Source organism: Moschus berezovskii, chromosome X (assembly GCF_049115385.1).
Source record: "Moschus berezovskii isolate FMDL1 chromosome X, NW_MosBer_1.0, whole genome shotgun sequence".
NCBI classification, from domain to species: domain Eukaryota; kingdom Metazoa; phylum Chordata; class Mammalia; order Artiodactyla; family Moschidae; genus Moschus; species Moschus berezovskii.
The window spans coordinates 105,226,197-105,514,554 of record NC_142488.1 but is presented as its reverse complement, the minus strand read 5'-3'; the positions used below and the strand labels follow the sequence as shown (position 1 = coordinate 105,514,554).

The window sequence follows — 288,358 nt, the reverse complement described above, 5'->3', positions numbered from 1 at the left end:
TGCAGGTTTTTGTGTGTACATAAATTTTCAACTCCTTTTGGTAAATGACCAAGGAGCATGACTGCTGGATCATATGGTAATAATTTGTTTAGTTTTGTGAAAAATCACCAAATTATCTTCCAAAGTGGCTGAACCATTGTACATTCCTACCAACAATGAATGAGAGTTCTTGTTGCTCCACAGACTTATCAGCATTTATTATTGTCATCAGTGTCCTGAATTTTGGCCTTTCTGATAAGTGTGTTTTGAGTTACTGTGTTGTTTGTTTTGTTTTCCTTTTTTGCTCTCCTTCAGTAAACTTGATGGCAGGAAACTCTGTATCGAGGTCATTTTCATATCTGTAGCCTTGAGTGCAAAGATGAATGCTCAGGAAATGTCTGTGAAATGAAGATCTGGATGTATGCCTATGCCCATGTCAGCACCAAAACAGCAATCAAAGGCACAGGCCATAAAAATAGACACTCTGAGGTTCTATTTTGATGAAAAGACTCAAGTCATTTAGGAAACATTGTCTAACCCATGCTCAAAAGCAGCTATCAAAAACTGTGAGAAAGTAGGTAAGTAGGCAGATTTACCACTTAAAATTGTGAAATGGATTTGGAGCTTTTAAGCAGATAAAGAACCAGTCCTCTTAAAGCAGGAAATTCGTTTTTATGAAAGGCAGTCAGTCCAGTGAAAAACAATAAAGGTCTGCCCACATACAAGTAAAAAAGAACTTTTTTTTTTGGTCATAAACACTTTTAAAAAGTAAACTTACAAGGTTACAAAACTGGCCTAATCTTCAAGTAATGCTTGGAAAATATTCTGAAGCCAATGAATTAAGGAAAATATATTGAGAAAAGAGAATGTGCTGTGCTTAGTCGCTAAGTCTGACTCTTTGTAACCAAATGGACTGTAGCCTGCCAGGTACCTCTGTCCATGGGGATTCTCCAGGCAGGAATTCTGGAGTGGGTTGCCATACCCTCCTCCAGGGGATCTTGCCAACCAGAGAGCAAACCCAGATCTCCTGCACTGCAGGTGGATTCTTTACCATCTGAGCCACCAAGGAAACCCAGGAATTTTTGAGTGGGTAGCTTATCCTTTCTCCAGGGGGTTTCCCGACCCAGGAATCGAACCAGGGTCTCCTGCATTGCAGGCAGATTTTTTACCAGCTGAGCTACCACGGAAGACCCAAAGAGAGAATGCTCTAGTATTTTTTAAATAAGGACAGCCAGAAATAAAAGAATATATTTATTTCCACCTAATGGAAAAGAAAAAACATCAATAAGAAAGAGGAAAAGAGGGAGAAAGTAGAAAAAGAAGAATATAAAGAAAGAAGATGAGAAGTCTCTGGGAGTAGAAACAAACGGCAATAGCGTGAATGATGAAATAGTACCCTCTATGCTGAGTTTCAAATAGACTGCCAATCTAAGCCAGAATACAAATCCTCTTGCTTAAAGATACGCACTTCCTGGAACCCTTGGGGAGTTTGTATAGTTATATTATTTGATCCCTTTGTTTCAAAGTTTTTAAAATACCATATAGGTTTTATGTTCCCTACAACCAGAATTTATTATATTCCTTCGTTCTGATCTTCAGTCATATTTCTAGACCAATAGCCACATTTTTAAAGTGCCTTATAAAAATAAAAAGTTGTTTCTTTTGTTGTTACTTTTGCTACAGAAGACATATTTAGAAGAAAAAGAATGAAATCCCAGATTGCACATAGATGGAAAATAAAGATGTTCAATAGTCTGGAAAAATTGCAAGCTTTCAAAAATAATATTTCATTGGAAATGTGAGAAGATGCAGATACCTTAGTAAAACAATTTGAGCAGATGGGAAGTATTTGTTAAAATAATCACTGGTGAACCTAAACTTTGATCATTTCTAATTGTCTCAGAAAAATGTTCTGCCTTGGTATGGTATGCTTTGATAAGGATCAATACAATACTAAAATACTCTGGCCTGCATCCTTCAAATAAGAACATTCACTGTTACTAAGCAGGTATGACCAAAATCCAAGTAACAACAGGATCATGCCTTTATGTAAGATGTTCTCCATTCATGTCTTCAAAGGGAAGAAATGAGTGACTTCCTTCTAGCAAGAGCACCTTATGTTCCTTCATTGCAAAAGTCTCAAGAGAATTATCCATACTCATTGTCTCTAATTTTTACCCTTCCTTTTTTTCCTGAACCCACTTTAATCTGTTTTGCTCCAGACATTCCACTTATTACCTTATCAATGTTACCAGTTATCTTCAGTTTGCCAAACTTATTAAACCATTCTCAGGCCTCATCTTACTTGGCCTATCGACAGCTTTTTTTTTTTAATTTAAATTATTTTTAATTGAAGGATAATTGATTTATAATATTGCGTAGGTTTCTGCCATACATCAACATAAACCAGCCTTAGATATACATATGTCTCCTTCCTCTTGAACCTCCCTCCCACCTCCCACCCAATCCCACCCCTCTAGGTTGTCACAGAGCACCAGATTTGAGCTCTTTGCATCATAGAGCAAATTCCCATCAGCTATCTATTTTATGTATGGTAATGTATGTTTCCATACTACTCTCTCAATTCGTTCCACCCTCTCCTTCCCCAACTGTGTCCACAAGTCAGACTTACTGACAGCTTTTGAGATTGTCTATCACTTTATCCTTGAAGCATTTTCCTTACTTGATTTCTGAGACACCACAAATTTTGGGTTTCCTTCTCTTTTCCTTGGCTTCCCTTTAGTGCCCTTTGTTGGTACTTTCTCATTGCTTTGGCCTCTACATATTGGAGGGCCCCATAAATCTCAGTCCTTGCTCCTCTTCTCTTTATCTTATCTACACTCTATCCTGTGTGGGTGTGTGTGCTCAGTGGCTCAATTGTGTCAGATTCTTTGCTACCCATGGGCTGTAGCCTACCAGACTCCTTTGTCCTTGGGATTTTTGTCTGGCAGAACACTGGAATGGGTTGCCATTTTCTTCTCCAGGGGATCTTCCTAACCCAGGGACTGAACCTGCAAGTCCTACATTGGCAGGCAGATCTTTACCACTGAGCAACCAGGGAAGCCACATACTATACCTTGCTGCTACTGGTACAGCTGCTAAGTCGCTTCAGTCGTGTCCGACTCTGTGCGACCCCATAGACGGCAGCCCACCAGGCTCCCCCATCGCTGGGATTCTCCAGGCAAGAATACTGGAGTGGGTTGCCATTTCCTTCTCCATTACTTTAGGTGACTTTAATTAATCCTATGGCTTTAGATACTACATACATACTGATGATTAGAGACCTCAAGAAAATTAGAGATACCAAGGGAAATTTTCATGCAAAGATGGGCACAATAAAGGACAGAAACAGTATGGATCTAACTGAAGCAAAATATATTAAGAAGAGGTGGCAAGATTACACAGAATTTTACAAAAGTGATCTTAATGACCCAGATAACCATGATGGTATAATCACTCACCTAGAGCCAGGCATCCTGGAGTGCAAGTCAAGTGGGCCTTAGGAAGCATCTCTATGAACAAAGCTAGTGGAGGGATATGAGCAAAGCTGGTGCAGCTGTTGGAACTCCAGCTGAGCTATTTAAAATCCTAAAAGATGATGCTGTGAAAGTGCTGCACTCAATATGCCAGCAAATTTGGAAAACTCAGCAGTGGCCACAGGACTGGAAAAGGTCAGTTTTCATTCCAATCCCAAAGAAAGGCAGTGCCAAAGAATGTTCAAACTACCGCACAATTGTACTCATCTCACATGCTAGCAAAGTAATGCTCAAAATTCTCCATGTCAGGCTCCAACAGTACACCAACCAAGAACTTCCAGATGTTCAAGCTGGATTTAGAAAAGGCAGAGGAACCAGAGAACAAATTGCCAACATTTGTTGGATCATCAGAAAAAAGAGAATTCCAGTAAAACGTCTACTTATGCTTCAATGGCTACTCTAAAGCCTTTACTGTGTGGATCACAATAAGCTGTGGAAAATTCTGAAAGAGATGGGAATACCAGACCACCTTACCTGCCTCCTGAGAAACCTGTGTGCAGGTCAAGAAGCCAAAGTTAGAACTGGACATGGAACAATGGACTGGTTGCAAATTGTGAAAGGAGTACATCAAGACTGGATGTTGTCACCCTGCTTATTTAACTTAGATGCAGAATTCAGTTTCAGTTCATTTCAGTCGCTCAGTCGTGTCCGACTCTTTGCGACCCCATGAATCACAGCATGCCAGGCCTCCCTGTCCATCACCAACTCCCAGAGTTCACTCAAACTCATGTCTCATTCTCTGTCATCCCCGTCTCCTCCCACCCCCAATCCTTCCTAGCATCAGACTCTTTTCCAGTGGGTCAACTCGTCGCATGAGGTGGCTAAAGCCACCAGCTTTAGCATCAGTCCTACCAATGAACACCCAGGATTGATCTCCTTTAGAATGGACTGGTTGGATCTCCTTGCAGTCCAAGGGACTCTCAAGAGTCTTCTCCAGCACCACAGTTCAAAAGCATCAATTCTTCGGTGATCAGCTTTCTTCACAGTCCAACTCTCACATCCATACATGACCACGGGAAAAACCATAGCCTTGACTAGACGGACCTTTGTTGGCAAAGTAATGTCTCTGCTTTTTAACATGCTATCTAGGTTGGTCATAACTTTCCTTCCAAGGAGTAAGCGTCTTTTAATTTCATGGCTGCAATCAGCATCTGCAGTAATTTTGGAGCCCCCCAAAATAAAGTCTGACACTGTTTCCACTGTTTCCCCATCTATTTCCCATGAAGTGATGGGACCAGATGCCATGATCTTCGTTTTCTGAATGTTGAGCTTCAAGCCAACCTTTTCACTCTCCTCTTTCACTTTCATCAAGAGGCTTTTTAGTTCCTCTTCACTTTCTGCCATAAGGGTGGTGTCATCTGCATATCTGAGGTTATTGATATTTCTCCCAGCAATCTTGATTCCAGCTTGTACTTCTTCCAGCCCAGCATTTCTCATGATGTACTCTGCATATAAGTTAAATAAGCAGGGTGACAATATTTCACCTTGACGTACTCCTTTTCCTATTTGGAACCCGTCTGTTGTTCCATGTCCAGTTCTGACTGTTGCTTCCTGACCTGCATACAGGTTTCTCAAGAGACAGGTCAGGTGGTCTGGGATTCCCATCTCTTTCAGAATGTTCCACAGTTTATTGTGATCCACACAGTCAAAGGCTTTGGCATAGTCAATGAAGCAGAAATAGATGTTTTTCTGGAACTCTCTTGCTTTCTCCATGATCCAGCGGATGTTGGCAATTTGATCTCTGGTGCCTCTGCCTTTTCTAAAACCTGCTTGAACATCTGGAAGTTCATGGTTCACATAATGCTGAAGCCTAACTTGGAGAATTTTGAGCATGACTTTACTAGCGTGTGAGATGAGTGCAATTGTGCAGTAGTTTGAGCATTCTTTGGCATTCCCTTTCTTTGGGATTGGAATGAAGACTGACCTTTTCCAGTCCTGTGGCCACTGCTGAGTTTTCCAAATTTGCTGGCATATTGAGTGCAGCACTTTCACAGCATCATCTTTCAGGATTTGAAATAGCTCAATTGGAATTCCATCACCTCCACTAGCTTTGTTTGTAGTGATGCTCTCTAAGGCCCACTTGACTTCACATTCCAAGATGTCTGGCTCCAGGTGAGTGATCATGCCATCGTGATTATCTTCATTGTGAAGATCTTTTTTTGTACAGTTCTTCTGTGTATTCTTGCCACCTCTTCTTAATATCTTCTGCTTCTGTTAAGTCCATACCATTTCTGTCCTTTATCGAGCCCATCTTTGCATGAAATGTTCCCTTGATATCTCTAATTTTCTTGAAAAGATGTCTTGTTTTTCTATTCTGTTGTTTTCCTGTATTTCTTTGCATTGATCACTGAGGAAGGCTTTCTTATCTCTCCTTGCTATTCTTTGGAACTCTACATTCAGATGCTTATATCTTTCCTTTTCTCCTTTGCTTTTTGCTTCTCTTCTTTTCACAGCTATTTGTAAGGCCTCCTCGGACAGCCATTTTATTTTTTTGCATTTCTTTTCCATGGGGATGGTCTTGGTCCCTGTCTCCTTTACAATGTCACAAACCTCCGTCCAGAGTTCATCAGGCACTCTATTTATCAGATCTAGACCCTTAAATCTATTTCTTACTTCCACTGTATAATCATAAGGGATTTGATTTAGGTCATATCTGAATGGTCTTGTGGTTTTCCCTACTTTCTTCAATTTCAGTCTGAATTTGGCAATAAGGAGTTCATGATCTGAGCCACAGTCAGCTCCTGGTCTTGTTTTTGCTAACTGTATAGAGCTTCTCCATCATTGCTGCAAAGAATATAATCAATCTGATTATGGTGTTGACCATCTGGTGATGTCCATGTGTAGCATCTTCTCTTGTGTTGTTGGAAGAGGGTGTTTGCTATGACCAGTGCGTTCTCTTGACAAAACTCTATTAGTCTTTGCCCTGCTTCATTTCGTGCTCCAAGGCCAAATTTGCCTGTTACTCCAGGTGTTTCTTGACTTTCTACTTTTGCATTCCAGTCCCCTATAATGAAAAGGACATCTTTTTTGGGTGTTAGTTCTAAAAGGTCTTGTAGGTCTTCACAGGCTGTATGAAGCACAAGCTGGAATCAAGATTTCAGGGATAAATATTAGTAACCTCAGATATGCAGATGACACCAACCACCCTTATGGCACACAATGAAGAGGAAGTCTAGAACCTCTTGATGCAGGTGAAAGAGGAGAGTGAAAAAGCTGGCTTCAAACTCAGCATTCAAAAATGAAGATCATGGCATCCGTCCCCATCAATTCATGACAAATGAATGAGGAAACAACGGAAACAGTGACAGGGTTTGTTTTCTTGGGCTCCAAAATCACTGCAGATGGTGACTGCAGCCATGAAATTAGAAAATGCTTGCTCCTTGGAAGAAAAACTATGACAAACCTAGACAGCATATTGAAAAGCAGACATTACTTTGCCAACAAAGGTCCATATAGTTAAAGCTATGGTTTTTCTCGTAGTCATGTATGAGTGTGAGAATTGAAGCATAAAGAAGGCTGACCACTGAAGAATTGATACTTTTGAACTGTGGTGTTGGAGAAGACTCTTGAGTGTCCCTTGTACTGAAAGGAGATCAAATCAGTCAATCCTATAGGAAATCAGTCCTGATTATTCATTCAAAGAACTGATACTGAAGCTCCAATAATTTGGCCACCTGATGCAAAGAACCTACTCACTGGAAAAGACCCTGGTGCTGGGAAAGGTTAAAGGCAGGAGGAAAAGGAGGTGACAGAGGACAAGGTGGTTGGATGGTATCACCGGCTCAAGGGACATGAGATTGAGCAAGCTCTGGGTGTTGGTAATGGACAGGGAAGCCTGGTGTGCTGCAGTCCATGGGGTCGTAGAGTTGAACACCACTAAGTGACTGAACAACAGCAACAACATGTACTGATGACTCTCAAAAATATATCTATAGCTCCAATCTTTCCCCTAATTTCCAGAACCAAGTCCAACTGCCTACTCACCTTCTCCCTTTAGATGTTTAATTGATCTGGTGGTGGTGAAAGTCGCTCAGTTGTGTCCAGCTCTTTGTGACTCCATGAACTATACAGTCCATGGAATTCTCCAGGCCAGAATACTCGTGTGGGTAACCTTTCTCTTCTCCAAGAGATCTTCCCACCCAGGGATTCAACCCAGGTCTCCTGAATTACAGGCAGATTCTTTACCAGGTGAGCCACAAGGGAAACCCAAGAATACTGGATTGTGTAGCCTATCCCATCTCCAGTAGATCTCCTTGGCCCAGGGATCAAATTGGGGTTTTCTGCATTGCAGGTGGATTCTTTACCAACTGAGCTATCAGGAAGCCATAAGATGTTTAGTTAAGCAGCTCAAACTGAACCATATAAAACTGAACCTTTTCCATCATCCCCATGCCCCATAAACAACTATCCAGTTTCCCATTACAAAAATAGAGGCATCATCCTCTGATACTCCACAGTCAATGGATCAGTAAAATCCTATCAGCTTCTCCACTGCTGGCAGGTTGGGGCAAGTCACTGTCAGCTCTAGCCTGGTTTATTGCTTCTACCCTTCCCTTCCATATAGAGTAGACTTTTCAACTGTAACTGACATCATGTCACTCTACTCACAACTATCCAACTGCTTCTTGTTTTACTAATTATAAATAGGAAATTCAGTACCATTGCCTACAGTCAGCCTATCTTTGTGGGACTGTCTAACTTTATCTGTTTCCTATCCTACTGGCCTTGCTAGAACTACTAAGCTGATTCCCTCCCTAGGGCTTCTGAATGTGCTGTTCCTTCAACATGGGTTCCAACCCTGGTCTGGGAAGATTCCGTGGAGTAGGAAATGGCCAACCAATCCAGTATTCTTGCCTGGAGAATCCCATAGACAGATGAGCCTGGTGGGCTACAATCCATGGGGTCACAGTGTCAGACAAGAGTTAGTGACTAAACAACAACATTCCTTCTCCCTGGAAGTTTCTTTCCCTGTATCTTCACCTGATTCATACCCTCACTTCACTGAGGTCCTTAATGTTATTTTTTTCAGAGAGGCATTTCCTGATCTCCCTATCTAAAATGAACTCTCTTTCATATTATCCTGCTTTATTTTTCTTTATGAAACTTATGATTATCTGATACGTTTATTGTTTGTCTCCACTCCAGAAAGTTAGTTCTGAGAAAGCAGGTTCTTTGTTTTGTGCACTGCTGTAACTCAAGCGGCTGGAACAGATCCAGGTATGTAGTAGGCTTCCAGAAATAATTGATGAATAATGAATACATGCTAGAAATATTTGTGTGTTCTAATTAACATTCTTTTTGTTACTGATGGCATGATATATTACATAACACCATATTTTCATACATTTACATGTTCATGAGAAGACATGTATTTTACTGTCATGAAAGAGTATACTGATAGAATAAGCTTGAAACAATATAAAATCTGTTGTTTTAGATTCTCTCTAGCATTTTTGCTTAGAATGGAGCAGGTGGGGCACACTCTATTATTGACTATTTTTTCCATCTTATAAAATTTATTTCAGATTTCAAATGTATTTCTAATAGCTTTTAGGTTACATTCACTTTACATTCTTCTCCTTAAATATGCGTCATCCAAATTTAACCCTTTTGAAATTGACACCTCATAATTTTGTTGAAGAAATGATAGTCATTTTTGCTTTATAATTATTAATACAAAATATTTTCGTTTTCAGATTTAAAAATCCTAGGTAGAATGGTTAATGTTTTTTTTTGTTGTTATCTTTTTAATTAATTTATTTTTTATTGAAGGATAATTGCTTTACAGAACTAGAATAGTTAATCTTTTTTTTTTAATGACTACACTTTTTAAATTTTAATTGAAGGCTAACTAGTTTAAAATACTGTGGTAGTTTTTGCCATACATACACATGAATCAGCCATGGGTGTACATGTGTTCCCATCCTGAACCCCTCTTCCACTTCCCTCCCCATCCTATCGTTCAGGGTCATCCTAGTGAACCAGCCCTGAGCACCAGGTCTCATGCACTGAACCAGAATTGGTGATCTATTTCACATATGATAATATACATGTTTCAATATTATTCTCTCAAATCATCCCACCCTTGCCTTCTCCCACAGAGTCCAAAAGTCTGTTCTTTACATCTGTGTTTCTTTTGCTGTATGGCATATAAGGTCATCATTACCATCTTTCTAAATTCCATATATATGAACTAAGATCTGATAGAGTGCCTGATGAACTATGGACAGAGGTTCGTGACATTGTACAGGAGACAGGGATCAAAACCATTCCCAAGAAAAAGAAATGCAAAAAAGCAAATTGGCTGTCTGAGGAGACCTTACAAATAGCTGTGAAAAGAAGAGAAGTGAAAAGCAAAGGAGAAAAGGAAAGATATTCCCCTTTGATGTAGAGTTCCAAAGAACAGCAAGGAGAGATAAGAAAGCCTTCCTCAGAGATCAATGCAAAGAAATAGAGGAAAACAATAGAGTGGGAAAGACTAGAGATCTCTTCAAGAAAATGAGAGATACAAAAGGAATATTTCATGCAAAGATGGGCTCAATAAAGGACAGAAATGGTATGGACCTAACAGAAGCAGAAAATATTAAGAAGAGGTGGCAAGAATACACAGAAGAACTGTACAAAAAAGATCTTCAGGACCCAGATAATCACGATGGTGTGATCACTCCCCTAGAGCCAGACATCCTGGAATGTGAAGTCAAGTGGGCCTTAGAAGCATCACTATGAACAAAGCTAGTGGAGGTGATGGAATTCCAGTTGAACTATTTCACATCCTGAAAGATGATGCTGTGAAAGTGCTGCACTCAATATGCCAGCAAATTTGGAAAAGTCAGCAGTGGCCACAGGACTGGAAAAGGTCAGTTTTCATTCCAATCCCAAAGAAAGGCAATGCCAAAGAATGCTCAAACTATCACATAATTTCACTCATCTCACACGTTAGTAAAGTAATGATCAAAATTCTCCAAGCCAGGCTTCAGCAATAATGAACTGTGAAATTCCAGATGTTCAAGCTGGTTTTAGAAAAGGCAGAGGAACCAGAGCTCAAATTGCCAACATTCACTGGATCATCAAAAAATCAATAGAGTTCTAGAAATACATCTATTTGTGCTTTATTGACTATGCCAAAGCCTTTGAATGTGTGGATCAGAATAAACTGTGGAACATTCTGAAAGAGATGGGAATACCAGACCACCTGACCCACCTCTTGAGAAACCTGTATGCAGGTCAGGAAGCAACAGTTAGAACTGGACACAGAACAGACTGGTTCCAAATAGGGAAAGGAGTACGTCAAGGCTATATATTTTCACCCTGCTTATTTAACTTATATGCAGAGTACATCATGAGAAAAGCTGGCTTGGATGAAGCACAAGCTGAAATCAAGATTGCTGGGAGAAATATCAATAACCTCAGATATGCAGATGACACCACCCTTATGGCAGAAAGTGAAGAGGAACTAAAGAGCTTCTTGATGAAAGTGAAAGAGGAGAGTGAAAATGTTGGCTTAAAGCTTAACATTCAGAAAACGAAGATCATGGCATCTAGTCCTATCATGTCATGGCAAACAGATGGGGAAATAGTGGCTGACTTTATTTTTCTGGGCTCCAAAATCACTGCAGATGGTGATTGCAACCATGAAATTTAAAGACGCTTACTCCTTGGAAGGAAAGTTATGACTAAACTAGACAGCATATTTAAAAGCAGAGACGTTACATTGCCAACAAATGTCCGTCTAGTCAAGGCTATGGTTCTTCCAATGGTCATGTATGGATGTCAGAGTCCAACTATAAAGAGGGCTGAACGCAGAAGAATTGATGCTTTTGAAGTGTGGTGTTGGAGAAAACTCTTGAGAGTCCCTTGGACTGCAAGGGGATCCAACCAGTTCATCCTAAGGGAAATTGGTCCTGACAGTTCGTTGGAAAGAGTGATATTAAAGCTGAAACTCCAATACTTTGGCCATCTGATGTGAAGAACTGAAAAAGTGAAAGTGAAGTCACTCCGTCGTGTCCAAGTCTTTGCAACCCCACGGACTGTAGCCTACCGGGCTCTTTCATCCATGGGATTTTCCAGGCAAGAACACCGGAGTGGGTTGCCATTTCCTTCTCCAGGAGAAATTCAGGGCCCAGTGATTGAACCTGGGTCTCTTCCATTGTAGGCAGACGCTTTACTATCTGAGCCACCAGTGAAGTCACCTGATGTGAAGAACTGACTCATTGGAAAAGACCCTGACGTTGGGAAAGATTGAAGGCAGGAGGAGAAGGGGACGACAGAGGATGAGATGGTTGCATGGCATCATCTGCTCAATGGACATGAGTTTGGGTAAACTCCGGGAGTTGGCAATGGACAGAGAGGCCTGGTGTGCTGAGGTTCATGGGGTCACAAAGAGTTGGGCACGACTGAGCTGAACTGAATACTGTATTGGTGTTTTTCTTTCTGACTTACTTCGCTCTGTATAATAGGCTCCAGTTTCATCCAACTCATTGGAACTGTTTCAAATGCATTCTTTTTAATAGCCGAGTAATATTCCATTGTGTATATGTACCACAGCTTTCTTATCCGTTCATCTGCCGATAGACATCTAGGTTGCCTACATGTCCTGGCTATTGTAAACAGTGCTGTGATGAACATTGAGGTACCCAAGTCTCTTTCAATTCTGGTTTCTTTGTTGTGTATGCCCAGCAGTGGGATTGCTGGGTCATATGGCAGTTCTATTTCCAGTTTTTTAAGGAATCTCCACACTGTTCTCCATAGTGGCTGTACTAGTTTGCATTCCCACCAGCAGTGTAAGAGGGTTCCCTTTTCTCCACACCCTCTCCAGCACTTATTGTTTGTAGACTTTTTGATGGCAGCCATTCTCACCACCATGTGATGGTACCTCATTGTGGTTTTGATTTGCCTTTCTCTGATAATTAGTGATGTTGAGCATCTTTTCATGACTTTGTTAGCAATCTGTATATCTTCTTTAGAGAAATGTCTGTTTAGTTCTTTGGCCTGTTTTTTGATTGGATTGCTTAGTTTTCAGGAATTGAGCTTCAGGATCTGCTTGTATATTTTTGAGATTAATTCTTTGTCAGTTGCTTCATTTGCTATTATTTTCTCCCATTCTGAAGGCTGTCTTTTCACCTTGCTTATAGTTTCCTTCATTGTGCAAAAGATTTTAAGTTTAATTAGGTCACATTTGTTTAGTTTTGCCTTTATTTCCATTACTCTGGGAGGTGGGTCATAGAGGATCCTGCTATGATTTACGTCAGAGAGTGTTTTGCCTATGTTTTCCTCTAGGTGTTTTATAGTTTCTGGTCTTATGTTTAGATCTTTAATACATTTTGAGTTTATTTTGGTGTATGGTGTTAGAAAGTGTTCTAGTTTCATTCTTTTACAAGGGTTGACCAGTTTTCCCCACACCCCTTGTTAAAGAGATTGCCTTTTCTCCATTGTATATTCTTGCCTCCTTTGTCAAAGATAAGGTGTTCATAGGTGTGTGGATTTATCTCTGGGCTTTCTATTTTGTTCCATCAATGTATGTTTCTGTCTTTGTGCCAGTACCATACTGTCTTGATGACTGTAGCTTTGTAGTATAGCCTAAAGTCAGGAAGGTTGATTTCTCCAGTTCCATTCTTCTTTCTCAAGACTACTTTGGCTATTCAAGCCTTTTTGCATTTCCATACAAATTGTGAAATTATTTGTTCTAATTCTCTGAAAAATACCATTAGCAGCTTGATAGGGATTGCATTGAATCTATAGATTGCTTTGGGTATTAAACTCATGTTTACTATATTGATTCTTCCAATCCATGAACATGGTATATTTCTCCATCTATATGTGTCATCTTTGATTTCTTTCATCAGTGATTTTTTAGTTTTTTATATATAAGTCTTTTGTTTCTTTAGGTAGATTTATTCCTAAGTATTTTATTCTTTTTGTTGCAATGGTGAATGGAATTGTTTCCTTAATTTCTATTTCTGTTTTCTCAGTGTTAGTGTATAGGAATAGGAATGCAAGGGATTTCTGTGTGTTAATTTTATATCCTGCAACTTTACTATATTCACTGGTTAGCTCTAGTAATTTTCTGGTGTAGTCTTTAAGGTTTTCTATGTAGAGAATTATGTCATCTGAAAACAGTGAGTGTTTTACTTCTGAATTCCTTTAATTTCTTTTTCTTCTCTGACTTCTGTGGCTAAAACTTCCAAAACTATGTTGAATAGTACTGGTGAGAGTTGGCATCCTAGTCTTTTTCCTGACTTTAGGGGAAATGCTTTCAGTTTTTCACCATTGAGGATAATGTATACTGTGGCTTTATCATATATAGCTTTCATTATGTTGAGGTATGTTTCTTCTATGCCTGCTTTCTGGAGGGTTTTTTAATCATAAATGGATGTTGAATTTTGTCAAAGGCTTTCTCTGCATCTATTGAGATAATCATATAGATTTTATCTTTCAATTTGTTAATGTGATGTATTACATTGATTGATTTCCAGATATTGAAGAATCCTTGCATCCCTGGGATAAAAGCCCACTTGGTCATAATGTATGATCTTTTTAATATGTTGTTGGATTCTGTTTGCTAGAATTTTGTAAAGGATTTTTGCGTCTATGTTCATCAGTGATATTGGCCTGTAGTTTACTTTTTTTTGTGGCATCTTTGTCTGGATTTGGTGTTAGGGTGATGGTGGTTTCATAGAATGAGTTTGGAAGTTTACCTTCCTCTGAAATTTTATGGAAGTGTTTGAGTAGGATAGGTGGGGACGACCGAGAATGAGATGGCTGGATGGCATCACCGACTCTGTGGACATGAGTTTGAGTGAACTCCGGGAGTTGGTGATGGACAGGGAGGCCTGGCGTGCTGCGATTCATGGGGTCGCAGAGAGTCGGACACGACTGAGCGACTGAACTGAACTGAGGTGTTACCTATTCTCTAAATTTATGGTAGAATTCAACTGTGAAGCCATCTGGTCCCAGGTTTTTGTTTCTTGAAAGATTTCTGATTACAGTTTCGATTTCTGTGCTTGTGATGTGCCTATTAAGATTTTCTATTTCTTCCTGGTTCAGTTTTGGAAAGTTATACTTTTCTAAAATTTGTCCACTTCTTCCAAGTTGTCCATTTTATTTGCATATAGTTGCTGATAGTAGTCTCTTATAATCCTTTGTATTTCTCTATTGTCTGTTGTGATTTCTTCATTTTCATTTCTAATTTTGTGGATTTGATTCTTCTCCATTTGTTTCTTGATGAGTTTGGCTAATTGTTTTTCTGTTTTATTTATCTTCTTAAAGAACTAGCTTTTAGCTTTGTTGAATTTTGCTATGGTCTCTTTTGTTTCTTTTGCACCTGTTTCTGCCCTAGTTTTTATTATTTCTTTCCTTCTACTTATTCTGGAGTGCTTCATTTCTTCTTTTCTAGTTGCTTTAGGTGGAGAGTTAGATTATTTATTTGATTTTTCTCCTGTTTCTTGAGGTAGGCTTGTATTGCTATGAACCTTCCCCTTAGCACTGCTTTTACTTAATCACGTAGGTTTTCGGTTGTTGTGTTTTCATTTTCATTTGTTTCTATGCATATTTTGCTTTCTTTTGTGATTTTTTGGTTATTCAGAAGTGTGTTGTTTAACCTTCATATGTTTGTATTTTTAATAGTTTTTTTTTCCTGTTGTTGTCATCTAATCTTACTGTATTGTGATCAGAAAATATGCTTGAGATGATTTCAATTTTTTTGAATTTACCAAGGCTGGATTTATGGCCCAGGATGTGATCTGTCCTCGAGAAGGTTCTGTGTGCACTTGAGAAAAAGGTGAAATTCATTGTTTTAAGTTGAAATGTCCTATAAATATCAATTAGATCTAACTGGTCCTTTGTATCATTTAAAGTTTGTGTTTCCTTGCTAATTTTCTGTTTAGTTGATGTATCCATAGGTGTGAGTGGGCTATTAAAAGCTCCCACTATTATTGTGTTACTGTTAATTTCCCCTTTCATACTTGTTAGCATTTGCCTTATATATTGTGGTGCTTCTATTTTCAGTTCAGTTCAGTTCAGTTCAGTCGCTCAGTCGTGTCCGACTCTCTGCAACCCCATGAATTACAGCACGCCAGGCCTCCCTGTCCATCACCAACTCCCGGAGTACACTCAAACTCATGTCCACAGAGTCGGTGATGCCATCCAGCCATCTCATTCTCCGTCGTCCCCTTCTCCTCCCGCCCCCAACTTTTCCCAGCATCAGAGTCTTTTCCAGTGAGTCAACTCGTCGCATGAGGTGGCCAAAGTACTGCAGCTTCAGTTTTAGCATCAGTCCCTCCAATGAACATCCAGGATTGATCTCCTTTAGAATGGACTGGTTGGATCTCCTTGCAGTCCAAGGGACTCTCAAGAGTCTTCTCCAACACCACAGTTCAAAAGCATCGATTCTTCGGCGATCAGCTTTCTTCACAGTCCAACTCTCACATCCATACATGACCACGGGAAAAACCATTGCCTTGACTAGATGGACCTTGGTTGGCAAGGTAATGTCTCTGCTTTTAATATACTATCAAGGTTGGTCATAACTTTCCTTCCAAGGAGCAAGCGTCTTTTAATTTCATGGCTGCAATCAGCATCTGCAGTAATTTTGGAGCCCAAAAAAACAAAGTCTGACACTGTTTTCACTGTTTTTCCATCTATTTCCCATGAAGTGATGGGACCAGATGCCATGATCTTTGTTTTCTGAATGTTGAGCTTCAAGCCAACCTTTTCACTCTCCTCTTTCACTTTCCTCAAGAGGCTTTTGAGTTCCTCTTCACTTTCTGCCATAAGGGTAGTGTCATCTGTGTATCTGAGGTTATTGATATTTCTCCCAGCAATCTTGATTCCAGCTTGTGCTTCTTCCAGCCCAGCGTTCCTCATGATGTACTCTGCATATAAGTTGGGTGCATATATATTTATAATTGTTATATCTTCTTCTTGGATTGATCCTTTGATCATTATGTAGTGTCCTTCTTTGTCTCTTTTCATGACCTTTATTTCAAAGTCTATTTTATCAGATAAGAGTATTGCTACTCTTGCTTTCTTTTGGTCTCCATTTACATGAAATATCTTTTTCCAGCCCTTCACTTTCAGTCTGTATGTGTCCCTTGTTTTGAGGTGGGTCTCTTGTAGACAGCATAGATAGGGGTCTTGTTTTTGTATCCATTCAGCCAGCCTTTGTCTTTTGGTTGGGGCATTCAACCCATTTACATGTAAGTTAATTATTGATAAGCATGATCCCGTTGCCATTTAATTTGTTGTTTTGGGTTTGAGTTTATAAACTTTTCTGTTTTTCCTGTCTAGAGAAGATCCTTTAGCATTTGTTGGAGAGCTGGTTTGGTGGTGCTGAATTCTCTCAGGTTTTGCTTGTCTGTAAAGCTTTTGAGTTCTCCTTCATATTTGAATGAGATCCTTGCTGGGTGCTGTAGTCTGGGTTGTAGGTTTTTTTCTTTCATCACTTTAAATGTGTCTTTCCATTGCCTTCTGGCTTGAAGAGTTTCTATTGAAAGATCAGCTGTTATCCTTACGGGACTCCTCTTCTCAGTTATTTGTTGTTTTTCCCTTGCAGATTTTAGTATTTGTTCTTTGTGTTTGATATTTTTTAATTTGATTAATATGTGCCTTGGGGTGTTTCACCTTGGGTTTATTCTGTTTGGGGCTCTCTGGATTTTTTGGATTTGGGTGGCTATTTCCTTCCCCATTTTAGGGAAGTTTTCAACTATTATGTCCTCAAGTATTTTCTCACGGTCTTTCTTTTTGTCTTCTTCTGGGATTCCTATATTCGAATGTTGGGGCATTTAACATTGTCCCAGAGGTATCTGAGATTGTCCTCATTTATTTTAATTATTTTTTCTTTTTTCCTCTCTGCTTCATTTATTTCCACCCTTCTGTCTTCCACCTCACTTATCCTATCTTCTGCCTCGGTTATTCTACTGTTGGTTCCCTCCAGAGTGCTTTGGATCTCAGTTATTGCATTATCATTACTGATTGATTCTTTTATTTCTTCCAGGTCTTTGTTAAACTATTCTTGCATCTTCTCAATCCTTGTCTCCAGACTAGTTATCTGTAACTCCATTTTGTTTTCAAGATTTTGGATCATTTTTACTATCATTATTCTTAATTCTTTTTCAGGTAGACTCCCTATCCCCTCCTCTTTTGTTTGGTTTGCTGGGCTTTTATCATGTTCATTTACCTGCTGAATATTTCTCTGCCTTTTCATCTTGTTTAGGTTGCAGTGTTTGGGGTGGCCTTTCTGTATGGTGGAATTTTGTGGTTCCTCTTTATTGTGGAGGTTTCTCCCTATGGGTGGGGTTGGATGAGTGACATGTCAAGGTTTCCTGGTTAGGGAAGCTTGTGTCGGTGTTCTGGTGGTTGGAGCTGGATCTCTTCTCTCTAGAGTGCAATGACATGTCCAATAGTGAATGTTGAGGTGTCTATGGGTTTGCTGTGACTTTTGGCCTCCTGTACTTTTATGCTCAGGACTATGTTCCTGTGTTGTTGGAAAATTAGCTTGGTGTGTCTTGCTTTGAAACTTGTTGGCTCTTGGGTAGAGCTTGGTTTCAGTGTAGGTATGGAGGCTTTTGGATGAGCCCTTGTCAGTTAATGTTCCCTGGAGTTAGTTTTCTGCTGTTCTCAAGTTTTGGATTTAAGCCTCCTGCCTCTGGCTTTCAGTCTTATTCTTACAGTAGCCTCAAGACTTCTCCATCCATAAAGCTCCGATGACAAAACACCTAGGTTAATGGTGAAAAGATTCTCCACAGTGAGGGACACCCAGAGAGGTTCACAGAGTTACATGGAGAAGAGAAGAGGGAGGAGGGAGATAGAGGTGACCAGGACGAGAAGAGGTTGAATCAAATGGGGAGAGAGCAATCTAGCCAGTAATCAATTCCCTATGTGCTCTTCACAGTCTGGAACACTCAGAGAGTTTCACGGAGTTCCATAGATAAGAGAAGAGGGAGGAAGGAGATAGAGGTGACCAAGAGGAGAAGACGGGGAGTCAAAAGGAGAGAGACAAATCTAGCCAGTGATCAGTTCCCTAAGTGTTCTTCACAGCCTGGAACACCCAGAGAGATTCACAGAGTTAGGTGGAGAAGAGAGGGGGAGGGAGGAGACAGAAGTAACCTGGGGGAGAAAAAGGATTCAAAAGGGGAGAGAGTAATCAAGCCCGTAATCACACTGCTAAGTAAGAATGTGTACTGAAAATTGGATTTTTAAATGTACAAAATTGATAACACATACCAAAAAGCAAAGATTAAAAATCTAGAGTAGAGGTTAAGCTCTCAAAAATGCAATATTTTTAAAAAATGCAAAATCGCAAAAGTTATTTAAAAAATATGAAATTTGCTTTAAAAATAGGGTCTTTTTTTGCAAGGTAATAGTAGGTTTTAAAAAGGAAAATTAAAGGAGTAATAAAGAACTTAAAATTAGAAAAAATTTGAAGTGAAGTGATGTCGCTCATTCGTGTCCAACTCTTTGCGACCCCGTGGACTGTAGCATACCAGGCTCCTCCATCCGTGGGATTCTCCAGGCAACAGTACTGGAGTGGGTTGCCATTTAAAATAATAATAGTAAAATATATCTAGGAATTTCTCTGGAGCTGTTGAGGGTAGTGTTGGGTCAGTTCTGTTTCAGATAGTTCCTTGTTCCAGCTAATATGTCTTCTCAAGGTCTATAGGTCCCTTCCAATGTAGTCAACACTAACTACAGGGTTTTAATCTGTTGCACCTGTCACTTCCAAAGCGGTTCCCTCTTTGTTTATTTTGGCTTCCTCTGTTTGCAAGTCTCTTCAGTATCTAACTTCCGCCCTGACACAAGGGGTTGAAGGTGGTCATTTATTTGGGCTCACTTGTTCAACTGTGGTGTGGGGAGGGAGGAACACTGCAAACAAATATCACTGGCATATGTGGGGAGTGCTTGCAGTGCCTGGGCCACATTGGGTTTGCCCTGCTCAGGTGTGTGTGCTTTCCTATTCTACACTGCTCAGGCTCCAGGTTGCTCTGCAAGGGTACTGTCTAAAGTGAGTCCTGGGTTGCGTGCACTTCCCAGGTCTAAGCCACTCGGGTTCAGGTTCTCCAGTACTCCACAAAGGCACAGACTCAGTTGGGCCTGCATTTTGTGCCCTTCCCAGGTCCAAGCAGCTCAGGCGACCAGGTGCTTAGTGAGAGCACTCTACCTGGGTGGGGCGGTGCATCTTATCTCCTCCCCGGTCCTGGTCGCTTGTTTTCCTGGGTGCACAGTGGGAATGCCTTCTCAGGTGTGCTGTTTGTCTCCTCTGGGAAGCTGATCTCTGGCTGCGACCCTCCTGGCGGGTGTCAACCGTCCAGGATCCCAGGAAGACTTGGTTAGTAACTGGGAGCCTGCTCACAGTTTGGTAGCGGATGCCATCTCTGGGGCTGAGTTTGCCCCTTGCCTTCTGGTTCTGGCTGTCGCCCGCCTGCCTCCCTGCCTCCGGCAGGGGAAAGGCCAGTCAGCTACTGGCTAGCTCTCCTCTGGTATTCACTCAGTCCTTTGTTCTGTGAGTAGGTCCAGCAGTGCCTTAGGTTAGAGTCTTTTGCAAGGAAGTTCTCTCTCTCCCTTTCTTTCCTCCCCCCCCACCCCGACTATCCCACAGTTTGGGTTGCTATCTCCTGTTAGCTCCCTCAGATTACCCGCAGGGCATTCAGGCCCGGTCCTTACCCTAAGCAATGCAGCCTGCGCCTCCCTGTTCAGCCCCCACTTGCTGGTGGCGGACGCGAGCATCTGGGCTACTTATCTGCTGGGAGTTTCAGTTAGGGGCGTAATCTGTGGGTTTTATTTATTTATTTTTTCTTCCAAGTTATGTTGCCCTCTGAGATTCCAAAACTCCCCACAGACCCGCCGGTGAGAGGGTTTCCTGGTGTTTGGAAACTTCTCCTCTTTTATGACTCCCTCCCTGGGACGGGTCTCTGTCCCCAACTCTTTTGTCTTTCTTTTTATCATTTATATTTTGTCCTACCTTCTTTCGAAGACAATGGGCTGCCTTTCTGGGTGCCTGGTGTCCTCCACCAGCATTCAGAAGTTGTTTTGTGGTATTTGTTCAGCATTCAAATGATCTTTAGATGAATTTGTGGGGGAGAAAGTGGTCTCCCCATCCTATTCCTCTGCCATCTTAGGACTTCCCTAAATGTCTACACTTTTAATTTCCTTCCAATCACATTTGTATCATGCCTGTCTGTAGTATTTGTCCACCTACAAACAATATCAAGTTTGGTTCAAAAAAACAAGCAAATAAATAAAGAATGAAGAATATTGTCACACATTCTTTAGCAAATTGGGATGATCAGTTCTTTGTCACAAAACACTGGAAGATGAACTGGGTTATGTTTTCATTTTGTGCTCAGAAATGTTTTGTTCATCCATCAATTCTGGACTTGAAAAACGTTTGGGTGTAAGAGTTGGCTTGTGCATCAGGGAGAAGTGCCCGACTTCCGATAGCCCTGCCATGCTCAGTTGTTGCTGACAACAGCCTGGGGAAAGTATGGCATTGATGTGACCACTTTAGTGGCTCTAAATGTGTGGCTAATGGATGTTGTTAGTCAGCTGTGTTCCCTATACAGTAAATATCCTAGATGGGAGAACTAGGTGGCCCAACTTCATGATCACTATGGAGAGGGTACCAGGATTATGATCACTTTTTATTTTGCATCCCTGGTAACTTTTTATTGAATGCCACATAATGTTTATGAAAAATTGTGGAGATAAATGGGGGCTATGGGTATTATCTTCTTTCAAATATGATTTCCTTTTGTTTCTGAAGACCAAGTAGGAAAAAGGTAGGGAAAAATAAACTTTTCTTTTCCACTTACATAATTGCTTGTAGTTTATTCCTTTCCTTTCCTCTTTTCTCTGTGCAGTTTTTAAACATTAATTTATTTATTTTAATTGAAGGCTATTTACAATATTGTGATGGTTTTTGCCATACATTGACAGAATCAGCCATGGGTGTACATGTGTCCCACCCATCCTGAACCCTCCACCCTCCTCCTGCCCCACCCCATCCCACCAGCTTTGGGTGCCCTGCTTCATACAACAAATTTGCACTGGTCATCTATTTTACATATGGTAATATGCACGTTTCAATGCTATTCTCTCATATCATACCACCCTTGCCTTCTCTCACATAGTCCAAAAGTCTGTTCTTTACATCTGTGTCTCTTTTGCTGTCTCATATACAGGGTTATCGTTATCATCTTTCTAAATTCCATATATATGTGTTAGTATACTGTATTGGTGTTTTTCTTTCTGGCTGATTTCACTCTGTATAATAGGCTCCAGTTTCATCCACCTCATTAGAACTGACTCAAATGCAGTTTTTTTAAATAGCTGAGAAATATTCCATTGTGTATATCTACTACAACTTTCTTATCCATTCATCTGCTGGTGGACGTCTATGTTGATTCTATGTCCTAGCTATTGTAAACGGTGCTGCAGTGATCATTGGGGTACATTTGTCTCTTTCAATTCTGGTTTCCTCAGTGTGTATGCCCAGCAGTGGGATTGCTGGGACGTATGGCATTTCTATTTCCAATTTTTTAAAGAATGACTTTTAAAGTTGTTATTCCAAAGTTGTTACTCGAAGTGAATGTTTTGGGTACAGTGTTTGTTCACTAACAAGTATTTGGGAGAATTTGGGGGTGAGAAGAAGGGTGTTAAACAACCAAAAGAGATTGTTTTTCTAGTTCCAGAGCAGTGATGCCTTTCAAGATACTGCATTGCTCTTCAGCTGTGACTTCATTTGAATAGAATGTAAGGTGTATTTAATAATAAGAATTTTACCTATTTTAAGAAATTGATGACCTGGAAGATTTTTTTAAAGGGTTGTAAAAGCCTGTTGTTGCTTTATTGGGTGGAATTATAAAGTAAAAGGCTCTGATCTGCCCAGATTAGGAACAGATTCTGAAATGTGTAAGCTGCTTCATGAATTAACACTATAAACCTGTCAGTTGCCATGGTGTAATAGCTTAAAACCGAATGCTGTAGCTTTGATAATACTTCAGGAAACTTGTCAATTGGATGAACTCAAGATGTTATACAGGAAACCATCTATAAAAAGAATTAGGGAATAAGATGACTACTTATGTTTTACAAGATTTATTGAACATATTTCATAAATGTTAAGAAACAATGTTAGTATGTAATGCTGACAGGGACACAAATATAATCATGTTATGTATAACTGGATGCTAAAGTGGTATTTGTTAAAAAGAGATCCTACCTGCACTTCATTTGTCTGCAGTGATTTTCATTATTCATCATGTGCCTAACTTTCTTCACATTTTTGTGGGAAATGACAGTTGACTAAAGGCAAGCATGACGAATCTGTCTGATTCAAAGTCCTTTTATATTTGAAAGTACACAAAATCATCTTCAGCATTCTTTAAAAGCTACTCCATTGCAGGAAATAATAATTGCCACTTATTATCTAAATCAGAATCAACTTATCAACAGTTCATAGACTGACTGTACTATTACTGAGCTATGTATTGATCTCAAAATGTTGTTGGGCCTCAGGATCTGGCAGGTTCCAGAGGTGCTGATTATGATGCTGAGTCATGGCTATACTCCAGAAACTATGAATAAATATTTGTACATGTTGGATGGTCTCCTTGAAACAAGATTACTTATTCAGGAAGCCGGTACTTTTGAGTCAAAGCCTGAAACCATGGATGCATACACACCAGATTAACTGATGGAACAGAATGATGCCCCAGGGATAATTCCTATGAGAGCAAATTGAGTTTCACTAAAGTGAGATGGAAAGACACTATTATATGTTAAAAGGAGCATAGTCTTTAGAATTAGATTTGGACATACTTTTTGCTTAAATTATATGACCTTGAATAATTTACTTAACCTTTCTGAGCCTCAAACAACTCATTTGTAATATTGGGATATTGTAATAATAATAGTAACTAGCAACATTTGTGAGACTTAAATGAGTTAATCCATATCAAACATCTGTAACAGAGCTTGACACCTGGTAGGAGCTTAAGAAACTATAGTCCCTATTATTATCATTTTCTAAATCCCCTGCTAACGTTGGTGCTAGAACCCAGATCTTCTAGTCAATGCCTTCTCATGTAAGACCATATAAATTTATCATTTCACCCAAAGACAACATTAAGCCTTTGCAATCACCTTGAGGCAGAAAAGATAGGCCGGCACAAGGATGGGCTCCTCATATATAGGCATTAGGCAGAAGGCAAAGCCACCTCCTTGTTTTGCACTTAATGAGACCATGATGCAGAGAAGAATGGCATCTAGAACAAAACCTTTGTAGCATCTGAGCAAGAAACTCTGACCTTGAAAACCATGGAGCATGTGCAAATAAAAAAGCACAGGTTGCTGATGACCCTGTAGGAATTTTCACATGTGGTGCTCAACTAGTAAGGGAAAATTTAAGGAAAACAGCTCTTACAGAGCACAGACAGTGGCTTCAGGAGACAAATGCACAGGACCGGAAGCTGGTGCTACCTGACCTGCTACCTGGTGCAATCTGGGCCAAACCTCAAACTCCTTCAATAAATATTGCACCCCTCATCAAAAAGACCCCCACCCATTCACAGAGCTGAAAATGAGATTAAAGGGGGGTATCAACACCCTGTGGGTATTCCTCACTCAGGAGGATGCCCACATCCTTTGCTTCTGCCCTGAATAAACTGCTTCTTTGTTCTTTTTGCTCCTCAGTCTCAGTGTGAGTTTGTGTGTGTGTGTGTGTGTGTGTGTGTGTGTGTGCGCACGTGTATGTTTATTTTTGCTTGGTTTCTTGTGTTCCTTACACAGATTCTTTTGGACAAGATGAAAAAGAGCTTGGGTTTTGGTAAAGCTTTTCCTGTATCAACCTTACTTTTCCATTTCTCTCTACCTGGTAACTCAGATGGTAAAGAATCTGCCTGTAATTCGGGAGATCTGAGTTCGATCCCTGGGTTGGGAAATTTCCTTGGAGAAGGAAATGGCAACCCACTCCAGTATTCTTACCTGGAGAATTCCATGGACAGAGGAACCTGGTGAACTTCAGTCCATGGGGTCGAAAAAAGTCGTACACGACTGAGTGACTAACACACTCCTCAAGCATTAGTTCTCTTCTATTTTTCCCATTTTCTTGTTCTCCTAACCCTATTCCAATTGCTTTGGCTGATATTTTTAGATATTTTAAATAATTTGAACAGAAAGTATCAAATTTCATAACACTGATTTTTTCCCTCTAAACGGCAATAGAAATAACATGGCCATATTTCCCTTTAGGTGGTTTTTATAAGCCACATTAGTGACATTGCAAAACTTCATTCATCATTTTCAATAGATAATATTTGTCTTTATAACTTAGTAATTGCCTTTAAAAATAACCTGTAGCCATTTCAAATACTTTGTAAAAATCTTGTTTTCTTCTTCGTTAAAGTAGAGAAAGAATTTTCTACAAAACCATATTATGTAAGTGATTGCATTATTAGCCTTACAACATATTTCTGTTCCTTGCTTCTTTTACCTTTCATTTCAGTGTGGATTTTACCAGCAGTGGGATCTTTTTCAAGTCACATCACTTCTCTAAATCCCAGTCTTAATGACTGTAAATATGTGATACAAACTTTTATACCTACAGATTTGTTAACATAATTCAATGAATTCTTTGTGAACTATAAAACACTTAACAAATGCAATAAATGATTATTACTAAGACAAAGACCAACAAAGGTTGACTAATGGGTCAAAAAGGGTGGTAGAAGTTAGAGGTTAACAATAAGTGCCTTTTTATCAACTGTGCACAAGTTAATTTTGGTGAACTAGTAGGAGGAAATGGGTAGATTAGGAGCAAGTTGTTTTCAAGTTTTTTCTTAGTAATAAGATGCTCAGAAGCAAACCCCTTGCAAGTATACAGAGCAATTTACTATTCTCTTTCACATACATTATCTCATTTAATCTTAAACAAAAAACTGCCAGGCTGGTGTCATTACCTCCACTTTATAGATGGAAATTGAGTTATAATTTGCCTCTAAGCACATTAATGGTTGAGGCAGGGCTGAAATCCAGGTTGATATTTATACTATTGTGTTTGTATTATAATAAGTTCCTTGGCTATATATTTGTTTATTCAAAGATTAGTCAGTCCTGTCAGCTTTTACAATATTGTGCTGTGATTCTAAATTTGCTTTAGATGGCTTTTATTCCTAGCTATAAACTTCCCTACTCCTTGGAAGGAAAGTTATGACCAACCTAGATAGTATATTAAAAAGCAGAGACATTACTTTGCCAACAAAGGTCCGTCTAGTCAAGGCTATGGTTTTTCCCTTGGTCATGAATGGATGTGAGAGTTGGACTGTGAAGAAAGCTGATCGCCAAAGAATTGATGCTTTTGAACTGTGGTGCTGGAGAAGACTCTTGAGAGTCCCTTGTACTGCAAGGAGATCCAACCAGTCCATTCTAAAGGAGATCAATTCTGGGTGTTCATTGGAGGGACTGATGCTAAAGCTGAAACTCCAATACTTTGGCCATACTTTGGCCACCTCATGTGATGAGTTGACTTACTGGAAAAGACTGATGCTAGAAGGATTGGGGGCGGGAGGAGAAGGGGACGACAGAAAATGAGATGGCTGGATGGCATCACCGACTTGATGGACATGAGTTTGAGTGAACTCTGGGAGTTGGTGATGGACAGGGAGGCCTAGCGTGCTGTGATTCATGGGGTCGCAAAGAGTTGGACTCGACTGAGCAACTGAACTGAACTGACTGATGAACTCCTCTATCTGTGACTTATAGAATCTGTGTCCTGGCCCCCTGGCTGTTTCAGGAATACCTATTTTTATTCAGTGTGCTTGATTATCAGACAGGAAGGAAAGTATTAGAGATTCAATAAATGTCTCTATGTTGGAAAGGGGGAAAAAGGGGGACTATGATAATTGCTTATGATAATCCATTTCTTGAGAAACAATGGTAAGTACCTGGAGTTTCTCCAATAATGCAAGAATTGTCCCAGCCAACACTTGGAACGAAGGGTTTATCTAGCATGGTTTTCAAGAGGTGGGGAAAGGAGGCTGAAACAAGGAACTAGCTTTGGGCTTGCCTTCCCAAAGATGATTCTTAGTGGAAAACTGTCTGAGCAACAGTGTTGTGTAAAACTGAGTGGACAGAAACAAGAAGTGTTTGCCACATTGATCTTAGGTCTGGAAACTGCCTAGTGTAGTGGTTATCAAGGAGTCTGAAACTAGGCTCTCTAGCTTCAAATCCAGGCTTCACCATTTATGGCCTGTAGTAACTTGTAGGAAGTTGTTTAATTTCTCCTCTTATCAGTTTCTGGTCTTTAACATGGGAATAAAAATAGTGCATACATCCAAGGTTGACTGAGTATTAAATGAGATTATGCATATAAAGGGCTTAGCACAGGCCAGTGCCTGAGATGCTGGGAATGCTGAATCAATAGTAGGAGATATTATCATCATTATTATAGATGTTATCATTCATCACTTGCACCTTGTGTCTTTAGATAAGATTTACCTGGAATAGTATTTGACAAAAAAAAAAAGATGCACAATCAAACTTGTTGAATTATTACTCTGCTAAAAATGTCATGATGATAAAACTGTGTGGTGGGGTTGATGGTTTGGGTGGTGACTGTAGGTGAGGAAAGTTTGCAGGGAGACTTCTGGAAAGATAGGTGCAGGATAGATTCCTTATAACAAGAAAGTTTATTTAGTCAGCAGAAAGGGCTCAAGAGAGCTGTTTTTCACTCCTAGCTCTGCTCCCAGTAAGTTGTGTAAGCTAGGATCACTCACTTTCCTCTTTGGGTATTTCCTCATTTTTAAAAATGAGTAAGAGCATCTCTATGACAGAAATGTGTCCTTCTGTTCACCAAACCCACTTACAACTTACACATGCCTTAGAAGGCAGCAATGGGCTGGTGATGGGGAGGAAGGAATTGTGGAGAGAGATTCACTGGACCTCGGTAAGAGAAATGGCATCCCCTTATGATTGTATGAGACATAGAAAAAGAAATAGCATGGTGTTGCTTCAGCCTGGCTAGCTAACTTAAGGAAGACTTAAATGCTGGAGTCCCAAGGGAAAAACTTTCATAATACTGAGCCAAACATGTGGGATCCAGCATATTAGGGTGGAAGGGCACTAGATTGGGAATCATATCTCTGTTCTACTTCCAGTTTTGTTACTAATTTACTAACACTGTGTAATCTTGGGCAAGTCTGAGTTTTACTTCCCAATATACAAAGGAGGATTGGACTAGCATTGCCTCCAATATACTTACTGGCTCTAACAGTCTGATTCCAAGATTCCATTATGTAATAATTGAAGCTTAGCAATATGAGAACACTACAACTGGAGCAGGTAAGATTAAGAGGGTGGGACAGGGGAAAAGGGTCTCTCCTGCATAATTAACTTAGGTAGGAGAAAAGAAAGGCAGTCTCTGACTGTTAGGGTAATTGACCTTTAATCCTTCCTGTGAAATTATTGGTTTTAAGAATATAGACTCAAAGAGAAGTGTAGAACTGGAAGTAATGATTTTTCGTGGAAAGGAAAGTATTTTCTATTGAATAATGTGTGGAGACATGAATCCTTTTAGTTTTGATCATAAAACCAGTATTCTTCAGTAAAAAAAAAATGATTAAATTGTATTCTGTGGCAGTGAATTGCTGTTTTAAGAGGTGGTTTGGAGACAAATTTCAGATTTGTCCTTACTGTATGTGGTGTGAAATGGTTTGGAGGCAAGAAAGACTGGATAAGGAGATCCCTGATGATGAGATCCTCAGCTTAGGAAGGTATAGTGATAATGGAGAAATTGGATGGAAGAGGGAGGGGTTCAGGAAGACTCAGGTTTCTGGTTTGGACAACTGGGAAGATTATGGTGCCACTTACTGATATAAGAAATACAGGGAAGAGTGGAACACATAGGAGAGTAGATGAGGATTTAATGTTTATGAAGAGATGAAGCAAATTTCTGAGTTATCTGAAGCTTTGGTATATTTGGTATTGATTCTGAGCTTTGATCAGTATTCAGATAACTTTCAAATAATTTTTGTCTTAGAAAAGAGTATGTGTATGTATTAGTGTGTCTTCTTGGTGGCTAGTGGAGAATATCACTATGGAGACTAATGATATAATTCCCCCTGAAAATGGATAAGAACACTCAGGTGGGTCTGGTTCAGTCTTCAGGCTGAAGGCTATTTGAGGTCATCATATCCTGGTCATAGCATATGATATATAAGGTGTGTGTGTGTGTGTGTGTGTGTGTGTGTATTAAAGCCGGGGGTTGAAGGGATATGTTTGTGTTGCCTTGTTTTTGCTTTCATAAGAAAGATGAGACGAAAATCCTCCTTGCCAATTATTTTGGTTCCAAGCTTGATTTTTTTTTTTTCTGTTTAAATGGTTCAAAGGGGCACAGTTTTCCCAGTTCTTGGTGGAAAGTCCACAAAGTGTTCCCAACTGCATTTTTAATCACATTTAGTCCATATTGAAGTATGATAATGCTAAAATTTTATATTTTTCCTTCTTAGAGTGGAAATTTCAAGGTATTAAATCTTAGAGAAATGGCTTTCATTCATTTGGATATCAGATGTCTATATACCCTTCTTATTTGCACAGCTTTTGGCTCTACTTTGTCTTCAAATGCTGAGACAAAAGGTAAACCAAGAATGGAGTAGTTTTAAAATCAGAGATATTAACTGCCTTGTCAACCTACCATATGAAAGTGCATAAATAGATGGATTATTATTGGAAATATTTCAGGGAGCCCATACACAAAAGATACGTTCTTACTAGTCAGCCTTATGTATAACGTAACTGATGATAACAAACATTTTGTGGGATAAAAGCCAAACTAAAATATACTTTCTATACCTTTTCATATAATCTTTTCTAACAAAGAGGCTATTTACCCAAAACCTCATTGCCTGGTACCCAATTAACTGAAAACTTTCCTTAATTACTCAGTTCAGTTCAGTTCAGTCACTCAGTTGTGTCTGATTCTTTGCAACCCAATGGACTGCAGCACACCAGGCTTCCCTGTCCATCACCAACTCCCAGAGGTTACTCAAACTCATGTCCATTGAGTCGGTGATGCCATCCAACCATCTCATCCTCTGTCATCCCCTTCTCCTCCCGCCTTCAATCTTTACCAGCATCAGGGTCTTTTCCAATGAGTCAGTTTTTCGCATCAGGTGGTCAAAGTATTGGAGTTTCAGCTTCAGCATCAGTCCTTTCAAAGAATATTTGGACCAATTTCCTTTAAGATGGACTGGTTGGATCTCCTTGAAGTCCAAGGGACTCTTAGGAGTCTTCTTCAACACCACAGTTCAAAAGCATCAATTCTTTGGCACTCAGCTTTCTTTATAGTCCAACTCTCACATCCATATATGACTACTGGAGAAAACACAGCTACCTTAACTTTTAAGACAATTAGATAAGTTTTAAAAATACATAAGTTTAAAATGAATTTTAAAAATAATTACACAGCTATTAAGTCATGTCTAATGAACTTTTCATTGTAGAAGGTAATTAGAAGAATGTATTTAACAAAAATTTCTAATCATGAGTTGAAACAATAGAATTGTCATTTCATCCTCAATAGAGACCTTTTTTTTTTTCACTCATCAGTTGATGGACATATGGAAGTAATCTATATTTAGAAATCTTTGTCATAAGATACAGGATAAAAATTAAAATATTTTATTGATTTTATTTCAGTTAATCCTCCTCAGGATTTTGAAATAGTGGACCCTGGATATTTAGGTTATCTCTATTTGCAATGGCAACCTCCAGTGTCTCTGGATAATTTTAACAAATGCACAGTAGAATATGAATTAAAATATCGAAATGTTGATAGTGAAAGCTGGAGGGTAAGTAAAGCATCACTTAAGATACTAGAGTGCTTATTAGTTTTCTTGTGATTCCTGATGTCAGTGTCTGCTCTTATTTTTGTATCTCAATAGCTATTATTAAGATATAAGTTGCATGCCTGCTGCTGTCTCCTGTGCATCCTGCAATACCTGTTTTCACCCTACCCACTATTAAGACTACCATTGGAAGTACAGGAAAGGAAAATCTGATTTCATGGAATATGGATTTATAGAGTACTTATACATTTTACCATATTTCAGAGTTACTTAAATCCTGTGTATGGGTCTTACATATGCTACCAGATGATGTGAACTTTTTCTCTGTAGGAATTAAGCCTTATTTATCTTTGTACTCGCCCTACAGAACACGGCATGGTTCTTTGCATATATTGTAGTAAGTGCTCAGTGAAATTTTATTGAATTATTAACTCTTTACATAGTCAACAAGCATGTTCTTTCAAAGATTTTGATTGTACAAGGAATTCTGTTATCTTCTTAATTCAGCTAGGTAGTTTCAAAGAACAACTAAAATAAAATATTCATTGAGCAACATTTTTCTGCCAGCTACTTCGCTAGCTAGGTATCAGGAATAGAAGGATAAATTATATAGGTATGATTTTAGTCCTTCAGGTAGTCACAGTTTGTCTGGCTTCCTCCATTTACCACCAAGATTTTATATGATTCCTATTTCATATGATATTTGAAAAGTAATAAATTATCATGTAATAGGCACGTGGTACATGAAAATCATCCCTTGATTTCAAGTTGGTTATAGCTCAAGTTCCTGCCACAGAGCCTTTTTTGTCTTCCAGAATTTATTTTAAATGAAGTGTTAAGATTCAAATGATATCATCAAATGATGTAATATGCAGAAGGTGAACTCTGCCAAAAATATATCTGGGACACTTTATCAGATAATCATCTGGAATTTCTTAGCTATTGAGGACTCTCCAGAGTGTTAATGACTTTTTAGCCTTATTAATATTACTCATGATACCATTATTGTTTCTAAGCTTGACTTTGTCTCATCTTTTTATCAAACAGACGATCATCACTAAGAATCTACTTTACAAAGATGGGTTTGATCTTAACAAAGGTGTTGAAGCAAAGATACACACACTTCTGCCAAGGCAATGCACAAATGGATCAGAAGTTCAAAGTTCATGGTCAGAAGCTACTTATTGGATAGCATCACAAGGTTAAAACAAAGCTCTCTTTTCACAGTTAATAGTTAGAAAATCTATATGGGAAGTAAGTTCTTTAACACTTATACAGCAGATTATATGTACAGTTGAGAATGTGGCATAAAATAGAATCCTTCTGAGGAGTGAGTGACTGGTGTTTTGAATTCTTTAAATTGGAAAATATATGTGGCAAAACCTACATCTTATTTCAGGCATGCATGCTCATTCGTATGCAACTTTTTGTGGCCCCATAGACTATTGCCCTTATTAGGTTAATATAGATCTCAGTTTTGGGCTCATATCAGTGAATATACATGCAACTGTGCAGCTGCTCAGAGCATCCTAGAATTATTAACTTGGCACTTCTGCATACGCTTGCACTAGTACCAATAAATGAGCCCTCAAAAGTTTTTGATTTTGTATGTTCCACTTAAAGTGAAGTGATTTCCAACAACTTCCTTTTGGGATTTTCCTGATTATGCTGATTGCTAAATGAAGTAGAGAGGTCAAAGGAAATGAAATAAAATTGCTTAGTGATTTCCCAAATGATTTATTACCATGTCTTTCAAGCATTCACAGTTTATTCATTTCTTAGGAAATCTGGACACTAAAATTCAGGATATGGATTGTGTATATTACAATTGGCAATATTTACTCTGCTCTTGGAAACCTGGCATGGGTGCCCATTTGGAGAGCAATTACAGCTTATATTACTGGTAAGTATTTTTATAATAAGAATTCCATATCAGGAAGATATCTATCAAAATTAATCCACAGTATGAGTAACTGTATTTTCATTAGGGCTTCCCAGGTAGCTCAGATGGTAAAGAATCTTCCTGTAATGCAAGAGACCCGGGTTCAATCCCTGGGTTGGGAAGATCCCCTGGAGAAGGGAATGGCAACCCACTCCAGTATTCCTGCCTGGAGAATTCCATGGACAGAGAAGCCTGGAGGGTTACAGTCCTTGGTGTCACAAAGAGTCGGTCAGGACTGAGTGGCTAACACATACATACGTACCTAATTCAAACTTTAAAAAATACAAACAAGGCAAACAAAACAAATACTTGGGCCTCTAGATGGGCTTCCCTGGTAGCTTGGCTGGTAAAAAATCTGCCTGCATTGTGGGAGACCTGGGTCCAATCACTGGGTTGGGAAGATCCCCTGGAGAAGGGAATGGCTACCCACTTCAGTATTCTGGCCTGGAGAAGTCCACGGACTGTATAGTCCATGCAGTCACAAAGAGTTGAACACGACTGAGCAGATTTCATTTTCATTAAACTGAATTCATTATACTTTTTCAGAGTTGGATTTATGATGAAGTTTATTTACAATTATTTAGGGTTTTCAGTGGGAATTCGTAGGTTTAGGCTGTAGCTACTAGAAGGCACTCTATGGGTGATATAAGGAATGCAATCATTGTTTCTGTACTGAGTTAAATTTTGCATCTTCTAGATAGATGGGATTATAACCTAAAAAGTTTTGACATATTTCATATTCTTGCTTTTTAATAAACCATGTAGCTATTAAAACTGGATCCTTTTTCTGACTTCCCCACCTTTGTTAACTCTCACTAAGGGTTTAAAGTGTTGTCAATGCTTTTAATACACCATTTAGGTTTGTTGTAGCTTTTCTTTCAAGAAGCAAGCATCTTTTAATTTCATGGCCACTTTGCCAACAACTATATAGTCAAAGCTATGGTTTTTCCAGTAGTCATATACAGATGTGAGAGTTGGACCATGAAGAAGGCTAAGCGCCAACTAACTGAAACTGTGGTGCTGGAGAAGACTCTTGAGGGTCTCTTGAACAGCAAGGAGATCAAGCCAGTCAATCCTAAAGGAAATCAACTCTGAATATTCATTCGAAGGACTGATGCAGAAGTTGAAGCCCCAATATTTTGGCTACCTGATGTGAAGAGCCAACTCGTTGGAAAAGACTCTGATTCTGGGAAAGGACAGGAGGAGAAGGGGGCAACAGAGGATGAATTAGTTGGATGGCATTATTGATTCAATGGACAAGAGTTTGAACAAATTCTGGGAGATCGTAAAGGACAGGGAAACCTTGAAGTCCATGGGTTTACAAAGAGTCGGACATGACTTAGAAAATATTTGGCATAAAGTGAATTCAGTAGAGTCCAGATATTTGTACCAGTACCATACCAGCTGCTAGGCTGATATTTTGGCTGCTTTTATAGATAAAGTAAAATTTGCATTACAGATTATTTAGGAAAATAAATTGGGCATTTATTCCTTTGGAAATCAGTAGGGAAATCCCCCCTAATTCCCATTAGCTTTATTACTGGAAAGAGGTTAAATTTCAATGATAGAGCAACATTTCTTATCTAGGAGAATGGAAAACTATATATTTACTTGCCAAACAGCTCTTCTTTCTCTTTTTGAGCCCCTGTTGGCTTTTTTGAGATTTATTCCTATGTATATTATGTCCTCAGAGGATTTTTATTCATTTTAATAAACATAACAATATTTTATGCCAGCTTTTATTTTTTAAACGTTTTAATTAAATTTTCTCTTCAATTTTTATATTTTATATACTTTGAAATTTAATTTTTATTTTATATTAGAATATAGTTGATTTACAATGTTGTTAGTTTCAAGTGTACAGCAAAGTGATTCAGTTATACATATACATATATCTATCCTTTTTCAGTTTCTTTTCCCACATAGGTTATTACAGAATATTGGGTAGTTTCCTATGCTATACAGTAGGTCTTTATTGATTATCTATTTTGTATATAATAGTGTGTATATTTAAATCCAAACTCCTAATTTACCCCACCACCACCTTTCCCCTTTAGTAACCATGTTTGTTTTTGAAGTCTGTGAGACTGTTTCTGTTTTGTAAATAAGTTCATTTGTATCATTTTTTATATTTGATATAAGTGATATCATGTGATATTTTTATTTCTCTTTCTGATTTACTTCACTTTGTATGATAATATCTAGGTCCATCCATGTTGCTGCAGATAGCATGATCTCATTCACTTTTATGGCTAAGTAGTATTCCATTTTGTATATGTACCACATCTACTTTATTCATTCATCTATCAATGGACATTTAGATTGCTTCCAAGTCTTGGCTACGGTAAACAGTGCCACTATGAATATTGAGATGCATGTATCCTTCCTAGTTAGTTTTCTCCAGCTATATGCCCAGGAGTGGGATTGCTGGATCATATGGTAGTTTTATTTTTAGTTTTTTAAGGAGCCTCCATACTGTTCTTTATAACGGTTATACCAATTTATATTCCCAGCGACAGTGTAGGAGGGTTCCCTTTACTTCACACCTGCTCCAGCATAATTTTTCTTGTTTTTTTTTCCATTGAAGTGAGTGTTGCTCCAATCTCTGCTGTACAGCAAAATGGCTCAGTAGTTATATACATATATACATTCTTTTCCATTGTGGTTTATCACAGGATATTGAATATAGTTCCCTATACTATACATTAAGAGCTTGCTGTTTATCCATTCTAAATTTAATAGTTAGCATCTACCAACCCCATTTCCAGCATTGATCGTTTGTAGACTTGTTGATGAAGGTCATTCTAACTGGGTGTGCAGTGACACCTCATTGTAGTTTCGATTTGCATTTCTCTGATAATTACTGATGTTGAACATCTTTTCCTGTGATTCTTGGCCACCTTGTAAATCTGTTTTTAAATCTACTTTCTTCTAGTGAATTCTCCAGTACTGTATTTTAAAATGCAGTACCATTCAGGATTATCAATATAAATCCCATGTTTTCTTAATAGGAATCTTATTCTTTGATTCACAATCCTATTGGTGAATCAACATAACCTAAATATATGAGTAATAATTCTTGCCTTATATTTGAGATTTTATCATGATTCCCACCAGATTGTAAGTTCTATAAAATAATCGCCTATATCTACTTTCCTTACTGTTGTACCCCTGGCACTTTTCATAGGATCTGACACATAGTTGGTATTCAGTAAATATTGTATGTTATTAAATGATTTTTATTTACCTGGTATTTAAAAATAATTGAAAATTGAGCACCATACTACTAGAAGATATTAATAAACACAATTCTTACCACACTTCTTTTTATAGGTATGAGGGCTTGGACCATGCGTTAGAGTGTATCGATTACATCCAGGCTAAAGGAAAAAATATTGGATGTAGGTTTCCCTACTTGGAGTCATCAGACTATAAAGATTTCTACATCTGCGTTAATGGATCATCAGAATCCCAATTAATCAGACCCAGCTATTTCATTTTTCAGCTTCAAAATATAGGTGAGGTAAACAACTTCAAAATGTTGCTAGTTTAGACCATTTACTGGAATGCAAAGCCAGAAAACTGGAGGCCAACAGAGGACAAGGAAGAACTAATTAAATATAAAAATATGGAAGATAAGGAATTGAATGAGTTTAAAGCATAGTTTTCATTTAGAACTTATAATTTGTTTCCCAGCTTCAGAGTTTGTCTTCTATAATGTACTTTTGTCTAGTGTTAATAATGGAATAATTATGGAATCACTCATTCCCAATGCTCAATAGGCCCTGGGAATAGGTTGGATATTGTCTGAGTCTGTGTTCTCATTTCTAACAGTTACAGGAATGACAGGTTCTAGAGCCAGCCATAAATTTTGAATTTACTACATTCTAGCTATATGACTTTGGGTGAGTTACTCTTAATATGTTTCAACTTCCTTATGAATAAAATGAAGATAATAGAGGACCACCTCATAGATTTATTGTGAGACGTGAATAAGTTTATGATGTAACATTCCTGGTTTACTTCTTGACATATCATAAGCTCTAAATAAGAATTAGCTATTAATAAAAATAAAATACTATTAGTAATTTGTTGTGGTAGTTGTTTCTAATGCCATAAAATGGAAAAATGACTGTAATGATTTGGATCTTCTAGCTTTTCTCTTGGACTTAAGTATTTGTCAATATGTGGCTTAACAAAAAATCAGTTTCCCAAATAACCAAGTTTCTTAAACTGATCTTGGTTAGCAAGTGGCTTTGATTTTAATTCACATGGGGGCTTCCCTTGTAGCTCAGTCAGTAAAGGATCTGCATGCAGTGCAGGACACCTGGGTTCGATCCCTGGGTTGGGAAGATCCCCTGGAGAAGGAAATGGCAACCCACTCCTGTGTCTTTGCCTGGAAAAATCTCATGGACAGAGGAGTCTTGTGGGCTGCAGTCCATGAGGTCGCAAAGAGTCGGACACGACTGAGTGACTAACACTTATTTACTTACTTACAGAGAATAGCCTTGAGCCACCTGATTGATCCTGGATCCTTCTGTTAATAGGTGTCCCTAGCTTTTGATAAAGGCTACTGCTAAACTTCAATAACTTTCATGTTGAAATTGTTTCCTTTGGTTTTCAGTTAAACCTTTGCCACCAGACTACCTTAGTCTTACTATGAAGAATTCAGAAGAAGTCAACCTGAAATGGAGCATTCCCAGAGGACCTATTCCAGCAAAATGTCTCATTTATGAAATTGAGTTCACAGAAGATGATACTGCCTGGGTGGTATGGGCATTGCATTTATTTGGGAAAATCATAAACACAGCCTTTTAAATAAAATAGTAAACATAAGAACCAAGGTCAGTTGCTATTCACATGAGGATGGAACATGACATGCACCTTAGTTTAGCTTCCAGAAAACCAAACAATCTTGTGGACAAAAGAAAGATGCTTGCCGTATGAAAGTATAATCAGCTAATTATACCAAATTTAAAGCTACATAGGTCCTTAGAGATAATCTAGTCACTTGTTTCCAAATTGTTATATATTAATTTTATTCATTGGTTTCCAGCTTAAGGAGTGGTGGAGACAAGTGGGTGAACCATTAGTTCTAATCAATTCATTTCACGTACAGATGAAAAAACTGATTTTTCTACTTGAAAAAGTAGATCTGCAAGTCCAAAGGAAGTGAATTGACTTACAATAAAATTATGTAGCTAGAACTAGAATCCAGATCTTATTCCCAGTCTACTTTAATTTACATTATGCTAGCTCGCAAGAAAAGTTCGTTCCGTTCCGTCACTCAGTCGTGTCCGACTCTATGTGACCCCGTGGACTGTAGCCTACCAGGCTTCTCCGTCCATGGGATTCTCCAGGCAAGAATACTGGAGTGGGTTACCGTTTCCTTCTCCAGGGGATCTTCCCGACCCAGGGATCGAACTCGGGTCTCCCGCATTGGGGGCAGACGCTTTAACCTCTGAGCCACCAGGAAAGCCCAAGTTACAACAAACGAAAAGCTGTTGTTTTGGATGAGAAACACTCTTCAGCTCTTTTGAATACAAAATTGAAGTAATCACTTCAGTGACTATTTTTTTCTTTTGAGATCATCCAGCTGTGTGTATTCTCATATCAGAAAAGGTGGTTTCATACCAGGCCCTGAGCACTGTTATACTGGTCTTGTGATTAAACAAAATAAGAATAAGAGAAAAAAGAAGCTTTGTGTGTATGAACTCTACAGTATCCATAGAAACAACCTTTGCATGATGACTGTTTTTACTAACTGAGTATGTGTAGCATTTTCTAATTTATGGAATCTGGACAGTTTGAAACTAATCCAAAATGGGAGTCATAAGCACCAAAACTACCTAGGAATTTTTCCTATCATATATGCCCTTTACTACCAGTAATCCATTATCACTATAGGAAAAAATTTAAATATAGATAAGGAAGAAAGAATGAAAAGTAAAGCACCATACAGATGGATGACCACTGTTAGGATTTTGGTATATACCTTTCTAGGCATTTGATGCATTTATTTCATGTAACAAAACTCACATTAAAAATGACAAATCAAATGGAGTGTGGCTAGCTGCAGTTAGATCAAATAATGACATCTTATTTTTTTCTTGGCTTTCAGACTACCACAATTGAAAATGAAATATACATCACAAGAACATCAAATGAAAGTCTCCAGTTATGCTTTGTAGTAAGAAGCAAAATGAATATTTATTGTGCAGATGATGGAATATGGAGTGAGTGGAGTGATGAACAGTGCTGGAAAGGTATGGGATAAAAGAACAGTAGAGTATTTCTAGCACTGTTTGAGGAAGAAGATGCCTTATTGGGGATGTCATAGGTCACTACAATTCAGTGACACAGGTTATCAGTATCATAGGGTCAGCCCTTCTTCACCATTTTTATTTTATTGAAGTACAGTTCCATGAGATATAAGTTACAGGTGTACAATATAGTGATTCACAATTTAAAAGGCTTTACTCCATTTAGAGTTATTATACAATATTGGCTATATTACCTATTTTTATAGATGTCTATCATATTAATTGAGCTGTATCTTTTCCACACTGCAAGGTTTAATAAATTCTGTTTGATTCTTCCTACTTTCATTTGACAAGATAATTTTACCTGTTTTGCTTTTATTTTGCTAGTGGATTACCTTCCAATGGTAGTCTTAGCTCCAAAATTCAGTGGTACTATTCCTGAGTTTCTTATATACTTACCAGATGTTAAACAAATCTGTATTAGTACCAACTGGAGTTGCAGTAGTACATTTACTCTGAAGTTTTACTTACAAGCATATATGTATTTTATCAAACCCTTGGCTATATTAAGTGTCTTCTTTATATGGTTTGGAAAATTGTATGGTCATTATTCAAGATTTTTATAGTCTATGCCTCTTTCCCATTGAAATTCAAATGAATCCACTTAAATGTTAGAGAGAACAATCATAAAATATGTTGATATAGTTATTGAAGAAAATATATTTTAAAAAGAACAGTAAGCTATTTGCTTTTTGATAGCAAAATTAATTTCCTCTCAGTGTATTTTGTAATTATGAAAGTCCAAATGCTCTTGCAGATAGTCTAGAAACAGAAAATATAAATTAGCAAGCACCTCAATTGAACATAGATTTATAGGAAATCTAATGTTCGGTTTTAGCTAGTTTAAGTTATAGTTCAGTCTTGTTATAGTTCAGTTATCAACATTCTTGTTTTTCTGTCAGAAGAGAGAATGTGTTAGTTCTTTTGTGGGGAAGACTATTTTAATCAATATTTTTCTATGCTTTTGATTTTCAAGAGAACAGAAATCTTAAACAAGACACTTGTTTTTGAGTGTCTGGTACCATGACTAATGAATATTTTTCTAATTAATATGTTATCATTATTAAAATGTACATTCTGTTTACTTCCAACACCGATTTCAAGTGACTTATGGTAAAAGATATATTTCAATTAAACATGTTTGGGATTGACATGTACACACTGCTATATTTAAAATGGATAACCAACAAGGACCTACTATATAGCACAGGGAACTCTGCTGAATACTCTGTAATAACCTAAATGGGAAAAGAATATGAAAAAGAATATATATATATATAACTGAATCACTTTGCTGTATACCTGAAGCTAACACAACATTGTTAACCAATTATACTCCAATAAAAAATTAAAAATTAAAAAAAGAAAATAAACGTTCATGGAAGACAAAAATAGCAATATAAACAACATTGAGAAAGTGGGAAAATATTATTGTGCTTCTCAGTGTACTAGCTTTATCAATATAAATGTTAGTAATTATTTTAAATTGAAGAAAATTAACTCAGCCTTGCTCTTTCACATGAAGGCATATAAATACATATGCAGATATAGATACAAACATATAATGGCATTTTTATTGATCATTCATCTCCTTTTATGTTGTTCCATTATAATAGAATCTGTGTTTGTTATCTCACTATTAGTATACTGGTATCATTCTCTTTCATATATCAGATATTTGTTAAGCACCTACTATGTGTCAGAGTTTTTCAGGTACTGGAGGTACAGTGGTAAAAAAAAAAAATCCTTGTCCTCATTGAATTTATATTTTATTACCAAGTTAGGTAAAGATAGACATAAGCAAAGAAGCCAAATATATCAATAATCACTAAGGGCTATGGAGGAAAAACAGGCAGAGAGAGAGAAAGAACTCAATTAACTAAAGATACATGGAATCAGAAAGAACACTTACTTGTACTATTTTTGTTTTTTTCATTTTTATCACTAATATAAGAAATCTGAGACTCTGTGGAACTGACACTGAGAAGGTCATGCCCTGAATTATATCTTGTTTTGATTCCTGGGTCAGGAAGATCTGCTGGAGAAGGGATAGGCTACCCGCTCCAGTATTCTTGGGCTTCCCTTGTGGCTCAGTTGGTAAAGAATCCGTCTGCAATGCAGGAGACCTGGGCTCGATTTCTGAGTTGGGAAGACCCCCTGGAGAAGGGAAGGCTACCCACTCCAGTAATCTGGCCTGAAGAATTCCATGTATAGTCTATGGGGCTGCAAAGAATCAGACAGGACTGAGTGACTTTCACTTTCACTTTCATTAGTCAATGCAATGTTTAAAGAAGACACGGTGAGTTTTTAGCCACATCCTCAAAATAACATCCTTTTATATATTTTACGTATAATCTTCTTTTTTAAAGTTGTATTATAATTGATTTACAATGTTGGTTTTTGTTTTTGTTTTTTAAACTTTCTGTATATAATCTAAACCATGTTTTTGATGACAGATTTCTTTTGCCCTGATGGCTATTTCTTGGTAGAATGTTAATAATTTTGAGATTAGAAACAAAGACTTTCCTGAGATGCATGTGGTCTTATTTCTTTTGCACATTTATTATTGGATGTTTTAAGTTATAGAAAAATAACACAGTAATCTTTTGAATATGACTATCTTATTCAGGATTTACTCTGAAACTTCATTAAAGAAGCCTATTTCTTGCTGTTAATTTTGCATGCCAGAAACTCATATCATTAGTCCTTTCTGTGGATTATATCCTTTCAATTCTTAACTGGGCCTATGAATTTGGTAATTTTCTAGTAGAAAATAAGATCCTAAATGAATAAGACACCAAGAAAAAAGTGGGGCTGGAGATAGTTTTGAGTACAGGTATAGGCCTAGGATTCAAGATGTTCCATAGTATTTCAAAAACGTGGGAGACACTGGTTTTGGAAGGACAAACCTTGTATTCATTTTCAATTTGTCTAGTGATTGCTCATTTCTTGCTGTGCAGTGAAAGTGTCAGTTACTCAGTTGTGTCCAACTCTTTGTGACTCCATGGACTGTAGCCCACCAGGCTCCTCTGTCCATGGAATTCTTTAGGCAAGAATACTGGAGTGGGTTGCCATTTCCTTCTACAGAGGATCTTCCCAACTCAGGGATTGAACATGGCTCTCCCTCATTGCAGGCAGACACTTTACTGACTGAGCCACCAAGGAAGCCCTTGCTATGCAGAAGAACCATTAAAATTTCATCCCTAAAAAAAAAAAAAGAAAGAAAGAATGATAAGAAAAAGCTCATTTCTTTAGTCTCCAGAATGTGAGACAATTTCAAAAACATGACTTTTAAAGACTAGCTCCATTATTTGCACTGAGACTTATTGAAGACCAACTTTCACTCACTACTGCATTGTATGATATAAACATTTGACTTATTGAGAGTTAAGAGATACATATGGTGTGTTTATCTAATCACTCTGTTAATATTTTACCACTGTGTTATTGTGAAAAAATCACAAGAACAAATTTGAAACAAAATCATGTAAGAAAATGACAATGCAGGGGGAGGCAATTCCCTGGTGGTCTAATGGCTAAGACTCCGTGCTTTCAATGCAGGGGGCCTGGGTTCTAACTCTGGTCAGGTAGCTAGATCCCACATGCTTCAACTTAGAGTTTGAATGCTGAAACTAAAGATCTGGTATGCCACAACTAAGATCCGGCACAGCCAAATAAACAAATAAATAAATATTTTAAAAAGAAAATAGAATGCTGCTTTAGGTAGTTATTTCTCTAAGCAAAATGAAGAGCTGTCACAGTCCAGTAAAGTAGTTGTTTTATTAAAAAAAGTGCACGAATGAAAGGAATGCCATACTCAAACATCACTTACTGGGAGATATGGCAGAAGTTGCCAAGTTTAACTCTCTTCTTCTCCATTTACGAGTTTATTTATAAAATAACTCCATTTTCAAAATAATTGTACACATCTAACCCTTCCCCTTTTTTGTGATTTTAATCCTAGGTGACATATGGAAGGAAATCTTACTATTTTTCTTGGTACCGTTTGTTCTTGTCTCATTATTTGTTTTGGTAGTTACTTGTATGCTTTTATATAAGCAAAGAAATTTGTTGAAAATGGTAAGTTGCATAGCATTATCATGTTTAGTCTGAAGTAATAGATAAAAAATATTTTGCTTTAGAAATGGTGAACCTACATTTTATAACTGCTTGTACACTATGAGTGTACAATGATGTTGTGTAGAATATGATGATGTCTTAAGAATGAACAGTAATTTAAAAAATTAACCCTAAAAAGCTACATTTTGGGGTGGACTTGCTTTTGATGATATATAAGAACAATGCTTTAGAACATGAAACACTACCTTTAGATTAGGGAAAACATGAGAATTACAGGAGAAAAGCAGGATGGGGAAAAGGAAAGACTGACTTAAAATGTACACAGTCTGATATATATTACTAGTGTGCCACAGGTGAAAGATCACAAAAATTTTAAAAATCTTGGTGCGTAACCTCCGAGAGCTCACACTTCAGTTCTGCTAGCTGTATAGTAGAATCTATACAAAAAACATAACCTGCATTATGAGCTAATCTTAGCTATTTGAGTTATACAGATAATGCTATAGAGGGAGCACTGTATCATTGGTGAGCTTTAAGAAGGAAATGTGACTTAGAGAAAAAATACCATAATGCCAAGTTTTTAAAGATAAAGAGAAATGTGAATGTGTATGAAATGTTTCACTTTATTCCCTGCTGAATGCTTCTTTTTCTTTCTCTTTGAGTTATTAATCTAAGTGAAACAGTTTGTGTTATTAATGACTGTTAATAATGGAGCTCTTTTTTAATTTCAGGTTTTTCATACAAAACAAAGAAGCCTTTTCTGATAAAGATTCACTCTGTTGACTCAATAAATCCCAATCTTATGGCCAAATGTTAGATATGAGTCTTATCAAACTGAATTTTTTCCTAAATGTTGAATAAATTTTATTTTGAAAGCATTGTTGTCTTTAAATAGACATTTGATTATTAAAATCCTCAATTAGTAGGGAATTTTATGGATTATATTAACAGATTTTTTTTTCTTATTAAGACACAAAGTTCAGAGACTTCCCTGGCAGTCAAGTGGTTATGACTCTGCTCTTCCACTGCAGGTTTCTATCCCTGGTCAGGGAACTAAGATCCCTCATGCCTGGTGGTGAGGTCAAAAACAAAAACAAAGTTCAACCAATTAAATTGAAGATCTAATTGCCTTTGCCTTTTGATACTGTTCTTGGGGTTCTCAAGGCAAGTATACTGAAGTGGTTTGCCATTCCCTTCTCCTGTGGACCACATTCTGTCAGACCTCTCCACCATGACCCAGCTGTCTTGGGTAGCCCCACATGGCATGGCTTACTCCTTGGAAGGAAAGTTATGACCAACCTAGATAGCATATTAAAAAGCAGAGACACTGCTTTGCCAACAAAGGTCTGTCTAGTCAAGGCTATGGTTTTTCCCATAGTCATGTATGGATGTGAGAATTGGACTGTGAAGAAAGCTGAGCACCAAAGAATTGATGCTTTTGAACTGTGGTGCTGGAGAAGACTCTTGAGAGTCCCTTGAACTGCAAAGAGATCCAACCATTCTAAAGGAGATCAGTCCATTCTAAAGGAGATCAATCCTGGGTGTTCATTGGAAGGACTGATGCTAAAGCTAGAAACTCCAATACTTTGGCCACCTCATGCAACGAGTTGACTCACTGGAAAAGAGTCTGATGCTGGGAGGGATTGGGGGCGGGAGGAGACGGAGACGACAGAGAATGAGATGGCTGGATGGCATCACCGACTCGATGGACATGAGTTTGAGTGAACTCCGGGAGTTGGTGATGGACAGGGAGACCTGGCATGCTGTGATTCACGGGGTCACAAAGAGTCGGACACGACTGAGCGACTGAACTGAACTGAACTGAATTGCCTTTATTAGGTGATTCATGAATCAAATTGCATCCTACCTAGCAACTAGAAGGGTGCTCTGAGGGGTTGTGCAAGACAGAATGTTTTATAGAAAGAAGGATAGGGAAAGAAGCTATTAGCAAAAGAAAAAAAGGATTATTTTTAGGCCAACACATCTTCTTTTTTGAGGAGAGGAAGAGAGAGGAAGGGGTTTTAGCATGCAGATTGCCTTTTCTTTTCTGAGGGGATATAGAGAGCCCATGCAGCAGGTGACCTCATTGGTGCTGACCAGAAAATTCCAGATTGGTTGATTAAGATTATGTTTCTGGTGAAGGTCAAAACTGCAATTAGGTTAGTTGTTTAATCTACAATTGCTATCATGGGTTTTAGCATAAGTTGTGCCATTTTGGGCCTGTGGTTTTCTCTTTAACATTCCTCAATCCAAGATGAGAGTGCTACATATAGAAAAGTCAAAGGATGGGTCAGAATCTAATCTGTGATGTATTTGTAAAACAATGTGATTTTGAGAATGGCACTGAGTCATAGAGATATTGTCAAATATGGAATATGAGATTCTAATTTTTTTATTAATTGCACTTGGGGTGAAAGTATTCACCATGAATGAGGTTGTTTGGCTTTAAAATAAGCTGTGGAAAGTATTAATAAGAAACAAGAAATTTTAAATACATTCATAGTCTAAATGTGTGGTTCCCATTTCATGAAAAGGTGGGAAGCATGCAGTGCTTCAGGTCAGTTCAGTTCAGGCACTCAGTTATGTCTTACTGTGACCCTATGGAAAGCAGCATGCCAGGCTTCCCTGTCCATCACAAACTCCCTGAGCTTGCTCAAACTCATGTCCATTGAGTTGGTGATGCCATACAATCATCTCGTCCTCTGTGATCCCCTTCTCCTCCTGCCTTCAATCTTTCCCAGCATCAGGGTCTTTTCCAATGAGTCACTTCTTTGCATAGGGTAACCAAAGTTTTGGAGCTTCAACATTAGTCCTTCTAATGAATATTCAAGACTGATTCCCTTTAGGATGGACTGGTTGGACCTCCATGCTGTCCAAGGAACACTCAAGTATCTTCTCCAACACCACAGTGCAAAAATAACAATTCTTTGGTACTCGGCTTTCTTCACAGTCCAACTCTCACATCCCTACATGACTACTGAAAAAACCATAGCTTTGACTAGATGAATATTTGTCAGTAAAGTAATGTCTCTGCTTTTTAATATGCTGTCTAGGTTGGTCATAGCTTTTCTTCCAAGTAGTAAGTGTCTTTTAATTTCATGGCTGCAATCAGCAAACGCAGTGATTTTGGAGTTCCCAAAATAAAGTCTGTCACTGTTTCCACTGTTTCCCCATCTATTTCCCATGAAGTGATGGGACCAGATGCCATGATCTTTGTTTTCTGAATGTTGAGGCTTAAGCCAACTTTTTCACTCTCCTCTTTCACTTTCATCAAGAAGCTTTTTAGTTCCTCTTCACTTTCTGCCATAAGGGTGGTGTCATCTGCCTATCTGAGGTTATTGATATTTCTCCTGGAAATCTTGATTTCAGCTTGTGTGTCACTGAGTCTGGCATTTCACATGATGTGCTCTGTATATAGGTTAAATAAGCAAGGTGACAATATATAGCCTTGATGTACTCCTTTCCAAATTTTGAACCAGTCCCTTGTTCCATGTCCAGTTCTAACTGTTACTTCTTGACCTGCATACAGATTTCTCAAGAGGCAGGTCAGGTGGTCTGGTATTCCCTTCTCTTTAAGAATTTTCCATAGTTTGTTGTGATCCACAGAGTCAAAGGCTTTAGCATAGTCAATGAAGCAGATGTTTTTCTGGAATTCTGTTGCTCTTGCTGTGATCCAACAGATGTTGGCAATTTGATCTCTGGTTCCTCTGCTTTTTCTAAATCCAGCTTGAACATCTGGAGATTCTCAGTATATGTACTGTTGAAGCCTAACTTGCAGTGCTTAAAAGGCTGAAAATAATGAAATGATGAGAGATCATATTTGAAGTATTCAGATGTTTCAAACTATGTAATAGAAGCTTGAGAGTTTCCTATGCTAGTTGGCAGGCAACATTTCCTATTTTCTGATGGTGTGATTTTTTTTTTTAACTCGTTCAGAGACCCAAAAGCACAAGCCACTGAAATCAGTAAGAAGCCTTTTAAAGGTACATGCAAACTTCAAACCAATTGACAATTAACTCCTAGTAGAAGATGTGGCAACTGAGCTATAGACTTTAAAATTTAGAGATTAATGACCTATAGATTACAATCAAGTTTTAGATCAATATCTAATATTATTCAGAATGGTTCTGCTCTGTGGTCCACAGACCAATAGAGTGGGTATTTCCTGGGAATTTATTAGAAGAAATGCAGAATCTCAGACTCCAACCCAGACCTATTCAATTAGCAGTCTGCACTTTAACAACATCCACAAGTGATTCATTTGCACAATCAGTTTGAAAAACATTAATATATTGCATTATTCTAGAATTAAAAAAAAACTAAAATAATATAATGGATAGATTAGACCATGGGCAGATTAACTGCAGCTTTGACTGTCATTGTCACTGATCATCTGTCTCAAAAAGTAGAAAACTGAGATATAAACTAGAATACTATCCTCTACTACCACTTGTGTTCAATGATAGGATGAACCACCATTTCCTTAAGTAGACCTATACTTGTGAAACATTAAAACCCCCATGGTAGGACTTCCCTGGTGGTCTAGTGTTTAAGACTGTGTTTCTATTGCAGAGGGCATGAGTTTGATCCCTGATCAGGGAACTAAGATCCTGCATGCCACAACTAAGATCCTGCAGGCCACATGATGTAGCCAAATAATAATTACAAAATTTTAAATTAGAAAATGAAAAGCAGACTACAAAATTAAAAGAAAAAAGATAATCCATAGTATTTCTGAGCTTATGAATTGATAAAATGTGTTTGGCATATTACTCTCAAGTCAGAGCTTTCTAAAGTTGTTTTTAGTGTATTGAAGGATTTGGGAGAGGAAGGAGAAATGAAGAGGGGAGAGGTCAAGGCTAGACAGGGAAATGGTAGGCAACCCCATCCTTGGAGGCTGAGTGGGTCGTGGGAACCTAGGGTTTCCATTCTCTGGTTCAGAACATGCATAACAAGCTCTTCTAATCAAAGACTTATGGATTTAACTCAAAGATTGACATCATAGTTTCTTTCAGGTTTGGGGAGTATCATTTATTTTAGACCCTTTCAGCTAATTGAAATATATGTATGTATATTCATGTGCCATCTATTTACTTGTTCAATTCAAGTATACATGTATAACAGTATCAGGATTGATAACCTATACCTCTACGAGAAAGAACATTATCAACTAGATTACAGTGCCTTTTTCTTTTGCTTTTAGTCTTGCAAACTTCGTTCATTTCCAAAGTTACTTAAGTGAGGGGATCTTAGTGAGGTGGTTTCATACATTTGAAATATAATTAGATTGTTTAGTCAAATTCTGCCTTCCATTCTTGATGTCAACAAGTTTTTTTTTTTTAATATGGATACATTGATTCACTTTTTGTGCTGTAACATTCTACTGGTTTTGACAAATATGGTGCCATGTATTTACCATAACATCATACATAAGAGTTTCACTGCCCTAAAACATCCTCTATGCCTGGAGAAGGAAATGGCAACCCACTCCAGTAGTCTTGCCCGGGGAAAACCTAGGGACAGAGGAGCCTGGTGGGCCACAGTCCACGGGGTCTCAAAGAGTCAGACACGACTTAGTTACTGAGCACAGTCATTTTTTTCCTAATATCTAATGAAGTTCAAGCTGGTTTTAGAAAAGGCAGAGGAACCAGAGATCAAATTGCCAGCATCCGCTGGATCATGGAAAAAGCAAGAGAGTTCCAGAAAAACATCGATTTCTGCTTTATTGACTATGCCAAAGCCTTTGACTGTTTGGATCACAATAAACTGTGGAAAATTCTGAAAGAGATGGGAATACCAGACCACCTGACCTGCCTCTTGAGAAACCTGTATGCAGGTCAGGAAGCAACAGTTAGAACGGGACATGGAACAAAAGACTGATTCCAAACAGGAAAAGGAGTACGTCAAGGCTGCTTATTTAACTTATATGCAGAGTACATCATGAGGAACGTAGGGCTGGAAGAAGCACAAACTGGAATCAAGATTGCTGGGAGAAATATCAATAACCTCAGATATGCAGATGGCACCACCCTTATGGTAGAAAGTGAAGAGGAACTAAAAAGCCTCTTGATGAAAGTGAAAGAGGAGAGTGAAAAAGTTGGCTTGAAGCTCAACATTCAGAAAACAAAGATCATGGCATCTGGTCCCATCACTTCATGGGAAATAGATGGAGAAACAGTGGAAACAGTGTCAGACTTTATTTTTGGGTGCTCCAAAATCACTGCAGATGCTGATTGCAGCCAGGAAATTAAAAGACATTTACTCCTTGGAAGGAAAGTTATGGCCAACCTAGATAGCATATTAAAAAGCAGAGACATTACTTTGCCAACCAAGGTCTGTCTAGTCAAGGCTGTGGTCCTTCCAGTGGTCATGTATGGATGTGAGAGTTGGACTGTGAAGAACGCTGGTCGCCGAAGAATTGATGCTTTTGAACTGTTGTGTTGGAGAAGACTCTTGAGAGTCCCTTGGACTGCAAGGAGATCCAACCAGTCCATTGTAAAGGAGATCAATCCTGAGTGTTCATTGGAAGGACTGATGCTAAAGCTGAAACTCCAATACTTTGGCCACCTCATGCGACGAGTTGACTCACTGGAAAAGACTCTCATGCTAGGAAAGGTTGGGGGCGGGAGGAGAAGGGGACGACAGAGAATGAGATGGCTGGATGGCATCACCGACTCTGTGGACATGAGTTTGAGTGAACTCCGGGAGTTGGTGATGGACAGGGAGGCCTGGCGTGCTGTGATTCATGGGGTCGCGGAGAGTCGGACGCGACTGAGCGACTAAACTGAACTGAACTGAACTGTGTTATTGTGTTATTGAAGGTAGATTTCTTTTGCCCTGATGGCTATCTCTTGGTAGAATCTTAAGAAGTTTGAGATTAGAAACAAAGACTTTCCTGAGATGCGTGTGGTCTGTAGATGTACACAATAATATTATAATGTATGAACTATGGGGAAACAAAGACTCTGATTGAGTGGATTTGTGTGTCAAAGTAGGAGAGGAAAAACTGAGCGTTAACATACCATATCCAAATTAATAAAACTATCCTGAAGCAAAAGAAAAAACTGATATTTTTTATTTGCTCTACAGTTTTACCTTTTCCAGAATGTCCTATAATTGGCATCATACAGTGTATAACCTTTTCCAGACTAGCTTGTTTTACTTAATAACATCCATTCAGGTTTCATCCATTTCTTTTTGTGATTTGATAGCTTATTTCTTTTTATTCTTGAAAAATATTCTGTTATGTTGATGTACCACAGTTTGTTTATCCATTCATCAATTAAAGGACACTTTGTTTGCTTCCAATTTGTGTGTGTGTGTGTGTGTGTGTGTGTGTGTGTCTGAGAGAGAGAGAGAATGAATTAAGCTCTTGTAAAATTCATGTGCATGTTTTTGTGTGGGCATTAGCTTTCAAATCACTTGTTTAACTATCTAGGAGCATAATTGCTAGATCATGTGGTATGATAATGTTGAGCTATGTAAGAAATTGCTTCCAAAGTGACTGAACCATTTTGAATTCCCACTAACAATGAATGAGAGTTCCTGTTGTTCCTCATCTTTGCCAGTAATTGACTTTGTCAGATTTTTTTTTTTAACATTTGAGTAAATGTGTAGTGGTATCTCATTGTTTTCATATCACCAGTTTACTTTAAAAAGCTATCTTATTTCCATTGTGTTTTAATACCGTAAATTCCTCAGGGGTTTTATATTTAATCTGATGTTTAAATAGATCTTCTGCTCAGCTAAACTTCTGCTGCTATTTATACCATCAGTCATTCATTATTTTGCTAAATTAGTCCTCTAATAATTTTTTTCATGAAGGACTCATAATTTGAGATCATGTATATTGGATAATATTTATTTTTGATTGAACAACACTAACCACATTTTCTTTTCCTGCGTATTGCCTTGTCCACGAATATTGAGTGCCTCCATACAAAATTTTAAGCTCAGCATGAATTCTGCTCCCACCTTTTTCTGTTTCTTTTGATTTTTGCCTGAGTCTTCCTATTTCTGAAATCCAGGAACTTTACTAGGATAATGTCTTGATGTCCATTATTCTTGAAATGTCATCTGTTCTTTAATACATAAATTCAAACATTTCTTTGCTTTTAAGGAAATTTCCTTCTATAAAGCTCTTGAACAATGTTTTTTCTCGTCTAGTTTGTTCTCTTTTCCTTGGAAACCAACTTTGTATGTGTTCTGTTCCGTTCCATTCCATCGCTCAGTCGTGTCTGACTCTATGCGACCCCGTGGACTTCAGCCTACCAGGCTTCTCTGTCCATGGGATTCTCCAGGCAAGAATACTCGAGTGGGTTACCGTTTCCTTCTCCAGGGGATCTTCCCGACCCAGGGATCGAACCCGGGTCTCCCGCATTGGAGGCAGACGCTTTAACCTCTGAGCCACCAGGGAAGCCCATCTCCCATTTATGTCTTATAAAGTCAACAGTTTCTACTTCTTTTAAGTGCTTTTATGTTTTTAAAAATCACTTTTCTCAAGTCAGTCTTCCTATTTATTTCAATGATTTTAATGATGTCTTTTCCCTTTATTGTTGCTTTGAAAATGGTCTTAATTTCTGTAATAGTGTAACAGGAGGGAAAGGGGCAGGGCACAACTTTTGAAAGAATGACATAGCCCAAGAACACAGCAGAAACAGATTAGTATCAAATTGGCCAAGACGGCAGACAAATTGACTTTGATTAGACCTTGATCCTCAGTCAGCAAGCTTAATGATACACCCAGAGCTGCCATGACAGTTTCAAGACACTGTCAAAAGACCAAGGAGTGGGCAGTGGCTCAATTCCTGGAAATCTCCATCCTTTCCCAAATACAGTTGGAATAATCCTCCCTTTCTATAGCATGTGAAATTACCCAGCCTAAAAAACTATCCAGGCCATATTTCAAGGCTGCACTCTGTCTGTGAAGTGTGCTTCTCTCTGAATCTGAATAAAGCCACTTCTTCAGTTTAGTTCAGTCGCTCAGTCATGTCCAACTCTTTGCCACCCCATGGAAACCAGGCTTCCCTGCCCATCACCATCTCCCAGAGCTTGCTCAAATTCATGTCCATCCAGTTAGTGATGTCTTCCAACCATCTCATCCTATGTTCTCCCCTTCTCCTCCTGTCTTCAATCTTTCCCAATATCTGGATCTTTTCCAATGAGTCACTTCTTCACATCAGGTGGCCAAAGTATTGGCACTTCAGCTTCAGCATCAGTCCTTTCAATGAATATTCAGGGCTTATTTCCTTGAGGATTGACTGGTTGGATCGCCTTGCTGCCCAATGGACTCTCAAGGGTCTTCTCCAACACCACAGTTCAAGAGCATCAATTCTTCAGCGCTCAGCTTTCCTATGGTCCAAGTCTCACATCCATGCATGACTATTGGAGAAACCATAGCTTTGACTAGACAGACCTTTGTTGGCAAAGTAATGTCTCTGCTTCTTAATATGCTGTAAAGTTTTGTTATAGCCTTTCTTCAAGGAACAAGTGTCTTAATTTCATGGCTGCAGTCACCATCTGTGGGGTCCCCTTGCTTCTCCCCCCGTGGCGCTGCGGGGGAGAGCAAGGCGTTGGCGAATCCTCGGCCTCGGATGTGGAGCCCGTTTTGCCTCCCCACGCCGGAGCAGTGGGGAAGAAACCCCAGGGGAAGGGTGAGCTGGCCGCCTGCCCCGCAGCCCTCCTCACCTGGAGGACACTTAGACGCAGCGGGGGTTCTGTCAAGGCAGTTCCACTTTATTGTTACAAGCCCTCCGTATATAAAGGCAAGCATGGGGGTTTTGCAAGGGACTTTCTGCGGTCGGCTCCAATCATATTAAGGGTCAGGTCATCACTCGCTGACATCACAACAGAGGTCTAGGATGATCATGCACTGTTCATGCAAGGGGAAGTGTTCAGGGGCCAATCGCAATTTTTTGTGATTATCTGGGGCCACGCCCTCCTGACATCTGTCAGGCGCCATCTTTATGGGTGCGCCTTTGCCATGTGTCCTTTTTCAGCCATGCACCCTATAACCATCTGCAGTGATTTTGGAACCCAAGAAAATAAAGTCTGTCACTGTTTCCATTGTTTCCCCATCTATTTGCCATGAAGTGATGGGACTGGATGCCATGATCTTAGTTTTTAGAATGTTGAGTTTTCAGTTCAGTTCAGTTCAGTCGCTCAGTCGTGTCCGACTCTCCGCGACCCCATGAATCACAGCACGCCAGGCCTCCCTGTCCATCACCAACTCCCGGAGTTCACTCAAACTCATGTCCACAGAGTCGGTGATGCCATCCAGCCATCTCATTCTCCGTCGTCCCCTTCTCCTCCCGCCCCCAACCTTTCCCAGCATCAGAGTCTTTTCCAGTGAGTCAACTCGTCGCATGAGGTGGCCAAAGTATTGGAGTTTCAGCTTTAGCATCAGTCCCTCCAATGAACATCCAGGATTGATCTCCTTTAGAATGGACTGGTTGGATCTCCTTGCAGTATAAGGGACTCTCAAGAGTCTTCTCCAACACCACAGTTCAAAAGCATCGATTCTTCGGCGATCAGCTTTCTTCACAGTCCAACTCTCACATCCATACATGACCACGGGAAAAACCATTGCCTTGACTAGACGGACCTTGGTCGGCAAAGTAATGTCTCTGCTTTTTAATATACTATCAAGGTTGGTCATAACTTTCCTTCCAAGGAGCAAGCGTCTTTTAATTTCATGGCTGCAATCAGCATCTGCAGTGATTTTGGAGCCCAAAAAAACAAAGTCTGACACTGTTTCCACTGTTTTTCCATCTATTTCCCATGAAGTGATGGGACCAGATGCCATGATCTTTGTTTTCTGAATGTTGAGCTTCAAGCCAACCTTTTCACTCTCCTCTTTCACTTTCATCAAGAGGCTTTTGAGTTCCTCTTCACTTTCTGCCATAAGGGTAGTGTCATCTGCATATCTGAGGTTATTGATATTTCTCCCAGCAATCTTGATTCCAGCTTGTGCTTCTTCCAGCCCAGCGTTCCTCATGATGTACTCTGCATATAAGTTAAATAAGCAAGGTGACAATATACAACCTTGACGCACTCCTTTTCCTATTTGGAACCAGTCTGTTGTTCCATGACCGGTTCTAACTGTTGCTTCCTGACCTGCATACAGGTTTCTCAAGAGGCAGATCAGGTGGTCTGGGATTCCCATCTCTTTCAGAATGTTCCACAGTTTATTGTGATCCACACAGTCAAAGGCTTTGGCATAGTCAATGAAGCAGAAATAGATGTTTTTCTGAAACTCTCTTGCTTTCTCCATGATCCAGCGGATGTTGGCAATTTGATCTCTGGTGCCTCTGCCTTTTCTAAAACCTGCTTGAACATCTGGGAGTTCACGGTTTACATACTGCTGAAGCCTGGCTTGGAGAATTTTGAGCATGACTTTACTAGCGTGTGAGATGAGTGCAATTGTGCGGTAGTTTGAGCATTCTTTGGCATTGCCTTTCTTTGGGATTGGAATGAAGACTGACCTCTTCCAGTCCTGTGGCCACTGCTGAGTTTTCCAAATCTGCTGGCATATTGAGTGCAGCACTTTCACAGCATCATCTTTCAAGACTTGAAATAACTCAACTGGAATTCCATCACCACCACTAGCTTTGTTCACAGTGATGCTTTCTAAGGCCCACTTGACTTCACATTCCAAGATGTCTGGCTCCCAGGTTTTTTTGCTCTCCTCTTTCACTTTCATCAAGAGGTTCTTTAGTTCCTCTTCGCTTTCTGCCATAATGGTGTTGTCGTCTGAATATCTGAGGTTCTTGATATTTCTCCCAGAAATCTTGATTCAGGCTTGTGCTTCATCCAGTCTGGCATTTCGCATGATGTACTCTGCATATAAATTAAACAAGCAGGGTGACAATATACAGCCTTGACGTACTTCTTTCTCAGTTTGGAGCCAGTCTGTTGTTCCAAGTCCGGTTCTAACTGTTACTTCTTGACCTGCATACAGGTTTCTCAGGAGGCAGGTCATGTTGTCTGGTTTTTCCATCTCTTTAAGAATTTTCCACAGTTTGTTGTGATCCACATAGTCAAAGGCTTTAGAGTAGTCAATGAAGCAGAAGTAGATGTTCTTCGGGAATTCTGGCTTTTTCTATGATCCAGCAGATGTTGGCAATTTGATCTCTGGTTTCTCTGCCTTTTCTAAATCCAGCTTGAACATCTGGAGTTTCTCAGTTCACGTTCTGTTGAAGCCTAGCTTGGAGAATTTTGAGCATTACTTTGCTAGCTTGTGAGATGAGTGCCATTGTATGGTAGTTTGAACATTCGTTGATATTGCCTTTCTTTGGAATTAGAATGAATAGTAACCTTTTCCAGTCCTGTGTTCACTGCTGAGTTTTCCAAATTTGCTGGCGCATTGAGTGCAGCACTGTAACAGCAATATCTTTTAACATTTGAAATAGCTCACCTGGAATTCCATCACCTCTACTAGCTTTGTTCATAGTGATACTTCCTAAGGCCCACTTGACTTCACACTCCAGATGTCTGGCTCTAGGGGAGTGATCATACCATCGCGCTTATCTGGGTCATGAAGATCTTTTCTGTATAGTTCTTCTGTGTATTCCTGCACCTGTTCTTAATATCTTCTGTTTCTATTAGGTCCATACCATTTCTGTCCTTTGTTATGCCCATCTTTGCATGAAATGTTCCCTTGGTATCTCTAATTCTCTTGAAGTGATCTCTAGTCTTTCCCATTTTATTGTTTTCCTCTATTTCTTTGCAGTGATTACTTAGGAAGGCTTTCTTATCTCTCCTTGCTATTCTTTGGGAACTCTGCATTTAGATGGATATATTTTTCCTTTTCTCCTTTGCCTTTCACTTCTCTTTTTTTCTCAGCTATTTGTAAGACCTCCTTAGACAACCATTTTGCTCTTCTTCTTGGGAATGATTTTGATTACTGCCTCCTGTACAATGTCATAACCTCTGTCCATAGTTCATCAGGCACTCTGTCTATCAGATGTAATCCCTTGAATCTATTTGTAACTTCCACTATGTAATTTTATAAATCCACTTCTTACCTATCACTTTGTCTTTCATTGAATTCTTTCTGGGATGAGACATCAAGAACCTGAACTTCATTAGGTCCTGAAACCAGGTACCATGTGTTTCAGCTGAGTTTGAGTCCCAGGCCTTTCAAGTCCCAAGCAGGGTTTTGGCTGGGCCCAAGTTCTGACCACATGCGTTTGAATTCTAAACTGGTTTTTGACTGGGTTTCAGTCTCAGTCACGCAGACTTTTGGCTGGGTTCGAGTCCCAGTACTTGGGTTCATGTCCCATACTGAGGTAAACGGTTTCAATAGTGTTACTTTTTTCTTCTACTTTCCTGAAATTTTCCAACTCCTTTCAATCTTCTTCTTTCATCTTAATGTCTCTTTCTTGAGAACTTTATTTGGTGTTCCTTCTTTTTTAAAAGACAAGATATTTTTCCCATTCACTTCCTTGAGTTTTTAACTATATGTTTGGTCATACTTTGCCCCTATTTCACGGATATATGTTTTAGTGAGTGCTCTTCATCTCCTGTTTGTTTACTTTTTTCTTCTTTTTTGTTTGTAACATATTTGCTCCATATAGGGTTCCTTTAAAATTATTATTTGCTTCCTTTTGAATTCTTCTTTTTAAACAAGGTAATTCTTGGACCATCCATTTGTGAGAAAATAAAAGGCACAGGGGCCAGGGAAGAGTTGTAAGTCAGCATTCTTCCAGCCTCAGAAGAAGACTTGTGAGGTACATGAGTTTGTGGTCACAGTGTGGTTTTCTCTTTTTCTTTTAGTACTCAACACGATTCTTGCCCTATTCGAAGACCTCTTCTATATTGCAGGAACTGGAAGCTTGGCAACGGCTTTTGCCACCTGCTTAATATTTTACAATAAAAGGCACTCACAAGAGATGGACAAGATGAAAAGGAAGTGTTATTCCTTCTTGGTAGTGGTTACAATATTTTGGCCTTTGGGAGAAGTATGGTTTAAATTCTCACCCAAATCATCCACCTTGATGATGCAGCCAACTGGGACTAGTGGTAATGTTTTCTACAGTTTATCATGTGAATTACATTAGCAACTTCTGATTTCCTGAGAAATAGTGGTAAACTGGGAGCTAGGGCTGCCTTCCTTGACCTTTGCTCCTCTGGTTTTCTCCTATAGTTTTAATCACCTAACTATAAGAGTGTTTTCTCCTTTCTTAACCAAACTATATGCATATTGTGATCCAATTGAAGCTTTGTTTACCTTTATCACTTAGATCAGCATTTTAAATGCTTATTTCTTATCACTCCCAGAATTTACTTCACCTTGCATTACAATTGTAAATATCATGTGTTTTCATGTTTTCTTATTTAGTCTTGTCTTTTTTGCTACTTTCCAATGTTTGTATAATTTAAGGAAGGCTCCACTTACTGCACAGCCTTCATAATCCAGTCTGATTATAAGCAAGGTGTAGATGGTTTTGTCTTTCAGGGTATGTCACTGACTTTGGAGAACTACTTATTCTATTGTCTCTGCATGTGATCTGTAGCACAAATATGCTCTGAACATTTTTTTCCATCACCATGGTCAAATACTCAGTGCTCAGGGAAACATTTCCTTAGATTAACTGTGTGTATATAATGTGTCCTACAATTTTACTCAGGTCTTTACTTTTCAAAAAGTTTTATGATTTTCCTTATTTGCTTGTTTGTTATTCATATGTTTAGGAATGTTTCTGGACTGCAAGGAGATCAAACCAGTCATTCTTCAAGGAAATCAGTCCTGAATATTCATTGGAAGGACTGATGCTGAAGCTGAAGCTCCAATATTTTGGTCACTTGATGCAAAGAACTGATTCCTTAGAAAAGATCCTAATGCTGGGAAAGATTGAAGGCAGGAGGAGAAGGGGACAACAGAGGATGAAATGGTTGGATGGCATCACCGACTTGATGGAAATGAGTTTGAGCAAGCTACGGGAGTTGGTGATGGACAGGGAAGCCTGGTGTGCTGCAGTCCATGACATTGCAAACACTCCAACATTACTGAGTGACTGAACTTATCTGAACTGAAGAATCGTTTTGATTTATTAAAATATTTTAAACAATCTTTTTCATATTTTGTATCTTATACTTCCAATGTATGATGTTCTACTATTTCTGACTATTGTTTTTGCTCCCTATTGATCTTGGTGTTTTATTGCCAAAATTATTTAATATTTTTTGCATGCATGATCAGCTTGTTTTCTTCAGAAATTTTTTCTGTGGAAAATTTTTGAGAACTGGGATGAAGGGGATTTCTCAAAAAAAAATTTTTTTTAAATTTTCTTTTGTCAGGATGAAACCACTACAAACTAAATTCTTGGTTTGGAGTTTTGAATGACAAAGTAGTTAACGTGAACTGAAGCTATTGACCCATATGAGGGCTGGCCATGGTTGTGAATTTTTAGGGGGTTTTCTCCTTATACTCATTATCAAAATTCAAGATAGGTAATCTAATTTGTAGTCCTCCTCATCTTTTTGGGTATTGAGAGATTGGGGTGAGTTTAATTCTAGTTTACTCTTACAATGGGGTAAACTTTGTTCTCCCAGTTTTATATGTGGTCTTCTATTGGATTTTTAGCACTTGAATTTTGCTTCATTTGAGATTCCTATGATTTTGCAAATAAACAAGATCTCATTAAATTCCCTTGAGAATAAAGCCAGCTTTAGTGCTATGGGTTTCTACCCTCACTCATTTCTTGGCTTAAATATTCTTTCATTTTCGGTAAGTTTGTGACACTTATTTGGTAATACTTACTAACACTTAATTTTATTTCAGTAATTTTATTTGTTTTTATTTGAAGCTTTAGTCAGGTCATCTAATTCCCTGTGCCTATGAACTCCTCTTCTCTGAATTCTCTCATTCTCTCTTTCTACTTACATACAGTGAAATCCTTATGTTTTGAGTGTAGAGTTTGCATTAATCTTTGAAAATATAAATACCTTTAAGAAAATTTCCTGGACATCTTCCCTAAGATCAGACTTTGATATCTTAGTATTAACTAATAACCATTTATTAGTTTTCTTCTTTCCTGAGCTGAGTGTTCTGTACTGAGGGAAAGGGAAATTCAACTGGTGGATGTTAAGTGTAGGCTACAGTAAGGCACTGAATTGGGTATTTCTGAATATTTAGAAGGTAGTGTGTGGATCTTAATGCTTGTAGAGGGAGTGATTAGAAAGAGGAATTAGGATTCTTTGACTCTACATTTTTTTTGCTGAGTGACTTTGAAAAAAAACTTCACTTCTTAACAAATTAGAGCTTCCCTGGTGGCTCAGATGGTAAAAGAATCTGCCTGCAATGCAGGAGACCTGGATTTGATGCCTGTCTGGAAGATCCCCTGGAGAAGGGAATGGCAACCCACTCTAGTATTCTTCCCTGGAGAATTTCATGGACAGAGAAGCCTGGCAGACTTCTATTGGGTCACAAAGAGTTGATTACACCTGAATAACTAACACTTTCACTTTTTTCTTAAAAAAGAAAAAAGATCAGGTGACTGGTGGAAGCTTAAAGGATATATTCACTAACAGCTTCATTCAACTACACAAAAGTAGAAATCAATAGTTCCAATCCCTAAATCTTCCCAGACAGGCTGCACAGCAGGCCATAGGAATTGCTTGTTCTCATGGAAACCTAGGGCCAGGGAGTCAAGAAATGGGACAATTGTCATTGTTTTCTATTATAATGATAACCAATAATGATAATACAAGCTGGACAATTAAGTGATTTCTATTATTTAGGAGCAATAGGGACTACTGATTTTTATATGCTCAAGATATTTTGAGATGATGTCATACATATTAGATTTAGATCATTACTGTCCCTTCTAATTCATAAGTGCATTTACTTCATGAGAAGTAAGGCCATCTTACCAAAAGTCTCTTTCCCACAAATACATCAAAATCTTTTCTTCAAGGGAAAGTCCTCTTTGAAGAGACATGTGCTTTCATTGTGTTAACCCATTCTGTTCACTGGCAAGAGTAACACAAATAGTTTTCTGCATATTGATGAGTATTGATTTATCTGATGAACAACCTGGTATCAGATATTAGCACATGGCAGATAAAAGGGTCATATTGGAATAAAACAAAGCAAACTTCTTCTAGAATCATACACATGCAAAAATATTACATTTCAAAGTCTTTTTAGTGATTCAATTCCAATCTTATTCTTGTATATTGCAGATTGGAAAATTGGGTCTCTAATATTGAAAAGAAATCAGTCAAAGTTTACCTGGTCAGTGAAAATATTGGGACTAGACTCAGATTTCTGGGTTCCTATTCCATTTTTCTTTATACTACTTCAAACTATTTTTATTTCAGAAGGATAGAGAAAGTTTGAGACATCATTGGACACAATTTGGGATCATAGGCAGCCAGGAAACAACATGAGGCAGCAGTTTCTGAGAGTTATAGGTGGTGGTGGGGAGACATAACAATAAGAAATTGAAAATCATGTGAATTGCAAATCAAGTCTCAATCCTTGGGATAACAATATCATACGCTTGCTATAAGAACATGCTTGGCTGTCTCTTTGAAAGCCTATTAAAAGAAAATACTAAATGTTATTTTTTTCTGGGCTGTGGCCTTGAAACTTTGTGGCTTCTCTCCATGATTTAGTGTTCAATTATAAAATTTGTCTCAAGTAATAAAGACTCCAGGTCTGTTTGTTCACTAAATAGCTATTCCTTGCATACCAGGGATCCTTGTAATATGTTGGTAATATGTAATATGTTGGCTGATTGGCATTTGTGTATATTTGGCATAAAGTTTTAGAGCTCCCATAAAGTTGACTATGTCAGACTGCTATGTGTATTTTCCCCACCTCAAAAAACAAAAAACCCTGTGATAGCAGTGATGGTGGTGCTGCTGGGCACTGTTGTGGTTTTTTATGCATTTCACAGTATGTTCATAAACATTCCTCTAATTGTTTCTTACAACAAAACTATAAGGTATGTGTATGTGTGTTCAGTCATGTCCAACTCTTTGCAACCCCATGGACTATAGCCTGCCAGGCTCCTCTGCCCATAGAATTCTCCAGGCAAGAATACTGGAGAATTTCCTCCTCCAGGGGATCTTCCCCACTTCGGGATCAAACCCACATCTCCTGCATTGGTAGGTGGATTCTTTACCATAGGGCCACCTGGGAAGCCCCATAAGATATGTTAGGATTAATCTTAATAAGATTAAAAGACACAAAAAATTAAAACTTGGCTGGGATTTTGTATCCCCAAATATGGTAGGTTCTTGAGAGCACAAAGAAGACACTCTGTGTAAAGGAAAACAGTATATTTGTAAATTAGGCTTTGTGCATCCCTAGCACCAAGCTAAACTGGTGAAATTTGTTCATTCAATTTTTCAACGACGTTGAATGAGTGCCTTCAATGTGTTAATTTCTGGGGATACAAAGTGACTGAAAATAAACAGGATCTTACTCCATGGAACTTGAAGTCTAGTGAGACAGAGAAGCATAAATAATTGAACAAATAACATATAAATTGTGAGGAGTATTTTGAAGGAAATAGTGTGCTATGAAATTGTATACGTGGTTGTGTTTAGTAGTATTTTGAATAAAGTGCTCAAGAAAGTTCTCCCTGATGAAATCTGAAAAATGAAAAGGAGTAAGCCACGGAAGGAATGGCAGAAAAAATGTACGGTCCACAATTGAATGACTGAGTTATCTGCACTTTGTTTACTGCTCAGGAAGCTATGACAAGACCAAGTCTCTACCTTCATTTGGCACTCCAGAACTAGCCTCACTTTGTCCTCTGTTGTGCCAGAATCATTTGAGCACTGCACCCTCCTCAGAGTTCTGAGACCTGACCTGGGCCTCTTTGTTGCCTCAGTGTTCCCTTTCTGCTTTTACTTCTTATTTAACTAATTCCTTGTATTAGACTCTGTTGAAATACCAAATATAGTTTCTATTTTTCTATGGAAGTATTTTTTATTCAGTGTTTTGATTGACTCAGTCAGCAAGTTTTTTGCATTTCCAGTAATTTTCAAGATTTTTGACACTGACCCAAATTCTATGCCCCAAAAGAAGACTAAAAGGGAAAAAAAAATTAAGTCCTTCAAGCCTTCATTTAATTTAATCTCTTGCAATTGGTCTTTTTTTAAAAAAAAATAATTTATTTTAACTGGAAGCTAATTACTTTGCAGTGTTGTAGTGGTTTTTGCCATGCATTGACATGAATCAGCCATGGGTGTACATGTATTCAAGAAGGAGAAATACACGAAGATCATTTGTGGGTGTGTTTTGGTCTATTCACAGCTTCCCTGAACTGTAGGTATCAGAGGATACATATCAGAGGATTACAGAAGTGTTGAGATAATAATCCTTTCAAATGCCTGACTCCCTGGGTAGTTCTTTCTGGCTACAAGGAACCTCAGCTGCTTACTTTTTGTGTCACAAAAATATTAACAATTTCTTCCTAGGTGTGCATTTACAGGAAGTGATTGGGAAGCATTGGTCTATTGCATTTCATGCAGATCCTCCTAAAACCTTTACATTTGGTGTTCCCTGAAATATGTTCTGTGGAATAATGGTCTCTCATGAGGTTAGCAGGTGTTACAAGGAGGAAAAAAAAAAATTCTTTGGAGAAATAAATTTGGAAAGTTCTAGGTTAAATAGCAAACTAACCGTAGATCCTGATTTGCCCAGGACATTTCCAGTATGTGCTTTTGACTCTGTGTAATTATTAGCAAAATCCCCTTTGGCTCTCAGAAGTGGCCTAGTTTGTATGATTAATTACAGGTCATCCTATTTTGGGGTCACAGAGCGTATGTAGCATTTCCAACACTTATTTGACCCTGAACCTTTTTTTCAATAAGTGTTTTATGGACTCCATGGAGAATACTTAGGAAAGAAACATTGTATTCGGATCTATTCAATCTCTATGACTGTAATTATCTTTTGGCAAAGCAAGAAGTATTTAATTTCATGAGGCCCACCCCCCTGCTTCTGGGCAGAACAGAGGAAATGTATTCTTATAATTCATAAGACTGGTCCTGGACAGGCTTTCATGGCTTGGATTCTGAAGCTGACTGATATGGGGGAACTCGAAGATGCTACTGTTAATTTTAGGATAACATTCCCTTCTTTCTGTATTCTTGGAATCAGAGATTGGAACCATCAAAGGAGGAGAAAGAGAAGAAAAAGATGCTTCACATACAATCCCCATTCCCAGGATTTTCCTCCTGGATTCTGTGTGTGTGTGTGTGTGTGTGTGAGAGAGTGTGTGCATGCTTACTTGTGTCCAACTCTTTGCCACCCCATAGACTATAGCCCACCAGGTTCCTCTGCCTATGGAGTTCTCTAGGCAAGAATACTGGAGTGGGTTGCCATTTCCTACTCAGGGGATCTTTCCAATCCAGGGATCAAACCCATGTCTCTTGCATCTCCTGCAGATTCTTTGCCACTGTGCCACCTGGGAATCCCTGGATTCTATACTGAGTCATTAATTGAAGTATAGTTGATAGATGATATTGTGTATTATAAAGGTACAATATAGTAATTAACAAATTTAATGGTCATGCTCCATTTATAGTTATTATAAAATATTAGCTATATTCCCTGTGTTATACAATAAATCTTTGCAGCTTATCTTTTTTTTATGATTTCAATACCTTTATTTATTTTTTAAATTAATTAATTTATTTTAATTGGAGGCTAATTACTTTACATTATTGTACTGGTTTTGCCATACATTGACATGAATCTGCCCCGAGTGTACATGTGTTCCCCATCTTGAACCCCCCTTCCACCTCCCTCCCCATCCTATCCCTCTGGTTCATCCCAGTACACCAGCCCTGAGCATCCTGTATCATGCATCGAACCTTTATCTTATACATAGTAATTTGTACCTTTTAATTTCCTACCGTATCTTGCCTCACCTCTTTTACCTCACCCCACTGGTAACAACTAGTTTGGTCTTTGTATCTGTGAGTCTGCTTCTTTTTTATTACACAACTAGTTTGTTTTATTCTTTAGATTCCACATATAAGTGATATCATATAGTATTTGTCCTTCTCTGTCTGATTAATTTCCCTTAGCTTACCACCCTCCAAGTACATCCGTATTGTTGCAAATGGCAAAACTTCATTCTTTTATGGCTGAGTAATATTCTGTTGTATATGTATATGCCACATCTTCTTTATCCATTCATCTGTTGATGAACACTTGGGTTGTTTCTGTATGTTGCCTATTGTAAATAATGTGTCTATGAACATTGTGGTCCATCAGTTCAGTTCAGTTAAGTCGCTCAGTCGTGTCCGACTCTTTGCGACCGCATGAATCATAGCACGCCAGGCCTCCCTGTCCATCACCAACTCCCGGAGTTCACTCAAACTCATGTCCATCGACTCAGTGATGCCATCCAGCCATCTCATTCTCCGTCGTCCCCTTCTCCTCCCGCCCCCAACCCTTCCCAGCATCAGAGTCTTTTCCAGTGAGTCAACTTGACACATGAGGTGGCCAAAGTATTGGAGTTTCAGCTTTAGCATCAGTCCTTCCAATGAACACCCAGGATTGATCTCCTTTAGAATGGACTGGTTGGATCTCCTTGCAGTCCAAGGGACTCTCAAGAGTCTTCTCCAGCACCACAGTTCAAAAGCATCAATTCTTCAGCGATCAGCTTTCTTCACAGTCCAACTCTCACATCCATACATGACCACTGGAAAAACCATAGCCTTGACTAGACAGACCTTGGTTGGCAAAGTAATGTCTCTGCTTTTTAATATGCTATCTAGGTTGGTCATACCTTTCCTTCCAAGGAGAAAGTGTCTTTTAATTTCCTGGCTGCAATCAGCAACCGCAGTGATTTTGGAGCCCCAAAAATAAAGTCTGACACTGTTTCCACTGTTTCCCCATCTATTTCCCATGAAGTGATGGGACCAGATGCCATGATCTTATGGGGTCCATATGTCTGTTCAATTACTGTTTTTGGCTATTTACCCAGGCATGGAATTGTTGGTCATATGGTAGTTCTATTTTTAGTCTTTTGTGAAACCTCCATACTGTTTTCCATAATAGCTATACCAAGTTACATTCCCACCAACAGTGTACAAGGGTGCCCTTTTCTCCATATCCTCACCAACATTTATTGTTTGTATTATTTTTGATGATAGCCATTCTGGCAGGTGTGAGATGATAACTCATTGTGATTTTGATTTGCTTTTCCCTGGTGATTAGTGATGTGAAGCATCTTTTCATGTGCTTTTCAGCCATCTATATGTCTTCTTTGGAGAAATGTTTATTCAGGATTTTTTTGCCCATTTTTAAATTGTTTTTTTTTTTTATGTTGAATTGTATGAGCTGTATATATATATCTGGGATATTTACCCCTTATGAGCCATAGTGTTGAAAGTGAAAGTGTTACTCACTGAGTTGTGTATGACTTTTTGTGACTCCCATGGACTCTAGCCCACCAGGCTCCTCCATCCATGGAATTTTCCAGGCAAGAGTACTGGAGTGGGTTGCCATTTCCTTCTCCAGGGGATCTTCCAGACGCAGGAATTGAACCTGGGTCTCCTTTGTTGCAGGCAGACGCTTTACCGTCTGGGCCACCAGGGAGCTTCCTTCTCCAAGGGATCGTCGCAACTCAAGGATTGAACCTGGGTCTCCTACATTGCAGGCAGATTCTTTACCATCTGAGCCACCAGGGAAGCCCAGTACTTACTTATGAGCTATATCATTTGCAAAGATACAGAAAAAGCCTTTAACAAAACTCACTATGATAAAACTTTCCAAAAAGCAGGCATAGAGGGAATATACTTCTCAGCCTCCCTTCTGCTCCCTTTGCCAAATCCTTCTACCACTCATAGTGAACCTTGATCCACGTATTCAAAGCCATAGAGCTCTGTATGGAATAGAGAACTACTAGCTTATATACTCGGAGAAGGCAATGGCAAGCCACTCCAGTACTCTTGCCTAGAAAAGCCCACGGATGGAGGAGGCTGGTGGGCTGCAGTCCATAGGGTCACTCAGTCGGACACGACTGAGCGACCTCACTTTCACTTTTCACTTTCACGCATTGAGAAGGAAATGGCAACCCACTCCAGTGTTCTTGCCTGGAGAATCCCAGGGATGGGGGAGCCTGGTGGGCTGCCGTCTATGGGGTCGCACAGAGTCAGACATGACTGAAGCAACTTAGCAGCAGCAGCAGCAGCAGCAGCAGCTTATATACTCATACTCTGAAGTGAAGTGAAGTGAAAGTTGCTCGGCTGTGTCCAATTCTTTGTGATCCCATTGACTGTAGCCTGCCAGGCTCTTCTGTCCATGGGATTCTCCAAGCAAGAATACAGGAGTGAGTTGCCATTCCCTTCTCCAGGGCATCTTCCCAACCCAGGGATCGAACCCAGGTCTCCTACATTGCAGGCAGATTCTTTACTGTCTGAGCCACCAGGGAAGGTATAGATTGTAGTTAAACACACAAAATTAGGATCAGACAAATGTAGATCTGAATTTTGCCTTTGCTTCTTTCTACCTGTTTGCGTGCATACTAAGTTGCTTCAGTTGTGTGCAACTCTTTGTGACCCTTTGGACTGTAGCCCACTGGGCTCCTCTGTCCATGGGATTCTCCAGGCAAGAATACTGAAGTGGGTTGCCATGCTTTCCTCCAAGGGATCCCAACCCAGGGATCGAACCTACATCTCTGGTCTCCTGCATTAGCAGGCAAGTTCTTTATCACTAGAGCCACCTGGGAAGCCCTTCTACCTGTATAACTAATAGCAATTTATTTATTTATTTTTTAACTAATAGCAATTTAAATAAATGTTTTGAGCATTGGTTTCTTCATCTATAAAATATGGGTAAGATTACCTTTTGGTAGGTTAGTTTGCAGGTTAAATTACATTTTGCTTATAAATTGACTGGACTAGTTCCAATCAAGTACTGTATGACAGGTAATCAAAAATATTAGAAAGAAGTATAAGGTGAAGAGCTAGGTTTTGCAGTCATACAGACGTGGATTTGAATTCTCATTTTGATCACAAGCTGTATGACTCTGGGAAGTTTACTTAATCACTTTAGGGAATACTTTCCTCATCTGTCAAATTAGAATATTAACTGTTATAGGATTTTTTACGTGTATGAGATAAAGCCTGTCTAGAACAGTGTGTAGGATTTAGAAAGTACTGCATTATTAGTATTATTTTTGCTTCTATTATTATTTATGCTTATAATATAATTATTTGTGCTTCTATAGGGATTTGAAGATAACAAAGAATTTAAGACACCAAAGAATGGTTGTATGGCATTGGAATTATGTAGGTCCCATGACAGGTAAGTGGGATAAGAGGCCCTAACATAATTGGGCACTTTCATTGAAATAATTTCTTGTAAAATCAATGCTGTACAGGTACCCTGGTCATGAGGATCACCACAACGCAGTTGTGGTCAAAAATGTGGAACAAACTTCTTCAGTCTAAGTCCTGGGGTGGTGGTGGACAATTGACTTAAAGACAATGATGAATTAGAGTAATTTATGAAGAAAACTCAAAATTTTTATTTTTCAATTATGACATTAAAATTATTAAAATATCAAAAAATAAAAATATTAAAAGCTAAAGTAAACAAATGGGACCTAATTAAACTTAAAAGCTTTTGCACAATGAAGGGAACTACAAGCAAGATGAAAAGGAAGCCTTCAGAATGGAAGAAAATAGTAGCAAATGAAGCAACTGACAAAGAATTAATCTCAAAAATATACAAGAAGCTCAATACCAGAAAAATAACCCAATCACAAATAGGCCAAAGAACTGAACAGACATTTCTCCAAAGAAAATATACAGATGGCTAACAAACACATGAAAATATGCTCAACCTCACTCATTATCAGAGAAATGCAAATCAAAACCACAATGAGGTACTATCTCATGCTGGTCAGAATGGCTGCCGTCAAAAAGTCTACAAACAATATATGCTGGAAAAGGTGTGGAGAAAAGAGGACCCTCCTACACTGTTGGTGGGAATGCAAACTAGTACAGCCACTATGGATAACAGTGTGGAGATTCCTTCAGTTCAGTTCAGTCGCTCAGTCATGTCTGACTCTCCACAACCCCATGAATCACAGCACGCCAGGCCTCCCTGTCCATCACCAACTCCCGGAGTTCACTCAAACTCATGTCCACAGAGTCAGTGATGCCATCCAGCCATCTCATTCTCTGTCGTCCCCTTCTCCCGCCCCCAAGCTTTCCCAGCATCAGAGTCTTTTTCAGTGAGTCAACTCGTCGCATGAGGTGGCCAAAGTATTGCAGTTTCAGCTTTAGCATCAGTCCTTCCAATGAACACCCAGGATTGATCTCCTCTAGCATGGACTGGTTGAATCTCCTTGCGGTACAAGGGACTCTCAAGAGTCTTCTCCAACACCGCAGTTCAAAAGCATCAATTCTTCAGCGATCAGCTTTCTTCACAGTCCAACTCTCACATCCATACATGACCACGGGAAAAACCATAGCCTTGACTAGACGGACCTTGGTTGGCAAAGTAATGTCTCTGCTTTTTAATATGCTATCTAGGTTGGTCATAACTTTCCTTCCAAGGAGTAAGCGTCTTTTAATTTCATGGCTGCAATCAGCATCTGCAGTGATTTTGGAGCCCAAAAAATTAAAGTCTGACACTGTTTCCACTGTTTTTCCATCTATTTCCCATGAAGTGATGGAGATTCCTTAAAAAACTGAAAATAGAACTGCCATATGACCCAGCAATCCCACTGCTGGGCATACGCACAGAGGAAATCAGAATTGAAAGGGACATATGTACACATGTACCCCAATGTTCTTTGCAGCACTGTTTTCAATAGCTAGGACATGGAATCAACCTAGATGTCCATTGGCAGATGAATGGATAAGGAAGTTGTGGTACATATACAGAATGGAATATTACTCAGCTATAAAAAGAACATGTTTGAGTCAGTTCTAATGAGGTGGATGAAATTTGAGCCTACTATAGAGAGTGAAGTAAGCCAGAAAGAGAAATACCAATACAGTATATTAATGAATATATATGGAATTTAGAAAAATGGCAACAATGACCCTATATGCAAAGCAGCAAAAGAGACACAGATGTAAAGAACAGACATTTGGACTATGTGGGAGAAGGCCAGGGTGAGACAATAAGAGAGAATAGCATTGAGACATGTATATTATCATATGTAAAATAAATGACCAGTGCAAGTTCAATGCATGAAGCAGGGCACTCAAAGCTGGTGCTCTGGGACAACACAGAGGGATAGGGTAGGGAGGGAGATGGGAAGGGTGGGACACATGTGCACCTGTCAGGGGAGTTTGTAATTTCCTTGGTTCTGTCTCATTGCAACAAACATTTGAAATTATGGACCAGTGTTATAGCCCTGGAACAGACTAGTGTTACAGCTTCATGTTATAGTTCAGTTTTATTTAGAAAGTAAAGGAAAATACATTCTCGAGGCATGAGGGCATGACGACCCAAAAGACGCAAAGAGAAGAGAGGACCCAGCCCAATTTTGGCTCTTTTTATATGTTTTTATTTTCTCCTCCCCCTGGGCCTTCCTTATGTAAATCCGGCTAGCCAGGAGTGTTGTTTATTTTACCTGAGGTTCTCACTCCAGTCCTCAGACCTTCTTTTGTTCTATTTTTGTGGGCTTTTCCCTTCCTTGTCTTTTGGCCACCGCCATTCTGGACTCCTTTTTCCTATTATAACTACCTAACATTTCCCCCTCAAGAGATGGGAGGTCCAGTTCTTTGAGAATAGGAGCATTGAGATCTGTCTGGCTACTTCCTGCTGAACTGGGATGGCGAGAGGCATTGGGCCTCCCCCTCTTGCTAGTCTCAGGCCTCAGAGTCCTTACAGTAGTGTCCATCTAAGGGTGAGTGATATTTTCTGTGGTTGGCTACAGTTTTATATATCCTTGTTGACCTGGCACTGCATGTTGTATCTTGTTGACCTGGGCAGAGACAAAACAGGTTAGACAATTGATAATACATGGAGTAATCACAAGCAGCATCAATATGGTGATAACAGGGATTAGTAGGGGCATTCAGTTCAGTTCAGTTCAGTCGCTCAGTCGTGTCCGACTCTCCGCGACCCCATGAATCACAGCACGCCAGGCCTCCCTGTCCATCACCAACTCCCGGAGTTCACTCAAACTCATGTCCACAGAGTCGGTGATGCCATCCAGCCACCTCATTCTCTGTCGTCCCCTTCTCCTCCCGCCCCCAACCTTTCCCAGCATCAGAGTCTTTTCCAGTGAGTCAATTCGTCGCATGAGGTGGCCAAAGTATTGGAGTTTCAGCTTTAGCATCAGTCCTTCCATTGAACACCCAGGATTGATCTCCTTTAGAATGGACTGGTTGGATCTCCTTGCAGTCCAAGGGACTCTCAAGAGTCTTCTCCAACACCACAGTTCAAAAGCATCAATTCTTCGGCGATCAGCTTTCTTCACAGTCCAACTCTCACATCCATACATGACCACGGGAAAAACCATAGCCTTGACTAGACGGACCTTGGTTGGCAAAGTAATGTCTCTGCTTTTTAATATACTATCTAGGTTGGTCATAACTTTCCTTCCAAGGAGTAAGCGTCTTTTAATTTCATGGCTGCAATCAGCATCTGAAGTGATTTTGGAGCCCAAAAAATAAAGTCTGACATTGTTTCCACTGTTTTTCATAGCCAACTCCAAATTTCCCATCACCAGAAGGAACACCCAGAGAGAGATTGTAGCTACCCCGAGAACTCTCCAGCTCATTCTTTGAGATCCTGTAGGGTCTGCATGTTTTTCTTGAGGACTGTGAGGCTTTCTTTGACTTAGCTGGAGTTATTTACCCAGAAACAACATGTCTCATTCAAGATGGCTCAAGTTCTCCTTGTTCAGGCATCAGGAGATCTATCTCCTGTCTGTTTTGGAGTACAACTCTTTCCAGTCTGTGTTGGCTCTTTAGAGCAGTCCTGAGAAATCTTATCCCTAGAAGCTTAATTTTGGGAGTGTTCATTAGAATGACACTCATTTGTAGTTCTGAATAGGTATCTGAGATCTCCCAGGGGCTCACATGTGTATTAAGTGTCCTCTTCTGTCTTCTTCCATGGGGGGCTTTACTCATGAGTAGTGAATCCAGGAGTCACGTTCTGGTACCTTGACTGCTGTGGGTGTAGAAAGTATTACAGGGTAGGGGCCCTTCCATGTGGGCTGAACTTGAGCCTTTGGGGACCCATCTTTCCAGGCTTTAATTAGGACTTGAGTCCCTGGGGCATATTGTGGTGACTCTTTAAAATCTTTTGGGTCCTGGTTGACACCCCACAAGCATATATCCTGTTGGAATTGCCCAATGGCTATGGTATAAGACCAGAGGGTCTGAGCCTCTGGATCTAGGAAGAGGTCATTGACATTAAAAAAAAAAGGTCTCCCATATTTTAATCTCATAAGGATTAAAACCAACCTGTTCCTTAGGGGCAATATGGGTGTGGAGGTGAGCTATTTGTAAAGCCTCCTTCCATCCCAGGAAGGTCTCCTGGGTTATCTTTGTTATCGCTGATTTTAAGAATTGGTTGGCTCTTTCTACTTTTCCTGAAGACTGAGGCCTCCAGGCACAATGGAAATAATAAGTAATGTCCAATGCTTTAGAGACCCCTTGAGTGACTTTAGAAGTAAATGATGTCCAATTGTCACTTTGTATGACCTGGGCAGACCAAATCTTGGAAAGATTTCATGGAGCAGGTTTGTTTTTTTTTTTTTACCACCTCCTCAGCCTTCTTAGTCCAGGTGGAAAAGCCTTCAATCCATCCTGTGAATGTATCTATGATGACTAATAGGTATTTATACCCTTGAGAAACTGGCATCTGGGTGAAGTCCATCTGCCAGTCCTCTCCTGGGTATGTCCCACATCACTGGACAGGCTGGGCCAGCTTGGGTCTTTAAGCTCCTAGGGGGTTGTTTAATTGGCAAGTGGGACAAGAGGAGACCACTTGCCTTATAGTTGTTTGGAGACCTGTTCCTCTTAAAGATCTTTCTAGTAATCTTTGAAGGGCTTTTTTCCCTAAATGAGTGGTGGCGTGTAAGGAGTTAACCAACTTCCATTGGAGGTTCCCAGGCAGAAAAAGGAGTCCCTCCTTTTGGAACCAACTCATATGATCTTCTTGAAAGCCCTCACTCTTAGCTTTAAGAGTCTCACCTTCAGTATATGAAGGAATTTCTGGCAAATTAAGCTGTGGAACTAAGGTGACAACCTCTATTAGGTCATTGTTTTGTAATGCTGCTCTCTTAGCTGCCCGATTGGCTGCTTGGTTCCCTCGTGCCTCTTCTGTGCTCCCTTTTTGGTGTCATTTACAGTGGGAGGCTGAAACCTCAACAGACAGATGAACTGCCTCCAAGAGCCTAAGTATTTGGTCACCATATTTGATTGGAGACCCTCAGGTGGTCAAGTGGCCTCTTTCTTTCCAAATAGCAGCATGAGCATGTGGCACCAGAAAGGCATACTTGGAGTCAGTGTAAATGGCTACTCTTTTTCCTTTTCCAAGCTCGAAATCTTGAGTCATGGCTATTGAGCTCAGCTAATTGGGCTGAAGTACCTGGTGGCAAAGGTTTAGCCTCTATGGTCTCAAAATTGGAGACTACTGTATATCCGGCTCTTTTTCCATCCAAGACAAAGCTGCTTCCATCAGTGTATCAGATTTCCTCAGGATTGGTCAGAGGATCTGCTGACAATCCCTCTCAGGGTTTTGTCCAGTGCTCCAAGGTTTCTAGGCAAGAGTGAAGGGGGAGAGAGACCTGGGGGGGGGGGGTAGGCAGGATGGTGGCAGGGGTTAAGAACCTCACAAAGGAATATAGTGAGGCCTGGATTTTCCATCAGCACTACTTGATATCTGAGGATTATTTAATCAGACATCCATAAATGGCTGCTCCCATTTAGGAGTTGAAGCATTTGGTGACTGGTAAAAATAGTTAGTTTGCCCCCAAAAGAGAGTTTTAAAGCATCTTCTATCAGGATTGCAATACCTGCAAGATTTCAAAGGCAGGGAGGCCGGCCTTGGGCAGTTGGGTCAAGCCTCGTGAAAGCTACAGGCTGGGGCTCAGGTCCCAGTCTTTGAGTTAACACTCTCAAGGCTATTCCTACTTTTTCGTGGACATAAAGTTGGAATGTGTTTTCTGGGTCTGGCTACCTGAAGGCAGGTGCTTGAGTTAAAGCTTGTTTTAGTGTAGCCTCTGCCTTTTTTTGAGGAGTTCCCCACATTAGTGGGGTTGAATCATCCCGTCCCTTCAAGCTTTCATAGAAGGGCTGGGCAATTAGACCATAGTTGGGTATCCAGATTCTACAATACCCAGTTAGCCCCAGGAAAGCTTGCAGTTGTTTTCGAGTCGTGGGGGAGAGCAACTGGAGGATTCCCTGAACCCAATCAGAAGACAGCCTCCTGGACCCGTGTGTAATCTGAACTGCCAGGTAAGTGACCTTTGTCTTGACCATCTGTGCCTTAGCACCAGGGACTTTGTATCCCCTCTCTGCCAAAATGTTTAGAACCTGAATTAGAGCAGATTAGTAGGTCATCTACATATTGTAATATTTTCCCATTAGGTCTCAGGTCCAGATCTAGGCTTAGAGCCTGCCCAAACAAGTGGGGGTATCTTTGAACCCCTTAGGTAACACTGTCCAAGTCATCTGTTGGTGTTTTTCTCCTGGAGCCTCCTCCTGCTGCTGCTGCTGCTGCTAAATCGCTTCAGTCATGTCCGACTCTGTGCGACCCCATAGACAGCAGCCCACCAGGCTCCCCTGTCCCTGGGATTCTCCTACTCGAAGGCAAAAAGATATTGGGATTCTTTAGCCAGTGGTATGCAAAAGAATGCATCTTTGAGATCCAATATTGTAAACCACTTGGCACTGGCTGGAATTTCTCCCAAGATTACATAGGGATTGGGTACTGTGAGGCGGAGGGGGACTACAGCTTCATTTATGATCCAGTGATCTTGAACCATTCACCAAGTCCCATCCTTTTTCTTTACAGGGAGGATTGGGGTGTTACATGGCCAATTGATGGGGACCAAGAGCCCACAGGCAAGGAATTTATTTATTAGAGTATGTAGTCCTTCCCAAGCTTCTCTTCTGAGGGAATATTGTTTCTGGTTAGGAAACCGAGTGTGATCTTGGAGGACAATGATGACTGGTTCAGCTTGGTGGGCTCATCCAGGAGTCCCCAGGTCCCACACCTGGGGGTTAATTTTGTTCTCCCATAGTTTTTGGTCCTTCCCTATTGGAGAGGGTATAATGGGTTCCTCAGTAGTAACCAAAAGTTATAGGGCTCTAGGGGCTGAAAAGTTTCCCATCACAGGGGAGGTCCCCAGTTTAGTGAGTATATCTCTTTTTAATAAGGGAGTAAGGACCACCAGAAACTAGTGGGAAAATATTGTTCATCCCAGCAAAAAAGAAGTGTTTGGGTGAATCTTTTAGTAATTTTTTTTCCCTGTAGCACCCCAAATGGTACACTTTTGGGAGGAAAAGGCTCTGGAGTAGGTGGTCAGGACAGAATAGATAGCCTCTGTCAACTGAGAAATTCTCAGACATACCTGCCACATCCAGTTGCATCCTTGGCTCCAGCTCTGTCATGGTTATCTGTGACAGGTGGGCTGGATGGAGCAGGGCTGCTTCAGTCCTGTTGAACCATCGTGAGGAAAGGTTTGGTGCTTGACCTTGAGGCTCTTGGGTCCTGAGGGCAGAGTGCTGCCCAATGTCCCAACTGATGGCATTTGTAGCAAGCTATTTTAGGAGACTTGTCACAGTTTGGACAGTCTTTGTCCCAATGCCCTGCCTGTCTACAGATTAGACACTTGCCTCATGCCTTGTCCTATAAGGACTCAGGGTGTGCCATAGGGCTTCCCTGGAGGGTGGCCAGTATCTGGGCATGCCTTATCTCTTTCCTTTTCTCTCTTTCCTGGGCCTTGGCCTCCCTCTCCTGTTTTCTGTTACAAAAGGTATTGGTGGCTGTCTGGACCAATATCATCTAAAGAGGCATCAGGGCTGTGCTGCTGGACAGGAATTTGTCCTTTAAAATCACCTGTCCCTCGTAAGAGTCCAAGTTCAGATTGGTAAACTTTTGGAGGGTCCCTTTTAGCCTTTCCAGAAAGGCAATGGGGCTCTCATTGAGCTCCTGAGTTATTGCTGAGACCCGGGCATATCTGATTACTTTTTACTGGGCTGCTTTCAGTCCTGCCTTCACACAGATCAGAAAATGATCCTGTTCCCAGATGCGCTCAGGGTCATTATAATTCCAATTAGGGTCTGAGGAGGAGACTGCAGTTTCCCCTACTGGGTATTTATTGCTTGACATGTGAAGCCCTGTAGCATACCTTCGGGCTTCCTTTAAGACCCTAGGATGCTCAGGATCAGATAAAGTTTGACTAAATATGACCATGATGTCCTTCCACATCAAGTCAAAGGCCAAGGTAATGTGTTGGAATGTATCTATATATTTGCCTGGGTCATCTGTATAGCTTCCCAGGTCTTGTTTGATTTGTCTTAGTTCTAAGAGGGAGAGGGGCTTATGGACCTGGGTTGGTCTGAATTCTCCTCCAGTTTTGACTAAGGGACATGCTCAAGTTGGCTTTTGTGGAGGGAGTGCTCCCAGATATGGGGGCATATTTGGATACAAGGAAAGAGCACCGGGCAGCTCAGGAACCATGGGAGGTGAGCCCTCACAGGGGATGTTCCTTCTCTTGGTTGTCTGTGCTTAACACCCTTTGCCTAGTAGGCTCACTTTTAGGGCATACAACAATCCCATACTTAAGACAGAGTTCCTTCATATCTCTTAGTCAGAAGAACATTTGGAAATAGGGGATCTCTGTCCATTTCCCTTGTCTTTTGCAGAATAAGTCTAGTTGCAGGATGGTATTGTAATTTAAACTCCCATCCTCAGGCCAGTGTTCCTTGTCCCCCAGAGGATACTGTGGCCACACAGTGGCACAAAAGAATTTTAAGTGACTTCTCCTTAGAGCTAGAAGATTGAACAACTTCCAGTTATCAAGGATGCATCTCAAGGGCGTCTATTGGGAAGTGGACTGGTTATTTCCTATCTGAAAGACAGTGATAACTGTGAGGAAAAGAAAAAAGAAAAACTAATAGGCCTCCTTCAGCTTCCGTGGGTAAACTTCCTTAGGGATGAGTCTTTTTGAAGCTTATCCAGTACTATTGCAACCTGAGAGCCAGACATCCCTGAGTCATGGTGCAGATCCCCAGGCAAGTGGTTATAATCTTAACTCCTTGCTGGTTTTTTTTTCACCACAGATGGGAATAGATATCATGATGTAAAGCAATCCAAGCCTGTGCCCCGAGACTAGGAACCTGGTGAAGCAGCCATAAGCCTTATCCTCTTACTGCTCTAAGGGAATGTAAGTCACTGATTTCCTTCCCTAGTCCTCCATAAGAGCAGGTTAGGGTGTCTCCAATGGTAAACATTTTATTGTCATAGACAACTTTAGGTAATAGCAGAAGTAATGACAAAGGAGTGGGTTATCTGTTCCTGTTAGGGGCATTAAGAGTATTTTAATAATTGGGGTGGAGCAATGTTGCCTACAAGGGAGCAGGATCCTGGTTGTAGGAGTTAGTAAGTTGCTTAAGAACAAATTGATAAGAATCAATAGACCAGATGTTCCATAAAAGTGGAGTGGAGATTTGATCCAGAGGTATGTTTATAACTTTAGGAGAAGGGTGGCAAGGGTTTGGGTCCAAATGGCCTGAGGGCTAACTCCCAAAGTGGCACACATTATCCCTGAAGCCCAATTTCCCTTGAAGGGATGCCAACAGATGAACTTCTAGCAGGCGTTGTGTGCCTGTCATCCGCCTTAGCCAGTTCACTGAGAGATACTGTTGTTGCACATGTTGTAGGAACCATGGAAGATGAAGGCCTGAATATCTAGAGGGACTGGATATTATACAGTATTCTCCCCGCCCCCCCCGCCACCAAGGACAAGCTATTTTCTGGTTGTCCCTCCAGAAGATTGTAGAGGCAACATTGTGGGTCCAGATGGGGCTCAGGAAAAGAGCAAGAAACAGGAGGGAAGGGGGCAGGGCACAACTTTTGAAAAAATGACATAGCCCAAGGACATAAAATAAACTGATTAAAAGCAAATGGGGGGAAAGCACGGGAAGATGGCAGAGGAATAGGATGGGGCGACCACTTTCTCCCCCACAAAATCAGCAAAAGAATATTTGAACGCTGAGTAAATCCCACAAAACAACTTCTGAATACTGGCAGAGGACATTAGGCACTCAGAAAAGCAGCCCATAGTCTTCAATAGTATAAAAGATAAAAAGAGAGACAAAAGAGGGAGGGACGGAGCTCCATCCCAGGAAGGGAGGCTTAAAAAAAAAAAAAAGCGAAGTTTCAAAACACCTGGAAACACTGGTGAGTGGAACCTCAGAGGGCCACATAACTGGGAGACAAAAGACATAAATAATTAAAACTCACAGACTAAGGGCCCAGAGGAAACTCTCAGTGGAGAAGCAGCGCAGACGCCCACACCCCCTACTAGCAGGCGGGGGCTGGGCAGGGAGGCTCAGCGGCAGCGCTTAGAGGGAGAACCGGGCTTGAAAGCCCCAGGGCAAACTGAGGGCGCGAACTTAAAATAGCAAAGCAGACGCTGCAGCTAAAAGGCAAAAAGGCTATGAAAAGCCCCAACCCAAGATTCCACCAGCCCCACCCACAGAACAAAGCACTGAGCAGAGCGAGCCAGCAGCAGGTGGCCCAACCCCCAGCCCCCGCCGACACAGGCAGGGAGGGCAGCCAGCGCCGGAAGGGGCAGCCACGGCCCCAGAGAGGCTTCCCATACCAAGCTGCAGGCAGGCTTCCTTGCTAACCAAGACTTCTTGGGTTTGGGCCGGTCAATATCCGTCTGAGAAAGTGCGCCGGTTGTACTCCCAGAAATCCGAGTGGCAGGGACCGGGAAGGTGATAAGTTGCAGCGACTGTGCTCACCAAACGACTGGTCACCTAGGCTGCTTGGACTGGGGAAGGCACAAAACGCAGGCCCAGCCAAGTCTGCGCCTTTGTGGAGTACCCAAGGACCTGAACCTGAGCCGCTCAAACCTGGGAAGTGCATGCAACCTAGAGCTGGCTGCGGACATCTCCTGGCAGAGCAACCTAGAGCCTAAGCAGTATAAACAGGGAAAGCACACATGCCTCGAGCGGGAGCATTCCCAGTGTAGCCGAGACACTGCGAGCATTCCCCACAGACACCAGGGATATTTGTAAGCTGTGTTCCTCCCTCCCCACAGCAGGACTGAACAGGTGAGCTGGGAAAAAAAAAAGTGTCCACCACCGCATCCTGGTGTCAGGACGGGAATTAAGCACTGAGGAGAACAGAAAACAGAAGAGCTTTTTCAACAGAAGGAACTGCCTTGAAAGTAACAGAGGGAGAAGCCTTGAGCCTACTGCAAGAATAAGACTGAAAAACAGAGGCAGAGGCTTAAGTCCAAATCCTGAGAACACCAGAGATCTCCTGTTCCAGAGAACATTAATTGATGGGTACTCATCAAATGCCTCCATACATACACTGAAACCAGGCACCACCCAAGGGTCAACAAATTTCAGTGAAAGATGTACTATGCAAACTATCCAGCAACACAGGAGAATAGCACTGAGCTTTAATATACAGGCTGCCCAAAGCCATTCCAAACCCACTGACATCTCAAATTCATTACTGGACACTTCATTGCACTCCAGAGAGAAGAAATCCAGCTCCACCCACCAGAACATCGACACAAGCTTCCCTAATCAGGGAACCTTGACAAGTCACCCATCCAACCCCACACACAACGAGGTAACTACATAATAAAGAGAACTCCACAAACTGCCAGAAGATGGAAAGGCCACCCCGAATACAGCAATATAAGCAAGATGAAGAGGCAGAGAAATATCCAGCAAGTAAAGGAACAGGATAAATGACCACCAACACAAACAAAAGAGGACGATATAAGGAACCTACCCTATAAAGAATTCCGAATTTTAATTGTGAAAATGATTCAAAATCTGGAAAGCAAAATGGAGTTATAGATAAATAAACTGGAGAAAAGGATTAAGAAGATGCAAGAAATGTTTAATAAGGAATTAGAGGAAATAAAAAAGAGTCAATATACAATGAATAATGCAATAGATGAGATCAGAAACACTCTGGAGGGAACAAACAATAGAATAACAGAGGCAGAAGACAGGATAAGCGAGCTAGAAGATAGAATTGTAGAAATAAATGAAACAGAGATGGAAAAAGAAAAAGAATTAAAAGAAATGAGGACAATATTAGAGACACATGGGACAATATTAAACGCCCCAACATTCGAATCATAGGAGTCCCAGAAGAAGACAAAAAGAAAGACCATGAGAGAATACTTGAGGAGATAATAGTTGAAAATGTCCCTAAAATGGGGAAGGAAATAATCATCCAAGTCCAAGAAACACAGAGAGTCCCTAACAGGATAAACCGAAGGCGAAATACTCCAAGACACATATTAATCAAATTAACAAAGATCAAACACAAAGAACAAATATTAAAAGCAGCAAGGGAAATACAGCAAATAACACACAAGGGGATCCCCATAAGGATAACAGCTGATCTTTCAGCAGAAACTCTTCAGGCCAGGAGGGAATGGCAAGACATACTTAAAGTGATGAAAGAAAGTAACCTACGGCTCAGATTACTGTACCCAGCAAGGATCTCATTCAAATACGAAGGAGAAATCAAAAGCTTTACAGACAAGCAAAAGCTGAGAGAATTCAGCATCACCAAACCAGCTCTCCAACAAATGCTAAAGGATCTTCTCTAGACAAGAAACACAGAAAGGGTATATAAACTCAAAACCAAAACAATAAAGAAAATGGCAACAGGATCACACTTATCAATAATTACCTTAAACGTAAATGGGTTGAATGCCGCAACCAAAAGACAAAGACTGGCTGAATGGATACAAAAACAAGACCCCCATATATGTTATCTACAAGAGACCCACCTCAAAACGAGGGACACATACAGACTGAAAGTGAAGAGCTAGAAAAAGATATTCCACGCAAATAGAGACCAAAAGAAAGCAGGAGTAGCAATATTCATATCAGATAAAATAGACTTTAAAACTAAGGCTGTGAAAAGAGACAAAGAAGGAAACTACATAATGATCAAAGGCTCAATCCAAGAAGAAGATATAACAATTATAAACATTTATGCACCCAACATAGGAGCACCACAATATGTAAGACAATTACTAACAAGTATGAAAGGGGAAATTAACAATAACACAATAATAGTGGGAGACTTTAATACCCAACTCACACCTATGGATAGATCAACTAAACAGAAAATTAACAAGGAAACACAAACTTTAAATGATACAATAGACTAGATAGACATAATAGATTTCTATAGGACATTTCACCAGAAAACAATGAATTTCACCTTTTTCTCAAGTGCACACGGAAACTTCTCCAGGATAGATCACATCCTGGGCCATAAATCTAGCCTTGGTAAATTCAAAAATATTGAAATCATTCCAAGCATCTTTTCTGACCACAATGCAGTAAGATTAGATCTCAATTATGGGAGAAAAACTATTAAAAATGCTAACATATGGAGGCTGAACAACACACTGCTGAATAATCAACAAATCATAGAAGAAATCAAAAGAGAAATCAAAATATGCATAGAAATGAATGAAAATGAAAACAAAACAACCCAAAACCTCTGGGACACTGTAAAAACAGTGCTAAGGGGGAAGTTCATAGCAATACAGGCACACCTCAAGAAACAAGAAAAAAGTCAACTCAATAACCTAACTCTACCTCTAAAGAAACTAGAAAAGGAAGAAATGAAGAACCCCAGGTTAGTAGAAGGAAAGAAATCGTAAAAAGTAGGGAAGAGATAAATGCAAAAGAAACAAAAGAGACCATAGCAAAAATCAACAAAGCCAAAATCTGGTTCTTTGAGAAGGTAAATAAAATTGACAAACCACTAGCCATACTCATCAAGAAACAAAGGGAGAAGAACCAAATCAATAAAATTAGAAATGAAAATGGAGAGGTCACAACCGACAACACAGAAATACAAAGGATTATTAGAGAATACTATCAGCAATTATATGGCAATAAAATTAGTAACTTGGAAGAAACGGACAAATTCCTAGAAAAGTACACATTGCCAAAACTGAACCAGGAAGAAATAGAAAATCTGAACAGACCCATCACAAGCACAGAACTAGAGGATGTAATCAGAAATCTTCCAGCAAAAAAAAGCCAAGGCCTAGACGACTTCACAGCTGAATTCTACCAAAAATTTAGAGAAGAGCTGACACCTATTCTACTCAAACTCTTACAGAAAATTGCTGTGGAATGGGAACTTCAAACTCATTCTATGAGGTCACCATCACCCTAATCCCAAAGCCTGGTAAAGATCCCACAAAAAAAGAAAACTACAGGCCAATATCATTGATGAACATAGATGCAAAAATCCTTGACAAAATTCTAGCAATCAGAATCCAACAACACATTAAGAAGATCATACATCATTACCAAGTGGGCTTTACCCCAAGAATGCAAGGATTCTTCAATATCCGCAAATCAATCAACGTAATACACCACATTAACAAACTGAAAAATAAAAATCATATGATTATCTCCATAGATGCAGAGAAAGCCTTTGACAAAATACAACATCCATTTATGACAAAAACCCTCCAGAAAGTGGGAATAGAAGGGACATACCTCAACATAATAAAAGCTATATATGACAAACCCACAGCAAACATTATCCTCAATGGTGAAAAACTGAAAGCATTTCCCCTAAAGTCAGGAACAAGACAAGGGTGCCCACTCTCACCACTACTATTCAACACCGTTCTGGAAGTTTTGGCTACAGCAATCAGAGCAGAAAAAGACATAAAAGGAATACAAATTGGAAAAGAAAAAGTAAAACTTTCACTATTCGCGGATGACATGATCCTCTATGCAGAAAACCCTAAAGACTCTGCCAGAAAACTACTAGAGCTAATCAATGAATACAGTAAAGTTGCAGGATATAAAATCAACACACAGAAATCCCTTGCATTCCTATACACTAATAATGAGAAAATAGAAAGAGAAATTAAGGAAACTATTCCATTCACTGTTACAATGAAAAGAATTAAATACTTAGGAATATATCTACCTAAGGAAACAAAAGACTTGTACATAGAAAACTATAAAACACTAGTGAAAGTAATCAAAGAGGACACTAATGGAGAAATATACCGTGTTCATGGATTGGAAGAATAAATATCGTAAAAATGAGTATACTACACAAAGTAATTTATACATTCAATGTAATCCCCATCAAGCTACCAACGATATTTTTCACAGAACTAGAAAAAATAATCTCACAGTTTGTATGGAAATACAAAAATCCTCGAATAGCCAAAGCAATATTGAAGAAGAAGAATGGAACCGGGGGAATTAACCTGCCGGACTTCAGGCTCTACTACAAAGCCACAGTCATCAAGACAGTATGGTACTGGCATAAAAACAGAAATATAGATCAATGGAACAAAATAGAAAGCCCAGAGATAAATCCACGCACCTATGGACACCTTATCTTTGACAAAGGAGGCAAGAATATAAAATAGAGAAGACAGTCTCTTTAACAAGTGGTGCTGGGAAAACTGGTCAGCCACTTGTAAAAGAATGAAACTAGAACACTTCCTAACACCATACACCAAAATAAACTCAAAATGGACTAGAGAGCTAAATGTAAGACCAGATTCTATAAAACTCCTAGAGGAGAACGTAGGCAAAACACTCTCCCACATAAATCACAGCAGGATCCTCCAAGACCCACATCCCAGAATATTGGAAATAAAATCAAAAATAAGCAAATGGGACCTAATTAAAATCAAAAGCTTCTGCACAGCAAAGGAAACTATAAGCAAGGTGAAAAGACAGCCTTCAGAATGGGAGAAAATAATAGCAAATGAAGCAACTGATAAAGGATTAATCTCTAAAATATACAAGCAGCTCCTGCAGCTCAATTCCAGAAAAATAAATGACACAATCAAAAAAAATGGGCCAAAGAACTAAAGAGACATTTCTCCAAAGAAGACATAAAGATGGCTAACAAGCACATGAAAAAATGCTCAACATCCCTCATCATCAGAGAAATGCAAATCAAAACCACAATGAGATACCATTTCACACCAGGCAGAATGGCTGCTATCCAAAAGTCGACAAGCAATAAATGCTGGAGAGGGTGTGGAGAAAAGGGAACCCTCTTACACTGTTGGTGGGAATGCAAACTAGTACAGCCACTATGGAGAACAGTGTGGAGAACTGCCATATGATCCAGCAATCGGAGTCCTGGGCATACACACTGAGGAAACCAGAATTGGAAGAGACACATGTACTCCAATGTTCATTGCTGCACTGTTTATAATAGCCAGGACCTGGAAGCAACCTAGATGTCCATCTGCAGATGAATGGATAAGAAAGCTGTGGTACATATACACAATGGAGTACTTTTCAGCCATCAAAAAGAATGCATTTGAATCAGTTCTAATGAGATGGATGAAATTGGAGCCTATTATACAGAGTGAAGTAAGCCAGAAAGAAAAACATCAAGACAGTATACTAACGCATATATATGGAATTTAGAAAGATGGTAACCTTAACCCTGTATACGAGACTGCAAAAGAGACATAGGTATATAGAACAGTCTTTGGGACTCTGTGGGAGAGGGTGAAGGTGGGATGATTTGGGAGAATGGTATTGTAGCATGTATATTATCATATGTGAAATGAATCACCAGTCCAGGTTCGACGCATGATACAGGATGCTTGGGGCTGGTGCTCGGGGATGACCTGGAGGGAGGATATGGGGAAAAGGGAGGTGGGAGGGGGGTTCGAGAAAGAGAACACATGTACACCTGGGGCGGATTCGTGTCAATGTATGGCAAAACCAACCAATATATTAATGTAAGGTAATTTTCCTCCAATTAAAAAAAAATAAAAATGCATAGAATGTAAAACAAAAAAATAAAATAAAATGGGTTCAAGATGACAAGTCAAATTCAACTAAACCTTGATCCCCAATCTGTAAGCTAAATGACCCACCCAGAAGTGGCAGGACAGTTCCAAGGCATTGTCAAAAGACAGAGGAGTGGGTGGTTCCCCAATGGTCGGGATGATCCTCCCATTCATTAACATATGAATTAACCCAGCTCACAAAAACTAGCCACACCACATTCCATGACTGAAGCACTTGCCCTCAGTTTGGCCCACAACCTGTGGATTGTGCTTCTCTCTGAATCCAAACAAATCCACCTCTTACCTATCACTGTGTCTCTAACTGAATTTTTGAAATGAGGCATCAGAGCCTGAGTTTCATTAGGTCCTGAAGCCAGGCACCATGTGTTTTGGCCAGGTTCAAGTCCCAGGAGAGAGGAGCTGAAGGACCAGAGGAAAAAGCAGTGGAAGAAACGTACTGAGGAATCCCCTTCATAATCTGCTGGAAAATCTGCTAAATACCTGATCTGTGCACACAGTTTTCATTGGCCTGATCCTTGGCACAAAGGAGATTAAGGACAGAAGAACCCCCACTGGCTTGGGTAACAGCTACTAGAACGCAGAAGATAGTGGAACCTTCAGGACACACTGGGGAGTAGCCTCTCAGGAGTCCCTCAGTTGCACCCACTGCCACCCGCTTTTTTGCTGGGGGTTCAAGGAAACAAGAAGTGAGAGATTGCAAAGGAATTAAGATTTTGTTAGCCTTATGTCGGAGAAGGCAATGGCAAGCCACTCCAGTACTGTTGCCTAGAAAATCCCATGGATGGAGGAGCCTGGTAGGCTGCAGTCCATGGGGTCGCTGAGGGTCGGACACGACTGAGCGACTTCACTTTCATTCACTTTCACACATTGGAGAAGGAAATGGCAACCCACTCCAGTGTTCTTGCTTGGAGAATCCCAGGGACAGGGAGCCTGGTGGGCTTCCATCTATGGGGTCACACAGAGTCGGACACGACTGAACTGACTTAGCAGTAGCAGTAGCCTTATGTGCTTCAAGTCATAGAAGTGAGGACCTCCTGCTTTAACCAGAGATTTTCTGGAATCTGAGACTGAGCTGCATGAGCTTTTTGCTGTTTGTTTTTTGCTGTCCCAGTTTCCAGTACGCTGGGCTTCTTGTCACTTCCCCCATGCTGTGTTTTCTTCGTGTTCAGCTTCCACCATGGGAGCTTTCGCTGAGTTGGGCTCCTGCTGTGCTTGGCCTCCTCCTTGTGGGGGCCGAGCTGAGGTTCTTTCAGCCAGGTTAAATCATAGTCACAGCACCATAGAAGTCAGGGAAGCTTGTAATTTCCTTGGTTCTGTTTTGTTGCAACAAAAATTTGAAGCGATGGACCAGTATTACAGCCCTTGAGTGGACCAGTGTTACAGCTCCCTGTTACAGCTCAGTTTTATTTAGAAAGTAAATGAAAATATGTCCTCGAGGTGTGAGGGCATGATGACACAAAAGACGCGAAGAGAGGCCCCAGCCCAATTTTGGCTTATTTTTAAATGTTTTTTCTCCTCCCCCTAGGCCAGCCCTATGTAAATTGGGCTAGCCAGGAGTGCTGTTTGTTTTACCTGAGGTTCTCACTCCAGTCCTCGGACCTTTGTTCTATTTTCATGGGCTTTTCCCTTCCTTGTCTTTTAGCCACTGCCATTCTGGACTCCTTTTCCCTATTCTAATTAACTAACACACCCATGGCTGATTCATGTTGATGTGTGGCAACAATCATCACAATATTATAAAATAATTAGCTTCTAATTAAAATCAATCAATTAATTAAAAAATAATATGTAAGACCTGAGGCTAGCCCCAGTTCAGTTCAGTTCAGTTGCTCAGTTGTGTCCGACTCTCTGCGACCCCATGAATCACAGCATGCCAGGCCTCCCTGTCCATCACCAACTCCCGGAATTCATTCAAACTCACGTCCACAGAGTCGGGGATGCCATCCAACCATCTCATTCTCGGTCGTCCCCTTCTCCTCCCGCCCCCAACCTTTCCCAGCATCAGAGTCTTTTCCAGTGAGTCAACTCGTCGCATGAGGTGGCCAAAGTTTTGGAGTTTCAGCTTTAGCATCAGTCCTTCCAATGAACACCCAGGATCGATCTCCTTTAGAATGGACTGGTTGGATCTCCTTGGGCTCCAAAATCACTGCAGATGCTGACTGCAGCCATGAAATTAAAAGACGCTTACTCCTTGGAAGGAAAGTTATGACCAACCTTGATAATATATTAAAAAGCAGAGACATTACTTTGCCAACAAAGGTCCGTCTAGTCAAGGCTATGGTTTTTCCCGTGGTCATGTATGGATGTGAGAGTTGGACTGTGAAGAAAGCTGATCACCGAAGAATTGATGCTTTTGAACTGTGGTGTTGGAGAAGACTCTTGAGAGTCCCTTGTACCGCAAGGAGATCCAACCAGTCCAACTGACAGTTTATTATCTCTGAATATTTTTTAGTTTCACTAATAATACCAATAGACACTAATAACACTATAGTCACTAATAGACACTTACTGGAAAAAAAAAGATGGAAAAATCTTCTTCAATCTAAGTCCTGGGGTGAGGGTGGACAATTGATTCCGAGACAGTAATGAATTAGAGTAATTTATGAAAATTCAAAATTTTTCTTTTCTCAATAAGAGATTTAAAATTATGACACAAAAATAAACCATTTCCATTGAATTCATTATCTTCTGTAAATAGAAAGTGTGTTCCTTGTGAACTATAGTCTCGGTGACCCGAACTGAAATACTTACTGACTTGGACAATTTTTGTTACTGACTTGGACAATTTTTGTTACTGCTTATGAGCCAATTGTGTCTTTTTGATGAACCGACTCTTGCACTTCAATTCCTGAGTGATTTAAGCTGTTAGAATCTCTCCTTAGCCCCTGTAAGTTAATCATTCAGCACTCAGGACAAAGGAAACACTGGTTAAGAAAATAAAAATAAACCGCCAGAAAAATTCGATCACATTAAAAACTTCCTTCCATGAGAAATTGTGGACTTTTCCCTTGAATGATTTTTCTGTAATTTAATTTAATTATGTAACTCTACTGCTTAAAGTTTTTAATGTGTTACTATTGCTGTCATGATAAAGATCAATTTCCTTGCATGAGCTACAAGGCACTCACCCTCCCATTCCTTTGGTTCTTCTTGCCTCCAACAACAGCCTTCTCTCTTTGTCTTTCAAACACACTAAACTATGTGTAGTTTGTTAAACATGGCATGATCTCTCTTCCCTCTAGTCCTTAAAATGTACTATCCTCTCTGCCTGCCACACCCTTCAACTACTCCTGGTTTAGCTGGACTGGCTGATTATTACTTGTTCTTTGTGAGACTAAATGTAAATTCCTACAAAAAGCCTTATATAAGGAAAGAAAATATTCTTTTTTTCCCAAATAAAAAAGTATCAGTTCAGTTCAGTCGCTCAGTCGTGTCCAACTCTTTGTGACTCCATGAATCACAGCAGGCCAGGCCTCCCTGTCCATCACCAACTCCCGGAGTTCACTCAAATTCATGTCCATCGACTCAGTGATGCCATCCAGCCATCTCATTCTCTGTCGTCCCCTTCTCCTCCGGCCCCCAATCCCTCCCAGCATCAGAGTCTTTTCTAGTGAGTCAACTCGTCGCATGAGGTGGCCAAAGTATTGGAGTTTCAGCTTTAGCATCAGTCCTTCCAATGAACACCCAGGACTGATCTCCTTTAGAATGGACTGGTTGGACCTCCTTGCAGTCCAAGGGACTCTCAAGAGTCTTCTCCAGCACCACAGTTCAAAAGCATCAATTCTTCAGCGATCAGCTTTCTTCATAGTCCAACTCTCACATCCATACATGACCACTGGAAAAATCATAGCCTTGACTAGACGGACCTTGGTTGGCAAAGTAATGTCTCTGCTTTTTAATATACTATCAAGGTTGGTCATAACTTTCCTTCCAAGGACTAAGCGTCTTTTAATTTCATAGCTGCAATCAGCATCCACAGTGATTTTGGAGTCCAAAAAAATAAACCCTGACACTGTTTCCACTGTTTCCTCATCTATTTCCCATGAAGTAATGGGACCAGATGCCATGATCTTAGTTTTCTGAATGTTGAGCTTCAAGCCAACATTTTCACTCTCCTCTTTCACTTTCATCAAGAGGCCTTTGAGTTCCTCTTCACTTTCTGCCATAAGGGTGGTGTCATCTGCATATCTGAGGTTATTGATATTTCTCCTGGCAATCTTGATTCCAGCTTGTGCTTCTTCCAGCCCAGCGTTCCTCATGATGTACTCTGCATAGAAGTTAAATAAGCAGGGTGACAATATACAGCCTTGACCTACTCCTTTTCCTATTTGGAACCAGTCTGTTGTTCCATGTTCAGTTCTAACTGTTGCTTCCTGACCTGCATACAGGTTTCTCAAGAGGCAGGTCAGGTGGTCTGTGATTCCCATCTCTTTCAGAATGTTCCACAGTTTATTGTGATCCACACAGTCAAAGGCTTTGGCATAGTCAATGAAACAGAAATAGATGTTTTTCTGAAACTCTCTTACTTTCTCCATGATCCAGTGGTGTTGGCAATTTGATCTCTGGTGCCTCTGCCTTTTCTAAAACCAGCTTGAACATCTATAAGTTCACGGTTCACATATTGCTGAAGCCTGGCTTGGAGAATTTTGAGCATGACTTTACTAGCGTGTGAGATGAGTGCAATTGTGCGGTAGTTTGAGCATTCTTTGGCATTGCCTTTCTTTGTGATTGGAATGAAAACTGACCTTTTCCAGTCCTGTGGCCATTGCTGAGTTTTCCAAATTTGCTGGCATATTAAGCAAAGTTAACCTGCTCCAATGTTCTTCCCTGGAGAATCCCAGGGGCAGCGGAGCCTGGTGGGCTGCCATCTATGGGGTTGCACAGAGTCAAACACGACTGAAGTGACTTAGCACTAGCAGCAGCAGCAGCAGCAGCAAGCAGAGTTAAATAGGTTTCTATGAATTATAAAATCTTGTAACATGTTAATGTCCTCTAAGGTTCCCTGGAGAAGACTTTAGTATGAACTGTTTTGTTTTACATGTATTATGAAAGCAATTCATTTGATTTAAAATCTGTTGTAGAACTTGTATTTCTGTATAATACATCTGACTAAATGATCCCTCAGAGGCCTTTTTTATTCTTATATATTTTGATTCTTTGATGAAATTAACCCTTGCCCTGTGTGTCTTGTTTATACTCTTTTCCAAAGCAGTATAAGCAGTATAACCATTCATCTCTGATTCATTAATAATCTGACTATTGACACACCCTATGGAGCTGGTGGTGTATGACTGTAATTCAATTTATTGTGCCTTTTCAATGTGGTCCACTGGAGAAGGGAATGGCAAACCACTTCAGTATACTTGCCTTGAGAACCCCATGAACAGTATCAAAAGGCAAAATGATAGGATAGTGAATGAGGAATTCCCTAGGTCGGTAGGTGCTCAGTATGCTACTGGAGATCAGTGGAGAAATAACTCCAGAAAGAATAAAGGGATGGAGCCAAAGCAAAACAAATACCCAGTTGTGGTTGTGATTGATGCTAGAAGTAAGGTCCGATGCTGTAAAGAGCTATATTGCATAGGAACCTAGAATGTTAGGTTCATGAATCAAGGCAAATTGGAAGTGGTCAAACAGGAGATGGCAAGAGTGAATGTCGACATTCTAGGAATCAGTGAACTAAAACAGACTGGAATGGGTGAATTTAACTCAGATGACCATTATATCTACTACTGTGGGCAGGAATCCCTTAGAAGAAATGGAGTAGGCATCATGGTCAACACAAGAGACCGAAATGCAGTACTTGGATGCAATCTTAAAAATGACAGAATGATTTCTGTTCATTTTCAAGGCAAACCATTCAATATTACAGTAATCCAGGCCTATGCCCCAACAAGTAACGCTGAAGAAGCCGAAGTTGAACGGTTCCATGGAGACCTACAAGACCTTTTAGAACTAACACCCAAAAAAGATGTCCTTTTCATTATAGGGGACTGGAATGCAAAAGTAGGAAGTCAAGAAACACCTGGAGTAACAGGCAAATTTGGCCTTGGAGCACGGAATGAAGCAGGGCAAAGGCTAATAGAGTTTTGCCAAGAGAACGCACGGGTCATAGCAAACACCCTCTTCCAACAACACAAGAGAAGACTCTACACATGGACATCACCAGATGGTCAACACCATAATCAGATTGATTATATTCTTTGCAGCCAATGATGGAGAAGCTCTATACAGTTAGCAAAAACAAGACCAGGAGCTGACTGTGGCTCAGATCATGAACTCCTTATTGCCAAATTCAAACTTAAATTGAAGAAAGTAGGGAAAACCACTAGACCATTCAGATACGACCTAAATCAAATCCCTTATGATTATACAGTGGAAGTGAGAAATAGATTTAAGGGTCTAGATCTGATTGATAGAGTGCCTGATGAACTCTGGACGGATGTTCGTGACATTGTACAGGAGACAGGGACCAAGAACATCCCCATGGAAAAGAAATGCAAAAAAGCAAAATGGCTGTCTGAGGAGGCCTTACAAATAGCTGTGAAAAGAAGAGAAGTGAAAAGTAAAGGAGAAAAGGAAAGATAAAAGCATCTGAATGCAGAGTTCCAAAGAATAGCAAGGAGAGATAAGAAAGCCTTCTTCAGAGATCAATGCAAAGAAATAGAGGAAAACAACAGAATAAGAAAAACAAGAGATCTTTTCAAGAAAATTAGAGATATCAAGGGAACATTTCAAGCAAAGATGGGCTTGATAAAGGACAGAAATGGTATGGACCTAACAGAAGCAGAAGATATTAAGAAGAGGTGGCAAGAATACACAGAAGAACTGTACAAAAAAGATCTTCACGACGAAGATAATCACGATGGTGTGATCACTCACCTGCAACCAGACATCTTGGAATGTGAAGTCGAGTGGGCCTTAGAGAGCATCACGACGAACAAAGCTAGTGGAGGTGATGGAATTCCAATTGAGCTATTTCAAATCCTGAAAGATGATGCTGTGAAAGTGCTGCATTCAGTATGCCAGCAAATTTGGAAAACTCAGCAATGGCCACAGGCCTGGAAAAGGTCAGTCTTCATTCAAATCCCAAAGAAAGGCAATGCCAAAGAATGCTCAAACTACCGCACAATTGCACTCATCTCACACGCTAGTAAAGTCATGCTCAAAATTCTCCAAGCTAGGCTTCAGCAATATGTGAATCGTAAACTTCCAGATGTTCAAGCAGGTTTTAGAAAATGCAGAGGCACCAGAGATCAAATTGCCAACATCCGCTGGATTACGGAGAAAGCAAGAGAGTTCCAGAAAAACATTTATTTCTGCTTCATTGACTATGCCAAAGCCGTTGACTGTGTCGATCACAATAAACTGTGAAACATTCTGAAAGAGATGGGAATACCAGACCACCTGACCTGCCTCTTGAGAAACCTGTATGCAGGTCAGGAAGCAACAGTTAGAACTCGACATGGAACAACAGACTGGTTCCAAATAGGGAAAGTTGTACGTCAAGGCTGTATATTGTCACCCTGCTTATTTAACTTCTATGCAGAGTACATCATGAGGAACGCTGGGCTGGAAGAAGCACAAGCTGGAATCAAGATTGCCAGGAGAAATATCAATAACCTCAGATATGCAGATGACACCACCCTTATGGCAGAAAGTGAAGAGGAACTCAAAGGCCTCTTGATGAAAGTGAAAGAAGAGAGTGAAAAGTTTGGCTTGAAGCTCAACACTCAGAAAACGAAGATCATGGCATCTGGTCCCATCACTTCTTGGGAAATAGATGAGGAAACAGTGGAAACCGTGTCAGACTTTACTTTTTGGGCTCCAAAATCACTGCACATGCTGATTGCAGCCATGAAATTGAAAGACGCTTACTCCTTGGAAGGAAAGTTATTACCAGCCTAGATAGCATATTAAAAAGCAGAGACATTACTTTGCCAACCAAGGTCCGTCTAGTCAAGGCTATGGTTTTTCCCATGGTCATGTATGGATGTGAGAATTGGACTGTTAAGAAAGCTGATCGCCAAAGAATTGATGCTTTTGAACTGTGGTGCTGGAGAAGACTCTTGAGAGTCCTTTGGACTGCAAGGAGATCCAACCTGTCCATTCTAGAGGAGATCAATCCTGGGTGTTCTTTGGAAGGACTTATGCTAAAGCTGAAACTCCAATACTTTGGCCACCTCATGCGACGAGTTGACTCACTGGAAAAGACTCTGATGCTGGGAGCGATTGGGGGTAGGAGGAGACGGGGACGACAGAGAATGAGGTGGCTGGATGGAATCACCGACTCGATGGACATGGGTTGGAGTGAACTCTGGGAGTTGGTGATGGATAGGGAGGCCTGGCGTGCTGTGATTCATGGAGTCGCTAAGAGTCGGATACGACTGAGCGACTGAACTGAACTGAACTGTGCCTTTTCAAATGACTCTATATTGCTTGAATGTATGATTTAGAGGATGGTGACTAGCTTCAACTACTCGCTTTTCTATGTAAAAGAGGCTTTGGGGCATTCTGCATTTGTCATTAGTTATGCACTCCAGTACTCTTGCCTAGAAAATCCCATGGATGGAGAAGCCTGGTAGGCTGCAGTCCATGGGGTCGCTATGAGTCAGACATGACTGAGCGACTTCACTTTCACTTTTCATTTTCACACATTGGAGAAGGAAATGGCAACCCACTCCAGTGTTCTTGCCTGGAGAATCCCAGGGATGGTGGAGCCTGATGGGCTTCCGTCCATGGGGTCACACATAGTTGGACAGGACTGGAAGTGACTTAGCAGCAGCAGCAGCAGCATGCAATCTAGGGGGTCATGTTGAAAAACTTTCTGGATAAAATATCTTGGGAAAATGCCTACAGAAATATGGAAAATTTGACAATGCTTCTATTACCTCAGGGCTGTGTGTTCCTTTTTCTGGATTTAGAATGATTAGTTAGGACAAAATAAAATGGGACAGATTTTCCTTTCTAACAGTGGGCTTCTTGTCACCATCAGTGTTCTGTTTGACGGATTACAGCTGAGGTAGCTCTTGAAATGTCAAGAATGTGAAAGAAGACATTCTCATGTTTGAAGGGGAATTAGACCTTGGGAAGGTCTCTTACAGATCTAAGATGGATCTTCAGTGACATAGTCTACTAATTCTGAATTTTAATTGCACCTTTAGAATCTCTTTTCTGGAGATTAACCTCCAGAGATCCAATTTAGCAATGAACAAGTAATACTTGGGTTTTTTTCCCCTTCAGTCATTAATAGACCTTTAGTCTTCACTTTATTGTGCCCTTCAAAAGCCAAGAAATTGAGTCCATGAGGAAATGAGATATTGGACTTAAATTTTACAAATAAGGTAGATGACTGAGAGTAGGTAATGAAAAACATGGCTTGGATGTGGATGGTAATATACATGTGTGACAATTCATATACCTAACAAAGAGAGAAAAACTTGGGTAATTGCTAGGGAGGGAAAAGCACTGAAATACCAAATCAAGGAAAAAGTAAAAGCTACCCTTTCCCCCTGAAACTCTTCTCTTCTATCATAGAGATACAACTAACACCTACCAGAGTTAAGAGGAAAGATAAAATTAATAGAATACAGTCCCTATCCTTAAGTAGTTGTTAGTTCAGTGGAGTAGACAATTAAGTAATTAATTACAATCCCCTGTAAAATTAAATATAATAGAATTGTAGAAATAAGGAATAGGTGCTATAGTGTTTTCCTGGTTAGTTCTTTGTTTTCTTGTTCCAGAAATCATTTCTTTTACTAAGGTAATACAAATATTCTTTTTATATTTCCTTCAAAAATTTTAAAGCTTTCTCTTTCACATTTAAGCCTGAATCCATCTTGAATTAAACATTCTGTATGATGTAATATAGGACTTCAGCTTCATTTTTTTCTAAATTGGTAACAAGTTTATCCCAGGTTATTTTACTGAACCATCACTCCTTTCCCCACTAATTTACAATGAGCTCTGACATATATTGTTTCCATATCTGAATGATTAGTTTTGGTCTCCCTATTTTGTTCTGCAGTACATTGTTGAATGGAAGCAGTAATAGTGGATATCATTGTTTTCTTCTTAACTTTAAAGAAAGGAAGAATTTCAAAATTTTAACTATCAAGAATGATATTTACTCTATTTTTTTGTTTTACCCTTTATCAGGTTAATAAAATTCCATATTATTCCTCATTGATTAAGGTTTTAAAACTTTGAATGTATATTGAATTTTCTTAAAAACTTTGTGCCTATTGAGATCATTGTGTATATTTTCTCTTAATCTACTAGAAGTTGAATTACACCTATGAGTTTGATCATGTTAAACCAGCCTTATTCTCCTGAGACAAACCTAATTTTAATAATGTATTATTTTTATGCACCACTAATTTCAGTTTGCTTTTTAAAATATATATATCTTTGCATCTATGATCATGAGTGAGATTTGCCTATAAATTCTCTTACTCATTCTTACTCATATTGTTATTTTAAAATCTAAAATAAAGCAATACTTTGTTCTCTTCTTTTCTAGTCTCTGAAAGATTTTAGTTACTCTTCCACTTTTAAGATTGCTGTCTTTATAGATATCCACCTCTTTAATTATTTTTAACCAAGTTTCAAATATGTCTGAACATTTAAAATATACTAATATAATTTATAGAAGATTTATGTATGCCCATTAAAGTGTGTAATTCAATTTTTAAAGTATATTTGCACAGTACGTATCATATAATCTAATTTTAACACATTCCATCACTCTAAAAATAACCTTGTAACTATTAGTGATCATTCTCCATTCTCTCTTCAACCTCTTCTTCAGCTCCAAGCAACCACTGATCTATATTCAGTATCTCAATAGGTTTGCTTATCATAGGCATTTCATAAAAATGGAATCATCCAGTATGTGGCCTTTTGTCTCTGGCTTCTTTTACTTTGCATAACACTTCCAAGGTTCATCAATGTTGTGGCGTGAATCTGTACTTCATTACTTTTTACGGATGAATAGTATTCCATTGTGTGAATATATCACGTTTTGTTTATCCATTCATTAGTTGATGGACATTTGTTTTTTTCCACTGTTTATTTTGAATAATGTTTATTATGTTAATAATATATTTATTAGTTTATTATGAATAATAGTGCTATGAACATGTATGAGCAATCTTTTGGTTTAAGGCCTGATTTTTATTCTCTTGACTATACACTTAGTAGGACTTCCCTAGTGGCTCAAATGGTAAAGTGTCTGCCTACGATGTGGGAGACCTGGGTTTGATCCCTGAGTTGGGAAGATCCCCTGGAGAAGGAAATGGCAACCCACTCTAGTACTCTTGCTTGGAAAATCCCATGGACAGAGGAGCCTTGTAGGCTACAGTCCACAGGGTCGCAAAGAGTCAGACGCAACTGAGTGACTTCATTTTCACATACACTTAGTAGTAGAATTGCTCCCTCATATAGTAATGCTGTGTTTAAATTTTAACAACTTAGAGGGGTGGGACACGGGAAAGAGGTTCAAGGGGGAGGGGACATATGTACAGCTATGGCTGGTTCATGTTGAAGTATGGCAGAAAGCAGCACAATACTGTAAAGCAATTTTCCTTCAATTAAAAACAATACATTTATATAAAAATGAGACAAAATAACTAGATGTGGGGGAAAAAAAGAAACTGCCAAACTCTATTCCAAAGTAGCTGCTACACTTTACATTCTCCCAGCAATGGATGAGGGTTTTATTCTCTTCGCATTCTCACCAGCAATTGTTGGTCTTTTTGATTCTAACAATCTGTCTTTCTGATTCCAACTATCTTAGTGGTTGTGGCATGGTTTGCTTTCAAGTGTTTTACATATTAAAATGTTTAAATAACATGTATCAAGTGATAAATGCAAAATATTTTAAGTTGAAATGATTCAGAGTACATTATTACTTTAGTTTCTGGGCACTGAAACTTGTATAGTGCTATAAGTAAACAAGCGATAAAACCTACCTAAATAAAGTAAGGCAAATGTGTATTTTTAAAACTCCCCTCATTTTCTGTCTGAAGTGACATCACCCAACATTTTGTACTTTAAAGAGTCATGGTTCTCTTTTTTTTTTATGAGTTATTTGAGCATGTTTTTCACTGCTGTCTGACGATTTTGTAATTGAGTAGCAGTGAATATATACAATATCAGTTCAGTTCAGTTCAGTTGCTCAGTCTTGTCCGACTCTCCACGACCCCATGAATCACGGCACGCCAGGCCTCCCTGTCTATCACCAACTCCCAGAGTTCACTCAAACTCATGTCCACAGAGTCGGTGATGCCATCCAGCCACCTCATTCTCTGTCGTCCCCTTCTCCTCCCGCCCCCAACCTTTCCCAGCATCAGAGTCTTTTCCAGTGAGTCAACTCGTCGCATGAGGTGGCCAAAGTATTGGAGTTTCAGTTTTACCGTAAGTCCTTCCAATGAACACCCAGGATTGATCTCCTCTAGAATGGACTGGTTGGATCTCCTTGCAGTCCAAGGGACTCTCAAGAGTCTTCTCCAACACCACAGTTCAAAAGCATCAATTCTTCCGTGATCAGCTTTCTTCGCAGTCCAACTCTCACATCCACACATGACCACAGGAAAAACCATAGTCTTAACTAGATGGACCTTGGTTGGCAAAGTAATGTCTCTGCTTTTTAATATGCTATCTAGGTTGGTCCTGACTTTCCTTCCAAGGAGTAAGTGTCTTTTAATTTCATGGCTGCAATCAGCATCCACAGTGATTTTGGAGCCCCCCAAAATAAAGTCTGACACTGTTTCCACTGTTTCCCCATCTATTTCCCATGAAGTGATGGGACCAGATGCCATGATCTTTGTTTTCTGAATGTTGAGCTTCAAGCCAACCTTTTCACTCTCCTCCTTCACTTTCATCAAGAGGCTTTTTAGTTCCTCTTCACTTTCTGCCATAAGGGTGGTGTCATCTGCATATCTGAGGTTATTGATATTTCTCCTGGCAATCTTGATTCCAGCTTGTGCTTCTTCCAGCCCAGCGTTCCTCATGATATAGCTTTTGACTGTGTGGATCACTCATTATCAGAGAAATGCAAATCAAAACCACAATGAGGTACCATCTCATGCCGGTCAGAATGGCTGCTATCAAAATGTCTACAGCAATAAATGCTGGAGAGGGTGTGGAGAAAAGGGAACCCTCTTACACTGTTGGTGGGAATGCAAACTAGTACAGCCACTATGGAGAAGAGTGTGGAGATTCCTTAATAAAATGAAAATAGAACTGCCATATGACCCAGAAATCCCACTGCTGGACATACACACTGAGGAAACCAGAATTTAATGAGAAACATGTACTCCAATGTTCATTGCAGTACTGTTTACAATAGCTAGGACATGGAAGAAACCTTGATGTCCATCGGCAGATGAATGGATAAGAAAGCTGTGGTACATATACACAATGCAATATTACTCAGCTATTAAAAAGAATGCATTTGAATCAGTTCTAATGAGGTGGATGAAACTGGAGCCTATTTTACAGAGTGAAGTTAGTCAGAAAGAAAAACATCAATATAGTATATTAACATATCTTTATGGAATTTATTAAGATGGTAACGATGACCCTATATATGAGACAGCAAAAGAAACACAGATGTAAAGAACAGACTTTTGGACTCTGTGGGAGAAGGCGAGGGTGGGATGATTTGAGAGAATAGCATTGAAACATGTATATTACCATATATGAAATAGATTGCCAGTCCAAGTTAGATGCATGAGACAGGGTGCTCAGGCCCAGTGCACTGGGAAGACCCTGAGGGATGAGATGGGGAGGGAGATGGGAGGGAGTTTTCAGAACGGGGAACACATGTACACCCATGGCTGATTCATGTGAATGTATGGCAAAAACCACTAGACTATTGTAAAGTAATTAGCCTCCAATTAAAATAAATTAATTAATTTACAAAAAAAAAAAAGAATACTGGAGTGGGTTATCATTTCATTCTCCAGGGTTGCCATTTCAACCCAAGGATCGAACTTGGATCTTCTGCATTGTAGGCAGATTCTTTACCATCTGAGCCACTAGGTGAGCCCAGATGTTAGGTTAGAAGTAAGTTCAGAATTAGCCCCTTAGGGAGGATTATAAACAGAACAAGCATTGAAGTTAATAATAAGGGTGAGGTTAGAGGTTTGAGTAAGATTAGAGTTTGCAGAAAGCAGTATAGTGGCTAGAGGTAATTTAGGAACAAGAGTTAGGGTTACCATTAACTATAAAGTTTAGAGTAGGATAGAAATTTTTAAAGATAAAATTAAGAAAAGAAATAATATTATAGGTAAGGTGTGAGGATATGGATAGAGTCAGGATTAATTTGAAAGTCAAAGGTAGGGTTAACTTTAGTGTAAGAAATAGCTTCACTAAATTTCTTTTCTTCTGCTACATGGCAGCAAGTATAAAGCCTCTATCACCATTTTTATCCAGAGTAACCATGATAAGAGATTTCCTGGCAACCCTCATTGGACATGGAGTGTGAACACAAAATGAATATTTGTTTTGTTAAGCCATTGAGGCTTTGGGATTGTTTTTTACTGCCTGCTTAGCTTGAGCTATTGAGATGGATTCATAAATCTAAGAATTCTAGTAAGCTGTTGATTGAGAACACCTTCAATAAGGAAAGAAATCATATATAAAACATATATTTCCTTTCACATCCATTTCCATTGATTTTTGCTTCAGTGACAGCCAGCCAGGTTCTCTTGTCTTGTTTGTTTGTTTTTTTTTTGGGGGGGGGGTTTAAAAATTGTTTTATTTGGGAAAAGTGCATCTTACAAAAGGGCAGCTGCAAAATACAGAGACCTCTGCAACAATTACTGCTTTGTTTTTATCTTTTTTTCTTTAAGTGAAAAGAACGAGAGATATCCGAGGCATCAGAGCAGTGATGGACACATCCAGGGCACCTCCAAGTTATTTTCAGGAAAGACCAACAAAACGCAAAGCTAAAATTTCCGATCGAGGAATTGCTCTAACAATTTAACATCAGCTTATCTTCTGGATAACCACCCTCTGTTTCCCCTTTCAGTGGAAAAGTCTGACTTACTATACTGCCAACCAATGACTCCATTACAGGAAACACCTTAGAACGTAGTTTTGAATCTCACTGTCTAGCTGCAAAGCTTGGGGATGCAATGAGGCAAATACCCACAAAAAAGGAACACAAAACCTGACAAAAAACGCCTCAAATGAGGACAAAAGTTTGTCAAAAAGTGCCTGGACTGAGAAGTCTAGTAGATCATACACCATTAAACAAAACTATGGACCCAAGCCCTAGGTTGTGTTAATACATGGGATAACCAGATAGTTTGCACTTCCATGGCTAAGCCCATTTCTCTATTTATACAGACAGAGCTAGCACTGCTCTATTAACAGCTACCAATAAACTGCTTTGTCCTTTAAGATCTATTTGCCACACGAGGCTGAATCCACTAAACCAAGTTTTTTCGCTAAGGCTACAAAACACTGCGTCTACGCAGGGATGGGAAGCTTGTCACGCACTCACACTCACATATCCCAAGTCCATCAGCCTTGGGGAGTCAGCTTCCAACTCTGCATTATTTTCTTCCACTCCCATCTTTTTATATGTGTTCTTTCACAATTTTCCTATCACGCTAAAGACGGTAAAAATCTCAAATACATTCACACCTGGTTCTGGGTGCCCAGTAGTATTATTACTTGTGTGCAATGAAACAGAGACCAAAACCACAGGACGAGCGCACAGGGCAGGGGTGACGGGACAGGGGCCAGACAGAAAAACACAGATGCGCAGATTTCACCAGAAACCAAGCACCTACCTCCCAAGCCTAGAGCAGGAGGAGGCTACTTGCTACAGTTCAGACCCTTCACCCATCACCCCACTTCCTGGACCCCCAAGGCAGGGGCCAGTGCTGATACTGCTGAACCCAGGGTCCTCCAAAACGAGTCCTGGAAATTCAGGTATGCTCCCCTTGAACTGTGTGGATCTGGTGGAAAAACGTAATGCAACAAACCTACACTAACTGTCTGACAGTTAAATTCATGTTACAAAAAAACTAACTTTCAGATTTATTTTTGTAACTTTTTCAAAAAAACAACATACTCCTTGGGGAAAGGTGAGGGGTTGAGAAGACAGGCCCTGGGTAAAAATGATTATGACAGCACCTGGAGTTGAGAGGCCTGCCTAGGAGAGCAGCCTGGTCACGGCCGCCACCCCCGAGGCCCGCTGCCGCCTGAGGCTCGGCAGACCAGTTCGCGTACCCCGCCGAGCTGCTATAGATCCAAGTCATAAAAATCTTCCAGCTCATCGTGAAACAAGTCCCACTCATCTTCAGAGTCTGTCAGGTCGTCGTCCCCACCTGCAGCCAAAAGCATAAGCAACATCTCGCCCAGCTCAAAGGTGACAACCTCCTCTTCGTCGTCAAAAGGGTTGGCGTTCTCTCGTTCCTCGATGAGCTCCCACAAGTGGTTCCTTCGTTGGGCCCGGCGTCTGCTTGGTGTTGTCTTGTTTATATAGGTGTTGAACTAGGAGGTGAATCTTTTCTACTCAATAAATATACTATTTATTATAGATGCTATGCTATCTTGACAAGATACCACCTTCAGGTTTGAAGGGTTTATTTCCCAGGTGATGGGAAATTGTAGACTTCACAACTTTTAGGTATAAGCTTTCTTTGGAAATTGCCTCTGATGAAGAAAGTGACTTGGCATAAGGTTATATATCTCTCTTGGGGACAGTGGCAGTATAGAGGATTGGTCTCCTGCTTCAACTTGGAACAACTATGAAGTTTCCCATGGGAGTCAGCTAAGTGTGGTATTGTTTTTATTTTTCACAGCTCTCAATTGTCTTTCCCTTGGTGTTATAATCTTTGACTACATGCAGAATTAGTGAGGAAGGGTGATACTTTTTGGTTGAGATTGTCTTTGTGAACTTATTTTACAGAATTCAATTTAACTTTCAAAAAAAATGAGGTTGAGTTGCATATTTTCCCCCCTCCAAAGGTGCATGGGGAATAAGCCCTTATTGTGACTACATCAGAGCCCAGTTTCTCCCTCTGCCCATTGCTCCTTTCTTCCATTCCCCCATGCAGATGGATCCCAAGAACCTTTCCTAATACACATCCTATACACTTATTTCCATCTCAGAATTTATATCCTAGGGAACCCACTCTACCTCTTAGAACTATTTAAAAGTGCACTATGAGTCACATAATATTTGAGAACCACTATGCTGTTACCTACTTTTGTTGGCATTGCCTATAAAAATACCTTGTTCTAATACATGCAGCTTTCTGGGTGATATGTTAACATATGTCTAGGGGAATATGCAAGGAGAAGTGGGCCTCAACCATGGAGATTGCATTGACCTAAGAGGGAACTGATTAACTGTGTAGGAACTGTGTTTCTGCAGTTAGCAAAAACTTACTGCTGCTGGATGACAAGAAGTATGTTTTTCTCCTCAGACCACAAAGACCTTCCAGTGGTATGGGATAAGACACTCCAGTCTTCCTTCTGACCCTCCTTCCCTTTTACTGGTAATAATGACTTCAATTTTGTGCCATCAGAAATTTCAACCTCTCTCCATTGCTTCACTATTGGGCAAGAGTAGTCCCTAGCTTCAGTGGTACAAGATATTTGAAGCCATGGCAGCGGTGACCCCATTGGTTTCAAAGTGGCACTTCAGCCTTTATTCCTTGACCCATTCCTAGGAATCAACCTAGTCATGGCTGCAAAGGAATGAGGTGCTCCTGCTTTCTTCTCAGGGAACTGAACTCATGCCAGTAGCTCACACAGCATCAGAAAGGTATACATGGTGGAAGAAAAGGCCAATGGATTTTGTCACACATGGCTCCAGGTAAGGAGGAACAGAGGCGCTTAGTATGGAGACCTTGATGATAACACAGGTATCCAAGGCCATTTGGGATAGAAGTCAGTTAAAGTGATCAAGTCACACTACATGACTGAACAGTGGGGAGTTGCAAGGTTTCTTTTGGCAACAGGAACAGATAATACAATGCCCACAAATATTGATACTCAATACATACCTATTGAACATAGAGTGACTACTATCAACTGGAAATAAAACCATCAACAGTATAGACATGGTCCTCTCTGCTCTTGGAGAGCTTTGAGTCTGATGTGGATAAGATAGCAATCCTATAGCAAAGAAAGCATGTGAGCCACCCTAGGCCCCTGCTCAGGTTAAGGAAGGTAGGAATATTTCAGGGTCCAGTTATTCTGTTCATGAGTAATCAGTGATGTTGTTATTAATATTGCTTTTGTCATTTATACCTCTTGTCTTTCCTCTAGTGTCATAGTCTTTGAGTTCACAGAAAAGGGTAATATTCTCTGGTTGTATTTGTCTTTGTGAACTGATTTAACCAGTTACAATTTAATTTTCCAAGAAATGAAGTGGTGTATTTTTCCCTCAAAAGATGCAGGGGGGAAAAAGGCACGTGACATATTAGGCAACATTTAATAAATTTAATAAATTAATAGGAAATATCACAAAAACCTGGAATGGGTAACACACAGGAATCAGAAATAAGACAACTACTTGGCAACCACTCACAAAAAGTACCACTTGATGAAGGAAGATTTACAGGAAATAATATAAGGCAGTCCGTTGCATGTGTCTTAAACAGATATACATATATAATAGTACATCAAAATGATCTGTTTGACAATAAATTCACCATGTTTACACTTATCACATGGACTTTAAAACATTTATAAAAGTTGTAGATTTAACACTGTAAGATTTATATCCAAAAGAATATACTTATTTCATACCAAACTGCACAGAACTTACGAATAGCACACGAATTTAGAATAATTACTGTGTTGTGTACTATTAAGTACTACTGCTTGATGACATAAGAATTATTAACAAATGTGCTATAAGCTATTATCATTCAACTTATGGCTAGTGCTTTTGAAAATCAGTGGTTTATAGTTTCTTTGTAAAACATGTGCTATGAGCTTGCCCTGATAGTTCAGGAAAGAAATCAGATGTTTCCAATTTTCTCTATACTCACAATACTTCAGATCTGATTGCATGGTCTTTTTAAAGACTGCCAAAGGATTTGCATTTAAGTCATTCTTATAACACCTACTCTGTCTTACATTAATACAAATCGATGGATTTATGCAACATACATGGCATACATGCAGGACACCATGTATGTGCAGAACTCATGCTCAATGCATGCTATGTTTCTTCAGACATTTTCGTTTCAGTAAGAATTAGATCTCATTCAATTTCATATAATTGTTTTTAACATGCAGTTCGACAGAGCTAACAGGCAGGTAGACTTTACTTTCATGTTATAATTGGGCATGCTCAAGCAATTGACTGGCATTTGGCAGTGTTGCAAACCACTTAGGGGCTGTATGAGTTTCCTCAAATACAGCATATCTCCCACTGCCCTTGTGGCAGACTGTTGGATTTATCTATGCTGTGTGTTGAGGACACACACTGGGGTTTTTAGAAATTTGTATTCTGCCTTCACCAATTTCAAGATACTCTAAGGTGTGTAAGTAACTGTCAGGCATAAGAAATAGCATCATGAAATCTTCAGAAATAGATCCACAATTGTGTTAAATGGACAAACATGGAAATATAGTTACTGGAAACACTTGTATACTCTGCACATAGCATAGACTCAATGGTTTGACTTTAGTAATGTTTGAAAACCTTTCATGGTTAACAAGCTAGTAAAATGGTACTGAATTCTTAGAGAGCAACAGGCCCAGGAATGAAACAATGGCCAACACTGATTGTAACACAACAGTATATTTAACAAAGGTTTAAACTTCTGGTATATAATTACAGTACAACGAAGAGCTTGCCACTTTCACAAATTAGCTGCAGCCTTTCCCTGCACTAGAGAGTTTGGAAGGATCTGAAAATGAGATATTTTCTTTTAAAATCCAAATGGAAACTCTGTATTTCTTTTTTCCCAGAGTTCAGTAAAAGCTTCTTTAATTACTTTTTTTCACATTCTAAGGGCCCAGTTCTGTAGTCCTTAATCAAGTAAAACTTCTGAAGTCTTGGACATCTGCATCCAACGCAAGTTTTACTCAAAAATGGACTGCTAAATTAGGTCCTATAGATAGAGGTACCATAATTAATATACTATTTTAATAAGGCTCAAAAATGCTAATTTCGTGTGTAGCACACGAATTTCCAGGATCCTGAGATCAAAACCCAATTGATGTTGAATCCTGGATTGGGAAATAACTCTGGGATTTTGTTTCCCAGTTTAATCATGGAATTAGGTATTTACTAAGGACCAGAATGAAGACACTAATTCCAGTCTGCTGGTCATTTTAATCAGAATTTGAACATTATAAGAAGTGAAAAGCTATTGTTGGTGTATATATCTCTTGTCATCCTTCCACTTCTGTAGTTCCGGTTAACTAGCTGCTATATTAAAATGCCACTATGTTTGGGGACAGACATTGCAGTATCAACACAACATTCTGACAATGTCAAAATTTCCCCTGTGTGTGACAAGAAGTAAGTTCTGCCTTTGACTCACTAATAGCTGTGATAGAGTTTCAGAAGGTAGAACCTATTTTACTGTATTTATGTGTGTAGATGAGCAGAGCAAGAATTTAAAGTGCATATTTACTGTTAACCCGGAAAAAAGAGTCCACCGAATTTATTCAATTTTGGTGTGGTTGAAAACCTCTGTCATGTGTATCATTCTGGTCTCCTGCAAATGCCACCTGAGATGAACATCAATGTTTCCTTATATGCAAAAGAAAAAGAGAGAGAGAGGAGAGAGAGAAAGAAAAAGAGGGAGGGAAGGAGGGATGGAAGGGGGGAAATCAACATTTTTGCATCAATCAAAATAAGTTATTCTCAATCTATTATAAACAGTAAATATAGAACCCTAAATCTCACTATTGTAAGCATGATTGTAAAGTACAGGATTGCAAAGCTATATATAAAACACTTTTCAGACGGCAATATTTACATTAGTTATGACCGACAGAATTAAAGAACAATTTCCTACATTTGTAGTTTTACCATAGGAAAAGACTGTGCTGCTCTTTCTTACACACTACTAATCCTTTCACTAATCACATTGGAGGGATTAACCGGTAGCTCCAAATTCTCAACTTGCATCTCTATACCAGGCTCCTTGTCATCAGCTTTCTTATTTACTGGTTCATTGGTGTGCCGGTAAATGTTAACATTAAGCTCCCTCCCAGACAATGCAGTGGCAGCAACTCTCGGGATTTGTCTGATTGGAGGCTTTTTATCTGCCTTATAATTGCAGCGCAAATAGTTGGAGAAAGCCCTTCGGTAAACTTTGTTGAAAAGAGTGTACACCAGAGGATTAATTCCTGAACAAACATAGCCAATCCAAACAAACACATTCAGAAGCTTTTCCATGAGCTTTTGATTACAAGCCTTCCCACAAAGAACAGACAAAATATTAGTAATAAAAAAAGGGCACCACATGATCAGAAACACAAAGAAAACAATGCCAAGGACCTTTGAGGCTTTCCGTTCATTGTTGATGGCTTGCATGGTGCCCCTAGGCCGTCTTTCTTTCTTCTTCCTTCGGCGTGGGTGCAAATCTTGGTTCGGGTTTGCAGAGTTCTCTTCATTGGTGTTCCTCTTGCAACATTTCAGGAAATTCAGGTTTATTCCAGGCGGTTCCTCAGTGTGGCCGTGCAGTAACATCAGAGCTTGTCGGTGAAGGACGTGAATCGTCAGACAGTAGGTAATCACCATGATTGTCAGCGGTATGAAGAAAGCTACGAAGGACCCAATAAGAACGAAATTTGGGTCATTCAGCACGCAGGTGGAGTTGTTGACGAACACCTTGTCTTCATCCCTCAGTCCAATCACTGGGATAGGAACTGATACACCTACAGGAACAAAAAAAGAAGGTAGGACATTGTTACAGCATATGGAAGCATTGAACAGATTTGTACAATGGTATACATTCAATTGCATATCACTGGAGAAAATTTAGATCTGATATTTGTTGAAAGCTATTCACAGCATAAAGTGATAGTCACATGAAAGAGTAACAGTATGATATCAGAAAATGACAGCTTTTTTTCAAGTTAGGAATGCCTTCTCACCAATTTTCTGTAAAAGACTTGGAATTACCATTACTGAGATAATTATAAGTATGGTTGTATGTAACAGTGAATTGTGTCTTTTTGTTTTAGCTCCAATTCCTAGAAATGTCCCAGCTCATAGAAGGCATTCACTAAATATGTGTTGAATGCATAAATTTGTGTCTGTATTCGATGACATCAATAAATTCAATTGTTCATTTTTAACATTCCAAATGCAATAAAAATGATGTGTATACCACCTAGGAGTAATAGCATGTCAGCACTGACTAGGCTGAGTTTGAGATGAGTTTTTAGCTAAGGACATTCTTTCCTGAGGAAAGTGGTCAAGAAGAGGAACTTCTGTGTGTGAGTCCTTTGGAGACAGAGCCTGGGAGTTCTGGAGTTTTTTGGAGATGAAGAGGATAGTATACCCCCCAAATAGGAATTAGATCTGACCGCAATGCAGACATAGTCACTATGCAGAAACTGAAGGAATTGTCTTTTTAGTAAGCATTTTCCTGAGACTCTGGGAGAGATACAGTCCTCCCATTTACGTGTGGAGTTTTGAACTCATTTGTTTTTTAAGAATACTGAGAGGTGTTCACCTAGGTAAGCACTTGCACTAATAAAGAAGCTCACAGGCAGAAAATATCAATAAGAAGATGGGAGCAGAATCTTTTGCCGGAGCATAAGTAATGTACCCAGAAATTTTTGGAAATCATTATGGTAGATCTTGAAGAGGTTTATCATCAATAAGCAGGGATAACTTGCACAATTGAAATGCAAATTTTACTGTTCATTTATTTTTTCTTGTGTCCACAGGAACTTGAAGCCTGGGACAATTCATGTTGCACTTCTAGGATTCTATCAGAGATCATTATGGGGATTCCTGGTCTGGTGGCTATTTGTACTATGAACTGTGAGAGAGGATAGAAGCACACTCTCAAAGATCTTTGCTGGCTTTAGGGAAAACACAGGGAACCATGACAAATCTGAAAGTCCCTATAGATTGTCTTAACATGCTTTGTCAGGTATAGAGTGTTTGATGATCAAGAGGGGAAAATATTTTTCTTTGCTAAAAGCTTGCTGACGATGTTGATTGGTATTTAATTTCTGGGAAGACATGAGGAAGAGTATTTGAAAAGCTATCTTTAAGCTTTGTAATTCAGACCCTGAATTTCTTACATGCCTAGGTTTTTTTTTTTTTTTCTAGAGAAAGAGACCAAGTGATGGTATGAGAAGCATCAATAGATGTGACAAGATTTCTTGGGGTATTGGTTCAGTTCAGTTTGGTTCAGTCGCTCAGTCGTGTCCGACTCTCTGCGACCCCATGAATCACAGCACACCAGGACTCCCTGTCCATCACCAACTCCCGGAGTTCACTCAAACTCATGTCCATAGAGTTGGTGATGCCATCCAGCCATCTCATTCTCTGTCGTCCCTTTCTCCTCCTGCCCCCAACCTTTCCCAGCATCAGAGTCTTTTCCAGTGAGTCAACTCATCGCATGAGGTGGCCAAAGTGTTGCAGTTTTAGCTTTAGCATCAGTCCCTCCAATGAACATCCAGGATTGATCTCCTTCATACCTGCAATTCTGAACCTAGGCATGCCATTTAAGAAGGCAAGAATGGCTGTGAAAACTAGGAGACACTGCAAACAGAAAGTGTCCTCAGGTAATACAGTACAGGATCTGGTGAAGCAACCTTTGAACTCTAGATGGGAAGAGTGGCAAGTATCAGAAGGTAATTGTCACCAAATTTGATGAACCACATAGGTTACATTTCTTAAGAGTTATAAAATGATAGGTAAGAATGCTGCCATGTTGTATTCTTAGAATCTTTATTCCAAAAGCCATAAATATGAGGGAATATGTAGAAAGAGCATAGATCAAGTTTGCCTGAAAGAAGCCAGTATTGGCTTATCCTTCATGAAATATTTTAGTGAGGATAAGGTTGTAGGAAGTTTTCTGGAGTTAAGGAAGCTAATATGAGATTAAGAAAAGAGGGAAGAGTTTCTTAAAAACAAATCATTTACAACAGAAAAAATTAGAGAGCCTAATATTAGAGAATCTTAAAATACCAATCAAGAAATGTAAATATGTGGACGTTCTTAGAATTGTGATGCGAACAAACAAATTTTTAAAAATATTCATGACACAGGTGGAAACGTGTTATTTTGAACAATAACTAGCCTTTGATGATAGTAAATAATTATCGTTCATTAGTTTTTAAAAGTGATGTTGATATTGTGGTTATGTGGGGGAAGATTTATATTTTTAGATATGTATATACTGAAGTATTTATGGATAAAATATTATTATTCTGAGGTTTGTTTTGAAATAATATGGGAGGGGGAAGTGGACAGAAGTACAGGTGATGCAAGACAGTCCATAAATTGATAAATCTTGGAACTGGATAATGAGTACATTTTTCTTTATAATATAATTCTATCTAATTTTATAATCTTTTAAAGTCTTTATACTGAAAGTTTAATATTTTAAAAGTGGAAGCAATTAAAATAAAACAGAGGTTCTTTCTGAAACATAGAAAGAAATGTCTGTTAGACCTCAGATGATAAAAGTCTGTAAGATTTACTACCACTGCTAACTTCTAGAGCAAAAGTCTTGGGGTCCTGAGTGGAAACACTTACCATTTTGGTATAAATGTAGAGAAGAAGGTCATTTTCTGACAAAATGTTGGTAGAAAACTGTGTTATACCTTCTCAGGATCCTATAGCAAGACCAGAGGAGGAGTAAAGTGGAATGGCTCCCCTTCCAAACTGTTCCCCTTCCCTGCCATCCAACAATGTGGGAACCATACCCTGAGGCTAGAAACTTAATCTGGGGAGTTTGCATTCATTCTGAAAGAATTCTGACAAGGGTAGACATATCTACACTCAGGATACAAGTGCTGGAGTGGAGAGTCATTTCCCCAAGGAAATGCTGCACAATCTTTTAGGTGTTCCTAGATATCTGAAATTTCTAGGGAAGGCCTCACACACTGACCATAATATCAGTGGAAGTCAGCATTACTCAGAGCCCAGCTCTGAATTGGTATTAGCTTGTTTCTGTTAAAAGATTTATTCACTTTCCTAAGGGAATCTTGGGCCTAAAAGTAGGCCTTGTCTAGAGACAAGAAAGGGTAGCAGAGTGATTCCAGATAAGCTAATGATGTTATTGGGTGTATGAGGTCAATTTTATCCCTGGCATCTATTTGCATAATCTTTTGTACATTGAACAAAGAGTGATTCTAAAGCTGCGTTTTATTGAGTCTATCTTATGTGCCAGGCATTGAGCCATGTGTATTACTGACATTAAAGATATAAAATATATTATCTCAATTTCGTTAAAATTCCTATAATAGAGATATTATTTAGTGAAGTAGCTTAACCATTTTACCAAATCTATACTGTCATTCCTTTTGTTTTTGTTTTTATAGAAACTGTGAATGCAGTCAACAAAACAAGAAACTCGGTTTCTTTTGAAAGTATCTGGAAATTATATAAATAATATTAATAACAACTAAAGCAGCATTAATAACAGTATCTATTATATAGATTATCTTATTCAGTATTTTAAAAAATTAAAAATATATGTCAGCAGTTCTCAAAGTGTGGTTCAAGGACCCAGAGGGGCCTCTGAGATTCTTTTAGAGAGTTTGCTAGATTTCCCTTTTCCAACTATTCATCTTTAAAGCTGCATATTCTTTACAAACTTCATACCAAATAGCGTACCACAACAGGTTGAACACAGATACATCTATAAGAATCCAACTCTCTTTCCATAAAACTAAATATTGAAGAGATTTTTAAAACTGCTAAACAATGCCTGTCTTCTCTCTTAATTATTTTTGGAAAAATAGTTAATTTTTATTTAAAAATATGTTATGCTAACATTAAATGGATTCATTATTGTTATTTAAAATGATTCATAGATATTTTAAACATTTCTCAGCTTTAATTTCTAATATAGTAAATATCAATATATATAATCCACATAAACAAAAGCTCTTTGAGGTCTTCATTTGTTTTGAAAAGTATAAATAGGCCCTGACACCAAAGAGTTTGAGAACTGCTGTTCTATATTAGTGGATGAAGTTATTTAAACCCTGGAGAGTTAAATTCAGCCAATGTATAAAGTGTTTCTCAGTATTTTAAATTAATCAATTAGAAATTCAAGTGACATCAAGTAAACACAAACTATCAATAATAGCAACTAAATATTTTACATGCATTATCTCACTCCTTATCATAAAAACTATGAAAGGTATATACTATTTGGTGAAGTTAACTTCAGAAAACTAGCTTAGCAAGTATAATGGAGCAGTCTTTGATATTTTAAAATCTTTGACTTGACCAAGGAGAAAAAGTGAAAATGAAGTACCATAGATAATATCAGGAATAAATAATAACAATTGTAATAATAATTACTTTTTACTGAGTGCTTTTTATTTGTCACACACTGAATTAAATGTTTTACAATTATTATATACTTTCATATATTATTTAACCCAGACAAAAAACATAAAAAGAAGGAATTATTAACTAGAATCACTTAATCTTTCTGAAATTAACTTTGAAAAATGTATATCATCTCTAGAATTTTAGAAACAACAAAAATAAGTTATAATTCATGTTCTGCTGAAAATGTCAGGTACTACTTCAACCAATAAACAAATATTTTGCATGCATTGTCTCATTTGCATCTCAAAAAAATCTGTAAAATTGATTATTATTCATTAAGGTTACTAAGGGAGAAAAAAATACTTTCAATAAACACACGGGGTCTTAGCATTTTAAGAACATTGAATTCAATAACAGTTATAGTTCAAGTTTTTATTGAAAATATGTGTTATTATGACTACTAGTTATCATTTATTGAGTACTTACTGATTTTGGTACTTTAGCTGCAGTACATATTTTACATGCATTATCTTATTCTAGTGTCATAAAAGATGTAAAATAACTTGGTGTAGTTATTTTACATCAGATAAGGCAAGTAAATTTAGAGAATGTATAATGATGTTTGCATTATTTCTTAAAGCCTTGAATTCAAGCAACACAGATCAATTCTCTTCAAGCAATCAGATAATAATAACATATGCCCATGATTCTTAGATTTTAAAATCCATTTCTTTGTTTTTCTGAAAGAAATCCATTTCTTTCAGATTTTAACATCTTCAGAAGTGCTATATATCTTACAACTGATAGTATCTTACAATTAGTGTTGGCCAGACAGCAATCATTACATAGTCATCATTGTCTGTGCATATGTGAGCCTGGTCTGAAAACCTTCTTTTGACATTTTTTGGTAAGATCAACATTACCAGCAGCAAAATTTACAAAACGAGTATCAGGAGCATGGTGATAGTTCACTGTGAACAAAAAATTATGTCATAATACACACAAAGAGGGAATGTTCTGAAGACAGTATCCTCAACAGCATCAAATGCCACAGAAGAATCTAGAATTTGAAACATTTCCTCTGTCTTTGAAAATAAGGAGATCACTGGTGATTATAGAACAGTTATAGTCAAATAGTGAAGACAGGAAACAGATTGCCAAGAGATGAATAGCAAATAATAATAAGATAAAAGAGAGAAAGATTATAAAATACATTTCCTCTAACAGACTGGCCATCATCAAAATGAAAACATAGATTATGGGAATTTGTTACTAAACTGCAGAGCTATCTCCTAGGTATCTATCTTCATGATTTTTCATGGAAAGGAATTTTCTCAAGGAGGATCATACAATGTCAAGCTGCCAGGAGTGGTCCCTTGCCTCTTGGAGTAATAAATGAGTCCCTTGAACATGGGAATTGACAATAGAATATGAAGAAACTATTTTCAAAGAAGAACACAGAAGACAAAACAAACACAAGCAGTGCTGCCTCAGCTATCAGATAATAAAGTGTAACTGAGAGTTGGAGCAATACTTCGTATGCTTTGGCAGATAGATGGTGTTGATGCAGTGGGAATTTTAAGGAATTCAGAATCAGGTTGAGAGTCAACTTTGAATTCAAGGAGTTGTTAGCTTTGGGAAGAATAGGAACCTAGGCATGCATGAATGAAGGATATTGAGTAAGGAAAAGACCTTAAATGACTTTAAGGGAAGTTGAACTAAAAGAAGATTCTAAAAGAAAACAATTCATGAGATGACAAGAAGAATATCCAGGATTTATAAGTTAAACTTGGGCGAGAGTTTATGGAGAACTGAACGTTAAAAAGAAGTAGCAATCAGCAAGTCGAGTCATCTGTCTCTGTGACAGTGGACTAAGATTTAATAGTAGTCCCAACTTCTCCCAGTAAGATGACTTTTAAACAATCTGAAATTTCCTGATCAGCACTAGTGAGGTACTTGCATAATAAGACTCTTCCCATTACCTTCCACTACAAAAGAAGATGACCTGACCTGAAAGAATTCTTTTCTTTTGCTAATAACTTCCTTGTCCCACTCTTCTGCCTATAAAAACCTTCCATTTTGTCCAGTTCCTTGGAGTGCCTGTCTGTTCACCAGATGGGATGCTACCCAATTCATGAATTGCTGAATAAAGCCAATTAGATCTTCAATTTTACTCAGTTGAATGTTGAGGGAGGTCCTAGGGAAATCCAACTATAATATGGCTGAAGGCATGTTGTTGTTCAGTCATGTCTGACTCTTGGCAACCCCATGGACTACAGCACACCAGGCTCACCTGTCCTTCACCATCTCCCAGAGCTTGCTCAAACTCATGTCACTGAGTCGGTGATGCCATCCAACCATCTCATCCTCTGTTGCCCCCTTCTCCTTCTGCCCTCAATCTTTCCCAACATCAGCGTCTTTTCCAATGAGTTGGCTCTTCACATCAGGTGGCCAAAGTATTGGAGCTTCAGCTTCAACATCAGTCCTTCCAGTGAATATTCAGGGTTGATTTCCTTTAGGATTGGCTGGTTTGATCTCTTTGCTATCCAGGGGACTCTCAACAGTCTTCTCCAGTACTACAATTCAAAAGCATCAATTCTTTGGCACTCAGCCTTCTTTATGGTCCAACTCTCACATCCGTACATGACTACCAGAAAGACCAGCACATGACTATTCGGAAAAAATTTCGTGAATCATTGAATTTTCAAATTTACTCAATTGAATTTTGTTTTTTAACAATGGGGGAGGTCCTAGGGAGGTCCAACTATAATACAGCTGAAGGTATGAAGAAGTAAAATTTGAAGCAACATTCAAATATGGAAACATTACTACAGAATATGCTACCCCAAAATATGCCTCTTTGGCATAAAGATTATTTTGAGTTGATTATTTTGAAACATGGCAGAAGCAAGAAATCTCTGAAAACTACTGAAGAGAAATTTGTATTTACAAAGGAAATCTCCATTTGTAAACATCAACTTCTCTGTACTGGGAAAAGAGAGTGAAAGTGAAAGTCGCTCAGTCGTGTCTGACTCTTTGTGACTCCATGGACTGTATAGTCCACGGATTTCTCTAGGCCAGAATACTTGAGTGGGTAGCCTTTCCCTTCTCCAGGGTATCTTCCCAACCCAGGGACTGAACCTAGGTCTCCCGCATTGCAGGCAGATTCTTTACCAGCTGATTCACAAGGGAAGCCCAGGAATGTTGGAGTGGGTAGCCTATCCCTTCTCCAGTGGATCTTCCCAACCCAGAATCAAACCTGGGTCTCTTGCATTGTAGGCAGATTCTTTACTGGAAAGAGAAAAATGACTAAATCCCAGGAGAATCTTATTCATGGAGAGGGAGTCCACTTAAATCTGCATGGCAAACCTAACCCTTTTTTACCTAGCTTTCCCTGGTAATCTGCCATAACTGGCCTTTCCCCACCTCACATCTTCACTTGTCTTTAGCTGAAGATGGTATTTAAGTAGTGCTTTGCACCATCTGGGGGAGTTATTTAGTTTTTTAGGATATGTCTCATGTATATGTATGCACATGTATAGATAACACACACATGTTAATAAACTTGTTTGTTTTCTCTTGTTAAACTGTGCTTTATTATAAGAGTCTAAGCCAAGAACTCAGAATGTTAGAGGGAAAATTATTTTTTCTCTCCTACATTACTCACAAGCAAATGAAGACTGAGGAAATGAAGATTATGTTTAAGATACAATAATATGCTTACACATTGAAGGTGAAAGCCAATAGAGTGGAAGACCTTAAAGATACAGAAAAGAAAGGTGAAGATGTTGGGTAAAGATCTCAGAGGAGACAAAATCAGAAATAGTTGGAAAAATTACACTAGGAATAAAGAAAGGTTATTCTTTTCTGTTAGAAGAAATAATATGACTGGTGGTGGTGGTTAGTCACTCAGTCGTGTCTGACTCGTTGTGACCCCATGGACTATAGCCAATAGGATTCTCTAGCCAAGAATACTGGAGTGGGTTGCCATTCCCTTCTACAGGGGACCTTCTCTACCCTGGGATCAAACCCATGTCTCCAGCATTGCAGGCAGATTCTTTACCATCTGAGACACTGGGGAAACCCTAATAGCATGACTGGGTGGCAGAAATTATCAGGCCCTATACAGAAATATAGAAGAGAAATGAGAAGAAAGTGTTAGGTGGCAAAAGAACAGAGTTGTGCAGATGACGCACAAACTGGAGAACAATTATACCAAATAAGTTCTAGCACCTTTGAAAAAGTTCTAGGGCCCACAACAGATTTCCCATCCTGGGTATCCAGCAAAAAGACTGAGAATCCCCAGGAAATTTAACTTTGAAGGCCAGAGGGATTTGATTACAGAACTTCCATAAGACTAGGGAAACAGACTCTTGGGGGGTACACACAAAAAAAACAAACAACCTTGTTTGTGTGTACCAGGACCCAGGAGAAAGGAGTAGTGATACCACAAGAGACTAAGCCAGACTTGCCTGTGAGTGGTCTGGAGCATGCTGGCATGAGTCCTTTTGAAGGAGGTCACCATAACCACCATTACTCCTACCACCTCAGATATATAGATGACACCACTCTTATGGCAGAAAGTGAAGAGGAACTAAAGAACTTCTTGATAAGGATGAAAGAGGAGAGTGAAAAAACTAGCTTAAAACCATATATTCAAAAAATTAAGATTGTGGAATCTAGTCCCGTCACTTCATGGCAATTAGATGGGGAAACAATGGAAACAGTGACCAACTTTATTTTCTTGGGCTCAAAAATCACTGCAGATGGTGACTGCAGCCATGAAATTAAAAGATGCTTGCTCCTTGAAGGAAAAGCTATGACAAACCTAGACAACATATTAAAAAACAGAGACATTACTTTGCTGACAAAGGTTTGCATAGTCAAAGCTATGGTATTTCCAGTATTCATGTATGGATGTGAGAGTTGGACAATAAAGAAGGCTGAGTGCCAAAGAATTAATGCTTTTGAACTGTGGTGTTGGAGAAGACTCTTGAGATAAAACCAGTCAAGACTAAATTCATTGGAATATTCATTGGAAGGACTGATGCTGAAGCTGAAGCTCCAATACTTTGGCTATCTGATGTGAAGAGCTGACTCATAAAATATCTTGATGCTTGGAAAGATTGAAGGCAGCAGGAGAAGGGCACGACAGAGGATGAGATGGTTGGATGGCATCACTGACTCAATGGACATGAGTTTGAGCAGGCTCCAGGAGATGGTGACGGATGGGCAGGGGCCTGGTGTGCTGCAGTCCACGGGGTTGCAAAGAATTGGACATGACTGAGTGACTGAACAACAACAGTTGATGATAGTGATATAGATACTGCAAATTGCTAGTTTGGTTTGTAATTGAAATAAGGCCAAGATTGTGAAGTAGAAAGACCCTGAGTTCATCTTCTCCCATAGTCACACCAAAATTACAACTATTTATAGAACAACCATCAGTGAGAACAACCTGAAGACCAGTAGTAAAGATCTTTTACAACTAAAGACATAAAGAAGGAACCAGAATGAGACAGGTAAGAGAAGCAGGGTGTAGACACAATATAGTCAATACCCATACCCCTGGTTAGGTTACCCACAAATGAGAGGATAATTACAATTACAGAGGTTCTCTCCAAGGAGTGAGGGGTCCAAGCCCCACATTGAGCTCCCAGTCCAGCTCTTGAACCAGGAAGACAAGCCCCCAGAATGATTAGCTTTGAAGACCAGTGGGACTTGCTTTGAGGAAAGTTGAGAGTTATAGGAAAAAGAGACTCCATTCTTAGAGGTTGCACACAAAATCTCACAAACTCTGAGACTCAGGACAGAAGTAGCAATTTGAAAAGAGCCTGAGTCATAACCACTTGCTATCTTACAGAGCCTCCTTAAGAGGCAGGGGAAAACTGAGAAACATCCTGGGGGCATACATGCTGGCAGCAGTCATTTTAGGGAGTTTATTGCATCAGGAGGACACTGGTGCTGGCAAGTGCTATTTTGGAATATTTCCTCTAGTTTATTAGCACCAGAGGGCATAGGATCCAGCCCTTCCCACCAACAGGCCAGCATTAGCCCCAGGACCCCCTGGGCTATGCAGCCAAACATAACAGGATACAACCCTGCCCACAAGTAGCCAGCACTCTTCACACTAGGCTGGATCCAGCCATCAACCAGACTGGCTTATAGTAGTTAGTATGACATAAGAGAAAGGCCCATGCAACCCACATAGAGGGCCCCACTAGAGCATGTAGCTCTGGGACCAGAGGGGAGTACACTGCTGAAAGGAAAAGGATATCTCTTACACAAGGCTACTTCTTTAAGGTTGGGAAATGTAACCAACCTACAAGATATATAGAAGTAAAACAGCGAATTAGGCAAAATGAGGCAGCGGAGAAATATGTTCCCAAAGGAGAAACAAGACAAAGCCTCAGAAGAAATAAATGGAGATAAGCGTTCTGCCTGGCAAAGAGTTCAAGGTGATGATCATGAAGGCCTCAAATAACTCAGGAGAAGAACGGATAAACACAGTGTTAAGTTAGAAGTTTTAAACAAATATTTTAAAAATATAAATAAGAACAAAGAAAAACTGAAGAATGCATAACTGAAATAAAAATAAACTGGAAGGAATCAACAATAGATTAGATAATATAAAGGAACAGATCAGAAAATAAGAAAACAGAGCAGTGGAAATCACTGAAACTGAATAGAGAAAAAAAAATTTTTTTTAAAATCAGGACAGCTTAAGAGACCTCTAAGACAATATCAAGCCTATTAACACTTGAATTTAGGGATCCCAGAAGGAGAAGAGTGGAAGGTACACAGAATATATTTGAAGTCATACTAGCTGAAAAATTCTCTAACCTAGGAAAGGAAACAGAGATCCAGGTTGAGGAATCACAAAAGGGCCCACAGGATAAACCCAAAGAGAAACATGTCAAGACACATTGTAATTAGAATGGCAAAAGTTAAAAAAGAAATCTTTAGAGCACTACAGGAAAAGCCACAAGTTATTTACAAGGAAACTCCTATAACAATATCAGCTGACTTTTCAGCAGAAACTCTGCAGGTCAGAAAGAGTGGCATGATATACTTAAAGTGTTGAAAGGAAAAAAACCTACAACCAAGAATATTCCACCTGACAAGGCTGTCATTCCGAATTGAGAAATCAAGAATTTTACAGACAACCAAAAGCTAAAAGAATTCAGCACCATGAAAGTAGCTTCAGAAGAAATATTAAAGATACAACTCTAATTGGAAAAGAAAGGCTACAATTCCACAATTAGAAATTTGAAAATTACAAAAGGAAAAATTTCATTGGTAAAGACAAATATATAGTAAACTTAGTAGATAAATCACTTATGAAATTAGTAGGAAGCTTAAAGACAAAAGTATTAAAATCATCTATATACAGAATATGGAGAAGGCAATGGGAAGTCACTCCAGTACTCTTGCCTAGAAAATCCCATGGATGGAGGAGCCTGGTAGGCTGCAGTCCATGGGGTTGCTAAGGGTCAGACATGACTGAGTGACTTCACTTTCACTTTTCACTTTCACATATTGGAGAAGGAAATGGCAACCCACTCCTGTGTTCTTGCCTGGAGAATCCCAGGGACAGGGGAGCCTGGTGGGCTGCAATCTATGGGGTTGCACAGAGTCAGACACGACTGAAGTGACTTAGCAGCAGCAGCAGCATATACAGAATAAGTTGGTAAGGGATACACAAAATGAAAAAGCTATAAAATATGATGGCCAAAACATGAAACATAAGAGGGGAATAAAAATTCAGTTTTGTTAAAATGCATTTAAACTTAGGTGATAACAACTTTAAAATAATCATATATGTATACATATAAAGTTCATGGTAAATGAATAAAAATGAATAAATGAATGGTAATAAAAAAGAACTGCAAAACAGTCACTAGATAATTTTTTTAAATGGCAATAAGTACATTTGTTGTTGTTTAGAGACTAACTCATATCCAAGTCTTTTGAGACCCCATGACCTGTAGCCTGCCAGGCTCTTCTGTCCATGGGATTTCCCAGGCAAGACTACTAGACTGGGTTGCCATTTCCTTCTCCAGGGAATCTTCCCAATCTAGGGATCAAACCTGTGGTTCCTGCATTGGCAGGCAAATTATTTACCACTGAGCTACCAGGGAAGCCCAATTAGTACATATCTATCCATAATTAAATGTAAATGAATTAAATGTCTCAATCAAAAGATAAAGGGTGGCTAAACAGATACAGAAAAAAAGACTTATTTCTATGTTGCCAACAAGAGACTTATTTTAGATCTAAAGACACACAGAGACTGTAACTGAGGGGATAGACAAAGTTATTCTATGCAAATAGAAATGAAAAGAAAGCTTGCATACAAATACTTATGTTAGGTAGCTAGAATAGGAAAAAGGAGTCCAAAATGGCAGTGGCTAAAAGACACACAAAGAAAGGGGAAAAGCCCACAAAAGGGGAACAAAGGAAAGATCCACGGACAAGAGTGAGAACCTCAGGTGAAACAAACATGTCCCCTCCCTGGCTGGCCCTAATTTGCATAGGGTAGGCACAGGGGGACGAAACAAAATGTATAGAAAGGGGCAGCCAAGTCAGGTTGGGGCCTCTTCTTTGGAGTCAGCCCACCCTCACACCTCAAGGGTGTACTATCCTTTGTTTACCAAATAAAATTATGAGAGGTAACCGAACTGTAACACTGGTCTGTCATTTCAAATCTTTCTTGCAGCAAGACAGAAGTGAGAAAATTACACACTCTCCTGACACTTATACCAAGAAAATAGACTTTAAAATAAAGACTGTTTCAAGAGACAAAGAAGGACATTACATAAGGATTAAGAGATCAATCCAAAAGAAGATGTAATAGCTGTAAATATATATGCACCCAACATAGGAGTCAAATCCTGAAAGATGATGCTGTGAATGTGCTGCACTCAATATGCCAGCAAATTTGGAAAACTCAGCAATGGCCACAGGACTGGAAAAGGTCAGTCTTCATTCCAATCCCAAACAAAGGCAATGCCAAAGAATGCTCAAACTACCGCACAATTGCACACATCTCACACGCTAGTAAAGTCATGCTCAAAATTCTCCAAGCCAGGCTTCAGCAATATGTGAACCGTGAACTTCCAGATGTTCAAGCAGGTTTTAGAAAAGGCAGAGGCACCAGAGATCAAATTGCCAACATCCGCTGGATCATGGAGAAAGCAACAGAGTTCCAGAAAAACATCTATTTCTGCTTCATTGACTATGCCAAAGCCTTTGTCTGTGTGGATCACAATAAACTGTGGAACATTCTGAAAGAGATGGGAATCCCAGACCACCTGACCTGACTCTTGAGAAACCTGTATGCAGGTCAGGAAGCAACAGTTAGAACTGGACATGGAATGACAGACTGGTTCCAAATAGGAAAAGGAGTACGTCAAGGTTGTATATTGTCACCTGCTTATTTAACTTATATGCAGAGTACATCATGAGGAACGCTGGGCTGGAGGAAGCACAAGCTGGAATCAAGATTGCCAGGAGAAATATCAATAACCTCAGATATGCAGATGACACCACCCTTATGGCAGAAAGTGAAGAGGAACTCAAAAGCCTCTTGATGAACGTGAAAGAGGAGAGTGAAAATGTTGGCTTGAAGCTCAACATTCAGAAAACAAAGATCATGGCATCTGGTCCCATCACTTCATGGGCAATAGATGGGAAAACAGTGGAAACAGTGTCAGACTTTATTTTTTTGGGCTCCAAAATCACTGCAGATGGTGACTGCAGCCATGAAATTAGAAGACGCTTACTCCTTGGGAGGAAAGTTATGACCAACCTAGATAGCATATTAAAAAGAAGAGACATTACTTTGCCAACCAAGATCCGTCTAGTCAAGGCTATGGTTTTTCCCGTGGTCATGTATGGATGTGAGAGTTGGACTATGAAGAAAGCTGATCGCTGAAGAATTGATGCTTTTGAACTGTGGTGCTGGAGAAGACTCTTGAGAGTCCCTTGGACTGCAAGGAGATCCAACCAGTCCCTTCTAAAGGAGATCAATCCTGGGTGTTCATTGGAAGGACTGATGCTAAGGCTGAAACTGCAATACTTTGGCCACCTCATGCGACGAGTTGACTCACTGGAAGACTGTGATGCTGGGAGGGATTGGGGGCAGGAAGAGAAGGGAATGGCAGAAAATGAGATGCCTCGATGGCATCACTGACTCGATGGACATGAGTTTGAGTGAACTCCGGGAGTTGGTGATGGACAGGGAGACCTGGCGTGCTGTGATTCATGGGGTCGCAAAGAGTTGGACATGACTGAGCGACTGAACTGAACTGAACTGAGATACATAAAGTAAACATTAACAAACATAAAGAAGAAATTGACAGGAACAAAATAACAATAGGGGATTTTAATACTTCACTTACATCAATTGACAGATCTTCCAGACCAAAAATCATTAAAAAAATAAAATAAAAAAAAACCCCACTGACCTTAAACAATACATTATACTGGATAGACCCAATAAATATATATAGAACATTGCATTCAAAGCACCAAAACACATATTCAAGTGTACATGGAATGTTCTCCAGGGTAGATCCCATGATAGGCTACAGCAAACTGAAAAAGCTTTAAATCATAACTACATCACATCACAACACTAGGAGATTAGAAAACTGTAAGATAAAAACTGAAAAAATCAGAAATACATGGAGCCTAAACAACACGCTGTTAAAAGAAAAATGGCTCTGTGAAGAAATCAAAAAGATAAAAAAAATCTAGAGGCAAATGAAAATGCAATGATCCAAAATCTATGTGATGAAACAAATCAGTTCAAGAAAGAAAATCTATGATACAAGCCTGCCTCAGAAAATCAGAAAATCTCAAATACACAACCAAATCTTACTCCTGAAGTAACTAGAAATAGAACAAAACCCAAAGTCAGAAGGAAAGAAATCATAAAGATCAGAGCAGAAATAAATAAAATAGAAACTAGAAAAACAATAGAAAAGAAGAATGAAACTAAGAGCTGGTTTTTCAGAAAGATAACAAAAATTGATGAACCTTTAGCCAGACTTATCAAGAAAGAAAATGAAAGAGGGTTCAAATCTATAAAATCAGAAATGAAAAATGAGACATCACAGAAATAAAAAGGATCAAAAAAGATTACCATACGTATATACCAATAAAATAGACAACTTAGAAGAAATAGACATATTCCTAGAAATGCTAAAAACTTCCAAGACTGAATCAGGAAGAAATATAAAATAGGAACAGATAAATTTTAAATAATGAAATTGAATCAGTAATAAAACAAAATTTCTAAAACAGATGGTGACAAAGTGGGATTCTACCAAACATTTAGAAAAGAGTTAACATCTATCCTTCTCAAAATATTACAAAAAATTAAAGAGCAAGGAATGTTTCCAAGTTCATTTTAAAAGATATGCATCATCCTGCTGCCAAAAACAGAAAAGATATCACACACAAAAAAGGAATTTACAGCCAATAGCACTGATGAACACAGATACAAAAATTCTTAACAAAATATTAACAAGCTGAATTCAACAATGCATTAAAAAATAACACACCATGATCAGGATTTCCCAGGTGGCATTAGTGGTAAAGGACCTGCCTGCCAATGCAAGAAACATAAGGGATGCAGGTTCAATTCCTGGGTCAGGAAGATCCCCTGGAGGAGGGCACAGCAACCCACTCCAGTATTCTTGCCTGTAGAATCCCATGGACAGAGGAGCCTGGCAGATTATGGTCCATAGGGTCACAGAGAGTTGGACAGGACTGAAGCGACTTAACATGCACACACACCATGATCAAATGAGATTTATTCCGGGGATGCATGGATGGTTCCATATTCAATCATGTCACACATCACATTAACAAATTGAAGAATAAAAATTATATTTTTGATCCTCTCAATAGATGCAGAAAGAGCTTCTGATAACATTCAACATCCATTTATAAAAACTATCTAGAAAGTGAGTATAGAGGGAATGTAAGTCAACATAATAAAGGCCATATATGGCAAACCCACAGCTAACATCATGCTCAGTGATCAAAAGCTGAAAGCATTTCCTCTAAGATCAGAAACAAAGACAATGGTGCCCACTCTCACAACTTTTATTCAGTATAGTATCGGAATTACTAGCAACAGCAATCAGATAAGAAAAAGAAATAAAAGGAATCCAAATTGGAAAGGAAGAAATAAAACTGTCATTGTTAGATGAAATGATACCATATGTGGAAAATCCTAAAGATAACACTAAAAACTACTAGAACTCACCAATAAATTTGGTAAACTTGTGGGATATAAAATGAATATACAGAAATCTATTGCATTTCTATACACCAATAACAGCCTAACAGAAAGAGAAAGTAAGGAAACAATCCCACTTATAATAGCATCACAAAGAATAAAATACTTAGCAATAAGTCTAACTAAGGAGGTAAAAGACCTGTATTTGGAAAGCTATAAGACACTGATGAAAGAAATTATAGATGATACAAACATATGGAAAGATATACTGTGTTTATGAATTGGAAGAATTAATATTATTAAAATGACCATACTACTCGAGTCAATCTACAGATTTGGTATAATCCGTATCAAATACCAAATGGCATTTTCCACAGAACTAGAACAAATAAATTTAAAATTTGTATGGAAACACAAAAGACCCAGAATAGCCAAAACCATCTTGAGAAAGAAGAACAAAGCCAATGGTATCATGCTCCCTGATTTCTAACTACATTACTATTTACAATAATGAAAGCAGTATGGTAGTGGCTCAGAAAACAGAGACTTAAATCAATGGGAGAGAATAGAGAGCCTAGAAATAAATCCACAGTTATATGGTCAATTCATCTATGATAGAGGAAGCAAGAATATACAATGGAGAAAAGACATCTTCTTCAATAAATTGTGTTGGTAAAACCGGACAGCTACATGTGAAAGAATGAAACTGAACTACTTTCACACACCATGTAGAAAAATAAACTCAAAATAGATTTAAAACTTAAATGTAAGACCTGAAACCACAAAACTCCAGGAAGAAAATGTAGACAGTGTGCTTATTAACATTGGTCTTAGCAATATTTTTTGAATAAGTCTCCTCAGGCAAGAAAAACAAATGGAACTACATCAAATTAAAAGCTTTTGCAGAACAAAAGAAACTATCAACAAAATGAAAAGGCTGCCTACTTAATGGGAGAAGATAAATGATGCAACTAATAAGGGATTATCTCCAAAATACACAAAGAACTCACACAAATCAAAAACAAACAACCAATTTAAAAAAATTGGCGAGGACCTAAGCAGAAATTTCTCCAAAGAAGATATGCAGATGGCTATGTGGCACATGAAAAGATCCTCAACATCACCAGTCATCAGGGAAGTACAAATCAAAACCACAATGAAATATCACTTTACACCTGTTAGAATGGCTATTATCAAAATGACAACAAATAATCACTGTAGGTGAGAATGTGGAGAAAAGGGAACAATTGTACACTCTTGGTGGGAATGTAAATTGGTGCAGCCACTATGAAAAACAGTATGGAGATTCCTTAAAAAAATAAAAATAGAACTACTGTAAAATTCAGCAATTTTACTCCTTGGTATTTATTTAAAGAAAGCTAAAAACACTAACTTGAAAAGATTTATGCATCTCATGTTCATGGCAGTGTTGCATATGATAGCCAAGATAATGGAAGCAACCAAAGTGCTCATCAATATATGAATGGATAAGGAAGATGTGGTATATGTATATACACAGAGAATGGGCCATTACTCAGCCATAAATTAAAAAAATGAAATCTTGCCATTTGCAACAACATGGATGGACCTAGGGGGTATTATGTTAAGTGAAAAAAGTCATACACAGTCAAACACCATATAATTTCACTTATATGTGGATAAAAAACAAAGTGAACAAATGTAACAAAACTGAAACAGAGTCACAGACACGAGACTGAACAGGTGTTTTCCAGAGAGGAGGGGTGTAGGGAAGGGGAGTACTGGTGAGGACGATTAGGTACAGAGTTCTAGTTAAAAAATAAATGAGTTATGGGTATAAAAATGTAGAGTACAGTGTATATAGTCAATAATTAGGTAATGTCTTTTTATGATGACATACTGTAACTAGACTTCTCATGATGATGTATTTGAAATGTATAGAAATATTGAAACACCATGTTGTGTACCAGGAACTAACATAGTGTTGTAGGTCAATTACATTTCAAAAACAAACTCATAGAAAAAGAGATCAGATTTGTGGTTACCATATGTGGGAGTTGGAAGGAGGGGGAATTGAATCAAGGTAGTCTCAAAAGTTACAAACTTCCAGCTGTAAGTCTAATAATAGTGGAATAGTTTATAGAAGACTAGCTCTCCTACTGACCACAGTCATAAATCTGAACAAAATTAAAAAACCCAACATTTGAAGATACTTACAGTGCAGAAAAAGCAGGTAGAAACTACAGGGCACTGTGCAATCAGAAAAAGGACAAGCTGCAGGGAGGAGGTGGCTTCCCTGGTGGCTCAGAGGTTAAAGCATCTGCCTCCAGTGAGGGAGACCTGGGTTCGATCCCTGGGTTGGGAAGATCCCCTGGAGAAGGAAATGGCAACCCACTCCAGTATTCTTGCCTGGAGAATCCCATGGATGGAGGAGCCTGGTAGGCTACAGTCGACAGGGTCACAAAGAGTCGGACACGACTGAGCGACTTCACTTCACAGGGAGGAGGGGTCTTAAAATTTCTGTTCCTTCACATTCTTTTTTGGCACCTGAGTCCTTTAATGGTGACTCTCCAAGGAACTCATGGAGCAAGCAACATTTGAGAGGTTGAAAATATTTAACAGAAATCTCAATAGTTTTCTATTGGAGAAAAAATAGAGTTGGGAGTTTGCATCACACCAACTTATAGTTTTCATCTATACTCAGATGGAGCATGCCTTAGGAAAAAAGCCAAATTCTTATGATTGAAGGATTTACTGTAGGAATAAAAGCAAACCTGGAACCCACAATAAGAAAGTAAAAAATGAAGCCTCCATAAGAATATGTTTATAAAATTACTAAATATACAAACAGACAAATGTGACCCACAGTCAAAAATAAAATAAGTTAATAGAAATAGATCCACACATGACTAAGATATGGAAACTAACAAAGTCTTTAACTATGATAAATAAATAATATTAAATACTCTACTAAAAAATAGACACATGATTATAGACGTGGGAATTTCAGGATAGATGTGGAAACTGAAAAAAATAGGATTTCTATAAAACTGAAAATATTCATTATTTAGAATAATAATAAAACAAATCATTGTATGGCATCAATAGAGGACTTCCTTGGGTGGCTCATCTATTTGCCATGAAGTGATGGGACCAGATGCCATGATCTTAGTTTTCTGAATGCTGAGTTTGAAGCCAACTTTTTCACTCTCCTTTTTCACTTTCATCAAGAGGCTCTTTAGGTCTTCTTCGCTTTCTGCCATAAGGGTGCTGTCATCTGCATATCTGAGGTTATTGATATTTCTCCCGGCAATCTTGATTCCAGCTTGTGCTTCTTCCAGCCCAGCGTTCCTCATGATGTACTCTGCATACAAGTTAATTAAGCAAGGTGACAATATACAGCCTTGACGTACTCCTTTTCCTATTTGGAACCAGTCTGTTGTTCCATGTCCAGTTCTGACTGGTGCTTCCTGACCTGCATACAGATTTCTCAAGAGGCAGGTCAGGTGGTATGGTATGCCCATCTCTTTAAGAATTTTCCACGTTTGGTTGTGATCCACACAGTCAAAGGCTTTGGCATAGTCAATAAAGCAGAAGTAGATGTTTTTCTGGAACTCTCTTGCTTTACCGATGATCCAGTGGATGTTGGCAATTTGACCTCTGGTTCCTCTGTCTTTTCTAAATCCAGCTTGAACATCTGGAAATTCACAGTTCACATACTGTTGAAGCCTGGCTTGGAGAATTTTGAGATTTACTTTATTAATGTGTGAGATGAGTGTAATTGTGTGGTAGTTTGAGCATTCTTTGGCATTGCTTTTCCTTGGGATTGGAATGAAAACTGACTTTTTCCAGTCCTGTGGCCACTGCTGAGTTTTCCAAATTTGCTGGCATATTGAGTGCAACACTTTCACAGCATCATCTTTTAGAATTTGAAATAGCTCGAATGGAATTCCATCACCTCCACTAGCTTTGTTCGTAGTGATGCTTTCTAAGGCCCACTTGACTTCACATTCCAAGATGTCTGGCTCTAGGTGAGTGATCACACCAGCGTGATTATCTGGGTTGTGAAGATCTTTTTTGTATAGTTCTGTGTATTCTTGCCACCTCTTTTTAATATTTTCAGCTTCTGTTAAGTCCATACCATTTCTGTCCTTTACTGTACCCATCTTTACAGAAATCACAGAAGATGGTGACTGTAGCCATGAAACTAAAAGATGCTTGCTCCTTGGAACAACAGACTGGTTCCAAATAGGAAAAGGAGTATGTCAAGGGTGTATGTTGTCGCCCTGCTTATTTGACTTATATGCAGAGTACATCATGAGGAATGCTGGGCTGGAAGAAGCACAAGCTGAAATCAAATTGCTGGGAGAAATATCAATAACCTCAGATATGCAGATGACACCACCCTTATGGCAGAAAGTGAAGAGAAACTCAAAAGCCTCTTGATGAAAGTGAAAGAGGAGAGTGAAAATGTTGGCTTAAAGCTCAACATTCAGAAAACTATGATCATGGCATCTGGTCCCATCACTTCATGGGAAATAGATCAAGAAACAGTGGAAACAGTGTCAGACTTTAAGTTTTTGGGCTCCAAAATCACTGCGGATGCTGATTGCAGCCAGGAAATTAAAAGACACTTACTCCTTGGAAGGAAAGTTATGACCAACCTAGGTACATATTAAAAAGCAAAGACATTACTTTGCCTACAAAGGTCCATCTAGTCAAGGCTATGTTTTTTCCAGTGGTCATGTATGGATGTGAGAGTTGGACTTCGAAGAAAGCTGAGCCCCAAATAATTGATGCTTTTGAACTGTGGTGTTGGAGAAGACTCTTGAGAGTCCCTTGTACTGCAAGGAGATCCAACCAGTCCATTCTAAAGGAGATCAGTCCTAGGTGTTCATTGGAAGGACTGATGCTAAAGCTGAAACTCCAATACTTTGGCCACCTCATGCGATGAGTTGACTCACTGGAAAAGACTCTGATGCTGGGAGGGATTGGGAGCAGGAGGAGAAGGGGACGACAGAGAATGAGATGGCTGGATGGCATCACCGACTCGATGGACATGAGTTTGAGTGAACTCTGGGAGTTGGTGATGGACAGGGAGGCCTGGCGTGCTGTGATTCATGGGGTCGCAAAGAGTTGGGCATGACTGAGTGACTGAACTGAACTGAACTGCTCCTTGGAAGAAAAGCTATGAGAAACATGGAAATATAGAAAGTATATTAAAAAGCAGAGACATTACTTTGCCAACAAAGGTTCATCTAGTGAAAGCTATGGTTTTTCCCGTAGTCATATATGGATGTGAGAGTTGGAATATAAAGAAAACTGAGCATCAAAGAATTGATGCTTTTGAATTGTGGTATTGGAGAAGACTCTTGAGAGTCCCTTGGTCTGAAGGGAGATCCAACCAGTCCATCCTAAGTGAAATCAGTTCTGAAAATCATTGGAAATACTGATGCTAAAGCTGAAACTCCAATACTTCGGCTACCTGATGTGAAGAACTGACTTATTTGAAACGACCCAGATGCTGGGAAAGGTTGAAGGTGGGAGGAGAAGGGGATGACAGAGGATAAGATGGTTAGGTGGCATCACCGACTCAATGGACATGAATTTGAATAAACTCCAGGAGTTGATGATGGACAGAGAGGCCTGGCATGCTGCAGTCCTTGGGGTCCCGAAGAGTCAGACATGACTGAGTGACTGAACTGAACTGAGCTGGTGGCGCAGATGGTAAGGAATCTGCCAGCAATGCAGGAGACCCAGGTTTAATCCCTGGGTTCTTAAGATCGCCTGGGAAAGAAATGGCATCAATAGAATTAACCCAGTGAACTTGAAGACAGTCAAAATATAGCATTCACATTTAATCAAAATGATGAAATAAATTATTTTAAATTCAACTTTATTTCTTTTCAGCTATGACAGAGTTCTTGGCATCAGACTTGCTGTCCTTACAAAAAAGATGATAAAATTGGACAGAATATATGAGACAATTTTTTCAGGCATTTGGCAATGTTGGTGTATAATTTTACTTTTTAAGTTAAGGGAAACACATGAGATAAATCCTTTATATATCATACCCCTCTCTTTCTGGAGCCAGTTTCTTGACTCTGACATAGAGAAGTGGAGCTCACAAAGGGATTGACTCTCCTGCTGAACTAAGAGGCAGGATCGGAGTTTAGGGCTGCCAAAGCATCTGAGACTTCCTGGGGAGGGTATAAGAGAAGAGGGAACCATGCAGAAGAGGAGATCAAGAATTATATGTGAGCATACCTGCCAGGAACCTGATTGAGGACTAGGTTGCACATCCACAGATGTGACTCCATAATGCCTAGCAGAAAGTGGTAGCTACGGGGACAAGAACAGAACAAAGATGCTAGAAGTTATATAGTCCTAGAAGTTAGAATCTGGCCCAGTCAGAAGGAAGAGACTACATTAACACATCATTTACATCTTGAGAATTCAGTTGAAACAAAAGAACAACCATGCCTTTAAAGATGCACCATAATAAAACCTAAAACTGAACTTCAGTAGGATCGAGAACAGACAATAAATTAATAGTATGCCAGCCCCAAATTGAACACTCTTTAAAAGAAACAATACGCTCCACATTCTTTGCAATGTATCATTTACAGTGCTCTGCATAAAATTACAAAAAAATAGATAAACTAAGAAATAAGATATTACTATATTAATCACACAAAAAAGCAGTCAATGTAAAAAAGACTCTACGGATCACCTAATGTTGGGTAAGAAATCAGATAAGGTATTGATAGCAAATGTTATTAAGAGGTTTGAGGACTTAAAGGCAAAAGTGGTCCCAATGAAAAATAAACTGGACAAGTTTAACAGATAAGTGGAGATGGCAGAAGAAAGGAATCATGAACTTGGAGATATTTACACAAATTAATCAGAAGAACAAAAAGAAAAAAAAATCAAAAGCAGGGTTTCAGTGACTTGTGGGACAATGTAAAACACTAAATCTCTGGTGGCTCAGACAGTAAAGAAGCTGCCTGCAATGCGGGATATCCTGGTTTGATCCCTGGGTCAGGAAGATCCCCTGGAGAAGTGAATGGCTACCCATTCCAGTATTCTTGCCTGGAGAACTCCATGGACAGAGGAGTCTGATGAGCTAGAGTCCACAGGGTTGCAAAGAGTCAGACGTGACTGAGCAACTAACACTGACACTGAGTTAACACACATGTCATTGGAGTCTCAGAAGAAGCGGATAAATAATGGGACAGGCAAAAATTTGAAGAAACAATGGCAAAAACTTTTCAAACTTGGTGAAAAACATTAAACTATAGATCTATGAAGCTCAATAAATCTTTAGTAGAATAAACCCAAAGGAAATAAAACATAAGAATATTATACTCAAAGTACTTACCAACAATACAAATAAAAAATCTAAAAGATAGCCAGAGAAAAATGACACATTTCATAGAGAGGATTAATATAGAAATATCCAAGAACTTTCACAGAAATTCCATGTAGAACAGAAGACAATGAAACTTTCTTTTAAGAGAATAAATATAAACAAAACACACCCATCAACCCAGAATTTTATATTCAATGAACAGATCCTTCAAAAATAAGGGTAAAATTAAGATAAACTATAAGGGTAAAATTAAGATAAACTATCTGATATTTTTCAAATAAACTAAAACCTGGAATAATTTGTTTCTAATAGATTTTTATTAAAAGAATGTGTTTAGAGGTTGAGGGAGGTGATACCAGGTGGAAATTCAGATATATAAAAGAAAAGAGGAGCATGTGAAATGGCAAATATGTAACTAAATATGAAAGACTACTTTTTGTTTTATCCTAATTTCTTAGAATGTATAAATGAAGCTTGGAAACAAAAATAATTTAAATTTAAGGTTATGTCAATATTATATGTAGAAATAGCATATATGAAAAAAGAACAAAAAGAAAAGACTTGGTGAATGAAATTGTACTATTTTAAGTTTTTTACATTTCTGAAGTCTGAAGTGGTATATTATTACATTTAGGGATAGTTATGAGCTAAGAAAGCATATAGTAATTCCTAGATCAACCTAGATCAACTAAATACAATTTAAAATATGTATGGTTAAAAAAAATAAAGGAATTGAAATATAATGCTAATAATATTTGGTAGACAGAAGAGAAGAGCTTCCCTGCTGGCTCAGAGAGTAAAGAGCCTGCCTGCAGTGTGGGAGACCCAGGTTCAATCCCTGGGTTGGGAATATACCCTGGAGAAGGAAATGGCAACCCACTCCAGTATTCTTGCCTGGAAAATCCAATGGACAGAGGAGCCTGGAGGGCTACAGTCCATGGGGTCGAAGAGAGAAGAGAAGGCAAGAAAAGAACAGAGGAACAAAAATCAAACAGATAGAAAGCAAAGAAAAAGATGTCAGATTTAAATCCATAATATTAATAATTGCCTGAAATGTAATTGGACCAAATACTCTAGTTAGAAGACCACATTTTTTATAGTAGGATAAAAAAGCAAGACTCAGTTCATTCAGTTCAGCTCAGTCGCTCAATTGTGTCTGACTCTTTGTGACCCCATGGACTGTAGCACACCAGGCCTCCCTGTCCATCACCAACTCCCGGAGTTCACTCAAACTCATGTCCACTGAGTCAGTGATGCCATCCAACCATCTCATCCTCTGTCATCCCCTTCTCCTCCTGCCTTCAATCTTTCCCAGCATCAGGGTCTTTTCCAATGAGTCAGTTCTTTGCATCAGGTGGCCAAAGTATCGGAGTTTCAGCTTTAGCATCAGTCTTGCCAATGAATATTCAGGACTGATTTCTTTTAGGATGAACTGGATGGATCTCCCTTCAGTCCAAGGGACTCTCAAGAGTCTTCTCCAACACAAAGTTCAAAAGTATCAATGCTTCAGCATATAAAAGAGATAAATTTAAAAAATGAAGACACATACAGGTATACCTTGCTAAATTTACTTATTTATATTAGTAGTTTATTTTTTAGTAGATTCCTTGTTTCCACATAGACAGTTATCTTCAAGTTAAAAAGTTTTAACCTTTCCCCTAATCTTTGTTATCTTTATTATTTATATTTGCCTTATGTAACTGGCTATGAACTAAAGTGAATCAAACTGGAAAGAAATAGAAAATCGAAATTTCACCTATCAAAGTAATTAAATTAACATTTAAAAACTTCAAATCCCATCTGAGGTCCAAATGGCTTCACTGAGGAGTTCTTTCAAACATTTAAGAGAGAAACACCAAATTTACACAAATGATTTCAGATAATAAAAAAGGAAAAAATATCCTTAACTGAATTTTATGAGGCCAGTACAACCCTGATAAGAAAACCTGGATAACGTGATAAGGACTTTATCTGGTAGAACTTTTTATAGAACAATATCATATATATATATATAGATAGATAGATATGGATGCAGAATTCTTCAGTAATATGTTGCTGCTGCTGCTAAGTCACTTCAGTCGTGTCCGACTCTGTGTGACCCCACAGACGGAAGCCCACCAGGCTCCCCCGTCCCTGGGATTCTCCAGGCAAGAACACTGGAGTGGGTTGCCATTTCCTTCTCCAATGTGTGAAAAGTGAAAGTGAAGTCGCTCAGTCGAGTCCGACCCTTAGCGACCCCACGGACTGCAGCCTACCAGGCTCCTCCATCCATGGGATTTTCTAGGCAAGAATACTGGAGTGGCTTGCCATTGCCTTGTTAGCAACCTGTAAATCTGTATATAAACTCTGTTCCAATTATTGACGAATCTTTAAACCTCACAGGCATAGAGTTGAAATATTGGAAGAATACACTAAAAACAAAGGAGCTGGAAGTCAAGAAAGTGAATGGAGATATTAGATACTGCATAATGTGGGGGACACAAGTTTTATAGTTTGAGTCCAGAAGGATAACTGCTTAGTATAAGGCAAAAACAATAATCTTCATAAGAGAAAACAAACTCTAGACTATCACAAAATACAACAATTGTGATTTATTGGATTTAAAAAAGTAGATCTGAGATCTTAAATTTTTTCATCACAAAAAAAATTATAGCTGTGTTTGATGACAGATGTTAACTTTTTGTGGTGATCATTTCACAGTATATACCAATGTCAAATCATTATATTGTATGCTTGAAACTAATATAACTTTATATGTCAATTATATCTCAACAAATTTTTTTAAAGGCTGAATCTCAAAGCAAGTATTTAAAATGCTCAGTGAATTAGAGGAAAATATATTCATGGTTGGAATGATAATGAGTAGAAAAATGGCAACTGTAAAAAAAACAAGTGGAAATTATAGTGTTTATGAAACTCAATAAACAACAACAAAAAACTCATTGGATGGCAAAACAGTAGATTTCAAGGGCCAGAAGAATCAGTGAGCACAGACTAAAAAGATAAAACAGGACTAAGAAAGTAGGATGTTCAAGCAGGTTTTAGAAAAGGCAGAGGCACCAGAGATCAAATTGCCAACATCCGCTGGATCATGGAGAAAGCAAGAGAGTTCCAGAAAAACATCTATTTCTGCTTCATTGACTATGCCAAAGCCTTTGACTGTGTCGATCACAATCAACTGTGGAACATTCTGAAAGAGATGGGAATCCCAGACCACCTGACCTGCCTCTTGAGAAACCTGTATGCAGGTCAGGAAGCAACAGTTAGAACTGGACATGGAACAACAGACTGGTTCCAAATAGGAAAAGGTGTACGTCAGGGTTGTATATTGTCACCTTGCTTAATTAACTTATATGCAGAGTACATCATGAGGAACGCTGGGCTGGAAGAAGCACAAGCTGGAATCAAGATTGCTGGGAGAAATATCAATAACCTCAGATATGCAGATGACACTACCCTTATGGCAGAAAGTGAAGAGGAACTCAAAAGCCTCTTGATGAAAGTGAAAGAGGAGAGTGAAAAGGTTGGCTTGAAGCTCAACATTCAGAAAACAAAGATCATGGCATCTGGTCCCATCGCTTCATGGGAAATAGATGGAAAAACAGTGGAAACAGTGTCAGACTTTATTTTTGGGGGCTCCAAAATCACTGCAGATGCTGATTGCAGCCATGAAATTAAAAGACGCTTACTCCTTGGAAGGAAAGTTATGACCAACCTTGATAGTATATTAAAAAGCAGAGACATTACTTTGCCAACCAAGGTCCGTCTAGTCAAGGCAATGGTTTTTCCCGTGGTCATGTATGGTTGTGAGAGTTGGACTGTGAGAAAGGCTGATCGCCGAAGAATCGATGCTTTTGAACTGTGGTGTTGGAGAAGACTCTTGAGAGTCCCTTATACTGCAAGGAGATCCAACCAGTCCATTCTAAGGGAGATCAATCCTGGATGTTCATTGGAGGGACTGATGCTAAAGCTGAAACTGCAATACTTTGGCCACCTCACTGGAAAAGACTCTGATGCTGGGAAAGGTTGGGGGCGGGAGGAGAAGGGGACGACCGAGAATGAGATGGCTGGATGGCATCACGGACTCTGTGGACATGAGTTTGAGTGAACTCCGGGAGTTGGTGATGGACAGGGAGGCCTGGCATGCTGTAATTCATGGGGTCGCAGAGAGTCGGACACGACTGAGCGACTGAACTGAACTGAACTGAACTGAAGAAAGTATGATATGTACGAGACAATACCAAGTAACTCAACACACAGGTGGACCTCGTTTTATTGTGCTTTGCTTTATTACTCTTCACAGATACTGTGCTTTTTACAAATTGAAGATTGTGGTAACCTTGTTCAGACAGGATGGTCGGTGCCATTTTTCTAACAGCATTTGCTTGCTTTGTGTTTTGGTGTCACATTTCAGTCATTCTCACAATATTTCAAATTTTGTTATTATTATATTTTTTATGATGATCTGTAATCAATGATCTTTGATGTTACTATTGTAATTGTTTAGGGGCATCGCAAACACTTCCCACATAAGAAGATGAACTTAATTGAGTGTTGAATTGAATGGAGGCTTTACTATGGGTATATTACTGCTGAGAATTCTGGGTACTAATTGCCTTTGCCCTGGCCCATAAGGTGGTGGTTCCACACCAGGAGAGACAAGTCACTAAGATTTCAGGATATGGCCTACCCTTATCCAACAGAGTGTGTAGCTCCCAAGTGGGATTGTTGCTCAGAGAAGAGCATGCCAGTGTGTCCACCTCTACACAGGTAGATTTTGCCTGGAAGAAAGCAGAGGATAGAGACAGTTGGGAGGATCCTGCCTAGAGTCAGAATTTCAAACACTGACCTCAGAACTGCTGCTGTGAAGGAGCCCAAATTTAATTGAACCAGTACTATTGCCTAGAGAGTCCCATGGATGGAGGAGCCTGGTAGGCTGCAGTCCGTGGGGTCGCTGAGGGTCGGACACGACTGAGCGACTTCACTTTCACTTTTCACTTTCACACATTGGAGAAGGAAATGGCAACCCACTCCAGTGTTCTTGCCTGGAGAATCACAGGGACGGGGGAGTCTGGTGGGCTTCTGTCTATGGAGTCACACAGAGTCGGACACGACTGAAGTGACTTAGCAGCAGCAGCAGCAGCAGTCCTTAGAGCATCTTGAGCCCCCTTGCCTTGTTGGAAACAATATAGCAATCAGTGAGCAGTTAGTGGAGCTTAACAGCTGGGTATGGGCTTCCCTGGTGGCTCAGAGGTTAAAGCGTCTGCCTCCAATGCGGGAGACCCGGGTTCGATCCCTGGGTCGGGAAGATCCCCTGGAGAAGGAAACGGTAACCCACTCCAGTATTCTTGCCTGGAGAATCCCATGGACGGAGAAGCCTGGTAGGCTACAGTCCACGGGGTCGCAAAGAGTCGGACATGACTGAGCGACAGAACAGAACAGAACATGGCTAAGGGAAAGAAAGAGATCCTTGCCAAAAGCATTGTCATCCAGGGTAACTTTGGACAAACCAAATGCTGTGTGCCCCTGAGGAGTAACATAAGAAGTTAAACAGTGCAGGGGGAGAATGCTGTACGTGCTTAGTCACTCAGTCCTGTCTGACCCTTTGGGACCCCATGGACTATAGCCGGTCACAGTCCTCTATCCATGGGGATTCTCCAAGCAAGAATACTGGAGTGGGTTGACATGTCCTCCTCCAGGGGATCTTCCCAACCCAGGGATCGAACCCAGGTCTCCTGAATTGCAGGCAGATTCTTTATCGTCTGAACCACCACGGAAGCCGAAGAATACTGGAATGGGTAGACTATCCCTTCTCCAGGGGATTTTCCTGACCCAGGAATCGAACCAGGGTCTCCTGCATTGCAGGCGAATTCTTAACCAGCTGAGCTACCAGGGAAGCCCAAATAGACCTCACTAAAGTAATCCAACCAATCACTAAGTAAATCAAAAAGCAAATAACAAAAACAAACCCTGGAGGGGAGCAGGTACTAAGAGTTACTACAATATAGTATTTAAAATGTCTAATTTCAGGATGCTGTTAAGTATCCTGAAATAAATACAATAGAAATACCAGATGGAGAGGAGAGAGAAGAGCAGGACAAATGTTTAAAGACCTGACTCTATGGTCAGGTCACTCAAGATGGCTGTTCTCTTGCCCTCTGTACATCCCCTGGCCAACCAGTGCCTGCTTCACTTACACCCTACTCACATGACTGACTTTCCTACACACTTGCCCCAGGACCCAGCTGATGATTATTTTTATAAAGGGGTTAGTGAGTGGTGTGCCCCTCTGCTGGTTTCCCTGTTAACTAATGAGCCCAAATATATCAACTTCCCCTACAACAATCTCCCCTTTCCTCTAGGAGTAAAGACTGCCATCATTTCCTGCCTGTTGTCGGCCACACAAGGCAGGATGTCTGTCCAGGGCCTTTCTTCAGATGCATAAGCTCCCTCATCCATTAAACCACTGATGTCTCTGTTGCTAACTCTGGGTTCTTTCTTCAGTCTTAAAGCTGGGAAAGTGCTGGCCTTGTAGGCCTGTGCATTGCAGGCCAAAACTGACCTCCCTTGCAAAGGGAAAGGAAGAGCAATGAGTGAATGTTTGGCTACACCAGTTATGCCAGATGTGACTGGAGAAACAGGTTTCTTCAGCAGCACCCAGAGTAATGAGGCCAAACCTCCATGACTTGGGGGAGGGAGGAGACTGGAGAGAGGCAAATAAAAATGTTAAAGGGCATTAAAATAATTGCCTTGAGGAGAAAGTTGCTGGTACTGCCACACCTGGGGGCCTCTTACCAGATCTGTAGGCACCTCCAGTGCCTTAAATGCTTGACCCACAAGTCCACCCACTGTGGCCAACTCCTTGTGTGTGCTCCCTTATGCACTGGTGAGGGAGACCTCTGGTGGCTAGGGAGCGTTCTCAGAAAACAAGGAAGCATCTGTAGGTAATATAGAAACCACAAACTTGAGCTATAGTGCCACCTTCTGGAAAACAAAGAAATTTTAAGTAGCCAGCCTGCTGAGTGAACCAGGGAAGGCAAAAATGCTTAAGAATTCTGGCATAAGAGGGAGTGAAGAGTGGAGCAGGTGTACCTATATATTATAAAGGTGTAGAAAACTCAAGATAATAACAAAATTGAACAGAATACTGCATCTGTAGACACCTAGAAAACATTTAAGGTGGTGTTTATTACTTCAAGTGTGAAAACAGCAATGCAAAACTACAGCATAAAAAAATAATCAAGGAAATATACCATCACACACACACCAAAAAATTAATTCTCCAGTAACTGAGTTCAAAGGCAAGTAATTTTCTGATCTAGTTGATAACAAAATCAAAATAGCTATTCTGAGGAAATTCAACTAGCTACAAGAAACCTCAAAAAGACAATTCAATAAAATATTGAAAAAAAAGCATGGTCAAAATGAGATTTTAACGAAGAGATATAAATTATTTTTTAAAATTCTGGAATTGAAGAACTCAATGAATGAAATGAAAAAAGTAATAGTGTCTGCAGTAGAACAGAGCAAATGGAAGAGAGAATAAACGAGTCAGAGAATAAGAATTTTGAAATATCCAACTTATGGGATGATTTGGGAGAATGGCATTGAAACACGTATATTATCATATGTGAAACGAATCACCAGTCCAGGTTCAATGCATGATACAGGATGCTCAGGGCTGGTGTACTGGGATGAACCAGAGGGATGGGATGGGGAAGGAGGTGGGAGGGGGCTTCAAGATGGGGAACACATGTACACCCGGGGCAGATTCATGTCAATGTATGGCAAAACCAGTAGAATATTGTAAAATAATTATCCTCCAATTAAAATAAATAAATTTTTAAAATTTAAAGAAAAAAAGAAAGAAGTATTAAAAATAATTACAGCTACTATAATGTGTTGGGGCTTCCCAGGTGACTCAGCAGTAAAGAATCCACCTGCCAATGCAGGGTTCAGACCCTGTGTTGGGAAGATTCCCTGGAGAATGAAATGGCAACCTGCTCCAGTATTCTTGCCTGGGAAATCCCATGGACAGAGGAGCCTGGTGGGCTACAGTCCATGGGGTCACAAAGGTCAGAGATGTCTTAGCAACTAAACAGCAACAACAACCAGTATTCTTGCCTGGGAAATCTCATGGACCAAGGAGCCTGGCGGGCTATAGTCCATGGGGTTGCAAAAGGGTCGGACATGATTCAGTAACTGAACAACAACAACATAATGTGTTAATAAATATACAACATATAAAGAGGTAAATAATGATATGAGAAAATAAAAAGGGGAAGTAAAAGTGTGAAGCTTTTGTATTTGATTAAAGTTAAGTTGCCATCAGCTTAAAGTGGACTATTTTACCTATGAGATGTCTTCCATAAACCTCCTGGTAACTACCAAGCAAAGCCTAGACAAGAAGGAGAAAAATAAAGAAAGGCAAAATAGGACATACCACTATGGAAAATGATCAATTTACAAAGGCAGAAATAGAGGAAAAAACAACAATGGAAATACAAAACAATCAGAAAACAATTAATAAGATGACATTATTAAGTCTTTGTGTGTGTTTGTGTGTGTGCTCAGTCATGCCTGATTCTTTGTGAGCCCATACTCACACATCAATAATTACTCCATATACAAATGATCGCATTCATCAATCAAAAGGCACAGAGCAGCTAAATGGAACCAAAAGCTACAAGACACTAGTATGTCGTATGTAAGTGACACACTTAAACTTTAAGGAAACTCATAGACTCAAAGTGAAGGGATAGAAACAGATATTCCATGTGAATGGAAACCAAAAGAAAGCAGGCTTAGCTATACTTATATCAGACAAAATAAAATTAAGCTAAAAATGGTAACAAGAGACAAGTTATTTTTATAATAATAAGATCAGAACACCTAAATATATTAAGCAAATACTAACACATGTTAAGTGGGAAATAACAATAAAATAATAGTAGGAGGCTTCAATACTTCATTTTCAGTTATGGATATATCATCAGAAAATCAACAAGGAAATGCTAAACTCGAACAATATATTAGGCTAAATGAACCTAACAGGTGTTTATAGAACATCCTATTCAATGCAACAGAATGTACATTTTTCTCAGGCACACATGGAACATTCTCCAGAATATGTCATAAGATAGGTCACAAAATAAGTCTTAGCAAATTTAAAAAGATTAGAATCATACCAAGTATCATTTCTTAGAACAATGATATGAAACTAGAAAAAAGGAAAGCTGGACAATCTACAAATATGTGGAAATTGAACAACATAATTTGGAACCACCAATGGGTCAAAGTAGAAATCAAAAGGGGAATTTAAAAAAATCTAAAAAATAAATGGAAACACAATATACCAAAATTTATGGGATGCTGCAAAAGCAGTTCTGAGGGGGAAATTTATAACAATAAATGCATATATAAAGAAAATAGAAAGATCTTAAATAAATAATCTAAATAGATACCTCAAGAAACTAGAAAAATAAGAACAAATTAAGGCCAAAATTAACAGGAGGAAGGAAATAACAAAGATTAGAATTGAAGTAAATGAAATTGATAACCAGAAAAACAATAGAAAAGATCAATCAAACAAACATCTGTTTTTTCAAAAGATAAACAAAACTGACAAACTGTCAGCTAGACAAACTAAGAAAAAGGAGAAAAAACTCAAATAAATAAAATCAGAAATAAAAAAGGAGACATTAAACCTGATACCATGGAAATATATAGGCTTATGAAATTATCATTACAATTGTATGCCAACAAATTTGATAACTTAGAAGAAATACAGTGTTAGAAACATACAATCTAGCTAGATGAACTCAGGAAGAAATGGAAACTTGAACAGATAATAAACAGCAAGGAGATGGAACCAGTAATCAAAACCTGTCAACACAGAAAGGTCCAGGAACAGGTGGCTTCACTGTGAATTCTACAAAACATTTAAAGAATAATGAATACCAATCCTTCTCACACTCTTTTAAAAAATTGAAGAGGATGGAACACTTCCAAACTCATGTCACAAGGACTATATCCCCCCGATACTGAAGCCAATAATGAGACTACAAAAAAGGTAAACTATAGACCAATATCTCTGATGAATATAAATGCAAAAATCCTTAACAAAACATTAGCAAACTGAAGACAACAATTTAAAAAGATAATATCATGACCAAGTGGGACTAGGATGCAGGGATTGTAGATAAAAGCAAGCCAATAAATGTGATATGCCATATTGATAAAGTTAAAGATAAAAATCACATGATCATATCAATAGACACAGAAAAGGCATTTGACAAATTACAATATCCTTTCATGATTAAAACCTTCAACAAATTGCATAAAGAAGCAACATGCCTTGAGATAATAAAGACCATATATGACAAGCCCACTATTAACTGTTTTTACTTGCATAATACAAGATCAATATACAAGATTCAATTATATTTCTATATACTAGCTATTTACAATCCAATAAATGAAATTAAGAAAAAATGCAATTTACAGTAGCTTTGAAAGAAATAAACTAAAGAATAAATTTAACAGAAGAAATACAAAACTTTTAAATTGAAGAGTATAAAACATTGATAAAAGAAAGTAAAGAATGTAAATGAATGGAAAATAGCTTATGTCTGTGGGTTGGAGATTTAAAATTGTTGAGATGGCAATACTCTCCAAAGTGATTTAAAGAGTCAGTGCAATTCCTGTCAGCATTCCAGCTGACCTCTTTGACGAGCCAATTCTAAAATTCACATGGATATAGAATAGCCAAAATAATCTTGAAATAAAACATAGTATGAGAGCTCACACTTCCTGATTTTAAAACTTATTACAAGATAATGATAATCAAGACCATGTGGTACAGATGTTAAGGATAGATGTACAGATCACCGGAATAGAATTGAGAGTGCACAAGTAGACCTATGTGTCTATAATCAACTAATTTTCAACAAAGGAACCAGGACCATTGCTATGGTCTGAATGATTGTGTCCCTTTTAAAATTCATATGTTGACATCCTAAACCCCAAAGGGCTACTAGGAGATGGGGGTTTTGGGAAGTGGTTAAGTCATGAAAGCAGAGAGCTCATGCATGAGATTAGTGCCCTATAAAAGAGGCTACAGGAAGCTCCTTGCCTTTCTGCCATGTGAGATTATAGTGAAAAGATGGCCATCTACGAAGGGGAACTTTACCACACACCAAATCTGTCAATGCCATAATCTTGGATTTCCCAGCCTCTGGAACTGTGAGTAACAAATATTGTGTGTTTATAAGCCATCTGGTTTATGGTATTTGTTGTAGCAGCCTGTACAAACTAAGACAACTATTCAGTGGGGGAAGGAATAGTCTTTTTAAATGGTGCTGGAATAACTGGATGTCAACATGCAAAAGGAGAAAATTAGACCCTTACCTTTCACCATTTACAAAAATTAAATCAAAATGAATCAAAGATCTATATGTAAGAGGTAAAATTATACACCTTTAGGAAGAAAACATAGGGATATACCCTTATAATTCTAGACAACAATATTTCATTAAATATGACACTGAAAATAAGTGACAAAAGAAAAATAGATAAATTGAACTTCATAAAAATTAAAAAGTTTTGTACTGTAAGTGATATCATCAAGAAAGTAAAAGGACAACTTAAACAATGGTAGAAAATACTTAGAAGTCATAGAGGTCTTCTAAGACCAGAATATATGAAAATGCTTACTACTCAATAGCAACAGATAACCCAATTAAAATTGGGCAAATCGTATAAATATGTATTTTTCCAAAGAAGACATGTCAATACTAATGACCAAAGTGTATATGAAAATATGCTCAACATCATTACCAATTACAGAAATGCAAAACAAAATCACAATGAGACACCACTTTACGCACGGTAGGATGGATATAATCACATATACAGTGCTTCCCTGATAGCTGAGTTGGTTAAGAATCCACCTGCAATGCAGGAGATCCCGGTTTGATTCCTGGGTCGGGGAGATCCACTGGAGAAGGTATAGGCTACCCACTCCAGTATTCTTGGGTTTCCCTTGTGGCTTAGCTGATAAAAAATCCGCCTGCAATGTGGGAGACCTGGGTTCGATCCCTGGGTTGGGAAGATCCCCTGGAGAAGGAAAAGGCTACCCACTCCAGCATTCTAGCCTGGAAAATTCCATGCACTGTATAGTCCATGGGGTCGCAAAGAGTGGGACACGACGGAGTGAACTTCACTTTTACTATAGACAGCAAAAAGTGTAGGTAACAATGTGAAGAAATTGGAAGCCTCCTATATGGCTGATGGGAATTTAAAATGGTACATCCGCTTTGGAAACAGTTTGACAGTTATTACATGATCCAGGAATTCCCTCGTTATATAGGCAAGAGAAGTGAAAACAAGTATTCAAACAAATTTGCTCCATGAATGCCCACAGCAGCGTTATTCATTATTCAGAAAGACTAGAAACAACTCAAATGCCCATAAGCAGAAGAATGAAAAAACAAATGATGGTATATATATATATATATATATATATAACAGAATCTTATTCACACTTAGAGAAGGAGTTATAAATAACTGCCACAATATGGATGAACCTTAAAGGTCACTGAGTGAAAAAGACAATCATGTAAGACAACATATTATATGATCATAACTACATGATATTCCATCTATTGCCAGAATAGTTACATCTGTAGGTAGTTAATTAGTTCTTGCCTAAGCATGGGGGATGGGTAAATAGGGGTGGTGATAGCTATAAGGTATTTTGTAGTGACAAAATATTTTAAAACTAATGGAGGTGACAGTTACATGCGTCTATGAAATATTAAAAATCTTTGAATTGTATACTTTAAATCAGTGAATTGTATCACATCTGAATTATATCTCAATCAACTGCTAAAAACTGACAAAATAAATGAAGTACTAATGTATGCTACAACACCGAAGAACTGAAAACATTTGAATGGAGGCAGAAGAAGGCCACATATTGTATGACTCTATTTATAGGAAATGTCCAAGGTAGACCAATCCATAGAAATAAAAAGTAGATTGGTGATTTCTAGGGTCTAGGGAGAGAGGGAATGGGGAATGACTCCTTTAAATACTTTCTTTTTTGGCATCATGAAAGTGTTCTATAATTAAATAACGGTGATGGCTGTACCACCTTGTGTGTACACTAGAGACTATTGAATCGTACACTTAGAAAGGTAAATTTTATGGTACACTAATTATATTATGATAAAAAAAAGTAAATAGAAGAGAAGAACAGAGAAACAATAAAGATATAAGATGAATAGAAACCAAATGTCAAAAGCAATAGCAATACAAATGTAAATTTACTAAACCCTCTAATCAATGATAAAGGTTATTAGACTGAATAGAAGTTTTATGTACACAATGGAGTATTACTCAGCCATTAAAAAGAATACATTTGAATCAGTTCTAATGAGGTGGATGAAACTGTGAAACTGGAGCCTATTATACAGAGTGAAGTAAGCCAGAAAGAAAAACACCAATACAGTATACTAATGCATATATATGGAATTTAGAAAGATGCAAATGATAACCCTGTATACGAGACAGCAAAAGAGACACAGATGTATAGAACAGTCTTTGGGACTCTGTGGGAGAGGATGAGGGTGGGATGATTTGGGAGAATGGCATTGAAACACGTATGTTGTCATATGTGAAACGAATCACTAGTTCAGGGTCATTGCATGTTATAGGATGCTTGGGGCTGGCATGCGGTGATGACCCAGAGGGAGGATAAAGGGAGGAGGGAGGTGGGAGGGGGGTTCAGGAGGGGGAACTTATGTAAACCCGGGGAAAATTCATGTCAATGTATGGCAAAACCAACCAATATAATATTGTAAAATAATTTGCCTCCAATAAAAAATAAATTAATTACCAAAATAAAAAAATTTAAAAAAAAATAAAAAAAATTAAAGCTATAATTTGAGAATAAATAAAATTATTGAAAGCAAAAAAAAAAATAAAATAAAATAAAAAGAAGAAAGACTAAATTCTTTGCTGCTAACATGAAGTATATATTATTTTATTTATTTTTTCATTATTCTAGAGTTTAATTTCTCTAATAGCTTGGATCCAATTGCACACACTACCCAGAAATTAACACAGAGACAAAAAGACCTGAAGACCAACTTAAAAGACTAGAAATGCTTTTCACACCTTTTTTTATACTCAATAAGACTAATAGTATTATAATAGCTACTGCTTTTTGACCTCTTACAGTGGGCCAGGCATTCTGCTAAGCACTTTGCATAAATTATCTTCACAACAATGTATGAACTGAGATTTACATTGTTACACAGCTAGTAAGACTCACAACTAAAATCTGATCTGACTCCAGACTACTGTGGCACTCTTATCCACAGTATACAGCTCTACAGTCTTTCATATGAAATACTGAAACCCCAATGGCACTGAACAAAATCAGTATTGAGGAGCCAGTAGCCAATATGACCTAAACTGATGTGACACTCCTTAGAAGCTTTATTAGTCTTCACAGATATAAGAATGCATTTGACTGCAAGTTGCTCTTTTGGATGCCATTACACAAAGTAATACTTCTTTACAATCAGAAACTTGCAGAATTCAACATACATTTGACTGCAAATATTCCAGAGAAGAGATCATGGACCTCTATATGCAAATGTTACTTTGAAAAATATTTCAGAAGTTGATGGATCAAACTTGGGAAAATGTTCACTACAGCAGTATGTACAACAGTCAGGACATGGAAGAAACACAAATGTACAATGATAGATGAATGGATAAAGAAGATGTGTTACAACATGAGATATATTTTAATTACAAACACACATATAGGTTGAAAGTAAAGAATTGAAATATATACTACATGAAATGATATGCATTAAACATTGTAGTAGATATTAAGTTCATATACCATATAATAGTATGATTACTATCAGAGGCAAAGAGGGAGATTGCAAAACTATAAATGGTTTAATATAGCAGGATGATATAATAATTAAAAAAATATATATATATATATATATACCTAATGGCATAGTTCCGTACATAAAACCAACAGAATTGAAAGAAGTAGATAAATTAAGATTTTTAGTTGGAGTTTGGACTTCCCTGGTGGCTCATCTGGTAAAGAATCTGATTGCAATGCGGGAGTCCTGGGTTCGATCCTTGGGTTGGGAAGATCCCCTGTAGAAGGGAAAGGCTATACACTCCAGTATTCTCGCCTGGAGAATTCCATGGACTGTGCAGTTCATGAGGTTGCAAAGAGTCGAGCATCACTGAGCAACTTTCACTATCAAACTCTTAAAAATTAGAATGAATAGACAGAAAAGTAGAAAGATATAATTGATCTGAAAAGCACTATGAACCAATTCAACATAAGTAAGATTTATACAACTTTCACACAACAGCAGGATGCAAATTCTATTCAAGCTCCCATAGACTATAAACCAGGAGACACTGGAACATATCCAGGGACACAAAACAAAATGCAAAATTTCACGGTCTAAAGGTATTGAAATCATAGAGTTTATTTTATCACTGTGAAATTATGTTAGAAATCAATATCAAAAGATATTTGAAAATAACCCACATATTTTCAAGTGCGATGTGATATTTACCAAAAGACATTTTGATTTAGCCATTGCAAGCCTCAGTAAAGTTACAAGACTGAAAAAACAGAAGGTGATTGCAGAGAACAAAGCATTTAATTGATAAATTAATATCAAAAAATACTTTAAATATCCCATGTGTTTGGAAACTAAGTGTCCACTTTTAAATGTTGGGTGTATTTAAAAAGCCATAACAAGAAAAACTAGAAAATATTTGTAGCAGAATAGAAATGAAAAAACAATTTATTAGAATTTGTTGCATGCAGCTGAAGCTGCTCAATGCAGATAAATACAATATGGAATATTGATAAGATATGAAAACAAATAATGGACACTAGCATAAAATTTTGTGAAATTTGAACAAAATCTGTACTTTGGTTAATAATACTGTATCACATGTTGATTTCCTGTTTTTGATAATTTTACCACGGCTATACAAAATGTTAACATTCAGTGAAGTAGGATGAGAAATGTAAGGGGGACTCTGTGCTATTCTGTAGCTTTTTTGTAAGTCTACAATTAGCTACAGGATAATAAAATCTAGCATTACCAAGTGGCATTGAAGTCATGGAGCAACTAGTGTGTGTGTTCAGTTCACTTCAGACGCTCAGTCGTGTCTAACTCTTTGCAAGCCCATGAATCACAGCACGCCAGGCCTACCTGTCCATCAACAACTCCCAGAGTTCGCTCAAACTCGTGTCCAACGAGTTGGTGATGCCATCCAGCCATCTCATTCTCTGTCATCCCTTTCTCCTCCTGCCCCCAATCCTTCCCAGAATCAGAGTCTTTTCCAGTGAGTCAACTCTTCGCATGAGGTGGCCAAAGTATTGGCGTTTCAGCTTTAACATCAGTCCTTCCAATGAACACCCAGGATTGATCTCCTTTAGAATGGACTGGTTGGATCTCCTTGCAGTCCAAGAGACTCTCAAGAGTCTTCTCCAACACCACAGTTCAAAAGCATCAATTCTTCGGCGATCAGCTTTCTTCGCAGTCCAACTGTCACATCCATGCATGACCACGGGAAAAACCATAGCCTTGACTAGACGGACTTTGGTTGGCAATGTAATGTCTCTGCTTTTTAACATGCTATCTAGGTTGGTCATAACTTTCCTTCCAAGGAGTAAGCGTCTTTTAATTTCATGGCTGCAATCACTATCTGCAGTGATTTTGGAGCCCCCCAAAATAAAGGCTGACACTGTTTCCACTGTTTCCCCATCTATTTCCCATGAAGGGATGGGACCACATGCCATGATCTTCGTTTTCTGAATGTTGAGCTTCAAGCCAACTTTTTCACTCTCCTCTTTCATGTTCATCAAGAGGCTTTTTAGTTCCTCTTCACTTTCTGCCATAAGGGTGGTGTCATCTGCATATCTGAGGTTATTGATATTTCTCCCGGCAATCTTAATTCCAGTTTGTGCTTCATCCAGCCCAGCATTTCTCATCATGCACTCTGCATATAAGTTAAATAAGCATGGTGACAATATACAGCCTCGATGTACTCCTTTCGCTATTTGGAACCAGTCTGTTGTTCCATATCCAGTTCTAACTGTTGCTTCCTGACCTGCATACAGATTTCTCAAGAGGCAGGTCAGGTGGTCTGCTATTCCAATCTCCTTCAGAATTTTCCACAGTTTAATGTGATTCACATAGTCAAAGGCTTTGGCATAATCAATAAAGCAGAAATAGATTTTTTCTGAAACTCTCTTGCTTTTTCCATGATCCAGCGGATGTTGGCAATTTGATCTCTTGTTCCTCTGCCTTTTCTAAAACCAGATTGAACATCCAGAAGTTCACGGTCCCGTATTGCTGAAGCCTGATTGGAGAATTTTGAGCATTACTTTACTAACCTGTGAGATGAGTGCAGCTGTGCGGTAGTTTGAGCAATCGTTGGCATTGCCTTTCTTTGGGACTGGAATGAAGACTGACCTTTTCCAATCCTGTGACCAATGCTGAGTTTTCCAAATTTGCTGGCATATTGAGTGCAGCACTTTCACAGCATCATCTTTCAGGATTTGAAATAGCTCAACTGGAATTCCATCACTTCCACTAGCTTTGTTCATAGTGATGCTTCCTAAGGCCCACTTGACTTCACACTTTAGGATATCTGGCTCTAGGGGAGTGATCATACCATCGTGGTTATCTGGGTCATGAAGATCTTTTTTGTATAGTTCTGTGTATTCTTGCACTTCTTAATATATTCTACTTCAGTTAGGTCCATACCATTTCTGTCCATTATTATGCCCATCTTCGCATTAAATGTTCCCTTGGTATCTCTAATTATCTTGAAGAGATCTCTAGTCTTTCCCATTCTATTGTTTTCCTCTATTTCTTTGCACTAATCACTGAGGAAGGCTTTCTTATCTCTCCTTGCTATTCTTTGGATCTCTGCATTCAGATGCTTATGTCTTTCCTTTTCTCCTTTGCTTTTCATTTCTCATCTTTTCACAGCTATTTGTAAGTCCTCCTCAGACAGACATTTTGCTTTTTTGCATTTCTTTTACATGGGGATGGTCTTGGTCACTGTCTCCTGTACAATGTTACGAACCTCCGTGTATAGTTTATCAGGCACTCTTTCTATCAGACCTAGTCTCTTAAATCTATTTCCCACTTCCAATGTATAATCATTAGGGATTTGATTTAGGACAGACCTGAATGGTCTAGTGGTTTTCCCTACTTTCTTCAATTTAAGTCTGAATTTGGCATAAGGAATTCATGATCTGAGGCACAGTCAGCTCCCAGTCTTGTTCTGTTGACTGTATAGAGCTTCTCCATGTTTGAAATCAGATATAATCAATCTGATTTCACTGTTGACCATCTTGTGATGTCCACGTGTAGAGTCTTCTCTTGTGTTGTTTGAAGATGGTGTTTGCTATGACTAATGTGTTTTCTTGGCAAAACTTTATTAGCCTTTTAATGGATTGGTTCAAAATTGGGAAAGGAGTACGTCAAGACTGTATATTATCACCCTGCTTATTTAACTTATATGAAGAGTACATCATATGAAATGCTGGGCTGGATGACTCACAAGCCAGAATCAAGATTCCTGGGAGAAATATCATCAACCTCATATATTCAGATGATACCACTTTAACGGCATTAAGTGAAGAGGAACTAGAGAGCCTCTTGATGAAGGTAAAAGAGGAGAGTGAAAAAAACTGGTTTAAAACTCAACATTCAAAAAAAGAAGATCATGGTATCCGGTCCCATCACTTTATGGCAAACAGAAGGGGAAAAGTGGAAACAGCATCAGATTTCATTTTCTTGGGATCCAAAATCACAGAGGATGGTGACTGCATCCACAGAATTAAAAGATGCTTGCTCCTTTGAATAAACGCTATGACAAGCCTAGACAATGTATTTAAAAGTAGAGATGCCACTTTGCCTACAAAGGTCTGTATAGTCCAAGCTATCATTTTTCTAGTAGTCATATATGGATGTGAGAGTTGTACCATAAAGAAGGCTGAGCACTGAAGAATTGATGCTTTTGAACTGTGGTGTTGGAGAAGACTCTTGAGAGTCCCTTGGACAGCAAGGAAATCAAACCAATCAATCTTAAAGGAAATCAAGCTTGAATATTCATTGTAAGGGCTGATGCTGAAGCTCCAATACTTTGGCCACCTGATGCAAAGAGTCAACTCATTGGAAAAGGCCCCAATGCTGGGAAATATTGAGGGCAAGAGGAGATGGGAACGACAGAGTATGAGGTAGTTGGATGGCACCACCGACTCAATTGACATGAGTTTGATCAAACTCAGGGAGACAGTGAAGGACAGGGAAGCCTAGTGTACTGAAATTCATGGGGTGGCAAAGAGCTGGACATGGCTTAGCTACTGAAAAACAGAAAAATGTATAGGTTGTGACCAAAATTATGATACATATAAATAAAGTATGACCTATACAAGGAAAAAAGGCAATTAGTAGAACTGCTCCTGAGGAGGCCACAGACAGTGAACTTACTAAATGTTTTAAGGTATTTATTTTAAATATGTTTAAAGAGAAAAAGTTTTGCCAAAAGAACTAGAGGAATGCCAGTAAATATACAGAAATTATAAACTAATGTTAAATAGAAATTCTGGACCAAAATAACTGAAATGAAAAGTACAGAAGCTCAATAACAGATTTGAACTGGCAGAGAATCTTGAAGCATAAGCTAATGCATTCTGAATAAAAGAGTGAATAAAGAAAAAGGAAGAGAGCCTCAGAAACCTGTGAAACACCATCAAGTGTACCAACACATGCAAAATGGGTCTCCCAAAAAGAGAAGTGAAACAGAAAGGATCAGACAGAATCCTTGAAAAGATGATGACAAACATTCTCAAATTTGGAGGCAAACATTCATCTACATGTCCAAGAAGATCAAGGAACTCCAAGTATACTAAACTCACAAAGATCCATCTCTCGAAACATCACAGTCAAATTGTTAAAATCCAAAGACAAAATGAGAATCTTGAAAGTAGCAAAAGCAAAGCAATGTGTCACCCTGAAGAAATCCCTAAATTTTACTGTTTTCTCACCAGAAACCATGGAGGCCAAGAGGCACTGAGATGACATATTCAAAGTCCTTAAATAAAAATATTATCAACCAACAATATGTCTAGCAAAGCTGTTCTTTAAAAATGAAAGTGAAATTAAATGTTTCCAGTACATAAAAAATAAGAATTTTTTGCTTGCAAATGTGCCCTACAAGTTATATTATTAGGAGTCCTCCAGGATGAAATGAAACATAACAAAAGTTGGTTTTAGGGGGAAAAAAGTCAGCATTATTAAAACTTTAACTAGACTTAGCAGAATAAAGAGTGAAGGTACAAAGTACTAAAAACATGAAGAGAAGAGGATACATAAGAGAAATAAAATGGAATATAAGGAAATACTATGAATAATTGCATGCCAGCTAATCAAAAAAAATCTACATGAATTTTAAAATAATTTTTATTGGAGTATAGTTGATTTACAATGTTGTGTTTGTTTTAGGTGTCTAGTAAAGTGAATTAGTTAAATACATACATACAGCCACTCTTTTTTAGATTTTTTTTTTCCCATATAGGCTATTACACTATTGAGTAGAGTTTCCTGTGCTGTACAGTCCTTAAGTGTTAGTCAATCAGTCATGTCTGACTCTTTGTGACCCCATGGACTGTAGCCTGCCAGGCTGCTCTGTTCATGGAATTCTCCAGGGGAGATACTGGAGTGGGTAGCCATTCCCTTCTCCAGGGGATCTTCCCAACCCAGGGATCAAACCTGGGTCTCTTGAATTGCAGGCAGATTTTTATCCTTTGAGCCAGTAGGGAAGACATATACAGTCCTTATTAGTTATCTATTTTATATATAATAGTGTGCATATCGGAGAAGGCAATGGCAAGCCACTCCAGTACTCTTGCCTAGAAAATCCCATGGATGGAGGAGCCTGGTAGGCTGCAGTCCGTGGGGTCGCTAAGGGTCGGACACGACTGAGCGACTTCACTTTCCCTTTTCACTTTCACACATTGGAGAAGGAAATGGCAACCCACTCCAGTGTTCTTGCCTGGAGAATTCCAGGGACAGGGGAGCCTGGTGGGCTTCCGTCTATGGGGTCACACAGAGTCGGACACGACTGAAGTGACTTAGCAGCAGCAGCAGCAGCAGTGTGCATTTATCAATCCCAATTTCCCAATTTATTCTTCCTCCCCATCTCCCTGATAAGAATGTTTGTTTTCTACATCTGTGATTCTATTTCTGTTTTGTTAATAAGTACAATTGTACTATTTGGTTTTTTTTTTTTTTAGATTCCACATGTAAGTGATATCATGATAGTTGTCTTTCTCTGTCTGACTTACTTCACTCAGTATGACAATCTCTTAAGTCCATCTATGTTGCTTCAGATGATGTTATTTTGTTATTTTTATGGCTCAGTAATATTCCACTGTATGTGTGTGTATGTATATATGTGTATGTGTGTGTGTACCACAAATTCTTTATCCATTCCTCTGTCCATGAACAGTTAGGTTGCTTCCATGTCTTGTTTATTGTAAATAGTGCTGTAATGAACTTTGGGATGCATGTATCTTCTTGATTTGACTTTCTCTGGATGTATGCCCAGGAGTGGGATTGCTGGATCATATGGTAGTTTTTTAAGAAACCTCCATACTGTTCTCCGTAATGGTTATACCAATTTACATTCCCACCATCAGTGTAGGAAGGGTTCCCTTTTCTCCACACCCTCTCCTGCATTTATTGTTTGTAGATCTTTTCCATGATGGCCATTCTGATTGGTGTGAGGTGATACCTCATGATAGTTTTGATTTGCATTTCTCTAATAATTAATGATGTTGAGAATCTTTTCATGTGCTTTTTTGCCATCTATATGTCTTCTTTGGAGAAATATCTATTTAGATCTTCCACCCATTTTTTGACTGAATTATTAGCTTTTTGATATTGGATTGCATGAGCTATTTGTATATTTTGGAGATTAATCCTTTGTTGGTCACTTTGTTTGCAAATATTTTCTCCCATTCTGAGGATTGTCATTTCATTTTGTTTATGGTTTCCTTTGCTATGCAAAACCTTTTAAGTTTAGGTCCCATTTGTTCATTATTGTTTTTATTTTTCTTACTTAGGAGGTGGATCCAAAAAGATATTGCTGCAATTTATGTCAGAGAATGTTATTCCTATGTGTTCCTCTAAGAGTTTTATAGTGTTTGTCCTTACCTTTAGGTCTTCAATCTCCTTTGAGTTTATTTTTGTGTATGGTGTTAGGGAGTATTCTAATTTCATTCGTTTACGTGAAGCTGTCCAGTTTTCCGAGCATCACTTATTGAAGAGACTGTACTACAGGTGCATGGATTTATCTCTGCACCTTCAGTCCTGTTACACTGATCCACATTTTTGTTTTTGTGCCAGAATCAAAGTTTTTGATTAATGTAGCTTTGTAGTGTAATCTGAAGTCAGGAAGCCTGATTCCTCCAGCTCCATTTTTCTTTCTCAAGATTGTTTTGGCTATTAAGGGTCGATAAAGAGATATACCATGTTCTTGGATTGGAAGAATCAATATTGTCAAAATGGCTATCCTATCCAAAGCAATCTACAGATTCAAAGTAATGCTTATCAATTACCAATGGCATTTTTCATAAGTTAGAAAAAAAACTTGTATGGAAATACATGAATTTTTAAAAATACACAAGCTATGAAGACTAATTCACAAAGAAAAAGAAAATCTGAATTAGACCTATAACAAGTAAAGAGGTTCCATTTGACATTTAAAAAACTCCACTAAGCACAGCTCAGGTCCAGATGGCTTCATTGGTAAGTTCTATCAAATACGTGAAGAATTAACACCAATCATTCAAAAACTTCCAAAACAGAAGAAGAAAGACTATTTCCCATCTCATTTTAAGAAGCCAATTTTACTCCCAATACCAAAAACAAAGACATTATATTCTTTAATAAGCCACAGACTGGTACTTCTTAATATAAGTACAAAAATGCTCAACAATACACTAGTAATCAAAATCCAGCAGCATATAAAAAGGAGTATGCATAAAGACCAAGTAGCATTTATCCAAGGAATGAAAGGTTGTGTCAGCATATGAAAATGTGAAAATTGATCAATGTATCATGTGATATTGGAGAAGGAAATGGCAACCCACTCCAGTATTCTTCCCTGGAGAATCCCATGGATGGAGGAGCCTGTTAGGCTACAGTCCATGGGGTCGCTAAGAGTCGGACACGACTGAGCGACTTCACTTTCACTTTTCACTTTCATGCACTGGAGAAGAAAATGGCAACCCACTCCAGTATTCTTGCCTGGAGAATCCCAGGGACAGAGGAGCCTGGTGGGCTGAAGTCTGTGGGGTAACACAGAGTTGGACACAACTGAAGCAACTTAGCAGCAGTAGCAGCAGCATGTGATATTACTAGAATAAAAGACAAAACCTTATGTACTTTTATGATAAAATAATGACCGTACAAAAAATAGAAGGGAATATTCTCAACCTTATAGAGGATATCTACAAAAAAACCAACAGCTAAATCTTACTTCATTATGAAAGACTAAATGAGTTCCTCCTAATCAGAACAATTTTGTTTTTTACCATTTCTCTTCAACTTTGTATTGGAGATTTTAAGCAGAGGATTTAGGAGAGTAAAAGAAATTAAAGGATATCTAGATTTTAAAGGAAGAAGTAAAACGATATTTATTTGAAGATACACCTCATGGAATGAGTTGACTCACTGGAAAAGACTCTGATGCTGGGAAGGATTGGGGGCGGGAGGAGAAGGGGATGACAGAGAATGAGATGGCTGGATGGCATCACCGACTCAATGGACATGAGTTTGAGTGAACTCCGGGAGTTGGTGATGGACAGGGAGGTCTGGCGTGCTGTGAATAATGGGGTCACAAAGAGTCGGACACGACTGAGCGACTGAACTGAACTGATCTTGTACTAGTAAGCAAGTTCAGCAAGTATTCAGGATACAAGGGCAATAGAAAAGAACCAATTGTAGTAGTATATAGTAGCAATGGACAATCTATAAATGAAATAATTAAAATTCCAATAACATCCAAAAATAAAGCATTTAGAAATAACTTTCACAAAAAAAATGCAAGACCTGTACAATGAAAAGTACAAACACTTTTTGAAAATGGAAAGATATCTCATGTTCATGGATTGGAAGACTTAGTATTGTTAAAATGACAATACTCTATTAACTTAACAGCAAATTCAGTGCTTATTTATCAAAATACTAGATGCCTTGCTTTTCAAAAATTAGTAAACTGCTTAAAAAATTCATCTGGAACTTCAAGGGACCCAATAACCAAAACAATGTTGGACAAAGAGAACAAATTTGAAGCATTTCCACATTTGAAAACATACTACAAAGCTATTGTAATTAAGATTGTGTAGAAAAGAAATAAGGAGAGTCTTGTAGATCAACAGAATAGAATTGAATATAAATTTATATGACAACAAATCAAATAACCTAGATGCATACAACCTACCAAGATAAGTCATGAAAATATAGAAAATTTGAACGGACCAGTAATGAATAAGATGATTGAAACAGTAATAAAAAACTTCTCAAGAAAGAAAAGTCCAATACAAGATGGTTTCATTGGTAAATTCTACCAAACATCTTATAAATCAAGGCCAATCCTTTTCAAACTCTTTGAAATATATCCGAGGAGAGAACACTCCCACAATCATGTTATGAGGTCGACATTACCCTGATATCAAAGCCATGTAAGGACGCTACAAAGAAGAAAACTACAAGCCAATAGCACTAATGAATATAGATGCAGAAATCATTAACTAAATAAAATTGACTCTTAACATGAAATAACATGAATTTGAGCTGTGCGTGTCCATTTATGTATGGGATTTTAAAAATAAATACAATATGACAATAGAGGAGTAGGAAGACCCTGAGCTCACCTCTCACAGGCACACCAAAATGACAACTGTTTACAGAGCAACTATTGATGAGAAAGACTGGAATCTACCTGAAAAGATTTTCTACAACTTAAGGTATAAATGGAGAAGGAAATGGCAACCCACTCCAGTGTTCTTGCCAGGAGAATCCCAGGGACGGGGGAGCCTGGTGGGCTTCCATCTATGGGGTCGCACAGAGTCGGACATGACTGAAGTGACTTAGCAGTAGCAGCAAAGTATAAACAAGGAACCACAGCAAGATTGGGCTTCCCTGGTGTCTCAGATGATAAAGAACCTGCCTGCAATGCGGGAGACCTGGGTTCAATCCCTGGGTCGGGAAGATCCTCTGGAGGAGGGCATGGCAACCCACCCCGCTATTCTTGACTGGAGAATCCCCACGGACAGAGGAGCCTGGCAGTTCATGGGGTCACAAAGAGTTGGATATGACTGAGTGACTAAGCACAGCAGAGCACATATGTGGCACAGCAGGATTGGTAGCAGGAGTGGAGTCATAGTATAGTCAACATTTATAAACAGGAGAATAATTACAATTGCAGAGGTTTTCCCCAAGGAATGAGTGGTCTAATCACTACATTGTTTTCTCCAGAACAGAGGTCCTACACCAGAAAGATGAGCCCCTAGATCATTGGGCTAGTAGAGCTTACTTTTGGGAGACCCAGAAGGCTGTGGGAAATAGACTCCAGTCTTAAAGAGTGTACACAAAATCTCACATGCTCCAGGACCCAGAGCAGAAGGAGTAATTTGAAAGGAGCCTGGGTCACACCTACTTGCTGATCTTGGAGAATCTCCTAAAGAGGCAGGAGGCAATAGGAGCTCACCCTGATGAAACAGACACTTGCTGCAGCCATTTTTGAGAGCTCTGTCATGTTCTACCATGTGGACACTGACATTGGCAAGCACAATTTTGGAATCCTCCCTTTAGTTTATTAGCCTTGCAACAAGCCACACTTCCACCCACCAGCCTGTAGGCACTAGTACTAGTATGCCTCAGGCCAAGCAACTAGCTGAGTGGGAATACAGCCCCATCTACCAACAAGCAGGCTGCCTTAAGACACCCTGAGCCCACAGCTACTGTTGGACATGACCTTGTCCACCAGAGGGCCCTTGATCCAGCTCCACACACCAATATACAGGCACTAGACCTGGGACCCCCAGGATCCTCTAGCCAGAGAAACCAGGACCCAGCTCTGCCTACTAGTGAAGAAGCATCAGCTCTAGGACACCCTGGGTCCCTGCCTAGACCACCAGAAAGCTGGCTCTAGCCTCGGACCAGCCTTACCCACCAGTGGGCAGTGACTGCCTCAGATTCTGGGACCCGAACACTAATTCTAGTACCACTATAATCCTGAAGCCTGGTGCAGCAGGACCCAGCCAACCCACTAACAGGCTAGTACCAGCTCCAAGATGCCATGGGCTCCATAACCAGCTGCCCTGAAATCAGACTCCACCCTCCGGCAAGCTGATATAAGCTTCAGGACACCCTGGATCCTGCAGCCAGCTATGTCAGAACATGGCCCCACCCACCAGTGGTCTGACAACAGCTCTGAGACCCTTAGGCCCTGTAATCAGAGACCCCAGGACACAGTTCTACTCACCAGCTGACTAGCACTTGGCCCAGGACATGGCTTTACTCACCAGTGGGCAGGCATGTTTCCTAGGATCTGGATTCTGACCATACCCACAAGCAGGCAGTCACCATACCCAGGAACCCCCAGTCCTTGGCCCTAAACAGCAATAAGCCATTTCTAGTGCTGGGGCACCTTGGGCTCCTCAGCCAGCGGCCCCTGGATCCAACCCCACCCACCAGGTGGCTGACACCAGCTTTGGGATGTCTTGGACCCTGCAACCAGGGACCTCAGGACCTAGTTCCAAACACCAGTGAGATGACACTAGCACTGGGACACCCTAGGCCTTGGCTCTTCCTACTAGCAGACTGGTACCCATCCTGGAACCCCTGAGCCAAAGCTCACCAGCAGGCCAACATCAGCTCTGAGATATCTTGGTCTCCTCAGCCAGCCAAATCAGGATCCAGCCCAATTCATCAGTAGGCCAACACCAGCTTTGGGACACCTTAGAACTTTCAGCCAGCTGTGTCAGTACTGACCCACCAGCTATCCAGTGCTAGATCCAGGAATAATGGCTCCACAAGAGAACCCACCTCAGAACATGACTTTGTCCACCAGTGAGCTAGCATTAGCCCCACGACTACCCAGGGATCCACAGCCCAATGCTTCATGACCTGGTCCTGCCAAACAATGGTCAGCAGACTCCACAGAAGGCAGGTCCTGGTAGCCAACTAGATTAGTGGCCAGCCACTCCTACCAGACTGCCCACAGTAGTCAGCCCACCACAACAGAAGGAAAGAACTGAAGCCCACATATAGTATATAGCTTTAGTGACCAGAGGGGAGTATGCTGCTGGGATGCTTAGGATGTCTTCTATGAAAGGTACCTTCTTCAAGGTCAGGAAATGTAACAAATCTACCAGATACTTAGAAATAAAACAGCAGATTAAGCAAAATGAGGAGACATGGGAACAAGGTCCAAAAGAAGGAACAAATTAAAGCCCCAGAAGAAGAACTTAATGAAGGGGCCATCTCCCTGATAAAGAGTTCAAGATAGTTATTTTAAAGGTAGTCAAAGAACTTGGGGGAAAAATGGATGACTGGAATGAGAACATAGAGAAATTGAGAAAACAGTCCCATTTATAATAACATCACAAAGAGTAAAATGTCTATGAGTAAATCTAACTAAGGAGGTAAAAGATATGTACTTGGAAAACTATAAGACCCTGATGAAAGAAACTGAAGATGACACAAACATATGGGAAGATATATCTTGCTCATGGGTTGGAAGAATTAACATTTTTAAAGTGACCACATTACTCAAGGCAATCTACAGATTCAGTCTAATCTCTATCAAAATATCAATGGCCTTTTCCACAGAGCTAGAATAGCTAAAAAATTTGAATGAAAACACAAGAGACCATGAATAGCCAAAACTATCTTGATAAAGAACAAAGCTGGAGATATCACATTCCTAGATTTCTAACTATTCTACAAAGCTACAGTAATCAAAGCAGTATGGTACTATCACAAAATTGACCTATAGATCAATGGGACAGAATACAGTACCCAGTAATAAAGCCACACACTTTAATCTACAGAAAAGGAGGCAAGAATATACAATGGGGAAAAGAATCTCTTCAATAAGTTGTGTTAGGAAAACTAGACAGCTCCATGTAAAAGAAATTAGACATTTTCTCACACCATACAAAAATAAAGTAAAAGTGAATTAAAGACCTAAATGTAAGACCCAAAACCATAAATTTCCTATAAAAGACATAAGCAGAAGACTTTTTGATATGAATCATGGCAAAGTTTTTGAATCAGCTTCATAAGGCAAAGAAAGAAAGAAAGAAAAAACCCAAAGCAAAATAAACAGACAGTACTTGGTTAGTTAAACTTAAAAGCTTTTTAGCTTTTTCACAGCATGGGAAACCACTGAGAAAATGAAAAGGAACTTACTGCATGGGAGAAAATATTTCCAAATAATATGATCAATAAGGGATTAATATCCAAAATATATAAACATCTCATATGATTCAATATCAAAAAGCAATTAAAAAAGAGGAAACCTACAGACACATTTTCCCAAAGAACATATAGATGTCAGTAAAATGAAAAGATGCTCAACATCACTAATCATCAGAGAAATATAAATAAATGCTACAATGAAATATTACCTCACACATTTCAGAATGACTATTGTCAAAAGAATGACAAATTACAAACACTGGTGAGGATATGGAGAAAAGGGAACACTTGTACACTGGTGGTGTACAGTGGTGCAGTCACTGTGGAAAATAATATGGAGGTTTACCTCAAAACTAAAGATGGAACTACCATGTGATTCAACAAGTCCATGCTGGGTATTTATTCAAAGAAAATGAAATACTGTTTTAAAAAGACATATGCATCCATATATATGTAATGTATATATATTATATATATATACAGCTAAGATATGGAAGCAATCTAAGCATCTAAAGAAGATGTTACACACACACACACACACAGAAATATTACTCAACCAAAAAAGAATGAAAATTTTCCATTTACATCATCATAGATGGGCCTGAAAGTTATTATGCTTAATGAAATAATCAAATAAAAACAAACAGTGTATGTTATTACCTATATGTGGAATTTAAAAAATAAAACAAACATATAAGTATAACAAAACAGAAAAAGACTCACAGATATAGAGAACAAACTAGTGGTTACCAGTGGGAAGAGGGTAGGGTAGAGGGGCAAGATAGGGTAGGGGATTAAGAGGTACAAACTACTATGTATAAAATAGATATGTTACAAGAACATATTGTACAGCACAGGTATTATAGCCAATATTTTCTAGTAACTTTAAATGGAGTATGATCTATAAAGAATTTTAATTACTATGTTGTGCATCTAAAACTAACATCATATTGTAAATCAATCATATCACAATAGAATTTTTTTAAATACAGTACTATGCAACTGTGGGCTTCTTAGGTGGCATTACTGATAAAGAATCTGCCTGCCAATGCAGGAGACGTAAGAGATGCAGGTTTGATCCTTGAGTCAGGAAGATTTCCTGGAGAAGGGAGTGGCAACCCACTCCAGTATTCTTGCCTGGAGATTCCCATGGACAGAGGAGCCTGGCAGGCTACAGTCCATATGGTCACAAAGAGTTGGACATGACTGAAGTGACTTAGTATGCATGCAACTTGGTTGTTGAATATGTGGATGCAGAACCGCAGGTATGTAGTGTTGATTGTAAAGGTATACATGAGTTTTTGACTATGCAGAGTTTGGCATCCTTCACCCTCATGATGTTTCAAGGTCATCTACACTAGCAAACTGAACTCAACAGCACATTAGAAGGAAAATGCACCATGATTAAGTGGGATTTATAGCTGGGCTGAAAAGTTGGTTGAAAATACACAAATTAATAAATGTGATACACCATATTAATATAATCAAGGATAAAAATCATATGATTCTCTCAACAGATGCACAAAAAGCATTTTACAAAACTTTTTCGTGATAAAACTTCTCAAGAAGTTGTGTATAGAAAACATGTATCTCAGGTCTTCCCTGGTGGTCCAAAAGTTAAGAATCTGCCTGCAAGTGCAGGGGACATGGGTTCATTCCCTGATCCAAGAAGATCCCACCTGTTTTGGAGCAACTAACCCTGTGCACTGCAACAATAGAAGCCACCGCATTGAGAAACCTGTGCATTGCAACTACAGAGTAGTCCCCGCTCACCACAACTAGAGAAAGCCAGCCCACAGCAGTGAAGAACCAGCACAGCCAAAAATAAACAAATAAATCTTTTTTTAAATAAAAATGAAGACATGTATCTCAACATAGTAAAGATTCTTTATGACAAGTCCAGAGCTAGCATAATATTTAATGGCGAACGGTTTAAATATTTTTCTAAGATTAAGAATGAGACAAAGTTGCCCATTGTCACTACTTATATTCAACATAATACTGGAGGTCCTAACCAGAGTAGTTAGGCAAGGAAAAAACAGATATTCAAATTGAAAAGGAAGAAGTAAAATTGTCTCTGTTTACAGAAACAGATCTATAAATAGAAAATTCTAGACTGCCAAAAAACTATTAGAACTAATGAACTAATTTAATAATGTTTCACAATACATTATCAATATATAGAAATCAGTTGCATTTCTATACACTAAAAATAATCTATTTGAAAAAGAAGTAAAGAAAATAAGCCCATTTACAATATCATTAAAAGCAATAAAATATTCAGAAATAAACTTAACCAAGTTGGTAAGAGGACTGTATCCTGGAAGTTCTAAGACTTTGGTGAAAGAAATTGAAGAAGGTACAAATAAATGAAAAAAAAATCCCATATTCATGGAACAGAAAAATTAATTTTGTTACAATGCTCATGCTACTCAAATCCATCTATAGATTTAATGCAAGTCTTATCAAAATTTCAATGGCATTTTTCACAAAAATAGAAAAAAAATCCTAAAATCTGTAAGGAACCACAGAAGATCACAGGCAGCGAAAACAATCTTGAGAAAGAAGAACAAAGAAGGAGGCATTATGCTTCCAGATTTAAAACTGTATCACAAAGCTATAGTAATCAAAGCAGGATGGTATTGGCTTAAAAACAGACACATATACCAGTGGAACAGAGTCAGGAACCAAGAAATAAATCCATGCATATAGTCAACTAATATTTGACAAAGGAGCCAAGAGTACTCCCTCTGAAAAAGATAGTCTCTTAAAAAAATAGTGCTGGAGAAACTGGATATTCATATGTTAAAGAATGGATTTATATCCTTATCTTATACCATTTATGTGGCTCAGATCATGAACTCCTTATTGCGAAGTTCAGACTTAAATTGAAGAAAGTAGGGAAAACCACTAGACCATTCAGATATGACCTCAATCAAATTCCTTATGATTATACAGTGGAAGTGAGAAATAGATTTAAGGGACTAGATCTGATTGATAGAGTGCCTGATGAACTCTGGATGGAGGTTCGTGACATTGTACAGGAGACAGGGACCAAGACCATCCCCATGGAAAAGAAATGCAAAAGAGCGAAATGGCTGTCTGAGGAGGCCTTACAAATAGCTGTGAAAAGAAGAGAGGCGAAAAGCAAAGGAGAAAAGGAAAGATATAAGCATCTGAATGCAGAGTTCCAAAGAATAGCAAGGAGAGATAAGAAAGCCTTCCTCAGTGATCAATGCAAAGAAATAGAGGAAAACAACAGAATAGGAAAAACAAGAGAGCTCTTCAAGAAAATTAGAGATTCCAAGGGAACATTTCATGCAAAGATGGGCTCGATAAAGGACAGAAATGGTATGGACCTAACAGAAGCAGGAGATATTAAAAAGAGGTGGCAGGAATACACAGAAGAACTGTACAAAAAAGATCTTCACGACCAAGATAGTCACGATAACGTGATCACTGACCTAGAGCCAGACATCTTGGAATGTGAAGTCAAGTGGGCCTTAGAAAGCATCACTACGAACAAAGCTAGTGGAGGTGATGGAATTCCAGTTGAGCTATTTCAAGTCTTGAAAGATGATGCTGTGAAAGTGCTGCACTCAATATGCCAGCAAATTTGGAAAACTCAGCAGTGGCCACAGGACTGGAAGAGGTCAGTCTTCATTCCAATCCCAAAGAAAGGCAATGCCAAAGAATGCTCAAACTACCGCACAATTGCACTCATCTCACACGCTAGTAAAGTCATGCTCAAAATTCTCCAAGCCAGGCTTCAGCAGTATATAAACCGTGAACTCCCAGATGTTCAAGCAGGTTTTAGAAAAGGCAGAGGCACCAGAGATCAAATTGCCAACATCCGCTGGATCATGGAGAAAGCAAGAGAGTTTCAGAAAAACATCTATTTCTGCTTTATTGACTATGCCAAAGCCTTTGACTGTGTGGATCACAATAAACTGTGGAACATTCTGAAAGAGATGGGAATCCCAGACCACCTGACCTGACTCTTGAGAAACCTGTATGCAGGTCAGGAAGCAACTGTTAGAACTGGACATGGAACAACAGACTGGTTCCAAATAGGAAAAGGTGTACGTCAAGGTTGTATATTGTCACCTTGCTTATTTAACTTATATGCAGAGTACATCATGAGGAACGCTGGGCTGGAAGAAGCACAAGCTGGAATCAAGATTGCCGGGAGAAATATCAATAACCTCAGATATGCAGATGACACTACCCTTATGGCAGAAAGTGAAGAGGAACTCAAAAGCCTCTTGATGAAAGTGAAAGAGGAGAGTGAAAAGGTTGGCTTGAAGCTCAACATTCAGAAAACAAAGATCATGGCATCTGGTCCCATCACTTCATGGGAAATAGATGGAAAAACAGTGGAAACAGTGTCAGACTTTATTTTTTTGGGCTCCAAAATCACTGCAGATGCTGATTGCAGCCATGAAATTAAAAGACGCTTGCTCCTTGGAAGGAAAGTTATGACCAACCTTGATAGTATATTAAAAAGCAGAGACATTACTTTGCCAACCAAGGTCCGTCTAGTCAAGGCAATGGTTTTTCCCGTGGTCATGTATGGATGTGAGAGTTGGACTGTGAAGAAGGCTGACCGCCGAAGAATCGATGCTTTTGAACTGTGGTGTTGGAGAAGACTCTTGAGAGTCCCTTATACTGCAGGGAGATCCAACCAGTCCATTCTGGAGGAGATCAATCCTGGATGTTCATTGGAGAGACTGATACTAAAGCTGAAACTGCAATACTTTGGCCACCTCATGCGACGAGTTGACTCACTGGAAAAGACTCTGATGCTGGGAAAGGTTGGGGGCGGGAGGAGAAGGGGACGACGGAGAATGAGATGGCTGGATGGCATCACGGACTCTGTGGACATGAGTTTGAGTGAACTCCGGGAGTTGGTGATGGACAGGGAGGCCTGGCGTGCTGTGATTCATGGGGTCGCGGAGAGTCGGACACGACTGAGCGACTGAACTGAACTGAACTGAAACTTGAAATGCATTAAAGTCTTAAATGTAAGACCTAAATTTTTAAAGAGTTACAGAAGAAAATGTAGGGAAATCATTTTTTGACATTGGTCTTGGCAAAGATTTTTTTTATATGACACCAAAAGCACAAACAACTAAAGCAGAAATAAACAAGTGGTACTACATCAAACTAAAAAGCTTTTGCACAGCAAAAGAAACAACCAATAGAGTGAAAAGACAACCTATAAGGTGGGAGAAAATATTTATAAACCCTACAGCTGATAAGGGTTAATATCCAAAATAAATAAGGAATTCATACAAATCAATAGCAAAACAAATAATCCAATTAAAATGGTTTAAGAAAGATGCTACCATTCGGAAAACTGGGAACAGAGTATAAAGGATCTCTCTATCTTATTTCTTAGAATAACATGTGAATCTAAAATTATCTCAGGAAGCTTATTTAAATTTTTTTAAAAAATGGATAGAGAACCTGAATAGATATTTTTCCAAAGAAAACATGTACATGGACAATCAATACATGAAAGGTTGGTCAGAATCACTAATCATCAGAGAAATGCAAATCAAAACTACAATGAGATTTGTCACTCTTATTAGAACAAAACAAAACAAAAAACCAAAAATAAGAAATATCAAGTGCTGGCAAAGAGGTGGGAAAAAAAGGAGCCCTGCTGCACTTTTGATGGGAGTATAGATTGATATTACCACTATGGAAAACAGTCTGGAGATTCTTCAAAAATAATTAAACATATATCTATCATATGAACCAGCAATCCACCTTCTGGGCATATATGCAAAGGAAATGAAATCATTATCTTGAAGATAGTCTTTTATATTCATTGCAATATTATTCACTATAGCCAAGATGTGGACACAACCTAAGTGTATATTGGTGGACGAATGGATAAAGAAGATATGATACACACACACACAATGGAATATTATTTAGCCTTAAAAATGAAGGGAACCCTGCTACTTGCAACAACATGGATGAGCCTTGAGGACATTAAACTTACTGAAAAAAGAAAGTCAGAGAGAGAAAGAAACGTAATCTCACTTACATGTGTCATCTAAAAAAGAAAACTCATAGAAACAAAGAGTACATTGTGCTGTGTGTGCTTAGTCGCTCAGTCATGTCTGACTCTGCAATCCCATGGACTATAGCCCGCCAGTCTCCTCTGTCCATGGGTAGTCTCAAGGCAAGAATACTGGAGTGGGTTGCCATGCTCTCCTTCAGAGGATCTTCCCAATCCAGAGATCAAAACCAGGTCTCCTGCATTGCAGGCAGATTCTTTACCATCTGAACTACTAGGGAAGCCCAAGAATACTGGAGTGGGTAGCCTATCCCTTCTCTAGGGGATCTTCCAGACCCAGGAATCAAACCAAGGTTTCCTGCTTTGCAGGTGGATTCTTTACCAGCTGAGCTACCAGGGAGGCTCCCAAAGAGTACACTGGTGCTTGCCAGAGGCCAAGGAGTAGGGAAATGGGGATACATTGCTCAAAGGGTACAAACGTCAAGTTGTAAAGTAGATAAATTCTGGGATCTTATGCACAACACTGGGTGACTATAGTTAACAATACTTATGGTATATTTGAAAGTTACTAAGATCATAAAGATTCTTACTACACACACAGATACACAAAAGGTAACTATGTGAGGTAATGATGATCTTTTCACAATATAAGTGTACATCCAATCATCATGTTGAACACTTTAAAATTACATAATGTTATATGTAAATTGCATGTCAGTAAACCTGGAAAAATTGATCAATCAGTAATTCATAAAACTAGTAGAAGAAACAAAAAAAGTACACTTGAACAACACTATCAATCAACATGTATTACTGATATGTTGAGAAGATGTTGAAAGAAGGGATATCCTGAGGGCATGAATTTGTGGACTATGGCTACTAATGAATCATGAAGGTGGACAAAATTCCTTATTGACTGTTCAAATAATTAAATCATAAATATGATAGAGAATTTTGTGTAGCAATCCAAAACAGCCCTGGCTAAAGGAGAAGGGTGAATCAGTATGCAAAAGCCAGATGATTAGGAAATCAAACAAAGCACAAAACAAGGCACAGAGGAAATGACAGAAAAGCAACGTTTAAAGAAATATTCTCAATAACTGAACATGAAGATTTGGAGAAGAATCTTTAGTTCTTATTGTCATGGGTATACCTAGCTCACTTAAGGAAATGAAGCTATATCTTGGATATGCTAAGAACTATCTCTGCTGCAGAAATAGGAGAGAAGGAGTTGTGGGTGCATGAATGATTAACAATAAAAGCTTAAACAAAGAAAGCAACTGAGGGAATGGAGAAACCGGAATGTGAGAAATACTAAGGAGAAATATTAAGAACAGGTTATTTTGATTGGCTATGGGAAGTAAGAGAACGAGTCTAAAATAATCCTCAAACTTCTTTTTGGGTATATGGGAGATGCTGTTACTTTGAGAACACACTTGAGAAACAAAAGTATAGGAGGAGGGGAAAATGGAAATGAGAGAAAAGTGATGAGTACAATCTTAGTGAGATGGCATTTGAAATATATGTACCCAACATTCATCTCGATATAGCTTAAGCTAGAGATCTGGATAGATAATCTAATAGAAATAAATAGAAGTATTTATTTGAGATTCATCAGTAGATAGATTTCAAGATATTTCTGTGGATGAAGTAAGCCAGGAAAAGTGTATAAGCAATTGGAATGGACAGAATGCTAGGAAGAGTGAGAGTAAAGTGGAAAATGAATTGGATAGGAGCAGACAGAAAGATGGAAGAAAACAAAACCAAAGAAAACTGATGTAGCATGCAAAGGATGAGAGAATTAGGAAAGCATCTTCCATTGTTTCAAGTTTCAAATGACACAGGGAGAGCTAGAGTTGGAAACATAGTTCTTAAAATTAGGTCCATGGGTACCTCAGTGTCTCTAAGAATATCAGTGGTTTTATGAAGTCAAAACTATTCCCATAATAATACCAATATTTTATTTGCTGTTTTTACTATGTGGTTACATGCTGCAAAATAATGGTGAGTAAAACTGCTGATTTGTTATTGTTGTTCAGTCACTTATTCGTGTCTGACTCTTTGCGGCCCCATGGACTGCAAAACACCAGGCTGATACCTTAGCATGAAGTCAAGCTAGTGATACTGAATTGTAAACGTAGTCCCTGTATTGCTTACCACCACAGAGTTTCAGGGGGGGAAAAGGGCCGATTTTACTTGAGAATGTCTTTGATGAAGCAGTAGAAACAAATATTAATTTTATGAAATTTTGACCCTTTTAATAACCCATGTGATGAAATGGAAGTATACGTAGAGCACTTCTGCTGCATACTGACATAAGATGGTTGCTTTGTGGAAAAGCACTTCCGCAATTGTTAGAATTGGAAGATAAACTAGCCTTTTTTTTTCTCATGGAATAACATTTTTATTTGAGAGTGACTGCAGGACACACTAGGGTTATTCATACTTGGATAATTGGCAGATATTTTCTCAAAGATGGATGAGTTGAATCTGTTGTATCAAGCACAAAAGAAATGGTATTTGCTATCATGATAAAGCTTGAGTTTTCAGGTGAATATTGGAACTTTGGGAAACTTTTATCTGTCCAGGAAAGCGTGATACTTTCTCTATCTTTAGAGTGCTTTCTGATAAGATTGGTATGAATTATTAATGCATGTGATTTTTGGTATTTTATTAACATTTGAAAAATCTGCACAATTCAGTGAAATAATATTTTCCAAAATATCTACACTTGATGTTATTAAAGAAAGCATGGATAAAATATTCTTCAAAATGCAAGATAGATTAGTGGATTTTAATGTAGCAGCATATGAAAAGTTCAGTGATATGGCTTCCGATTCCACATTGCAACTAAACTTAAGAAACTATCACTTACTGAATTTTAGTGTAGTGTCAAAAAAAATAGTGTCCACTATAATCTGAAAACATTATTAAAACATTTTACTGTATTGGAGCTATCTATCTGTAATGAGGTTATACATTTTATTCACATAATTTAACCAAAGCATCTCATTACAACAGATTAGATGCATCAGCAAAGATGAAAATCTGTCTTCTAAGCCAGAAGATAAAGAGATTTGAAAAAGGTTTGACAATGCTACTCTATTCACTAATTTCATTTCTTTGGAAAATATAGCTATTTTTCATAGAGCTATGTTATTTATGTTAACATGTATTAGGTTTAGTATTTTAGGGAGGATAAAGGGAGGAGGGAGGTGGGAGGGGAGTTCAGGAGGGGGAACTTATGTAAACCCGGGGCAAATTCATGTCAATATATGGCAAAACCAACCAATATAATATTGTAAAACAATTTGCCTCCAATAAAAAATAAATTAATTACTTAAAAAAATAAAAATAAATTAAAAAAATAAATCCACACATAATTTAAATTTTTCTCAATTTTAATTTATAGACAGATATATATCTATTTCTAAATAGATATAATTCATATTAAAAAAGTTCTTTGGGGTCTTCAACAACATTTAAGTGTGTACAGAAATCCTGAGACCAAAAACCTTGATAAGTAACAATTATTTAATAAACGATTAAGAAGTCATTAATGAATTCACAGAGACAGTTTCAATAAAGTGACAAAGCTGCAGATTAATTCTTATGAGATAGATTACAGATAGTGATAAGGAAGACACGAGAGTGACTATATAAGAGTGCTGTATGGTCTGAGAGACAGTGTGGCCATAACCTAGAAAGTATTTTTTTAAAATTCAGTTGTTTATTTCTTCTAAATTTATAAATATAAAGAGACCCCTATCAAAATACAAACAAGTTATTAAAATGGAAGTAAAGTTAATGTTAAAGCTCATAGGGAAAATTAAACATCTTGGAATTTCTAGACAAGAAAAAATGTCTGAACTCCATGAACTCCATGTCAACGGTGGTTTAATTCTGCTTCATCGTATTTCTAGTGTACAGGCCTTTGGGATCCAAAAATAAGCTCAAGATGATTGACTTTTGCTAGGCTCATGAGATTAGAATGAGCTTCTCAACCTGTTGTCACATCTTCAAGTTTGCAAATGCTTCATGAGCAGACATGACCCAAAAGTCATACTCATTTTTCTGGATTTCTGTCTTTCTGTATGTCTCACTATTTTACTACCTTCTCAATGCTTGCAATATTTTTTCCATATTTTTGTTGTCTTTAGCACAAGATTCTGTCTTAATTACCCAGGCTGTAATTGTTAGAAGCTAATGCTTTTGTAATTATTAGAAGCTAATTGATGCTTTTGAAATGTGGTGTTGGAGAAGACTCTTGAGTCCCTTGGACAGCAAGGAGATCAAACCAGTCAATCTTAAAGGAAATCAGTCCTGAATACTCATTGGAAGGACTGATGTTGAAGCTGAGACATACTCTGGCCACCTGAAGCGAAGAAGTGACTCATTGGAAAAGATCCTGATGCTGGGAAAGACTGAAGGCAGGAGAAGAAGGGGACTACAGAGGATGACATGGTTGGATGGCATCACCGACACAACGGACACGAGTTTGAGTAAACTCTGGGAGTTGGTGATGGACAGGGAGGCCTGGTGTGCTGCAGTCCATGGGGTTGCAAAGAGTCAGACATGACTGAGCGACTGAACTGGCTGACTGAACTGAAGGTATGCATATTTTAAATATAAGCAATAAGATGATCATTTCTCTCCCTTCAACGTCCCCCAAATCTTCAAAGAAACCAATAGATGTTTTCCTTTTTGTATAACCGGAATTCAAGGATATATTAAAAAAACATGGGGAAATAGTATATTTTAAGTAGATTAACAATATAAATTTAGACATGTTTACTTTGTGAAGATTTGTATTACACTATAAAATTTTCTACTGAAGATACAGAGTTAGAATAAAAATGTTAAGATTAATATTCTGGGATAGATTGATCTTTTCCGAGACTTAAGTTCTCTATTTTAAAAATTTAGACTTGCCATATATTTTTGTCATCTTCAAATCATTTTAAATATCTCACAGGTATGTGTCTGTGTTGCAGAATTCATCGGCACTTTGACTCACAAAATAATTTAGCAGCATAAACGGAAACTTTACTTTTGCATACTCAATGCTTTACATTTCTTTCATTATTGTTAACCTAAATATCAGACAAATAGGTTAAGAATAATCATTAACTAGAAGTATCCCGATTAAACGCAATGTTACCAGTCGACGTCTGTACGTTGTTCACAGTACATAATCCGAAAGTATTGAGCATAGCCGCTGCAATTCTACTGGCCAAGAAAGTTAATTACCTAAAGAAATTGCCCAAACAATAGCAATCTTCATGATGGCCTTAGTCCGTGAATTGAAACGGCTGTGCTCAATAGGATTACGTATTGCTACATACCGATCCAGCGAAATAGCGCAGAGGTGCATGATGGACGCTGTAGAAAATAAAACATCTAAAGAAATCCAGACGGGGCACAAATATCTAGGTAGTGGCCAGACATAATCTGAAAGAGAAGAGAGAGAAGAACATGTTATGCAAATTATATCGACTATAGTTTTAGTATATTTTTTCTCATAATCTAAATTTTTAAAAGGAAGTGAAATTTGGTAAACATTTTTTTCATAATAATGATGATGACAATAACAATAACGCATTCAGTGTTACATATATTATTTTTATTGAGGTAAAACTTACATATTGTAAAACTAATCATTTTAAGTTGTACAATCCTGAAGCATTCAGTCCATTCACATCATCATGCAACCACCAACTCTTTGTAGTTTTAAAACATTTCATCATTGCAAAAGGAAACTGCTACCCATTAAGCAGTCACTCTCCATTTTCCGATTTTTCGCCCCCTTACCCGTCCCCCTCCCCAGCCCCTGAAAATTTCTTATTTGCTTTTTATCTCTTGAATTTAGCTAATCTTGGTATTTCATATAATCAGAATCATACAGTAGGCAACCTTTTGTATCTTACTTCTTTCACTTAACACAGTATTTTTAAGGTTCTTCCATTTTGTAGCTTCGATCAGTACTTCATTCTTTTCTATCACTGATGCTCTTATCAGTTAAGACTTTTTTTGGATGCTCTTGTGAATGGAATTGTTTTATCAATTTCATTTATGATTTGCTCATTTCTCCTGTATAGAACTATAATTAATTTTCATGTATTAATCTTCTATCCTCCAACTTTGCTGAATTCATTTATTAGATCTATATTTTTATGTGTGGGTTCTTTAGGATATTCCATATGAAAGATCATGTCATCTGTGAAAAGTGGTAATTTTATTTTTTCTTTTGCAGTTTTCCACTGCCTTTTATTTTCTTTCTTGTTTGATTTATCTAGATAGAATTTCCAGTGCAATGTTAAGTGTAAGTAGTGAAAACAGATGTCTTGTCTTTTTCCTGATATTAAAGAGTATTCTTTCATTCTTTCCTTATTGAGTAGGACCTTAACTGTGGGTTTTTCATCAATGCCCTTTATCGTGTTGAGGAAGTTTCCTTTTACCTAGTTTGTTGCATGTTTTTGTCATGAAAGAGTGATGGGTTTTGCTAAATGTCTTTTCTCTATCAGTAGAGATGATCATGTGCTTCTCTTGCCATTATTGTATTAATGTGATGTATTACATTAATTGACTTTTATATGCTGAACCATCTTTCATTCCTGGGATAAGTCACACTTGATCGTGGTGTATAATATGATGCCAAATTTAGTTTGCTTTTATTTTGTTGAGGATTTTTTGCATCTATGTTCAAAAGTGACATTGGTCTATAGTTATCTTTTCTTGTAATCTGGCTTTGGTATCTGGATACTGCTGATCCCATAGAATGACTTACAATTGTTCCCTCATCTTTTATTTCGTAGGAATTTGAAAAAAATTTGTGTTAATTCTTCCTTAAATGATTGATAAAATTTTCCAGTGGAGCCATCTGGTCCAGGACTTGTCTTGCTGTCAGGTTTTTCGATTATTGATGAAATGTCTTTACTTGTTATCAGAGTCTTTATTTCTTCTTGAGACACTTTTAGTAGTTTGCATGTTTCCAGGAATTTGTTCATTTAGTTTATGTGTTTTTTTTTTGGAGTACAGTTGTTTATTTACTATTTTATAATTCTTTTAATTTCTCTAGATCTTCACGATGAAGATGATCATGATGACGTGATCACTCACCTGGAGCCAGACATCTTGGAATGTGAAGTCAAGTGGGCCTTAGAGGGCATCACTACAAACAAAGCTAGTGGAGGTGATGGAATTCCAATTGAGCTATTTCAAATCCTGAAAGATGATGCTGTGAAAGTGCTGCATTCAATATGCCAGTAAATTTGGAAAACTCAGCAGTGGCCACAGGACTGGAAAAGGTCAGTCTTCATTCCAATCCCAAAGAAAGGCAATGCCAAAGAATGCTCAAACTACCACACAGTTGCACTCATCTCACACTCTAGTAAAGTCATGCTCAAAATTCTCCAAGCCAGGCTTCAGCAATATGTGAACCGTGAACTTACAGATGTTCAAGCAGGTTTTAGAAAAGGCAGAGGCACCAGAGATCAAATAGCCAACATCTGCTGGATCATGGAAAAAGCAAGAGAGTTCCAGAAAAGCATCTATTTCTGCTTCATTGACTACGCCAAAGCCTTTGACTGTGTGGATCACAATAAACTGTGGAACATTCTGAAAGAGATGGGTATACCAGACCACCTGACCTGGCTCTTGAGAAACATATATGCAGGTCAGGAAGCAACAGTTAGAACTGGACATGGAACAACAGACTGGTTCCAAATAGGAAAAGTGGTACGTCAAGGTTGTATATTGTCACCCTGCTTATTTAACTTATATGCAGAGTACATCATGAGGAATGCTGGGCTGGAAGAAGCAAAGGCTGGAATCAAGATTGCTGGGAGAAATATCAGTAACCTCAGATATGTAGATGACACCACCCTTATGGCAGAAAGTGAAGAGGAACTCAAAAGCCTCTTGATGAAAGTGAAAGAGGTGAAAAGCGTGGCTTGAAGCTCAACAATCAGAAAACAAAGATCATGGCATCTGGTCCCATCACTTCATGGGAAATAGATGGGGAAACAGTGCAAACAGTGTCAGACTTTATTTTTTGGGCTCCAAAATCACTGCAGATGCTGATTGCAGCCATGAAATTAGAAGACGCTTACTCCTTGGGAGGAAAGTTATGACCAACCTAGATAGCATATTAAAAAGCAGAGACATTATTTTGCCAACCAAGGTTTGTCTAGTCAAGGCTATTGTTTTTCCCGTGGTCATGTATGGATGTGAGAGTTGGACTGTGAAGAAAGCTGATTGCCGAAGAATTAATGCTTTAGAATTGTGGTGTTCGAGAAGACTCTTGAGAGTCTCTTGGACTGCAAGGAGATCCAACCAGTCCATTCTAAAGGAGATCAATCCTGGGTGTTCATTGGAAGGACTGATGCTAAAGCTGAAACTCCAATACTTTGGCCACCTCATGCGACGAGTTGACTCAATGGAAAAGAGTCTGATGCTGGGAGGGATTGGGGGTGGGAGGAGACGGGGACGACAGAGAATGAGATGGCTGGATGGCATCACCGACTCGATGGACATGAGTTTGAGTGAACTCCAGGAGTTGGTGATGGACAGGGTGGCCTGGCGTGCTGTGATTCATGGGGTCACAAAGAGTCGGACATGACTGAGTGACTGAACTGAACTGAATTCTTTTAATTTCTCTAAGTTTAGTCATAATGCCCCTCACCACTTTCATTTTTAATTTTAGAAATTTTTTCATAGTATTCTAGTTGAAGCTTTATCAACTCTGTTGACTTTACTGTGCCTTGAATCTCAATTTCTCCATTTTTTGAAGTAGAGTTTATAGTTTTTCCATATACAGAATTCTTGGTTGACAGAATTTTTGTTGTTGTTGCGTGCTTTAAATATGCAATCTCACTGCCTTCTGGACCCCATGGTTTCTAAAGAGAAATTCATTATTAATCTTGTTAAAGATCCGCATAATTTTGACCATAATATCTTGGTGTGGATCTCTTGAAATAATATGAGTTTATAGAGTTCATTGAGCTTCTTATACATGTAGATTCATGTCTTTCCTCAAAGTGTGGAAAATTTGGGGCAATAGTTCCTTAAGGTTCTTTCTGTGTGTTTTCCCCCTTCTCCTCCTCTTTTGGCACTATCATGCATGCGTTAGTAAACTTGATAGTGTCTCACATGTCTCTAGGGTGCTGTTCATTTTCCTTTATCTTTTCTGTTTCTTCTCACACTGGATGATCTCAATTGATCTGTCTCAAAGTTCTTCAGTTTTTCCTTCTTTTTGCTCAGTTCTGCAGTTGAATCAGTCTAGTAAATTTTTAGCTCAAGTTTTTGTATTTTTCATCCTCCAAATTTCTATTTCATTTCTTTTTATAATTTATATTCCTGTATTGCTATTCTTTGTTGAGATGACATTTTCCTTATTTCCTTTGGCTCTTTGTCCATGGTTTCCTTTGGCTATTTGAGCATTTTGAGAGTTGATTTAAAGTCTTTGTCTATTTAAGTCTAATGCCTAGGCTTCCTCAGTATCATTTTCTATTTTTATTTTCCTTTTTTTTTTACTATGAAGGAGTCATACTTTCTAATTTCTTTGCATTCTTCTTACCTTTGATGAAACTTGAATACTTTGAAATTTATAATGTGGCAACTCAGGAGTTTAGATTATTTCCCCTAGACGTGCGTGATTCAGAGGTCAGCTAGAGATTTAAGCAGAGTTTATTGTTCCCCAGAGAAGAATCTGTAGTTCACTCTATCTCTATCCTTTCCTAGATTCTCCCTCAACTTTAGTTTTGAGATTTCCTCAAAGTCTGTCTTCAGTTCCTTTGAGCTACTAAAACTACAAATTTTGGGGAAGTTTAGTATTTCACCTGGCATAGACTGCATCTTCTGCTTTGTCTAATAAGTCATGAAATCTGTAAACTCAACCAGTTTTGTTCACTTCTTCCAAGTCTTAAGAAACCCCAGAATCTTTGTTTTAGGTTTTTCTCCAGTATGTTTAGAGTTGTTTTTGTATTGTGTTTAGAGTTGATGGGCATGCCTAATAGTTCAGTTGGTAAAGAATCCACCTGCAGTGCAGGAGACCCTGCTCAATTCCTGGATCGGGAAGAGCCTCTGGAGAAGGGATAGGCTACCCACTGCAGTATTCTGGCCTAGAGAATTCCATGGACTGTATAGTCCATGGGGTGGCAAAGAGTCAGACACGACCAAGAGACTTTCACTTTCACTTTCCGCTGGCAATACCAGAAATGTAACTAACAACCATTGGAATTCAAAGAGCAAAACAAAGAAATCAAAGATGTTATTAAGAATTATTCTAAACAAAATATTGATGAAAGTTCACTTCTATTCATCATTCTCTTGTAATCTCCTCAGATTGTATCCACCCAGAAGTTGATTGTATTGAGGGTTTGTGTATTCTCAACCTGTTTCATTTGCAGAAATTCAGTTCACTTCAGTTCAGTTGCTCAGTCGTGTCCAACACTTTGTGACCCCATGGACTGCAGCACGCCAGGCCTCCTTGTCCATCACCAACTCCTGGAGTTTACTGAAACTCATGTCCATTGAGTTAGTGATTCCAGAAATTACTTTTCCAATTTTGTTTCAAATACACAAGTATCACCTGACTGCCATTGTGTGGAGAATTTTGTTGCTATAACCACTGGAATATAAGATGCATTAGGTCAATGTTGTTCTCTGTGTTTTATTTTTCTACTATTTAATTCATGATACATAGGTCAATGCATGGCACAAAGCAGGTACTCAATAAATATTTATTAAATTTGTAAACTAATATATCCCCCTCAACAGATTATAACATCACCCTAAATCCAACTTCATCATGCTGTGCTGTGCTTAGTTGCTCAGTCATGCCCAACTCTTTGTGACCCCATGGAGTTAATCCTCAAGGCTTCTCTGTCCATGGGGATTCTCCTGGCAAGAATACTGGAATGGGTTGCCATGCTCTCTTCCAGGGGATCTTCCCAACCCAGGGATTGAGCCCAGATCTCCCATGTTGCAGGTTGATTCTTTACTGTCTGAGCCACCAGGGAAGCCCAAGAATACTGGAGTGGGTAGCCTATCCCTTCTCCAGAGGGCTTTCCCAACTCAGGAATCAAATCAGGGTCTCCCGCATTGCAGGTGGATTTTTTTTATCAGCTGAGCTATCAGGGAAGCCCCAAATTCATCATATGCCAATATACATTCTCAATAGGGTGCATATCCACTCTGCAGACCCACTAGCTAGTCAGTTCTCAGTTCTCAGCAATTACACATTTAGTAATGGCAAAAATGGCAATAGCTATTATACAGTATCTTATACCAAGCACAGTGTTAGTTAGGTACTTCATTTTTAGTTCTATTCCATATAACTGTAGTATCAACTCTGTTACCCTACAGTGTGAGGAAAATGTGTCTCAAAGTCTCAGACTTGTTCAAGTCTACAGAATTTTGCTCCAGATCTGACATTTTTTTCCCAAACACAAAGGTACTTCCTATCACCATACACTATTTATTAAATAATAAATACAATTGTTTTATACAATACAGGACAATATTTCTTGTGCAGGTTTTTCAAGAAGTCTACTTCTAAACCTATAAGACAGCAAAATCCAAAAACAAACAGAATGAACAAGCACCTAAAGTAAAAACTATCCCAAAGATAGCAATATCAGAATGAGTTAAATTATTGATTTCTAGATTAACTTCATTATCAAAAATAATTGCAGAAAACTTTCTCTGAATTTATGTAAGCCAAGTTTTCTCAAACTTGTCTGATTATAATTATTCCCTAATGTTTTTATCTTGAGAGTCCCTTGGACTGCAAGGAGATCGAACCAGTCCATTCTAAAGGAGATCAATCCTGGGTGTTCATTGGAAGGGCTGATGCTAAAGCTGAAACTCTAATATTTTGGCCACCTCATGCGACGAGTTGACTCACTGGAAAAGACTCTGATGCTGGGAGGGATTGGGGGAGGGAGGAGACGGGGACAACAGAGAATGAGATGGCTGGATGGCATCACCGACACTGTGGACATGAGTTTGAGTGAACTCCGGGAGTTGGTGATGGACAGGGAGGCCTGGTGTGCTGTGATTCATGGGGTCGCAAAGAGTCGGACATGACTGAGTGACTGAACTGAACTGAACTGAAGATTTTTATAAAAAATGTTTTTCCTGGATTTCACTACAGACATTTTAATTCAAAATATTTAGAATTTCAGTGAAAATTTAGTTTCTGTTTGTCTTTGTAAGAAGATAAATGGGTTTTTCAAGTTGTCTCAATGGAATTAAAGTGTATTTTCTTTAGGTAAATTTCTGAGAAGAAATATGTGAAAAGTTTGTTGGAAGTTGCATAGCAAAAAGGCCATATAGCGTAATTTCCATGAGGGAGATCAGTTAGTTGAATGAGATAAAATCTTGTTTTCAGAGGCAAAAATTGCATAGTGTTTCATGAGACATTTTCCTATATCCACTCATTTATTCATTCAAAGATTACATCAGCCTTAGTAACCAAAACTCACAGGCATCACCACCAATATTGACAATAATGGCAAAGACTGAATAATAGACACTGTAAAATTTCAGTTCATTTGTTCAAATGAAAAAATAAAAGGGATTTATTTCTATGAAATGTTGGAGATAACATTTGCTTGCTACAATAAATATTTGTTGCTTGTATAAAGGAATATCCCTACCCTGCAGATCATAACCCCACCACAGAGAAAATACCAATTTTCTAATATTCTGATAATATGATTAAGAGATGCGGAATGTTGGACTGTAAAATAATCCCAAAGCTAACATGGAAATGAGAAGTTATAATTGATGTCTTTAAGTTAGCATATGTGAATAGATGAACAAGCACAAAAAAAGTTTAAAAATTTCTTAAGTTCATTTCCTAAAATAATACAGTGTCAGTATCAAAACTTACAAAATACTGAAAAAATGAGACTAGAGACAAGTAGCATTAATTGATACAGATTCAAAATTACAAACAAAATATTCACAAATAGAATCCAGCAAAGAACAAAATGAGTAAAGCAGCACAGTAAAACAAAATTTAGTTCAGAATGTAATGTTAATTTAATATCACAAAAATATGCCAATATAGTCTCTTATATTAACATTTGTAAAGAAAATTTATGAGTTTTTTTTCTTAAGAATAACTTTATAAAATACTATAAAATACAGGAGCCATTCCTAATTAAAACTTTAATTAATTATATAGAGATAAATAGAATTCCCCCTTAAATTTGGTAACTTACAAAAACCAAGAACAAATATAAACAGTAATGCATTAAATACATTTCAATTACGTTAAATTTAAAAACTGGACAGGGCAGAAATTTACAGAGATTTTAAAGCAGCTACCATAACCATACTCAATGAAGGAGGGGTGGATATTCTTGAAATTAACAGAAACAGGACTTCACAAATAAGAAGTAGTACTTATGAAAAAGAAACAAATGAAGAGTTTAGAGCTAAAAAAAAAAATCACTGGGTGGGCTTAATAGAAGAATGGATATGATAGATGAAGAGTCATTAAAACTGAATGTAGATCAATAGGAATTATCCAAATGAACAAGAATGAGAAAAAATTAAAAATAAATGAGCACAGTAGGAACTATGGGACAACAACTATGGGAACACACCTAACATTTATGCCTTTGAAATCTTGAGAGAGGAGATATTGGTACAGGAGAAAATTATGTGAATAAATAATATTTTTCATATTTGATGAAAAAATAAATTTACAAAGTTCTGCAAAACCCAAATGGCTAAAGCAAAGAAAATCATGCCTAGACACATCATAATCTGGGGAAAACAAATGATAAAAAAAATTCATGAAGCAGCTGAGAAAAATGACTTTTTCATGAGAGACCAGAAGGTATAATCACAATTTGGAATTTTATATCCAGTGAAACTATCTTCAGAAAATGAATGTGAAATAAAAGATTTTCTTAGGAAAGGAAACTAAGAAATTGATTGCCAGGAGACTTACTTTAAACAAATTTAATGTTGTTTTTCAGAAAGAAAGAAAACATAAACTTTAAGAATAAATGAGGAACAACAGAAATGGTAAACAATTTGGGAAAATCAAATAATTAGTTTTCTTTTCTTAGGTCTTTAAAAGATATGTGACTGTCAAAAACAAAAATTATTACATCATCTGAGAAGGTTCTCAATGTTTATAGGTAAATTCCATATTACAATTAAAACAAAAAGGCAAAGGCGTAAGGAGCCTATATTGTTGTAAGGTTTTTATATTCACTTGAAGTGAATAAAGTATTAATTACAAGGAAATTATGACAGATTAGCTACGTATGTTTTAATCTAAACACAATCATTAAAATTTGTACAAAGAATATAGCAAAAAATCAATATATCAATGAGAATGGAATATTAAAATAAAATGCAGGACCCACCAAATAATTCAGAGGAGGAAAAAAAGTAAATAAAAAGAGAAGGGACAAATAGAAAACGATAAAATAGTAGACAAAATTCCAAACAAATGAATAATTGCATTAAATGTAAATGATATAGGTATAATTTGTATCAATTTAAAAAACTAGCCATGCTGGATTAAAAAAGTTTATACTGTCTAAAGAAACTTACAAGTTTAAATATAATGTAGATAGGTATATAGTAAGAGAATGTAAAGAGATAAACTCTGCAAATACTAATCAAAAGAATGCTGGGGTTATATATTAATATTAGACAAAATAAATTTCAGAAAAAAAGAATGTTATAGGGATAACAGAGACCATTTTATAATGATAAGGGTGTCAATTCCTCAAGGGGATATAACCATACTAAATATTTATGTACCTGTCAAGTGGACCTTAGAAAGCATCACTATGAACAAAGCTAGTGGAGGTGATGGAATTCCATTTGAGTTACTTCAAATCCTGAAAGATGATGCTGTGAAAGTGCTGCACTCAATATGCCAGCAAATTTGGAAAACTCAGCAGTGGCCACAGGACTGGAAAAGGTTAGTTTTCATTCCAGTCCCAAAGAAAGGCAATGCCAAAGAATGTTCAAACTGCCACACAATTACACTTGTCTCACACGCTAGTAAATTAATGCTCAAAATTCTCCAAGCCAGGCTTCAGCAATACGTGAACCATGAACTTCCAGATGTTCAAGCTGGTTTCAGAAAAGGCAGAAGAACCAGAGATCAAATAGCCAACATCTGCTGGATCATGGAAAAAGCAAGAGAGTTCCAGGAAAACATCTATTTCTGCTTCACAGACTATGCCAAAGCCTTTGACTGTGTGGATCACAGTAAACTGTGGAACATTCTGAAAGAGATGGGAATAACAGACCACCTGACCTGCCTCTTGAGAAACCTGTATGCAGGTCAGGAAGCAACATTAAGAACAGGACATGGAACAACAGACTGGTTCCAAATAGGAAAAGGAGTACGTCAAGGCTGTATATTGTCACCCTGCTTATTTAACTTCTATGCAGAGTACATCATGAGGAACGCTGGGCTGGAAGAAGCACAGGCTGGAATCAAGATTGCTGGGAGAAATATCAATAACCTCAGATATGCAGAAGACACCACCCTTATGGCAGAAAGTGAAGAGGAACTAAAAAGCCTCTTGATGAAAGTGAAAGAGGAGAGTGAAAATGTTGGCTTGAAACTCAACATTCAGAAATCTAAGATCATGGTCCCATCACTTCATAGGAAATAGATGAGGAAACAGTGGAAACAGTGTCAGACTTTATTTTTTGGGCTCCAAAATCACTGCAGATGCTGAGTGCAGCAAAAATAAATAAATAAAAAATGCTTACTCCTTGGAAGGAAAGTTATGACCAACCTAGATAGCATATTAAAAAGCAGAGACATTACTTTGCCAACCAAGGTCTGTCTAGTCAAGGCTATGGCTTTTCCCGTGGTCATGTATGGATGTGAGAGTTGGACTGTGAAGAAAGCTGATTGCCAAAGAATTAATGCTTTAGAATTGTGGTGTTCGAGAAGACTCTTGAGAGTCTCTTGGACTGCAAGGAGATTCAACCAGTCCATTCTAAAGGAGATCAATCCTGGGTGTTCATTGGAAGGACTGATGCTAAAGCTGAAACTCCAATACTTTGGCCACCTCATGCGATGAGTTGACTCTTTGGAAAAGACTCTGATGCTGAGAGGGATTGGGGGCAGGAGCAGAAGGGGACAACAGAGGATGAGATGGCTGGAAGGTGTCACCGACTTGATGGACATGAGTTTGAGTGAACTCCAGGAGTTGGTGATGGACAGGGAGGCCTGGTGTGCTGTGATTCATGGGGTCACAAAGATTCAGACACAACTGAGCGACTCAACTGTATAGCAGAACTTCAAATTTCATGAACAAAAATAGATAGAAAAGAAAGAAATCAGAAGTGCAATCGCTACACATACACACACACATATGTACAATGGAATATTGTTTCATCTTCAAAAGAATGAAATTAAGATACATGTACAACATGGAGGAAACTTGAAGCCATTATTCTTAGTGAAATAAGTCAGACACAAAGGGACAATTCCACTTACATGAGGTTCCTAAAATAGTCAAATTCACGGAGACAGAAAGTAGAATGGTAGCAGCTGGGGGAAGGGAGTATGAGGAGTTACTGTTTAATGAGTTCAGAGTTTCAATTTGGAATGATGAATTCTGGAAATGGATAGTGGTGATGGCTTCACAATAGTGTAAATATACATAATATTACTGAAATGTGTGCTTAAAATGGTTAAAAGGATAAATTTATGATATGTATATATTTTAGCAAAAAAAGTAAATGGCACTTTTCCCGCCTCATTAGAAGCCCTTCCATGTGGTCTGACTGAATTGTAAACTCCACAAATTAACCACGGTCATGGCATTTACAGTAATCAGTAACAACATTTCTTTATAGCTCTATAAATAAAGTGTGTATTCCTTAGTGGGAAAAAAGTACAATCACAATTATGCTTTGAGATTTCAACATCTTTTCCTCAGTAATTGATATAACAAACAGAAAATTACTAATGGTATGAAAGAACTGAATAGCATTAAGAACAAACTACAACAAATTGACGTTTGCAGAACACTCTATGCAACAATGATATATACACATTCTTTGCAAGAGTTCGTGGGAAGAAACACAATAAATTAAATCTTAAGAAATTAATATAATTGATATTATACAGTGCATAATTCTCTGACCACAACAGAATAAGCCTAAAAACCAGTAACAAAAAGATACCTGGAAAAAGTCAAAGTATCTGGCAATTAAACAACACAGTTCCCCACAATCCATGTTTCAAAAAGGAAGACAAATTTTATGAGAAAATAATTTGAACTAAATGAAAATTAAAATAAAGCATCAAAATTTGTGTGATGTGTTAAAGCAGTACTCAGAGGGGGGAATTTCTAACATTAATGATTTATTTTAGAAAGGAAAAAAAAATCTCAAATCCATGATCTATGCTTCTATATTAAATGGACAAAGAAGGGTAAAAATTAAATCCAAAGTATAAGAAGTAATGAGGTAATAACTACAAAAGCAGAAATTAATGAAATTGAGGAAATTCAATGAGATCGAATGAAATGAAATGTTGGTTATTTGAAAAGATTTTATAAAATTGATAAACTAGTCAGATTGAGGAATAAATAAAAGTAGAAGACACAAAGTACCAATATCAGTGATGAAAGAAGAAATATCTCTGTAGACGCCACAGACAGTTATAAGGGGATTATGATTATAAACAAATATATTAATGCATATATATGGAATATTGGCGGAGAAGGCAATGCAAGCCACTCCAGTACTCTTGCCTAGAAAATCCCATGGATGGAGGAGCCTGGTAGGCTGCAGTCCGTGGGGTGGCTAAGGGTCGGACACGACTGAGCAACTTCACTTTCACTTTCGTGCATTGGAGAAGGAAATGGCAACCCACTCCAGTGTTCTTGCCTGGAGAATCCCAGGGACGGGGGAGCCTGGTGGGCTGCCGTCTGTGGGGTCGCACAGAGTGGGACACAACTGAAGTGACTTAGCAGCAGCAGCATGGAATATTGGGAAATGGTATTTATTTGCAGGGAAGGCATGGAGATGCAGATAGAGAGAATGGACTTGTGGACACAGTGGGGGAATAGAAGATGGGACTAGTGGAGAAAGCAGCATAGCACTACCATGTGTAAAATAGATAGCTGATGAGAAGTAAAATAGATAGCTGATGGGAAGTTGCTATATAAAAAAAGGAGCCCAGCCTGGCACTCTGTGATGACCTAGAGGGATGGGATGCAGGAAGGGGAAGGAGGCTCAAGAGGGAGGGGATATAGGTATAATTATGGCTGATTTGTGTTGTTGTGCAGCAGAAACCATCAAAACATTGTAAAGCAATTTTCCTCCAATTAAAAAAAAAATCAAGAATGATTTGCCCATAAATTTTGTATGGTTTTGGAGTCTTAGACATAAAACCACAAATTTTCTGAGCAATGCACTGAGGCAAGAATTTCAGTGGAGAATGTGCTCCTGAGAAAAAATGAAAACAACAAAAGAAGGATACAAGTGCTCTAAATCCCCAAACCTGAGTCAGCCTTTTTCTCAGCCTAACATTGGCTCACTTGCACTCTGTGAAGACTGCCAAAGCCAGGACAGTTTACTGGAAACTTAACCCAGGTTTAAATTCACCTGAATAAAGCCGTTTTAGAACTCCAAAGTCTTTTTAGATGGCCAGTCTTTTAAGTTAAGGACCAGTTCCACCCTAACTTAAAGTCTGGAAACTTAATGGAATCCTAGGCTGTCACTCAAGTTGATGCTATTGACAGAATTGAACGTCAGCAGCATCTCTTATAGATCAGTAATTTCTGTACACAGGTCCATGGAGAAAACTGAGAAATTAAGTATAACAATGTAATTTTAATAAGGCTATATTTATTCCATTAAATATATTTTATTAGATAAATAAATTGAATGAATATATGGACTTAAAAAAATTCTGAAACTATCCTCCTTATGGAATCCAGAAGTAGAAGGGTCTAGCCCATATGATTGGCTGAATTTTGCTTTACTATTTTATTCCTGATCCTATGTTTTTGAGGACTCAGCACATTCTTGATGTTTCCGATCACTTCGCCCTTGACAGAGTTCCCTGGATATCATTGCATTCTGCATCTTACATCAATTATTTCTTCTAAATGCTTTAGGGGAACGCCATGAACTTTCTCCCTTGTAATCACACCCGCCCCCTTGTAACTTGATTCTTCTCTGATACTAGACTGTGTTTCCACCCACTTGAACTTGATTTAGAATTACTGGATCTTCTTTTGCTTCTGAAATTCAGACATTTAAAAAAATTTTACCTTGACACTCAGACCTGAAATTCTGGGCTGCTTCTTAGGCTATAACTTTTGCTTCTTTCTGCAGTAGAAAGTAAATTCTCTCTCCTTCTATCTACTCTGAGTAAATTGACCCTAAGTAAATTTGTCCAACTACTAAACTCCACTACCTTGGTAGTGCTGAGAGGAAGGAGCTGTAATTCTGGAGGCATTACCTGTATGCTGTAGAGTTGCTGGCAACTCTGCAGGCCCTTCTCTAAGTCTTTGTGACCCCATGGACTGTATCCCGCCAGGCTCCTCTGTCCATGGGACTTTCCAGGCAAGAATACTGGAGTGAGTTGCCATTTCCTTCTCCAGGGGATTTTTCCTGGCCCAGGGATCAAACCCTTGTCTCCTGTATCTCCTGCACTGCAGGCAGATTCTTTACTCACTGAGCCATCAGGGAAGCCTTCATCTGCAGGCTAATATGGTTCAATGATTTCCTATTGGCCCCAGGCTTACAGATCCACCCAAACACCACTGTCTCTTACAAGCCAAGGTCACAGAATACAGTACTCTACCCTCTAACGAAGATTTGTCAGAATGCCTCTCTAGCGATGTAGTTCAGCATCTGTACTTCTTGGCACGTAGATTTTATGCTTCTTCAGTGAGGAAGAGTGGTGTTTCTGGTAATGTCCTGACGATGTGGGCGGGGAGATTGGACATCCTACATATGCAACCAGCCAGCCCCCTTTAGTATAAAATAGGGATTTCCTGGCAGCACTATGCAGGATGTTCAACCTCTCCGCCCATGTGAAGGTTAGCTGCTGCATCATGAAGTTTCAGTTTCTGTCGAAGGGCTTGTTGCTTGATGCATCTTTGTGTGAATCATTTCAGGAAGACCTCTTCCATACTGGTCATCTGTTCCCGGTGAACTGGCTGTGATTACTAATAGCCTAGATGATCTATAAGGCTGGTAACGGATAACGCACCTCATACTCAAACTTAAGCCTAGTATCTCTAACAATATAATTTTCCATCAACTTAAATTAAAAGATAAAATTCTTTTGACATGGATGCCAAGATATATTATACAAACACTCTCCAGTTACAAACACACCAGTTACAAACACTCTCCAGTTCCACTCCCAATTCTGTAAACCCTCATGAAATAAATAACATAAACCTCTGAGTTACATAATCCACTCTAAATAATATGAACGTAGACTTCTTATACTACAGTAGAGGCAATTCTATTCCTCGAAGACTCTAGTTGGGCTACATACACTTATTCCAGTTATCCAAGGTTATCCCAGTTGAAATTAACTATCTTATATGTATCACAAGTTATTTGCAAAAAGCACAGGTCTAGAAGCAATATCCTGAGACTCACTGCTCCATGGCTATGCAATCTGATCACCACCCTCTGAAATAAATAAACTTAGCTAAAGACAGACTCTGTCAGCTTCATTCTTTTAGCTGAACAAATTTTGCTTTGTGAACTATCCTATCTCAAGCCTCTCAGCTCTGAGAACTTTTATACCTGTAAAATTTCAAGAATCTTCAGTTTCACCAGCACCTAACACCTGAAAGGTTCAATATGATGTTTAATATTTTTTAAAAAACATCCTGAACTTGCTCCTCTGAAATTGTCCTTTAATCTGTCTACCCTGGAGTTTCCCACATGATTTGCATCAGAGCTAGTTACTTTTTAGTTGACTTCAAGTCTTTTCCTAGGGGAATATGGCAAAGATTTCCATTTCTCTGTTGATAGTCTTCCAGAGAATGGAAGACTCAACAATTTCATGTATCTTGGGTGGGAAAGGGAGAAGGACAAAGAAGAAATGATGAGTATTTTCCTGGGGCTCTCTGCCTAACCGAGTATACATTAATGAGAATTTTTGTTATTTGTATTAGGGGCTCTACTCTAGTATAGTAAGTATTAGGTATTTTTCATTCTCAGTCGTGTCCGACTCTTTGTGTCCCCAAGGACTGTGGCCCAGTAGGCTCCTCTGTCCATGGGATTTTCCAGGCTAAGAATACTGGAGTATTCTCCTCCAGGGGATCTTCCTGACCCAGGGATCAAACCCCCATCTCCTGCATCTCCTGCCTGCATTGGCAGGAGGATTCTTTACCACTGAGACATCTGGAAGGCCCACTCTAGCATAGTAGTGGAAGAAAAAGAAACAATGTGCATAAGGGAGTAAGATATTGTTGTAGCTTTAAATTTATGCCTCTAGATTTTTTTGGTTTTGGCTTCATTTTAATACATTAAGTTCACCCATAAAATGGTACTTTACATTCCAAATAGAGGAAGAGCCTATTTGTATCATTTATGTAAGGTGATTGCTAAATGAATAGGAAAAAATATATTTTTAAATGTATTAAGTATTCATAATTTATCATCTTATGATACTAGCAGGATTAAATTTTGATAATTCTTAGATACTTGAGTGATAAGTATCATGACCACCCCATCATTCTGACATTCACTAAAGACCAAAGTAAACATAAAATGTTCTTTTGAGTAGATTTTTAATAACAATCCTTTAGATTTCTATAACATATTCATTAATACTAAAATGCACTTTTTATTAATGATTAGGATTCCAAATAATGAATAACTCATCCCTAACTGGGAGAACGCACTGGCAACCCACTCCAGTACTCTTGCCTAGAAAATCCCATGGACAGATGAGCCTGGTAGGTTGCAGTCCATGGAGTCGCTAAGAGTTGGACATGACTGAGTGACTTCACTTTTCACTTTCATACATTGGAGAAGGAAATGGCAACCCACTCCAGTGTTTTTGCCTGGAGAATCCCAGGGACGGGGGAGCCTGGTGGGCTGCCATCTATGGGGTTGCACAGAGCTGGACACAACTGAAGTGACTTAGCAGCAGCAGCAGCAGCAGCAGAAATTTTTAGGTCAGTGTTTCTAACTTCTTTGGTTGCTACTCTTTAATTTACTATTTGGTGGCATACACTTTTTACAATACATTTAAGCTAAAGATATACGACAAAATCTATAAAATCAATTTACTTTTATCTTACATTTATATGTTAATATGTACTAAAAATCTAGTCAAGTCTGAATTAATTGCTACTGATATTAGTATCGGCAACATGCTGCCAGATACTTGGCAGATTTCTTAAAGCCCTGAGTAGGAATCATGGTTTTAGAACACTCAAAGTAGCTAAGTCAAAAAGACACCATCTACAGCCTTATTAAGAGCACCTTAGTAACTGCTGTTTGTGAACTTGTAACCCATACTCATTATCTGCTTTCTCTAGTTAGTAATCCTCTTGATTATTTGCAGTAAATACCCAAGGCTTGGAAATACATCTTCAAGTGAACTCCAGATATTAACCTTGAATGCCCCCATGAACTCCCTTCTTTTCCATCACAGGTTGAGAGCAATACTTAATCAGTACTTTTCATATGCCCAATTTTCAAACATCCCCACATCCTAAGGTTTACTAAAGCTTTTTGTTTTTTACTTATTCTCTATTCAAACGGTTCACTCTGCAGAAAAAATGAAAATAGATTAAAAGTTATTGTGAAATTTTAATTAACAGAAAATAGAAACTCCTTCTAAAGCTTCTTAATGGGGACCAGAAAGCAATATTGACAATACTGAAATACAATTTCATAAAGAAAAACTGTCTCTATGTGTGTATATATATATGACTAAAATGTTGTGGTTTACAATAAAAACATTGTCATTTAAAAATATTTCCCTAAAATTTCACAAGTTTGCTTTTAAAAATAAGTTTAAGGTGTTTTACTTATGTGGCATTGAAATATGTATTTAATAAATATTAAGTTCTTAATACATAATAGGTAGATGGAGATAATGATACGGAAGGCAAACATTATATTTGTTCTCATGATTTTATAGCATAGTGAGAAATATTATAATATAGAAAAGTAAACTGGGCAAAAGAGAAGCACACATGGAGTAAAAGGGCGTTTTTTTTCACATGCAGCAATTGAGAGAAGAAAGCCAAAGGAAAAACAAAACCAAAAAAGCAAACAAAAACTTGGGATTTTTGAATGGCATTTTAAGCCAGAGAATGGCAAATATTTTCTGTATGGGGCTAAATATGTATTTTAGTCTTCGTAACTACTCAACTCTCCTTTGGTAGGGTGAAAGCAGTGATCCTTGAAAGAATCAGTTCAGTTCAGTTCAGTTCAGTCGCTCAGTCGTGTCCGACTCTCCGCGACCCCATGAATCACAGCACGCCAGGCCTCCCTGTCCATCACCAACTCCCGGAGCTCACTCAAACCCATGTCCACAGAGTCGGTGATGCCATCCAGCCATCCCATTCTCCGTCGTCCCCTTCTCCTCCCGCCCCCAACCTTTCCCAGCATCAGAGTCTTTTCCAGTGAGTCAACTCGTCTCATGAGGTGGCCAAAGTATTGGAGTTTCAGCTTTAGCATCAGTCCCTCCAATGAACATCCAGGATTGATCTCCTTTAGAATGGACTGGTTGGATCTCCTTGCAGTATAAGGGACTCTCAAGAGTCTTCTCCAACACCACAGTTCAAAAGCATCGATTCTTCGGCGATCAGCTTTCTTCACAGTCCAACTCTCACATCCATACATGACCACGGGAAAAACCATTGCCTTGACTAGACGGACCTTGGTCGGCAAAGTAATGTCTCTGCTTTTTAATATACTATCAAGGTTGGTCATAACTTTCCTTCCAAGGAGCAAGCGTCTTTTAATTTCATGGCTGCAATCAGCATCTGCAGTGATTTTGGAGCCCAAAAAAAACAAAGTCTGACAATAGGTATGACTATGTTCAAACTCCAATACTTTGGCCACCTCATGCGACGAGCTGACTCACTGGAAAAGAGTCTGATGCTGGGAGGGATTGGGGGTGGGAGGAGACGGGGACGACAGAGAATGAGATGGCTGGATGGTATCACCGACTCGATGGACATGAGTTTGAGTGAACTCCGGGAGTTGGTGATGGACAGGGAGACCTGGTGTGCTGTGATTCATGGGGTCACAAAGAGTTGGACATGACTGAGAGATTGAACTGAACTGATGTTCAAGAAAACTTTATGTATCATTAGCTATAGCCAGTACAATTTGGCACATGGATATATTTAGCCAACCCCTGATCCTGACAGCTAGGAAGGGGGAACTGATGTGGTTGAGGATTGAGGGAGATGATTTAGTGTTATTTTCAATGCTGCTGCTTGGCATTATCAGGGATGGAGCTAATTGTCTCTATATTAGGGTCAGGTTGGGAATTGAAAAAATAATCCAGGTACACAAAAAAGATTTCTGCTTTAGCTGCATAAAATGAGCATGTTAGTGGGGATCCTAATTAGATTCTTGAAAGACATTAGTATTCAAGAGAAGGAAATTTAAACATTTCACTCAAGTCACTAAGAAAATTTCATGGTGAATCTGAACATTTGAAGTTTCATTTCATTAGGTACTGAGATCCTCTATTTTCAATAGGAATCAAAGGCCTGTAATTCAAATGAACACAAGCTCATACACATGTACCCTTCACTTTACACAAAGTTCTTGATCAGGTTGAGGAAGTTCCCCTCTATTTCCAGTTTGTTCTTTTTATCACAAAAGGGGGTTGGATTTTGTTGAATGCTTTTTTGAGTCTATTAAGGTAGTGAGGTTATTTTTTTTTCTTTTATTCTGTTAATAAGCTGCATTATATTGATTGATTTTGTCAGGTTGAACCAATTTGGCTTTTTTTTCTTTTTGCTGCAAAAGTTTTATTGTTTCCATTTGGTGCAAGGATTGGGTGAGGCTCCAGGATGGTTAAAAAGCTGCCCAGTGGATGCAGAGAGGGGCTTCAGGTGCAGCCCTGACTCCAGAAGGGCCCCTCAAAGACCGTTGGGCTCCCAGTGGTGCTGGAGGGTGAACCTTTCAAAGAGCTATTCGCCCAGCCCAACCAGGGGACCAGCCAATGTGCGGAGGTTAGTCAGGTGGTTGCCATCTACTTGATGAGTTTCAGCTATTGGCTCAGCTCCCCGCCTTCTCCCCGTCCCCCACTACTCTGGCAGCTTGTTGGAGTGGGGGGATGGGGCTGATCAGGTAGTTGTAATCTACTTGATGACTGTCAACTGCTCCTCCAGGAAGCGGCTCTCTAGGAAGTCACAGGAATGGGGGTCTGTGGGGGCCGAACCTAAGGCATGAAGGTCCACAAGGGCCTGGCTCAGGTTCTTCTCCAGGGCTGTGGCAGCTTCTTTATCGTCCAGAGTTTTATCCCATTCATCTTGGGATGGCTTCTGTACATCCTAGAAGAAGGCACGGGACACCATGCTGGTTTTCTATCTTCAAGAGATGCTAGGAGCCCTGTTCCTTCTTGGCCAACTCGGAAAAAGTGACCCATGCTGTCCAGAGCCACATCCTGGCAGTAGAAATAGAAGCCCATAGAAAGGTAGGTGTCGGGGGACCCAGATGTTATTGACCCCATGGTTGATGGCAGCCTCCATCTCAGTGAAATAATTCTGAGGAATCATGGTTGTTTGGTCTTAAGGAGTTAAGCTCAAAATATGGTGTTGGCTAGTCCAGAGGCCAAGGATGACTGAGTGGCTGGTTCCAGAGGTTACAACTGGAAAAAAGTTGGAGGGTGGTCGGCGGCTGGAAAAGGGGGGTGTCCCTGGGTCCCTTTTGTCCAAACACTGTTGAAACAAGAGACAGATCCATGGTACCACCTGAGAACACTGCCCCAATTTTGCATTTCTGGGGTAATACCCATTTTCTTGGTGTCCAACCTTTTTCATATCTTGCTAGATTCAGTTTGCTAGTATTTTGTTGAGGGTATTTGCATCTATATTCATACAGGTTATTGATCTATAGTTTTTTTTTTTTTTCTTGTGCTATATTTGTCTGGTTTTGGTATCAGGATATCAGTCTCATAAAAAGAGTAGGAAAGAATTCCTCTTTCTTTTTTTTAATTTTTGAAAAAGTATTCGAAGAATTGGTGGTAATTCTCCCAGGGACTCACCAGACATGTCAAACAATGACAACTGTCTGGAAATGAGGCTCTGAAGGAGTTTGCTAACTCTGTTCCACTCTGGTAGGTATCAGGCTGCCAGTTTGCACTGAGATTGCAGGCTCTTGGTTTTCAAGGCTAGCCTGGAGACTGAGAGGGGTCATGAAATTAAGCAAGATAAAATGCTACAGAGACGGCTGTTCTTATAAAAATTCAGTCATTTTTCTTGAATAAGCACTCCCTGGCTTTCTTTGAGCTTTTAGGTAACTTCCAGAGTCCCAGATTAGTTGATTCTGACAGTTGTTGTAAAATTTCTTGTTGTTTTTAATGAGAGAATTTTGGAAGGAATAAAGACATATTCACCTGTAATTTCTGTGTTATTAACACATCTTAAAATTTTACAATCTGATATAGTTTAGAAATTATAGAAAAATTTTCACACAGATCGTATTATTAATACAGAGAATGGAAATGATGATTTTGAATAGAAGTATGAATGAGAATATGGAAACATCATATCCATATTAATTACCCAGTATCTAGGGGATGCATTATATACTATTCTTATAAATAAAACTACAGGTATATTTTATAATAGAGTATTTTAACATAATTGTCTCAAATAGTCTATATCAATCATTGCTTTATCTTATAATTTTGCTTATGTTTGTTCCTTACTGCAATTCTTTTATCCCAGTCTGTTTTACATTCAAAAAAATTTTTACTGGAGTATAGTTGATTTACAATGTCTTAATTTCAGGTGTACAGCAAAGTGATTAAGTTATACATATGTATATATTCATTCTTTTTCAGATTATTTCTCATATATTTTACCACAAAATATTGAGTAGGGTTCTCTGTGCTACAGAGTAGGTCTTTGTTGGTTATCTATCTTATATATAGTGGTGTGTGTATGTTAATCCCAAGTTCCTGATTTATCCCCCCACCATGTTTCCCCTTTGGTAGCCATAAGTTTGTTTTCGATATCTGTAAGTCTGTTTCTGTTTTATAAATAAGTTCATTTTTATTATTTTTTTGAATTTTTAAAATTTATTTAAATTATTTATTTCTGGCTGTGCTGGGTGTTCATTGCTGTGTTCAGGCTTTCCCTAGTTGCAGTGAGCTGGAGTCACTCTTTGTTGTGATGCATATGCTTTTCCTTGTGGTGGCTTTTCTTGTTGCGAAGCATGGGCTCCAGGGCAGGCACCAACTTCATTAGTTGCAGCTCCTGGGCTCTAGAGTAGGGGCTCAGTAGTTGTGGCACACGGGTTTAGTTGTCCTGCAGAATGTGGAGTCCTCCCAGACCAGGGAGTGAACCCCTGTCTCTGCACTGGCAGGCAGATTCTTAACCACTTGACCACCAGGGAAGTCCCTATATCATTTTAAAATTAGATTCTACATATGAGTGATGTTTTATATTTGTCTTTATCTGACTAAAAAATTTCACTTAGCATATGATAATCCCTAGGTCCATCCATGTTACTGCAAATGACATTGTTTCATTCTTTTTAATGGCTCATGTATCTTTTTGATTTATGGTTTTCTCTGAATATCTGCCCAGGTAGTGGGATTGCTGGATCATGTGGTAGTTATATTTTTTGTATTTTAAGGAACCTCCATACTATTGCCCATAGTGTTTGTACCAATTTACATTCCCACCAACAGTGTAGGAGGGTTCTCTTTTCTCCACACCCTCTCAGAATTTATGGTTTGTAGGCAGCAGCAGCAGACTTTTTGATGGTGGCCATTCTGACTGGTATGAGGTGATACCTCATTGTAGTTTTCCATATCTCTGATAATTAGTGATATTCTACTTTATATTTTAAAAAATGTTGCCATGGTCAGAAATGTTATATTTTTATGTAGCCAAATATCTCAGTCTTCTCATTTGTGTAATCATCTATGGTTTCTTCATCTTAGATGTTAGGTAAAGATCCCATACTTGGGATATTTTCAATTTCTTCTTGTTTTTACTTGGATAGGTTTTAGTCAACTTTATAATCTTTCACAGAATTTATTTTCATGTGTGAAATGAAGTGAGAATTTAAATTTATCTAACATGTTTTTTCTTTTATCATTGATTTTTGATGTATCATTTATCATAAATAGTATGACCTACTACTAGACTTTTAACTTTTATAACGTTTTTATATGTTTAATCCTACATCCACACATTATTATACTGGCTCTTAGAATATATTAAGATATAGCTTTTCTATTTCCATCTTTGAAAAATGTTTATTAGAAATATGCATTGAATTTATTAAATGATTTTCAGCCTTTACCAGGATGAGTTTATTGTATTTAACCTACTGCAATACCATATTTATATATTTCATAATATGTTTTAAAATCCTTAAATTCATTAGATAAAAAGAAACTAGCATTAAAGTATAATTTTTTCCAGGAAACTTTATAGATTATATTATTTATGTATCACAATAACCTTATAAATTATTTACAGATCAAAGCCAAAACCCCTAAGGTTTGGTGATGTTAATATTCAAAGTGATGTAGTTGATAATTTGTATTTGAATATACATATCAAAAACCATGATTTCACCCTGTTAATACATTCTGTATTGTGATTTATTGAGAATTTTTCTATGTTAATAACTATTATTCACTGTATAATGGAGAGACAAACACGCAAACAAATTTCAGTAAAATAAGCTAAGTGCCATGACCGAGGTAGTGCACATGATATTCTGGAAATACTGAGTATAACAAACTTAACTCTCCCAAGGTTTATAAGATAAGGCTCCTCAGAGAAGGCTGGAAAGGGAAGAAAGTGAAGTTTGGAGGAAGCAAGAGAGCTGGACAAAAAGTCAAGGAGATCAGCAACGATGTCATAGAATACAGTATTTTTGAGTGAAAGAGTTAAAAAACTGGAAGGAGGTATTTTATATTTAGATGTAGGAAGTTGATTGGGGCTTCCCTGATGACTCAGCATTTGCCTGTAATGCAGGAGACTCAGGTTCGATCCTTGGGTTAGGAAGATCCCCTGGTGAAGAGAATGACTAACCCACTCCAGTATTCTTGCTTGGAGATTCCCATGGACAGAGGAGCCTGGAGGGCTACAGTCCACAGGGTCACAGTCAGACATGACTGAGTGACTAACATTAGGAAGTCGATTGGGCTTCCCTGGTGGCTCAGATGATAAAGAATCTGCCTGCAATTGATTACAGAAGTAGACCCATTCTTAATTTTTGTCAAATTATAGGAATAACAATAAAAATTATGTGGCTTTGTGAATTTCCAGGAAGGTTGTGCTTTAAAAAATGTTTATTCTCACATTATTTTGGTGTATATATACCAACTATATAGTATCCTATACTTTTTCTACTGTCAATTTTTCAGATTAATGCAGATTTTCTATCTTCCAGCTTCCCTTGTTATAATAGGAAGTTGGAAAGCAAGACTGAGAGTGAGTTAGGATCTCCCTTTGCCACTTTTCCATCCTAACCAAGGAGATAGCACTTAGGGTGAAGTTGTGAAAAGAGCAGTGTCAGAGATGACTGAGACGTGCCCTGAGGACCTCCAGGTTCACGGCTTGTGCTGAATTTCTGCTGAACAGTCTAAACGAAACTGCTGAATAGTTGCTGAGTTGCCAAAGTAAAGGAAAATGTTGATATCTGTACTTTTTTCTGAACTAGAGAAAACATATCTTTCCTTACTAATAGATGAGATATGCTCAATAACCCAGTTGTATTTATATAACAAATTTATCTTCCAATCCAAAGTTTTGGGAAACAACTTGTATAAGCTGGCATGAACTTCTCGCTTTTCATAAAAATCCCTGTCCATTTCCTCTAGTGGGACACTATTCTGTGTCACTCTGGAAACTGTGATCCCAGAATTCCAATTCTAAGACTCCAAATAAACTGTCTTTTGGCCTCTTTATAGTTTGTGGTCCTTTGGGTTGACAAACTTTAGTATTGTTTTTCATTCTAGTCACATCATTATAGTTTTTATAAACATTTAAAAGTTCTACCATACATCCAGTACTCCTTATTAATTTCTAGTAGGGTTTTAGATTTCTTTTTGCTTGATATTATAGGACTTGTGTGAAAAGCTAAGATCAGTTTCTAGCATTTTTATATATTCCATTACTTTAAGGTAAAATATATTCTTTTATTTATTTTTGTTTTATATTGGAGTATAGCTGATTGACAGTGTGGTAATTTAAGGTGTACAACAAAGAAACTCAGCCACACATATACATGTATCCAATTCCCTGCCTACCCCCTGACCCCTCCAAACTCCCCTTCCATCCAGGCTGCCACATGACATTGAGAAGAGTTCCCTGTGATGCAGTTGGATCTTGTTTGTTATTCATTAAAATGTATTCTTTTAGCTTAGCTTAGAGTTGAGGAAAAGTATCAAAGAAAAAGTGGACCTGATTGCCTGATGTAGAATATTTTTCAAGTCATCATCCAAGTAACTCTTTAGCCCTTCTAAACATTACAAATTGATTTTGAAAGGGGACAGAATAAAATTTATGGTAAAAAAAAACCCAAATAAGGCAGTGTTAGGGTCTTCCCTAGTGGCTTAGTAAAGAACCCGCCTGCAATGCAGGAGTCCCGAGTTTGATCCCTGGGTCAGGAAGATCCCCTGAAGAAGGAAATGGCAATCCAGTCCAGTATTTTTGACCTGGGAAATCCCATGCACAAGGAGCCTGGAAACCTACAGTCCTTGGGCTCGCAGAATCAGATATGACTTAGCGACTAAACCACCAGCACCAAGGCAGTGCTATCAAGTAGAAGCAGATAAAAAAGACTTACAGATAAAGTACTCTACTAGTTAATATAGTCATCCTTCGTATTGGGAGTAGGGGTTCAGATTGGTTCCAGGACTCTGGGCAGAATCTCAAATCCTTTACGTAAAATGATGTAGTATTTGCATATAATCATACTGTAAGGGTAAATCATCTCTGCTGCTCCTGCTAAGTCGCTTTAGTCGTGTCCGACTCTGTGTGGCCCCATAGACGGCAGCCCACCAGGCTCCTCTGTCCCCGGGATTCTCCAGGCAAGAACACTGGAGTGGGTTGCCGTTTCCTTCTCCAGTGCATGAAAATGAAGTCACTCAGTCGTGTCTGACTCTTCGCGACCCCAGGGACTGTAGCCTACCAAGCTCCTCCGTCCATGGGATTTTCCAGGCAAATCATCTCTAGTTTACTTACAGTATCTAATACAGTGTAAATACTATATAAATAGTTATAAATACAATCCTTGCTATGTAACTAGTTGCTGTTGTGTGGCAAATTCAAGTTTTGCTTTCTGGAATTTTCTGGAATTTTTCAAAAATATTTTTGATCCATGGTTGGTAGAATCTGTGGATAAAGAGCTCAAAGGACTGACTGTATTCTCTAGGAAACCTGGCAAGGGTAAGTAAAACTTTATTTTACTTAGGGAAAGAACTGTTTACAAAATAAAATAGTGTTTATTATATAATTTTCTTTGTGGAACTTGATGAACACAAGATTGCTTTCAGTCAATGATTTGAACAATGAATGGCTCCATTTTGGGTTAGGAGAATTTATGTTTTGTTATTACATTGTTATAACATTTTAGATGTTGATTATTTAATATTACTGTATATTCTTAGTACTCAAGTCACATTTTAACTTCCTGCTAATTAACCATATAAAATGGTCTGCCCTACAAATTTGTAGCACTAGCTTGGTGCACATTAGGTATAGTTTTAGGTTACACATCTTTCTAGGAGAGTCACCAAGATTATTACATGCATTATAAAAATCTACAGGATCTCGTGAAGTAGTTAGTTTTGCTTAGCTTTATAAGAAATAAAACATTAGTTATGGTTTAGAAGTGTTCATGCCCAGATATTAATATTCCTCATCCAGTCAGGTATAAACGGAGAAGGCACTGGAGACCCACTCCAGTACTCTTGCCTGGAAAATCCCATGGATGGAGGAATCTAGTAGGCTGCAGTCCATGGGGTCGTGAAGAGTCGGACACGGCTGGGCAACTTCACTTTTCCTTTTCCCTTTCATGCATTGGAGAAGGAAATGGCAACCCACTCCAGTGTTCTTGCCTGGAGAATCCCAGGGACAGGGGAACCTGGTGGGCTGCTGTCTATGGGATCGCACAGAGTCGGACACGACTGAAGCGACTTAGCAGCAGCAGCAGTCAGGTATAAAACCTGAGTAAAGAGGTCATAACTATGTCATGAAAAATTATTTTTCTGAGATCTAATATCTCGCTTTGTACTCCAATCCCATCTCTAGCCATCTTTATGCTTTCATCTTCTGATACCTTTGTATTTTGACTCTCTTGCCTAGCATGACATCTGTAAAATACCTCTTCTTCAGATCCTTTTCGTGGTCCACTAGACAAACTCCTACACATAAAGATCCAGGTGAGACAGTGTTTAATTTGGGAAGCCCTTTCTAAAACTGCAGGTTTGGTAGTTTATTAAGTTATTAACATATAGAGTTAATTATTCCTTCCTATATCTTCCCATGGTACCCTGAGTAAATCTGTATCTTAGTATCTATATTTTGTTCTAATTTTTCTTTATCTCTTCTGGTATACTGTAAACTTCTTGAAATTACAGTCTGCCTTAGTACTGTGTAATGTTTTACATAGCTCATTTAATAACAGATGTCAGTCTTTGTGTGTTCTGTGATGTCATAATTCCTGATTATTCACATAATCAGCCCCACCCAAGTTTAGGACCAATGAGAGACAGACTTATTAGTATACTAGGAGCTCCTGACAACAAGCTCTTGCCTTCTGTGGCCAGGCTGTGTAACAGCTGGTTTCACTGTGTGGGTTTCTGGTACCTAAGCTTTCCAACATTCTTGTTACAGAAAAAGATCTTCGGTAGAGACATAACTTGTCACTCTGGAATGATATAACGTGTGGAAGGAGCATATCTACTTCTAGACTTCCGTATTTCATCTCAGGTCTAGATTTCACTGCGTTAAGATCTTGTCCTGTGTTGTATCTCCAGACTGACTATCAAGAGTAGTGGAAACACCAGAAGTTACATCACTACCAGCACAGAAATCTTCCTTGAACTGTCTAGATACTCCATGTTTGAACTGTGGTTTGGTACTTGAGAATTGTGAATTTGGATTCAATCTGATGAACCAGTCACCAGGATGGGGATAGTACTTTTTGCTCCACTATTTTATACTACCCTGGAAGAAACTTATGAAGGTATTAATGGGCTTCCTCCACCAACTCATCATCAAGTTTCCAGATCCTTATTTCTTGACTCTGTTTCTGACATTATTTAATCATCAAGGGTATAGTTTTAAATGCCTTCATGCATTAATAAAGGAGATTGTGAAAGATATTTTTGATGTCGATGGGGGGGCATGTCTATTTTATGAATGTGAAGAATTTAATTATAGGAAACTATAAAGACCTAAGTGTTTGGCTCAGGAATGCAGTAAGCCACAAGAAGCATTTGGCTTTGAGCAGGCGGCCAGGGACTATACTCTCTGTACCTTCGGTGAAATGGCAGATGCGTTCAAGTCTGATTACTTCAACATGCCGGTCCACGTGTGTACATACATGCTGCTCTGATTTAGGAGTTTAATAACTTTGAAGGAAGGTGTATTTGAGGACACTTGAGTTGGTTCTTAACTCTGGTAGTCAATTCACACACAATAAAACCTTTGATTTGTTCAGTAGTAGTAAAATTCCACAATACTTTTAAAATGAACTCTTAAGATTTCATTTGATTTCTCTAAAGATGGGCTTTTCGAGACAAATCATACAGCAGCAGTACAAGAATACTGCATAAAGGAAACCACTGGCAGTGCTTTCACCTCAGCAAACACAATTTGAAGCAAACATCACGGTCACTGAACGACTCCTGTGCCAGTCAGTGCGCTGTGCCCTGGGGCCTGTTCACTGATTCTCACGTTGTCATAAATGAGCTCTGTGAGCATTTCAGTGTTAAATTCTCCTTTATTCACTTAGAAGCATAAGCATGCTTCATTCAGTATTTATTATTCCAGCAAATGAGTAGACCAGAATGAAAAGCTTCCTACCATAATTCTGGATACTTAAGCTGTGTTTTTGCTTTTGTTTTTTTTCTCACTAGTAATAAAGTGCTGTAGCAGACATTGTAGAGAAGGCAATGGCACCCACTCCAGTACTCTTGCCTGGAGAATCCCATGGGCGGAGAAGCCTGGTAGGCTGCAGTCCATGGGGTCGCTAAGAGTCAGACATGACTGAGCGACTTCACTTTCACGCATTGGAGAAGGAAATGGCAACCCACTCCAGTGTTCTTGCCTGGAGAATCCCAGGGACGGGGGGCACCTGGTAGGTTGCCGTCTATGGGGTCGCACAGAGTCAGACACAACTGAAGCGACTTAGCAGCAGTAGCAGCATAAAGACCTTCATAAGTCTGAATACGTTTAAAAATTAATCATAAACTTAACTATCAAAGGATATTTTGTCTGGTAAAGATATTCCAATACTTGTTCTACTATTTCATGTTTTTTAGTTTTATTTAACAAAATATCTACTATTTACTATAATAATTCAATTTATAAGTTGATATTACTCAGGGAAATTGAAAATTAGTATCAGCTACTTCAATTCACTAACAGGTTATTTGAGTTTAACAAGATGGCCTTTTCATCATTCTCTTTAAACATTCTGGATCTGTCTTAGCTACTGGAGAATGTCTTCAAAGAATATGGCCTGGTTTACATAACTCAGATTTGTTAAGTGTATAACCCATATAAGTGACGGGGAACAAAATTGCGATAACCAAAGAAGGAGTCACAGAGCTTTGGGGTGGCTCCGACTCTAGATAACACTTTCTATATAAAATAAATTTAGGTGAGTAAATAACCATTCACAAAGTAGTAAGGGATTTAAGAGAAAATAGTGGGACTAAAAATATCTCAAAAATTGTGTCCACATAGAAACAGTAGGAAAAAAAAAAGTGACACTAGGGAGAAATGGTTGTTCTACCATGAGGAACCTTGAATGTTTGAGTATGAACTGGTGGCTGTTAATAAATGACTGGTGAAGACACATGCTTGGAGCAAATGGTAGCTTACCAGAAAGCAAAAACTTTCCCATGAAGAGGCTTCCTGCAATAACCCCTCTCCAATCTTCTATTCAGACTATGCATTTAGAAATACAGTGACCCAAAACATTTAGCTTTTATAGGCAAACTGCAGATTTAATATGCTAATATATTTCTCAGTGAATTAAATCTTTGTAATGAGTGCCTGCAATGGGAATATTATCTGACTCCTGCTTTTTTTTAGTCAGGTAGATATTGCCATGATCAAAGTGACAAGAAATGTCATGTATAGGTAAAGAAGAAATTTGTAAAGGTTTCTCCAATATGAGTATTCCATATGTGTGACATGTATATGTTCTTTGGATATTTTCCTATATTTCTATCACCATTGTACTACTTAAATATCTTTTTGTCCAAAGACTTTAAAGTATTCTCTAAACATTAGCATATTAATCTTCTAAAAAAACACATCGAGTGGGGTCTGGGTAAAATTATGAAAAGATGAAATTGGTCTTTGGGCATTTTCATTACTTTCAAACCTCTTTCTCCTATTAATAGTACCTATAGTTTGATCCTGGGTGTTCATTGGAAGGACTGATGCTAAAGCTGAAACTGCAATACTTTGGCCACCTCATGCGACGAGTTGACTCACTGGAAAAGACTCTGATGCTGGGAAGGGTTGGGGGCGGGAGGAGAAGGGGACGACCGAGAATGAGATGGCTGGATGGCATCACCGACTCTGTGGACATGAGTTTGAGTGTACTCCGGGAGTTGGTGATGGACAGGGAGGCCTGGCGTGCTGTGATTCATGGGGTCGCGGAGAGTCGGACACGACTGAGCGACTGAACTGAACTGAATAGTTTAATTATGGAGAAGGAAATGGCAACCCACTCCAGTGTTCTTGCCTGGAGAATCCCAGGGACGGGGGAGCCTGGTGGGCTGCCGTCTATGGGGTCGCACAGAGTCGGACACGACTGAAGCGACTTAGCAGCAGCAGCAGCATAGTTTAATTAAGCATTTTGAATTAAAATTATATTTCAATGATTAGAATTATAGAAAAGGCAAAGCAATAGGGAAAAAGTGATAATGGAACAATTTTGGGTGGTATGGGAGGACAGAGCAACTTTAGCCATGTCCCTCAAATCGCAGGGGGGCCTCCCAGGTGGCTCAGATGGTAAAGAATCCGCCCGCAATGCAGGAGACACAGGTTTGATACCTGGGTTGAGAAGATCCCCTGGAGAAGGGAATGGCTACATAATCCAGTATTCTTGCCTGGAGAATCCCATGGACAGTGGAGCCTGGTGGGCTATAGTCCATGGTGTCGCAGTGTCAGACATGACTGAGTGACTAACAACACATGACCCTCAAATCACACCTCATAAAAGGCTTCCTCTGAAAGTCTAAGAATTCTAAGAACACACTTAGCCATTCTATGACATAAGCAGTTAGTCTAACGGTGCCACATTTTGTCTGTTGTTAATATTCAATATAGTATACTATAAAATATTTTAATAAATTGGTTGTTAAAAGCAGAACCTATAAATTTTAGCTGAACTATCACTATCAGATAATCACTTTGGGATGAAGTATAAGAATTTTTCTAGCTTTTTTATCTTTAAGTGATGAAAGTCTTCAAAATTGAAACTGAAGACATGAAATGGCAAAGGATAAGGTATTGACACAGGTTTAAGGGTTGAAAATAGTGGACAGCTGGTGAAAACTGTATCATAAGAGGAGGCTCCAAGCCCTGGTTAAGGAGTCAGCAAAGGTTAATCAGGAAATAAAGCTGTTATATCTACGGCTTGAGGAACAGATGAATCATATGCTAAAGTTTGAAAATCAGAGGGGAAGAAAAAGGCAAGAAGAAATGGCTGGAAAGTAAAATGGAGCAATTGTGCTACCCCAGGGGACTCTTCAGGATACAGGATAAATAGGGAAATATCTCCTTTAACCCACTGGTAAATCCCAGTTATTGTCCTGCCTATTTCCTTCAGGTTAAATGTACTATTTGGCTACATACCTAACTTTCAACCTTTGTATTTTGTTCCCTGGATTCTTATCAGCTTCCTTTTCCTTTGGCATGGCTCTTTCACAAACAGATAAGCTTTCCTCTTGGCATAAAAATATTCATAAGATCTGAAGACAGAGGGCTCAAAGTGTAGAAAAACCATGTGGCCTGGATTTTTGATTTGGATGTCATCGCAGATGGTAGCTGAGAATATGAAAGTAGATGTGTTGCCCAGGGGAAGAATGTAGGGGAAGCAGACACCAAGACTTTGATATCTTTTTGAATAATTTTTTATCTGAAATTATGTTACTGAAACAAGTCCCTAGAAATACCAGTCAAAGGCTGATTTTCTCCTTCTAAAATGTAGATTACCAAAGCTTACTCCATAATCTATACACTAAAGCTGAAGGGTTCTTAATTTTTATTTTATTCCTTTTGACCACTTGAATGTCTCTTAGCTATTGCAAAATTTTGCAAAAGCAGAAAGTAATTATATACAATTTTAACATTACATAATTTTGGCAGGAATATTTTCTTAATGATTTTCATTCTTATCTCAACAACCTTATATAAAATAGAAGCATACTATTCTTAGATCCAGCAATATTTAATTGCTCATTCAGCATTGTACATCCTCTACTCTTACACTATCATGGAATGAACATGGACTTTGAAACTAGACAAACTTGAGTTTGAGACACAATGTCACTAGCTTAGGTGTCACCACCTCCATGAAGCCATTAGCTACATTTTGTCTTCACAAGAAACTGTGTTAGTTGTTCAGCTGTGCCCAGTTCTTTGTGACTCCATAGACTACAGCCCACCAGGCTCCTCTGTCTATGGGATTTTCAAATCCCAGGCAAGGATACTGGAGTGGGTTGCCATTTCCTTCTCCAGGAGATCTTCCTGACCCAGGGATAGAACCTGGGTCTCCTGCACTGCAGGCAGATTCTTTACTGACTGAGCTATGAAGGAAGCCTCTCACAAGAAACTGACATAGATCTAACTTGACAATTATGCCAGCATGTATTAAAATTATCAACTACTGTGTCCATTTCCTGCATTAAAACTCCTAACAGGCAAAGGAATACATTTTTTCAACACAGAGCCCAGAACATTTTAGGTGTTCCTTTTAATGTTTGGGAAAAAAAAGAAAAGACAGATGAATAGACAGCATTCAAGTTTCTTGACTTATCTTTTTCTTATAGGAAGAATGAAAAGAGAGGGATGGTAACATTTTTATTTTTAGCTTTGTGGACAAAAAGATCCTAAGCATAGTGTAAATAAGTACCAGAATAAGTAAATAAGTAAAATAAGACCAGAAAATGAAAGCTAAAAGGCATTATCCTGAGCAAAACTCAGTGAAGTAAGTAGGGACCCTCATGTTGAAATCTCTTCTTGTCGTCATGGGCTACATGATAGCTTGAGTCTGATTAGGGAGACAGAGGAGTTTTGACAATTAACTTGGCTCTTTGGAAATATGAAGCATATTTCTGAGAAGAAGGTGAATTGTGAAACTCTAGGGCACATTCTAAGATGACTGCCCCATTTTGTGTTTAATTAGCTCATATTCCTAATGGACATGTCATAAAACAACACAGAAACTCCATGCAGAAGCACCTGACCTAACTCTATGATTTCACATCTCTGTGTCTAATAGCATCATTAGACCAGACTTTGAATCTGGCTTCCATAGAGACTATTTGTTCAAGTAAATGAAACAGATGAGAAAACTCATTATCTTGTATTTGGAACTTTATGCAGCTAAAATCACATAAGAATACATCACTGCTGCTGCTGCTGCTAAGTTGCTTCAGTCGTGTCCAACTCTGTGAGACCCCATAGACAGCAGCCCACCAGGCTCCCCCGTCCCTGGGATTCTCCAGGCAAGAACACTTTAGTGGGTTGTCATTTCCTTCTCCAATGTGTGAAAGTGAAAAGCGAAAGTGAAGTCGCTCAGTTGTGTCCGACTCGTAGCAACCCCATGGACTGCAGCCCACCAGGCTCTTCCATCCATGGGATTTTCTAGGCAAGAGTACTGGAGTGGCTTGCCATTGTCTTCTCCGAGAATACATCACAGCTAGTGCTAAATATTCACTAGATAGCTCCCATCATTGTATCGCAAAATCCCTGGTTGCTGATTCCAAAATTACAATGCCTCAATTTAAAATAATTTATTAGACATCTCTCTCAGGAATATGGTTCAGAAGTTCATAAATGGACCTTTTGGAATAGGGAAATTCTTTATTGTCCCTAAACCACACTTCACTACTACTTTCATCAAAGAAACTTTGTGACTTAGAAAATGCATCCAAATTTAGGGAAACTGCAGTCATATTTTAAAATTAAGATCATTCATTTGACTATATATATATATATATACATATACATATATATATATATATAATATTGCACACAACCAGGTTTTCCTGATGATAGAGTTCTTTGCACAGTTAGAGCTTGTCAAAGTAGTTATAGTCGTCCACAAATGCTCAAATTCTCTCAGACAGCGGATGTTTAACTTGGTAGGAACTAACTAGAAATATTAGATAAATCTGGGACTTCCCTGGTGATCCAGTGTTTAAGACTTCACCTTCCAATGCAGGGGAAGCTAAGATCCCTCATGTCTCAGGGCAAAAAAAAACACAAAACATAAAACAGAAGCAATATTGTATCAAATTCAATAAAGACTTGAAAAATTGTCTACATGAAAAAATCTTTTTAAAAAATTCAGTTCAGTTCAGTTCAGTTCAGTCGCTCAGTCGTGTCCGACTCTCCGCGACCCCATGAATCACAGCACGCCAGGCCTCCCTGTCCATCACCAACTCCCGGAGTTCACTCAAACTCATGTCCACAGAGTCGGTGATGCCATCCAGCCATCTCATTCTCTGTCGTCCCCTTCTCCTCCCGCCCCCAACCTTTCCCAGCATCAGAGTCTTTTCCAGTGAGTCAGCTCGTTTAGACAAATTTAAAAGTATGCCTTGCTAACATGGAGGCAAATATGTCCCCACCATGGTAAAGAACAAAGCAAAAAAGCTAATCTTGATTGGAGCTCATTTTGCCACATCTAGACACACCATTATCCATGGTGGCAAATTATTTTGCATTTCTTTCTAGCCTAGATTCTATGTAAATTGCTTTTTCTTGGATGCAATGATGGTGAATTTCAGGGAGAACCTGTATGATTCTGAATAGAATCTCTACTATGATCTAGGTTGATGTTTCCAAAAGCTTATTGTTTAATGCTTTATGTCTGGGCAACAGAGGAAGGCTAGAGGAAAAAAATTAACACTGGGACCTTGGCATCTGTGTTAACATGTAGGTCTGTTTGCTCTTCTTTTCTGCCTAATAGAGACAGCTAAATATTCTCAGTTACTGAATAGGGTCCCCCTATGTTCTTTCACTCTTATATTACATTCTTATATTACACTGCTTGATAGGCTGCCTTGAGTCCCTGTGTGTCAACATGAATTGACACAAACACAGAAAGGCCTATTGAGCCATATCTTATATCAAGGTGAGAGTTGCTTCAGTCATAAGAGGGCTAAGTAAGCTGCCAGAAAAACTTGCTCCCATGGAATGGGTGCTCCAGTATGTATTTTATGATCAATAATACTCTGGATTAACTTCTAAGCCAAAGTGTCTCTGTCCTTACCACAAAGGCCATGGCTATACTTTAAAAACTTCTGCAGTAACATGTGTTTTATAAATGTTACAGTAACACATAGAGCACCTTCAGTTTAGTACTCACTGTTGATATCTAGGATGCATGTTTTCTCTTTGGCATAATATAAAAGAAAAAGAAGGAATAGTCAATCACCAAAAAATGCTGAAGAAGTAAATGATAATGCTTAAAATCTTTACCAATCTGAAGTGTGGCCAGGACCAGTCTGATGCTATGAGTTGCTTCCAGGGCATAAAATGTCTTCCAGATATGATAGTGATTTGGGAAAGCTTGAGAAAATGAATTAAGGATGGGTGTGTATAAAAGATGGGTGCCTCCAATCTTCATCTACTTGAATCCAATAATCCTATAAAACTTGTTTTTGTATAATAAAAATCAAATGCTTTCAATAGTTTTAATGGGTAAAATATATTGCCCAGACAGTAACCCCAAACTCACTTGAAATTCAAAGCATGTTCTAATTTGATGTCTACCTATGTTTTCTAGCTTACTCTAATGTTGATACCCCACTGTTCTACCATACAAGGTTAATTTCCTGGATCTCATCATGTATTCGTATTTACCACTTATTTTTATGTCATTCCTACTATCTGCAGTGCTGAGCCCTACTCCTTCCCTGCCTGTCAAAATCCCAATTATATTTTAAAGACTTTCTTAGTAAGCATCTGGAATAATGCTTCATAGAAAGTAGATCCCAAGTGAATACTAGTAATTGAATAAATGAATGAATTAGTGAATGAAACTACTGAGCTAATATATTCCTCTCAGAAGTTTGTGTATACTTGTAATTTAACATCTATCAAATATTATCATAATGGAATATATATAAACATGGATACATTTATAAATATAAGTCCAGTATATATGTATATATAAAATACAGTGTTCTACCTAGTATTAACTTGTTGAATTAATGAATGCATCTACTGCTAAATTCAAGTCTATAATACTTGGTTTGTCTTTTCATTAAATAAATTTTGTAGTCTATTTTTAGATATTGAAGACTTAATTTTATGCCCCTTGTGTTAGGAAAAATATGTACTAAAATTTCCAAATATCCCTCAAAAAAAGAGGAGAGAAACTTTGCAATTAAAATAAATGTCTTAATTTTTCAGGGAGGAGGGATTTTAGAACTTATAGCTCGTGCCATCCATTTGTAACTCACAAGTAGTCACATAAATCATGCTATAACTGCCAAAGAATTCATAATATTGTGATTTGCCTTATTGTCATTTTATTATTCTGAATGGCATTCCTTACTAGAGAGCTGTACAGACACTATTTATCTGAAAATACCACCTTTTTTATTAAAGTTTGCATGCGTGTTAAAGTCATTTCAGTTATGTCCGACTCTTTGCAACGCTATGGACTGCCCGCCAAGCTCCTCTGTCCATGGGACTCTCCAGGCAAGAATACTGGAGTGGGTTGCCATTTCCTACTCTAGGGGATCTTCCCGACCCAGGGATTGAATCCGTGCCTCCTACTTTGGCAGGTGGATTCTTAACCACTAGCGTCATGTAGGAAGCCCACAGTATAGTTGTTTCACAATGTTGTGTTAGTTTCTGGTGTACAGCAAAGTGATTCAGAATATACATATATTTTGCAAAAGATTCTTTTGCATTATAGGTTATTACAAGATATTAAGTATAGTTCTCTGTGCTATACAATAGGACTTTGTTGTTTGTTTTATACATAGTATTTTGTATCTGCTAATCTCAAGCACTTACTTTATCCCTTTCCCCAACTCCTCTCCAATTTCTTTTTGGTAATCATGAGTTTGTTTTTGAAGTCTGTGGGTCTGTTTCTATTTCGTAAAAAAGTTTATTTGTGTCTTTTTTTATTTTAGAGTCCACATATAATTGATATAACATAACATTTGTCTTTTTCTGACTTCACTTAGTATGATCATCTCTAGGTCCATCCATGTTGCTGTGAATGACATTATTTCATTCTTTTTTATAACTGAGTAATATTTCATTGTGTATATATACCACATCCTCTTTATCCAAGAATACCATCTTGATGGAGAAATTAACAACACACTGAAACTAAATTTTCTAGCCTTTGAAATTCACTAACAGCAACTTTGAGGTTCTAGAAAATGTCATTTGAGTTTGATATTGTCTCAGTGAGTCCCTCTCTGTTAATCCTTAGTCATCTGTCCCTTTTCTCACCTCACATGACACTTGTTGTATATGTATCACTTGGTCTAAACTGCTTTGCATTTTTAAAATCTCTTTTTATAAACATCAAGGGTAGGGATCATGTCTTGTATCTCTGTGTCACTTAAACATAGGTACCTAATCATTTGAAGGGGAGAAGAATGAAAATAATTGAGGGGGATCTCTCTCTCTCATGTTTTTAATAGCAAGAAAGAGTCATAAACTGGTATAAATTTTAGTCTACATAGATGATATTGAAATTTAGAGTGGAGAGACAATTTTAAATATAACTAATTCAGCACTATAGAGTACTGAAGATTTGAATAATGTTTACTTTTATCGGGGAAAATAAGTATACACCACATATGCCATGCTGTGTTTACTTGCTCAGTCCTGTTCGACTCTTTGTGACCCCATGGATTTTAGCCTGCCAGGCTTCTCTATGCATGGGGATTCTCCAGGCAAGAATACTGGAGTGGGTTACCATGCCCTCCTCTGGGGGATCTTTCCTACCCAGGGATTGAACCTGCAGTGGAGGCAGATTGTTTACTGTCTGAGTCACCAGGGAGGCCCAAGAATACTGGAGTGGGTAGCCTATCCTTTCTCTGGGGGATCTTCCCAACCCAGGAATCAAACCAGGGTCTCCTATATTGCAGGCAGATTATTTACCAGCTGAGCTACCAGGGAAGCCCATATACTATATATATAGTATATATAGATAGTATATAATACATATTTACACACTACTACAGGCTATTTAATTTTAGGTAAATAACTGTCAAAATACTTTATTCAGTAATTAAATATAGAACTCATAGATATTTCTTAATATTTTCAGAGTCAAGGATTTAGAAATGAAAGGTAGACATGTACAGTGAGAAAGAGTTTTCCAGTACTATAATAATGCATTGTCTTTACTATGCCCAACAACAGCATATTACAGTTAAGTAGTATTTTAATGTGATAACTAACACCACAACATATTTAACTATGTATAGGAAATATGAGTTTTCACTTAATTGTAATCTGAAGAATATAAACACTACTTGAAAGTTCTTTGTGTATAGGAAACATATTACTGTCCTGACACATCAGTCAAAAGTTATACATCCTTCTGTTCACATTCCCATTTAATAAAATCATAACGTGCAACTGAAGTCTTTAGTCTTTGAAGGCCCATGTTGAAATACACAAATCATTTCCTGACACTAAAACTCCAGCCACCGTGACTCAGTCAGATTAATCAGTTTCTGGTGGAATCAAGGCTAGGTATGCTTGGGAAGTCCTAAGTGCCTAGGGTTCTCTTGGTTTTAAAGGACTGCAGTCTGGTTTAATAGACTCCACTCCTTGATCTCAAATTACTTATCTTTGTGTCTAGAGTAATCAATTGACTGCAATGAACCTTATTTCCAAGCTAGTAAAATGAGGGAAGCTCAGAGATTTGCATTTTAAGGTCTCTTTTAGTCCTCAAACCCTGGGTGTAAACTAGTAGCTGTCTTCCTAATTATCTGGGGACTATAGAGATGTCCAAACCATATTTTTCAGGCTTACTTAGATAATATTAACAGGGCAATGTTAATACTAACATAATTTACAGCAAGATTAACACTCAGAGCTGTGTGGAATCACATGAAGGAAGCAAATATTCTTATTGCAATTTGACTGTTTCATATATGTGATTTCCAAAGACCCCTGCCTATCTTAGCACAATGTGTACCATAACATCTCATATAGGTGACAAGTACAGCATTAATCTTACTACTGGGTTCCAATGGGACATCACTTGTCCCCTTTCCCGGGTGATGATTTACTCCCTGTATACCAGAAATAAATCCCTTTTAATACATACCATTCTGGGCTGTAGCCAGATGCTCTATTTATGAGAATAGACCTCATCCAGTCTTACTAGGGGTATTTCAGTCACACACTGTCTGCCTTGGCAAAATTTTCTTTAGTTTTATTAGGCCTTATTGCCAACTTCTCAAGTGAGAACACTTATGGGACAATGGGCTCTTTTACAGCCATTCACACTACTTAATCCTGATAGCACAGCAATTAACTGATTAATTAATTTAAGGGTAAGAAGGAAAATCTGTAGGCACTTTCATGCTCCAGAATGTTTAATTTATATATACTGTAGCTTAGGTTAAAAACTCTAAACACACTGTTGTCTGTGTTCAGTGAAACTGAACTCTTCATAAAAAGAAAACCTTACATTAAATGGTCTTCACCAGAATTTACCTTAGGCCACCTACAGGTGGATTGGAGTTAAGAGGGCCACAATTTGGCAGAAAGAATGGTATAGTGAAGGGGTCTCCAACCTCCAGGATTTAATGTCTGATGATCTGAGGTGGAGCTGATAAGAGGAATAAAGTACACAATAAATGTAATGTGCTTGAATCATCCCCAAACCACCCCCTCCTCAGTCCGTGGAAAAATTGTCTTCCACGAAACTGGTCCCTGGTGTTGAAAAGGTTGGGAACCACTGGTATAGTGGAAAGAGAACAGGGTCAATGGTGACACATGATTTGTGGGTCCAGTGTTAACAATTAACTGTCATAAGCATATTACCCTCTGGTTGTCAACAGAAGGAAGAAAAAAAATTGGTTGTAGATGTTGCACTTAATTCTCCATCATATCCTAACACATGAGAATAATGATACTGCTTCCACCATGTACCTCTGTGTCACTGTGTTTATTAAATAATATAACAAGCTCAAGCTTTGGAGTCAGACACAGCTGGGCTCTAGTACAGCCAGACCTAGAATGTAGATCTTCTTTCAATCTTGTATTCTTTTTATTATACTATGCTTGAGGCTGATCTCCTTGCAGTGGTGATGGACAGGGAGGCCTGGCGTGCTGTGATTCATGGGGTCGCAAAGAGTCGGACACGACTGAGTGACTGAACTGAACTGAAATGAGGCTGATCAGCGAAAGAGAAAGATGACTATGAAAATCCATAATGTCCCCTTATAGAAAGGTAAACATGGATGATACAGGTGATACATATAATGAGAAGATTATTCTTTGAAGATTATTAACTCATAAAGTAACTTTTCTTATCAAAAGTTAATTGTCCTAAGCCCAAGGAACAGTAAGAAGCTGGTGAGACATAGCTTCAATATTTGGGAAGCATAAAGATTAGATCAGTTAAACATCACTATCTTCCTAAGAACCTGACTGTTAAATATAAGTTTTTTAAAATATTGTACAAACTCTTTCTCTCTGCACTGGCTGAGATTAGTATATTACTGTGTGGGACTTTGGTCAAGAAGATAAAAAAGCAAGAATGACTCTTAGAAAATTATTGTGCTGTTGCTCTCATATGTCTGGAAAATAATGGATGGACCATGGTGCTTAGTACTAGAAACTGTCTTTCTGAAAGAAAGATCTGATAGAGAGCAGTGAGATCTTGACAGAGATCAATATCTTTGGGGGAAGGTAAGCAGTGCTGTATTCTAAATTAGAGAAAGGAAAGGGTAATTTTCTACTCTATATCTCTAATAAATCTATTGGTTTGGTGCTTATTTTTCAACTTAGCTTCTAAAATGAAATTTTATAAGTACAGGGTAATATCTATCATATATCTTATCACAATTAATTCCCATAAAATAGAAAATTGTTTTTTTTCCAATAAAGAACTGATATTGTCTAACCTAAGTGGTTCATTGGCTGAGATTCAAAAATCTTTGTTTTTGTAAAACACTTCAACATAATGGTATTTTTGGACTTTATTTCCCTCAAACAATTCAATACTTATGGAGATTCATGCCACAAAACATATCCATTTGATAGGAAAGCAATTGTATCTCTAATGGATTATTAGGACAATAGAATGGGTAGAAGGAATGAGAACTTGGAAAGGCATAGAAGTAAATATCCACATTTATACCTATTGTGGAACTTTTTTTTTAAATATCACAAAGTCTTTGATTATCCTGAAAAAGAACAGTATGATCTTTGCTCCTAAATATCTTGAAAAATAGGACTAACTTCTAACTATATATACTATGTATATATATTTAAAAATATGACTAAAGAGCAAAAAAGTAAATGCAGTAATGTCCTTCACAGACCAACCAATCTATTATTGTCTATTTAGAATAAGCAAATAAAGCAATTTATCTTTTGCAAAATGTAGCCAAAATATAAGTACTTAGATGTGCAAACATAACTCAGCATTGTTCAAAAGATACTCTAAGGCCCTAGAGATAAATATAAAAATGTGATAGGAAACAAAATCCTGAAATACTATTTACATCAGTAGTACCAGAGGTCAAATTGCCAACATCCACTGGATCCTGGAGAAAGCAAGAGAGTTCCAGAGAAACATCTATTTCTGCTTCATTGACTATGCCAAAGCCTTTGACTGTGTGGATCACAAGAAACTGTGGAACATTCTGAAAGAGATGGGAATAACAGACCACCTGACCTGCCTCTTGAGAAACCTGTATGCAGGGCAGGAAGCAACAGTTAGAACTGGTCATGGAACAACAGACTGGTTCCAAATAGGAAAAGGAGTACATCAAGGTTGTATATTGTCACCCTGCTTATTTAACTTATATGCAGAGTACATCATGAGGAACGCTGGGCTGGAAGAAGCACAAGCTGGAGTCAAGATTGCCAGGAGAAATATCAATAACCTCAGATATGCAGATGACACCACCCTTATGGCAGAAAGTGAAGAGGAACTCAAAACCCTCTTGATGAAAGTGAAAGAGGAGAGTGAAAAGGTTGGCTTGAAGCTCAACATTCAGAAAACAAAGATCATGGCATCTGGTCCCGTCACTTCATGGCAAATAGATCAAGAAACAGTGGAAACAGTGTCAGACTTTATTTTTGTAGGCTCCAAAATCACTGTGGATGCTGATTGCAGCCATGAAATTAAAAGACGCTTACTCCTTGGAAGGAAAGTTATGACCAACCTAAATAGCATATTAAAAAACAGAGACATTACTTTGCCAACCAAGGTCCATCTAGTCAAGGCTATGGTTTTTCCCGTGGTCATGTATGGATGTGAGAGTTGGACTGCGAAGAAAGCTGATGGCCGAAGAATTGATGCTTTTGAACTGTGGTGCTGGAGAAGACTCTTGAGAGTCCCTTGGACTGCAAGGAGATCCAACCAGTCCATTCTAAAGGAGATCAATCCTGGGTGTTCATTGGAAGGACTGATGCTAATGCTGAAACTCCAATACTTTGGCCACCTCATGTGACAAGTTGACTCACTGGAAAAGACTCTGATGCTGGGAGGGATTGGGAGCGGGAGGAGACGGGGATGACAGAAAATGAGATGGCTGGATGGCATCACTGACTCAATGGACATGAGTTTGGGTGAACTCCGGGAACTGGTGATGGACAGGGAGGCCTGGCTGCTGTGATTCATGGGGTCGCAAAGAGTCGGACACAACTGAGTGACTGAACTGAACTGAACTGAGTACGTAATATGGGCTTCCTTGGTGGCTTAGGTGGTAAAGAATCCACCTGAAATATAGGAGACCTGGGTTTGATCCCTGAGTCGGGAAGATCCCTTGGAGAAGGGAATTCTTGCCAATATTCTTGCCTGGGAAATTCCATGGACAGAGAAGCCTGGAGGGTTACAGTCCATGGGGTCATAAAGAGTCGGATGTAACTGAACAACTATCGCTTTTATTTTCTTGTTTTTATTTTTCAGTGGGTAATATATTGCTTATTATGTGTCAGGAACTGTACTAGAAACTTTGTTTATTACATCGGTTAGTCCTCAAATCATGTGACTTATTTACTGTTATCATCCCCATTTTACAGATGAAGAATTTAGAGTATATCTGAGCCATTTTCTCATCCTCCAAACAAATAAGAGAAGACTTTCTTCATTTCTCCCCTTACAAATATTGTCCTTGGTTGTGAGTGTGTTAACAGTATTTCCTGTTTGTGGCCACCATTAAATGGCAACCCACTCCAGTACTCTTGCCTGGAAAATTCCATGAATGGAGGAGCCTCGTAGGCTATAGTCCATGGGGTCGCAAAGAGTCGGACACAACTGAGCGACTTTACTTCACTGCTCTTGCTAAGCTCAGAGTTAACTTTTCACGTTCTTAGAGGTCCTTGGTAACTTTATTTTTACTGTAATATTTAAGATAACTTCTAATGATGATCACTAATAATTATAATTACTGGTAATTTTTTGTTTCTGAGAAAGGCCTGTAGCAGGTTAGCTTCCTTTCAGGAATCAACTGAGAAAGAATTAAATGACATATTTAAAGGCTTTCATTTCCAAGAAGAAGCTGCAGATGGAGAGGATTTTACTCAACATTGTATGGTGTGTATGCCTTCAGTTAATGAGAAACATTGGGATTTTTGGTTCCTTATAAATGTAAAGTATGACAAAGCATGAATCATATATCTCTTGTACAATAAGAAAATAATGACTACACTAAAATATTAGGTATTCTGCAGCACAGTTAGAATTTCAAGCAGTTTTCCATTTTAATAACCACAAAAGGGTGATTAAACTGTTTAACAAATCTTTCCTCAAAACCCATCTTGGGCCAAAAGTAAAATAAATAATTTTCTTCTTGAACTTGTATCACTCAGGGGGAGCTTTCTTGAGAACTTCATTTTGAGACCAGAGCAAATGTACTTTGAGGAAACTGATATTAATAAGGTTATTTCCTCCCCAGGCATAAGCAGGAAGATGAAAACTTGAATTTGTGATATAACAACAAATTCCCCAAAATGTTCCTGACACTGTCCTAATCTATACCTGATTTAATCTAAATTGGGAAGGTTATATTGACCAGGTATAAAGCCTCTTTAGAATCTGAAATTTATCTAGTTCATAAAGATTTACAACTACTGTGGAGGTAGGGGCAAGGGCATGCAGGGCAAAGACAGGGCGTTCCCTAGTTTTTCTTAGTTTTGTGGATACACGTAAATGAATGATGCAGGACTAATCCCTGAACAGAATGTTCTCATCCTCCAAACACTAACTTAAACACAATATATATACATATAAATGAATTTCTTCATTATTGTAAGGAATATTTGAGGATTTTATAGTTTAGCTTTGATGTGTTTATTTCTGCATGAAAAGAAAAACCCTAGCCTTTATTATTATTTTGGCCACATTGATTAGCATGTGGAGTCTTAGCTTCTTACCAGGGATTTAACCCGAGCCCCCTGCATTAGAAACATGGAGTCTTAACCACTGGACCACCAGGGAAGATCCCAGAAAACCCTAGCCTTGAATCATTAGAAAAAGATACACTTTTTAGAACAAAATTACGTGACTACTTTGTAGCTTTCTTTTTCCAGATTATTTGATTCAGTCTCTTATACTTAAGACAAGTTGTCTCAAGCATCTGTGATTTTCTAACTCATTTTTTCCCATACCCAATAAATAGATATTTCTGGTCTGTGAAATCATACTTTCTTGTGACCAAATTTTTCGTGACTTGCTTGTCATCTTTCTTTATCTTCTGCTATCTTCTTAAAACCTTCAACTATAATTCTGAGAGAAATTTCTCTCTGTGTATAAAAAAATAGATGTTCTATGTTTTCTTATGGCTTCCCTGATAGGTCAGTTGGTAAAGAATCTGCCTGCAATGCAGAAGACCCTGGTTCGATTGCTGGGTCAGGAAGATCTGCTGGAGAAGGAATAGGCTACCCACTACAATATTCTTGGGCTTCCCTTGTGGCTTAGCTGGTAAAGAATCTGCCTGCAATGTGGCAGACCTGGGTTTGATCCCTGGGTTTTCTTATTTGCGTCCATGAAATTTTGGAAGGATCTTTCAAACTTGGTGGGATTTTGTTGTATAGACTCCTCTGGGGGAACCAGATCCAAGGATAGATGATTTACCCTCATTCGGGATGTGTGTGTGTGTGTGTGTGCTCAATGGCATCCAACTCTTTGTGACCCCAGGGACTGTAGCCTGCCAGGCTGCTCTTTCCATGGAATTCTCCAGGCAAGAATACTGGAGTGGGTAGCCATTCACTTCTCCAGGAGATCTTCCTAACCCAGGGATTGATCCCGTGTCTCCTGCATTGGCAGGAGGATTCTTAACCACTAGCACCACCTGGGAAGCCCCATTCAGAGTATCAGTTCAGTTCAGTTCAGTCACTCAGTCGTGTCTGACTCTTTGCGACCCCATGAATCACAGCACGCCAGGCCTCCCTGTCCATCACCAACTCCTGGAGTTCACTCAAACTCATGTCGGTGATGCCATCCAGCCATCTCATTCTCTGTCGTCCCCTTCTCCTCCCACCCCCAATCCCTCCCAGCATCAGAGTGTTTTCCAGTGAGTCTACTCTTCTCATGAGGTGGCCAAAGTATTGGAGTTTCAGCTTTAGCATCAGTCCTTCCAATGAACACCCAGGATTGATCTCCTCTAGAATGGACTGGTTTAGGGTGGACGAAAAAAAGATTCTTATGGGTTTTAAAATTTAAATTCTGTTCCTAAGAAGTGGGTGACTAGTATAAATATATGCCAAAGACTCTTGTCAGATGTTGACAGTTGTAATTGTTTTCATCATTTCCATTCCCCATGGTTAGTCAGATTGTTCTGTTCCACAGTCATTTAGTAAAATGAAAACCAGAATAAAGAATTGAGCACAGCCCTTTAACAATGTTGGCTTTTAAGAGATGAACAAAGAAAACTTTTTTCACTGATAAACAACAGCTTAGAGAGTCATTTTGAGTGAGAAAGCTGGGGAGAAGTAGGCTGATACACTGACCAAGGTGATTTCAGGCCAACTAGATTAGAACTTAAGAGAACTATTAGGCTGAACCATATAAATTTGGTAATAACACCTGATTTACAAAAATTTCAGTTTCATATAGTTCAACCTAATAGTACTCAATTCCTGCAAAACAGATTTAACAGAGGCAGCACAGTATAATAACTAAAGACTTTAGGGTTAGATTGTGTGGAGGCAAACCCTAACTCTGTCACTTAAAATTTGCCTGATTTTGGGTAAATATCTGTACCTTTCTGTGCCTAAACTTCCTCATCTGTATAGTATTTGGTTATATCACCAAAGGCAGCAATTTAAGTATCCATTTTACTGTGCTTGTACAATTTAGTTGCTTTTAGTTTGGGGTAATCTCAAGTAATAGTGCTATAAATGATTTTTTTTACACATATCTTCATGCTCAGAAGTAAGCCTTTTTCTAGGTTTCATACCCAACAATGGGACTTCTGGATCATAGGGTACATATATTGTTTTTCAACATAGTTGTGTCAATTTACATTCCCGTCACAAGTGTATGACTTCCTGTTGTTCCATATGCTTGCCAACACAAATATAGGCACATTTTAATTTTTACTAATCTGCTGAGTATTTACTGGTATTTAATTGTAGCTTTTGGGGGGCTTCCCTGGTAGCTCAGCTGGTAAAGAATCCACCTGCAATGCAGGAGACCCCAGTTCAATCCCTAAGTTTGGAAGATCCCCTGGAAAAGGGAATAGCTACCCACTCCATTATTCTTGCCTGGAGAATGTCATGGACAGAGGACACTGGTAGGCTACAGTCCATGGGGTTGCAAAGAGTCAGAGACGACTGAGTGACTTTCACAACTGTAGTTTTAATTTCCAATTACTAATAAGTTTGAGCATCTTCACATATGTTTATTGGCCATTTGGGTTTGTTTTATGAAATACCTCCTCAATTTTGTCTTTTTGTCAAATGCATTGTTTGCTATCTCCTTATTGATGCAGAAGCAGAAGGTATTAAGAAGAGGTGGCAAGAATACATAGAAGAACTATACAAAAAAATCTTTAGGACCCAGATAACCAGGATGCTGTGATCAGTCACCAGAGTCGGATATCCTGGAATGCAAAGTTAAGTGGACCTTAAGAAACATCGTTGCAAATAAAGCTAGTGGAGGTGATGGAAATCTAGTTGAGCTATTTCAAATCCTAAAAGATGATGCCGTCAAAGTGCTGCACTCAATATGCCAGTAAATTTGAAAACTCATCAAAGGCCACAGGACTGGAAAAGGTCACTATTCATTCCAATCCCAAAGGAAGGCAAGGCCAAAGAATGCACAAACTACTGCACAATTGCACTCATCTCACAGACTAGCAAAATAATGCTCAAAATTCTCCAAGCCAGGCTTCAACAGTACCTGAACAATGAAATTCCAGATGTTCAAGCTGGATTTAGAAAAGGCAGAGGAACCAGAGATCAAATTGCCAACATCCGTTGGATCATCAAAAAAGCAAGAGAGTTCCAGAAAAACATCTATATCTGCTTTACTGACTACACCAAAGCCTTTGACTGTGTGGATCACAATCTGTGGAACATTCTTAATGAAATGGGAATACCAGACCCCCTGACCTGCCTGCTGAGAAACCTGTATGCAGGCCAGGAAGCAACAGATAGAACCAGACATGGAACAACAGACTGGTTCCAAATCGGGAAAGGAATACATCAATGCTGCATATTGTCACCCTGCTTATTTAACTTATATGAAGAGTACATCATGTGAAATGCTGGGCTGGATGAAGCACAAGGTGGAATCAAGATTGCCGGGAGAAATATCAATAACCTCAGGTATGCAAATGACACCACCCTTATGGCAGAAAGTGGAGAAGAACTAAAGAGGAGAGTGAAAATGTTGGCTTGAAACTCAACATTCAGAAAACTAAGATCATGGCATCCGGTCCCATCACTTCATGGCAAATAGATGGGGAAACAATGGAAACAGTGAGAGACTTTATTTTTGGGGGGCTCCAAAATCACTGCAGATGGTGACTGCAGCCACGAAATTAAAAGACTCTTGCTCCTTGGAAGAAAAGCTATGATCAACCTCGACACCTTATTAAAAAGCAAAGACATTACTATGCCAACAAAGGTCAATCTAGTCAAAGCTATGTTTTTTTCAGTAGTCGTGTATGGACATGAGAGTTGGACCATAAAGAAATCTGAGCAATAAAGAATTGATGCTTTTGAAGTGTGGTGCTGGAGAAAACTCTTGTGAGTCCCTTGGACTGCAAGGAGATCCAACCAGTCCATCCTAAAGAAATCAGTCCTGAATATTCATTGGACGAACTAATGCTGAAGGTGAAACTCCAATACTTTGGCCACCTGATGCGAAGAACCGACTCATTGGAAAAGACCCTGATGCTGAGAAAGACTGATGACAGGAGTACAAGGGGATGACAGAGGATGAGAGGGTTGGATGGCATCACTGATGCGATGGACATGAGTTTGAGTCAGCTCCAGGAATTGGTGATGGACAGGGAAGCCTGGCGTGCTGCAGTCCATGGGGTCACAAAAATTCAGACATGACTGACCAATTGAACCAAACAGTTGTTGCACAGGGGCACTGGTTCATATCAGATGTCTTTGTTGCTTTTTCCATGTTTTTTTAAAAAAGTTTGTATTTGTCATTATGGAAATAGAGCTACTAGATGAAACTTCCTCCATAAGAGACAGTGGCAGAGCCTCTGGGACATCGATGGAGGGTTGGACAATATTCCATGATTATCAGCTCAATTTATAGCTTGAATTTTTGGACCACTGAAAATCGCTGTGAGTTCTGGCTTGTGGTTATTTTTGATTAGGGATAGGTTCCTTCTTCCCCTCAATTCCAAGTCACCTTTCTTAGCAGACCCTAGGAATTAGGGTATGATTCTGGTCTATCTCTTATTTACTCTTACACCACAGTATAGTCCTTTAGGGTGCCAGCTTAAAATGGGCATGATCTTCTGTTTGAATTCTTGTCTGCATACTCCAAGCTCCCTTTTTAAGCAAATTTCATGTGTGTGTTCTACTCTTGACTAATATTTTGCCTTGATAATTCCTTACTTATACTTGCTTGGTAGGATTGTTCAAAAAAGCTTACACTGCTATAATTTCAGAAAACAGAATTCATTGCTAAATAACCCTATAAAGTCTCATCTTACATGAAGTGCCTCTAAATCCCTTAAAAATAAGTTGAGGTCCAAACTAGAGAGTTTCATTGAAATGTAGAGTTGTAATTTGGAATAGCTGCTAATCTTTAGGTACAACCACTGCACCCCTGCCTCCACCACCCCGCCGCCCCTTGGCCACAGGCGGCTTTCCAGAATAGTGCAGTGTGAGTCTAAAAGAGCCCAGGACCCAATGTCCATATGAAGCAGTGATCCTGCTTGAGTTGAAAGGATTTTTACCTAAAGTAAGAAATTGCATAGGAGATTTTATGCATTACTGTTAACAGGTGCTTAACTCCTTCCAACCTGCAGGGCACAGAAGACAACATTCTACGGTTCTAATGAACATAAAGAAGGGAGGAAGATTTGTTCTAGTATCTGCTTTGTCATATACTATCTATATGTGTGTATCCATTTTGGCATTTAACTTTTTTTCCCCTCCTTCTGAAAGCCCAAGAAAATCACCCGTTTCATCTACTTAACAAACATGTTTAAAAACAGACTAATGTGTATGAATGTGTTAAATATTTAAGATAGCATCTACAGTTTTCCACCCAAGATAACATACTTCTGCTGCTCATGCTTCAACTGTCCTCATAAGTTATCCAGAGCACTGAACCAGTGCAGGGCCTGTGCACCTTTCCTTACCTCAAAGGCCTATGTAGACAACTGGAAATGAATGCTGCAAGAAGTGGTGATTTTATGTTTTGTTAAATGTCTTTGGAAATGGAATCCTGGGGAGGTTGGTCAGTCAATGATTAAGCATACAAGATTTATACACAAAGCTTCTAGTATTCTCTTTGATTATTTAGCCCTATATATTTTTTTATTCTCCATATTTTGGTTTGATTATGTGGAGTCTGAAGAGATAGTAAAGAGATTCAAAATGGGAACTGGTTGACTAGCCTGAAAGTTAGTCCTCCATGCCTGACCTGGGAGAGCAGAGATTCCATGCTATACAGCCAACCCTCCATCTATGTCCCAGAGGGTCTGCCACTGTCTCTTATGAAGGAAGTTTCATCGACATAGCTCTATTTTCATAATGACAGATACAAACTTTTTTTTTAATATGGAAAAGGCAGCAAAGATATATATATATATATACACAAATTAAAGCATGAACTATGTATGATCATTTCCCACTCCACCAAGTCATATATGCTGTACACAAAAATGCTAATCCAGTACAAATCACAAAGCTGTAAGGCATTTCCACTTGTAATCTGAATTATGAGATAGTGTAGTCTTTTTTTCTATTTTTAAAAATCTCGGAGAGACGCCCGGCTACGGCGCAACCGACCACGTGCAGAATCGTGGCTGAGAGGAGCTGCCCCGCGCCCAGGGTTAGGGCGGTGGCCGAGAGGAGCTGTACCACGTCCAGGAGGCGGTGGCTGCTTGGGCACCAGAGGGCCGAGAGGAGCTGATCCACATTCAAAGCAGGAGGGGCGGCCTTGAAGAGATACCCCTCATCCAAGGTAAGGTACAGCGGCTGCACCTTGCTGGAGCAGCTGGGAAGAGATACTCCACGACCAAGTGGAATATAAGAATCCAGTGTTCTGGGGAGGAAGGAACAAGATGGCGGAGGGATAAGACGGCGAGATCACTTTCTCCCCCACAAATTCATCCAAAGAACATTTGAACGCGGAGTAAAGTCCACAAAACAACTTCTGACTACTGGCAGAGGTCATCAGGCTCCCAGAAAAGCAGCCCATTGTCTTCTAAAGGAGAGAGAAGAAATCCAGCTCCACCCACTAGAACACTGACAATGCTTCCCTAACCAGGGAACCCGGACAAGTCACCTGTCCAAACCCACACACAGCTAAGAAACTACATAATAAAGAGAACTCCACAAACTGCAAGAAGAGGGAAAGGCCACCCCAAGCAAAGCAATATAAGCAAGATGAAGAGGCAGAGAAATACCCAGCAAATAAAGGAACAAGATAATTGCCCACCAACACAAACAAAAGAAGAAGATATAGGGAATTTACCTGATAAAGAATTTCAAATTTTGATGGTGAAAATGATTCAAAATCTTGAAAGCAAAATGGAGTTACAGATAAATAACCTGGAGAAAAGGATTGAGAAGATGGAAGAAAGATTTAATAAGGACTTAGAAGAAATAAAAAAGAGTCAATATACAATGAATAATGCAATAGATGAGATCAGAAACACTCTGGAGGGAACAAACAATAGAATAACAGAGGCAGAAGACAGGATAAGCGAACTAGAAGATAGAATTGTAGAAATAAATGAAACAGAGAAAAAAAGAAAAACAAATTAAAAGAAATGAGGACAATATTAGAGACCTCTGGGACAATGTTAAATGCTCCAACATTCGAATTATAGGAGTCCCAGAAGAAGAAGACAAAAAGAAAGACCATGAGAGAATACTTGAGGAGATAATAGTTGAAAACTTCCCTAAAATAGGGAAAGAAATAATCACCCAAGTCCAAGAAACCCAGAAAGTCCCCAACAGGTTAAACCCAAGGCGAAATACTCCAAGACACATATTAATCAAATTAACAAAGATCAAACACAAAGAACAAATATTAAAAGCAGCAAGGAAAAAGCAGCAAATAACACATAACGGGATTCCCATAAGGATAACAGCTGATCTTTCAACAGAAACTCTTCAGGCCAGAAGGGAGTGGCAAGACATACTTAAAGTGATGAAAGAAAATACCCTACAGCCCAGATTACTATACCCAGCAAGGATCTCATTCAAATATGAAGGAGAAATCAAAAGCTTTACAGACAAGCAAAAGCTGAGGGAATTCAGCATCACCAAACCAGCTCTCCAACAAATGCTAAAGGATCTTCTATAGACAGGAAACACAGAAAGAGTGTATAAACTTGAACCCAAAGCAATAAAGAAAATGGCTACGGGATCGTACTTATCAATAATTACCTTAAACGTAAATGGGTTGAAATTTTCAAAAAGGCTAGGAAACAATTCTCATAGCCATCAATAGTTTAGTGTTGAGTTCATGAATAGTTTTTAAAGTTTGGGACAAACTGTAGTATTTGCTATTTGAAGTACTATTTGTAATTGACATATTACGATGTAACATTGGTCTTCATTTCCAACTTAAAATGCCTAAAAATGCCTAACAGGTTTTTAGATTTGTGAATTTTAGTTGAAATGTATTTTACGATGTTACTAAACCTGCAGAAATATTGAAATATTTCAGAGAACTTATTCACTGTACATTTAACTTATTTTATTTATAAAAGTTATGAACTGTAGAAAGTTTTACTTGTTGGGTCAAATGCTTGTTGCTTCAAATGCTTGTTGCATTTGAAGTGCTAGTTACAAGAAAATCAAATACCTTCAATGTATAAATGCTATTAAGTTTTTAAAGGACTCTGGAGTATAAGTAAGTTTGTTTAAAGAAATTTAGTCTATTCAACCTGAATCAGCTCTGTCAAACATTAATTAAAAGCCTCATTTAAAAATAAATAAATAAATAATGGTGGTGTGAGGGAGGGTTGGGAAGCTGGCTGGAGGTGGAAGTGGTGAAGTTTATAAATCTAATTAAAAATGAAGTTGCATTTCCATTTTCCGAAACCACCCATCCACCAGTGTACTGTGTCACTAGACATTATGTACGATTTTACTTTGCGACAGAAACCATTACATTTAAAAATTCATTACAGCAAGGTTAGTTAGACACATGATGGATGCAGCTTTAATCCTGCCATATATTATTACAGTTAAAATGTAAATGATGAAAAATATTTTGTGCTTATCAGCATTTATGTGGAAATGTGTTTTACAGTGATATATGGTGTTATATTTCTATTATTGTGATGAAAAAGAAAACAATACAAAAAGACAAAGTGTTTATTAAAACATGAAAAAAAAAAAAAGAAATAAATGGTTTTGCAGCACTGAAGAGATTATAGAAAGTAAATAAGCTAGATCAGACCTGTTTTATGTAGTAATTTTATAGTTTATTTTAATTATTTCAGTTGTAAAATATTGTTATACTGTTAATTAGTTCTGATTGTTCATATTAAACTATTGTAATGCAAATAACTAAATAAATAAATAAGAAAAAAAAATAAAAAAAAATAAAAATCTCATTCTACTAACCTATCATTCATCTGGGACAGATTCTCAGAAGTTTGTGACATGTGAACCTCAATATAATTTGCCTGATCACTTTTATTCAAGACTTTCAAAATAAGATACTAAAATCAATTCCTAAGAGTAATTTTATTAACATTAAGTAAAATATCACACACATACTCAGTACCAGATATTCTTTGTATGCAACCTCTCTCAGTGCCATACCACTTAGATATTTATTTCCCAGTTTAATAGGTGAAGAAATTGTTTTTTAGAAATAAAAGATGACTTACCTAAGGTGAGAAGATGGTAATATATGGATTTAAACCCATGTTCATCTGGTACAAAGCTCACTTTCTTTTTTTCATAGATTTATTTATTTATTAAAAATTAATTTATTTGGCTTTGCTGGGTCTTAGTTGTGGCATGCAAAATCTTTAGTTGTGGCATATAAACTCTTAGTTATGACATGTGGGATCTAGTTCCCTGCCCAGGAATCGAACCCAGGTCCCCTGCATTGGGAGCCTTGGGTTAGAGCCACTGGACCACCCAGAAAGTCTCCAAAGCCTACTTTCTGTTGCACCACAACACCTCAAAAAATGCCACTGTTTATTGACAGTTGTCAATGTAAATGGACTGACAAGTCATCTCTAGTACTTGCACTATTAAAAAAATCCCTTTGGAAAAGGAATGATAGCCATTCCTACATTAACAGTAACACCCAAAAGCAATGCAGCACTTTATTTCCTTCCGAAAACATTTTGTCACATATGTATGTCATAGACATTACATATCTCTGTAAAAATTAATCTTATTTCCTAAGGAATGTTATGAAGCCATTATTTGCCTCAATGATTTTAATTAGAACCAGATATTTCAGCTATCCTTTAGCGGCCCTTAGAGTCACTGAATTTAGACAGTGTGATTTTGAAAATTCTCCAGAAATTATTCAAGGCTTATGTTGAAAATTAATGTTTTATCTAGTGACACTAATTAAAAAATAAAATACTAGTTTGTGTGACTTGTTTAAATTATTTGAATATTTTTCTGAATGTGAGTATGTTCCCTGAGGGCTAGAGCCCTCTTTATTTACTTCTATATTCCTAATGCTAACAACAGGGCCTAATACAGAAAGAGAATTCAATAAATACTTGGTGATCTGAAATGTTGACACATGATCCCAGAAAGCATCTTCAAAGGCCATTCTCCCCTTAGGCCCTATGAACTGTTCAGAATGAACGTAAACTATAAACATAAAACTGATTGGACTAAAAGCGGATAAAGTATGAATGCAGAGAAGGGCAATCAAAATTTTCAAAAAAAGTATAGAGATAAGTTAACTTTATAGTACTTAATCTCAACACTTTTAAATTATATTTAATAAGAACTAGGGGAGACCCTTATAAGGGCAGTCGTACATTTATTGGTCACTTTATTCATGATCATTTTATTTAGGTTTTGGTGCCATTTTTTAATGTAGCAGATGACAATTGAGGAAAAATTTTCCAAAATATTAGTAAGTCTTTATCATAATGTTTTTGCCATCATGTTTCTGTTCCATAGCATTTGTCACAACATTTTCAACTACATCTATTTTTTCCTTTACAATAATTAGAAAGTAGATACATTGGAGAAGGAAATGGCAACCCACTCCAGTGTTCTTGCCTGGAGAATCCCAGGAAGGGGGAGCCTTCCTGGTGGGCTGCCGTCTATGGGGTCACACAGAGTCAGACACGACTGAAGAGAATTAGCAGCAGCAGCTGCAGCAGTGTGTTAAGAATATATATCTAAAAGTTACAGAGATATAACCACTTGTAATTTAAATGAACTATTAATAAAAAGATGCTCTCCTGAAAGCATGCTTAATTGAGTTTCTCTCTTTCTCCTCAAAATTAAGTAGACTTTATGAATAACATATTTAAAGTATAAAAAGGACCACTTATATAGTAAGACAGGAGCTGGGAGAACATGCAGTCTATTTTATTATCATTGAAATGCTGCCTTTGTGAGCCTTATTATCATCAGACCTCATAGCTGACCACAGAGACATGTCCTTCCTCTGAATTTCTATACTACTTGTTATATGTTCAGTACATTGCATCATTGGGCTTCCCTTGTGGCTCAGCTGGTAATGAATCCGCCTGGAAAGAGGGAGACCTGGGTTTGATCCCTGGGTTGGGAAGATCCCCTGGAGAAGGAAAAGGCTACCCACTCCAGTATTCTGGCCTGGAGAATTCCATGGACTATATGTTCCATGGGGACATGGAACATGTCTGAGTTGCAAAGAAATCAGACATGCCTGAGTGATTTTCCCTTCACTTGCATCATTAGCACTTAACCTCACATTGTTTGTTATCTCTTTATGTAAATGTAAATTTCTGCCTCCCACCAACACATACAAACACACACATGCATACACATAATTATATTAAAAATTTCCTTGTAGGCACAGATTGGAACTAACACTTTTCTATATCCCACTTTGTTCTATTCAATGCTGGACAAGAACAGATATTCAGTAGTTTGGTTTTTTTTTTTTTTTTGGTTGTGGTTTGGCCCATGAGTTGAAATATTTTAACTATGACCTTTTTTTTCTTTAATCATTGTTATAACATCTTCATCTTGGTGACTTATTAGTTGTTTCTGGATCCATAAGAACATGTTTAAGGTGTTAAATACAGTGAAGCTGGTCACCAAGTAGTATGATAGTAGAGATAGTATGGGGAGTAGTAGATAGTAGTATGATAGTAGAGATAGTATGGGGAGGCCTCTGAGTAAAATAAAGGTTTTAATTTAGTTTAGATGCATATTTTAGACAGGACACAGAAACCAAATCTGATAGCTATAGGATTAGATGCACAAAGTGAAAGTCATTTTAGCATTTATCTGATTTATGTAATCAGTTTATAAAAGAAAATGTTTAATTTCAGTCAGAGGGTGGATTCTGTGGTTTCAGCTATCTTATTTGGTTGACTAAAAAGTATGATATAAATGAATATGAAATTAAAATTTTTGCAAAGGAGCCATCATATTGTTCAAGAAAAGTGATCTCTGAAATATCTGATCCATACCCCAAAAGTACATTGATAAACATAACTTTTATTCTTGCAAAAGGGTATGACTCCATGATATCTGCAAAATTATCTCAATTCTGAGATGATTTAAGAGCTTATGTTTCAATTTGACAAAGCTTACTCCACAACTTAACTTTTGGAAACTGTGTATGGTTATTTTCAATCACAATATACTATTTTGCTTCAACTCCCTCAGAGCTTTTTTTTTTTTTTTTCAGGTAGTTTCACTTATGATACTGGCTCTTATTACAAAAACCAAATACAACCTGTCATAGTAATAATGTTTTATCTTGAATTTGAATGGGAAGAAAGGGTAATATTTCTTTCCTACTAATTAGTTTACATCAGTCTTTATATTTAGAGTCTTTCCATAAAACAGATTATGATGAGAGATGGGGAAAGAAAGTTCCTATGGACCTGATTTTCAGGTAAGGAAAGCAAAAAGGATACACTCAATCATTGATGATAATCTCAGTTTATTGTGTATTTGTGTGTTTCTGTGTGTATACACACACCTAAGGAAGGCCTTAGAATAATCATGTTTTAGAGACAAAAGCAATTTTAGAGACATCTAATCCAGTCCTCTCATTTTACAAATTATGAAAAGGAGCCTCAAAGAAGTCAAGTAACTTCAGAAAATCATGGTTATTTGGAAAGCTGAAAATAGAGACTAGGCATTCAGTGCTTTTTCTACTACTCCTTGGTGTTAACTAGTGGAAAGATATGTAAAAATTCAGAATAGAAAAGCAGTTCACAAATAAGAGTTATTCACCAAAATTCTGGCATCCCAAAGTAAGCCCAAGTTACATTATTGATAGTTTGCCCAAGAACTTTCATCCTTTCTCCTCCAGCTTTTTTACTGACCTGGTACCATTCTAAAATTCATTCTTCCAAGTCTGAGCTTTTGCTTTTTCTCCTGAACCCCAGGCTAAACTGGAATTAATAGCCACTGTTGGATTGGACCTTCAAACATGGGGAGGGTTGTTTTATTAGCCATAAACCATACTGATTTCCCTCGAACCTAAAAGCATGTGCAAGTCTCTCATCTGCAATTAAAGTACTTCCTTGACTTTGTATTTTCTTCTAATAAATGTTCCCTCTCCTGAGGGTTAGAACCAAGCCTTTCCAAGAATGGTTTCATAAGAAATGAATGAAATGTATGGCTGTTATTGGGTCTTAATTTAAATGAAGCAACTTGTTTAGATCTTAATTTTAGTCAGTTGGGAAAACTAAATATAGACTAGGTGGCTGATACTATTAAGTAACCACTTAATTTTATTAAATAGGACAATGTTATGTTTAAAATGTTTTTATAATTAAAGACTTATAAAGAAGTATTCACAAGGGCAGGAATTCCAGAGTGGCAAAATGAGGAACTTGGGAAAAGTTTTCTCATAAAGGCAATAAACATACTTGAAAGTCCAGGACCGAAGCCTTCACTGATGAATTCTACCAAACTCAAGGAAGAATTAAGACCAATCCTTCTCAAACTCTTCCAAAAAACAAGAGAGGAGAGAATGCATCCAAACTCATTTTACAAGGCCAGAATTACTCTAATACCAAAACCAGAGAAAGATATTACAAGAAAAGAAGTTTGCAGGCTGAAATCCCTGATGAATGTACATGTGAAAATCACCTACAAAATGTTAGTAAGCCAAATTCAACAATACATTAAAAGAATCAACACTGGCATAAGGTGGAATTTGTTCCATGGATACAAGGATGGTTCAACAGCCACAAACCCATCTGTGTAATAAACCATATCAACAAAAGCATAAAAATTATATGATCATCTCAATAGATAGAGAGCAAAAATTTGACAAAATCCAACATCCATTTATGGTAAAAATTCTCAAAAAAGTGGGAATAGAGGAATGTACTTCAACATAATAAAGGCCATATATGACAAGTCCACACTAACATCATCCACAGCAGTGAAAAGCTGAAAACTTTCCCTTTAAGATCAAGAACAAGACAAGGATGCCCACTCTCACCACTTTTATTCAATATATTATTGAAAGCCCTAGTGACAACAATTAATCAAGAAAATAAATGAAAGGCATCTAAATTGGAAACTGTCACCATTTGCAGATGACATGATAGTATACACCTACCTTAAAGACTCCATCAAAAATTTGTTAGAAATATTGAGTGAATTTGGTAAAGTTGCAATATAAAAAAATCAATATACAAAAATCTATTGCATTTCTATACACTAACAATAAACTACTAGGAAGAGAAATTAAAACAATTCCATTTACAATTGCACCAAAAGAATAAAATACTGAGGAATAAATTTAACAGAGGCAGTGAGAGACCTATATACCAAAAACTATAAGACGTTGATGAAACAAACTGAGGAAGACAAAAATAAATGGACAGATATTCTATGCTTATGTGTTGGGAGAACTCATATTGTGAAAATATCCATGCTACTCAAAGCAATCAACATATTTAATGCAAGTCCTATCAAAATTCTAGTAGCATTTTTCACAGAATCCTAAAATTCATATGAAACACTAAAAGACTCCAAACAGCAAAAGCTATCTTGAGAAAGAAAAAACTGGAGGTATTGATTTAAAACTATATCACAAAGCTACAGTAATCAAAACAGTATAGTACTGGCATAAAAACAGGATGTAGATGAATGGAACAGAACAGAAAGCCCAGAAATTTTATATATATATATATATATATATAGTCAATTAATTTATAGTGAATGAGGTAAGGATATGAAAAATGTCTCTTCAATAAAGGGTTTTGGGAAAACTGGACAGCCACATACAGAAGAATGAAACTAGACTACTACTTTACATAATATACAAACATTAACTCAAAATAAATTAAAGATTTGAATGTAAGACTTGAAACCATGAAATTCCTGGAAGGAAACATGAGTGGTAACTCCTTAAAATTGGTCTTAACCATTTCTTAAAAATCTAACTCCAAAAACAAAGGCAAATCCCTGCCCATCCCCCCACCCCCGCCGATAAGCAAGTGGGACTACATCAAACTAAATAAACTTCTGAAAAACAAAAGTAATCATCAACAAGGTGAAAGGGCAAACATCTGAATGGGAAAAAACATTTGCAAATCACATATCTTAAGGAGTTATATCTAAGATCTATAAAGAACTCATACAACTCAATAGCAAAAAAAAATATATAATCTGATTAATAAATGAGCTGAAGAACTGAATAGATGTTTTTCTAAAGAAGACATGGTCAACAGGTATATGAAAAGATGTTCAACATTATTGACCATTAGGGAAATGCAAATCAAAACAATAACCATACCATCTCACACCTGTTAGAATGGCTATTAAAAAAAAAGAAAATACAAACAAATAACAAATGTTGGTGAGGATGTGGAAAAAATGAAATTCTTGCACACTTTTGGTGGGAAAGTAAGTTGGTGCAAGCACTATGAAAAGCAGTGTAGAGGCTCCTCAAAAAATTAAAAAGAGAACTACCATGTAATATAGTAATATAGCAATTTCACTTTCACTTCTGGGTATTTATCCAAAAAAATGTACACACTAATATGAATAAATATATGCAACCCCATGTTCATTGAAGCATTATCTATAATAGCCAAGATATGGAAATAGCCTAAGTGTCTCTCCATGTAAGGATGGACAAAGAAGATGTAATATCTATCTATCTATGTATCTATCTAGCACCTACACATTGCAAGGAATATAGAATATATAAGATTAATCTAGGAACGTCACTAAAGCAAGCAGAAATGAGAAGAAAACAGTACCAATAAAAGACACTGGAAAGCAAGGACACTAATCCCAAAGTTGCTACAATATACTATTTAAAATGTCCAGTTTTCAACAAGAAAATACACGATAACAAGGAAAATGGAAGCTATGCTCTATAAGTAGGAGTAAAAGAAGTCACATTCTTGTATCCAGGAGGGAATTTAGTTGTTAGAGCTATTGGACAAAGTGTTTAAATCAGCTATAAAAATATATTTAAAGAAGTAGACTATATTTAAAATAACTGAAGGAAACTATGATGAAATTATCTCACCAAATATAGAAAATCAATAGAGGGGTATAAATTAATATTTAAAACAAAACCAAAAACAATAGAAATTCTTGAGTTGAAAATGTAATAACTGAAATTGTAAATTCATTGGGTGGATTTAACAATAGATTTTAGCTGTAAGAATAAAGAATCAATACACTTGAAGATTGATCAAAAGAGATTATCCTGTCTGAAGAATAGAAAAAAAGAAAAATTAACAGATCCTGTGGAATACCATCAAATGTATGTACAATGGGAGTCTTAGAAGGAGAGGAGAAAAAGACAGAAAAAAATTTTTGAAGAAATAACAGCTGAAAAACTCTCAGATTTGATGTAAAACATTGGGCTCCAAAATCACTGCAGATGGTGACTGCAGCCATGAAATTAAAAGATGTTTGCTCCTTGGAAGAACAGCTGTGATCAACCTAGATAGCGTATTAAAAAACAGAGACATTGCTTTACCAGCAAGTATCCATCTAGTCAAAGCTATGTTTTTCTAGTGGTCATGTAAGGATGTGAGAGTTGGACCATAAAGAAAGCTGAGCACCGAAGAACTGATGCTTTTGAACTGTGGTGTTGGAGAAGACTATTGAGAGTCCCTTGGACTGCAAGGAGATCCAACCAGTCCATCCTAAAGGAAATGAATCCTGAATATTCATTGGAAGGACTGATGCTGAAACTGAAACACTGAGACTTCGGCCACCTGATGCAAAGAACTGACTTACTGGGAAAGACCCTGATGCTGGGAAAGATTGAAGGCAGGAGGAGAAGGGGACAACAGAGGATGAGATGGTTGGATTGCATCACCGACTCGATGGACATGAGTTTGAGCAAGCCCCAGGAGATGGTGATGGACTGGGAAGCCTGGTGTGCTGCATTCCATGAGGTAGCAAATGCAGACATGACTAAACAACTGAACTGAACTGATTAATTTACACATCTAAGAAGCTCAAGGAATTAGGATAAAGTTAAATACATATAGACACTTCATGTAGTGAATCTAAGCATGTGCAGTCACTTCAGCTGTGTGTGACTCTTTGGGATCCTAAGGAACATAGCCCACTAGGCTCCTCAGTCCATGTGATTCTCCAGGCAAGAATACTGGAGTGGGTTGCCATGTGCTCCTCCAGGTGATCTTCCCGATCCAGGGATCAAACCCACATCTCTTGTGGCTCCTGCAATGTAGGTGGGTTCTTTACATCTGAGCCACCAGGAAAGCCTGATTACTACCATGTCATCTAGTAATTCTACTTCTGAGAATTTTTCCAAAGGAAATGAAAACACTATCTTGAAAAGATACATGCACCCCATGTTCACTGCAGCATTATTTACAATAGGTAAGACATGTGTGTGTTAGTTGCTCAGTCATGTCCAGCTCTTTGTGACCCCATGGACTGTAGTCCGCCAGGCTTCTCTGTCCATGGGATTCTCCAGGCAAGAATAGCGAAGTGGGTTGCCATTTCCTTCTCCAAGCTAAGATATGGAAGCAATTTAAATGTCAATTAAGGATGAATGGATAAAGAAAACGTGGTATACACACACACAAACACATACACACACACATATATACACACAAACATATACATAGAATGGAATACTATTAAGCCATAAAAGAGGAAATCTTGCCATTCATAACCACATGGATGGACCTTGAGGGCATTATGTTAAATGAAATAAGTCAGAGAAAGACAAATATTGTATGATCTCACTTATAATGTAGAATCTAAAGCAAAAACAAAAAATTCCAAAATTTTACATATAGAGAACAGATTGATAGTTACTAGCAGTGGGAAGTGGGAGAAGACCAGAATGGGTGAAGAACATCAAAAGATACAAAATTTCAGTTATGAAAAAAATAAATCTTGGTGGTGTAATGTACAGCATAAGAATTATAGTTAATAACTATATATTTGAAAGTTGCTAAGAAAACAGATCTTAAAAGTTCTCATCAAAAGAAAAAAACCTGTGTGGTGATGGATGCCAACTGGTCTTATTGTGGTGATTATTTCACTATATATATATATTGAATCAATATGATGTATACTGGAAACTAATATATTGTTTATAACAATTATATCTCAAAAAAATCAGTGTATCAATAATATATCATTTAATAGATTTTTTTAAACCATATAACTTTGTCACTTGATTCAGAAAAGTAACTTGACAAAAATGAACACCATTACATTATAAAAACTCCTAGGAAACTAGGAATAAAAGAAAAATTCCTCAATATGATCACCACGAACAAAACTAGTGTAGGTGATAGAATTCCAGTTGAGCTATTTCAAATCCTGAAAGATGATGCTGCATTCACTATGCCAGCAAATTTGGAAAACGCAGCAGTGGCCACAGGACTGGAAAAGGTCAGTTTTCATTCCAGTCCCAAAGAAAGGAAATGCCAAAGAATGTTCAAACTACTGCACAAATGCACTCATCTCACATGCTAGTAAAGTAATCCTCAAAATTCTCCAAGCCAGGTTTCAGCAATACGTGAACTGTGAACTTCCAGATGTTCAAGCTGGTTATAGAAAAGGCAGAAGAACCAGAGATCAAATTGCCAACATCTGCTGGATCATCAAAATACAAAAGAGTTCCAGAAAAACATCTATTTCTGCTTTATTGACTACACCAAAGTCTTTGACTGTGTGGATGACAATAAACTGTGGAAAATTCTGAAAGAGATAGGAATACCAGACCACCTGACCTGCCTCTTGAGAAACTTGTATGCAGGGCTGGAAGCAACAGTGAGAACTGCACATGGAACAACAGACTGGTTCCAAATAGGAAAAGGAGTACGTCAAGGCTGTCTATTGTCACCTGTTTATTTAACTTATATGGAGAGTGCATCATGAGAAACTCTGGGCTGGAAGAAGCACAAGCTGGAATCGAGATTGCTGGGAGAAATATCAATAACCTCAGATATGCAGATGACACCACCCTTATGGCAGAAAGTGAAGAGGAACTCAAAAGCCTCTTGATGAAAGTGAAAGAGGAGAGTGAAAAGTTTGGCTTGAAGCTCAACATTCAGAAAACAAAGATCATGGCATCTGGTCCCATCACTTCATGGGAAATAGATGAGGAAACAGTGTCAGACTTTATATTTTTGGGCTCCAAAATCACTACAGATGCTGATTGTAGCCATGAAATTAAAAGACGCTTACTCCTTGGAAGGAAAGTTATGACCAACCTAGATAGCATATTAAAAAGCAGAGACATTACATTGCCAACCAAGGTCCGTCTAGTCAAAGCTATAGTTTTTTCCAGTAGTCGTGTATGGATGTGAGAGTTGAACTATAAAGAAAGCTGAGCACCGAAGAATTGATGCTTTTGATCTGTGGTGTTGGAGAAGACTCTTGAGAGTCCCTTGGACTGCAAGGAGATCGAATCACTCCAACCTAAAGGAGATCAGTCCTGGGTGTTCATTGGAAGCACTGATGTTGAAGGTGAAACTCCAGTACTTTGGCCACCTGATGGTAAGAGCTGACTCATTTGAAAAGACAGTCATGCTGGGAAAGATTGAGGGCAGGAGGAGAAGGGGACAGAGGATGAGATGGTTGGATGGCATCACTGACTCAAAAGACATGGGTTTGGGTGGACTTTGGGAGTTGGTGATGGACAGGGAGGCTTGGTGTGTTGTGGTTCATGGGGTTGCAAAGAGTCGGACATGCCTGAGCCACTGAAGTGAGCTGATTCATGAAAACCTCATGGTTTATAACATAATCAATAGTAAAAGACTGAAAGATCCCCCAAAAGTCAAGGAATAAGACAAAGATGGCTGCTTTCACCACTGCTATTCAACAATTTAGGTAAGTTCCAGCCAGAGACATTTCATAGTCAAATTCAAAAGAAAAAGTGCAAATTCTAAATATAGCTAGTAATAAATGACTAAACATATACAAGCCAACCCAGAAAAGATTAGCAGCTGGCTTCTCATTGGAAATCAAGAAGTCCAGAACGCATTTGGATGACATATTCAAAGTGTTGACAGAAAAAGACTGTCAACCAAGAATTCTATACCCATTAAAACTATCCTTCAAATACGAAGGAAAAATACATTTCTAGATAAACAAAATTTAAATTTATCAACATACTTGACCTACAAATTCTACTTAAGTTAATCCTCTAGCTGTATTTAAACGCTAGACTGTAATTTGAATTCATATGAATTGAAACAATTTAATCCTAAATGAAAGACATGAAAGATTATGCAAAAGACAACTACATAAAGCAATAATTACTAATAAATTTTAATGTATTTTAATGTATATGATGCAATATGCATGATAATATCACAAAGAAGTGGGGAAGAATGGAGATATATTGGAGCAAAGTTTCTCTGTACTATTGAAATTCAATATTAATCTTCAGTTCAGTTCAATCATTCAGTCGCGTCCAACTATTTTCGACCCCATGAATCACAGCACGCTAGGCCTCCCTGTCCATCACCAACTCCCAGAGTTCACTCAAACTCATGGCCATCAAGTCGGTAATGCCATCCAGCCATCTCATTCTCTGTCGTCCCCGTCTCCTCCCACCCCCAATCCCTCATAGCATCAGACCCTTTTCCAGTGCGTCAACTCGTCACATGAGGTGGCCAAAGTATTGCAGTTTCAGCTTTAGCATCAGTCCTTCCAATGAACACCCAGGATTGATCTCCTTTAGAATGGACTGGTTGGATCTCCTTGCAGTCCAAGGGACTCTCAACAGTCTTCTCTAGCACCATAGTTCAAAAGCATCAATTCTTTGGCGATCAGCTTTCTTCTCAGTCCAACTCTCACATCCATACATGACGATGGGAAAAACCATAGCCGTGACTAGATGGACCTTGGTTGACAATGTAATGTCTCTGCTTTTTAATATGCTATCTAGGTTGGTCATAACTTTCCTTCCAAGGAGTAAGCGTCTTTTAATTTCATGGCTGCAATCAGCATCCACAGTGATTTTGGAGCCCAAAAAATAAAGTCTGCCACAGTTTGCACTGTTTCCCCATCTATTTCCAATGAAGTGATGGGACCAGATGCCATGATCTTCATTTTCTGAATGTTGAGCTTCAAGCCAACCTTTTCACTCTCCTCTTTCAATTTCATCAAGAGGCTTTTGAGTTCCTCTTCACTTTCTGCCATAAGGGTGGTGTCATCTGCATATCTGAGGTTATTGATATTTCTCCCAGCATTCTCGATTCCAGCTTGTGCTTCTTCCAGCCCAGCATTCCTCATGATGTACTCAGCATATAAGTTAAATAAACAGGGTGACAATATACAACCTTGACGTACTCCTTTTCCTATTTGGAACCAGTCTGTTGTTCCATGTGCAGTTCTCACTGTTGCTTCCTGCCCTGCATACAGGTTTCTCAAGAGGCAGGTCAGGTGGTCTGGTATTCCCATCTCTTTCAGAATTTTCCACAGTTTCTTATGATCCACACAGTCAAAGGCTTTGGCATAGTCAATAAAGCAGAAGTAGATGTTTTTCTGGAACTGTCTTGCTTTCTCCATGATCCAGTGGATGTTGGCAGTTTGATCTCTGGTGCCTCTGCCTTTTCTAAAACCTGCTTGAACATCTGGAAGTTCACAGTTCACATACTGCTGAAGCCTGGCTTGGAGAATTTTGAGCATGGCTTTACTAGCGCGTGAGATGAGTGCAATTGTGTGGTAGTTTGAGCATTCTTTGGCATTGCCTTTCTTTGGGATTGGAATGAAGACTGACCTTTTCCAGTCCTGTGGCCACTGCTGAGTTTTCCAAATTTCCTGGCATACTGAGTGCAGCACTTTCACAGCATCATCTTTCAGGATTTGAAATAGCTCAACTGGAATTCCATCACCTCCACTAGCTTTGTTCGTAGCGAAGCTCTCTAAGGCCCACTTGACTTCACATTCCAACATGTCTGGCTCCAGGTGAGTGATCACGCCATCGTGATTATCTTCATCGTGAAGATCTTTTTTGTACAGTTCTTCTGTGTATTCTTGCCACCTCTTCTTAATATCTTCTGCTTCTGTTAGGTCCATACCATTTCTGTCCTTTATCGAGCCCATCTTTGCATGAAATGTTCCCTTGATATCTCTAATTTTCTTGAAAAGATCTCTTATTTTTCCTATTCTGTTGTTTTCCTCTATTTCTTTGCATTGATCTCTGAAGAAGGCTTTCTTATCTCTCCTTGCTATTCTTTGAACTCTGCATTCAGATGCTTATATCTGAATTGTGATTAGCTGGGTCATTTAGATTTTTTTGTGTAATTCTATGCATTCTTGATAGCATATTAAAAAGCAGAGACATTACTTTGCCAACAAAGTTCCGTCTAGTCAAGGCTATGGTTTTTCCCGAGGTCATGTATGGATGTGAGTGTTGGACTGTGAAGAAAGCTGATCGCGGAAGAATTGATGCTTTTGAACTGTGGTATTGGAGAAGACTCTTGAGAGTCCCTTGGACTGCAAGGAGATCCAACCAGTCCATTCTAAAGGAAATCAATCCTGGGTGTTCATTGGAAGAACTGATGCTAAAGCTGAAACTCCAATACTTTGGCCACCTCATGCGACAAGTTGACTGACTGAAAAGACTCTGATGCTGGGAGGGATTGGGGGCAGGAGGTGAAGGGGATGACAAAGAATGAAATGGCTGGATGGCATCACCGACTCGATGGCCATGAGTTTGAGTGAACTCTGGGAGCTGGTGATGGACAGGGAGGCCAGGCGTCCTGTGATTCATGGGGTCGCAAAGAGTCAGACACGATGGAGCAACTGAACTGACTGAGGCGTTCTTGCCACCTGTTCTTAATCTCTCCTTCTTCTGTTGGGTCCACAGTGTTTCTGTCCTTTAGTGTGTCTATATTTGCATGAAATATTCCCTTGGTGTCTCTGTTTGTCTTAAAGAAATCTCTAGTCTTTTCCATTCCATTGTTTTTCTTGATTGCTTTAAGCTAAAATGCATATTATAAGCAGTGACTGCTAATTTGTTTAGGAGATCTTTTTGAGGTGATGAAATTATTCTGGAATAGATAATGATGAATGCCCAATTTTGTGAATATACTAAAATGTACTGAATTGTATACCTTAAAAGGATGAATTTTATGTCATATGAATGACATCTCAAATTTTTTTAGAGGAATGAAAATAAAGAGATGCAAATTACAAGACCTATAACAACAACTAAGAAAATTCAAAAAAAACAGTAGAAAAATTCAACAAAGTAATTTAAATGATACAATAGAAAATATCTATCATTTCCATTTAGTTGACAAAGGTAAAAATTAATTAATCTTTTGTGAGTAGCAGTAGTTGATCTTTGAAAATCCAGAAGAATATTGTTATAGTGCTAAGAAATTGAGCAGAAAAATAATGACCTGCATTTTTTTTTCCAAGCACATTATTCCTTATGTGGTGTATGTGAAGGTGTTGGTTTACTCTTTAAGGCAAAAAAAATGATTAAACCTCTTATATAATTTTTACTTGCTTGTATATTGTTTTGAGATCACCACACATGCATTATTTTTTCCTCCCAGCTTTAAGTATAAATAATAATACCTATAACAAAAGAATGTTTTGATGTTTTAATGAATAATATAAGTAGGACATGGCATCCCACTCCAGCATTCTTGTCTGGGAAATTCCATGGACAGAGGAGTCTTGTGGTCTACACTCCATGGAGTCGCATAGAGTTGGACACGACTTTTTGAGACTAAATAGCAACAACAAAAATAGGATATTATTTTTCTTTTTCCTTCCTCTGAACTACTGATTGACTGTGGTGTTTGGGTACCATTTGATGGTCAATTGGAAATTACCTTATCCCTCACATTGTTTTTTATTTCCTACCTTTATATGGATTCCCCAGATGGCTCAGTGGTAAAGAATCTGCCTGCCAATGCAGGAGATGCAGGAGACATTGGTTGGATCCCTTGGTCGGGAAGATCCCCTGGAGAAGGAAATGGCAACCCATTCCATTATTCTTGCCTGGGAAATCCCATGGACAGAGGAGCCTGGTGGGCTAGAATCCTGAGGGTTGCAAAGATTTGGACATGACTGAAGCGACTGAGTGTGCAGCACGCACATAAATAGAAATATGAAATCTGAAAAACTGCTATTGTGTGACACAGCAAAGCAGACTTGAAGGAGCATAGACTTTGATGTTGAATCAATACTTTCCTGTTCAACCTGAATCTAGATTTCCTCATCTGTAAATGGTGAATAATAACAGCTACCTTATGTAATTTTGTTAGGTTAAATCACAGTATTTGAGGGAAGTGCTTGGCATATACCTGGGCCCCAATGTAGATGGAGCTATCACTGTTATTTGTGAGAGGGACAGGCAGCAAGGCCAGGGGCCTCAAAACAGAGGAAATAGGCTGCAAGTGTCAGAATTTTTTTCTCTCTCTCAAGTGGCAGGAGGAAACAAACTATAAATGTTAGATTTTTTTTCCCCTTCTCTATACAAATTCAAAAAGAGGTTTATTTTAAAATTCTGTGTTGTCATGGTGATGCCTGGCTCCACCTGAACTTTTCTCAAACCTTGAGCTAACCAATGCGTTTTTCTTATGGAAATGTTTCTCTTAAGATATGTTAATGAACTATGTGTTTACCCTAGACTCTGTCTTTCTTGGTCAGTTCAGCTTAAGACTCAGAACTGATAAGGGCTCAAACTTGTATATTTTACTCCTACATTGTTCTCCTAATCTATGTTAATGAAACTATATATTTACTTGAAAACCTGCCTTTCTTCAAGATTCATGTCAATCATTTTATGGCCCAGGATGACTCACCTGGTGCCAATGTTATCTCAAAATGCATGTTATGTGTGAGAGGCCTGGTGCCACAGTTTTGAGACATCTCCTTTCTCTAATTAACAGCTTGCTGATAGGTATATAACATACTGCTAGCTCAGCTGGTAAAGAATCTGCCTGCAGTGCGGGAGACCTGGGTTCGATCCCTGGGTTGGGAAGATCTCCTGGAGAAGGGAAAGGCTACCCCCTCCAGTATTCTGGCCTGGAGAATGCCATGGACTATCCATGGAGTCGCAAAGAGTCAGACACGACTGAGTGACTTTCATTTCATTTCAAAGACTAGCAGGGGGGCATTCTTTCTGCCCCCTTCTGATGTCTATGTCAGAAGCTTTCTCTCTCTTTTATACTTTAATAAAACTTTATTACACAAAAGTTCTGAGTGATCAAGCATCATCACTGGCCCCAGATTGAATTTCTCTCCTCTAGAGGCCAAGAATGCCAGTGTCTTTCATGCCTCAGCAACAACCTTTTATTAGTCTTATTTATGTTATTGTTTTGTTAGCATATAACAATTTCCTTAGGCCATAACTTTGCCTTATTAGGCATGAATAATAAAAGCAATAGGTAAGAAAGCAATGTGAGTCTACCTACCACTTTTACTTTCTGTATTCTTTTATTTTTCCTACTTTCACCTCTGTGTACTGTTTAAATTGTCTTTTTCTTTTCAAGTAATCCTAAAATATGTCTGAAAAACAAATTCTAAGAGAATGTCATGTAGGGCTACAGGTATCATATTTTTAGTCATTTTTTGTTTGTTTCACAGTAAAAAAAAAAAAAAAAAAGGTTAGTCCTTAATGACATGGTCACAATATTTCATGTGAGAATTAAAAACAGTCAGATTCTGTCACTATATTGCCCCTCTTCTATTCATTAAATCACTTTTGCTTATTATATAACTAATTTAATTAGAGTTCACTAATTATGTGTAAAATAATATTGTGACCAACCTAAAATCAAACTTTTAGGTGAATAAACCACCATAAAAGTTAATTGAGTAATTTATTATTATTTTGCATGCTAAAAATTATTTATGAAATATTGCTTTTCAAAAATTCACTTGGATTTTTTAATGAAATAAATTTTGGCTAAGAAGGTCCATCTAGTCAAGGCTATGGTTTTTCCAGTAGTCATCTATGGATGTGAGAGTTAGACTATAAAGAAAGCTGAGCGCCGAAGAATTGATGCTTTTGATCTGTGGTGTTGGAGAAGACTCTTGTGAGTCCCTTGGACTGCAAGGAGATCCAACCAGTCCATTCTAAAGGAGATCGGTCCTGGGTGTTCATTGGAAGGACTGATACTGAAGCTGAAACTCCAATATTTTGGCCACCTGATGCAAATAACTGACTCATTTGAAAAGACCCTTATGCTGGGAAAGATTGAGGGCAGGAGGAGAAGGGGACAGAGGATGAGATGGTTGGATGGCATCACCGACTTAATCGACATGGGTTTAGGTGGACTCTGGGAGTTGGTAATGGACAGGGAGGCCTGGCGTGCTATGGTTCATGGGGTCGCAGAGTTGGACACGACCGAGCAACTGAACTGAAGTGGTCCTTTAATTTTCTTACTATAATTAAATTATAAGAAGCTTACCTTTACTTCATTATGATTAAACAGAAGATTTACATTATATTTTATATTATATATAAACCAAGAAAATATTTCTAGAACTTTCATTTTGGTAGATGTGAAAATATATAATTTATATTTTCATATATACCAAATATTTAAATTTATATAGAAGCTTGATTTAATGTAATACTAAAAATAATATATTAAAATCATATAGAGGCTTGTAGTTTATTAAATAATTTCACTTTCAGTCTTTAATAGTCCATTAATATTCACAAATACCTTTAAAGTATATGCTAAGTGAGGTTCAGTTCATTTCAGTAGCTCAGTCGTGTCCGACTCTCTGCGACCCCATGAATCACAGCACGCCAGGCCTCCCTGTCCATCACCAACTCCTGGAGTTCACTCAAACTCATGTCCACAGAGTCAGTGATGCCATCCAGCCATCTCATTCTCTGAAGTACCCTTCTCCTCCCGCCCCCAACCTTTCCCAGCATCAGAGTCTTTTCCAGTGAGTCAACTCGTCGCATGAGGTGGCCAAAGTATTGGAGTTTCAGCTTTAGCATCGGTCCTTCCAATGAACACCCAGGATTGATCTCCTTTAGAATGGACTGGTTGGATCTCCTTGCAGTCCAAGGGACTCTCAAGAGTCTTCTCCAACACCACAGTTCAAAAGCATCAATTCTTCCGCAATCAGCTTTCTTCACAGTCCAACTGAAGTTTAAAATAGTTAGCATGGTAAATATACAATAAAAACTAATTATTCACACAGGAAAATCTAATTCTTAGAGACACCTATTGATTTTCCCAGAGTCACTTCCCTGGTGGCTGAGACAGTAAATAATCTGCCTGCAATGCAGGAGAACCAGGTTCAATCCCTGAGTTAGGAAGATCCCCTGGAAAAGGGAATGGCAACCTACTCCAGTTTTCTGGCCTGGAGAATTCATGGACAGAGGAACCTGGCGGGCTACAGTCCATGGGGCCGCAAAGAATCCAATATGACTAAGTGACTAACACTTGCATAAGATTCATATGGCATTATTTGATTCATTTTATCAAAATGATATAGCTAAAGCACAGTATTTCTTAGCTAGAATTGGAGCTAAGGACATAAAACTATCAAAATTCAAATATATATATATGATTAACTTATATTCATGCTCAGCTTTTACATGATTTTTTATTAAACAATTTCCATAACTTAAGCAAATTATAATTCAAATTTTTGAAATCATTTAGTTTTTACTCCAGTTTCCCTCTTAGAGAACACACAGATTGATTACAGTGGTTTATATGCCACTCAGTGGTGAAATTCATTTATGTACAGAGATTATAATCCTAGGTTTTTGAGAAATTGAAAATTAGAAACTTCACTCTCTCCCATCACAAGAAAAACCTCAAAGAACATAAGCAATTTACTTTTCATTATATATCTGTTCTCTATTTTGCATATATTTTCCATTTGAAATTGAATACATGAAAGTAGCTTTATTTATTAGCCTAATAGAGAATCCCAGGGAAGGGGGAGCCTGGTGGGCTTCCGTCTATGGGGTCACACAGAGTCGGACACGACTGAAGTGACTTAGCAGCAGCAGCAGCAGCACATATTTAGTTTCCTCCTCTATGCCTGTTCCTAAAATAGGAAATCCAGAAAAGTCCTTTCTGCCTACAAAGATTTTAAGCTGAGAGTGTATGAGATGGGGTTAAAGTAAAATCGAGAAATGAATAAGTGCCTAATGAACATTAAATGCCTTTCCTTCAGTTCTCTTTCAAGGTTTTTGCCACATACTTTTGAGGAGAAACTCCGTGTGTGTGTGCTTGTGTATTAGCAGATAAAGTGCTCCAAAATGAACTTGATCTAGAATAAGGAGTACTTTTTCTCTACAGAAGATGTCCTGACCTAGCTATCTCATGTGTACCTAATTCAGAATGCTTCCTTTCCTGCTTCATTCTGAATAGCGTTAAAATCCACAGTAGCTTTGATCTCATAATTACATAGATCTTCAATGGTTTGGGTTCATTTGAAATTGTATACACTTCCATAAAGACCCTCAAATATCTCTTGCCATGTAATTAAAGAATAAAAATAGAGATATATAGGCTGGTAATTAAAATCCTGCTTCCGCTATTTTATTAAATATTTCTCAGTGAGAAAATTCACACTGAAAAAAAAAAAAACTTATTTAACCTTGACTGTCTTGGTGATATTCTTATTTAAAAAAAAAGTGATGGCATCAAGTCATGGAAAACAATTTATGAAGTGTATTTTTGGAATTTAGTGTTATGTGATCAGCTTGCCTTTGCTATATTTTGAGTGCAGAAGAATTAGATTGCAAAGATTTTAGATTTCTGTTATCTTGGAACATGAAACAAATTTCAGCACTTGCAGAGTATAGAAATCTGACTAAGGAGGAAAAGACCTAAGTCAATTTTAATTAGTCCAAGAGCCTAGATACTACACAGTTCAAGCACTGTGTTAGGAATACAAAGATATAAATGAAAATGATTCAGATTCACTGTTGTAAGATATTCTGTTTAGCATATGAAAGACAGCGTTCAAGACTGAATTACTGCCCTTTGAGATAAAGTCTAAGTAGGCTATTCTTATTCATCTCATAATGTTTAAGAGTGTGGGTTTTGGATATTCAGTCCATTCATTCTAAGCAAATTTTCTTTCCTGTTTGCTGGGAGCCAGCGAGGGAAATCCTACCCATGGCAAAGGTCAATTGGGGAAGAGGCCTGACTGGCAAAGGCTAATCAGGACTCGAGGAACCCCCTGGACTTACCCAAGCATCTATCCTAAAGAAAACCGGAGTCTGACTGCCTTACTATCTTACACCTCTTACCAAGTCCTCTAATACTTATGGGGGCTTCCCCCCAACCACCTTTCTCTGAAAACACTAATTCAGAGCTGTAGTTAAAAAGTTCTCCTCGGCTTAATAGGAGTGTTCCAATCCAAGCCCCTCTGATAGCTTTCTAACTTGCCTGACAAGTTTGTCCGGGCTCTTACAACTACGAATGTGACTGTTTACAGCCTCCCAGCCATGCAAGGACAGAAAGCCTAATATTCTAAAATACAGGAATTTGTTGAAGAAGTTAAAATCATTAGAAGGCAGGTCAGGAAGCAACAGTTAGAACTGGCCATGGAACAACAGACTGGTTCCAAATAGGAAAAGGAGTACGTCAAGGCTGTATATTGTCACCTTGCTTATTTAACTTATATGCAGAGTACATCATGATGAACACTGGGCTGGAAGAAGCACAAGCTGGAATCGAGATTGCTGGGAGAAATATCAATAACCTCAGATATGCAGATGACACTACCCTTATGGCAGAAAGTGAAGAGGAACTCAAAAGCCTCTTGATGAAAGTGAAAGAGGAGAGTGAAAAGGTTGGCTTGAAGCTCAACATTCAGAAAACTAAGATCATGGCATCTGGTTCCATCGCTTCATGGGAAATAGATGGAAAAACAGTGGAAACAGTGTCAGACTTTATTTTTTGGGGCTCCAAAATCACTGTGGATGCTGATTGCAGCCATGAAATTAAAAGATGCTTACTCCTTGGAAGGAAAGTTATGACCAACCTTGATAGTATATTAAAAAGCAGAGACATTACCTTGCCAACCAAGGTCCGTCTAGTCAAGGCTATGGTTTTTCCTGTGGTCATGTATGGATGTGAGAGTTGGACTGTGAAGAAGGCTGATCGCCGAAGAATTGATGCTTTTGAACTGTGGTGCTGGAGAAGACTCTTGAGAGTCCCTTGTACTGCAAGGAGATCCAACCAGTCCATTCTAAGGGAGATCGATCCTGGGTGTTCACTGGAAGGACTGATGCTAAAGCTGAAACTGCAATACTTTGGCCACCTCATGCGACGAGTTGACTCACTGGAAAAGACTCTGATGCTGGGAAAGGTTGGAGGCGGGAGGAGAAGGGGACAACAGAGAATGAGATGGCTGGATGGCATCACCGACTCTGTGGACATGAGTTTGAGTGAACTCCAGGAGTTGGTGATGGACAGGGAGGCCTGGCGTGCTGTGATTCATGGGGTCGCAGAGAGTCGGACACGACTGAGCGACTGAACTGAACTGAAAAAAGATTTCATTGTTGAATCAATGCTTGCTGCAAAGTTTCCATATTTTCTATCTATTGTATCCTTGAAAATATATTAATCACATATAGAGAAAATAAGTAGTAGCCTTTGATTTAACCACATCAGATCTTAAGTTAATAAATTATTTTCTTGTAGCTCACTACACCCTTGCCTTATAGGAATGTAACCTTGTCATGTGTCTTTGGAGAATAGCGCCTGACTTTAGGAAAATTACCTTGAAAGAATATAAGTCTTTTTCTAGCTGACTAACCTTTGTTAGGAGAGAGGGCCATAAACTGTTAGCAGGCCTCCTGGCTAGAAGATGATGTAAACTACCTAAAACTTTTGTATATCATGAGACATACAAAAATAAGCCCTGATCCTGATAAGGGTCAAGATTGCTGACCCCACGTGATTTTGGCATGACTCTATACCTCCCTTTCTCTATTTTTTATGTGCACAACTTAGGGTATAAAAGCAGCACTGGAAAATAAAGTTTTGGGCCTTGCTCACTGAAGCTTGGTCTCCCCGTGTCGTCTTTTTTCCTTTTCTCTATTCTCCTTTTTCTGCTTGAGATCCTTGAAGCGCTGGGCCTTCTGTGTTTACTTATCTGCCTGGGCTTCTAAGACCCACTTGAGGGGGTGCCCTGGTGGGGTGCCTCCAGTGATTCGAGAGGGCACCTGCGGCCTACATAAACAGAGCAAACCCCATGCTGGGGTTTTATTGGTTTCCTGCGTAAACCAAGGAATTATCAGCCTCTGTCTCTCTCTCTCTCTTTCTCTCTCTCGCTGACACTGATGCCGTTCATCCTGAGGATACCCTGGGTCCATATCGAGGCAGGTCCCCGATACCTGTTCACTTAGATGGCAACAAGAGATAAAATGTCTTCTGAGTTGTCAAAATATATAATTAATGAGTAGACTTTTCACCCAAGTTCTCTTGAAAGCACATGTGAAATGTAACCTTGTTGTATGAAATAGTGATTCTTTTCATCTCCCTATCATTCACAATAGGGCTTCCCTGGTGGCTCAGCAGTAAAGAATCTGCCTGCAATGTGGGAAACCTGGGTTCAATCCCTGGGTTGGGAAGATCCCCTGGAGGAGGGTATGGCGACTACTCCAGTACTCTTATCTGGAGAATCCCATGGACAAAGGAGCCTGGCAGGCTACGGTCGCACAGAGCTGGACATGACGAAGCAACTAAACGACAAACAACAATAATCATTCACAAAGGCACTGTCTTTCTACTTCTGTAATGACAATTTCAGACTCCAAATAAATTATTCAAAGTGACATCTGTAGAAATTTAATTATACAATCTGAAAAAATGGAAGAAAACACAGAAAATACCTTGTGCAACTTCCTACTCAAACAGAAATTCCTTATATAACCTCCAGTAATGTGGTGGTTCCTCTCTTTGAAAGATAGAGCTTTTCGTTGATAAAGAACATTTTAATGAACCCTAATCTGCTGCTTTCTGTATATTTTATCATATATTTTGGTTTCGCCTTTTGGAGCCATGAAAATCCTTCAAATATTTGAAGATATATTATGCCCCTCTCCCACACCCCCTTAATTCTATGTTCTAGTCTCATGGCAAAAAAGGCATTGCAACCTGGATCTTTAAACTCTGTGTCTGAAGGAGATGTTAATAGAGTCTAAAATATACTGAAAAGAAATAATTTTAAGCAAAACTATGGATCTAAAAGAGTATCTATCACCCAAGTTATTGTATAGTACTGGTATGTGTAAAAAGAACTGTGAATGATCATTATTGTAGGGCTTGGAGAAATTATTGCTGGATATAAAAAAGATTGTTTTCTTAGTTGTGGAACTCTGTATCTCTAAATCTTTATCAAGATAGGAAGCAAGAATCGGCATTTGTGTTTTCAGGAAGATATATCAAGTTTCACATTTCCAGGGATGAGTGGCAAAAATATCAGTCTGAGTAGCAGGGGGAGGTGCATATGTGCATGTGTGCTTAGTTGTGTTCGACTCTTTGTGACCCCATAGACTGTAGCCCACCAGGCTCCTCTATCCATGGGATTTTCCAGGCAAGAACACTGGAATAGTTTGCCATTTCCAACTCCAGGGATGGAAGCCATATCTCATGGGTATCCTGCATTGGCAGGCAGATTCTTTACCACTGAGCCACATGGGGAGTCCCAGAATGGGGCTGTTAATGTCGTTTATCTAAGTAAGAATGAATATGATGAGCCTTTCCTGGTCCTAAAATCAGGTAAATTGTGTGTTTTCATTTTCCTTATCTGTAAAGTGGGGAAAATGTAAAATTCTACCTACATGTTTGTGTGGGAATTAAACAAGGCAATAGACACAGAATTAGTGCTGAAGGGGATCAGAGCACACCACCCCCAAATATACATTTTTGGCATAAGGATTATTTTGAGCTGAGGCAAATGAGAAACAGCCAATATAGGTAAAGCTCTTCACCCTTGCCTTTCTGCTTAAAGGCAGGGCATAAATTTCCCTTTGTGAAGGTGTTTGCCTCCCAATCTATACCAGGAAGAGGAAGATGACTCAGTCTCTGGAGACACACAGGTATCCCCCCAGATTACACAAGATTGAGGCTTCATAACAAACCTTTTTAACATAACCCTTATCTTCCATTAGTTTCCCACATATAGTTATCTTCCCACATTTACCACACTTAGAAGCCTAAACTGCTTTTCCTTTGTTTTGTTACTTCTCCATAATTTATTGCTCTTTGTTAAAATGATATTTCCAGTCCCAGGTTTAACTGCTTCTTTGGGTTTTCACTTATTTTCTATTAAGAACTCAGTATGCATAAGTAATAAACCGTTTTCTCCTGTTAAACTGTCTTTCTCCTGTTAACTGTCTCCTGTTAAACTATCCTTTTCCAATTTAATTTGCAGGACCCCAGACAAGATTTCCTTTCTATACAGTGCTCAGTTAAAGTTAGCTATATAATTATTGTTGTCATTATCTCTAACATCATTATTGAACCAAGTTAAAAGGCTTTTGGATTACATACACTGGCTTAGGGTAAAGAGTCTTGGAAATAAGGGCTGGAGATTTAACTTTCTAGGAATTGACACATAATAAGATGATAAAAAAAAAAAAAAACAAACTTCTGAAAGTTTCCATGAAAAAATGAGATTTTCCAAAGTCAAAAAATACCTATACCAGGAATTATGTTTGAAATTAGCCAAATAGAAGTAAAAGATAAAGTGAAGTGAATCTTTAGAATGTCAGAAATGGACTCTCCACCAAGAAACCCAAATCCAACTTGAGAAGATAGTTTCCTCTTAATGTTGAAAATGTAGGGGGCTTTTTCTCGAGTTGACAGTAGAACATTGGGAGTACTTAAACTCTTGGTGCTTTGATTTTCCTACCTGTTAAATGTGGATAGTATATGCATAGCACTTAGAATAGGGCTCAACACTGAGTGAGCACTCAGTGCTGCCTATCTGCCTGAAGTGAAATGACCTTTGGATGTAGAACTGGAATGTTGAGTAAGATTACATCATGAATTTGTTGGAGAATTAAAGATGTAATTAATCTGCAAATGTTGCTCTAAGGAGGAAAAAAGAGAGAGGAAGTACAAAGAATTATAGCAAAGTATAAAGAATAACAACCAGGACCTCTGGATCATGTTCTTTAATATGTGTCACTGTAATTTTCTATAAATATACTGAGTGCCACTCTTCCCTTTTACACTTGTTATTCAAATGTACTTGATAAAGAAAATTCTCCCCATCCCCAGAATAAAGAGCCATAGTGAAATGACTAAGTAGATTTGGAAAGGGAATATTGGGAGTAGACTTTTGTAAGTAAAGATTCACAGGTGTAAATATGTGGGACTGGGAAATCCAAAGTATCTAACCTCATGAACTGATTTGCAGGAGGGAAAGAAGCCTTCATTTATTCATTTAAAAATACCAGATATAGGGATAAGTGCTAGGCTACAAGACTGATAATGTCACTGCTTAGCCTTTCAGGAAGTATTCTATGTAGATGCCTGAGGAGAGAAATTAAGGCCTCAGCAAATATACTTTAGAATAGAATGTGTAAATCCTGAGGAGACTACATTAAGTAAAAAAGAAAAAAATAAAAAAGAAGTAGAGTTGTTTTACAGAGGGATTTTGTGAAGAGGGCAAGGACAAGCGTGGCTTTTTTTAATGTTTAGATAACAAAGCATGCTCCATATTCCTAATTTTCCCAAGGAACACTAAATAAAATAGAGACAGAAGCAAAGGCAGCACCATCTTGAGGTATCTTGAGGGTTTGTAGGTTTGGCTGTACCCGGTGATAGCACTCAAGACAGGTAAAGCAGCATTCTCATGGAAGGCACTGGTGATGAAATGGCAGAGCATCAGCAGAGACCACAATGCCTGGTGGGAGATTGTGGATTCCCAACAGACATGGTGGTACTCAGCAGATGCCCAGCATATGATGATGGATACTCAGTGGCAGGTGATGATGCCCAGTGAGGGATGGATGATGAGCAGATACAGTGAGTAGTGGCAGGTGAGGGTAAATACAAACATGCTCGATGAAAGCCCAGAACAATTGCAGCAGTAAATGATGCACATTGACTTTATTCATGATCACATGTGAGATAACTCCTAGGGACTTCTGGAGGTATTTAGAGGGAAGGTGTTTATCTTTCTAGGAGATTCAAGTAACTTAGCACATGGGGAAAACAAGCCAGTGAATTTAGGGTATTGGTACCAAGGTTATTTCTTTTGTGTCCACAAGCTCTAAGGCCTGTCACAAACTTAAATGCTTTTAGGGGCTAGGCAAGGTTAAAATCAGTGAGTCAGCAGCTAGGTGTAAGAAAATCGGAAGTGGGAGAAACACAGCAAAGTTGGAACCCATACACAATTGAATAAAAAAATTTAATTTACAAAGTTTAAAAATCATTGGTTAGGTAAAAAACCAGGTATACAAATTTTGGAGATGTGTTATATATTTAAGAAGATTATCTTCTACTACTTGTTAACCAGTTCAAAGAAATCAGGAAGATTCTATTTATCACATGTTTACTTCCATTAACTATAGCTTTTCTAGAATGTTTAGGATAAAGAATTTTTCACTCAACATCTGTAGAGCTAAAGCACATACTTTAAAAATTATATTTTAATGTTATAAATACAAAGCTGTGGATATTATAGTTGTATCAATAGTGATAATATTTTAGCTTTAACTATTAACAAATATTAATTAGTGATAATCTTGACACTGCTGCTGCTGATGCTGCTAAGTCGCTTCAGTTGTGTCCGACTCTGTGCAATCCCATAGACGGCAGCCCACCACTTTCCTCCATCCCTGAGATTCTCCAGGCAAGAATACTGGAGTCGGTTGCCATTTCCTTCTCCAATGTATGCATGCATGCTAAGTCGCTTCAGTCGTGTGCGACTCTGTGCAACCCCATGGACAGTAGTCCACCAGGCTCCTCTGTCTACGGAATTCTCTAGGCAATAATACTGGAGTGGGTTGCCATTTCCTTCTCCAATCTTGACACTAATAATATATTATATATTAATATGTTTTATTGAGGGATTCTCTAATATTGGACCAACATAGTGTTACTGGTATTAATTACAGTTGTTCATAGTATAATGTTTTTAATGTGGCATTGGATTCTGTTTGCCAATTGTTTATAAAGAATTTCTGTCTTAACTGTTAGTCTGTAATATTCTGTCTTTGTACTGTTTTTATTTGGTTTATATGTTAAACCCATGCATGCTTCATATAAAAATTAGAAGTTTTTTTTTTATTATTTTTTCCAATGGTCTTAAGCAATTTATGGAACATTACAATGACTACCCAGTCTTTGAAGGTTTTATAGAAATCCCTTGTGAAACTATCTGGATCTGATGATTTTTGTGTGTGATGCATGGATGCTTAAGTTTTTTCAGTCATGTCCGACTCTCTGTGATCCCGTGGACTGTAGCCTGCCAGGCTCCTCTGTCCATGGGATTGTCCAGGCAAGAATACTGGAGTGGGTTGCCATTCACTCCTCCAGGGGATCTTCCTAACCCAGGGATTGAACCCACATCTCTGGCGTCTCCTGCATTGGCAAGCGGGTTCTTTATCTCTAGTGCCATCTGGAAAGTCCACTTTAGGTCCTTGATAACTTTAATTCTTCTACTGAAATTGTTCTGTTGCTTTTTATATCTAATGAGGTCAATTTTGCTAACCTGATTTTCTCCAGGAAATTACATTTTTTTTTTAATGCTCTCACATGATTTTCAAAAAAACCTACAAAGTAACCTAATGATTTAAAAAGGTATTTTGCTTCAATGGTTATTTTCCTTGTCATTTCTTATTTTGAATATTTATATTTCCTCCTTTTTCCTTGTTTAAGTTACCTAGTGTTTTTGTTTTAAAAGTTGCTTTTGTAAAAAACAGGATTTTGACTTATGAATTAGGTATATTGTTTTCCTATTCTCTAATTAATTTCTACTTTTATCTTTAGTTATTTTCTTTGTGCTTTCTTTTGGGTTACTTTGCAGTTTTTCTTTCAAGGTTGCTTTCTAGGAATTTAATTCATTTGTATACTTTCATTTTTACTTATAAATGTGATTAGATATGAATTTTCCTTTGATCACTGCTTTAAGTATATTCTATAGATTTTAATATGCAGTGTTTATGCTGCCAAATTTCTAAAGAAATTTGTAATTTCAATTTGCATTTGTCTTTTTAACTAACAGCTGTTCTTGAGATTGTTATAACTCAAGATCAGATGGTCTTTAAATCATTGTTGTTAATAGTTCTAGTGTTAACTGTGTTTTTATCAGAAAGTATTTTTTTGTAACAGTTCTACTTTTCTAATATTTTCTTTGTGGCCTAATAAATAATCAATTTTTGTGAGCATCCCATGTGCACTTGTAAAGAAGGTGTACTTTCTATGATAAGGATATAAAATTTAACATACATCTGTAATATCTACATGTCCATTTTTTTTTTTTTGTTCTGAGTATGATATGTTAAAGTCCCCCATTAGTAGAATGTATCCATAAATGTGGATTTCTCTGGTGGCTTAGTGGTAAAAAATTGCCTGAAATACAAGAGATGGGGGTTGGATTCCTGGAGAAGCAAATGCCAACCCATTCCAGTATTCTTGCCTGGGAAATTCCATGGACAGAGGAGCCTGGTGGGCTACAGTCCATGGGGTTGCAAAAGAGTCAGACATGACTTAGCGACTAAACAACAACAATCCACAAATATATTCTTCCATTTTCTTTAATTTTTCCTTTAAAAAATAACATTGCTGTATTATTTGTGTCATAGATATTCCTAACCACTAAATATTAGTTGTTAATTGCAGCTTTTTATCATAAATAAGCATCCTTTTGGGGGAAATAAAAAGGATCATGAATTTAAACTATTACTGTTTTTATTTTTTTCACTTGAAATTCACTTTGTCAGATGTCAACATCACAATTTCTGTTTTCTTAGTATTTCTATTTGCTTAGCATACCTATGCTCACTCATCCCTTTATTTTAACCATTATGATTCACTAGGTTTTGAGTTCTCTTTTAAAGTGAGTATAATTAGGTTTTTCTTTGTATGCCAATGTGAAATCTTTTGTTTTTAATGGTAAGTTAGGTTCTTACACATGTATTGCTCTTACGGATAGGTTTGTTTTCAATTCTGTCTTATTATACAATGGTATAATGTAAAAAACATTGCTTTATTTTCCTTTGTTTCTTCATCTGCTTTATTTTTTTCTTTGATTTTCTGTTAATTGCATTTCTTTTAGTTTTAGATAGGTTTGTCTCTTTGTTCTAGTTGTTAACTTTATGTCATGTTTTATTTATATCCTGCTTAATACTCTTAGCCCTCTGTTTTCTTATAAAATCTGGTACTCTCTGGTTTGCCATTTTTTGAGGGTGTATAATTTAATATCCATCTTTTCTTTAGAGAAAAATGAATGAAATTATTCTTTCTTCTTCCCCTTTCTCTTTTTCTTCTCAATTTTTAGTTGCATTGCTTCTAATTTGTTAGTGTATATAACAAATAATATATATCATATAACATATGACACTATTCTTATGTCTTTATACCACCTTTATTTTTGTCCTTGCTCTAAAATTAAATATATTAAATGATTGCGATCCATCATCTTGAGGAAAATTTCTCAATCATCTCTTTGTTAGATGAATCTAATTCAATATTCAGTTTCTTAAGAGGGACTTAAAGTTTCAGAATTCCCTGAGTTTAAAAAATAATAAGCTTTTTATAGCCTTGATAGCCAATTTGTCTGAATACAAAATCTTTGTTTCAAACTTTATTTAGGTATTTTTCTACATTTGAATTTAAGGTATAATTATATCCAGTAAAATTTACCCTTTTAAAACTGCATACTAGAATATATAGTTTTCCAAATTTTTAGAAATATGTATATATATAATAAAACCACCACAATCAAGATGTAGAACAGTTCCATAGAACCAAAATAAATGCTGCTTTGGAATCAGCATCCCACCTTCAGATCCTGTGAACTGATGATCTGTTTTGTCTTTATAAATTTGCTTTGAAAGAATATCATATAAATGGTGGACTTTAAATAAAATATTGTTTCACTGTGTTTTGCTTTGTTATTTTTTAAAATTATGAGGCCAGGCTAATTCTCTTGATTTGGTAAATTATTTCTTATTTTTGCCTGAAGATTTTTCTTTTCTTTTTTTTTTTTTTAATAAATGAAGCCTATTTTATTACTTCAAGTGTTAATGATAAAAAAATTTCAGCACAGCTGTTGCATTTATATTTAAAACCCAGTGTCTCAGATACATCTCAGAGTTGACTGTTCCAGGTCAAATTATTGGTACTGGCTTGGTCCTATTAATATGTATGTTTAGATTCTCTTATTTCTAGAAAACTTTCCTAGATATAGTCTTAAATATTAATTCTGTTCCTTTTTTTTTCCATCTTCAGGGATTCTCATTATACTTGCATTTGATTTTTTCTTTTTTTTCTGGTCTTCCATCTTAAACATTTTCTTTCTGACTTCTTTCTTCATCTCATTTTCATTCTTTTTGTCGTCTCCCTATTTTTCTTTAGTGTTCATTATCACATTTTCATGTTAATCTACTCTTTAGGTGCTATTAATATAATGTTTATTTCCAATATTATTTTATCCTTTTCCCCTAATTTATTGTCCTGGGTTCAAGCAACTTTTGTTTTCTGTTGACTGATGTTTTAAATTCATTTCTTTTCTCAGTTTTTAGATTTCTACTTCAAGGTTTTATATATATATATATATATCTTTCAATGTTTGAGAAAATTTAATTTCTCTTGAAGTATTTTGTTATGGCTTTCTTTTTTTGATAGTTCTTTATTTGGGGTAACTTTCATCAAATGGCTTTGTAAAAAATTCTTGTGTTCTGCTTTATTTTTATTGTAGCTTGGTATAGATGAAAATTATTTGCATATTTGAATTTGTTTGAACATGGGTAGCAGTCTGTGGGCAGTTTCCAAGTTCCAAGCTCAAGAGCACCCACTTCTCTTTATGTTAACAAACTCTGATTTCTTTATTGGAGGAGTTTTGGGGTACAGTGGAGGGCAGTGGGGAGAAGGTTCAAGGAGCCTTACAGGTTGACTTTTTTTTTTCTTTTGGTCTTTTAAGATGATAAAATTTCCCCTCTAGTTTCTTTTTCCCTTCATTGTGCATTTTTTTCAAAAGTCACCTCTCCCCTTTAACCCTTTCCAATCTCCAAAGAGTTCTTTCCTCGACACTGCTTTATTGAGTTCTGTGCACACTTCCAAGTCACTTCCCTGAAGGATGAGCTTCCAGAGAAGTTTTTCAGAATGTTCACACTTGTGGTAAACTTTCTTTCTTGTTACGAGTTGAGATCAATCTTAGGCCTCCTACTAGCTTTTCTCCTCTCTCTCTCTCTCTCATTTAGTATTTATTGGACTGGCCTTCCTCTTCACAACAGCACATGGTAGGAACCTAAGAGAGAGTTATTATGAGCTCCTATTTATTTTCTGCTTAAGATAATTTGGAATTTGGATGTTTTCCAAATTTGGGGTTGATATTGTGTAGTTTGTTTTTGTTGTTCTTTATTGCTTGGGGGTGGGGGTGGCGATGGATGTGTTAGATTTGGATTTCAGCTGATGCTATATTTTGATCACCCATATATTTTTAAGGGAGAAACTGACAAAATAAAACAGACACCAGAAAACAAAGCATGTCTTCTAAAGTACATTCATTCCTGTGAACTTTTCTTACATAATTTGGAGCTACAGTGTGGTAAAATGCTCACAGAGAAGGTAAAATGCATATACTTTGAAATTAATGCATCATGAAAACTCAGTAACTATAAGAAAGTGTATTTCCTGAGAATATTGTTTATAAAATGCCTATTGAGATAATCTATTACCACTGTGTATTTAATACAGGATAATTAATTTTTAAGTTCCATGAAAGATTACTTTCTAGATGCAGTGATCTTCTTTTAGGATTTAAGAACTAGATCCATTTCCAGTATTAGTCCTTTCAGTCTAATTCCATTATACTCTCCAGGGAACAGAGAGTCTATTTCATTCCCTTGTGAGATGAGTATATTTGCAATGAAATTCAAACTGAGTTCTCCAACTTTCTAGAAAAGATACTTAGCAGTTTAGTATAAGTGGTTTTGATTGTTCTTTATAAATATTACATATAAACAAAAGTTAGTATTAAAATGAATAGGGCAAAGATATGGCAGAAAATCAAAAGAAAAATAAAACCTCTCTAAAATTCTATATCAAAACTTTCAAATGCTTGAATTTTTATTGTGATAATGTGAACTTGCACTTATATAATTTGTTGTTAATTTTTTATTCCTGTCTCCTTGTAAAAAATATGAATTATAGTCTCTAGGAAGAAGAAGAATAGCTGTTATTGAGTGCTTATTATGTGGCAAGCACTTAGTTTGCCAACTTTTAAGATTCCTTAAAAAATTTTTTAAGATGATTAGCTTCTTTCATCTTCCTTTTATACAAGATACTAGGTATGTGTTATGCCCAGAACATAGGGGTTGGTGTGTGTTTCTTTCACTGTCACATTCTGAACATTGGAAGGGAACTGTCATTGTTTAGAAATGACACTAAGCAATTGAGTATCTATATATGATTTTAATATAAAATACTTGTTTTGTTTTTTGAAGACTGATTTGCTACTGATTTATTTAAATATGATATGTCCAATTTTTCTGTCACACAATTTCCTTAATTTTCCAAATGATATGAATAGGATAGTTAACTTTCTGTTTACTACAATACCTGACAGAAATTTATGACATGACCTGAGATGGAAAAACTAATAAAATGGTACTTACCATAAAGTATTGCAAGCAGAGACAGTGGCATGACAAGTAGTCCCACTAGCATATCAGCAATGGCTAGGGACATTAAGAAGTAATTGGTGGCATTGTGCAGTTTCTTTTCCAAGCTTACTGCCATGATAACGAGGATGTTGCCACCTATTGTCAAGATTATTATTATGACAATTGAAAGTGCTGGCCAGTTTTGTACCCCGTCTGGGAATTTGAAGCGTCCACCATCGGAGGTATTGAAAATGTCAGTTACTATGGCTGCTACTGGGCTCACAGATATATCACATTGCCAAACCAATAGGCCAATCAGGTGCACACTGAAAATTAAGAAAGAAAAAAAATCAGGTACATATTATATTGCTTGTACCTAATAAATTACTTATATAAAACAACTGCTTTTCCTTTAACAATCATTATTATCACATCACCGTTTTTACTCTCTTAATTATATTTCAGTATTTCTTATTTCTGTACTTTCATTGAGTGTTTAATATGAGTCAGGCTTTTAGCTTACTGAAATATATATATCTATATACATATATGTACTCTCATTTGATCTTATACAACATCCTCATGAGGTCAGTACTGACTATTATATATATGAAAAGACTGAGGTTCAGAGAAGTTAAGTAACTGTCTCAAAGAAATACAGCCAGTAAGTAGCAGGGGTAGGGTCTGTACTCAGGTCTCACTGATTACAAAGCCTGTGTTTTACTTTTACTCTATATAATCAATCTGAAACCACAGTATTATTTGACTTGCTGAGTGACTTTATGCTGGCTCGTGTTATCTTTAATAACTGTCCTATACATTTTCCTTCTATCTGACACTCTCCCCATTTCTGTCCTGTGTTTTCTGGGTCCTGTTCTAGGCTAGAAGATGATTTGTGGTGATAGTTAATTCTTATGGGTTTGATGCTTTCCTACGCTGGAAACGAAATTTCTTAAAGTCATTTAAAATGTACATGTCTCATGATGGTTCTTATGTAGAGTTTTACTAATAAGGATTTCAGGTCAAGTGGCAGACAAATGAAAGAAACACAGATGTGGTTTTATTTTGTACATTCCAAATTAATTTCCCCTGATGGTGACATAAGATTTATTCAGTTTACATACATCAATGTAAGTCCCAAAAGTGTCTAATAAAACTAACATTAATTTTCTTTAACAAAATAGACAAAGACAAGCATATTCAATATTTCCTGCTTTAAAGCAAGAATTATTATCTGCTAATGACTGTCTTATGTGTATTCTGTGTTCAATAATAGTTATTTAATGAATATTAAGCAACAAGTACACTATATCTACTAGCTGTTAAACCTTGATATTTATAGAGAAGAAAATTTCCTCTATTGGTACAACATGTGCTAAAAAATTTTCTATGCAAGAAAATTGCATGGGGTGATGGAACATATAACATTACAAAATTTAGGGTCTATGAATTCTCCATGTAAATGTTTTTATTTCATTATCTCATTCACTTGTTCTTTGAACTACAAATATTATTTCTATGCAGGGAAAATATATGTGTGGTTTGACTATTGCTGATTATCAATTACCAGAGAAATTTGAAGTAGTTAACACTAGTTGATTATGATGATCATAATTATATCTATAATATATATACATACACTACACTTTCTGAACCACCAAACCTGAACACTGAACCTGAAAACTTATTGGCATTGTTTAACCTTAAATAAAATATTATAATAATTTTCTACCATATTTAAAAATTTTTCTCTTAATATCTTGTGAATATACTTTCCATAATTTAAGATAATGAAGAAATAATGAACATATTTTGACTTTCTCATTCTACAGGGGATGAAAACTAGTACATCAGACGTTTAGCTTAAAACTACTTCCTCATTATTCAAAGCTACCTGATATCCTAAACATCATGTTTGGGGAAGAGATATACATAGTAATTTTTTCAAATAACGAGAGATACTCATTCAACTTTTTCAAATGCTGGATGTATTTTTTCCTGGGACATAAAAATAAGCTAAAATAATAGGTGATTAAAAAAATCTATAGCATAATTAATCTCTGATTAAGGTGTGTAGAAATTATTGAAATAAAGACCCAAATAAATAGAAGCAAGGTATTTGCTTTCAGCTTTTATTATTCTGTCATAGTATTTGTTGCATTTGGCATTTGACCAATGTCCTGGCTATATTATCTTAATAATTTTTTTGACCAGTCACTTAATCTTTCAGAACATCTATTTCCTCATCTCTAAAATAAGGATGATCTTTATGATATTATTTTTGTGAAAATTAAATGAGAATGTAAAATCTCTAAATAATACCTTTGACTTACTAGGCCCTCAGTAAATGTTGGAGCAAACATTCTTTCTGCCTTCAAAGTTAAACAAAAGTATTTTGTGGTAGCTATACCCTAACTCAGTGTACTTCAAAATTTGTCAAAAATTTAAGTCCTAGTTTTATTTTAAGAAGATATTTATGCAGAACTGGGTTCAGATAGTCATTTTAAATCCAAAGTCTTTTCTGGCCTAACTGATGAAAAACATGTTCTTCCGAAATTTAAAAAAAAATCTAATTTCTATTAGTTGATGACCATTTCAGGTAGTCCCATAAGACTTTCTGCTCAAAATAATATGCTACATCTTCAATTGTCAGTTGCAGAACCACAAATATATTTATTCTGATGCTGATAGAATATGGTCCTAACAGGATATGCAGTGCAATTTCAAATTTTCTAAGTAAATTGTGAAAATATCTAAGTACTTTCATATTTCTGTAACAATGGTAAAATAATGCAAAATAAAATTGTATATAACAAAAGTACATGAAAACTATGTTCAGTTATGAATTTAAAATTTGAGTATCTTAGAACTTCGGGATAGAAAAATATTCAAAACATTTTGCCTGCCTCTACTGGTCAAATATATTTTTATTTTTTATTAAAGAGTCCATGAGACAAATATTAAATTATTGAGGAAGTTTATAGAATCTAAATATAGCTTCTGTGAATTATTAAATAAAGTAATATTATTGGGAATAATCCTGACAAGTTTTTACCTGCTTTCTATTCAATTTAATAAATTCACTTTGAGCACTACTTATGAGCAAATTTTTATGATTTTTACTGCAGTAAATCCTATTTTCTATAATATTGTAATCAAGAATTTGCTGTATTCTAATTAAACCTAATTTCTAACATTTACATGCTTAATGAAAACCATACAGTCCTTTTACAAAAGAGGAGTGATTTGGGTCTTGTTTCTAAAGCTCACATTAATTGCTATTAAGCCCACAGTATTTTCATAAAGTATGTACACAAAAATCACAGTTTCTGTCTGAACAATTCAAATAATTTATTCATTGATATTAAATATTTAATGAAAATATAATCTGACATAACAATGATAATTTGATTTAATGGTCTGAGTACATTTTAAATCTACTGAGTTTTTGCATGGCATATGATGATGGGCATTAATAGCAGAGATGAATGGGCCCTTATTTCTCTTGCATGGTGCTCGGTAGTGTCTGACTCTTTTTGACCTCCTGGATCGTAGCCTGCCATGCTTCTCTGTCCTTGAGATTTCCCAGGCAAAAATACTGGAGTGGTTTACCATTTCCTTCTCCAGGGAACTTCACTACCCAGGAATTGAACTTGCATCTCTGGTGTCTCCTGCATTGGCAGGCAGATTCTTTACTATTGAGCCATAAATTCTTTAATTTTATACCAGAATAATTTGGTGCCCTTTAAGGTATCCCTGGACTTCCCTGGTGGCTCAGAGGTTAAAGCATCTGCCTCCAATGCGGGAGACCCGGGTTTGATCCCTGGGTCGGGAAGATCCCCTGGAGAAGGAAATGGTAACCCACTCCAGTATTATTGCCTGGAGAATCCCATGGACGGAGAAGCCTGGTAGGCTACAGTCCACGGGGTCGCAAAGAGTTGGACACGACTGGGCGACAGAACGGAAGGTATCCCTAGGGCTTCCCTGGTAGCTCAGCTGGTAAAAAATCTGCCTGCGATGCAGCAGACCCCGGTTGGATACCTAGGTTGGGAAGATCCCCTGGAGAAGGGATAGGCTACCCGCTTCAGTTTTCTTGGGCTTCCTTGGTGGCTCAGATGGTAAAGAATCCTCCTGAAATGCAGAATCCCTGGGTTGGGAAGATCCCCTGGAAGAGGACATGGTAACCCACTCCAGTATTCTTGCCTGGAAAATCCTCATGGACAGAGGAGCCTGGCGGGCTACAGTACATGGAATCACAGAGTCTGACACGACTGAGCAACTGATAACAATGGCTATATACTAAGTTGACACAGCCACATGGAATGGGAACATTGGTCCTTTCATTTCCCCACACCTGGCTCTTCTTTCCCCTTCTTTATCACTGTCCTTCACTCTTTCCTTCTCCTATCTGCTTTAGTTTACTTGGAATCACAAATCCTTGAGACTATTGTCACTGCAATGTACAGTGGACTGTAAGATGGACTATAATGCACATATTGCAGAGAATCCAACATTGAGGTACTTTGTGTTTACCTTGCTCTAAAACATTTTCCTTAGTGAGCACTTTTGCAGAAATCATAGAGGAGACGGTGTAGGAGTAAGGCGATTCAAGGCCTCTCAGTTGTACTGATCAGAGTTTACAGAGGCCTGGATCTTTTTTGCCATGCCCTCATTCCTCAAAGTGTAGGTTTAGAAGAAAACAATCCAACTTTTTACTAAGTTAAAAAGACGATATACCTGGATTAGATCACATTTAGAATTTCTCAGTACTTGAATTCAATTTCTTCCTTATCTGTTATATGTTATTCTATTGATTTTAACTATTGGTTCATTGTCTCAAGGTTTCTGAGAATGGTATTATTTTTCTCTGTCCAGCTACATTCTCCAAACACTACTCCCTGACTTCTGACCCATTCTTTTGAAACCTCAACTTTCTTCATAAAACCAGAGACATAAAAATGCTTTATTCTCTTGGCTGTTTAGTTCATCTAGGAAGGAAAGACCCTTTTCTTATTTCTACATTTTAGCCGTAAAGAAAGCAACCACAGCATCAGGATTATTTTTACTTGTTTGAACGTATGAGTGGTTGTGTTTAATTGGAGTTCAAATTATTTGTTTTTCCCTATTTACTGTTTTTGCATAGAAAACACCAATGTTAGTCTATTGGTATGCAAGTCATTTATGCATGTTGAGGGAAATATAGCTGAATAATCATATAAAAATCTGTTAAACATTTTTGAGCAAACCACTCTGAAAAGTTAGTTTTCAAAAATAATAGGTAATAACATCCTTACAGGAATGAGTGCACTGCTTTCCTCAGGTTCACCATGATTGCTTCAGTCTTAAGCAACCAAGTTTAAAATTGAGATGAGGAAATTTAACAGACTGGATTCATTATGCCATCCTTTCTGGGGAGATAAAAAAAAGAAAAAGAGAATTACTAAAAGTTGAAATAACTTGCATAACATTTAATTAAATAAAAGTAAATATACTTGTTAAGTGATAAGAAACAATCAATACTAAATTTAGCAAACAAATATGCAAAGAGAATAGATTTTTCATTTATTTACCGATTTACAACAATCATAATTTTTCTAAAATTTCTTATATACACTTTCTTTATATGGAACTTCTACTAAATCTCACCCTGTTGGAGTACAAATTAGTGTTTTGAAAAATAAATTAAGAATATTGTCTTTTTAATTTGCAAACCATTGGGAGAAAGTTTGTGATCTAATAATTAAGTAGCATGTATAAAGTTAAAAGGTTTCATCTTATAGAAAAATGAAAAACTAAAACAAATTTTAAGCCTGTTTATAAAGTGAACCTATTTTATACAACGTTTCTAACATTTTTTCTTCAGTGAAGCAATCTGTGTTCTCATAGAAAGATTTATTTATACATTTGTGTTAACCAACAATATTATTCAAGAGTGGCAACAGGTTTATACCAAAAAAAAGAAAATGAATTGATTAAATCAACTATAGTAAATATAGCAACCACCCTATGTACCAACTAGTTGGTATTCAACAGTATGCTGCAGTCGGGGCACATGGAATAATGTTGAAAATTGAAAACAAAAGGGCAGTTGCACTAGGTGATTGAAACAAAAGGATTTAGTTTCATTTATTAAGAACTGACAATTCATCTTCAAAGGAATTAGGAAGAAAACATGACAACTCTGTAAACATCAAAGAATTTCAGAATGAGTACCTTTGACTTCTGTAGGCTATTTTTGAAGGAGCTATTTGTTGCATTGCAAAACTCTACCAAATATTTATGTGACGGATTATTCACCACTTAGCACTTATTATATTCAGTGTGCTAAAATGTTGGCCAAGAGTAGGCTGGATGCAAATTTGCTGAGGATCTCTGCTGTGCTCCTTGTGGAAATAACATCTTTACACAGAGTAAAACATGTCACTATGAATTTTTACATTGATAATGAAGAAATACTCAGTTTGAATTCTAATGATTAACAGAGAGACCCGCTGGTTTTTCTGCCTGCCAATTCTTAATTGGGAATAGAGTGGGCGAAGCTCTCTATTTTTCATCTTGCCTTCTCTATATCTTCTCTTTTTGGATTTTGATTAAACTTTCTTCCCATACATGCCAAACATGTATTCTTTTGGGGGATTGTGAGCTATTTTAAGAGTCAAGATTGTGATATTAAGTTTGCATGTATTGTGCTGTCAATGAGAAAAATTTAGTTTGTGTGTGTGGGGAGGGTGGGGGGAGAGAGAGAGTTGAATAGCTCGAGAACATGAAATAATATTGAAAGGTCATCTCTTTTGTCTAATTTGTAAATATTTTCAAGGAATATGATAAAAATTTGTCAATAATCTTTTTTAGTATTTCACTCCAGTACTCTAGCCTAGAAAATCCCATGGATGGAGGAGCCTGGTAGGCTGCAGTCCGTGGGGTCGCTAAGGGTCGGACACGACTGAGCGACTTCACTTTCACTTTAACACATTGGAGAAGGAAATGGCAACCCACTCCAGTGTTCTTGCCTGGAGAATCCCAGGGAAGGGGGAGCCTGGTGGGCTTCCGTTTCCGTCTATGGGGTCACACAGAGTCGGACACGACTGAAGTGACTTAGCAGCAGTAGCAGTTCCTTTTAGAAATATGGAGATAAAATTTTACCAGAACAAACTGCCTCCCTATGTTGCCCATCTTACTCAGTAACACTGTTATTCTAGTCAGTCAAGCTACAAATTTAATTTATTCTCTCTTCTTATCCCTCAACTCTCACTATGAGATCTTTCAGGGATATCTACACAAAAATCTGCCCCCAAATCATCCCCTTAATTACAGTACGTGAAGTGTTCTGTGCATAATTCTACAAGGGGAAGGGATTCAGAATCTCTTAGAGCCTTGGATAAGGTAAATTAATAAGAGAAACAAGAAATACCTGTGAGTTCAATTATTCAAATTTGACAGAACTTATGTTTTATAAAATAAAGAAAAGAAATCTTTTATGGAATAACTGACAGTGATTTTTCTTGAGAATTGATATTATTCTTATAGAAACTGATCATGTAACAATATAATAGTATTATAAGAGTACATATACACAAACGTGTGTAGGTATGTATGTGTTTTGTATGTGTATGTGCATATATATAATTTTATGTAAAGGAAATCTTTGATTAACATGAAATTGTCTCAAGTATGATGAGAAAATTAGATTAAGCCACAGAAATAAACTTAGGATCAGTGAATACCCATTTAGAATTATCTCTTATTTCTTTCTGAAACATAAATTTCAAACGTTTTCATGCTCTCTCTAAATCTCTGTAAGATCTTCAGTTAGCAATAACAGTTATTACAGTTGCCAAGGCAAAATTGGGGACAAATATTAGTATTCATATAATTCTCGATAGTACACAAGATACTGCAGAATAACCTCAATTAATGTCGAATTATAATTAATTAAAACTCATACCCTGAGCATTATATTTAATTGACGCCTATGAAATCTATGCCCATATGTTAACATATGTCATATAAAATATGGCATCATCAAAAATAGCATGAACAGTTTAAAACAAGTGGCCCCAAATAGGCTCTGTAGTTCACTGTATATTCAGAACTGCTAAACTTCAAACTATCAGAATCAGTATCACTCAAATAAATATTTAAAAGCCATTATTAATAGTCATCTTGGAAGTGAAAATCTTTTTTAAAAAAAGTAAAAACACTATGGGGAAGAAAGGTTGGCATGAATTTAAAAGAGAAAAAGTTTTCTTTGACTCTTCCAACATGGCTATAAGTTAGACTTCAGTCAGTTCAGTCACTCAGTCATGTCCAACTCTATGCAACACCATGGACTGCAGCACACCAGGCTTCCCGGTCCATCAACAACTCTTGGAGCCTACTCAAACTCATGTCCATCATGTCAGTGATGCCATCCAACCTTCTCATCCTCTGTCGTCCCCTTCTCCTACCTTCAATCTTTCTCAGCATCAGGATCTCTTCCAATGAGTCGCTTCTTTGCATCAGGTGGCCAAAGTATTGGAGTTTCAGCTTCAGCATCAGTCCGTCCAATGAATATTCAGGACCGATTTCCTTGAGGATTGACTGGTTAGATATCCTTGCTGTCCAAGGGACTCTCAAGAGTCTTCTCCAACACCACAGTTCAAAAGAATCAATTCTTCAGGGCTCAGCTTTCTTTATAGTCCAACTCTCACATCCATACATGACTACTGGAAAAACCATAGCTTTGAGAAAACGGACCTTTGTTGGTAAAGTAATGTCTCTGCTTTTTAATATGCTGTCTAGGTTTTTCATAGCTTTTCTTCCAAGGAGTAAGTCTTTTAATTTCATGGCTGCAGTCACCATCTGCAGTGATTTTGGAGGCCCCCCAAAATAGTCTCTCACTGTTTCCATTGTTTCCCCATCTATTTGCCATGAAGTGATGGGACCAGATGCCATGATCTTAGTTTTCTGAATGCTGAGTTTTAAGTCAGCTTTTTCACTCTCCTCTTTCACTTTCATCAAGAGGCTCTTTAGTTCTTCTTCGTTTTCTGCCATAAGGTGATATTTCTCCTAGGAATCTTGATTCCAGCTTGTGCTTCATCCAGCCAGGCATTTTGAGTGATGTACACTGCATATAATTTAAATAAGCAGGTGACAATATACAGCCTTGACCTACTCCTTTCCCGATTTGGAACCAGTCTGTTGTTCCATGTCAAGTTCTTTTTTATTTTTACATTAAAAATACATTTTATTTTATTTTATTTTTGACTGTGCTGGATCTTCATTGCTGCAAGCAGGCTTTCTCTAGTTTCAGTGAGTAGGGACTGTTCTCTTGTTGCAGTACACAGGCTTCTCATTGAAGTGACCTTTCCTGTTGTGGAGCACAGGCTCTTGGATATACGGGCTTCAGTAGTTGTGGTTCACAGGGTCCAGAGTGTGGGCTCATTAGTTGTGGCCCATCAGCTCAGCTGCCCCAAGGCATGTGGGATCCCTCGGATCAGGGATCAAACCTGTGTCCCTTGCATTGCAAGGCAGATTCTTAACCACTGGACAACCAGGAAAGCCCCGCATGTCAAGTTCTAACTGTTGATTCTTGACCTGCATACAGATTTCTCAGGAGGCAGGTAAGGTGATCTGGTATTCTCATCTCTTTAAGAATTTTCCAGTTTGTTGTGATCCACACAGTCACAGGCTTTGGCGTATTCAATAAAGCAAAAGTAGATGTTTTTCTGGAACTCTCTTGCATTTTTGATGATCCAGCGGATGTTGGCAATTTGATCTTTGGTTCCTCTTCCTTTTTCTAAATCAAGCTTGAATATTTGGAAGTTCGTGGAAGCACCAGGACCCAAGAGAAAGGAGCAGTGACCCCACAAGAAAATGACCCAGACTTGCCCATGAGTATCCAGGAGTCTCCGGCGGAGGCATGGGTCGACAGTGGCCTGCTGCAGCGTTGGAGGCACTGAGTGCAGCAGTGCATGCATGGGACCTTTTGAAGGAGGTCACCATTAACTTCATTACCTCCAGCATAGTTTGGCCTCAGGTCAAGCAACAGTGAGGGAACACAGTCCCGCCCATCAACAGAAAATTGGATTAAAGATTTACTGAATATGGCCCCGCCCATCAGAACAATACTGTTTCCCCCTCAGTCAGTCTCTCCAATCAGAAAGCTTCCATAAGCCTCTTACCTTATCCATCAGAGGGCAGACAGAATGAAAACCACAATCACAGAAAACTGACCAAACTGATCACATGGATCACAGCCTTGTCTAGCTCAATGAAACTATGAGCCATGCCATGGAGGACCACCCAAGATGGATGGGTCATGGCAGAGAGTTCTGACAAAGTGTGATCCACTGGAGCAGGGAATGGCAAACCACCTCAATGTCTTGCCTTGAGAACCCCATGAACAGTATGAAAAGTTAGATTTTGGAATTTGTTAATTTCATAGCTAATTGATGTGATTCTTATTCAGCTCTAATATTAAGAATGACTATGGAGGAACCTGGTTAAGATTTCTTTAGCATACAGCTCCAATTCTGACTTCTTTTTAGTGACGTTATGAGGGTTTTTCATGGTCATGAGTTTAGTCATGCTACACCTCTTGCCTTTATTGGACAATAAGCTGATGATTCACTTGGGAGACCAGTACAGTGCTTTGTCTAAGAAATATCTAGTTTTCTATGCCAATTTGCCATCCAAGTGGTGGGAGATATATGACCATCCTTGTGGTCCATTGAACACTATTAAATTAATTTGTGAAAACTACAAAGATGAGGCAGAGAAATCAGTTTTCCACATTATCTCAGTTTTATACATATTGAATTTAGCTTTTAAGAGAGTATCTACATTGCTGTCTATTCAAAGATAAAAGTAATAACAAGACCATCAACAAGGGGAAGAAAAAAACATGATTTAGGACTCCAGTGAAGTCATAATTGTGGCTTCCCTGTTGGTTCAGTAGTAAAGAATCCGCCTGAAATGTGGTAGACCTGGGTTCTATTCCTGGGTTGGGAAGATCCCCTGAAGAAGGGCACAGCAACCCATTCCAGTATTCACGCCTGGAGAATCCCATGGGCAGAGGAACCTGGCTGGCTACAGTCCCTAGGGTTGCAAAGAGTCGGACACGACTAAAGCGACTCAGCACACACACATGCAAAGTCATAACTGAGGATCAGGTTGAAGAGTCAACTGTTGAACAAGTAGAGAGTAGATATTAGAGAAAAAATAAAGGAAGAGGGCAGAAAATTAAAATGGAAATAGTAGGCAAAGGGGAAAATGTCAAGCAGATGTATTTTGAGAAGGAACAAGAGTGCATACTGTATGATTTGTCTAAAAGGAGAGATTGACTGCTGGTGACCTTAGCACCATTTCAGTAAAGTAGTGTGGAAAAGGTCTGGAATATAGTTGGATGAGGGGGAGAGAAGAGAGCTAGCCAAATTAGAGGAGGTGGTTGGTGAGGAAATGGAAAATGTTAAAAAAGTTTTGTCCACTGCAATAGAGGCAGATGTGTACTAAAGGTGTACTAGAGACAATGTTTTGAGCAGAAGAATCATCTACGTGTACTTTCCAGGTCACTTCCACTTTCCTTGGCCAAGTGCTGGGTACAAACTAGTTGACTGAGGGAAAGGGAAAGGGAGAAAATTGAAGTGATTTAAGGTGTGACATCAAAAGAACCTAAGAATAAAGGAAGAGCTGTTGTTTTGTCCAAAGTGTCTTTGGAGAGGATAAGAGTCCTTGGACATTTCCTTGCATCTTCTAAAGATAACCATTTATAGTTCAATTTTACCATTAGCTTTTCTACCTTTGACATGGAAGAAACATTGGTCATGTTTCAATAATATTTTCTGTCCTCAAACTGTTTCTTACTCTCTCTTTCCCAGACCTGTTCAAACATGATATTTATGAGACTAAAAAGAAAATGCCAATGTTTCTTCTTGATGTTTTAACAAAATTTGGGGAGTATAAAGTAACTCTTAAGAAGACATAGTTTACATGAGATTTCTGGAAATTATATGAGTTCATCCTGGTGATGCAGCAGATAGTTTTCTCTGATACACAAGAGCCTATGTCTGACACTTAATGTTGTAAAAAAATATATATTGACTAGACAGTCAACTGATATCCTTCTTGTCTGACTTTTTAAAACGTTTTCAGTTCAGTTCAGTTCAGTCGCTCAGTTGTGTCTGACTCTTTGTGACCCCATGGACTGCAGCACGCCACGCTTCCCTGTCCATCACCAACTCCTGGACCTTACTAAAACTCATGTCCATAGCATCAGTGATGCCATCCAACCATCTCATCCTCTGTCGTCCCCTTCTCCTTCTGCCTTCAATCTTTCCCGGAGTCAGGGTCTTTTCTACTGAGTCAGTACTTCGCATCAGGTGGCCAAAGTATTGGAGTTTCAGCTTCAGCATCAGTCCTTCCAATGAATATTCAGGACTGATTTTCTTTAGGATAGATTGGCTGGATCTCCTTGCTGTCCAAGGGACTCTCAAGAGTCTTCTCCAACACCACAGTTCAAAAGAATCAATTCTTCAGTGCTCAGCTTTCTTTATATTCCAACTCTCACATCCACACATGACCACTGGAAAAACCATAACCTTGACTAGACGGACCTTTGTTGGAAAAGTAATGTCTATGCTTTTTAATATGTTGTCTAGGTTGATCATAGCTTTTCTTCCAAGAAGTAAGCATCTTTTAATTTCGTGACTGCAGTCACCATCTACAGTGATTTTGTAGCCCAAAATATACCTCATTAAATAACTACCCAAAGCCTAAGTTTGTCCTCTTAATTCCTTACAAAAAATTTTTTTTGTCTAAAAATTAGAAAAACTTCTTGCTTTAGGTACTTCTTAGGTCCTATTTCTATGAGTCCTCCATAGGCATGAATTAAAATTTGTTTCTTTTTCTCCTGTTAGTTTGTTTTGCCTTAATTTTATTAGTCCAGCAACAAGAACTCAAGAAAGCATAGGGGGGTAAATTTCCCTCTCCCTGACAGTAGTAACAAATATTCAGAGACTCTGCCTTAGTAGGCAGAGTGCCCAGCAATTTGAAGCTGCTTTCTCCCTGAAAGCTATCCCAGAACTATCTCAACCTAAGAATCCGCATGGGTTTCCCAGGTGGTGCTAGTGGTAAAGAACCTGGCTGCAAATGCAGGAGACTCAAGAAACTCTGGGTTGGAAAGATCCCCTGGAGCAGGAAATGGCAACTGACTCCAATATTTTTGCCTGGAGAATCCCATGGACAGAGGAGCCTGGTGGGCTATGGTCCATAGGGTCACAAAGACTGAAACAACTTAGCACATATGCATGAATCCATATAACAGAGTAAAGTGAAGGCTTTTAAACAGGGAAACTCATGGAGCAAACTATATGCTACATCTCTGTGTTGGAGACCAATTTTGACTGATTTGCAGGACTGTATAATAGTCTGTATGATAGTACTTTCATGAATTCAATTATTTATTGATTGCTTATTATGTGCTTGGTTTTCTGCCAGGCACTGTAGCAAAGAAAGTAGACCAGGACCCTGCTCTCAGGGAGCTTATATTCTAGTAAGAGATACAGACAATAAACTTTAACTAAGTAGGATAATTTCAGATAGTAAGAACTGCTATGAATAAAATGGAATGGCATAGTCAGATAAACAGTGACTGGGAGAAGTACTTTAGATGGACCTATGTATGTAGCCATAGCTTGAGGTTAGATATTTTTAAAATATTATAATATACTAATAATATGAGTCAGCATTTCTTGGGTCTTGTCAATCACAATTAAAAACATCCAGTCCTTTTATACTGGTGAGTTAAGCACACACGTGTCAGTGGTGGGAACAGTTCAAAATTTTCTTAGTCTGATTTTAATTTCACAAACTAGAAGGGGAAACTGTCTTTTTTAAGATACTTAACATTTAATTCGGCTGCAAATTAAAATGTGTTCCCACTTATGTCATACATTGGTGTCTTCTCCCCCATAAGCAACTCTAATTTCCCATCTTATTAGGTTGAAGCTACAAATTTTTGGCTATTATATCAGGCCCTTTTGGCTGTAGAGGGATCCAGTCGAGTCTGAAAAGCGAAAAGTTCAATCAGTTGCCCAGATGTATTTATTGCCAAATATCGGGGTACTTGGATACATCTGGACAGCCGAATGAACCCTTAGCTTCTCATCTTTCCAACAGCTCTTCATTTCACAGCTTCAGAATCACCTATATAATGGGAAGAGAAACAAACAAAAAGCCACTTTGGAGTGGAAGGCTCAGTCTAGGGCTGGTTTTGCTGTCCCATCTAAAAAAAGCAACTGTTACTATTGCTTTATAACTTATTATTGTACAATGCACATAAATTCCTAAAATTAAGTAATACCTTTAAAAAATTAATAATATGAAAATAAATTTTATCACAAGTACAAAAAATTGAGACAAATTGAAAATTAATTGTATAACCAATAACATATAATGTATACATCACTGTAGTACCATTCAGTCCCCTAGATGTTAAATATATGAAGTATAGGAAGAAGGAAATGAGGCCGAGAGGTGGAAAACCCAGGTTCTAGTATTGATTTTTATCTCTTAGTCGATGTGTGGTTTAGGATAAGTCACTGAACCAATTTGGGCCTCAGTGTTTTCAACCATGACATGAAAGGGTTATGATAAAGTATCTCTATCATTTCTGACTCTGAAGTGCTGTGATTCTGGTTTTCTTCATAAATATTGGACATTATTCCATGCTATCTTACATATAAGATGCTTCTAAATAGCTAAGTTTGGTTGCAAATACATTCTACTTCTTGTTATTGTCAGTTAAATGTAGGACATGACATTTATCTGAGAAAGTCTTTTGATTTGAAAGGAATGTGAAAGTGATTTTTACCTTGAGTATTCTCATGATACAGCCTACACAGCCTACAAATTAGTGTGCGTGTTTTCTGCCTCATCTCTTCTTTCTGTTTCCTTAAATGATTCTTAAATGTGTGCCTCATTCTCAGAGGATTAGGAGACTACACAGACACACAAATTTTCAAACAAAATTATTTGTGTTTTTCTGATTTTATAAAGTCTGATGCCTGGGATACTTTACAGAAAAGTGAATCATAAGAAGTACTAGCCAGTTTCACATCTATCTAAAGTTTTACTTCTGTTTTACCGGTCTAATGCTCAACTAAACCTGATTGCTCCCTTGTGTACTCTTCTTCCATTTTATTTATTTATGGAGAAAAACGGTATATCAGTTCAACACCTTTGAAAATACTGTTCCTTGCACCAACTCTGTGAACTTTATATCAGATGATGTCAATATTTAGAGATGTAACAGAGATGCCTATTTTATAACTCCTCTCAGTGAGATTAAAGTTAAATACCAGGCCACAAATTACATGTGATATGGTTTCACTTTTTTCCTAACTAGATGCATGAAGAATTCTGCTAATTACTCTCCCAGAGTACCTCCTGTACAACTCAATTTACAAAAATATAATCTGTCAGGAAGTTCAAAACCAACATAAACCCTCAAATTCTTTTTCTCATGATTTCAAAGTGTGCTTGTGTGTGGTGTTTTGGGGCTGGGGAATGAAAAGAAAGGTGCCATGGATATACAAATTTCATCATCCTCCATAACACCATAATTTCACAAGTGGAAATCATTTCATAATGATTCAAAGTCCCTTTGAGTGGTTGAATATTTCCATTCATATTTTCAAGGAAGATAATTAATTTACCTAATATTAAAAATCTATGAAATATTGATCACTGTAAATTTGACAAAAATAAGCAATTTATGAGATAACAGCTGCTTAGTAACAGCAACACCAGTTTTTATATTTCACTGAAAAATTATTTTATATATAGGCGGTCACAACTGTTCTACCCACTCATGTGCCACATAGTTTTTTATCACGTAGATTCATAGTATAATATAGACCAACTCTAGGCAACTTTGCTAAAATATCACTGTGTTATTCTACAGTTTCACCCAAAGTTAAAGTAAATCTAAGAGGAAAAATATTAAAAGGTATTTCTGAGACAATGTTGAAAATGTGAATGTAGACTGGAATAGTAGGTGTTACCAATGAATTATTCTTAAAATATTACATATGGTAATTACATCATGGGTATGTAAGAATATACCCACAATTTTAGAAACATATACTGAAGTAAAGCACAATGATTTAAAATAATTCAACAGAGAGTAGGAGAGAAAGTGATAGATGAATCAAACTTTGAAAAATCTTATTCATTATTAAATCTGGGTGATGGGTACATGGAGGATCATTATACTATTGTCTCTACTACTGTGTAGATTTGAAAAATTTTCAAAAGAAATTATAACTACAAATGATATATGCTTTCAGGTTATATAGCATGAAAAATTACTTAGTTTTCTCAAAGATGGAAGACCTCATTGTTTTATGCCCTACCCAGTTTTTGTTTTTAGCACTGTAATGGGCTACCAGTCCAGTTGTTAAAAACAAAACACACAAACATTAACCATCTCTAAAATGATGAAGATAGTGCATTTTCTCTAGAAAAAAAGTTTATCTTTCTAGATAGTGTAAAATTATATAGGCATATTTCTTCATTGATAGTTTTCTTCCCAGTTCATTAAGGTCTTCTCATCAGTATACCCTCTGCACTTTAACAATGGCTTACAACAACTTGAAAGCTCTCATCTAAGCTCTCAAGGGAGTCACTAAATACAGGGCATGGCTCTAATTTGGTAAAAGGCTTAAAAATCTTTCAGGACAACAATGGTGATCATTTAGAGGAAGGTGACTGATTGTAAATAAGGGTTTCTGACAGTTTCCCATTGTAGTATGCATATTATATTTAAATTTGCTATGGATTTCTCTAGAAGCTGTAGATTCAAAATTGGCTCTATCATGCATAACTGGGCATAATTTTTTAATATCAATGACTAGATATATTGAAAATTTTCATTGATTAAAGGTATTCATTTCTCATTGGAAACATCTGTTCACCCAGCAAATTTATAAAGGAAAATACATTTGGTGCAAATTTTCACTCTCATATGTGGTTTTTATAGACCTTTGAAATTATGCTGGGAAATAGGTTAACGAGAGTACTTTATTCTTTTTTCTCTTTTAATGGACTATTTCATGATATCACAGGAAAAGGCATTTAAATAATGCTTTACTTTTCCAAACTGCATATGATATTGACTAAATTATGCATTTGTTTAACAAAAATACATGCATCAACATAAACATTTGTTCTTCTTTAAGTGGTAAATCATAGGCGGTGTTACTTCTATTGTTACATTTCAAAAACTGGCACAGGGAGTTCTATTTTCATATTTTACAAATAACAATTTCTAGGTTAGAGTTATAGGGGCCTATTTTTTTCAAAGTGCAGGTACAGTGCTAATAAAATTCACAAACATTTAATGACCACCTACTGTGTCCCAGGCATGATGTTCATTAGTTTCTCTAATTTTAAGGTCCACAAGTCATTTTACAGAAAAAGAAATCACTAGATTCAAAGAGGTTTAGCAGTTTTTCCTAGTAAATAGCAAGTCAAGATTCTAAAAGAACATTTTGGGTATTAAAAATCCCCAGCACATTTAGAAAGACAGTATAAGCAGAGAGTTTATGTACTCATCAGGGTATTGTTCATTTAACAAAATTATTCGATGCCTAGTATGTACTTGACAATATTCTAGACACTTGGAATGCAACAACAAATCAAAGACCCCTGCCTATGTAGTGATTACATTCTTGTTCTCTGTTCTTGTTCTTCCTTGTTCTTCATTAACAAAGCAAATACGATAACATAAATTCATATAATTTCTAAACGTTTTCAAGATTTTACTCATCTCTTCTATAAATAAAGGAATAAAAGTTCTGCAAGCTACTTTTGGAAATTGCCTCAGTTCTTAAGGTTACTGAATAACATATTTGTGATTTTATACCCACTGCTGTTCTCTATTGAAATTTAATTTTTTCCCACCATCTGCTGGGTATTGGAGTTCTGAAATAAAATCAGTTGTCATTGAATTACTTGTTATTATAAGAAAGGTTCCTTGAGATTTAAGATCTTATTTTAAATTACTAAAATATTTTGGTCTAAATTAAATCCATCCCTATAGAAAAACAACTTAAAAAAATAAAAGCCAAAGATAGAGGAGTTGGCAATATAGTGCCTCCATAACTAATCATATCACATTGGATATATTGGCTTGAAAAATTCTACAGATTCCACAGAACACCTGCTACTCAGAGAAAGCCAGAAATTATCTAAATGGTCATTGCAATTAACTTGCCAAAAACTGAGAATGTACATTCATAAAAGAAGTACCCAGCTCTTGCCAATATTTGTGGAAACTTATTCACCAGCTTCCCACATACCTTTTGGATCAATACTTTGCATCTGGCAGTAGAAAAGCTCTTAGTATAAAACTTTTTAAATTTCATGCCACTGAATCCATCATTGTGATATACCCTGGTAAGTGTTACTATGTAAGTCACCAATGTCACTCTAAGATATGTAGAGAGAAGAATAAAGGATCTTTCTGATGAAGTAATTCTTGTAGAAACTTCTCAACATGAAAAGATGATGAAAAATGAATGCATAATAATTGTTTCCATTTACTGATTTATTATTATATGTCAAACGCTGTGAGAAATACTTCATATACTTTTTCTCAATCGTTGCCATGACAACAGTGCAATACCAAATTTAAAAAAATTGAGATATTAAAATAACACATATAGATTGTAAATGGTAGAGATGGATTCAATTTAAAAGTTGTTCATTCCAATGTGTATATTCTTTCACTCTGTACCGTTAGTGCTTACAATTGTTCGTTGAGTCCTGTAAGAAACTATTGGGTTGGCCAAAAAGTTCATTTGGGTTTTTCCGTATGATCTTAGGGAATACCCCGAACTAACTTTTGGCCAACCCAATATAAAATCCTCCAATTTGAACATTGTACCTGTCAATTTCTATGTCTTAATAAATACACTCTCAGGGAAGGTATTGAAAGGAACATTTAAAGACCATCTGACTTTCTGTTTTGACAGTTGAAGCAACTGATCCAGAAGGGATAAATGACCTGTCCAGTGTCCTGCTGTTAATTCTTATTGAAGCCAAGATTAGAAGCAAGCCTCCTATTCTCTTTTCAGTCCTTTTATGCTCAGCCTTACCAAGAGCAAAGGGCCTCTAGAGTCACTAATGTTTAAAGTCTTACTAGTATCAGTGTGTTATATCTTCCCTTTAAATAAAAGAAGTGAAGAAATTGTCATAGACTGCACAATTAAATGCAGTAGAAAGCTACCTTGGAATGCATTCTTGAACATCTCACTCTTGAAATATTCAATAAAAGGAAGTCAGGCAGAAAGGCGGGAAGAAGAGAAGGAGAGAAGAAAGGGAAGGAGGGAGAGGGAGAGAGAGGAAGGGAACAGAAGGAAGAAGAGGAAAGAAAATTGTTCTCAAATCTGTATTAATTCCTAGATGTCTGGAAGCCCCACATGGTTGCGTTATACATACTGTTCCAGGGACTAACTCTGGCAGGAATAACTGGCAGAGCTATTCTCAAACATAAGTTGTTTATGCAAAACTTTGTTAAATCTCACAGTTGCTTTCTCGATCATTTAATTTACTCACAACAATAGCAAAGGGACAAAGTGATTTCTGGGTACAAGTAACACTTTCATGACTAGAGTAAAAATGTAAAGAAGGCAGTTTTGCTCTGTTGGAAAACACACTAATTTATGTGTCTGAACAAGTAGTATGGAAATAACCTCACCAACCAATAGTTCTAGATTATTACTTTAATACAATTTGTGAATTTAGCATAACTGACACAGTTATAGGCCAAGGTTTAAAATGAAAGAAGGATAGCTTTCAGCTTTGGTGAACTAGGATTAACCCAAGTGATTCACATGATTACACTGTTTAATTGCATCAGTAGTTTTGAAAGCAGAGACACTTTTCAAGCAATGATGTGTTCTATTATAGTTGCCAAATAATGTCTTCTTCCTCTGGGTCATGTAGTTAAGTACATAAAAAACGTCTTTTGTCCATTTCATGTGAAGTTGAATAATGCTAAAATTTTTGAGTCATATAATCAACTTTTGGAGGACATTTTGTCTCTAAACATATATGATACGATGCGTAAAATAGTGGGGAAAGCTGACTTTGTTATTAAAGTAAGATAGAAGTATATTGCATTTGAATGAACATTGAGTTTTGTGGTTCAAGAATAGAAAGTTGAGTACAATTTTTACTTCTGAACATTATAGCTTTGAGAAACTCATTTAATCCTTCTGTGCCTTTTAAAATCTAGTGTGTGGCCAAAAAGCTGATATTGCTTTATAGAAAGCTAAATGATTGTCAGATATCAAAGAGGTATGTTAATTTATGTGAAATTGCTCTCAGTTCAGTTCAGTTCAGTCACTCATTCGTGTCCGACTCTTTGCAACCCCATGAATCACAGCACACCAGGCCACCCTGTCCATCACCAACTCCCGGAGTTCACCCAAACTCAAGTCCATCGGGTTGGTGATGCCATCCAGCCATCTCATTCTCTGTAGTCCCCTTCTCCTCCCGCCCCCAACCTTTCCCAGCATCAGAGTCTTTTCCAGTGGGTCAACTCGTCGTATGAGGTGGCCAAAGTATTGCAGTTTCAGCTTTAGCATCAGTCCTTCCAATGAACACCCAGGATTGATCTCCTCTAGAATGGACTGGTTGGATCTCCTTGCAGTCCAAGGGACTCTGAACAGTCTTCTCCAGCACCACAGTTCAAAAGCATCAATTCTTCGGCCATCAGCTTTCTTCACAGTCCAACTCTCACATCCATACATGACCACTGGAAAAACCATAGCCTTGACTAGTTGGACCTTGGTTGGCAAAGTAATGTCTCTGCTTTTTAATATGCTATCTAGGTTGGTCATAACTTTCCTTCCAAGGAGTAAGCGTCTTTTAATTTCATGGCTGCAATCAGCATCTGCAGTGATTTTGGAGCCCAAAAAAATAAAGTCTGACATTGTTTCCACTGTTTCCCCATCTATTTCCCATGAAGTGATGGGACCAGATGCCATGATCTTAGTTTTCTGAATGTTGAGCTTCAAGCCAACCTTTTCACTCTCCTCTTTCACTTTCATCAAGAGGTTTTTTAGTTCCTCTTCACTTTCTGCCATAAGGGTGGTGTCATCTGCATATCTGAGGTTATTGATATTTCTCCCAGCAATCCTGATTCCAGCTTGTGCTTCTTCCAACCCAGCATTCCTCATGATGTACTCTGCATATAAGTTAAATATGCAGGGTGACAATGTGCAACCTTGACGTACTCTTTTTCCTATTTGGAACCAGTCTGTTGTTCCATGTCCAGTTCTAACTGTTGCTTCCTGACCTGCATACAGGTTTCTCAAGAGGCAGGTCAGGTGGTCTGGTATTCCAATCTCTTTCAGAATGTTCCACAGTTTATTGTGATCGACACAGTCAAAGGCTTTGGCATAGTCAATGAAGCAGCAATAGATGTTTTTCTGGAACTCTCTTGCTTTCTCCATGATCCAGCGGATGTTGGCAATTTGATCTCTGGTGCCTCTGCCTTTTCTAAAACCTGCTTGAACATCTGGAAGTTCACGGTTCACATATTGCTGAAGCCTGGCTTGGAGAATTTTGAGCATGACTTTACTAGCGTGTGAGATGAGTGCAATTGTATGGTAGTTTGAGCATTCTTTGGGATTGGAAAGAAGACTGACCTTTTCCAGTCCTGTGGCCACTGCTGAGTTTTCCACATTTGCTGGCATATTGAGTGCAGCACTTTCACAGCATCATCTTTCAGGATTTGAAATAGCTCAACTGGAATTCCATCACCTCCACTAGCTTTGTTCGTAGTGATGCTTTCTAAGACCCACTTGACTTCACATTCCAAGATGTCTGGCTCTATGTGAGTGATCACACCATCGTGATTATCTTCGTCGTGAAGATCTTTTTTGTACAGTTCTTCTGTGTATTCTTGCCACCTCTTCTTAATATCTTCTGCTTCTGTTAGGTCCATACCATTTCTGTCCTTTATCGAGCCCATCTTTGCATGAAATGTTCCCTTGATATCTCTAATTTTTTTGAAGAGATCTCTTGTTTTTCCTATTCTTTTTTTTCCCTCTATTTCTTTGCTCTACAGAAAGCTAAATGATTAGCAGATATTAAAGAGGTATGTTGATTTAATGAACAAGTGCATTTTCTGAAATTAGTCAATAGAATCATCTAATTATTTTATAATCATGGTCAGAGTAATATGATTAGGTACCAAATTATTTTAGTTAATGTTGATTTCTTTCCTAATATGCAACCTTAACAAAATATATTTGTAATGAAATGTCTCACAATAAGAATTTATGGCATCTGGATTTTTTTCTTTGTCTTCAGAGATTGGGAGGGAAACCAGTTAGTTAGAAATGGTTATAATACCTTTATATAAGTAGTCTTACCTTGAAAAAAAATAAAGGCAAAGTTGACATCAGAAAGACTGAATTGCTGTATTTGTGCTCAACTAGAATTGAAATCTCTAGGGGTTTTATGATACTCAAATGAGGAGATACAGAAACACTATGAGAATTTACACTTGTAGGGAAAGAAACAAAGTCCCTCACAGAAGCTGTGAACTAAAATATAGGACTAAATGGACTATTAAAAAGAGATATACTTATGGTGAAAAAATAGCTCTTTAACAGCAAGTGAAAAGGGAAATTTGCTCAGTCGTGTTCAACTCTTAGTGACCCCATGGACTATAAAGTCCATGGAATTCTCCAGGCCAGAATACTGGAGTGGGTAGTTTTTCCCTTCTCCAGGGGATCTTCCCAACCCAGGGATTGAAACCAGGTTTCCCACATTGCAGGTGGATTCTTTACCAGCTGAGCCACAAGGGAAGCCCAAGAATACTGGATTAGGTAGCCTATCCATTCTCCAGGGGATCTTCCTGACCCAGAAATCGAACCAGGGTCTCCTGCACTGCAGGTGGCTTCTTTACCAACTGAGCTATGAGGGAAGCCCCTTTAGTAGCAGGTTCAGCCTAAATACACTCTCTAGTCAGCTTCATCCTCTTTGTAATCCTCTGGATTATAGTACCACCCTGAGCTGAAATTGGTATCCTTTGGCAATACATGCAAGAGAAGAGTGGTAATATACAATCACAATGGTTTACTATAAAAGTACATGCTTTCAAATTGATAGACCTTTCCTGTAGTAAAAGCAGAGACATTACTTTGCCAACCAAGGTCCGTCTAGTCAAGGCTATGGTTTATCCAGTGGTCATGTATGGATGTGCCAGTTGGACTGTGAAGAAAGCTGATCGCCGAAGAATTGATGCTTTTGAACTGTGGTGCTGGAGAAGACTGTTGAGAGTCCCTTGGACTTTAAGGAGATCCAACCCGTCCATTCTAAAGGAGATCAATCCTGGGTGTTCATTGGAAGGACTGATGCTAAAGCTGAAACTGCAATACTTTGGCCACCTCATGCGACGAGTTGACTCACTGGAAAAGAGTCTGATGCTGGGAGGGATTGGGGGTGGGAGGAGACGGGGACGACAGAGAATGAGCTGACTGGATGGCATCACCGACTCGATGGAAATGAGTTAGAGTTAACTCCAGGAATTGGTGATGGACAGGGAGGCCTGGCGTGCTGTGCTTCATGGGGTCGCAAAGAGTCGGACATGACTGAGCGACTGAACTGAACTGAATTTATTTATTTTAATTGGAGGCTAATTACTTTATAATATTGAGGTGGTTTTTGCCATAGATTGACATGAATCAGCCACGGGTGTACATGTGTTCCCCATCCTGAACCCCTCTCCCACCTCCCTCCCTATCCCATCCCGCAGGGTCATCCCAGTGCACCAGCCCTGATCACCCTGTCTTATGCATCGAACCAGGACTGGCGATCTATTTCACATATGATAATATACATGTTTCAATGCTATTCTCTCAAATCATCCCACCCTCACCTTCTCACAGAATCCAAAAGTGCTGTTCTTTAAATCTGTGTCTCTTTTGCTGTCTTGCATATAGGGTCATCGTTACCATCTTTCTAAATTCCATATATATGCATTAATATACTGTATTGGTTTTTTTCTTTCTGACTTACTTCACTCTGTATAATAGGCTTCAGTTTCATCCACCTTATTAGAACTGATTCAAATGCATTCTTTTTAATAGCTGAGTAATATTTCATTGTTTACATGTACCGCAGCTTTCTTATCCATTCATCTGCTGATGGACATCTAGGTTGCTTCCATGTCCTGGCTATTGTAAACATTGCTGCAATGAACATTGTGTTGTTTAGATCTTTAGGTTTATAGTCCCACTGAAACAATACACTGTTAATACATCTTTATAAAATATGATAGATATATTTAAATCTAAATGTCTGTAATGCTATTTTGAGTAAGAATTCCTTTAAGAAGTTTCTATCACTTCATTTTTTTTTTTTTAGCAGACACATAGTGAGCACTCAAAAATAGTCCTTAAGTTTTTTGAGTTGAGCTTTTAAGGATAACAAGTTCTTAGAAAATTTCTTCCTGAGTTTAGTTAGGGTGGCTGGCTGGTAGACCTGGACAGTCTGTATTTTCTCTATATATACAAAAGTAATTGAAATTTTTGTTTTGTTTTATTTAGTTGTTTTTAGTAAACTCTAGAACAAAACAGCCTGGACAAATATTAAAATCTTATTCTTTTAAAAATGACTGATTGATTACATGTCAATCTATTACCATCTAATACTTTTATAAATTATATGTGTTCATTTTGTCACTACTTTTCTCTTGACTGGATTATGCAAAAATATAGACTTCAGCATAAGATGGTACTATAATCCAGCCTATTTTAGAGGATGAAACCAACTGGGGAGTGTATTTATGTGAACCACTTTTAACAGATCACAATTCTTCTTTGCTTTTAAATCTTGAAATGAGCATAAAAGTGTCAAATACCTGGGTTATTTTTACATTCCAGTTCAAAAAATCAGGACAAGCAAGTATAGAAAAAACGAGCACATCCCATCTATTTAAATCTTTATATGGATCCAAAGCACATCAGAAAAACATTTTTGAAGCTTCTATTTCAGCAGAGATTTTGTTATTTGAGTAAAACAACAATAATAAATGAAAAGTCAGTGAATTAGGGAAGGTATATAGTGTTCCTCAAACTTTGGAACATGACAGAATGCAGATTTTTATTGACAAAGACAGGTACAATCACATGCCTTCACATCTATTGATAATGATTTAGAGTAACATGTCAATCCTATTTACACTTAGCTATAATTCATATTCTACTTCAAGAAAGAACTCAGTGCTTCATTATATTACTTATGTTATTATAAGAGAAAAAGAATATGAATGAGTACAAAATCAGCTCCCTGTATAAACTGCTAAAGTGAAATTAAGAGATATATTTCTTATGTTCATATTATTTATGTTTTCTAATCTAGATTCATGCTTTCCTTGCCACGGAATTCATAATTGAATCATAAGAAATGTGAAAGACTAATATCTGTGGCAGTAACCTTTGATGTTAATGAGGAAACTGGCAGTCATATAGAATCAGATGTATCACAGAAAATACAGTTTCAAGAGAGTACACATTGCCTAGCAGCTTGATATTTCTTCTCTTCCTCCATGAAATTATATGCACAAGAGGATTTTTTAAATCAACATTTTCATTAGAATGTTGTACTGGCAGACTTTGAAACTATACCTTAGAGTAGTTGTGTTCTTTTTGCAATAGTAGCAAAGGTGATTCACTTTAGCCTTGGTCCTCCCTAAGGATAATCTCACAAGTACCTAAGTGTTAGCAAGGTCCTTAACAAAAAATCACTTGATGAGGAAAAAAGAAAAAAATAATCTGTAATCGTATCCATCACTAATTTATTGCATAAGCCTTACCTGAGGACCTTCTGTGCATCAGACACAGTGCTAGGTGCTGGTGACATGGTGACAGGCAAAACAGACATGATCCCTTTTTGTGTGGAGAAGAAAGTCTATTGCAGGTAATAGACTTAGTACAAATAATCACACCAATTCCATATCATTGGAGGTAGTGATTGGTGCTAAGAAAGGAAAGGGTAGGGTGCTAGGAGAGAGTTTAGATTCATTGGTCAAATACGGCTTTTTCAAGAATTAACTGGGATTGGAAGGATTCATGCTGTTCATTCTGTTTTTCATTAGGCTATAAGGTTATAGTATTGGAAGAAAATTGTATGGTCTCAGGTTTAGTGGATCCAAAGCCACTTACAGTGCTGGACTTGTATGATGAGTATATTAAAAAGTCATAGCTTAAAAGAAAAATCTATTATAAATATTTTTCAAGGAAAACTAGAAGACATTAAATTATATGATGTTAGGGCTTGCTTTACTGTTTAACAATCTCAAGATTCCATAGAAAGTAGAATTCTAATACTTAATAAATAGACTTCCTTCTGTGGGCACCTTTCATTTTGGCAACACACATCTGCCATCTAGTGACTACCACAATAACTACTTAAAAAAAGATTATTTATATTGGTAAGTCATATGGTGGTTTTTATACAGAATAAAATGCTCCTACCTAAGTGTAACAATCTATATATTAAATTCCCAATTCTCTTTCTTTATTTGAAAAGTAATTACATGTGCTCATTGGAATGATATTAACACAAAAGGAGAATAAGATATGTCAGTATTAAAATAAAAGACAACTCATTTTAAATGTTATCTCATTCCAATTTTCATAGATCAATTTTGCAGATCACCAAAATTAGAAATGGATTTTCAAAACGGGGGAAAAAGTGACTGCTTTTCCCCAATTTGGCTAAAAACAGTTTTGCCCTAAATTTAGTAGGTTAAACCAATCTTTTCTTTTTATGAAATAGAAGAGAAAATAACATCATTTATTGCACACAATAAGAATACTCTTTTGTGAAACTAGTGTGTGTGTGTGTTCTGAGTTGCACACACAATGTATTTGAATACTGTGGTACCAGTCAAAAATTTTTGAAAGGCACTGGAAGACTTTCCATGATAATGGGTTAGCATGGTAGACAAATCTTTTAGAATGACTTCAGTGACACTCACCCTTGCATAATCCCTGCCATTTTCAGTGTGACTGAAATATGTAAATACATGCTATCACTTCCATGAGTTTGTTGCTTTATATGGCAAGAGAGACTATCCAGGTAGACCTAATCTCATCCCACTTGTGCTTTATAAGTTGATCATTTTCTCCAGTTTGTGAGTAAAGAGAATTAAAGCATGAAGAAGGATTCTATATGGAGTTGCTAGCTTTGAAGATAGAGAGGGCCATGTGAAAAGGACTGTGGGTTGCCTTGAGGAGCAGAGAGTGGCCTCTAGCTGGCAGCCAGCAAGAAAGTAGGGACTACATCCTATAGCCCTAAGGAACTTGGATTCTGCCAACAATCTGAATGAACCTGGAGGCAGATTCTTCTCCAGAGCTTCCAGATAAGAGCTCTGCCCAGCAGACACATTGACTTCAACTTTTCAAGAACTTAAGCAGAGAATCCAGGTGAAGCCCCTGGATTTCTGACCTACAAAACTGTGAACTAATACATCGGTATGATTTTAAGCCATTAGATTTTTGTTAATTTGTTATGCAGCAATAGAAAACCTACTATTAGCCAATACAGTTAACATAATATGTATGGGGGAAAATGTTCAATTATTACAGTGGTATAGACATGAACAAATAGAATCAAAGTGTGCGGAGTAAGAAAGACTCTGATATATCAGGAAAAGTAGAAGAGTAAGGGTGACAGCATGAGCAAAAGGTAGAGTCTCAGAAAAATGACTAGAAGAGAACAGAGGTGAGGAACAGAAGAACTGCAATATATTGCAGGTGAAGTCTTGTTCTCCTTAAGTAGAACTATTTCTTCTCTATCAGAGAAAATTAGTTCATGCCCATTTAAAATGTTTATATTTAACTCATTTTTTCCTGGCATTCTCCCTGATAGAAGTGGGAAAATCAGGCTCAAAATGGGAAAAATTAGAAATTGTACATTGCTATAATCCATCTTAATAGAGAAGCTCCATTGGATTTGAACAAGCATGAATAAGAATTGAATTAAATTTATGCCAAAAAGCAGAAGACACTTTATTTGGATTGATGCGGACTAATAAGTCAAGTGATCAAGTCAGTACATTGTTAGATTAGTGGCACAAAAGGAAGTGGAAACATTGAAAAGCTTTGCTTGCTTAATATACAGACAGTATCAGGTAAAATACTGATGGCTCCAAAGCCAGTAAATGGGAAATTGGTCCCATATTGCACAGACTGATATTCTTCTGAGACTTTAGATAACAAATATAACTTACTTCAGGAAATGTTCCCAGAAACTAAAACTCAGAGCTGTCAGATCATGAAAAGAAAAATTCTGAATAGGTTGTAATTGTCACTGAAACACTGAGGCAATTAAAATCTTAAATGTGAGAAAAGGCAAAGAGACTATGACTTCCTAGGACACTGCCATAAAACTTTAAATATCTCCTGTGCCCTGCACTGTTCGGAGAGCTAGGGGGGTTATTACGTTTTTAATTCCTTTCCCTGCAGTGAAACCTCATAGAAAACCATTAATAAGCAACTACTATGAACAAGACATTATTTTCTTCTCCTTGGGGTTTATATAATAAGAGGGAAAATGCTAAGCTCACAGGGGATTCATGCTCCAAGGAAACAGAAGAAAGATGAACAAGAAGTATTATCAGTACTGTATAGTTTTATCACTAATCATCAAATCCTTTTCCTCCTGTTTCACAAATCTTTAACAGAATCCAAAACAATGAAAATAAAACCACTCTCAACTTGAACTTAAGATAAATGAAAAAATCTGTTATGAACATACTTTCATTCAGTTTTGCTTCTACTATTCCAGTCTGTCTTTATGGATTTTGGCATTGTTTCCAGAGTTTCTAAACTTATTTTCCACACCCAAGTGGTATAGGTAAGTGCTACACTTAATTTCATGATTTTCAGCAGCATATGTAAGACTTCTCTTTTTCCTTCTGCAAATACTGGTTTCCCATTAAATTTGAAGCATCATCGTAGTAGGTACTGTTGATTAAATACAGATTTTATTTCCAAGTAGGAATGAAAAGCCTGGTGTGCTGTAGTCCATGGGGTCACAAAGAGTCGGACATGACTGAGTGACTGAACTGAACTGAGGGATGAAAAGAGGAAGGATAAGCAGATACAAGTATACCAGAGAAGTAACTCACTATATGGCAAGGGATAATGGATGATCTGACTGTTGTAGTTAACAAGAAGTACTTGTGAATCACATTTTATCTCAGCCTTTAGAAAATGGGTGTATTTCCATTTTTTCTAGTGAGCTTATGGTGTGGTCTTACTTGAAGTCAAGAAGGACTAATGCATATATAATCCTGTTCAACATGGTACAAACTATGCTCAATTATACATATGCCTTTGAAGAACTGACTCATATACTGAAAGCATGCTACTTGAACAAAACTGTTTCATTAATGATCTTTGTTTGTTTCCTGGTGTGAATATACCATTCCTGCTGTTAATGAAAAGAGCAAAGTTTGCTAAATCAACTCTTTTTTTAAGCAATAAAATATTCATTTTTATTGGGTATTTTTAAATTAATTTATTTTAATTGGAGGCTAATTACTTTATAATATTGTAGTGGTTTTGCCATACATTGACATGGATCCACCTCTTGTTATAATTAAATGGGAAGTATGACATTAAACTTCACTGCATCTCATCATTATTATCGTGGTAAATTAATCTGACACTTCATATTTGCAAGGTGCAAGACAAATACTCTCATATTAACTCTCTTACTGAGTTTGGGGCATCAGGGTGAACTCATAACTTTACTGTTCAATTAACCAAGTTGAAAAGCTTACAAAACCTTGGAGGAATTATTGATTCACTGTAGTGACTATTTACATAGCCCTGGTAGTTCCCAGCCAGTGCTTACTGTTGACTGAGAAAAGACTTAATGTTTGTAATTCTGACATTAAAAATTCATAGCTCATCAAAATGTCTCAGTGAATAAAGATCATGACACTAGGATTATATAATACAATATTTTAAAATGACTTCTTTGTTTTTGTTACAACGAACTCGTGAAAATAAAGCAAGACAAACATGATGAGGTTGAAGATAATTGATTTTGAGACAAAGCAGGATGGACATCTGATTATTTAAGAAATATGGATATTCAATATTAGGAAAATTAAAGAAATTTCTCTCTGTTGTCTCTTGTCCACACTAATACACAAATAAACATATTTTAAAACTTCCAATTCTAATCTCACCTAAGGGGTCTGAATCTATAATATCAAAAACAAAACAAAACCCAGAACTAGACCTTTGTTCTCATTATACAATAATTGGCATATGTTCCTTCTTGTGGTTCATTTTACAAGTTTCTAATGCAACTAAAAGATAGTTTCTTTTTAAAATTTCCCCATCAAATAATTGTTTTCATTGTTAGACACACATGAAATTTCTAAAGGCATTAATAAATTAGATAATTGCTTTGCATGACAAACTTCCCTTAGGGACTGAAACTTATTTTTAAAAGGACCAAAGGTACAATTTTCTAAATAACAAGTCTAAAGAGAGGCAAGGTAACAATTATCCTTGCCTTTTAAAGCTTTAATGGGAAACTGCAAAATTAACTGAAAATATTAATAAATACTTCAAGCTTTTCTATCCCTTGGCAACACCTTATTCCCAGGATCAATAATTAATTTCTAGATTATTGGTTAGAAATACAGAGTACATTACACTACTAGTGAGGTTTGAAAGAGATCCTGTAAAGCAAAGGAGAACAGAAACATTCCTGTGAATATAATCCTAGCAGTACTAAAGCATAAACATAACAGATATTACAGAATATGTTTGAGAAAAACCAAATTAATAGATACTTCTAACTAGAATAAGCATTTCTTGTTTCAGTGTGCTAAGTAAGTAAGTGTTAGTTGTTCAGCTGTGCCTGACTTTTTGCAGCCCCATGAACTGCAGCTCTCCAGGCTCCTCTGTCCATGAGATTTTCCAGGCAAGGATACTGGAGTGGGTTGCCATTTCCTTCTCCAGGGGATCTTCCCAACCCAGGCATCAAACCCGGGTCTCCTGCACTGCAGGCAGATTCTTTACTAACTGAGCTACAAGGGAAGCCCTTTTAGGGATAATTAAAAGAAACCATCCCAGCAGCCTTAAGTTATCAGGAAAAGGGATATCTTGTCTCTGCACTGAGTTTATGCAATATTTAATCAATCATTAAAAATATTCTTAAATTATATTGCCTTGTTAGTTTAAAATTTTTATTTTGACTTTCTGGTTTTATGTTGCCTTCTAAGTGTTATCCGGGAAGGCAGCTTAATCTTTTCAGTGATTGAGTCTTTAAAAATTTTAACTTTGGCTTGATCTGAAAGTAACTGGAGTTGTGGAGGACACTGGGGTCTACTGTTGGTACCAGAAATTTGGAGATGCTTGCAAGTCTTTTAAGAATAATTTTTCTCACTGAAATTTTGTGGTTGCATCCATAGGGTAACTTTTCATGTTAGGTTTTATAGTTACTGCATCAAAAAATACAGGGAGAGTACAAAAGAAGCAGGTTGTGGACTGAAAATTGCTGATGACTTGGGACAGCATTTTAAAAAATTAACTCTCATTGAATTCCCTTACATTTCCTTGGGAAATTCTGCTTCCATTTTTGATGAATTTTCTCTTTGTTTTGTTTTATATTTTAACTTTCCATTTCAGCCAACTTTTATTACAAAGATGGCAGAGTATAATCCAAGAAGATAGGTGATGCTGGTTTTAAACAGGTCATTCAAATTAATACAGAATGATATGACTATTACTACTACTACTAGTAAAATGTTCTTGAATACTAGGAATATATTTTCAGACAGATTTCTAGCCACCTCATCTTTTCCCCCCATATTGAATATGAATTTTTAATGAAAAATTATAATTATGACTTGGTAGAGAAAATTTGTCTGATCTCCAAAGTTCTCATGAAATAAATGAGCGGTCTTCTATGAAGTCACTGTATTGATTACTTATTTTTAATCTATTATATCGATTTAAGAATGAGGAGT

At 38.0% G+C, this 288,358-nt stretch overlaps 2 protein-coding genes across 2 annotated transcripts; one reads left to right on the top strand and one right to left on the bottom strand.

Annotated features, from left to right (window-relative positions):
- The first annotated feature begins 27,378 nt into the window (after nt 1-27,378).
- IL13RA2 (interleukin 13 receptor subunit alpha 2) lies at nt 27,379-43,477 on the top strand. The gene is given in 11 exon segments (XM_055393466.2): nt 27,379-27,450; nt 29,012-29,138; nt 30,201-30,352; nt 31,397-31,550; nt 32,132-32,252; nt 35,625-35,809; nt 36,916-37,061; nt 38,413-38,557; nt 42,579-42,694; nt 43,426-43,440; nt 43,442-43,477. Coding segments are annotated over 11 exon segments (1,239 nt in total). The 5' UTR covers nt 27,379-27,408.
- Nucleotides 43,478-104,755: 61,278 nt separating this feature from the next.
- On the bottom strand, nt 104,756-261,625 carry HTR2C (5-hydroxytryptamine receptor 2C). The gene is made up of 4 exons (XM_055393743.1): nt 261,591-261,625; nt 256,309-256,622; nt 169,639-169,839; nt 104,756-105,579 (listed from the first exon to the last, which is right to left on the bottom strand). The coding sequence occupies exons 1-4, from the start codon at nt 261,623-261,625 to the stop codon at nt 104,756-104,758; spliced, it is 1,374 nt and encodes a 457-aa protein (XP_055249718.1).
- Between the last annotated feature and the right edge of the window lie 26,733 nt (nt 261,626-288,358).

Bases quoted from the DNA above. Each gene is read 5' to 3' on its own strand.
- HTR2C (XM_055393743.1), bottom strand. From the start codon at position 261,625: ATGGTGAACCTGAGGAAAGCAGTGCACTCATTCCT. The intron at 256,623-261,590 runs GTAAGGATGTTA...CTTAATTTTCAG, and splicing joins AAAGCAGTGCACTCATTCCT to TGTGCACCTGATTGGCCTAT. The intron at 105,580-169,638 runs GTAATTAACTTT...TTGTTCCTGTAG, and splicing joins TGTTTGGGCAATTTCTTTAG to GTGTATCAGTTCCTATCCCA.